At 55.0% G+C, this 269876-nt stretch overlaps 7 protein-coding genes and 1 long non-coding RNA gene across 22 annotated transcripts; 5 read left to right on the top strand and 3 right to left on the bottom strand.

Moving 5' to 3' along the window:
• The first annotated feature begins 8754 nt into the window (after positions 1 to 8754).
• Positions 8755 to 17234, top strand: PLK5 (polo like kinase 5 (inactive)). 3 transcript variants are annotated; one of them, XM_082382020.1, is made up of 15 exons: positions 8755 to 8933; positions 9592 to 9705; positions 9859 to 9975; positions 10664 to 10793; positions 10914 to 11001; positions 11093 to 11188; positions 11830 to 12028; positions 12159 to 12285; positions 12466 to 12542; positions 12676 to 12760; positions 13010 to 13087; positions 13617 to 13773; positions 14732 to 14849; positions 14932 to 15043; positions 15700 to 15788. In XM_082382020.1, exons 1-14 carry the CDS (start codon positions 8769 to 8771, stop codon positions 15028 to 15030), a joined length of 1650 nt encoding a protein of 549 aa, XP_082238146.1. In that variant the 5' UTR covers positions 8755 to 8768; the 3' UTR covers positions 15031 to 15043; positions 15700 to 15788. The 3 variants fall into 3 exon arrangements, with proteins under 3 accessions (XP_082238146.1, XP_082238145.1, XP_082238147.1); XM_082382019.1 differs by lacking the exon at positions 14732 to 14849 and having other exon boundaries at positions 15700 to 17234; XM_082382021.1 differs by lacking the exon at positions 14732 to 14849 and having other exon boundaries at positions 8847 to 8933; positions 9531 to 9705; positions 15700 to 17234.
• A 2204-nt stretch (positions 17235 to 19438) lies between these two features.
• MEX3D (mex-3 RNA binding family member D) lies at positions 19439 to 28268 on the bottom strand. Its single transcript, XM_082381589.1, has 2 exons — positions 27543 to 28268; positions 19439 to 21664 (listed from the first exon to the last, which is right to left on the bottom strand). Exons 1-2 carry the CDS (start codon positions 28138 to 28140, stop codon positions 20274 to 20276), a joined length of 1989 nt encoding a protein of 662 aa, XP_082237715.1. The 5' UTR covers positions 28141 to 28268; the 3' UTR covers positions 19439 to 20273.
• Positions 28269 to 34154: 5886 nt separating this feature from the next.
• On the bottom strand, positions 34155 to 51868 carry THOP1 (thimet oligopeptidase 1). Of its 7 annotated transcripts, XM_082381584.1 has the most exons (13): positions 51707 to 51866; positions 49363 to 49575; positions 46907 to 47055; positions 45792 to 45899; positions 43035 to 43137; positions 39772 to 39932; positions 38607 to 38742; positions 38038 to 38404; positions 37756 to 37957; positions 35808 to 35994; positions 35573 to 35701; positions 34810 to 34946; positions 34155 to 34559 (listed from the first exon to the last, which is right to left on the bottom strand). In XM_082381584.1, the coding sequence occupies exons 1-13, from the start codon at positions 51720 to 51722 to the stop codon at positions 34404 to 34406; spliced, it is 2064 nt and encodes a 687-aa protein (XP_082237710.1). In that variant the 5' UTR covers positions 51723 to 51866; the 3' UTR covers positions 34155 to 34403. The 7 variants fall into 7 exon arrangements, with proteins under 7 accessions (XP_082237710.1, XP_082237708.1, XP_082237711.1 ...); XM_082381582.1 differs by having other exon boundaries at positions 34155 to 34946; positions 51707 to 51868; XM_082381585.1 differs by lacking the exons at positions 45792 to 45899; positions 46907 to 47055; positions 49363 to 49575; positions 51707 to 51866 and adding an exon at positions 44410 to 45309 and having other exon boundaries at positions 34810 to 34910.
• Positions 51869 to 53385: 1517 nt separating this feature from the next.
• On the top strand, positions 53386 to 68759 carry SGTA (small glutamine rich tetratricopeptide repeat co-chaperone alpha). 3 transcript variants are annotated; one of them, XM_082381592.1, is made up of 12 exons: positions 53386 to 53502; positions 60941 to 61079; positions 61750 to 61856; positions 62044 to 62128; positions 63183 to 63282; positions 63641 to 63745; positions 64458 to 64596; positions 65273 to 65335; positions 66503 to 66540; positions 67074 to 67163; positions 67345 to 67466; positions 67601 to 68759. In XM_082381592.1, exons 2-11 carry the CDS (start codon positions 60980 to 60982, stop codon positions 67457 to 67459), a joined length of 942 nt encoding a protein of 313 aa, XP_082237718.1. In that variant the 5' UTR covers positions 53386 to 53502; positions 60941 to 60979; the 3' UTR covers positions 67460 to 67466; positions 67601 to 68759. The 3 variants fall into 3 exon arrangements, with proteins under 3 accessions (XP_082237718.1, XP_082237716.1, XP_082237717.1); XM_082381590.1 differs by having other exon boundaries at positions 64352 to 64596; XM_082381591.1 differs by lacking the exon at positions 53386 to 53502 and adding an exon at positions 55117 to 55141 and having other exon boundaries at positions 64352 to 64596.
• Positions 68760 to 81431: 12672 nt separating this feature from the next.
• SLC39A3 (solute carrier family 39 member 3) lies at positions 81432 to 87248 on the top strand. 5 transcript variants are annotated; one of them, XM_082381256.1, is made up of 4 exons: positions 81441 to 81563; positions 82181 to 82296; positions 83019 to 83357; positions 86319 to 87248. In XM_082381256.1, the coding sequence occupies exons 3-4, from the start codon at positions 83148 to 83150 to the stop codon at positions 87051 to 87053; spliced, it is 945 nt and encodes a 314-aa protein (XP_082237382.1). In that variant the 5' UTR covers positions 81441 to 81563; positions 82181 to 82296; positions 83019 to 83147; the 3' UTR covers positions 87054 to 87248. The 5 variants fall into 5 exon arrangements, with proteins under 5 accessions (XP_082237384.1, XP_082237382.1, XP_082237383.1 ...); XM_082381258.1 differs by lacking the exon at positions 82181 to 82296 and having other exon boundaries at positions 81432 to 81563; positions 83115 to 83357; XM_082381257.1 differs by lacking the exon at positions 82181 to 82296.
• A 7476-nt stretch (positions 87249 to 94724) lies between these two features.
• Positions 94725 to 102709, top strand: DIRAS1 (DIRAS family GTPase 1). The gene is made up of 2 exons (XM_082381145.1): positions 94725 to 94814; positions 97529 to 102709. The coding sequence occupies exon 2, from the start codon at positions 97596 to 97598 to the stop codon at positions 98190 to 98192; it is 597 nt and encodes a 198-aa protein (XP_082237271.1). The 5' UTR covers positions 94725 to 94814; positions 97529 to 97595; the 3' UTR covers positions 98193 to 102709.
• Positions 102710 to 102891: 182 nt separating this feature from the next.
• Positions 102892 to 257329, top strand: GNG7 (G protein subunit gamma 7). Its single transcript, XM_082381594.1, has 5 exons — positions 102892 to 103029; positions 150152 to 150209; positions 223757 to 223793; positions 250320 to 250438; positions 253736 to 257329. The coding sequence occupies exons 4-5, from the start codon at positions 250358 to 250360 to the stop codon at positions 253859 to 253861; spliced, it is 207 nt and encodes a 68-aa protein (XP_082237720.1). The 5' UTR covers positions 102892 to 103029; positions 150152 to 150209; positions 223757 to 223793; positions 250320 to 250357; the 3' UTR covers positions 253862 to 257329.
• On the bottom strand, positions 140867 to 145317 carry LOC309623378. The gene is made up of 2 exons (XR_014241343.1): positions 142948 to 145317; positions 140867 to 142909 (listed from the first exon to the last, which is right to left on the bottom strand). It is a non-coding gene; the product is annotated as an uncharacterized lncRNA (long non-coding RNA).
• Positions 257330 to 269876: the final 12547 nt, after the last annotated feature.

Raw genomic sequence — 269876 nt, 5'->3', positions numbered from 1 at the left:
TTGGGGTGGGTGGAGCCAGTAGCCAGCCTGGGGGTGGGGATGTGGCCAGAGAGGGGCCAGGGGGATGGCAGCCATGGGAGGTGGGAGGGGGTGCTCTGGTTTGGGAACAGCTGCCTCTGGCTGTCATGGGGGCAGGACAGGGGACCTGGAAAGCAGTGGGGAGGCAGCGGCAGGCATGCTGGGGTCAGGGGCTGGGCTGGGGGCGTGGGGGGTGGGGAGGGCACTGGGTGGCTCCCAGCTGTTTGGGAGTGGAGTCTGCAGGCCTTGGGACAGATCCCATGGGGGAGGCACTGGGAGGAGGCAGGTGGGAGCTTGGGCTGAGCAGCCAGTGAGGGGAGGCGCCCCATTCCCTGCGGGAGGGGGAGGCACAAGTCCGGAGGTCACCTGACGATGGGTCCAGGGTGAGGCAAGGAGAGGCTGGGAGTCCAGGGGCCGCGTCTGGCTGGGGATGGACATGTGGGCATCCTTTGCACACAGGGGTGTTTAGAGTCATCGATGAGGTCATGGGGTGAGAGTGTGGACAGAACGGAGACTGGGGCCTGAGTGTCAGAGGCCGGGGTGGGCGTGGGGTCCCCCGAGGTCGCAAGAGGATGGGCTTCCGGGAGGAGGAGGGGCAGCCTGAGTGGGTAAGATGAGGATAGAGCGTGGACCAGTGGCCAGCGGTTCAGCATCAATGAAGGCAGTGACCTTGACAAGGTTCAGCCTGGGGGAACAGGGCTCGAGAGAGGATGGCAGGAGAGAGAGGGGGATGGTGAGGGCAGGCACCCTCTGCAGAGCAGCTACTGTGTGCTGAGCTGGGGCCTGGGGGCCTGGGCGGCATCAGAAAGAAATCAGGCTTGGCCAGGAGCGCCACCAAGTGGACAATCTCATCCCCCGCCCCCCCCCCCCCACCATGTGCCTTATGCCCCAAGCCCCAGTTCACCGCGCTATGCAGGGTGTGCATACAGCAGGCAGTGTGCCCTGCAGGAAGGTATACAGAAGGCACTGTACCCTGCAAGGAGTGTATATACCAGGCATGGTGCTTTGCAAAGAATGCATACAGCAGGCGCTGTGTCCTGCATGGAGCATATACAGCAGGCATTATGCTTTGCAGGCAATGTATGCAGCAGGCACTGCATCCTAGACATGCATACAGTAGATACTTGGCCCTGCAGTACAGTAGGTACTGCACCCTGCGAGGAATGCATTTAGTAGACATTGAACCTCCCAAGGAGTGTATACAACAGTCAATGTAGCCTATAGAAAGTGTATACAGAAGTCACTGCACCCTGCAGGGAGGGTATACAGAAGGCACTGTGTCCCACAAGGAGTGCATACAGCAGGCATCATGCTCTACAGAGAATGTCTACAGCAGGCATTGTACTCTGCAGTGAGTGTATACAGCAGGCACTGAGTCCTGTAGAAAGTGCATACAGCAGTCCCTGTGCCCTGCAGGGACAATACACAGCAGGCACTGGGTCCTGCAGAGAGTGCATACAGTAGGCACTGTGCCCCGCATGGGAGCCCTAGCGCTTATGGGATGGCCAGATGGGGCTGGGGTGAAGGTGTGGAGTCCTGTACCCACCCATGCCCCCTCTCCCCAGTCTTTGTCGCCCTGCAGGTCTCCAGCCTCCCACCCCCATGCAGGAGGTAACTCAGCTGGATTCAGCAGATCCCCAGAGGAGGCGGAGAGCTCAGCTCGAAATATCTGCTGCAGGTGGAGGGGTGGTTGTGAGGTTTGGAGGCTCCAGGTGCGGTGGCATCTCACCCCCCCCCGCAACTCATGCCCTGGTCTGAACTCAGGCCCAGGGGTCGGCAGGGTCCCCCTATGCTGAGCTCCGGCCTGGGCCCCGTCCCTGACGCTGGGCCTGGACAGGATCAGGCCAAGTGGACACGAGTCCTGATGGGTGTGGGTCAGCCTAGGCTCCCTCTGTGGTCTCACAGCCTTGAGCCTCCCCCTGCCCCCCTCCCCAACTCCCTATGGCCTCCCACGATCCCTCAGGCCTGGGCACGCGGTCCACAGGATACTCCAGTCTCCTGTGTAGATGGGGTGGGAGGGGTCCTGCAACCCCAGAACCCAGGTCTCTGGAACTGCCCAGCTGTCCCTGGGCATGAGCATGAGTGGAGCAGGATCGGGGACCCACCATGGCCAGGGTCGCCCATGTGAGCTGGGATGGTAGTTTTCTCCACCCCAGGGAGAAGCCAACAGAAGCAGGAAGCAGAAAGGGCGAGATTTCTGAGATGGTTGTTTCAGTCCCTGGATCAAGCTTCACCTGAAGCCATCCATCCATTATTTTTCACTTTAGCAATTTGGAGTTTCTGTGACTTGTAATCAGGAGGTCCTCTCTAATAGTGAACAGCATCTTTTTCATCACCCTCACCACCCCGGACAGGTCCTGTTTCTCAGGCCACTGATCCTGTGATGGAGTATTTCACCTCTACACATCACCACCACCTTGGAGGCCTCCATATCTGATGTGACACCCCCAGCTGCCCCCGTGAGAGGAATCCTCACCCCCACCTCATGGGTCGGGATGCTGGGGGGCAGAGGGGCAGAGTCACACGCAGTGAGACTTGGAGGGCCTGGGATAGCTTCACAGTCACATCCGAATGGGTGTCCTGAGCTCCTTTTGAGGCAGGGGGTTGGGGGGACTTGCCTGAGTGGGGAGATGCTTGAGGCAGGACCTGGAGAATGAAGGGGAACCGGATGGAAGTGGGTGTGAGGGAGACGGTGTTCCTGGCAGACAGAACAGCACGTGCAAAGGCCAGGGGGCCAGAGGAGGAGGGTGAGGACCAGCCCAGTGAGGAGACCTGTGTAGCTGGAGAACAGTGAACATGAGGCCAGAGGGGGCAGGGGCCTCGCATAGTGGTGGGACCAGGAGCATGGGAAGGTTATTCAGAAACGGCAAGAAGTGTTAGGTGAGAAGGAAAAGTTATGCATGATCTGATGCCATTTATATAAAAGGAAAAGTACCTATGTTAGCATAAACTCAGACAGGAAGTGGACAGGAATAAACCCTCACGGTCGAGCACGATCATCTCGGCGGGGGTGGGGGGGTGTTGGGGTGAGTTTGAGTTACTGCCTTTTAGGTTTTAATTTATTGTAGTATTTTAATTCTCTTTTTTAAAGAGAATTTTTATTTTGGAATAAGTTTAGATTTACAGAAAGTTGCAAAGATATTACAGCAAGTTTCTGTCTATCTTTGTCACCAGTAGTATAATGTCACCCCCCCCCACACACACACAGGATGTCCATGTCCTGGTCCTGGGACCTGTGACGTGTCACTTCATGGGGCAGAGGGGACTTTGCAGGTGGGATTAAGGCCCCTGGGATGGGGAGGTCCCTGGATTCCCCGGGGGGCCCAGCGTCATCCCAGGGTCCTTATAAGAGGGAGGCGGGAGGGTCAGAGGCAGAGAGAGACGGGAGATGTTGCGCTGCTGGCTGTGAGGATGCAGGAGGGGCCGCGAGCCAGGGATGCGCGCCTCTAGAAGCTGGAAAAGGCGGGAACCGCTGCTCCCCTGGAGCCTCCGGAAGGACCAGTCCTGCCCACGCCTGGATTTTAGGACTTCTGACCTCCAGAATGTGAGGTGATAAATATATGTTTTCTTAAGCCACCAAGTTTGTGTTAATTTGTTACAACAGCCATAGGAAACAATGACTATTTGTCACATCTAAGGAACTCACGTTGGTATATTATGATTACTAATTGATAATATTAGTAATTACCATCACTACTGACCAAACGCCAAACATTATTTGGATTCCACGAGTTGCTGTTGTTTTTTTTTTTTTTTCCCCAACTAATTTCCTATTTCTGCTCCAGGATCTCATCCAGGAGCCCACATGACATTGAGCTGCTTCTCTCATAATTGGTCAAAAGACCCAAGCAGATGAAATACAGATTATTCCTGTGGAAATCTGGCTGGTTCTGATGGCACCCAGTACTTTGCATGCAGCGGAGTCAATCAATGTCCCCAAACAGAGGTTGAGAAGGCATCCAGCTGAGGACACTGGGGGAAGAGTGTCCACCTGGAGGGGCAGCACCCGCTCAGGACCCTGAGGATGCCCACCAAGCAAGCAGGCGGGGTCTGAGGCAGCTGGGGGAGGGTTTGGACTTTCCCAAGGCCCCCCAGCGAGTGGGTCAGCACCTACACGGGACATAGCAAGGAAATGCACAACCTGTCTCTGCCATGGAGCCCCCAGTCCTGTAGGAGAGAAGTCAGCGAACTAGCAAGGAAATGGCATGATTGCAGGTGGTGAGGGTACCGCAGAGGGACTCATAGGGTGTGGGGGGCCCTTGCCTGGGTCCCAGAAGATGAAAAGGAGCTCCTGGACGAAGACTGGGGGGTGGGGAGCCCTTTGGGCAGCGAGAATGGCATGTGCAAAGGCCCTGAGGTTGGGATGAGCTTGGTATGGGATCTCAGACCAACAGAGAGGCCAGGGTGAGCGAGAGGGTGTGTGGGAAGGCCATGGGGGCCCACTAGCAGGCTTTGGATGTGATCTGATTTGGCTCTGGAAGGCTTCTTGCTGTCAGGAAGAGGCTGGACTGTCCCTGAGCCCCACAGCATCCCCTGAGTCCAGCTCTCAGCCAGCCCCTGGTTCTGTGAGCCTCTGAGGGCCTAAACACATCGTGGCCCCCGACCTGGCCATAGCTGTCCTTAAAGCTCCTGACCCAGGGCCCTGGCTGGCCCTGAGCATTGTGTCAGGGAGGCCCCACGTGGTGTCTTCAGTTCCATCTCCTCCTCTAGATCATCCTTGGGCTCCCCTGCCAGGCACCTTGAAGGCAATGTCCCCAAAACTGCACTCTGGATCTCCCCTCCCTGACCCTGTCTGCCGCCCCACACCCTGGCTGTGGACATGTGTCCTAGTGTCACGGGTTAAAGGGGAGAAGTTGAGCCCAGGCTCTGCTCCGCTCTGGGAGGGGCATCAAGCCCCTCAGAGCTCCCCACCCACATACCTTCCTGTCCCACATTTCACTCCATCGCTCTCCGAGCTGCAGTTGGACCATGTATGGGAGCCATTCCAAGCTGGGTGTGCAAGAAAATTAATGTTCAAGGTGGAGGCCCCGGCCAACGGGGGGCAGATGCCAGGGGTCCATGCGCCCCTCGTCCTCTCCTCCCATCCTCCCCGGCCCCTCACTCCTGCTCTTCAGATCAACTCACGGCACTAAACCCTTGCTTCAGGGTCTGCTTTTGGCAGAGGCCGGACTAAGACAGGGGAGGAGAGACAAGCCGCCCGCGTCAGTCTCCTGCTGGCCTGGACCACATCAGCGAGAGGGAGTGGACAAAGGGGATGCGGGGGGCTCTGAACTGAGTCCTGGGCACCGGGAGGAGGAGGAGCCTCAAAGGAGAACTGAAAAGATGTAACAAGAAAGGTGGGAGAATAGCCTACAGAGAGGTGTCCCAGAGGACACGAGGGGACAGAGCTTCTAGAAGGAGCCAGTGACAGTGGGTGCTGAGAGGCGGGAGAGGCAAGGGCAAGGTTTGTTCCCAGAGGATGGAAGCTCAGGGAATGTGGCACCCAGGTCCCCACAGCCCCAGCTGGGCCAGTCTTGAGGCAGTCATGAGGTGGCCTCCCGCCCGCTCTGCTCACGGGGCCCGTCCCTGGGGACCTGCGAGGTCTGGCCGAGGGCTCCCGAGTACAGACAGGCAGCAGGGAGTCCACTGCGTTTCAAAGTCCAGGAGGCAGGAGGCAAGAGAGGGACCCAGGAGCCAGGCTGAGTCACGCCTGCCCGCCTGCTCCCGCCCCAGTTCTGGAAGGAGGGGGCTGCACCACCGCGGACCCCGCACCCAGCCTGCCCGCCAGCATCCCGAGGGAGGCCTCCCAGGGTCCAGCCCGGGCGCTGTCTCAGCAGCCGCCCCCTCCACCTGCAGCAGGTATTTTGAGCGAGGCTCTCCAGCACTTCTCCTGGGAAATCTGCTGAGTCTGGGGAGTTATCTCAGGTCAGGGAAAGAACAGACTGGAGACAAATCAAGCCTCTGGCCTGGAGCACGGGGGCTCAGGGGACTGCGCGGCCAGGCTGGGGCTCCAGCCCACGACCACCCCGGCCTCCTGAGCCCTGGGCAGGGGTCGGCATGGGAGGGTCAGGCAGCCCCACTGAGTTCCCCCCTCAACGCCTTCCCCTTTGCAAAACTGCGATCTTGTGCTTGCTACACACACTAGGCTTCAGTTTGCTCATCTGTAAAATGGGGGTATTAGTTCCCTAAGCCTGTAGTTTTTTGGGGGGTGGGGAAGCTAAAATGGTTTTCACTTTCTGATTGTGGCAAAATATACAATCACACAAAATTCACCATCTTCACCATTTTTAAGCGCACAGCTCGGTGGCACTAAGCACATTCACACTGTCGTGCAACCATCCCCACCATCCATCTCCTGGAGTTTTCCATCTTCCCAAACTGAAGCTCTGTCCCCATGAAACACTGATTCCCCATCCCCCTCCCCCAGCCCCTGGCCCCCACCATCTACTTCCTGTCTCTCTGGATGTGACTCCTCTAGGACCTTCTGTGAGTGGAATGACACACAGTGTGTCCTTCTGTGTCTGGCTTATTTCACTGGGCATGATGTCCTCAAGGTTCATCCACATTGTATCAAGTGTCAGAACCTCCTTCCTTTTTAAGGCTGAATAATATTCCACTGTATGGGTGGAGCACGTTTTGTTTATCCCTCATCAGTCGATGGACACCCGGACTGTTTCCACCTTTTGTCTGTTGTGAATAAAGCTGCTATGAACATCTAAGGTTTTCCTTTTATTATAAAGTTTTTCCGTTCTAGAGTGCTGGGGGAGGGCATCCCTGCTCGAGGGGGCGCAGGCTGGGAATGGGACGGCTCCCCAGCCCCGTGGAGGAGGTTCAGCCAGGAAAACAGCGGGCTGCCAGGAGATGGGGGCAGAGCTGGTGTCTGCAGAGGGTGTCAGCTGACAGCCCTGCTGTGAGGCACTGGGCCAGGAGCTTTGGATTTCTTTCCCCCAGGAGGCTTCTGGGGGTCCAGTGGGCTCAGCTGCCTACTGCAGCGTGAGGGCTCTTCCTATGCTCCTGTAGCCCCCGGAGGAGAGGCCTGGGGGGCAGTATTGGGGGGGCAGGGGCTCCAGACGCACCAACCTGCACTCCAGGCCAGGTTCGGCCACAGTCTGGTGACTCTGGCTTACATGTCCCTTCCTGAGCCTCAGTTTCCTCATCTATAACATGGGGCTAAGAAGAGCAGCGACCTCTGGGATAAGCCACTGCCTGGAAGGGGTCTGGCTTTCTGACGTTGGCCTCCAGAACCTGCCCAGACCCCCGGCTTTGGTTAATTCTGGGTGATCTCCTCTCCACCGTTTCCTGAGGGCCGGGTGGGTCTGTCTTGGGCACAAGTGCTGAACAAATACCTGAATTAGCAGGCAGCAGAGGCGTGCCACTGAGAAGGACCTGGATTCCTGCCTGCCAATGTGGATTCCCTGGCGACAATGATGTGACAGCTCAGACCCCCGGGCCCCCCAGCTGCCTTCCTTCTGTCGCACCGCACCTGGTTCTCATTAGCAGAGGACTCGGGCTCCCCCGGCCGCAGCCAGCTGGCCCCCTGCACTGGCCTGGAATCCTTAGCCCTGGTGCTGAGGCCGGCCCCCCGCAAAGGTACCAGAGTATGGCTCCATCCAATGCACTGGGGCCCCCGCAGAGTCCCCCATGCCCTGGGTGCCCCCATTTGACATGCCAGGCAGACATGTGACAACGCAGAAGGTGTTTCCTATCCCTGGTGGCTTGGCTGGGCCGAACTCCGAAATCTGGTCTCTGGAAAATTCCGAGGCCTGATTCCAGCCCCACGGAGCCCTGCTAACCCCTCCCCATTCATTATGTTATGTAACTTTTGGGGATTAATACCAAGGCATCCAGAGGCAGCTGGCTGGATTCACATCCAGCCCTGTCCCTTCCTGGCTGGGTAAGCGACTTAACCTCCCTGGGCCTCAGTGTGTTCATCTGTAAAATGGGGCCAAGGCCAGTTCCTGCATCTCAGAATCGGTGAAAGGGTGACTTGAGACAATACAAGGAAAGAGCTGGGAACTGACTCTGGGGAACAGCTCAGAGATGCTCCCATGGTTCCCGGGGGGGGGCCTAAGCCTGCCCACTTGTTCTCCATCCCCCTGCCTCTCCTTGGCTGCCCAAGCCAGGAGTCACACCCCCAGTGTCTGTCCATCAGTACACAAATCCTGCTCCTTCTCACCACTGAGTGTCCATCATATACGCCAGCCTCCCAATCCCAGCAGTGCCCCTCTGGGCTTCACTCCCCTCCCCACCTCCCTGAATCCTGCTGTGGCTCCCTAGTGCCAAGATGATCAAGCCCCGTGCATTGTCATATGGGGCCCGGGGACCCACCTGCCAGGAGGAGCCACAGTCACACGTATTCAGGACGACTAGACTCAGACCTCAAGCGCACTCTGGGGAGAGCCCTGCCAAGCCCTCCCTCCCACCCACCCTTCCCCTCGAGGCCTCGAGAGAATGAGACAATCCCTCTGACCTCAGTCTCCTGCTCAGAGAAATGGGCGTGTTGACAGTTCACAGCTTGGCGGGAGGCGCAGGATTGGAGGAGCAAGCGAGCTGCGCGCGCGCGGGACTGGCGCTGGGCTGGCGTGCAAGGTGCCAGCGCCGCTCTGGTCCCTGGAACTCCCGCCAGCCCCGCGTCCCCGCACGCCCAAGCGCCCCCACGCGCCCGCCCCCTCCCGCGCTGGCCGCCCCGAGCGTCTGGACTCCACCCCTCCCCCCTCGGCCAATAAGACGCGTCCAGGCAGCGCGCGGCCCCCAGAGCAGCGCCGCGCGCGATGGTCCCGGCCGAGGCTGCGCCAGTGCGCCCGCCCGCCAGGCTCCCGGGAGGGATGGAGCCCGAGCCGCGGCGGCGGCGGCACAGTTGCCGCCCGCTGGTCTCCGTCTTCCTGCGCGACCCGAGCTCGGGGCGCGTGTACAGGCGCGGGAAGCTGATCGGCAAGGTGGGGACCCCGGCACCCCCAGTCCGCTGGCGAGGGGGCCGGGCCGGGCAGGGGTCCCGGCGGGGCGGGGCGCGTGCGCGCGATCGCGACCGCAAACGAGCCAGCGTGCGCCCCGGCTTTTGTCTCTGCGTGTGTCGCGTGTCCACGCGAGTTTGGGGCTGGCGTGGGTGGACGCCCGGGTCCGCGATGTACCCGCTGTTCTGCGTGCATCGTGTGGCGGGAACCGGTGTTGGGCACGTTGTGCTGTGTTGTGGGTTGTGTGTCTAGGGTGTGGGTGTGCGCCCCAGTGTTCTGCGACTTGGAGCCTTGGTGCGGACCCAGACTCTGTTGTGTTGTCCCTGTGCGTGTGTGTCTGAATGTGTCATAGGTCTCTGCTTTCTGTGTTCGGGCGTTGTACCGTGTGTCCGGGTACTGTATTAGGGTCCGTGGGCTCTATATATCCAGGTGTGGATGCGTCTGTGTGTCTGAGTGTATGTGTCCCTGTGCCTTCGTGTACTTCTGTGTGTTGTGTTGCCTTGGGTATCCAGGTATGAGGATGTGAGCTATGCATCCATGCGTCTCAGGGGTGTGTGTGTGTGTGCGTGTCTGTGTGTGAAGAGGCCTGGCCATCTGTCCCCACACCTGTGTGCCCTGAGCTCGTGAGTCGCCTGCCCCGCAGGGCGCCTTCAGCCGCTGCTACAAGCTGACCGACATGTCCACCAGCTCCGTGTTTGCGCTCAAAGTGGTGCCTCATGGTGGTGGCGGGGCTGGACGGCTGTGCCCCAGCGACAAGGTATGCTCTGCGCATCAGTGCCCAGGGGCCCTGTGACCAAATCGGGTCCGCAGAGACGTCCCTGCCCTGGGGGTGGGGAGCATGCCCGTGGGGGCATGGGTACCTCGGGTATGGGCACCTGCCGGGTGTGTACACGTGGGACCCCGCCCGCAGGTGGAGCGCGAGATCGCCCTGCACAGCTGCCTGCGACATCGCAACATCGTGGCCTTCCACGGACACTTTGCTGACCGTGACCACGTGTACATGGTGTTGGAATACTGCAGCCGCCAGGTGCCCAGGGGGCGGGGCCTAGAGGGAGCCATGCCCCCCCCCCCAGTCTTCTGTGCTCATCTGTGTCCCCGCCAATGTCTGTCTCTCCTTACCTGTTTCTACCTGTGACCACACTAGGCCCACCTGTGCTCACCCTTAATGCGCTTGTGCCCACCTGCCCACCCAGAGGCTCTCTTGACTCACCTCGGCACACCTATGCCCACCTGTGCCCCTCCTGCCCTCAGCCAGGCCCCACCTGCCCACACCCGGCCTCACCTGGGCAGTCCTGTCCCCCTTCCCCAGGCCCGGGGCCCTTGGGGCCACTCACATGGTGCAGCCCAGAGCCCAGATGTCCGACAGGCAGGAATGCCTGTTCCTGAACCCACTTGGACTTAGTTGCACCTTCATAGACCCCTTGAACTCCCTGAGCCCACTTAAGTACACCTGAGCTCTCCTTTGCCCAGCATGTACCCACCTTGGGTTCGTCTCTTGCCGAAAAGCTCACTGTGGCCCCCTTGGCCCATCTGAACTCCTATGTTCCTCCTGGGGCTCAGAGCTCACCTCTGCCTGTCCCACAATCAGCCACATCCACCTGGGCCCAGCTGAATTTACCTTTGCCTTCTTGGGTCCCTGGAACTCACTGTGCCGCCTAACCTGAGCTCACCTGTGTCTCCTCGGCGCTGGCGCTGCACCTGCCGGTCCCCTGCAGTCACTGGCCCACGTGCTGGAGGCGCGGCAGACGCTGACAGAGCCTGAGGTGCGTTACTACCTGCGGGGCCTGGTCAGCGGCCTGCGCTACCTGCACCAGAGGCGCATCGTCCACCGGGACCTGAAGCTCAGTGAGGGCGGGGAAGGGGCCGCGGGGGCGTGGCGGGGGCGTGGCGAGGGCGGGGATTCCACCCTCACGCCATGCTCCTCCCCCTCCCATTCCCCCCCCCCCCCGCACCCCGCCCCGGCAGGTAACTTCTTCCTGAACAAGAACATGGAAGTGAAGATCGGAGACCTGGGGCTGGCCACCAGGGTGGGCCCAGGAGGCCGCTGCCACAGGTGACCGGGAGGCTCCGAGCGGGCTCTCTGGGTGGGCGAGGGTGGGCCGGCTCTGGCCCCAGCCTTCCTGAGCCCCTGTTATGCCCCCCAGAGTGCTCTGTGGGACCCCAAACTTCCTGGCCCCGGAGGTCGTGTCCAGAAACGGGCACTCCTGCCAGTCGGACATCTGGGCTCTGGGCTGCGTCATGTGAGTGGCCCCAGAAGCCCCGGGCCTGGGGAAGGGGGGCAGGACTGCCCAGCTGGGGCCAGGTGTGGGCAGGTGGGAGCGGGCACCGGCAGGTAAGGACAGGTGTAGGCATGTACAGGGGAGGTTGAGTGGGGGCACAGGCAGGTATGAGCAAACACAGGACCAGTGTGTGCAGCTGGGGGGTAGGCGGGAGCACACACCTGCCATCATCTGAGCGTGCAGGTATGAATAGGGCATATGGCGGGATGATAGTTTTGAGTGTGCACAGAGGTGTGGACAGGTGTGTGCAGGTGGCAGGTACACAGGCAGATGAGGGCATATGTACAGGTATGAGGCATATGCAGGAGTTGAACAGGTGTGAGCATGCATAAACTAAAACTGGAAAGGTATATGCAGGTGTGTCCAGGTATAACCCAGGAGCAGGCAGGTGTACAGACAGATGCTGGTGTCTCCTGAGCAGACAGGAATGGCCAGGTGGGAGCAGATGTAGGGCAGCTATGAGAAAGTGGATGTGACGTGGGTACGGAGTCAGGAAGTGTGGGAAGGTGTGGCCAGGTGTGCACAGGTAGGTGTGAGCCAACCCTAGATGCCCAGGATAGATGCAAGCAGGCACCCAGGTTCCTGCCCCCGACCTGGCCCAGGTACATGGTGCTGACTGGCGCCCCTCCCTTCGTGGCGGCACCCTTGTCGGAGATGTACCAGAACATCCGAGACGGCCGCTATCCCGAGCCTGCACATCTGTCCCCCAATGCACGCCGCCTCATCGCCCGCCTGCTGGCACCCAACCCGGCCGAGCGGCCCAGCCTGGACCACCTGCTGCAGGATGACTTTTTCACGCAGGTGTGGGGTGTCAGTGGGTCGGGGCTGCCCTTCTCTGGGGCATCTCAGCAGACCCAGGTGTGGGTCAGGACCCCCAGCTAGCCCAGGTACTCAGGAGCGGCGTGCTGACGCCTAGCTCTCCACTCCGAAGGGCTTCACCCCGGACCGGCTGCCGCCCCACTCCTGCCACAGCCTGCCCATCTTCTCCATCCCCCAGCCTCTGGGCAGACTCTTCTGGAAGGTGGGCCGGCTGCTGCTGCCCCAGCGCCGGAGGCCTTGTGAGTACCGCCCCGCCCCCTCACCTGCTCCTACCTGCGCCCCGCATCTCACACACCTGTCCTCCTCCCTACCTGCTCTGAAATGTCACCTCCACGGCAGAGGCGGATGTCGGTGGCAGAGGTCCCGCCCTGCATGGGGTCAGGCTCTGCCCCCACCTCCAATCCTCGTGCCTCCTGCAGGCCCCTTCACTCCTAAGGAGGCCTCAGGTCCAGGAGAAGATGGCCCTGACCCTGACTCCACGGAGTGGGGTAGTGAGGTGAGGGCGTGGGGAGGGGGGCATGGTGGGGAATGTGGAGGGCATCCTCACAGGGAGGCTGGGCAAAGGGAGAAGCCAGGGGGTCTTCAGGGGGGGAGGCCAGAGCCCCCAACCCCTGCTGCTCCCTCCCCAGGCCTCCCTGTCAGAGGGAGGGGCTCCGTGCCCCCGGCGCCCTGTCCGCCTGCTTAGCCAGGGGACCCTCGGGAGTGACCCGGCGGGTGAGCAGACTCTCCATCCTAGGTGGGAGCTGTGGGCAGGAGTGAGGGTCGAGAAGTGGGGGGCAAAGATCCTGCCTTGCCAGGATCACGTCCCCTCTCCCGGCCTCAATTTTCCCACCTGTGAAATGAGAATGATGTCTGGAATCCTTCTGGGGTGAAAATCAGACTTTCCCGGATGTGGGAGTTTGGGGCGGGGCTGGTTGGAGGGGCCCTGGCCTGTCTGTGCCCCACAGAGATCTGTCTCCCCAGGGCCCCAGGGGAGCCCGAGGCAGGAGGTAGAGGCAGCCATCAGGAGCCTGCAGCTTTGCCTGGACTCTGGCGCCCCAGGTAGGAGCAGCACAAATAGCTGGAGATTGTATTACAGAGTTCCAGCTTCTCCTGTGGCCCAGCTTCCTGGGCCACTGGATTTTCCCAGGGTTTCCATTATTGCCCTTTTTCTCTTCTGCGATCCAATCTAGGATCCCACATGGCCTTGAGCAATTTTTATTTTTTAATACAAAAAATGTTTAATGAAATAAAGCAAAGCCCTACAGTGTTTTGGACCTTACAAGCATTTCAGATTTACTCATTTCCAGAGGCAGCTGTGATCCCAGGGTCCCCCAGTCCTCCCCGCTCAAGGCAAGAGTTGGTTGTTGTTTTTTTTTTTTGGCCACATGTGAGATCTTTGTTCCCCAACCACGGATCGAACCCGTGCCCCCTGCAGTGGAAGCACGGAGTCTTACCCACTGGACCGCCAGGGAAGTCCCAAGACTTGGTTTTCTATTCTTTGGACTTTACTCTCCATCTCCTGTGCCTCTGCCGTCCTTCCGCCCGCCCCTTCCAGGACCCCTGCTCACTTCATTTCATCCTGTGCCAGCCATGCAGGACCCCCCAGGAGAGCAGCGGCCCATCCTCTGGGCCCCCAAGTGGGTGGATTATTCCAGCAAGTACGGCTTCGGCTACCAATTGTCAGACGGGGGCAGTGGTGTCCTGCTTCGGGATGGCACCCACATGGCCCTGCGCCCCACAGAGGGGTAAGCTATGGAGTTCCTATCCCCCTGGGAGGCCAGGCCCTCCTCCCTGCCTTTCTTCATTCACTCCTCACAGATTTATTAAACATCTACTGTGCACACCTACAGGCGCTTACTGCCTGCTGGGGGACAGAGAACAATGCTAAACAAATGAATTACTAAGTTGATTTCAGGTGGCAGTTTTCTGAAGGAAATGAAGTGGGTGAGGTGACAGATTGGGGAAGTGGAGACGACTCTCAACAGAGTGGTTGTGGAAGGAGGGGCTTTCTGAAGAAGTGACGCTCAGGCGAGACAGGAATGATGAGAAAGAGTCCGTCAGGAACAGCCTCTGAGGCATAGGGAACAGCATGTGCAAAGCCCCCGAGATGGGACTGAGCGTGGTGGGTTTGAGGAATGGCAGGGAGAGGGGGAGGACATGAAGTCACAGAGCCTCACAGGCCACTGTTGGGGTTGGGGCGGGAAGGAGGGGTCAGACTCACACTTTTTTTTTTTTTAATTTATTTAATTAATTAATTTATTTTTGGCTGTGTTGGGTCTTCATTGCTGTGCGCCGGCTTTCTCTAGTTGCGGCGAGCGGGGGCTACTCTTCGTTGAGGTGCATGGGCTTCTCATGGCGGTGGCTTCTCTCGATGCGGAGCACGGGCTCTAGGCAGGTGGGCTTCAGTAGTTGTGGCGCACGGGCTCAGTAGTTGTGGCTCGCGGGCTCTAGAGCGCAGGCTCAGTAGGTGTGGCGGCCCATCAGGATCTCAGCGTGGACAGGCCGAGTCCGTGGCTCCAGGGGTCTGGAGTTCAGGGGAGGGGCTGGGGCTGGACGGACAGAGAAGGCTGGTCCGTGCAGAGCTGGTTTCACATCATGGTCCAAGAGACACGGCTGCGTGAGAAGGTGTCCTTGGGTGTGAGGTGCCCGGGACGGAGGTCCTGACAGCTGGCACCGCCCTGTGCAACCCCCCACCCCCATCAGCCAAGTCATCTACATGCCCGACCGGGGAAAGCTGGAGACGTTCGCCCTGAGCCTGCTGGGCGCCAAGCTGGCCGTCCTTCGGCTCTTTGCCCGATACACGCAGCGGCGGCTGCGAGAGGTGAGGGCTGGGTGGGGCTGCGGAGTGTGCCAGGCGGTGGGAGCCCTCGGCCCTGAGGCCCCATGGCTGGGTCTGTCCACAGGAGGGGGGCCTGTCCACAGCCACCTGGCCGGCAGCCCCCCAGCCTCTGCCTGCTGCGCTTCCTGGTGTCCGAGCGGGCCGCACTCCTGCTCTTCAGTGACGGGACGGTGCAGGTGAGTGAGGGTCCCCCCCCCAAGCAGGCCTGTTACATGGCACGCTGCTGGGGGGAGCCCCAGGAAAATCGGAAATAAAATGTGTCTGGATGACAGCAAAATGTCCCTTAGGGTCATCGTCCTGTGTGGTTACCTGTAGCAGCTGTCGAAATGTCATTTTGTTGCACAATCATTTTTAGGTTTTCCTGCGCCGTCCTGGCAATCCCTGGGACATCATAGCCACTCCTAAAACAGATTTCAAACGCACTAGGATACAATACTCATTATTTTTAAAAATTAGTATGATTTTATTTTATAGTAAAAATCCCCTCTCTGTTCAGACCAGAGTACCCCGGCCTGGGCCGGGTCTTAGAGAGGATTGTCTTCAAATGGCCCTGGCCAGCAGCTGTGGAAGCTGGTACCCATGAGGAGCTGCTGTTCCCCAGGGCACAGGCCTAAGAGTAGGAGTTCTCACTGGGCGGCTCTGGGCGGGGGAGTCCCATCTGAGCCTCAGTTTCCCTGTCTGTGTGGCAGAGCCCTGGGCTCCTGACCCTGAGTTCCTATGGGTGGGGCAGCCACTGAGACTCAGATCAGGGGGACCTCAGTCTCCTATCCACTTGTCCTCCGAGGGCCAGGGCCCCTTCTCCCCTCGGACCCAGCTCCTCCCGCCTTGGTAGGTCAGCTGCAGCGGAGGCCAGGCTCAACTCGTGCTGAGTGGTGGGTGTGAAGAGCTGCGGCTCACGGTCTGGGAACAGGGCCAGCCTGGCACCTCCTACCCGCTGGGTGTCCTGCGGAGCCACGGCTGTGCTCCAGCTGCCCGCCAGCACCTTCAGCGCGCGATCCACATGCTTCAGAACATCTAGCTTCCCTGAGGGTCAAGGTGGACCTCTGCATGTTGATGCCCAGGGCCCAGGCTCCATTTCTGTCCCTCTTGCTCTCCCAGAGGTGTCGTCCTTGGGGACAGCTGGGGGAGCATCTAGGGGGTATAGGAGGTGGGGGTCCTTGCCTCGTGATATGACTGTTCAACCCAGACTTGTGTTTGGATTTGTTCTTTTTTCATTAAAGTAAAGTTGACTCTGCAGCCTGCCGTCGGCCTCTCTTTGGGGGAATTTGAGGAGCTTTGGCAAGGGGGCACCATGATCTGAGCCCCCTGCTCTTTGTGGCAGAGACAGGCCAGATTTTCACCAACACAGAAATTCTTACTAGAGTGGGGTTCTGCCATGACCAAAAATCTAAAATATGGAACATTCGCTCAACTGCTGGGCAGTGAGGACACAGTTGTTGGAGGCTGGGAAGATGGTGACCCATGTCATGCCCGGACAAGACACCAGGGTCACCTTGATGTGCTGGACCTGTGAACCAAGAGAGCCAACTGCCAAGGGGGACGAGAGCTTGCACTCAGGACACTGGCCAGGCCTTGGCGTGAGGGAGCTGGGCGCCCAGGACACTTGACCTGCTTCCCCTCCTCCCCACCCCCCGGAAATGCTTTCCAGCTCCCTGACTGAGAATGTGGTCCCTGTGGGTGGTTGTGAGTTTCAGTTATTCCAACTCACAGTGGCTGAAACAAAGAGGAAGAGCTTATTGGTGCCTATTAACTGAGAGGTTGGGACACATGACCTTCGGGCAGGGCTGCATCCAGGGCCTCAAACGGCAAGGTCAGGAATTCACCCTGGCCTGGCCATCTCTCTTCCCGAGGGCTGCAGGGTCTCTGGCCTCACACTTACAATATTCACAGCCCTGTACCCAGCAGTAAGCAGACTCCTCAGGCGTTTCTGGAAAGTCCTGGGACAGCACTTCCTCAGACCAGAATAGGTGACAGCCCTGCCCATGGTTGGGGGACCACCCCTTTAACCATTGCATCTTCAGAAACCCCTCCAGGGGGCTGGCTTTGGCTAGTCTGGATTTGGGCTTCTGCCCTGGGCCTGACCCTCCCCTGGTGGGTCCTTCAGCCACCCAATCTCCACGATCCCCTGCCAAGCTCCTGGGCACCTGGGCCCTTTGGGGCCCTTCTCTCCTCTTATTTCAGGAGCAAACTGACAAGCCCACTCCCTGCAACTCCCCAGAGGCCCCTCAATTCCTTACAGACACCAGGCCAACACCCCTTCTGCCCACCCCTGTCGGGACCCTAGCTCAGGCTCCAGGTCCCACCTCCCTCCCGAGGACGCACACCCACCACCATAGACCCCTTGGCCGGGGGTGGGGGGAGGCCACAGCTCTTCCTCTTGCTCTGGGCGCCAAACTGCAGGGGGGTGGTCTTCATGCCCCAAGTCCCTGCTGCCTCCATAACCCTCTATGGCCTGACTTCGCTCCAGGTCACCTGGGGCCACTGGCGCCACAACTACTCCGCCGCTGAAGTGTGGGCCGGTCCCGGGTTAAGCATTGCCCTCCCACCCACCCACCCACCCATACTGGTTTCCCGAAGCGCTGTAACAAATTACCACAAAGTAATAGGTATTTGTTCTCCACGTTCTGGAGACCAGAAGTCGGAGATCAAGGTGTGGCAGGGGCGCGATCCCTCTGAGGGCTGCAGGGCAGGCGGGAGAGGGGGGATTCTTCCCGCCTCTTCCAGCTTGTGGGGGCCCCAGGCATCCCTGGGCTTGTGGCTGCATCACCCCAGCCTCTGCCTCTGTCTTCACACAGCTTCACCCTGTGTGTCTGAGTCTCCTCCTCCGTCTCTTATAAGGACATTAGATTTAGGGCCACCCTAATTCAGGATTATCTCATCTCAAGATTCTTAATTATATCTGCAAAGACCCTTTTTAAAAAAATAAATTTATTTACCTATTTTATTTATTTTTGGCTGTGTTGGGTCTTCGTTGCTGAGCACGGGCTTTCTCTAGTTGCAGCGAGTGGGAGCAGCTCTTCATTGCGGTGTGCGGGCTTCTCATTGCGGTGGCTTCTCTTGTTGCAGAGCACGGGCTCTAGGCGCGTGGGCTTCAGTAGTTGTGGCACGCGGGCTCAGTACTTGTGGCTCACAGGCTCTAGAGCACAGGCTCAGTAGTTGTGGCGCACGGGCTTATTTGCTCCGTGGCATGTGGGATCTTGTGGACCAGGGCTCGAACACATGTCCCCTGCACTGGCAGGCGGATTCTTAACCACTGCGCCACCAGGGAAGTCCCTGCAAATACCCTTTTGTAAGCTCCCATCCTCAGGTTCCAGGGGTGTATCTTTTGGGGGCCACGAATCAATGCACTCCACCCCCTGAGCCTCATCAGAGCTGGTTGCGTGGACCTAGGTGTATCCCCCCCTTTTTTTTTTTTTGAGCCACACTGTGCAGCATGTGCGATCTTAGTTCCCCGACCAGGGATCAAACCCGTGCCCCTGCAGTGGAAGCGTGGAGTCCCAACCACTGGGCCACCAGGGAGGTCCCAGGTGTATGCCTATTTTACAGATGGGGAAATTCCAGCAGGGCTGGGCTGGAACCCCGGGTGTATGTGGCCCTTCCTGAGACCCACCTGTGGCCCTGCAGCCTGGGGCTACTACTCTCAGCTGGAGGATCTGATGTGGCCGTCACTCGCTCGTGGGGTGCCCTGTCCATCTCTGGCTACTTCCTCTCCATCCCTGTTGCCCCATCAGACGCTCCTGTCATCCCAAGCCCCTGGCCTCCTCCTGGAAGCCCTCCAGGCTGCTCTGCTATGCCCTCCTAGCTTTCCTAGTGGCTTGTGTCCCCCAGACCCCTCATTGCCCATTCCTCAAGCCAGCAGCCTGTGGTCACCTGGCCCCTGGGCTTCTCCCTGTCACAGTCCTGGGCCCCCCCCCGTCACCACACCCCATCCTCCACACACTCCAGAGCTTCCTTCCCCGCCTTTGGAACTTTTGTGGCAACTGCCAGCTGACTACGGTGCAACCCATGGTCCCCCAGTCCTCGACTCCAGGCCAATCCCAATCCTGAAGAAATGTGTCCAGCAGCCCGACGGGCCTTGGTCCTCTGCTCCCAACTAGGTGACAGGGGGACAACACCTGTGGCTCATCACTCAGATGTCCTTCGGGGACTGGGAGGTGTTAGGAGCCATCCTGGGAGGAAGGTTTGCAGACCTCAGTTTCCCCGTCTGTACAATGTCAGGTGGACCCCGTCCTACTGGGGATGGGGTCCCACACACACCGCGGAGGCGAGCTGATGCCCTAGGAAGCGACCATCTGGCACCACCCCCTCCACATGGGTCATAGCCGCCCCCATGGCTGGTTGTCCCCTGGGATGTCAGGTCCTGAACCTCAGGAAAAGGGGACCTGTCTGGACCACCTTTCAGTGTAGCCCCGATGCCGATAGCACCTGGCTTGTGGAAAAGCCTGGAACTGGGGTATCCTGAGCCCTAACTCTTGTATCTGGAAGACGAGGGGGGGAGGGGCTGGATCTGAGCCCTCCACCCCCACCCCTCCCCCATGCCCACCAACCCCACACCAGGCCAAGGGCTCACGTGTAGTAAAAAGACTTTATTAAGAAGGCTTTGAAGTCAAAAAATAAAACTCTTGATACAATTTTCTGAACCCTTAGGTCAGCTCAGCAAATATATAATCAGTAATTTAGCTGTGTAAGATTAAAGGTCCGTTACTTTATTTAAAATAAAATATATTTTAGTTTTCTTAAAATTTATTCCATAAAGTACATATTTCCCTATAAATTCCCTACATATACACAAGAGGTAAAAAGTAAAAGTTTAAAAAAACAAAAAAATTAAAAAACGGTCAACAGAAACCACAGCAGAAAGGGATTAATAATTAAAAAAAAAAAAAAAAAAAGTTCTGTACGCCCCTCCCCCCGCCCCCCTCCAGCCTGCGCGCGGCTTACATACTAAAGGGTAACCAGTTGGCCCCAAAAAGAGAGCCATCCTCCTGGAAGTTTCTGCAGAGGTTGAGGCCGTGGGAAAACAAACACTGTCAAATCGATATCAGCTACGTACAAAAGGACAACCGGGAGAGTTGTAAAAATCGTGGGTTTTTTTCCTTAAAAAGATCACCCTGGGGAGGGGGGGGGTGTCTTAAATAAAAAGTGCAAGCAGGCCTTTTCTCTCTGGTTTATTTTAACCTGTCGACTCAATACTGTCATTTGTTAAGAACTGAGGTGTCGCTGGGCCGCCGGGTCGCCGTCTCCACGCTTGGGACCGGAGTTAAAGCTCGTCTGTAAACACTGGCCACGCGGCCCGCTGCCCGCCGCTCCCCGCCCCCACCCTCCCCTTCCTCCCCACCCGGCCCTGCCCACCCACCCCGCGTCCGTGGACGGCCCTGGGGGCCGCGGGCGCGGCGAGGTGACCGGCTAGGAAAAGATATGAATGGCCTGGGTGGCAGGCGTGCGGCAGGCCGGGCACTCGGGCTCGCTCTTGCCGCAGATGCGGACGGCGCAGTCCATGCAGAAGAGGTTGTGGCCGCAGGGCACCAGCGCGGCCATCACCTCGCCCTCAGCACACACAACGCACTCCCGCGCCAGGGCCGCGGAGGCGGGGGCGTTGGGGGCCGGGGCCGCCTGGGGCTTGCGGGCGCTCTCCGAGGCGCTCGAGTCCAGCGCGGAGCACGAGGAGGCCGAGGAGCTGCTGGGCAGCGAGGTGGCCGTGGAGAAGCTGGCGCTGCTCGAGAAGGACGCCAGGGAGCCCTGCGGGGGCCGCCAGGGCAGGGCGCCCACCGGGTCGGGCGCAGCGCGGCGGGCCAGCGGGAGCTCCAGGCTCAGGCCGCCGGGCTCGGGCAGCGTGGGCGAGTGGCGCGGTGTGCCGGCCCCGCTGCTGCGTCGGGCGCCCGGGACGGGCGGTGCGGGGGCCCCGTTGACGGCCGCGCAGCCGCTGAAGGCGGGCAGGGGTGGGGCCCGCTCAAAGGGCGCCCAGATGGTGGCCGCGGTGGGCACGGTCAGGTCCAGCGCCAGGAAGTCGAAGCCGAAGTCGCAGTCCTCCGGGGCAGGTGGCCCCGCGGGGGCCCCCGGACCGTCCCCACCGAAGGTGAAGCCTCCGTTGCCCGAGGCGCCGTAGGGGCTGGTGGGGTCCGCGTCCGGCACCGGCACCGGCACCGGCATGGTCGGCCCCCCTCGGCCGCCCGCGTAGAAGGCCTCGGGGCCCCCCGGGGTGGCCAGAGCAGCGTCCCCCCGGAGGCCGGCCGTGGGCGCGGGGGGCCGGCGGCCCGGGTTGGGAGCCTTGGCCCAGAGGCCCGCAGCTGCCCCGAGCAGGTCCAGGCAGACGTCGGTGCCGTTGGAGTGGAAGTCGCTGTCGGGGCCGGTGTCGGTGAAGGCGCCCGTACGCAGCGTGATGTGGGCCTCGATCTCCTCGCGCGCCCGGTCCACGTTCTCGGGCATGCCCGTCACAGCGAACACCGGCTCCTTGTCGCGCCCGGGCGTCACGATGTACGTGTGCGTCCGTTGCTGGATGCGCTTGATGGTGGCGCCCTTGGGGCCCACCACCAGACCCACCACGCGGTAGGGCACGCGCACCTGGATGGTGGTCTGTCCCGGCAGGTTGGGCGGACCCTGCGCGGTACCGGGCAGCCCGCCGGCCTTGCTGCGCGTGGCGCGGATCACGGAGAAGTGCTCGGCGGCCGACAGGATCTCACGCTTGGCCATCTCCACGTCCTCCTTGCGGCCGGTCACGATAAAGACCGGCTCCTCCCCACGCACCGGCGTCTTGATGTACGTGTTCGTCTTGGCGCGCAGAGCCTTGATCTTGCACCCTGCGGTGGGGGAGGGGGAGACGCAGTGAGGGCAGGGACCCCTCCCCAGGACACCCCTCCTGGGAGGCAGCTGCAGGGGCCAGCCGGTGCGCTGGGTTAGGAGGCCCCACCTTCGGGCTGTGATCTCAGGCACTCGGCGTCCCTCCCTCCAACCTTAGGCCTCAGTGTCCACTCTGGTCCTGCAACCCCCTGCTCTGTAACAGGGGGATTGTCCCAAAGGCAAGGAGGGACCCTGTTTTAGGTTGAAAGGTGTCCCCCCCAAATCCATATCCACCTGGAATGTCAGAATGTGGCCTTATTTGGAAATAAAGTCTTTGCAGATGTCATTAGTTAGGGTGAGGTCATGCTGGATTAGGGCAGCCCTGAGTCCAATGACCGGTGTCACTATAGAGGAGGGACACGTAGAGACACAAGAGAAGATGGCCCTGTGAAGACGGAGCCCAGGGTTGGAGTGAGACGGCCAGAAGTCCAGGAACGCCAAGGCCTGTCAGCACCAGCAGAAGCCCAGGGAGAGGCTGGAACAGATTCTCCCCTGGAGGGAGCATGGTCCTGCCGACACCCTGATTTCCACCCTGCACAACTGTGAGGGTTCATTTCTATAGTTTCAAGCCATCCAGTTCATTGTACCAGACCTAGGACACTAATGCAGACCCTCTGACGCCAACTCCCCGACAGGAGGGGAAACTGAGGCTCGGATTGTGGAAATGGCCTACGACTTCTTCCTGACCATGTGACCCTCCCCCAAGAGCAGATCCTGGGTCCCGTATCAGGACACCTCCAAAGGCCCTCAGTGGTCCCAGCCTCTGAGGGGAAGCTCGGGGACACGGCTTTGTGGCTTCACCTTTGCTGCCTGGGCTGGACTGAGGGGCTGACCCTGCGGAAGGGGGCCAAGGTGTCTGTGGGGGAGAGGGTCAGTCGAGAAGGTTCTTTGACTGGGCGCCTCTCCCACCACCTAGGCGGCCCTCCCGAGGTCGACTGGAAGCTGCCCCTGAGACATCTAAACACCAGGTGTGGCCGGCCCGGGGCCCTGACACCCACACCCCCGCCCAGGGGCCTTCTGACATATCTTGAGTCTGGGCCCAGGAGTCTGGGAGGACCCCCCCACCCCCAAGTTCTGGGGAGGCCAGAGGGACACAGGGATATTGTTTCAGTGCAAACAGAGGGCGGCATTGAGCGGAATAACAGTGTGGCTAACTTCTCAGCGAGGGAAAATACAAAGTTAGCGGGACGAGCTGTCTGCCTTCAGCCGAGGAAGTCAGAGACATGGGGCCTGGGGCGGGGGCAGCCTCACCCCCAGCGCAAAGAGGGCAGCAGCCCCCCATCCACGGCTGAATAAAAGCGGGCCAACTGAGTGGGGGTCTGAAATCTCCCAGGGAGACACTGCTTTCCTCCCATCTCCTGGCCTCGCCTCCTGGCCCCCAGCCATCCCCTCTGCACGCGGCATCCTCCCCATTGGTGGCTCCATGGCCTCACTGGCAACCCCAAAGGCACCCTGACCTGGGCTGCCTCCACTCCTGCCTGGACGGTCTCCTCCCACTCGGCTGGGGAGGCCCCTCCTGCAGTTCCCCTGCGCCTGACCTTTCCCCTCTGTCACGTCATCCTCCCTGCTGCACCCCACCGTCCTCTCCCTTCTCTGCATCACATCCCAGCCCGGCACCCCCTCTTCCGGGAAGCCCGCCCTGACTATGCTGGGCCAGGCCCCAGCACACACTTCTCAGAGTTTCTCCTCACACCCCAAGTCTGACTTTCTGGACTCCCCGAGGCTGGGGGACTGTGCTGTAAGGGCCGGTGGACTGGGGATTGCCCTGGGCACTCAAGGGACCGTCCCATGCCTCAGTTTCCTCACCTGCCAAAGGAGGGCAGAAACACACCCAGCCTCACAGGTTTGGGGAAGGACCCGACCGGCCACGGACTGGAGAGTGGCCCCAGACCAGTGTCTGTCCTCATGGGGGAGCCTCGGTGGGGAAGGGACCCCTGGGCAGGTCAGGGCTGGGGAAGGACCCTGCAGCTTCCCGCTTGCCGGCCCCCATCCTGCCCTGACCCAGAGAGCAGCCTTGGATGGAGCCCTCAGTGGCCAAGTAGAGCCCAATTAACCATACAAACTTCAGCTGTGACATCCACTATCCCCCAAACCCCACCCACGCTAGGACCCTGAGAGGTGGCAGAGCTTGGGGGGGTGGTGGGTGGAACTGCACAAGCCAGGAAACTGGGTCTCCAGGAGTGACCCTGGGGGCTACCGCCAACTGGTGGGTGCAGCAGAAATGCAGCTTCCAGGGCCCTGCCCCAGGATTCCAACTCAGAGAACCAGGGAAGGTGGCTGACTGCCCCAGGCCCCAGCAGGCCCCACCCCGTGGCAGCCGGACACTCCCCCAGAGGGGCAAGGCCAAAGGTCCCCGTGGGGAGCCTAGATGCAGGCAGCCCTGCTTCCCACTGCTCATGACCCTGTACTGGGGTCCAGGCACCCCTGCACTGGGCACTCAGGGAACCAGGCCACACGGGCTCTGCCCCAAAGGAGCCCATGCGGGTGACCACAGGCCACTTTTATCAAGGGAACCTCAAGGCCGTGTGTGGGGAGCTGAGGGGCCGCCCTGGGAAGGAGGCTGCGTGCCAGGGGAGCACTGCTGGCTAAGGGGACAGCAGGGACAGAGTTCCAGCAGGCCAGGGCTGAGACAAGTCAGCCTGATATACTGCCGCTCCCAACCCAGCGGAGTGCTGTCCCCAGGGCGAGGCTGAGTCACAGTAGGGTGTCTGGGGGCAAAGCTGGCTCACCTGTGAAACAGGGCCAGGGAAAGCCCCGTGCAGGCACGGAAGGGTGTGACCCGCCACCCAGGGGCCCCGTTCTTCCTACGACCCGCGGTGGGTAGGTAAGAACATCAAGGCAGGGGTCCCCGACAGGCCTGCAGTGTCCCGCAGGGGTGGGGCCCCACACAAGGGAGAGAACAGCGAGTGAGGGATGACGGAGGGGACCCTGGCTGGCTGGCAGGTCATTCGCTCCCGGCTGTGAGCCGAGTGTGCTGCAGACCCAGGCCTGGCTCTGAAGACCCAACCCCGGCCACCCCACCCACGGCCATGCTGCCAACTGGGGCAAAGGCAGCAAGGCGGGGGGCGCAGGGGAGGGTCTTGGAAGGAACTGGGCGCCAGCCCCCCCGACATTTGACGACCAGCTGGGGTGACAGGCTCTCCACCGGCCCTTCTGAGTTTCCACTTTTCCTGTTTGTGGAAGGGGGCCACCTCCCCATCACCCCCAACCCAGGAGCTTTGGAAGGTGGAAGGTTCTCTCCTGACTCACCCCTGCTCCCTGCAGGGCAGGAAGAGCCAGGAGACTAGGGTTCATATCTGGGCCCTGCCGACCGGCTCTGGCAGCACCTCCGCTCCTGCAGCCTCTCCCTCCCCGCCTGTGACCTGAGGCTGCAGGATCCTCGCTGGCGGACACCTCGGGGCAGGTTGAGGCTGCCTCTCAGTGGGTCCAGGGCACCTTCTGGGCCCCTCAGCCTCTGGGAGGAGAGAGCAAGGCAGGGGCTATAATCTCCTGCCCTGTGCCCAGAAGGTGCATGGACCCATTTCAGGGCTGAGAAAACCGAGGCTCACAGAGCAGCAAGGGGGTGTCCAGGAAAGGGCGAGCCCGGGTCTGTGGCTCTCGTCAGCATAGGAGGTTGGGCAGGTGAACCCCCTGACTCTGCACTCCGGAGAAGGGGGTGGCCGTGGGCCTGGGGTCAGACAGAAAAGGATAAGTTCAGGGTAGGCCACGCCCCCTGCCCTAGGGACAACAGAGCAGTAAGAAGGGACAGGTTCCATGTCCAGGGACCCACAGGGTGGACAGGGGGGTGGGTAACCGGAGGAAGGGCACAGAGTCTCCCAGGCTGTGCTTGAGAACTGGTGGCAGAAGCTGGGAGCCACAGATGCTTCTAGAGTGGGGAGACACAAGGGCTGCTGCAGCTGCCAACCTGTCCTGGCATTCGTGCTCCCCTCCCTGGTGCCCTGCACCCCACTCATGGGGTGGCTACAGTGTGCTGGCCCGGTGCTGGGCTGAGAACCAGCATCTTGCTTGAGAATTCTCACAACAAGGGAGGTGCTCTCCCACTGTCACAGAGAGGGGCTCTTGTGCTCAGAGCCACAGGGCCACCCTAGTCTGCAGGAAGAGCTGTCAGGGCCCAGGGACCCCCAGAGCCTGCCTTGCTGTCTGCCATCCGCAGGAACCCAGGCTGATATCCTGGGTACCAGCGGGTACCAGAGGGACACGCGGTACCAGAGGTCAGCGTGGAGCCTGGCCACCCAGCCACCCGACTGCTCAGCATGTAGGCCAGGGATCGGTGCCTCCTGCTCGCGGCCCGCACCCCCGGGGGGCTGACACGCACAGTCACATGGGACTCGTCCTCAGGCTCCACCACCGAGAGGATCAGTCTCATGACCTCGGGTGACAGCCCCCAGCCTCGGTCTCCACAGGCTCCTGGACACTCAGCAGGGAAGCAGCTGTCTTGTTACAGGTCCCAGTGAGGTTACTGGGGACAGGGGCGGCAGGGGGTGATGTCCTGAATAGGAAGGGGGCAACCGGGTGGCAGAGGGGAAACGTCCGGTCGTGGTCTCGTGGTGCCTGCCGGTAGCCGCAGGGTCCAGAGAACGGTTTACGGGTCCCCCTCCCCCCGGCTCCCATTCCTAAGAGCGGGTCCCCGGGCCCAGCACCACGCCTTGTCCTCCTTGTGTCCGCACATGGGGAGGACAAATGAATGACTGGAATGTACCTGCGCCCGAAGCCAGAGGGCTTGCCACCCCATGGCCCCACCCACCCGCAACTACTAGAGAGCGGTGTCCAGGGCATCCCTGTGGTCCTCTGCTCGTGACAGTTAGGGCGACAGGTCACCTTGTGACTCAAGCCCCCCACACCCTTCTCTAGCTCCTGTTACCGAGGATCCAGAGGCAGGGACCCCTAGCCCCACCTCAAGCCCCGCCCAGGCCCCACCCCAAGTTCTAGAACCTGGCTGAGCAGCAGGGAGCCCGGAGGTGCGGGCAGGAAGGCAGGAAAGTTGAGGCTGGTGGGCAGGCAGCTAACAGGGTGGGTGGGTGTGTGCTGGGCCGGGCACTGCCCACCACCCTCCAGCCCGCCCGCCCCGCAGCTCCAGGGCCAATGAGCGGCCGCCGGCCTGATGTCACCCTGCAAATCTCAGCCTGGCTCTCTAACAAAGAGAACAATGGGGCAGCCACAGGGACACTCCGACAATGCCGCTCCGGGACCCGCACACCCTGGGTCTGCTGCTGGCCACCTGGCCAGGGGAGGGCTGTGGGGCCGGACCCCAAAAGCGGCTTTTACAGGGGGGTCCTTGTGCATCCCCCAAATCCCTGACTGGGGGCTGAGAGCCCTGTAGGGATCTTCTCTCATCCCGTCCTGCTCCCCATCCCCAACAGGGTGCCCAGGCTGGCAAGTCTCGATGCACCCTCTTTGTGCCGCCAAACTTCTCTCTTGACACTGCCGGAGCGCCCCCGCCCCCAGCCCCAGCGACCCCCCAAGCCCTAGCGAACCCGCCCCGTGCCAGTTCTGGGTGTGGAGCGGGCACTGCCCAGTCCGGTCCCTTTATCCCCGGGATGCCACCGCTGGCGGCCCAGGGCCCGGGCAGTGAGCTGCACGCAGGGGCCTTTCCCGGCTGCAGGCGCCCAGACAAAGGCGGCAGCGGGGCCGGAGCGCCGAGGGGAGGAGCGCGGGCTGCGCCCAACTTTCTCCCGCGGCCAGCGGCAGGACAAAGGCACACAGGCGGCCACCGAGGCCCGAGCCCACGCGGGGCGTGGCCGGGGTCTGGTGTCCAGCCGCGGCCTGGGCTGGGTGGCCCCTCCCGGGGTGAGCCGCGCGGGGACCCCCGGGGAGGCGCGCCCGACGGCGGCCACTCACCCTGGCGACCCACGATCTCGGCGACGTGCTCGGAGCTGGGCACAGGCACGCACTCGGTCATGTTCACGCTCTTCTTGCGGCTGCCGATTACGCTCATCTGCTCGGCCAGCAGCGTCGGGGGACCCAGGGCCGCGGGGTGGGGCGCGAAGCCCGCGAACACGTCGGGCGGCGACGGCCGAGGCGGCGGCGGGGGGCTCACGTCGGGCTCCAGCAGTGGCAGCGGGCCGGGGGCCACGGCCACCCCGGGCGCGCCCGCCTCGGGCCCGTCGGGGGGCGCGGGCTCCGCCGCGGCCCCGCAGTCTGAGCCTCCCGCCGCCGCTCCGTCCCTGCCGCCCGCGGCCGCCCCCTCCTCGTCCTGGTCGCCCGCGCCCCCCAGACCGAGCCCCGAGAGCTGGTCCAGGGCCAAGCGCAGCGCGGCGGCCGCGTCGTCGGGCTCGGGCGGCGGCCGGGGCGCGGGCGCGGCCTCCTCGGCGCCCTCGGGCGGGGGCGGCGGCGGCGGCGGCGGGGGGCCCGGGCTGGGGTCCCCGCCGACCGCCGCCCCGGGTCCGCCGCTGCGCTTGCCTCCGCCGCCGTCGGGCTGCCCGGTGGAGCTGGGCATGGCGGCACTACCGCTCGGGCCCGCGCTCCCGCCTCTCGGCCGCCGGCCGCCCCCGCCGCCGCCGCCCGCGCCGCCGCCCTCCGCCTCTGGGAGCTCGGCCGCCGGCCGCCGGCATCCAGCGGCGGGGCGGGGCGGCGGCGGGGCTGCTCGGGCGCGGGCGGCGGCGGCGCGGCGCGGCTCTGCTTGCTTCTAGGCGGCGGCGGTGGCGGCTCCTCGGCGGCGGCGGCGGCGGCGGCGCGGCGGCGGCGGCGCGGACGCTCCTTCCCTCCGCCCTCCCGCCGCCTCCCTCCGGCCGCCGGCCGCCCCGCCCCGGCCCCGCCCCCGTGACGCGGCTGCCGCCAACAATGGGGCGCCGGGCAGGGCGCACGCGCGGGGCGGGCGGGGCGGTCACGTGGCGTGGGCCCCCCCCACCCCCCCCCCCCGCCACAGGCTTTGGGGCGGGCCGGGCGCGGTGGCACGTGCGGGCGCGGCCTCAGGTAGGTGCCCGAGGCGGCCCGGGCCCTGGGGGCGCGAAGGCGCCCCGCCCCAGTCCTCGCCTTGGGGCCGGTGTCCCTCCCCCGAGGCCCCTAGCGCCGGGGCTGGCCTCCAGACTCCGCCTCCCTTCCCCCGCGCGATTCCCGCACGCACCTGGCCCCTAGGGCCCCCCCGGGAGGTCACGGGCACCCACATTCTCCATCCCCAGAGTGTGCCCCGAGCCGAGATCGCGCCACGTGGTGGTGCTTCCCGGCTTGGGCTGGTTTCTACCCGCCAGAGCCCTCGGACGTGAGCACCGCCCTCTAATGCTCAGAGAGCAGCCCAGCGTGCCCACGCCTAAAGCCAGCCTGTCCCGGTGGCCCTTCCTCCAGCGGCCTTTCAGGGCCTTCTTTTTTCCTTTGGGGCGAAGGAGCCGTCCGGTTTCCCCCTGTGGGATTTCTTTTGGTGAATGGATGGGCTGGGATCGACCCCACCCAGGTCGTCCTACCGGGTCTCCGAGGGGACCTGGGCCCTAGTCCCTGCTTGGCTGCGGGACCTCAGGCCAATTGCATGGGCTCTTTGGGTGGGAGAGGGGGCGGCCCGCCCCTTTTGTCCAGCACTGGCCTCTCACCTGGTCCACTGCCATCCTCACCCGACCTGGGTACCTGCCCCCCACCCCATGGAGTCCTTCGGCCGCAGCTGTCCACGACTGGATGGCCCAGAGTTCGTCACCGTTCTTGACGAACTCTGTCTTCCCTGGCAGGTGCCCCTCCCCCTCTCTTAAGGGACCCCAGTTCCTCTCTTAAGGTCTTGGACTTCTCTTTTGTGTGCTTGAATGCTCGCTCGGAAGTATTAATTACTTCATCATAACTTATGTTCAGGGACTTCCCTGGTGGCGCAGTGGTTAAGAATCCGCCTGCCAATGCAGGGGACACTGATTCCAGCCCTGGTGGGGAAAGGTCCCACATGCCGCGGAGCAACTAAGCCGGTTCGCCACAACTACTGAGCCCCTGCGCCTAGAGCCTGTGCTCTGCAACAAGAGAAGCCACCGCAGTGAGAAGCCCGCACACCGCAACGAAGAGTAGCCCCCGCTCGCCGCAACTAGAGAAAGCCCGCGCGCAGCAATGAAGACCCAAGGCAGCCAAAAATAAATAAATAAATTTCTTAAAAAAAAAAAAGGAGGAAGGGGAGAAGCATCATAAATAACTTTAGAGACATGGAGGAAAATGCCAGAAGCCACCAAAACTGCTGAAAGGGGGTCTGGTCCAGGGAGCATGGGGCTGGGCATGGCTATTTTCCATGATGGGGATTTTAGTGATTTTTTTTTTTTTTTTTTTTAGCTACACATATATTAGTTTTTAAACGTGTTGAGGCAACACTGTGATGAAAACACCACGGCCAGTGAGGCTCCGTGGGGGCCTGGGTCTGAGCTCGGCTGCTGGGTGCCCCTCCGGCACTGCCCAAGGCGGTGTGCAGTGGTGCCTCATCCAAGGTCACGTTTTGAGAGAGTAATAGTCAAGGAAAAGAACTTTGTTGCCAAAGAATATAAAACCACAAAACTGCCTTCCCTGCACCATTTCCACTTTCAGTCTTCCCCCTCCAGTTATTAAAATGTGCTTGTGGCAGTTGATTTTGGAGTGGGCTCATGGTTACTTTTGTGAATTGGGTTGGGTTTGAAATAGAATTTACACGCAATGAAAGGCACCTGCTTTCACTGCCCTGTGCGTAAGCTCTTCCTGCCCAGATGAGCGGCTACAGGACCCAGTTGGCTCTCCCCTCTCTGTCGGTCACCTGGACCAGTTTTGCCTCCTCTGGGGCTTCATGTAAACAGAATCGATTTTCTGTTTTTTTTTCTTTTTGGCTGTACCGCGGCACATGGAATGTCCCTGACCCGGGATCGAACCTGTGCCCCCTGCAGTAGAAGCTCAGAGTCCTAACCACTGGACCGCCAGGGAAGTCCATGGAATCGCTTTGTACTCCTTTGTGGGGCGAGTTTCTTGCACTCGGCCTAAGTTGATTTTTGTCATTTTTTAAAGACTCCGGGCCAGGCAGCTGTGTATCCAGGCTCCTTCATGGGCCCGTGTGGGCTGCCTGCTCTCCCCAAGGCTGCCAGGGGCCCTCTGTCTCCTGCCAAGCTGGCTCCCCACACCTCTAGGGCCGGCCAGGTCTGTGCACAGACGTCAGGTTCCCTGAACCCCTGATATATATATATTTTTTGATAAATTTATTTATTTTTGGCTGAGTTGGGTCTTCGTTGCTGCGCGTGGGGTTTCTCTAGTTGCGGTGAGTGGGGGCTGCTCTTTGTTGTGGTGCGCGGCCTTCTCATTGCAGTGGCTTCTCTTGTTGCGAACCACGGGCTCTAGGTGCGCGGGCTTCAGTAGTTGTGGCTCGCAGGCTCTAGAGCGCAGGCTCTGTAGTTGTGGCACACAGGCTTAGCTGCTCCGCGGCATGTGGGATCTTCCCAGACCAGGGCTTGAACCTGTGTCCCCTGCACTGGCAGGCGGATTCTTAACCACTGCGCCACCAGGGAAGCCTCCCAATATTGTTTTATTTTTAAAATTTAAGATATAATACACACATATGAAAGTGCACCCTTTAAAAGTACACAATTCAGTGGTTTTTTCAGTAAATTCAAGAGTTATGCAGTCATCACCACCATCAATTCTAGAACATTATCAGGAATTCCCTGGCGGTCCAGTGATTAGGACTTGGCACTTTCACTGCTGAGGGCCTGGGTTCAATCCCTGGCTGGGGAAATAAGATAGATCCCGCAAGCCGGGCGGCGTGGCCAAAACAAAAAAATGATCATCGGCCAGAAAATGAAACCCCCTACACTTGCGCCATTACCCCCAAGCCCCCTACAGCCCCAGCCCTGGCAACCACTCATCTACGGATTTACCTTCTCCTGACATTTCACATGCACGGAATCAGACACTGTGGCCACAGCAGTCAGGGTTCTCCAGAGAAACAGAGCATAGCAGAGGTTTATCATAGGAATTGGCCACACCATTATGGAGAGCTGTGTGTGATTCAGGCCAAGGGCGCGAGAACCAGGAGCTCCAGGGCAGGAAGAGAGGGACGTCCCAGCTCAAGAAGAGAGAAGGAACTTGCCCTTCTGCTGCCTTTTTGTTCCACTTGGGCCCCTGATGGGTCGGATGACACCCAAATGGGTGAGGGCGGATCTCTCAGTCTGCTGAATCAAATGCTAATCTCTTCCAGAAACATCTGCACAGACACACCCAGAAATGTTTTACCAGCTATCCAGACGTTCCTCAGCCCGGTCAAGTTGACACCTACAATTAACATCACAGCGTGCTTCTGTGTCTGGCTTCTCTCACTGAGCATCATGTTCTCAAGGTACATCCACATTGTAAACGAGTGTCAGTGCTTCTCTCCTTTTCATGGTGGAGTGATGCTCCCGCTTGTGGAGGGACTAGATTATTTTTTTTTTTTAGATTTTTTGTATCGATTCATCCCTGGATAGACGCTTGTTTCATCAATTTTTAAAAATAAATAAATAAATAAATTTATTTTTGGCTGTGTTGGGTGTTTGTTGCTGCGCGCGGGCTTTCTCTAGTTGCGTTGAGCAGGGGCTACTCTTCATTGCGGTGCGCAGGCTTCTCATTGCGGTGGCTTCTCTTGTTGCGGAGCACGGGCTCTATCTAGGTGCGCGGGCTTCAGTGGTTGTGGCACGCGGGCTCAGTAGTTGTGGCTCGCGTGCTCTAGAGCTCAGGCTCAGTAGTTGTGGCGCACAGGCTTCGTTGCTCCGCGGCATGTGGGATCTTCCCGGACCAGGGCTCGAACCCGTGTCCCCTGAATTGGCAGGCGGATTCTTAACCACTGCGCCACTAGGGAAGCCCAAGCTCCATCCTTTTTAAAAACGTGTTCCTTCCACCTTCATGGAGGAGGGGTAGGGGATGGGGAGGAGTGAGAACCCGATTGGCAGGGGTCGTGTCGCAACCCCGGAAGGGGACAGGGGAAGGATCTAAGAGGTGGCACCGGGCCACAGTCGACCCCCAGTGACAGCTAAGAGCTGCACTGCTGCCCCTTCCTGCCCCAGGACCTGAGCTCAGGTCCCGAGGCGGCTGGAGAAACGCAGTTTTTGGTGAGATGCTCTTACTTACTGTGTGGAGCTGCTGTGGCCGCCCCGGCGCCCACACCCCTGCAGGGCCGTGTGCCCGTCCTCCCTGCCCCCTGCCCAGGGCTCGGGGAACAGCAGTCTCTGTGGGGCAACCTGCCTCCCAGTCCTTCAGTGACCACGGAGAAGTGGGAACGGGCTGGGCTGCCGGAGAGCCTGGGCATGCAACACCTGAGCTCAGCCCTGGGGGCTCACGTGAGGGCAGGGGCTGGGGGGTGCGGGCGGTGAGCAGATGGGCCTCCAGCCGGCATTCAGTCTGGGCCCTGGACCCGGGGAAAGGCCTCACCCTCTCAGTCCTGACCTGCCCGCTTGGGAACCCTGTGGCCCACCAGCCCGAGGCCTGTGGCTCCCGCAACGGACTGCCCGGCACACGGCTGGGGTGCCAACGCCACACCTGGATTTTGCACGGGGACCATCTGGGGGCTCGGTGCAGGGGAAGACAAGCAGCCCCCAGCCCCCGACACGCCACTTCCATACCATCGAGAGGTGCCTGGATGGAAGGCCGGCTGTGCTCCTTTTCGAGCCCCAGGTAATTCATACGAACAGCCCTCCTGGCCACGGGGCGCCCGCCCACCGGCTCTGGGCCAGCGAACAGCCCAGAACACAGAAGGCACAGAAGTGGGTGCAGGGAGCTGAGCCGGTGCTGAAGAAGGGCAGACACCACAGCCTGGTCCACAGCTGACTGGCCCAGGGCGGGTGAGAACGGGTGGGCAGGCTGAGGGGAGGACAGAGCGTGGCACGGCCTGCCCGCCTGGGTCCCGAGGAGAAGGTCAGGGCACTGTCCGCGCCCTCGCTCCGCTGCCTGGCGTCTTTTGTGGGGACGAAGGGCCGGAGGCAGGGCTCCCGAGGAGCTCAAAGGCCAGGGAAGGACACACGGGATGGTCCAGACCCACCCTACCGCTCCAGTGGTGCAGCACCTTCTCTGAATTCCTACTGCCACCAAAAAACACCCCTAAGGCCTTTTGGAAAAATTGCTAGAACCCAGGAAGGCGGTCCCTTGCTGTGGTCCAGACTTCACCAGCTGCCAATGACCAGAGGGAGGGAGCCAGCCGGCCGGCTGTGAGCAGGAGGACAGGACATGGGGACAGGGACAGCCACAGCCGGGCTTCCCGCAGCTGTGCCCACCGCCAGAATCAGCTGCAGCCAATCACAGCCCCCGAGATCCCAAACAGTGATGGGCGAGAGGCCGGCAGGAGACTGACACCCCATCACTGGAGAGCCGGCCCGGCCAGGGTTGGGGGGCCATCCCCGTCTGAACTCACCCCACAGCACAGCTGTCTCCCAGTGACCCAGACGTGTCACCAGCGGACAGCAGCCTTCAACGGCCCCAGTGCTGATCCCTGACCAAGGTCAGAACTCCCCCCACAGTGACGGCCCCCATGCCACTCCTGTGGTGGAAGGGATGGCAGTCAGAGACCAGGACTGGAGTCTTTTTTTTAATGGCTGCGTTTCAAAGAACCATGTTTTAACCAGGAAAGCTCCCCAGGAAGGAGCTGCATTAGTGCAACAAGTGGGAGCCTTGACGCCAGGCTCTCCAGACACGTCCAGGTGGAGACTTTTGGCCCAGGCCGGCCACCAGGGACTCAGGGGCTGGGGGGACACGCGGCCCCTCCCCCGCCCCGGCGGGGCGCTAAGGCACCCGGCCCGCTGGGGTGGGCAGAACCCTGTGCCGTCAGCAGGCCGGCGGCTCGCAGCCCTCAACCTGCAGCCCTTTGCTCAGGAGGAAGGCGTCCTGCTTGGGGTCCCGACCCAGGAAGAGCCTTAACATGACGCTGGCGTCCTCGGAGCCGCCTGGCCTCAGGATGCAGCTTCTGTAGTCCATGCCCACCTGCCGAGAGGGGACGGGGCTGCAGGAGGGTGGAGTACCCCCTCCCCTGGCTCCAGGGGCCATCAGCATCCAAGGGAGGGGATCTGGGGGTGTGGGTGTGGCCACCTCTGCTGTGGCTGAACAAAGGGCAGGGGAGCAGGAGGTCCAGGGCAGGGCCCTCAGGGCCGGGCAGGCCCAGGCGGGTGGCACAGGCATCTAGTCCCAGGCCGAGGACCGCCGTCTTGGTCTGCGCGGCAGGCCGGCCTCTCACCTTGCCACTCAGGACGCCCTCCTGCTTGAAGCGTGTGTGGAACATGTCCGCGGAGTACACCTCGCTCCACAGGTAGCCATAGTACTGGGCGTCGTAGCCGCCTGCCAGGTGGCCGAAGGTCGCAGGCATGTTGGTCCCTGGGACACACGCGGAGAGGCTCCTGCCCGGCCCCCTGGCCCCTCAGTGCCCCTTCCCGAGAGCGGGGGCCTCAAAGCAGCCCTGTCTGAGACCCCTGCCACTAGAGGGAGGATTGGCGCAACACTTCTAGAAAACGGGGACCTTGCGGGCAACTCAGTGGAGGGACACAAATCAATCTTTGCCCACTTTCTGCTGAAGCTCACGAGGGTTCACCCCTAAGCCTCTTACAAGGTCAGCTGCCGAGGCTCTGAGGGATGAGTGAGGGCTCGCCCTCCAGCACGGGGAGAGCGCGGGTTAAAGTGCTCACAAGGGAGTGAACCGCGTGTCCGCAATGACACACACGTGTAAACCTCGTCGACGCGTTCCGTCCGGGGTATGAATCCCTCTCCTGCCCCTTCCAGGCTCTCCAGAAAGCACGTGCAGAGCCGCCCACCCCACCCTTGGCCTCCACGGGCCACAGCGGGAGGGACCAGCCCAGGAACCGAGGCGGGAAGAGGCCAGAAGTCCGCGGGCCTCGGCCGGAGCGTGTGTCGGTCCCCCTTCACATGCCACCATACGATCCTCCTGACCCGGGCAGTGGCTGCCACCCCAACCCCTCAGGTGGGCCCGGCTCGCGCGTGGCTACCTGGCGTGGCTGGGACCCCGAGGATCTCCTGGCAGAGGCGGGCATACACCTGGGCCGGGTCCGCGGGCGTCTGCGTGTGCAGAGCCTGGTCCACCTTGGCCAGGACGATCTGGCGCAGGTTGAAGAGGCCTTGGGGGGCGGGAGGAAGGAGACGTGGGACTGGCTCTGTGTCCAGGCCGCCCTCTCCAGCGGGGCGGTCCGGGAGCCCCCTTCCCTTCCCTCGGCCCGGCCGCACCTGTGTTGGCCTGCCGGGACTTGATGAGTTTGTCCAGAAGCTCTTGGGGGACGGCGCTGCCCGTGCGGTAGTGCTGGGACATCCTGAGCAGCGGCTCCACCTCCCACACCCAGTTCTCCAGCATCTGCGAAGGTGCCTCCACGAAGTCCCGCTCCACGTGTGTCCCGCTGAACATGGCGAACTCGGCCTGCAAGGCGGGCTGTGGAGCTGCAGGAGGGCCCATCCCGGACCCCAGACCTGCCCGGGACACAGGGGTGCAGAGAGCCCGCCACCCCGTGGATCACCGCGCCCCCTCCCCACCCATGGAGCCAACACTCTCCAGCCAAAGCCCCGCACCCACGAGGCAAAGGCACGGACGCGGCGCATCCGGATGGCAGCCGTTGGCAGGCGCTCTTTGCTCCTCTTTCGTGCCTGAAATTCTTCCTGAATACACGGCGCCTGACGCAGTGTGGCTGGAACCCAGGCCCGGCAGGTGTGGGTCCACACGAGCCCAGTGACCCCCGGCATGTCCTTCCCAGGCCCCAGGGAGCAGGGCAGACGCTGCCTCCTCACTCCTGGGTCACTCGAACTGCAAACAAGCGTCCTTCTCACGGTCTGCTGAATGCCCCAATGTGTGCATTTTTGTGTTTTTGGGGTGATTTCTCTGCTCAACACAGCTCCGAGCATACAGCTGAAGTGTTGGCTGCTGTCCCAAGTGCAGGAGGGCGGTGACGTGCTCACGGGGACAGTGAGTGTGTTAGATGAGCTTCCTTCAGGCGAGGGTTACAACCCCGCCGTGAGCCAATCAACAATTGCTATCAGACCAGGTGTCTTTAAACAGAAACACACATCACATGTGGCTGCGTGGGAATCGGTGGCGACAACGTGGTGACAGAGGGTGACCCCCAGCCTCACACCACAGACAACACTCCACCATAGTGGACAACAACAAAATGAAAGGCTTGATTACAAAACTTCTAGGCAGAAAAGGCAGAAGAAACTCAGTGCCTCGGGTTAGAGAAGGATTTTTTTCCATAGGACACAAAACGTGCAAGAAAACAGTTAATAGACTTAACTTCAAAGTCAAAACCTTCTGCTCATAAACATACTAGTAATAAGAGGTCCCTCCACACACGGGGACGTCCCTCAGCCACGCAGAGGGGTGAAGCACTGACACTCGCTACCACGTGGATGGACCCTGAGAACATGATGCTCAGTGAGAGAAGACAGACACAGAAGGACACAGAGGGTGCGACTCCACTGATGGGAAACATCCAGAACAGGAAGATCCACAGAGTCAGAGAGTGGGTTCCTGGTTGTCAGGGGCTGGGGAGGGGAGTGATAGCTAAGGGCGGGAGGAACATTTTTGGGGTGATGGAAATGTTCCAAAACATGGCAGTAGTGACGGCTGCACAGCTCAGTGAACTGTCCCCACGCGCTCCGGTGCAGCCTGTCAGAGTATCGCTCTCAGGACGAAGGGCTGACCGCAGGAAGACTGAGCGAGCAGTGGGTCCTGGGCCCGGCCGCTCAGCTGGGGGCCCCACGTGGGGAAGTCGGCGGGACTTGCTGAGCCTCCATCGAGACTGGCAGCAGCCCCAAGGCCTCACTGGGCGCGGCGTTCCCCGCCCCAGAGCCTTCCCTCTGGTTCTCATCACTGGCTGTCACCAGACTTGCAGGCAACGTTCCTTTCTTTTCTTTTGTCTTTTTTAAAGGCAACTCTTGAGTACACGTATTTAACATGTAGAGAACCAGCCCTGACACCTTGATCAGTGGCTTCCAGCCTCCAGGACATCCATTTCCGTTGTTTACGTGCCCAGTGCATGGGGTTTGATGATGGAAGCTGACACCGAGGGCGTCGCCACGTCCGGGGTGACGTCAGCTGAAGAGTCCCGCGGCGAGGACATGCCTGAGGACCATGCGCGCCCGGGCCCTCCCCCGCTCCTCCCCGCAGCCCAGCGCCCGCACCCACCTGGGAGCACAGCTGGTGCATCACGTGCCCAAACTCGTGGAAGTAGGTCTCCACCTCATCGTGCTGCAGCAGGGAGGGCGCGTCGGCTGTGGGCTTGGTGAAGTTGGCCACCATGGCCGCGATGGCGATCTGGCGGCTCCCGTCCTGCCGCAGGCAGCCTGGCTGCAGACCGAAGCAGGCCGCGTGCCCGTACTTCCCTTCCCTGGGGAGGGACGCGGGGTGAGGCCCAGCTTCCGCAGAGGATCCCCGGCCCATGGCCGACATGTACCCCCAAGCACACACCGAGGGTAGAGGTCCAGGTAGAACTTGCCGATGACCTTGCCCGAGGCCGTGTCCCGGACCGTGTAGAGCGTCACGTCTTCGTGCCACACGGTGGCGCCCTCCTCCAGGTCGAAGGTCAGCCCCAGCAGCTCCTGGTAGATGCCCAGCAGCCCGCGCGTGACCACCTGCATGGGGAAGTACTCCTTGAGCAGGTGCTGGTCCACGCGGTAGCGCGTCTCCTCCACCTGGTTCATGTAGTAGCGCATGTCCCAGGCGTTGATGCGCCCGTCAAAGTGCAGGCCCCGCCTCTCGCACTCAGCCTTCTTCAGCTCCAGGATCACGGCCCGCTCCTGCTCCCCAAGGGGCTTCAGCTTCTGGGCCAGCTCATCTGCGGGCGGAGGGGAGAGGCTCAGCTACGTCCCTGTGGCAGCCCCCCAGCCGCCCCCCACCCCATGCCCCTCGAGGCAGAATGAAGGGTCCAGGAAGGCGACCCGCAGGGGCTGACACAGTGGGGTCTCAGGCAGCACCACGTCCAGTCAAGGTCTGCCTGACCCCGCTCCCCACTGGGCCCCAGGGGGAGGCGGGGTTACCTAGGAAAGTGGCCACCACCTGGCTGGTCTTGGCCATGTTCATCTCCAGCACATAGTCGGCATGCGTGCTAAACCCCAGCAGGCGGGACTTCTGGGCCCGCAGGCTCACCAGCTCCCCAAGGATCGCGCAGTTCTCCTGGAACCCAGAGAGGGCCGGCGCTGGGGACCGTGGGCCATGCCCTCCCCGCGGGGCCCCGGGCCAGGTCTCTGCAGGCGGGCAGGGCTATCAGGCTGCTGGCGGGCACAGCCAATCCCCCTCCCTCCTCCTCCTGGCCCAGATTTCTAGGCACTTTGGTGCTGTCCTACCACGTGGTCTTTATAAACACAGGTCCTCTGGAACCAAAAGGGTGTGAACCGTGATGGGCTCTAAGGTTGAGGGTGGGAAGCAATGTGACCAGGCTCTCCAGGAGCCCCCGAGGGGCCTCCCAGGCGCAACAATACAAACTCAGCTGCCGAGCAGACAGTAGCTCATCCCCACGGCGCCCGAACACCCAGCCCCTGGACGGTGAGATGCCTGTTGCCGCAGGTGGCCCGGGGCTCGCCGCTGAGGCCCGGCCCCAGGCATACGCCACCTTCTCTGGGGCCACCTCTCCGGTTCTGCGGTGGGGTTCTCCTGGGAGCCCCCAGTCACCACAGGACCAACGTGGCTTGTCTGCAGCTCGAGAAGGTGGGGACACAGGACTGTCCCCCATGCCCCCCGCATCCCCCGCAAGGCCGAGCAAGCACCAGTGGTGTCTGCGGGGAAGATGAAGGGCTCATGCACAGCCCCCATCTACTGAAGACGCTGAACGGGAGAAGCACAGACTGCAGCCACACGCGGTATGGACCAAACACAAGTGTCCATGCAGGAACCAATGTCTGAATGTCAAGGCCGTGCCCGGGCCACAGCGAGAAGGCCCAGCCCACATGCTAGGCACAGAGAGGGGATGCGGGGGGGACATCTGCGAATCCGAGCTCCTCGGGTATCCGGCGACACCCCAGAGGGAGAGGACCTGAGGCTAAGGCTCGAGAGCGAGGGAGCAGAAGGGCGAGCTCAGGAAGAAAAGGCTCAGACTCCTGCCCCGGGGGCCTGGGGGACGGAGCCAGACCCCCGGACACCTGCTAGGGGCAGGGCGAGCTCGTGGGGCCCCTCCAGGCACTGAGCCGGCAGAGGCGGGCTCCGCACCTCCTTGCACCGACAGTTGAAGGCCTCCTCCACCTTCCTCCTGGTCTCGGGCACGTGGCATTTCTTCAGGAGGGGGAAGTAGTGCGGGTACTTGAGGGTGACCTTCAACTTCTCATCCTCGGTCTTCTCCAGTGAGTTCAGGAAATCCTCAGGGAGCCCTCCTGTGGGAGCCAAATCCGGGGGCTCTGAAAGGACCCGCGGGCTGCCCGACCGAGGTGGGAAGGGAGGGCGTCCCTCCCGCGTGGGAAGCGAGGAACGGGAGCCAGCAGGGAGCACAGTGCCCGGTGCGGCCCACCCACACGCCCACTTCCCACCTCTGCACCCAAAGGAGCCAAGTTGAGGGCTCTCCCACCTCAGACAGCTGCTGCTCTCCTCATCAGGACGCCCTCGGGGAGGAAAAGCTATTTTCAGCTCCCCCCAGGCCAGCCTGCACCCGAAGACAGTGTCCACCCCAGGACAGGCTCCAGGCTGGGACAGCATCCACCCCGGGATAGGCTCCAGCCCGGGACGGCGTCCACCCCGGGATGGCATGGGCTGCCGTCTCCTCTGTGTCCTTTCTGGGTGGATGGCACCAGTGGAAGGCAGAAACCGCCAGGCAGCCCTGACTGGGCGGTGTCCCCGCCCCATCCCAGCTGCCAGCACTGCTGCAATGGCTGGCCTCCAACCTGGCCTGTCCTCCTAGCGTGGAGACCTGGGTGCATCGCCCTCAGACTAAAACCTCCAGGGACCTGTGTCTCACAGCCTGGGCGATGCAAGGCTACCGCCCCTCATGCCCCGGCTCCGACCTGAGGCCAGTTCACTTGGAACCCTCGCCACCCAGCTCAGCCCTGGGGCCTGGGAGCCGAGGGAGGGGTGGAGGAACCCCAGAGGATCCCCCTCAGGTGGGTCGTCTCGGCGGGCCCCGACAGGTGTGCCCGTGACTCAAACCCTAACCCAACAAGAAACAGCTTAGGGAGAGCCGCCCTCGCCCCGAACCGGCTCTTCCTCCCTACTGGGACCGGAAGACCCTGTGACTCTCTCTCAGCCTCACGCTCATCCAGGAGCCGGTTCTCACTGTTGGACAAGGTGGTAAAAGCATGGAAGGGGCGCCACGAGGCGAATCTAAGGCGCTCGACCTGAGCTGAAGGCACCGGTAGGCACTCATGGGTGTGTGTCTGCGCGCGTGTGTGCATACAGCTCTCGTCAGCTGAGGGGGCCTAGAAGCAATAGCTCCCAGCATCTGGGAGCACAGCCAGCAGCCAGACCTTGGTTCTGACTATCCTGCCAGGGCCAGGCCGGGCTGGGCCAGGGAGAGGACAAAGTGAGCCCGGCCCACCCCGTGTCAAATAGCAGGTACTTGAAGAATCACAGGGACACGTCCACTTGAAGGGGCTCCTTGAGGCCACATTGGGACAATGAGCATCTAAGTAAGTGATGACAGCAGGGGACCGTACCCCGCCAGAAAGACCAGGACCTGGAAGCCCACAGATACAAAGACATTGGTCGGCAAGTACTGGGTGACGGGGCAGGGCAGGGGGGGTGAGTTCTGACTTACAAGAAGATACAAACTAAGAGATTACACAGAACTAGTGGGTGAAAACAAATGAGAGGAGCCAACCTCCAAGCTTCTCTGGAGAAGCGATTGACTATGAACGGAGAATGGCGCCTTTACAGAGAAGACGCCTAGAGGAAACTGCCTTAGGACTGAGATTTAGGGAAAGAAACCAAAGTGTTATGTGTATATATGACTCTCTCAAGAGAGGGAGGGAGGGAGAGGGAGATGGAGAGAGGAAGGGAGGGAGAGGGGGAGAGGGAGGGAGGCAGGGAGGGGAATGGAGGGAGAGGGAAGGAGAGGGGGAGGGAGGGAGGGAGAGGGGGAGGGAGGGAGAGGGATAGAGGTAGAGAAAGAGAGGGAGGGAAGGAGAGGGAGAAGGAGAGAGGCAGAGAGAGAGAGGAAGAGAGGGAGGACAGGAAGCAGGGAGAAAACAGAGAAAGAACACACCATCTACGTTTCTGTAAAATGACACCAGGGATCCTTCCATAACCAGGAGAAAATAACCCAGCAAGGCTCCTGCTCAGCTGGAACTGAAACTGCAGACGGGGTCAAACCCCACCAGGCTGGCCACACATGTCCAGCCGCCACTCCAGCCCTGCGAGACAGGTCACTGGGGCTCTGAGTGTCTGCTCCATGGAGCTGGGGTTCACCCTCTCACCCGGGAGGCTGGGCCATGACAGCAGGGCCCCTGGGCTAGACAGATGGGGGGAAAAGCAGCCCCACAGGACAGCTTGTGCCAGCAGATTCAGCTGTCAGTTTCCAGAGGCCTGGGACCACCCTTTGGCCCGTGAACGCCAGGAGCCACGTGGGTCTTGCTGCCCAGGACAGGGGGTTGGGGACCAGAAGTTAGGGCAGCAGAGGTTGGCGTGATGGACCTGAAGAACCTGCCTGGGTCAGCGTGCATCCATGGGTGTCCCCAAAACCCAGCCGCCCAGAGGCAAACGAGGTGTCACATCTTATGCAACAGCCTGTTACACAGACCGGTGAGGATGCTCAGCCCCATCTGAACCCCGGGCAGAGGTGACAGGCCGCTGACCACCTGGCCTAGATTTTGCAAAACTATCAACGTGGGCAAGACGGAAGCAAGTTTGTAAAAGGCTGAGGAACCGATCAACAGGGAAGGAGCCTGGAGAGACAGGAACTAAATGCGATGCCTGAGGCCTGGCTCAAGCCAGATGGGGCCAGAAATGTAAAGACTGCCATCGGGACGGCCGGGGGGACCGCTCCACGCTCTGCTTCCCGAGGGGGGCCTGCGCCCGGGGACCCAGGAGGCACCCCTGCTCCTGGCGACGTGTCCGGAGGCCCCGGCGCAGGAACAGCACACGCGGCATCCACGCAGGGAGGCCGGGCCCGGGGAGCACACGGGGTCTCCCTGGTGCTATTCTTGCCACTTCCTTACAGGTGTGAAGTTTTCAAAATAAAGCATTCGAGGAAGAGGGCAGAAGTTGAAAAAGCCGCCCAGGCCCCAGCCCTTCAAGACCCCACGCTGGATCAGGCTGGGGAGGACCCTGTGAGATTAAAGAAACATCACAGAGAGCAGGGTGGGGGTGGGGTCTCGGCAGACAACTCCCTTTGGGGCAGAATCTCGGTAGACAGACCGGAACCGTCCCCAAGGAAGGATCCAGAACCTTGGGAACCAAACACTTTGAGTGCCCCAGCGGAAGAAGGCCCTCCCGGGGATCAGGGGCACACAGATGCCTCTCTACCACCCTGTGGGGCCCGCACGCACCCAACTCCTCGCGCGTGAATGGCAGGAAGGTCGTGTCCTCGTTCAGGTTCTTGTTGAAGTCGATGCACAGGAGACTCAGCTTCTTCTTGATGCTCTTGATTTTCTGAAGGAAGAAGACGGCCGTGAGATCGGGGGGCGGGGGCACGGAGGCAGGTTAAGGGAGAAGAGGCGGATGAGAGGAGGGAGATGGGAGAGAAAGGACCTCGGGTCCTGTTAGGACCCTCCTCAGGAGTTACCCCAAGGTGACAGCCTAAGTTTCAGCCATTTCAACGGAGCTAAGTTTCTGTCCCTTCAGGGTCTATCTGGCTTTCAGAAACAGGGAGAAATGGACCAGCCTGGGGGAGGGAGTGACGTGGGGCGCAGAGGAAGGCACCGGCTCCCCGGGGTCCCTGCCGGGGCAGCAGCAGGCAGGGCGCCTCAAGGACCTGCCCAGGCTGCACCCCCTGACCGGCCCAGGACTCAGTGCGCCCGGCCCCGCTCCCGGGCTGAGCAGACGTGCCTGTCAGAGGACAGGAGGGGCGCTGGGGGAGCGTGCCCGCTGGCTCTGCCAGGAGCAGGGGCTCGTCAGGCACGCCTGGCTCAGAACCAGCCCGAGGGACGCCAGGCCTCTGTGGGCAGCAGGCGCCGTGCCGGGCACTGGCCTCCCTGCAGCCTCACGGCCCCACGGGCCATGACTGGGCAGGAGCACAGGGTGCCCTGGGAGGGCGGGGCGGCACTCAGGACCCTGCCCCGCGCCAGCAGGCCGCCTCTCCTGGGCGCCCTCCTCCCCGGGCGTCCCCGTGGTCCCTCCGGCCAGTGGTTCTCAAGTGTCAAGGCCGTCTGCGCAGCCCCAGTGTCCACACCCTCACCTCCCCCAGCTTCGAAGCTCCACGTGCCTGCCGCTGCGCAGGACTTCGGGGCCCACGCGCCCGGGACCACCCCGGAGGCTGGAGTCCCACAGTCCTCCGAGTCCCGGTTTCCTCCACCACAAGGCACAGCACCGGCCGAAGCTGTCGCTGAGCCCTGGGTCGGGCCTGGTACCCGCGTTCACCGCGTCGTTCACTTTCTGATGCAAACCAGCCAGCGCAGGGCTGCACCCCAGCCCCTTCTGTACGGAGCTCCCACCCTCGGGGCCACCGTCCCCCTGCCCTCATCACCCCGGAGAGGCCCGGAGCCCCGGGGTCATTCTAGCCGATCCTGAGCCTGCTCCTTCCCGGGGCCCCACACCTCATGCTCTTGTACCCAGCCACCCGTCCCTTCATTCCTGCTGAACCCTCGTGCTCCCAGGAGGCCCTATGTGACGAGGCGTGCCCTGCCCAGAACCATGAGTGACAAGCTCTTTCCTGATCTGCTGGCCTCACTATTCTCTGTCCTCCACACAAACCGACTCGGTCACCTGTGAGGGGGTCCTCAGGTCACGCACGTTGCAGATGGTGAGTAGGGACAACGGGGTCCAGTGACCAGCCTCCGGGGACCCAGCCGGTTGGTGGCAGAGCTGGGTCTGATCCTGGCCATCAAGATGCGTGTAGCCACGGCGCCCATGCCGCCCACCGAGGTGACGCTCTCGACCATGGGTGGCTCGCCGTGCCTGCCCCCCTCCCCACCCCATGGGGCTGCCTCCCGGGAGGGGCCGGGCTGCCCATCGCCCGCCTGTCCAGGGTGCCGCAGGGACCCCGTCCTGCTGGACCAGGAGTGGGAAGAACTGAGGGCTCTGGGGTCCACGCTGGGGGCAGAGGGGTGTCAGACAGCTGGGAGGACCTGAAGGGACAGGCCCCCCCGGGGGGGGGGCCCCACTGGAAACCCGCGCGGCCGCAGGGCTCAGCCCAGAGAGGAGGGAGGGGGTGAAGGCGGACGCCATGCTCTTCAGCCTCCCGTCGCCCCCAGCCTCCATGCCCAGTGGGAGCCGCACTGTGAATTACGGGAGAAACGGGTCGGGTCTTGGTCCCCAGTCCTGGCACACAGCTCCTAAACCTAAAGCCACAGGACGGGTTGCATCTTACAGCCCCACTGCCTGCCCACCTCCTGGGAGGGGAGAGGGACAGGGGTTGCAGCGTGAATCAGTGGCCCATGGCCAACGATGTAATCGTGCTCATGGAACAAAATCTCAGTAAACTCGGGGTTCAGAGAGCTGCCGGGTGGGTGCCTGCAGGGGGCCTGGAAGCCCCAGCCCCACCCCACGCCTCCCCACCTCCTCCTTCCACCTGGCTGTTCCCTTATAATAACCCGGTGGTCTAGTCTGTGGACTGGGTGCCTGTGTTCTGGGGGCCGCGCTAGCCAACGAACAGAACTCGGGGTGGGCGTGTGGGAACTCCTGACACAGCCTGTCAGCCACAAGCGCAGAAGACGACGTGGACCTGTGGCTGGCGTGGGCCGAGCCCTGACCCGCGGGCTCTGACTCTGGGTAGATGGAGTCCGAACTGAACTGTAGAAACCCGGCAGTCACAGAGCTGCTGCTGTGGGAGCCCCACGGGCCTGGCGTCGGGACGGAAGCTCTGTGGGAGCGGGGGCTGAGGGTGGAGTGGGCTCGGAGGGGGGTCCTTCCTTGAGACCCTCCCAACAAAGCCACGGTGGTGGGGAGGGCCCGGATGAGGCGGGGCTGGGGTGGGATGCAGGGAGGGGCCCACGCCGCCTGTGCCCTGGGGAAGCCCTGTGACCCTGAGGACCGAGGGCGGAGCAGGTGCAGAGGGAGCGCTGGTCCACGTGGACCTTCCCTCCTGGGATTGAGGCGGCAGAGAGATGGGCAGAGGCCGGCACGCGGGGCCCAGGCCAGGCGCTCACCTCCTGCGTCTCCTCGGGCAGGTGGAGCCCGTTCCTCCTGCCCAGCCTGATCAGCCGCTCCAGGTACCGCGACGCCTCTGGCCTCAGCGAGTCACTCTGTACCTTCTCCTAGAACAAGATAACCAAAGTTCTGCTCGCAGCAAAACATCGAGACGGTGCCCAGTGCTGGCGAGGCAGCAGAGAACAGGGGAGTCGTCGCTGGAGGGCGCGGAACACGGTGCAGCCACTCTGGAAAGAAGCTGGCCAGCTTCCTAGAAAGCGAAACTTCCTAACAAAGCAGCCGTCGCAGGACTCGGCAACCGCAGTCATGGGCACGTACCCCGGGGAAATGGAGACTGAAGTCCACACAGAAGCTGCACACAAACGCTCGCCTGACTGGGAAGAGCCCCAGACCGAAAGCCGCTGGGGACCTTCCCAGGGCAGCGGATGACAGGGGCAGTTGTGTCAACTTCAGGATCCTGCTGGGACGCTGACTTTACTCTCACAAAAGGGGGAAAACGGGGCAAAGTAGCCGGGACCGCTCTGAATCATTTCTTACAACTGCACGTAAACCTACAATTAATTCTGTCAGTGAAAACTTCTGTTAAAAGAAGCACTGCCTGCGCTTTCAGAGGCCACCGCCCTCGTGTCTGCACAAAGCACCCAGGGGCCTCCCCTGGTCCCGAGGGATACGCATCAGCGGGTTCTAAGAACCACCCACCAGCCACGTGAGAAGTATCCGTGGTCCCCCCGACACAGGCAGCAGTGCTCGGCCAGCTGCACGGAGCACCCACAGGAAGGCAGGAAGTGCACACACCTGTTACTCGTCCCTCACTTCACGTTGGAGACCGGACGTCCCCTCTAGGTGTCCCCAGCAAGGTCGGGAAGGTGAGGTGACTTGTGGACCCGGGAAGGCATTTTATGCTTCTTCTCCTCCCTCCCACTCGTCTTTGTCACGTTTCTAACGTCGTCTGCTGTGGTCCAATGGCCCCACCGTGAAACTCACCACCTTCCCCAGGCCCGGCGCACAGCCCGTGGTGCCCACTGCCCACCTGCGGGGCCCCCTCCAGCTTGACACCTCGTAAAGCCTGGGGAGCGGAAGGACCCAGTCTGAAGACGCCCTGCCGCGCGCTCACCTGCAGCCACACGATCCTCTGGTACACGTCCTGCCTCATGCTCATCTCCACGTCGAACTCGGACAGCTTCTTGTCTGCCTCCGTGCTGGCTGTCCGGATGTCCTTGGATGGGGAGACGTGCTGGGGGAAGTCAAGGATGTTCCTCTGAACTGAAACGGGGAGACGACAGGACAGGTGTGAAAACGGCCCCGGGTGGAAACGGGTGGGTGCCAGCCCCAGGCTAGAGATGAGCAATTACCCCCGTCCTTGGGGACTCACAGTCCAAAAGGGAAGGAACTTAGCTCAGGACACCCCAAGCCAAGAGGGACCGGAACAGGGAGCAGAACGAGACCGGAAGAGGCCAAAGGGATGCGGTGCCAGAAAAGAGCCACGGCTGCCCATGGCTACGCTGCAGCTCACCAAAGATTTTATACTTCACGGCACACGTGTACGCTTCGTGAGACAGGACGTGGTGTGGCGGCTGTGAAAGCACACGCTTCAGCTGAGTCACCACGTGACCCGCAGACCCACCCCCCCCAGGTGCACACCCGAGAGTAACGGAACACCCTCCACCCAAAACTTCCACACACGCCATCACAGCAGCATGATCCGTAGTAACCGAACAGTGGACACGACCCAGACACCATCAGCAGATGACTGGACACGTGTCCCTCCACACACGGGAGCATCACTCAGCCGAGAAAAGGGGTGAAGCCCCGACACTCGCTGCCACGTGGACAGACCCTGAGAACACGATGCTCAGTGAGAGAAGCCAGACACAGAAGGACACACAGGGTGTGATTCCACTGATGGGAAACGTCCAGAACAGGCAGATCCACAGACACTGTGGGTTAGTGTTGTCAGGGGGTGACTGCTGATGGGGACGGGGCTTCCTTTTGGGGTGATGGAAGGTTCTGGAATTGGATAGTGGTGAAGGCTGGATATGCTAAATACGCTAAAAACCAATGACATCTATGCTTTAAGTAGGCAGATTACATGGTATGTGAATTCTATCTCAACACAGCAGTGTTTAAAAAAGCACATACTTTGCGTGGGGGAGACCTGAATTAACATCACAGTTTGGTGGCGTCCACGGTTCCAGGCCACCGAGATGGCCCAGGTCTGGTGGGTCAGCTGCAGCGTGGAAACCTCTGCAGGGCAGTCACCGGCTAAGCTGACCAGGCCGAACACAGTGGGGCTCTGGGCGGGTCTGATGCCGGTGGCCCGAGAGCAAGCCATGAAAAGGACAGAAACAGCCTTTTCTGTCCGTTTGGGATTTGCAGGCTGTGACTGCACTGAGTATGACAACGAAACAGCAGAGTGTGGGATTAGTCCAGGTGGCTGGTGTGGGGAGGGGGGGCACGGGAAGGGGCGCCGGGGCGGAGCTCAATCTGTGCTCAAAGAACCCGACGCCCAGCCAGGCAGAGGGGAGGGGCTCCCCGGCTGGCACGAAGCCCCCAGATGGGGCGCAGGACGAGGGGCAAGGCGGCACGCGGCCGGGCCCCAGAGGCCACGTCGAGGGCTCCCACCTTCACCCCCAGGGCAGTGGGAAGGCACCGGAGTTGGTCGAGGGGAGTGCCGTGGTCCAATTCTAGTTTTCTTTAAAATTACTCAGGCTACTGAGGAGAGATAGAAAGAAAAGGCCACAGAAGTGGAGTAGGAGAGACCAAATCACGTCTGGCAGGGTCCCTCCCGAGGTGGGAATTTGCATCATCCACACTCCAGAGCCTCCTGCCACAGATGAGAGGGGAGACTGAGCCCGCCACCCCCTCCCCCGCCCCCGCCAGAGCAGGGGACTAGGGGGCAGAGCCGGCCTGCGGGCTCTTCATCCGCTGCCTGAGCCGCAGCCCTCACCCTTGGGCCCAAGGCACACTGGGCGCCCCCCAGGGCGGATCCTCTGGAGTCTAAGCCTGCAGGCCAGGGGCAAGCAGACCCTGCACGGCGAGGCGTCAGGAACATGTGAGAATCCCGCAGCTGGAACTCAGGGATTCTAGACGGTTCCCAGAAAAACAGCTGTTCTAGAGATCCGGGCACAGGGGGTCTCCTCGGCTCAGAGTTCTCTGCCTCATCAAGCTCTGCAGAGGAGGCTCTGGGAGGCGAGCTGTGTATCTGACATACAAAGGCAGCAGACAGACCCCGTGGAGGAGAAGACGGAAGGACCCACTGGGTGGCGATGAGGACGCCTCAGGGTATCAGGGGACCCAGGGCACCGTGGGAGGAGAAAACCAAAGGGGACCAAGTTCAGCGGCTCAGAGAAAACAAACAGACCCCGGGGCAGGCACACGGGCAGGGGTGAGAAGGGGCTCCAGTTTCAAGGCTGGCACGTGAGCCGGCTCCCCGAGAGGAGAGCTGGCAGACACTGTCTGACACTGCCGTTCTGGGCCCTCGGGGACAGAGCAAGCTGGCCGGCCCGGGCTGCCTTTCTCCACCGGGCCCCCGGGGAGGAGGTGGTGTCGCCCGGTCTGGGCAGGGCTCACCTGTGTAGGACACCTCCACGTCGGCCAGCGCCTTGAGCGTGTTCTCGTAGGACACGTCTTGGAGCTCCTGGGAGCCCACGTGGTCGTACACGCGCTTGGTCTCCTCGATGAGCTTGGTGGTGAGCTCCCCGATTTGCTGGGCACTCAGGTCCCACCGGAGGTAGTTCACGGCCGAGCACGGTGCCGCCACGTCCAGGGCGTCTCCTGCACAGGCTGGACCCAGAAAACAGAACCCCACACCCGGCGTGTCTGCTTCAGGCTCGGAATCAGGGTCAGAGTAACAGCCCGGGGAGAGTCCACTGTTTCCCGGAGCAGATGGCGAGGCCCCAGGGCTTTCTGGGGACGCACAGGGCGATCGGCTCTCTAGAGCACAAGGTGATCCTGCCCCCAGGGGACACTGGGGGATGTCTGGGGACGTCTGTGGTTGTCACCACTAGGGAGTGATGCTCCTTCCTCAGCAAGGTCAGGCGTGCTGCTCAACACCCCACAGCAGCCAGGACCGCCCCCAGGAGAGGCCCCGCCCCTGAAGTCAGCGGTGCTGAGCGGGACATCCGGCATATACCTGCGTTTCACTGAAAGAATAACTGGACGGCAGGGTGGTACCCCCAACCTCCCTGAACGGAACCTGGAACATCTGTATTGTATTGCTCCTCTAAAAGGGGGAAATCTGATTACTGTGACGTCTCTAGCCCCAGGAGTTTTTGGAAACAGGACTGTGGTCCCATAACAACAGCTGTTGCGTTTCCCTGGTGGCGCCGTGGTTAAGAATCCACCTGCCAATGCAGGGGACACGGGTTTGAGTCCTGGGCCAGGAAGATGCCGCGGAGCAACTAAGCCCGTGCGCTACAACTACTGAAGCCCGCGTGCCACAACTACTGAAGCCCGCGCGCCTAGAGCCTGTGCTCCGCAGCAAGAGAAGCCACCACAATGAGAAGCCCGCGCACCGCAACGAAGACCCAACGCAGCCTGAAATAAATAAATAAATTAATTAATTAAAAGAAAAACAACAGCTGTCACTTGAAAACCTTCTTGTGTGTTCCAGGGTGTTTTGACCTCACTGAACTCTCAGGCAGTTCTGTATTCTGCATCCCATGTAGCTCCACTTTACAGATGGGAATCCTGAGCTCGCCATGATGCCACAGGCAGCAAGCGACAGAGGTGGAGGGTTCAAAGTCGGGCAGCTTACTTCCACTGATACACACTAAGTGGCGGGGGGAGCCTCTTCACCTCAATAGAGGTTCGATTTTTCTGGCCAAATGACTGCTTCAAATTAGAGAATATCTTTGCAGAATATTTTGGATTTCAAGAACTGCACAAGAGGGTCTGTGAGTCTGCATTAAATCTGGTGGTAAAGAAGGGCTCCAGGAGCTCAAGAAAGGCGGGAGGTCCGAGTGAGGTGGAATTGTCGGGAAAATCTTTTGGAGGAACTAGGATTTGAAAACTTGGAGCAGGCACATTCCTTTCATAAATACTTACTGATTGTCACCTACGTGCCAGATCTCTGAGCTAACAATCCTGCAGCAAACAAGGCAGACAACATTCCTGCCTCCCTGAGGCCTGAATAACCATAATTATGATTATCATCATTAATACAATTACTATCATCATCATCACAATGGGCTGCAGAAAGAACAGAGAGGATAGGTGGGCAAGAGAAAATTCCAGGAGGCACCACTCAACATCCTGGGCGATTTTCTAAAATACAGTATGCGGGTGGCATCGCTCCCCTAAATGAAAACCCTTCCATAGCGCCCCTTTGTGCGTCCCATAAAAGGGACTCCCAGCTGTGTTCCAGCTAAAATGACTTGTTGCTCTCCAAACGCCCTACTGGTGTGCTTGCCTCCCCGCCTTTGCCTTCGCGATTCCCACCACCTGGGACGCTCCTCCCGCAGGACAGCTGCTTCTCCCCACGGGGTCCAGGCTGAATGAAATGCCACCTCCTCCGAGAAGCCCTCCAGGACCGCCCTCCCTAAAGAAGCACCACCAGCCCCGGCACCGGGGCACCACTGTCTAAAGCCCTTGCTTAATTTTTGCCTGTTGAACGTCCGTCTCCGGCTCTGGAACTGCGTCTAGAACTCCCTCAGAGTCCACCCCAGGACCAGACCCATCCTCAGCAGAAGTGACACGGAGTTTGCCGAATGAGTGAAGCGCTGGAAAAGTTGTTAATTTATTCGGCAACCGAGGGATCGGGGTTCCGGGCTCGCTGACCCCTCCTCCCCTGCCTGGGCCCGGGTCACTCGAGAGTCACTGGGCTCCGCTCTTAGGCCCCAGGGGCCACCACGAGGGAAGGGGCGCGCGGCTCCTGGGTCCGGCGAGCGGGGCCACACCAATGGGCGGCCGGTACCTGCGGGGGGCTTCATGGCTGGCGGGTGTGCACCGGCGACCTCTCCCTCCACCTGGCCTGCGTCGGCGTAGCGGCCGGCAGCCTCCGTCCACTCAGACGCCAAAGCCTACGGAACTGAGGTGCCCACCACCCGCGCACCAACTGAATGCTGGGAGACGCGTGCGCCGGTCGGCAGGGCGCACGCGCACCCCAGCTCCGCCCACAACCCGAGGCTGCGCGCCCAGGCGCTGACTCATCCTGAGCATGCGCTGGAACCACCCCCGCCCGTCATTGGCTCTCAGTGGTGAGAGGGCAGCGCCTTCGGGGAGGCGGGGGGGAGAGGCGTTTCCATGGAAACCCACACAGCTGGCGCCCTGGAGCCTTCGCTAGGTTCTCTCTGCCAGTAGTTCCCTTGGGCTTCTAGCTCCTGTATTAATTTGTACTTGCCTCCTTTCTACCTTTGTTGGGTATCTGGCTAGTTTTACAAGTTTTCTCCCTCATTTAAGGTCCTCCGTGGTCGCTTCCCATATCTCAGGCTCTTATCCCATTCCTAGCATCCTGGCCAGCTTCTAGCATCTAATGAACAGAGATGGTGCGCCACATATGTTAGCTGAATCCAGTTGGTCAATTAAATTAAACACACATTTATTTAAAAAACAGAAATGTAAGCAAGTATCATTGAGAAAGCTTCAGTGAACGGATCCAGGACTTCAAACAACAGGTGTTTTGGAACAGTGCAGTTACCTGACCTATATCTAGGGTTGTCAGTTGAAACAAAACCTTGAACCGTCTAAAGTACCCAGAAAGAAAAAATTATGAGAATTAAACCGGCCCCAAAACCCACCTCCTTCATTTCTGCAAAAGAAATGAAATGAAAATAACCCAGGGTGTTAAGTGTGCATGCGTTTTAAGTAGGATAAAAATGTATTAGGAGAACGCTTCTGGCAACTTTAACGCTAATTTACTAGGGAATTTCTCGTTACTCACCCTAGGTTTTTTCTCTCTTGAGGACATCAAGTTTAATTCTGTTACTCTTCATTTTCTCTGTTTCCTGTACCTGGAGTGCTTTCCTTCCGTTCTGCAAATCCACGTGTGAAAGAGAGGCCTTCCCTAACCATCCCAGCCAACTTACCCCCGCCCATCACAATCACAGCACCCCACTTTTTCTTCATAGCGCTTGCCATTAAGTAAAATTTGTTCATTTATGTACTAGTTTACTAGTTTATAGTCCGTCTACCCCAATACAAGGTAATGAGAGCAAACATTTTGCTGGCCATTATAGTTGGTGTGCAATAAATATTTTTCGACTATTAGACATCTGCTGTAAACAAATATCTCTATTATTTTACTCTTATGGATTGAATAAATGAAAGAACGCACTTGTAGGTGAATGGGTGGGTGAATAAATGAACAAATACGTTCAAAGAACGCCTGTAATACTCTGGGCGCCAGATACCCAAACACAGCTGCACCACGTGGCCGACTCTGCACCACATGACGGCTCCGCCAACCCACAAGAGTCCCCCACTGTCCCACCATGCACCGCTCCATTCCGGCTGTAGAGGACTAGTCAGTTCTGATTTCCGCCCTCCGTTCGGTCGCAGAGGTCAGTTGCCCTAACGACCAGCTTGTCCCAGCCTCTAAATTGCGTCACTTCCCCCCCAAAGCCAGCCTAGATAATTGGTGCGCCTGCGCAGAATGAAAGCCCGCGGGTGCTGGCTCCTTCTGCGCAGGCGTCGCAGCTGGGGGGCGGGACCGGGCGGGGCTGCGGTACGCAGGCGCAGCCGTCGGTGGGTCGGGGTTCTGCTGCCTGAGAGGTGAGTGGGGGGGCTCGGCGCTGAGCCCGGCGGGCCTGAGGTCCGCGGTTCGGGGCTCTTGGGGCTCCCAGGGCTCCGGGCCCCGTAAGAGGACGTCGGTGTGGGGCCGGGGTCGCCGCGATCCGCGGGGTACTATGAGTGGGCGGTGCGGAGGGGAAACTGAGGCCGGACGGCGTCGGGCAGGCCCTCGCCGGCCCGGGTCTCCCTCCCGCAGACCCCAGGCCCGGGAAATGCGGGTTCGCAGGCCGGCGGGTGGACAGCGGGAGGCAAAGCGCCCCGCACGTAGTGAGCGCTTGCTGGGTGTCTACTGCTTCCCGGAAACACGGTCCTTTTGAATCGGGTCCCCCGTTCGTGTGGTTCAAGTCGGGGCTCCTGTCTCGGCCCCGCCACTCTCTACCTGGGTGACCTTGGCCAGCCTCTTGGCTTCTCGGAGCCTCAGTTTCCCCTTCTGTAAAATGGGCGTCGTCTCCGCCCCTGCCTGGGGTGGGAGGCTTCCCGGGAGGATTAAAGTCGCAGGGCCCCCAGCGCGAAGTGGGAGCTCAAAGGGATCAGCAGCGGTTAGTCTGATTTCACACGGAGGGCCTCTGCCTACTGTGCTGGAGGTGGGAGAAATCTGGGGTTGAGGACCAGCTCGTCCACCTCTCTCTGGCTGTGTAAACTCGGGGAGATCGCTTCCACTCTCCACCAGCCTTTTTCTTCTACTAATAGGGGCTCTAGAAGTACATGCCTCTTACAGGCATTTTGAGGTTAAATACACGTGGAACATTCCTTACTCAGGTTCCCACTCCTTGTCAAGAGCTTTCTAGAGGACAGCTAGTTTTGTTATTAGGTGCCAGGAAATGCGTGTGCACTCTGCATCCCCGCTGAGTGATGTTCCCATTTTCTTTTGTTTCTGCCTCTCTGGTTATTTTTGTCTGCTTTTCCTCTCCCTAGACCAGGGATTTTGTCCTGTCAGGGGACACGGGGCCGCGTCTGGGGACATCTGAGGCTTTCACGACCAGGGGCACTCCTGGCATCAAGTGGGTGGGGACCAGGGATGTTGCTCCACACCCCTCAGTGCACAGGACGGCCCCCACAGAAAATGATCTGGCCCCAAATGTCCACAGTGCCAAAGTTAAATCCTACCCTAGATTAGTGATTCTTCACCAGTGGGCTTCAGAGGGGGCAGAGGGTGTGAACCCCCCAAGAAATCACGTGCAAGGTTTTGTGTGCGTGCCCACTTTTATGGGATGAGGAAAGGGTATTTTGGAGTTTAGGCTCTGGAATCAGCCCGCCCAGGTTCAAAACTGCTGATTTGCATCTTAGCTGGGTGCCCTTGGCGGGGGGTGCCCCCATCTCTCTAAGCCTCAGTTTTTTGTTCTGTACAATGGGAGTTAGATTAAACGAACTGTAACCAGGGGGCCAAATCCCCCTGCAGCCTGTCTTTGTGAATGAGGTTTTGTGGGAACACAGCCCACTTGATTGCATACATGTTATCCATGGCCTGGGAAGCTGAACGTCCTCATTCTGACTCTCCTTTTCAGAAAATGTTTGCTGACCCCTGAAATAGGCCATTATATGTACTCAGCTCAGGGCCTGGAAAGTCCTGGGCACTCCAAGGATTTCATTCAGGGGTTTATAATTCAGTCTTCCTGGAAGAGTGAGTGGTTCTAAATGGGGTTAAGCTCTGCCCCGGATTGAGAGCTATTGTCTTACTTGTTCCTACTTTTTTTTTTTGGCCAAGACCCAATGCTGGCCCTGGCGGCCAATGCACAGTGAGGGTGAAAGAGTAAAGGGGACAGTTGGTAGGTAGGCTTGTCATCCCCTCTGCTGATGAGGAAACCGAGACCCAAGAGAAACGACCTCCCAAAGGAACCTGGTCACGTGGCTCTGACCACGACAAGGATCCAAGGTTTCCCTGAGTCCATGTGGACCAAACGCCCCTGAGTGCTGGGGTCCCCGGGGGAAGGTGATCTGTCCAGTGGCTCACAGTCGGGTGCAGGGTGAGCAGGCCAGGACAGAGTCGGAAGGCCTTGTAGGAGATGCTGGACCAGAGGCAGGACAGGTACTGGGCTTTGCTGGAAGAAGAGGGTGTCCATCTCTGTCTGAGGAGGTGACCTTCTGGCTTGGTGTTGAAGGGGGAGTGAGTGGTTCCTGGATGGCAGGAGGGAAGGTGAGTGTTGCGTTTGAGCAGAGCACAGGGGCTTTGGTGAGGGGCCACATGTGCCTGCTCAGGAGGTTTCGGGGGGCTGTGGAGGGTTTTTAGTGTGCAGGACATCCTGGCAGCCTCTCAGAGGAAAACAGGGCTGCGATGTGGGGCTCGGGCTGGAGCCTGAGTTCCAGCTCTTGGGACGGCCCTTTCCTGGGAGCCCTAGGTGCCCTGGGAGGGGAGGGAGGAGCAGAGGACCAGCTTGCACACACTGGTGTTGGTGAGAAGAGCTGGATTCGGGGTGGAGGTGGGGCAGGGCACCTCCAGAAGGGGTGGGCAGTCTCAGAAAGAGGGTGCTTCTCCTTCCTGGGGTCCGGGGCTGGGTCACTCATTTTCCTGAGTGTACCCTTTTGCCTCTTCGAATGATCAGTTCTGAGCAGGGAAATAAAAGGAGTAGAGGCTGGGGTGTTTTGGGGGTTTTTTTGGCCGAGCTGCACAGCATGTGGGATCTTTTTTTCTTTTTTATAAATTTATTTTATTTTATTTATTTATTTTTGGCTGCGTTGGGTCTTCGTTGCCGCGCGCGGGCTTTCTCTAGTTGCGGCGAGCTGGGGCTACTCTTCGTTGCGGTGCGCGGGCTTCTCATTGCGGTGGCTTCTCTTGTTGCGGAGCACGGGCTCTAGGTGCACGGGCTTCAGTAGTTGTGGCATGTGGGCTCAGTAGTTGTGGCTCGCGGGCTCCAGAGCACAGGCTCGGTAGATGCGGCGCACGGGCTTAGTTGCTCCGTGGCATGTGGGATCTTCCCGGCCCAGGGCTCGAACCCGTGTCCCCTGCATTGGCAGGCGGATTCTTAACCACTGCACCACCAGGGAAGTCCCAGCACGTGGGATCTTAGTTCCCGGACCGCGGATCAAACCCATGCCCCTTGCACTGGAAGCTTGGAGTCCTAAACACTGGACTGCCAGGGAAGTCCTGAGGCTGGGGTGTTTTTAATGATAAAATGGAAAGGTGGACGGAGAGCCGGCGGGGGTTGTGAAGGCACAGGGAGGAACTGGCACCGGGACCCCCGCTGCAGCCGCACCCCGGGGCCAGCGTCCGTCCCCCGGCCAGGCTCTCGCCTGCACCCCGCACCTGCAGCCAGCGCCCCGGGTGCCTTTGGAGCCTCACAAAGCCCTCGCTGTTCGCAGAGAGAGCAGCCTGCCCTGAGAATTCTGTCCGGCAGCCAAAGCCCAACAAGTCGGGATTGTTCCTGAGACCCCAGTGCCCAGGGGCAGTCAAGGAAAAGAGCGTCCTGGCATTCCTGGGCCGGCTCTGCAGGGAGCGGGAAGGCAAGGAAGGGCCGACAGCTGTTCCGCGCCCAAGAGGCAAGAGAGCGGCAGTCCTCACGGCCCGCCTGTGTCCAACATGTGCTGGGTCCCCCGCTGCAGACCCACATCCGCTTTTCTGCAGTCCGGAAACCCCAAATACTCTGCAAACACAGGATTTGCTGAAAGTTTGCAGCCAAGTCGTTTGGCCAGAAACTCTGACCCGTGCTGACTTTTATTTTTCCCACTTAGTGTTTATCAGTGATTTTCAGCTGATGGTGGTTTGGTGACGTCTGGAGACTTTTGTGATTGTTACCACTGTGGGGGAGGGGGGCTCCTGGCATCGAGGGGGTGGGGGCCAGGGAGGCTGCTCCACACCCCATGGTGCCCAGGACGCCCCCCACAGAGAGTGACCCAGCTCCCATGTCAGCTGTGCTGCGGGGGAGGGGCCCTGCATTCATTATTTGGGGAAACATCGAGTCTGATCCCTGTTCACACTGGACACCAGAATAAACCCCTGATGATCAGACAGTGTAAACCAGGGTGACCCCCAGCGTGTGTGAGTCACCTCGCCTCCCTCCCACTCAGGTGTGGATTTAAATGTGTATAGCATCCCGGGACCTCAGAGGTCAGATAGTCATGGGACGTAGCCTCCGGGGGTCAGTGGAATCGCTAACCCCGGGGGTCTCGCCCCGAGTGATCCTGCCCCCAGGGGACACTGCTGGACGGATGCCGGGGATGCTGTTAAATACCCTACAGTGCACACTCCCCACGAAAGGAGTGATGTCCCCCGCACCATGCGGATAGCGCCTGGGGGAGCAGCCCCGCATGGGGCGCTGGATTCTCACAACAGCCTCCGTTACCCCGTTTTATAGAAGAGGAAAGAGAGGGCATCGCGGGGGCTCCTTCAGACGTGACACGAGCATCCCGGCTCAGGGGTGGGGAGGCGACGTGGAGCTGGCCTCGGGTGGAGACGGCTGGACCTCAGGTGCTAAGACTGCAGAGCCCGTTGTTACCCCCAGGGCGCCTCCGGGAGCCCTGGTCTCAGGGCTCACTGTGTCAACTTGGGGGGCCGACCCTCGGGAGGAGGTCATGTCAGTAGACCAGGAGAAGCCAGGAACCAGGAAACCAGGTAGTGGTTGCCTCACATGAGCCGTTTAGTCGGGGTGGGAGGGCTGGTAGCAGCATGTACAAAGGCCCTGAGGTACAAAGGGCCGGGGCCCTTGGAAGAACTGAAGGTGTGCCAGGAACGGGTGTGACTTCGTGTCTCAGTTCTCTGCACCCTGACGGTCCCCTCAGAGTCACCCCCTACGTCCTCACAGCTCAGTCACGTAAAGATCAGATTGCCTCTTTATCCTACTCTTAAGCAAACGCTTGCCACCACAGGGCCTGCGTTAGTTCCCTGTGGGGAAAACAGATCCCCCCACGCACACACCCTCGAGCCCAGTGTGAAGCTCAGTCACCCAGTACCAGCTCCCGTGGGTCTGGCAGGGGGATCGTGCCCCTAAGTGCTGCCTGGAACACTTCGGGGGAGCCCCAGCTGCCCAGCCTGTGACCTCACCATGTGACCTGTCAATCTGTGACCCCCTCTGGGAGACCCTGGCACCCCTCCACCCCGTTCAGTGATCGAGAAGTCGGCTGGGAGGGGTGGGCAAACACGAAGGCCCGGGTGGTAAATTCTGCGGGCTGTGGGGCCCCTGAGGAAAGGGTCCTGGGGTCTCAGAGGTTCACATCCTAAGAGGACCACTTTGGGCTTTGAAAACAGATTTTCTTCTAATTACAGTAAAATAGATATACCATAAAGTTTCCCAACTCAACCATCTTTAAGCGCACAGCTCAGTGACATTAGGCACATTCACGTTGTCGTACAACCATCCCCACCATCCATCTCCAGAACTTCCTCATCTTCCCAAACTGAAACTCTGTCCCCAGGAAACACTCCCCATCCCCTCCCCCAGCCCCTGGCCCCCACGATTTACTTCCTGTCTCTATGGATTTGAGTCCTCTAGGGACCTCACGTGAATTGAATCAGACAGTGTCCTGTGTCTGGTTTATCTCACTGAGCAATCACGTCCTTAAGGTTCATCCAGGTTGTAGCAGGTGTCAGAACGTCCTTCCTTTTTAAGGCTGAATGATATTCGGCTCTGTGGATGGCTCACATTTGTTGATCCATCATCCATGCCTGGACATTGGGTTCTGTCCGCCTTTCGGCTGTGGTGAATGAGGCTGCCGTTTGTCAAGTATCTGTAAAACCAGAACATTGTTGATGTTTTGGGCAGCGGCTCACTGGTTCAGCTGGGGAAGATGACTCACCTTTGGGGGTTTCACTGTCTTCAAAACGAGTGGGTTGTGCTGGTTGGTCTCCCTGGGCCCCTCTGTGTTGCCCCTGAGATCCTGTGGATCTGGGGCTGGCCGTCTGTCTTCTGGGCTCTAGCGTGTCCTGATACCAGACCTCGCAGTTCCTGGGACGCTCTTGGGCCAAAGGCACTTGCTTGGTAAAGGCTCATTGTATCCAGAAATGGGGGAGGAAAGCTCATTACCATCCCCGTAGAGCTTTCCAGGGGTGGCCAGAATGCCCTGTCCAGCTGTACAAAATAGCTGCTTTAAGTTCTTCCCTTTTTAAAATTTGAGATATAATTCACATACCGTAAAATTTAGTAGATTTTAGTATATTCACAGTGCTGTGCAACCATCACCACTAATTCCAGAACATTCCCAAAAGAAGCCCCACCCCTTCCTCAGCCCTTGACAACCACGAACCCACTCTCTGCGTCTGTGGATTGGCCTGTTCTGGACATTTCCCATCAGTGGAATCACACACTGTGTGGCCTTCTGCGTCTGACTTCTCTCCCTTTTTTAAGTTGTCGATGGATGTAGTTTTCTGTGAACCAGAAACAGCTCTGAGCGCGGCCAGCATCGTGTGTCTTGACTGCACTCGCCCGGCGGCTCTGTGCTGGCAGCGCCCGGCCTGCTCTCAGCCAGTGTGCGAAGCCTGGGGGTTATGACTTGCTCTGCCCGGTTTGATTTACCCGCCACTGGCCAGTGATGGGTTAATGATAACTCGGCCAGGAGGCCGCCCCTCGATTTCCAAGCCACACAGGCTGTTCACCCCGCAGGGGCATGTTTGGGGGACCAAGATGCTTCACACCATGGATCCCACCCTCCCGGGTGAGCCCTGCACGGCCTCGGGCAAGCATGGGGTGCCCCCTCTGAGCCTGTTTCCTCTCTGCGTGGGAGATGGGCCTGTGCAGGGGGCGAGCTGTGTGTGAAGTGCCTGGCGCGTCACGGCCCGCAGGGAACAGGCCCTTCCCACGCTCCTTCTCCAGGGTTCTTGCCTCAGCACTGTAGGGGCCCGTCCCCCAAGTTGTGACGACCACAGCTGTCACCAGTGTACCCTTGGGAGAGTCACACCTGGCCTAGGAATACAGCAGGTTGTAGAGAAACCCAGAGGAGGCCCTGAGGCGGCCTGGGAGGGGGTGTCAGTGCCCTCTGGGCCTTTGGTCTGCTCAGGCCCACCCAGTGGTCCTGTCTGACCCTCGTGGGCGGTGCATGTCCCCCGGGTGTTCGGGGCTCGGGGGGCTCGGAAGCTGTTGGACCGTTTTTTTGTCCGGAGCGTGGAGGAGCAGCAGGTGGGGCTGCAGCCTGCCCTCTGTGTCCCTGGGGAGCCCTACGCCCCCCGTCCAGCCGCTGAGGAGTGATGACCACCGGGCCCAGGGCCGCATCACCCTGGGCTTAGAGTCAGGCAGGACAGCAAGGGGCTCTGGACCTACAGCCTCAGTGTCTCCTCTGTGAAATGCGGAGAATTAACATTTCTGCCTCACTGTTGTCAGGCAGACACGATTAGCCAGTGAGTTAAAGTGGCTCCTGCAGGGCAGGGCGGGGGCGTGAGGGGGCGCCCGGAGGGCCTGGAGCAGGAGGTGCGGGCTGCGTGGAGGTGGAGGGCGGAGGGGGAAAGGCTCGGCTGTGCCCGCCCTCCTGTCCCCACACCCTGGACCTCTGTCCGCAGATCCTGAAACCCCCAGGGCTCGTCTCCTCCCATCTCAAGATGGATAACAAGAAGCGTCTGGCCTACGCCATCATCCGGTTCCTGCATGACCAGCTCCGGCATGGGGAGCTCTCCTCTGACGCCCAGGAGAGCTTGGAAGGTACGTGCGGGCCATGCCCTCCCCCCGGGGCCTCGGGTCCCCTGCCCAACCCCCCACCTGCATCAGCGCCTAGAAGCTCCATGGGGTGGGAGTGATAGGCTGGTTCCCAGGTAGGGACGCTGAGCCCCAGGCGGGTGCAGGGCTGTCCCCCGTCTCCCTCACTTTAGGCTGGGCCTCCCGCAGGTGTTCTCTTCTGGAGGGGTGCAGCTCCCGAAGGTTCTTCATCCCCGCCGTTGTGCGTGTGTCCCTACCGGTCAAAGGAGGGAGAGAGGCCAGGGGTGGGGAGCCCAGCCCAGACCCGGCTGCTAGCCTGCTTGGCAGGAGGTGGCTGTTCCGTGCCCACCGGGCCGCGCCGAACCCCCGAGGCCCCCCACCCAGGCAGCCCCAGCATTGTGACCCCACAGAGAGGCCTGGCGTCACCACCTGAGCCCCGTGGGGCAGGGACGGCGGCTTCCCCCCTCCTCCCGGCCTCGGGGCTCGAGGGGCAGGTCCATCGTGCGCTGCCCGAGGAATCAGAACCAGCACCCATAGGGCCGTGCAGGGCGCACGCAGCGCCTGGTGCATCCGAGGCCTTAGCGAGCACGCCCAAGAAAGGAAGCGTGAGCGCTGCCCCCCAGAATCGTCTGCTCGGGGTTGGGTTCAGCAGAGCACACCTCTGTCCCCCTGGCAGTTGCCATCCAATGCCTGGAGACCGCTTTCGGGGTGACGGTGGAGGATAGCGACCTCGCGCTCCCCCAGACTCTTCCCGAAATATTTGAAGCAGCTGCGGCGGGCAGGGTGAGCCTCGGGCACCGCGGGGCTGTGGTTCTGTCTCAGTTTGAGGGCCTGAGTTACCCCCTCGGGGCTCAGCTGTCCTTGGGCGTCCCCTGGCTGGGTGGGGTAGGGGGGAGGGTGCTGGGCTTGGGGGAGGAGGTCGGCGGTTTCCCGCTGCCCCTCAAAGAGCTCATCCTGGCTTTGGGGCCAGGAGATACCACCTGATCTGAGGAGCCCCCAGCGAACCCCACCTTCGGAGGAGGACTCGGCCGAGGCAGAACGCCTCAAAACCGAAGGTAAGGAACGCCCCGCACAGCTGGCCTCTGGGTGCAGCGGGCGGAGGCCGGCTGGTCCCAGGCTGTGGAGCGGATGGCAAACCAGCCTTTGGAGACGGGGCCGGGGGGCTTTTACACAGATGCAGAGATGCAGAGAAATCAGACCCTTGACCAGGAGGAATTAAAGGGTGAGGCTGCTGCGGAGGGCGGTCCGACAGCTTCCCAAGCGGTTAGATAGAGTGACCATGTGACCCAGCAGCTCCACCCCAGGGTGTGCCCAGGAGGGATGCAAACGCACATCCACAAAGATGCTTGTGCATGCATGTTCATAGCGGCATGGTGCACAACAGCCAAGGAGTGGAAACCGCCCAGGTGCCCATCAGCTGACGAGTGGGCACACACACGTGTCCCTCCACACACGGGAACGTCACTCAGCCATGCAAAGGAGAGAAGCCCTGACACTCGCTACAACATGGATGGACCTTAAGAACAGGATTCTCAAGGACAGAAGCCAGACACAGAAGGGCACACAGTGTCTGATTCCATTGATGGGAAACGTCCAGAACAGGCAGATCCAGACACAGAGAGTGGATGTGTGGTTGTGAGGGGCTGGGGGGGGGGGCGGTGACAGCTAATGGGGATGGTGCTTATTTTGGCTAATGGAATGTTCTGGAATTAGTGCTAATGGTTGGACCACTTTGAATATACTAAAAACCGCTGAGTTACACACTTTTAAAGGGTGAGTCTCATGGTATGTGAATTCCATCTCATTAAAACTGGGCTGTTTCTGAAGGAACGAGCAAAAGTGATGGTATCTGAGGCTTAGGTTCCCAAATACCACAACCAGGACAGTGACAGCTGCTGCACCGAGAGCTGGCTCAGGCCAGGCCCTGCGCTGGACGCAGCCCCACCCTCCACCCCGCGCCACCAACCCAGCCTGTGTCTAAGCGTTGCATCCTGGGCCCCCAAAGTCTCGAACTGTCACACGGAAGCCGGGCGAGCTGAGAACGCCGTCTCAGAACTTCGGGGTCTGAGGGGAACAGCCGAGGGTACGTTTCCTTCCCTTTCTCTTCAGGGAACGAGCAGATGAAAGTAGAAAACTTTGAGGCTGCCGTGCACTTCTATGGGAAAGCCATCGAGCTGAATCCCGCCAACGCCGTCTATTTCTGTAACAGGTACGGCGGGGGCCGGCGGGGCCCTGGGCGGGCTGAGCGGGGTCCCCAGGGGAACGGGAGGGGCGGTCGATCTGTGGGTTCGTGATGGCTCAGCCGCTCTCCCAAATGACGAGCCCATGCCGGGTGGCCGGCCAGGTGTGGCCCAGTGTCCGTGATGTTAGCGGCCGCACTCGTCTGCCCCCTCAGCCTCGGTTTCCCTGGTGAACAGGGCGACACCCAGATTGCTGTATCCTCCGGCACCAGCCCAAGCGTCCAGCCCCACCGGGCCTCCCATCCTTGGCAACGCTGCCTCTGCCCCACCTGACAGACGGGGAAGCTGGAATCAGCTCCCCGACTGCCCTGGTTTGCCTTCCCTCAGAGCTGCGGCCCACAGCAAACTGGGGAACTACGCGGGGGCGGTGCAGGATTGCGAGCGGGCCATCTGCATAGACCCGTCCTACAGCAAGGCCTATGGCAGGATGGGGTGAGTGCCACTCGCCCACCACCCCGCAGACACTGTCTGCCTGGGGTCAGCGCGGGCCCCGCACGTTAAGGCCCCAGCCCACTGGGCTGCCCCACCCCACACACCAATCCCGAGTCCAGGCCGTCACCTGAGCTTCTGACCGACCAGCTGTAAGTCGGGGTGCCCACGACCCTCTCCTTGGGTTCAGCGATTCCCTCGAAGGCTCACAGGACTCAGGAAAGCGTTTCACTTAACCTTCTCTGGCTCATCGTAAGGGATGCAGACGAGCAGCAGATGGAGGGGCGCCAAGGGCGAGGTCGGGGAGGGTCCCGAGGCAGAGCTTCTGTCCCGTGGGGTTCGGGGCGCGCCCCCACCCAGCACACGGGGCGGTCACCAGTGGGGGTGGGTTTTATAGCCCGTCTCTAACGCCTCCCTCCCCGGGAGTTGGGGGTGAGTTTGGTCTTTGTGGCCAGCAGCGCATCCGGAGGCTTCCTGGAAGCCCACCTCGTTAGCATAAACAGGCCTCCTCGTTAGCATAAACTCCAGTGTGGTCCAAGGACACACCTGTGATTCAGCTCGGCCTGAGCAGGGAGGAGCTCTGACCACGCCTGCCCCGCCTCCTCCCAGCCCCCCGGACGTGGGATGGACGAGGGATGGCAACCCCAGCAGTTCGGGGCGGGGCGGGCAGGCGAGCGGCCTCCCAGGCCCTCCACGCCCACTGTCCCTCCTGCAGCCTGGCTCTGTCCAGCCTGAACAAGCACACGGAGGCCGTGGCCTACTACAGGAAGGCCCTGGAGCTGGACCCCGACAACGAGACCTACAAGTCCAACCTCAAGGTGGCGGAGCTGAGGCTGAGAGAGGCACCCAGTCCCGTGAGTCCCCCGGGGACCGGCCGCGGGGGCAGGGCGGCGCGGGGTCGAGGGCTGGGCCTGACCCGTGTGGGAGGGACGTCTCCGGTGCCGGGGGTCCGGCATCTGTTTAACCGGGTCCTGTCGTGCGGGAAGAGGCTTATCCTCGCAGAGCCCCCGGAAACGGGAGGGCGTGAGTCACACGGGGAAGCCCCATCTCGTCAGGAGGCAGAGGGCTGGGGGCCGTGTGGGCCGTGGGAAGGAGCTGGCAGGCAGGGTGAGCAGGCGCGGGGTCGGCTAGTTTGAATGGCCCCGGGGCAGGGGGGCTGCCCGGGGTGACCAGGGCAGGGGGACAGCGGCCCCGAGCCCCGTAGAGGCTGGCTTGCACGTGAAAGGTGCACTCGCGGGCCAGTTGTTTACCGTTTCTAGGGATTGGTCACCCCTGGGAGGGCCGTCCCGCCACAGTCAGCATCACAAAGTGAAAGACACGGTTAATATACCGTGCTCTTGCGGGGGACCCACACCGTGGTGCGCGTCTTTTACGAAGCACCCCTGGCCGCAGGGCCTGGCCGCCCGGGTTGCTGGGACGCCCAGGATTCCAACAGGCCCCAGGTGGGACCTTACCCCTCAGTTCCCGGGGGGCCAGCTGTCGAGGTTCTGTGTCCAGGCACCACTGACCAGGGCTTTTCTCACGCCACAGACGGGAGGTGTTGGCAGCTTCGACATCGCGGGCCTGCTGAACAACCCGAGCTTCATGAGCATGGTAACGGCCCCCGCCTGCCGTGTCACCACGGGCCCCAGGCCAGGGCTGCCCCACTGCAGACACCATGGACACTGGGCGCCGTGGGGTGTGGAGCCGGACAAACTGAACCCGCCTCTCCCAGCTGAATAACCTGGGGAATCTCCACCCCCCTTCCCCCCAAGCCCGGGCCCCCTCGCGATGTGGCCACGGTGAGAGCAGAGTCGCTGCACCTGCTCCCGGAGGTGCAGACGAGACACCGCAGGGCGCGGGGGCCCCGCGGAGGAAGGGCCGACCACCCTCTGGTCCAGATGCGCGTGTTCTGCGCACGGCCGTCCCCTGGAACAGGCACCCAGCGTGTCCGCCACATGCCTGTCAGCCCCCGGGTGGTCTCACTGGTCCTCAGGCCACACCGCTGGCTCAAGGGACCTCAGGGTGGGGGCCTCAGGTCGCCAGGGAGAGAGGAGCCTGGAGTCCCCAGTCAGAGAAACGTCCCCACCTGAGCGGGAAGCGTCTGGCCTCCCACATCTCGGAGCCTGGGCTGCCGCTCTCGTCCAGGGCGGGGCGGGCACGAGGCTGCCAGAGGACTCCCGGCGGGGGGAGCAGCCTGACAGAGGCCGCTCCTTTGGCCTTGTCCGTCGGGGTCGGCGGTCCCGGCCCACCTCAGCTTCGTGCTGTGCTGTCGGCACCCAGCCACGCCCGGCACTTGCATGACCGTGGCCTGGGCACGCAGCCATGCAGGGCAGTGGACGGGCCGAGGCCGGCTGGTAGCGCTCTCCAGCCCTTTACGGAAAGAGCCACAGCCTGGAAGGTGCTTCCCTGGCTTCTGCTCGTGTGCACGTCTTAAAATCGGCCCTGAGGAGATGATCCCAACGTGGCTGGGGGTGTCAGTGTAGGAGAGATTCCAGGATGATGTTCATCCACAGAGCAGAGCTGGGACTGACTCCCAGGTGTCCCTGGTCGGGGAAGGATGACGAGGTGCCCGGAATCTTAAGATGAGAGTCCAGATGGGATCGACGTGGGGAAAGGGCGGGGTCACAGCGTGTGGGGATGGGGTGAGGCCCAGGGAAGAGGCGGGCCTGGCGCTCTGGGTGCTGGGCTGGAGGCCCACGGTGCCTACGGGGAAACCTTGTCAGTGACGAAATGCGTTTGGGAGCTTGCTTTTTCTGAGAAGTCTGCTTTTTTCTTCAGGCATCCAACCTCATGAACAATCCCCAAGTTCAACAGCTGTAAGTGACCACCGTTCTCCTTTGGGTCTTGTTAAAATTATTGTGGTGAAAGATGCATAAAATGTACCGTTTTAACCATCTTAAGGTTTATGATTCCGTGGCATTAAGTACATTTACGACGTCCTGTAGCTGTGGCCACCGTCTAGTTCCAGACATTCATCACCCGAAAAAGAAACCCCGTCCCATTAGCACCATCCCCAGCCCCTGACCACCAGGAACCCACTCTCTGTCTCTGGATCTGCCTGTTCTGGACGTTTCCCGTCAGTGGACTCAGACACTGTGTGGCCTTCTCTGTCACTGGCGTCACCCGGTGTCCCTGAGGGACAGCGTTGCCCTGTTGAGAATCACTGTCTTTAAGCCAAAAAAGGGTGTTGCTGGGAAAGCTGATGGAATTGACAGGCTGCAGTCAGAAGGGTGGGCTGAGGGCAGGTTTGGGCCCCAAGAGATGTCCATTGCCGGCAGAGGGGAAGGGCCAAGTGGGGCTCAGAGGGAGGAGGGCTGAGCCGTCTGCGAGTCAAGGGCTCTCTTTGCAGCATGTCCGGCATGATTTCGGGCGGCCACAACCCCCTGGGGACTCCCGGCACCAACCCCTCGCAGAACGACCTGGCCAGCCTCATCCAGGCGTGAGTGGACCTGCCAGGCGGGGCTCCTGGGCAGGTGGGGCGTGTCCCCCTCCCTCCCAGGAAGAGAGACCTGCTCTGTAGGGCCTGCGTCCTCCAGGGAGCGGTCCCCCTGCCCTCGAGGGGCACGTGGGGCGGGCACCCTGGGCCAGGCTGAGCCCGGGCGCACCTCCCCTCCCCGCAGGGGCCAGCAGTTCGCTCAGCAGATGCAGCAGCAGAACCCAGAGTTGATAGAACAGCTGCGCAGTCAGATCCGGAGTCGGACCCCCAGTGCCAGCAGCGACGACCCGCGGGAATGACTGCCCGGTGAGTCCGGGGCCGGGCCCGCGTCGCCGAGGCCACGCGGGGGCATCTCTGGTCATCAGGCCCCTTGCCGGGGGTTCCCACCCGGATCCCCCACCCCTCCCAGTCCCGTTCAGTTGGGCTGTTTCTCTCTCCAGCCCCCCAGCGCCATCAGGTCCTTCCCGGCTGACCGGAAGCCTTCTCTCACTTTTCCGTCTCTTCCCATTGGACCGCCCATGAGAGGAAAAGGAATTGGACCTGCATGTTAAGACGGATTTTTATTATTTTTAATTTTTTGCCTCTGCCCTTCCCTCCCTTTTTGTACTCTCTCACGGCCCCCAGACCCTTCTCGAAACAGAACCAGCAAGCTGTGAGCACAGACCAGCACCAATCTCACTCCCAGCCCCCCAAAAACCCAGTCTCTAAAGTATTTTCTAGAATAATTTGGGGGGGGGGGTCCTTTCGCCGCTCTCGAGAAGCGGCCCATGGGGAAGCCGTGGCCCGAAGCCCCTTCTGCAGTCCCGCCCCCTCGGCCTGTCTTCAGGGGCCTCGCAGCCCACGAGAAGCTGCTCTCTGCGTTGACCGTGGCCACTCCAGCCGTCCCTGCTCGGAAGGGCTCCCTACCAGCCAGCCCGGCCCTCGGACCCGGGTTCTCGCATGAGCAACTCCCGCTGCAGGTTCCCAGGAGCCGGTTCTGTTGCCCTGGGCCTGGGGGCAGGCCGGAGCGGACGTCCTGGGTGTGCAGGACCCATTTCTGGGACTTTTCTTCCAGCTGAGCATTTGGATGGACGCGGGTCTGATCCCAATGCTCTCTTCCCAGTACTCACGACCTATAGACCGTGAGGGGCCCTCTCACCACCTTCAGCCTGGCCCCCGAGCCCATCCCGGCCTGGCCATGTGTCCCAGCCACTGCCCTTCTGCCCACAGGTGGTCCCGCTGGCCGGCTCCTCAGCGGGCCCTCCTCCCTCTGGGAGTGGGGGCTGCAGGGGGTCCTGGTGCCGCCCACCTAGGGGGAGTGGGGGCTGCAGGGGGTCCTGGTGCCGCCCGCCGAGGCGGGGCGGCGTGGGGAGGAGGGGTCGGCTGGCACCTCCGCTCCGACAGCAGCGTTGGCAGCTGGATCGTTGGAGGCTCCCTGGTGGTGTCGGGCCATGTGCGAGGTGACCCAGCACCGTGTGTGTAGGTAACTAGTAGGGAGACGGCCGCCAGCCACCTGCCGTCTGGCACACGTCCGGCGAGCTGTGTCCTAACTCTTGCGTGCTAGCCATGGTGACAAGCATAACGTAACGTGTGGGGAATAAATAGACATCATGACCTCTGCCCGTGTCTGTGTTGACCTCTCAGCGCCGCCGCCCCTCCCTGCCCCTAGCTTCCAGGAACCCCCAGCCTGGACCCTGTGTGGGTCACCTTGGAACCACGGAACTGGGTTGTGTGTGCATCTCCTGTCGCTGCTGAGACAGTCCCACAGATTCAGTGGCTTTTAACCACACAGATCATCTCAGTCCTGGAGGTCAGAAGTCGGACATGGCCCCCGTCCCCCGAGGCTAAATCCAGGTGTGGGCGGGTCTGCCTCCCTGCCAGGGCTCAAGGGGAGAAGTGCCCCCAGCCTTTCCCAGCGTCTAGAGGCCGCCACAGACGGTGTAGGCAAAGGGGGGGCATCAGGACCTGCACTCGGCTCCCCACTGGCCACTGGGCTGTGGAAGCACCTTTGGGCCACACTCACCTCCCTCAGCCGTGGCCTCTGTGGCTTCTGGGGGATTGTACTTCCAGCCTCCGGTGACCTTGAGCTGCCTTGTCCTGCAGAGATGACTTCCCCGTGTTCCCTGCCTCTTGGAAGGTGGCCCATAGGGAAGGAAGGAAGTTCACGGAGGAGGAGGGGTCCGTCCCCGGTGGGTGCCGCTGGCGGGGTGTGGAAGCTCCCTGCCGTCCAGCCTTCCTGCTGCTCCAGCTACCCAGTGCGACCGAGCAGCCTGGACACCAGCGGAGCCGGCGAGGAAGGCGGGGTCCTGGCCGCCCCGAGTTCCCGATCTGCGTTTCCGCAGAAGTTAATGCAGTAAACTGGCATTTACGTGGCTCCAGCTACCTGTCTGGGGAAATGGTTCCTTTTAAAAACATTGAGATATAATTCACATGACATAACATGTGCCATTTAAAAACGTACAGGGACTTCCCTGATGGTCCACTGGTTAAGACTCCACGCTCCTAATGCAGGGGACCCAGGTTCGAACCCTGGTTGGGGAACTAGATCCCACATGTGGCAACTAAGAGTTTGCATGCCACAACTAAAAGATCCTGCACGTGGCAATGAAGATCCCACGTGCTACAACTAAGACCCGGTGCAGCCAAATAAGTAAATATTAAATAGATAAAAATAAAAATGTACAATTCATTAGTTTTTAGTACATTCACCATGTTCTGCCACCATCACCACTGTCTAAACCCCCAAAAGAAGCCCCGTCCCCATCAGCAGTCACCCCCATCCCCTTCCCCAGCTCCTGACAACCAGGAACCCACTCTCTGTGTCTGTGGATCTGCCTGTTCTGGACGTTTCCCGTCAATGGAATCACACCCTGTGTGTCCTTCTGTTTCTGGCTTCTCTCACTGAGCATCGTGTTCTCAAGGTCCATCCACATTGCGTCATGTATCAAAACTTCATTCCTTTTCATGGCCTAATAACATAGGAACTGGTTCTTAATCCTGACGCAACATTTTAATCATTGATGGAGCTTTAGAAAAAGTACCCATAAAAGTTAAGTGTTTATATAATGTTGCATCTGACGGGGAGGACATTGACAAGCCACGTCTCCCTCACACGAGTCACCAGTCGTCAAGCCCCTGCTGTGTGTCAGGTGTGTAGCACCTCTTCTCCCATTCTTCAGAGGAGGGGTTTTTATCCTGAACCCACAGGCCCAGATGCAGAGCGTGTTACCTGCCTGCCTCCAGAAAGCCTGTTTGCTTTCTGATACATGTGCCTTCATCCTGCCAAACCCCATCAAAGGTTTGGTATCCGTTATCTATTTCTGCATAACAAAGTGCCACGAACTCAGAGGCTTAAAACAATACACTGGTTACTTCCTAGTTTCTATGGGTCAGAAACCAGCAGGGCCTCTGCTCAGGGTCTCAGCCAAGGCCGCGTTCTCATCTGCCCACAGGTTGCTGGCAGAGTTCAGTCCTTACGTTGTGCGTTGAGGCCTGGCCTCCCTCAGCTCTGCACCACCGGGGCCTCCTGTGTTCGTTTCCTGGGTCTGCCATAACAAATTACTACAGACTCGGTGGCTTAAACCAACACACATCGACTCTCTCGTAGTTCTAGAAGCCAGAAGCATGAAATCAGTTTGTCCAGTCCCAAAGCAAGGTGTCACAGGGCAGAGCTCCCACCAGAGGCTCCAGAGGGGAAGCCTTCCTGTCTCCCCCAGCTTCTGGGGGCTGCGGTGTCCTGGACTTGTGGCCGCATCACCCCAGTCTCTGCCTCTGTCTTCACGTGGCCTCTTCCTCCTTCTTATAACAGCCCTTGTGATGACACTGGACCCCCCCTCGGGTGAGCCAGGATCATCCCCATCTCAAGGCCCTTAATTTAAGCCCACCTGCGAAGTCCCTTTTGCCATATAAGGTACCATACTCACAGGTTCCAGAGATTAAGACATGGACATCTCTGGGGCTCGATAGTCTTCCACAACCACCCCCCTCCCCGCCATGGCCACTTGCTTCCTCAAAGCCAGCAGGGGAGAGAGAATCTAGAGGGAGTCAGCTAGCAGGACAGAATCTTAGGTACCATGATGGAATCTTGGGAATGGCAGTCATCACCTATACTGTTGGTTAGAAGTGAGTCGCAGGTCTCGTCCACACCTGATGGGAGGGGATTACGCAGGGCATGACCACCAGGAGGTGGGGGTTATTGGGGTGCCTTAGAGCCTTCCACCACAGGCTTGAGCTTGGCCAAGTCTTCCAGCCAACCAGAGGGACCTGATTGCCTAGCCTCGCAGCCTCCATAAAGGGCTGTCAACATTCAAAAGTGAATCAGCAGGTCCCAGGTCTGGCAGGAGTCCCGGCATCTTGGGTCTTCACTGACCCTCCCCCCCACCAACCTGGCTCACCTCCACATGGGTCCCAATTTACATCAATCCATTTGAGCAAGAATTCTTCAGAAAGGAGAGAGAAAAATCCCAGCATCCTTCTAAGGCTTTACAAACCTTCTAGAACGTGTTTTCGGCAAAATCTTAAAGCTTCATGGCGCCAGTTAAGCCTGTTTCCTCCTTGTCTGTGATTAGCAACAATTGGCTGGTGGCCCCCAGCTCAGAGGGGAGGATTAAGTGGTCCCCACCTGGGCCAAAATCATCTGAGAATCCTTATCACTGGTACCTGCATCCCACCCCCATAAACTCTGACAATTCACCTAGGGTGGTGATTGTCCGCAGGGGTAACCCTGCCTTCCCAGGGGAAACTGGTCGATATCTGGAGATATTTTTGGATGTCAGGACTCAGAGATGCTCCTGGCATCAAGTGGGTAGGGACCAGGGATGCTGCTCAACATCCCAAAGGGTTTGAGAACTACTGGTCCAGTCTATGTAGTCTCCTGACTTTATTAAGCCAGCCCCCTACTGGTTCTGCATTTTAAACAAGCATCTCAGGGGACTGGGACACACCTGTTTGGAGAAGCCCACGTTGAGAAGCACCGGTGGGCACAGGAATAGGAGCAGTATCTTCCAGGAGCATCTACCTATGCCCCTTAGGTCTTCCCAAACGATCTGTGTTCCTTCTCTCCCATCCTGTGTGTCCATCGCTGGGAGGCCCTACAGAGCCTCTTCCAAACTGACCCCACACCCAGTCTAAGTGTTCAGGAAAGATCCAGAAATTCTCTGTTTTGGAACCGCTGGAAGTGTGGGGAAGAGGGAAAGGAAAACAAAACAAAAAAAAAAAAAGGAGTAATTGTCAACAACTCATCCCAGAAGCCCAGAAGCCAGCAGCTTCTCTATGTAACTTGATGAGTTGTGTATCACGGAGAATCACTGCTTGATCCCACATGAGTTAGAAATAGGATATTTCTGAATATTGCTGTCAGAAGTGCATTGAGTTAAAAAAAAAAAAAAGGCAATTAAACATAGATTTAGCATAAGTCGTGCCTTGGAGAAAGCTTCCAGGAATAGGTTGAGCCTTGAGATGTAAGGCAGCTGCTGCTACTGTTGATGGGGTTAGAAAGGCTCCGTTCTCTGCATTTCCACACCCTTGGTGCATAATTCCTAGGAGCAAGACTGCAAATCTCACCCATATTACGTCCCATGAAGCAACAAGGTGGAAACAAGGTTTGTCTCTCTCTTTCACAGAAGCAGGGGGTATCACCCGGGGGGCAATTCTGCCCCCTAAAGACACCAGGTGAGGGACTCTCCTGGTGGTCCAGGGATTAAGAATCCGCCTTCCAATGCAGGGGACATGGGTTCGATCCCTGGTCAGGGAACTAAGATCCCACATGCTGCGGGGCAACTAAACCCACACACTGCAACTCCTGAGCGCTGGAGCCACAACTAGAGAGCCTGCCACAGCTAGAGAGCCCATGCACTCTGGAGCCCGTGTGCCACAGTGAAAGATCCCGAGTGCCACAACTAAGACCCGACGCAGCCAAGAATAAAATAAATAAATATTTAAAAAAAAAAGACACCAGGTGATGTCTGGGGGGACCTCTGTGGTTGTCATAGTGGGGACCAGGGGTACTGCTCCACACCCCACAGTGTCCAGGACGGCACTCCCGCCCCAGAGAATGACCGGGCCTTGAAAATCAGCAGTGCCAAGGCTGAGAAGCGATGTCCTGCAGTATTACCAACACACAGTAGGCCCTAGATAAATGTGTCAAAGAAACAAATATACCAAACAGTTTTGCCACCAGCAAAAATGTATAATTTATTCAGGGGAACTCCCTGGCGGTCCAATGGTTAGGACTCCCTGCTTACACTGAGGAGGGCCCAGGTTCAATCCCTGGTTGGGGAACCAAGATCCCCCAAGCTGGGCAGTGGCTAATAATAATAATTATTATTATTATAATTATTTGTTCACTGGCTCCAGAGTGCCCCTGTATCTTTTCAGCAAAGATTTCATCCCAACCTAGGTAACTTGGAAACCCCAAACTGAGTTGGCTTCCCCACCCGACCCGACCCCTCCCCCAAATCGACCCCAGCCCTGCAAAATCAGTTATTTCAAAGTCAGAACACACACTGAGCCCTCCGGACGTGGCCCCCGTAGATGAGGAGCTGAGGCCACCAGGGGGCGCGCCGGCGCCGCTGCCTCCCCGCCGGTGCCGCCTCCATCCCTGCAGGCCGCGCGCAGCATCAGGACCAGAAAGAACAAGGCTGATGAGTCTAACCCTGAAACCACCCGGACTTGAGCCTAGAAACGGCCTGCGTCCTAGAGACTGGGGTTGCGCGTTTAGAGCTGATTCCCCTTTCAGAATTTTAAGTCCTCCTCACCAGGGATGTTTTGTGAGGCTTTGTGCTGTGGTAGGGCTGCCATCCTGCATTGCATGATGGGATATGGGGTCAGAGATGGGCTCAGAGAATGTGAATCCCTTCGGGGGTGAGGTTGAGGGTACCAACCACAAATTCTGCTCAGCTCACGCTGTTCCCAGGTCTTTGTAAGCTCCTGCAGACTTAGGGTGTCCATCCTTCTCTCTCGCTCTCATGACTGTGCTTCCTAATTTTTTTTATCAAAGTGTAACATACAGGCACGAGAGTGCACACATTATAAGCAAAGAGCTCAATGAATTTTCACAAAGGGAGCACCCCGCAACCCCCCACCCCTTGTCATTGGCACCCAGACCAAGAACAGACCCCACGACCCCCAAAGGATAAGACCTCCACTCATGACCCCCAAAGGATAACGCTGCCCCAGTGTCTATGCCAGGGGTTAGTTTTGCCTGTTTTTGAAACGTAAACAGATGGAATCTATGAAAGGTAAAACCAGAAAGATGGCAGAAGAAAATATAGAATAGGGACTTCCCTGGTGGTCCAGTGGTTGACTCCACGCTTCCACTGTAGGGGGCATGGGTTCGATCCCTGGTCAGGGAACTAATATCCCACATGCTGCATGGCAAGACATATATATATATATAAATATATAAATATGATTTGAGGCAGGCAAAATTTTCTTGAAGAGAACACAGAAAAGCACTATGGTAGTTAATTTTATGTGTGCACTTGGCTAGACCACAGCATCCAGACATTTGGTCAAATACCAGCCTAGATGTTGCTGGGGAGGTATTTTTAGATGAGATTAACATTTAAATCAGTCAACTTTGGGTAGAAAATATAAGATGGATGGCTAGTGGGAAGCTGCTGCATAGCACAGAGAGATCAGCTCGGTGCTTTGTGATGACCTAGAGGGGTGGGATAAGGAGGGTGGGAGGGAGGCTCAAGAGGGAGGGGATATGGGGATGTATGTATACATATAGCTGATTCACTTTGTTGTACAGCAGAAATTAACATAACATTGTAAAACAATTATGCTCCAATAAAGACGTAAAGAAATAAAACTTTGGGTAGAGAGATAACCCTCTAGAATGCGGGTGGGTCACACCTAATTAGTTGAAGGCCTTACGAGAAAAGACTGAGGTCTCCCCAGAGAAGAGGGAATTCTGCCTCCAGACACCCTTGGGACTCAAGCTGCAATGTCAACTCTTCACTGGGTCTCCAGCCTGTCAGCCTGCCCTGCAGATTTCAGACATGCCAGCCCACATGATTGCATGACCCAATTCCATAAAGTAAATTCCTCTCTCTCTCTGTCTCTGTCTCTCTCTCTCTCTATATATATATAGATAGATAGGCATCTTATATTGGTTCTGTTTCTTTGGAGAACCCTGACTAATCCAAGCTCTAACCATACATTAAAAAAAAAAACCCAACAAATTGGACTGCCTTAAAAGAGAGAGGAAAGGTGAGCCATTGAATGCGTGAAGGCATTTGAAATATATACTTGACAAAAATATAAAGTACTCCTAAGAATCAATAAGAAAAAGAGAAGTAACCCAATTTTTTAAATGGGCAAAACAGAAAGGCATTTCAAAAACCAGGATATGCAACTGACCAATAAACACATGAAAAGGGACACAATTTCATTAGCCATGAGGGGAACACTAATTAAAACCATAATGTGAGGGACTTCCCTGGCAGTCCAGTGGTTAAGACTCCGTGCTCCCAATGCAGGGGGCCCGGGTTCGATCCTTGGCCCGGGAACTAAGATCCCACATGCTGCAACTAAGCCTGCACGGCCGCAACTAGAGAAGCCCGAGCACCACAAAGAAGAGCCCATGCACCGCCACAGAGACCCAGTGCAGCCAAAATTAAAAAACAAAACAAAAACCATAATGTGAGATGATTGCACCAGAATAGCTAAAATGAAAAGACAAAAACAAGTGTTATTCATCACAAAAGTGCATTGGGGGTCTCCAAGACTCAGCAATGATCGTCCTCATGGCTGTGGTTTACGAGAAGATATGAAGCAAAATCAGTAGAGGGAAAAGGCTTGGGGTGGGGTCTGGGGGACCAGGCACAAGCCTTCAGAGCCCTTTCCCAATGGAGTCCCACAGGATGCACTTAATTCCTGCTAAACGAGACGTGACAGCACGAGTGGGGTGTGGTTCCCAAGGAGGCTCACGGAGACCTGGTGCCTGGGGTTCTCTCTGGGGGGGGGGTCTGTGCTCTCAGGCACCTCTGCCCAACACAGCCGAGGCCCCAGACTCTAGGAGGACAGCAGGTGTTCAGCGTAAACCACGTGTTTGCACAGACAGTGTAGAGACAGGGAGCCCCCTCCCCGATGACTGAGGGTGGCAGGTGCCCCCAGAGTCCAGTTCCAGACGCTGCTGAGGGCCTTTGCAAACACAAAAATCTTAAGCCTGCTGTGTTAACTCTTTTCTGCACCAAAAGGGACAAGCCAGCTGTATATGAAGTTCTAAAACTGAGCGTTTGGATACCCTAGAAACCCTGGATGTACAATTCCCCGCCCCAGGGTTGTATGCCCAACAGCAACGTGCATGAATGGCCACCCAGCGGCCGGCAGAGGAAGGTTGGGAGCAGTGCCATCAGAAACCACCCTGTCGAGCAACCATGGCAGAATGGCGGTTGCTTGGGAGACGGGGGTGGGGAGGGGCAGGAGGACATTTTTTCCAGGGGGTGTAGTTTATGTTCACTATCTTGATTGTGAGGATGGTTTCACAGGTGTGTACATATATCAACACTTATCAAATTGTATACTTGGAATATCTATTGTTTATTGTACGTCAGTTACACCTCAATAAAGCTGTTCAGATGGTGGGCTTTTTTTTTGTTTTTTGTTTTTTTTTGGCCGAGTCACGCGGCATGCGAGATCTTAGTTCCCTGACTAGGGATGGCACCCGTTCCCCCTGCAGTGGAAGTGCGGAGTCTTAACCACTGGACCGTCAGGGAAGTCCCTGTTCAGATGATTTTATTTCCTATTTCTGTGATTATCTGTATGGCTTGAGCATATTTTCCTATATGTATTCACCTCTTGTATTTGTTCTCCTGAGAATTGTCTGTTCCTTCCCTTCCCTTCCCATTTTTATTTTTTATTTATTTAAAAAAGAATAAATTTATTTATTTTTGGCTGCGTTGTGTCTTCGTTGTTGTGCATGGGCTTTCTCTAGTTGAGGCGAGCGGGGGCTACTCTTCGTTGCGGTGCGTGGGCTTCTCATTGCGGTGGCTTCTCTTGTTGCAGAGCATGGGCTCTAGGCGTGCCGACTTCAGTAGTTGGGGCACTTGGACTCAGTAGTTGCGGCACACGGGCTTAGTTGCTCCGCGGCATGTGGGATTTTCTCGGACCAGGGATCGAACCTGTGTCTCCTGCATTGGCAGGCGGATTCTTAACCACCGCGCTACCAGGGAAGTCCCTCCCTTCCTACTTTCATTTTAGGATGTTTACTTGCTATCAAAAGCTCGGTCTCATCTATTATCAACATTTCCTCCTGGCCTATCACTTGTCTTTTTATCCCATTCATAGAGTCTTTCACTATGGGAGATTTTTGAAGTATTCAATGTAGTCAGATTTGTCAGTATTTTTTTTTTTTTTTTTATTGTGCTTTGACAGTACCTGCTCTTAGGTAGGTCCTGGCGTCTAGGAAGCTTTCAAAAATATGTCTGCATGAATAAAAGCCCAAAGCTTTGCAGCTTCTTCTCTGAGCAGTCTCATGCTCTAAAGAATTATGAATAAATATTGCACATTACGAATTCTCCTATAGGAGGGAGTCATCCTGTGGGCACTTACCTGGTGTGCTGTTATTATGGACGATCTTTTTTGTTATTGTTGTGAATTACGGAAAACAGAAAAAGAGTCAAGTCACTCTGTGTTTAATAATAAAAATAGCTACCACACAAAATACAATGGAACACTACTCAGCTGTGAAAAAGAACGAAATAATGCCATTTGCAGCAACATGGATGGACCTAAGATTATCATACTAAGTGAAGTAAGTCAGACAGAGAAAGACAAATACCGTATGATATCACTTATATGTGGAATCTAAAATGTGACTCCATTGAGCTTATCTACAAAACAGAAACAGACTTACAGACATAGAAAACAGATTTGTGGTGGCCAAGACGGGGAGGGGCAGGGGAGGGTTGGATTGGGAGTTTGGGATTAGCAGATACAAACTATTATAGATAGGATGGATAAACAACAATGTCCTACAGTATAGCACAGGGAACTATATTCAGTATCCTGTGATAAACCATAATGGAAAAGAATATGAAGAAGAATGTATATATATGTATAACTGCGTCACTTTGCTGTACAGCAGAAATTAACACAACACTGTAACTAATAAGGACCTACTGTATAGCACAGGGAACTCTACTCAATACTCCGTAATGACCTATATGGGAGTAGAATCTAAAAAAGAGTGGATATATGTATATGTATAACTGAGTCACTTTGCTGTACAGCAGAAACTAACACAACATTGCAAATCAACTATACACCAATAAAAATTAATTTAAAAAACATTGTAAATCAACTATACTTCAATTTAAAAAATAGCTACCATATATTGCATGCTTATAATGAAGCAAGCTCCGTGCAGGCAGAAAGTGACATTAAACGTTAAGAACTCATAGACATCTCATACTTAACCTCTGAAAAGCCAGACTTAGACTCTTGACTCCTCCAATGTCTGTGCCTCCTCCACTCTTTCCTACTTTAGTGAATAACACCAGGATCCATCTAGTTGCTCAAACTAGAAAACTAGAAGTCATTCCCGACACCTCCTACTCCTACGGCCCACAGACAAACCAGGACCAAGTCCTGTCAATTCACCCAAGATATTTTTCAAATTCATCCACTCCCTTCCACCTCCCACCTACACCTAAACTAGCATCAGTTCTTGCTCAAATGACCCAACTGGTCTCCCTGCCTTCATTCTCGCTCCCTTACAATCCTTTCTTTACACAGGACTCAGAATAACCTTAAAACATCAGTTGAATCACAACCTTCACCTTCTTAAAACTCTTCAATGAGTTTTCATCATTGACTCACATTCATCGATGGGGAAATTCAGATGCCTTAAAATGGTCTCTGGGACCGTCCTTGTCACTCACCAATATTCAGACAGCCTGGCTTTGCAGTTCCTCCAATATCGCAAGCTCCTTTCTACTTTTGCATCAAACATCCTCTCTTCACCCCTTACTTCTCACTGCTCTTTATTTGATTAACACAGAACTGTCTCTCTCTCTCTCTTTTTTTTTCTTCATGACACTTAGTACAACCTACAGTTTTCCCTTTACATATATGTATTGGTTATCTTTTTTTTGATGTGAACCATTTTTAAAGTCTTTATTGAATTTGTTACAATGTTGCTTCTGGCATGTGGGATCTTAGCTCCCCAACCAAGGATTGAACCCGTACCCCCCCACACTGGAAGGCAAAGTCTTAACCCTTGGACCAGCAGGGAAGTTCCTGTATTGGTTATCTTTTGCTGCATAACAAATTCCCCCAAAACTTAGTGGCTTACGATAACAACGTTTATTATCTCATAGTGTCTGTGGGTCAGGAATCCAGGTTCACTTAGCTGAGTCCTCAGCTTCAGGGTCCCTCAGAGGCTTCAATCAAAGTGTCCACTGGGCATCAGTCCTCTGAATGCCCAATGGGAGCAGGATCCCCCTCCAAGATCACTCGTGGTCATTGGCAGGATTTACTTCCTTGTAGGCTCTTGTGCCAAAGGTCTCAGCTGTTGGCTGGAGGTCATCCTCACTTTCTTGCAATGTGGGCATCTTCAGCATCTCAGCTTGCTTTATCAAAGCACGAAAGCAAAAAGGCAATAGAGAGAGTTGTCTAGGAAGACAGAAGTCAGTCTTCTGAAACCTAATCATGGAAATGACATCCCATCACTTGACAATATCCTATTTGTTGGAATCAAGTCGCTGGGTGCAGCCCAGGCTCAAGGAGAGGGGATTATACGAGGACATGAATCCTAGGATGTTGGGATCATTTGGAACCATCTTAGAAGTCTGCCTAATAATATGCTATTATTTCATTAATACTTGTCTCTCCCACTAGACTGTGAACTGTGAGGGCATGGGCTTTTTCACTCCATTTTATTAAAATTTTCAAAAATTGTGATGAGATATACATAACATTAAATTTACCATTTTAACCGTCTTTAAGTGTACAGCTCAGTGGCATTAAGTACATTCACATTGTTGTGCAACCATCCCCATCATCCATCTCCAGAACTTTCTCATCTTCCCAAACTGAAACTCTGTCCCCAGGAAACAATGACTCCCCACCCCCTCCCTCAGCCCCTGGCCCCCACCATCTACTTTCTGTCTCTGTGGATTTGACTAATCTAGGGACCTCCTATGAGTGGGATTACACAGTATTTATCCTTTTGTGACTGTCTTATTTCACTTACCCTGATGTCTTCCAGGTTCATCCATATTGTAGCATTCTCCACTTTATTCTTAGCAACTTTCCCTATGCCTGGCTCATGGTAGGCTGACAATAAGATTTTGGTTAACAAATGAATACAGTCCTCTCTTTCATAAGTCTGGTTGCTTTTATGGGGCAGTGGATCAAGCCATTTTTTAAAAAAATGTCTCCTTCTCCTCACCTAAAAAATATCCGTTTGACCCAGCAATTCCACTCCTGGGTACACATCCTTAAAAAAAAACCTAAAATAGCAATCCACCACCCAGCACTCCTCTTTTTTTAAAAATATATTTTAATTTTATTGGAGTATAGTTGATTTACAATGTTGTGTTAATTTCAGGTGTACAGCAAAGTGATTCAGTTATACATATACATATATTCATTCTTTTTAAGATTCTTTTCTCATATAGGTTATCACAGAATATCGAGTAGAGTTCTCTGTGCTATACAGTAGGTCCTTATTGGTTATCTATCTTATGTATAGTAGTGTGTGTGTGTTCATCCCAAGCCACCTCCCAGCACCCTGATAACCTTTACTGGGCTCTATTATTCCAGAGCGCTTGTCACCTTCTGACATAATTTTATTACTTATTATGTTTGTCGATTTTCTGTCTTCTCCTAGAACGTAAGCTCCAAAAGGGGAGAGATCCTTGTTTTGTTGACAGATGTTCTCCTAGAAAAGGTCCTGGTACATAGGAGGCAGAGATGTTGAACGGATAAATCTGCATCTTAAACCGACGGGAAGGGCATCAGGAGCGAGGACGCTCCGAGAGAGACAGTCACCCGTAGCAAATCGTTTTCTGACAATGGCCAAACCTCGATCCGAACGGGATTCAGCACCTGGAACCCCTGGACAGCTCTGGAAGCCAGACGCTGACGGAACCATTCCCCTAGGGTCGGAGTTTCCCGCCGGAGCCGCCCGGTGCCTGTACCCGCCGCTCTGAGGGAGGAAACTACTTTCCCTTGCCGGTAGGAGAGGTGGAGTCGCGGGGTGAGTGGCAGTCGTAATAGCCAATGGCATGGAGAACTTGGCCCGCTGCGATTGGGGCGGCCAATGGGCAGGGGCGTGGGCGGGGCGTGGGCAGCTGCGCGCCGAGCCGGGGCTAGACCGGGAGCGCTGCAGTGGGGTCGACACGGCGTGGCGGTTGAGCGGCGGGCGGCTCCGGCGGGCGGCTCCGGCGGGCGGGCGAGGACCTGGCGGAGGTACGTGTGGGCCGGGCCTGGGCGGGGCTGGGGGCGGGGGCGGCCCGGGGCCTGGCGGGCTCTGCCGCCTGTTAGCCGAGGCCCCGCCTTTACTGGCGATCTCTGTGATTTGCGTCCGGCTCCGCCAGCGGAGCGCGACTTGTCCCCTCTCGAGCGGGGCGCCCAGTGCAGCGCGGGACACACAGAAGGCGCTCAGTAAGTGCTGAGTGAAAGGATGAATGAATGAGCCCGTCCCCGCTGCCCAGCCCCATCAGCCCCCGGTTTGAGGGCGTCCAGGCCACCCTCACCCCCACTCCACAGACTGGGGCATCCCGACACTCGGCAGGTATTTATTGGGCGCCTACTGTACCTGGCTCTGGGCTGAGGAAGACACACTCCCTGCTCCCGTGGAAGTCGCAGCCCAGGGCGAGTGATGACATTCAGGGACTTTGAATTATGTAGTTCCCTGTAACTCCAATGATGCCAGGGGACGGGGTAGGAGACCCCTCTCCACTGGTGGCATCTGAGCTGACATGGGGACGCGGGCAGTGAGAATTGGGAGGTTGGGGAGAAAGCCTAAGGACAGGGGAGCAGCCGCGGTCCCTCATTCTAATGGTAACATTTTCGGGTCTATCTAGGGCGAGATCTGCTTTACTTTGGCTCATTGAGTCCCCGTAAAGAGGTCCACATGCTTCAGCTCATCCGTTTGTTCAGCCAGCGGTTACTGAGCATCTGTTCTGCGCCAGGCCTTGCGGTGGGTACAAGGGATGCCATTTAGGGCAGGGGGAAGCCCTCCTGAGGGACTGAAAGACAAGCATCATTGGAAGGTCAGGGGAGAGAAGTGGTCCAGGCCTAGAGAACAACAGGTGCAAAGGCCCTGAGGCGGGAATGGGCTTGCCAGTGCAAAGGCCCTGAGGCGGGAATGGGAACGGGGAGGTGGAGCCCGAGCTGATGGTGCAGAGCCTTTGCCTTTGGATTTTATGTAAGGGCGGTGGGACCCAGAACATTCTGCAACAATGGAAATGTTCTCTGTCTGTGCTGTCCAGTACGGCAGCTGCTAGACTCAAGTGGCTATGGAACACTTGAAATGTGGGTAGCGCAACTGAGGAGCTGAATTCTACATTTTATATAAATTTTTTTTTAATTAAAATAAATTTTTTTGGCCGCGCCACATACAGGATCTTAGTTCCCCAACCAGGGATCGAACTCGTGCCCCCCGCAGTGGAAGCGCGGAGTCCTAACCAATGGACCGCCAGGGAATTGCCTACATTTTATTTAATTTTAATTAACTTACACAGACACACGCGGCTAGCGACTGCCGTGTTGGACAGTGCAGCCGTGGAGAATTTTCTGCAAGAGACAGGGATGTGTGCTAGGCCTGGAATGGGGTGAAGTACTGGGGGTGATGGGCTTGGTTGCTCTAGCTGGTCAGATAACCAATCCAACAGCTGACGCGGTTGCCCCTGACATTCACAGTGGCTGGACTGAGGCATGAGCCCCTGGCTGCGTGGCTGGGCCCCGTAGCGCATCGTGGGAGGGGAGTGTGCGCCCACACATGGTTTGGCCCTGCAGTGACCGGTGACCGGAGCAGCCCGGGCCGCCGCCATGGTGAAGTTGTTGGTAGCCAAAATCCTTTGCATGGTGGGCGTGTTTTTCTTCATGCTGCTGGGCTCCCTGCTCCCCGTGAAGATCATCGAGACGGATTTTGAGAAGGCCCATCGTTCGAAAAAGATCCTCTCACTCTGCAACACCTTCGGAGGAGGGGTCTTTCTGGCCACATGCTTCAATGCTTTACTGCCGGCTGTGAGGGAAAAGGTAAGGCTCCCTGGGGTGGTAGCAGCAGCCCTTGGCACCTTATGGCCAATCGTCTCTGGTGCCTTTTGTTTTTTCTTTCCTTTTATTTTTTTTTGTAACTGAGATATAGTTGTTGTGTTTTTGTTTTTCTTTTTCTTTTGGCTGTGCTGCGTGGCTTGCAGGATCTTACTTCTCTGACCACAGACTGAACCCGGGCCCTCAGCAGTGAAAGCACAGAGTCCTAACCACTGGACAGCCAGGGAATTCCCTAATTGAGATATAGTTGATGTACAATATTGTATAAGTTACAGGTGTGCAACATAGTGATTCACAGTTTTTAAAGATTGTACTCCATTTATATTATTATAAACTATTGGCTATATTCCCTGTGGTGTACAGTATATCTTTGTAGCTTATTTATTTTGTACATAATAGTTTGTACTTCTTAATCCCCTACCCTTATCTTGCCCCTCCCCATCTCTGGTGCTTTTCAACCCTGATACCAAGCTCGGGGCCTTGACACTATAAGGGTGACAGGAAGTAGAAAATGAATTTGCTGTGTGACCATGAGTTGGTTGTGTCTCTTCTCTGGGTCTTATCTGGTAAACAAGGGGTTTGAACTAGACCTAGGGTTCCCAGCTGGTGGGCTCATCAGCCATTACTTGACCAGACCACCTGCCCCGGACACATGCACTTTGTCTTGAAGCTGGCGATTGTGGCCTCTCTTCAACTCCTGTATCAGTTAGCTACTGCTGCGTAACAAATTATAACAAACTTAGCATCTTAAAACAACACATGTTTATTCCTACACAGTTTCTGTGGGTCAGCAGTCTGGGAACCACTTGGCTGGGTCCTCTGCTGCCGGCTCTCATGAGGCTGCAATCAAGGTATCTGGTGGGCTGTGGTCTCATCTCAAGGTTTGACTGGGGATGGATTGGCCTCTGAGCCAATGTGGTTGTAAGGCGGGTTCAGTTCCTTCCTGGCTGTCAGACTGAGGGCCCAGTGTCTCCCTGGCTGTTGGTTGGGAGCCACCCTCAGTCCCTGGCCACACTGTGCCATTTGCTTTATCCACAAGCCCCATCCTGTGCCTGGACTCCTGATGTTGAGGGCTGGGAGGTGTTTTATGCTGCTAAGCTTGCGTTCCTCTGTTACACAGCGCGGGAAACTTGTGCACTTGGCGTCGGTGAAGATGAGATCAGAGTCCTCTCTGACACCCTCTGCACCCGCCCCCCCCTGCCGTTTTCCACATTCCCACAGTGCCACCCCTCCGGCCTGGACTGCTGCAATGACCTTGCCCCTCCCCATCCCCCTTCAGTGCTCGGGGCCCTCTCACTGTCCTCCCCAAACCACTCCTGGGCCGCGCCCCTGCCCCAGGCTCCCCACGCCTCAGTGGGCCAGGCCCCTCCTCCTGGCTGCCCGCCAGCCTCAGCCAGAGTGTCTGCCTCACGGTCTGGTGTGGCTGCCACTCACCATTCCGGCTGGTCAGGTTTCAGTGAATTGAAATCAAACCCACTTCAGCGTGCCAGTCCTCAGCCGCACCAGCCACATTTCAAGTCCTCGTGGGCCACGCGAGGCTAGCGGCTTCCATATCAGCACAGATAGAGGACATTTCCACCATCTGGAACGTTCTATGGGACAGCGCTGACTCAAGGATCTGACGAGGATGGCTGGATGTGCCGGCGAGCCTCATGCTCGTTCTCAGCACGTTCACCCAGGGGGGTGGAGAGGTGGGGGGCTCTGGAAACAGCCTCCGGGTGTGTGGAAGCCAGCCCCGTGCAGGCATCAGGGCCAGAAGCCCTGGCTGATATCCCAGTCTGGAGGCCAGAAGTCCGAAACCAAGGTGTCAGTGGGCTGGGTCCTCCGGCCGTGAGAGAGGGTCTATCCCGTGTCCCTCCCAGCTTGTGGGGATCGTCTGTGGTCCTTGGTCCCTTACCTTGTGGCTCCATCACCCCAGCTCTGCCTCCGTTGTCACACGGCCTCTCCCTGTGTGTCTCTCTTCTTCTGTCTCGGAAGGACACCTGTCATTGGATTAAAAGGACATCATCCTTATCCAGGATGATGTCATCTCAAGATCCTTATCTTATGAATGAATTTCCTGGAGTGGCCATAACAGAAGACCAGAGATGGGGGGCTTAAACAGCAGACACTTATTCTCTCCCAGGGCTGGAGGCTGCAAGTCCGAGACCAAGGTGCTGGCAGGGTTTGGTCCTCCTGAGGCCTCTCTCCTTGCTTTGTAGATGGCCACCTCTTGCTGTCTCTTCACATGATGGCTCTTCCTCTTCCTGTAAGGACAGCAGTCCTAGTGGATTAAGTCCATCCTCACAGCCTCCTTTTAACTGAATCACCTGTTTAAAGACCCTATCTCCAAGTATGGTTAGTTTTGTGGCACTAGGGGTTGGGAGACTTTTATATAGAAATTTCCTTTTGTTGGGGAGACACAATTCAGCCCATCACACCTCAGTTATATCTGCAAAGACCCTTCCAAATAAGGTCACATTCTGAGATTCCTGGTGGACATACCTTTTAGGGGTCATGATGCAGCCCACTACACTCTTTTTAAATTGGTTGACATAGTGGACATGACGTGAGGCCTAGTCCCTTTCTAATAGAGTTTTTATTTTTAAATATTTATTTATTGACTGTGCTGGGTCTTAGTTGCGGCATGCAGACTTCTTAGTTGTGGCATGCAGACTTCTCAGTTGCGGCATGCATGTGGGATCTAGTTCCCCGACCAGGGATTGAACCCAGGTCCCCTGCATTGGGAGCGCAGAGTCTTACCCACTGGACCACCAGGGAAGTCCCTTCATTTTTAAATCCATCAAGGATGAGCCACCACTCCTCTTTAAGACCTGTATGATTTGGGTATTTCTGCTACTTGAGAGGTGACGTCTGAAGAACCTGTTGCGTGGGCAGCGGGGGTCTCGGCGGTCGCGCCTCTGAACCTCTCCCCGTCTCTTCCCCCTCTCGCGCCCTCTTCTCCAGCTCCAAAAAGTCCTGAGTCTTGGGCACATCAGCACCGACTACCCGCTGGCCGAGACCATCATGCTGCTGGGCTTCTTCATGACCGTCTTCCTGGAGCAGCTCGTCCTGACCTTCCGCAAGGAGAGGCCGGCCTTTATCGACCTGGAGACATTCAACGCCAGCTCGGACGTGGGCAGCGACTCAGAGTACGAGAGCCCCTTCATGGGTGGCTCGCGGGGCCACACGCTCTACGGGGAGCCCCACGCGCATAGCCACGGGCTGAGTGTCCAGGAGCTGTCGCGCTCCAGCCCGTTGCGGCTCCTCAGCCTGGTCTTCGCCCTGTCGGCCCACTCGGTCTTCGAGGGCCTGGCCCTGGGCCTGCAGGAGGAGGGGGAGAAGGTGGTCAGCCTGTTTGTGGGGGTGGCCATCCACGAGACGCTGGTGGCCGTGGCCCTGGGCATCAGCATGGCCAGGAGCGCCATGGCCCTGAGGGACGCTGCCAAGCTGGCCGTCACCGTGAGCGCCATGATCCCCCTGGGCATCAGCCTCGGCCTGGGCATCGAGAGTGCCCAGGGCGTGCCCAGCAGCGTGGCCTCCGTGCTGCTGCAGGGCCTGGCAGGCGGTACTTTCCTCTTCGTCACTTTCTTTGAGATCCTGGCCAAGGAGCTGGAGGAGAAGAGTGACCGGCTGCTCAAGGTCCTCTTCCTGGTGCTGGGCTACGCCGTCCTGGCGGGCATGGTCTTCCTCAAGTGGTGACCATCCCGCGCCGGGTGCCCCCCCCGCCCCCACCCAGCCGGAGCCTCGCCTCCCCCGAGGGTCCGAGCTCAGCTCCCGGGCTGCGCCTGCGCAGAGGGGCCGCTCGGGACTGCACTGAGCCCCAGATCCTACACCCCCAGCCCTGGGGCACCGCTACTACTTTTACAAATTCTTCTCTTAAAAGTATTCACCAAAGCTGTGTGGCCATGTCATCCGCAGGCGTGGGGGTCTGGTGACTCGCAGGGGAGGTGGCCCCGGGCGTCCAGGTGGGGTCAGACCCAGACCCTCCCCACCCCTAAGCACCGCCGGCTGTGGACGAGTGCGGGAGAGGCCAGCCTCTGTCCTCCGCAGCCCTGGCTACAGTGCCAGCGTCGTAGCCACCCCCCACGCCTTCCCTGGAGCCCTGCAGCGCGTGGCAGGCGTGTCCCCAGGGTGAGCAGAGGGTCCAGTCGCTGTCACGTGATGCCCTGAGGGGTTTCTAAAGGGAGTCCGCCAGCCAGGAGCCTCCATTCGTTCGCGGTTAGTGGGGGTGATGGGGCTGTGATTCCTGCCACCTGAGGCTGTGCTTCTGGGGAGACGGAGGTTCCAGGGATCTCGGAGCCGCCCTCTTCTTCCCTGCTTTCTGGTGCGGCCGCCCTGCCAGGAGAGGTTGCTCTCCAGGGGCTGGGGTTCTGGGCCGGGCTGAGCTGCTCGGCTCCCCGAGGCAACAGAGCCCCAGGGCCGCAGAGAGTGCGGGCAGGCCTGGGGCAGCTTGGCCACAGGGTCTCCAGAACAGGACGACTCCCACAGGCCAGGGTCAGGGGCCATGTGACTCAGCTCCCCCCGCCAGACACAAATGAAGCTAGGACCCCCCCTCGGGGAGCGCAGGAGCCTAACAGCCCCGTGGGGCTGGCTGGCGCGAACCCTCCCCTCCGTGGCAACAAGCTCTGTTAGTGTAGTCATGGCAACCGGCTCCTGCTCCCGGGCTGAGCCAGGGCTGAGGGCCCTTCCGGGGGGACTTGACTGTGTCTGCCCCCAAGCCTGGAGGCGCGGCCTCGGCTTCCCCAGCTCCATCCCATTACTTACACCCTTCCTGTCTTCTCACTTGTCCACTCGGCCATGAGGCCCAGGCTCCTTCCTAGAACCTCTGATTTCCTTCCTCTCACTCACGGTCGCGGCCCAGACCCACACTGGGGAGACCAGCTGTGGCAGTGGGGCCGTCACAGCTTCCCGGCGAGGACGGGCCCCTCTGCCCCGTGGCCCTGGGTGCGGCGGGGCCTCCAGCCAGTCACTCCGGCCCGGTGGTGTTCCAGGAGCAGCTACTTGCTTGTCCCAGGGGGCGTCCCAGGTGCTGGCCTGCTGCCACCTGCCCAACTCCGCGGGCAGGAGAGCACATAACCTCCGCCACGGCCCCAGCCTCATTTGGTGTCAATATGGCTCTCAGGGGGCAGGGCCGTGTGTCCAAGGTCCCCCACTTCCACTCTGTTGGGCGCCCACCCCACCGCTGCTGGAAGTATTGGGCCCATTTCCAGGAACTTCTGTCTGGCTTTTGCCAGGACCCACGTCTGAATCCCGCATGGCCTGACCCTGTCCCCATGCTGGGAAAGTGACCCTTGTGGGCGTGGGACCATCACCTCCACCTTGTCCTAAACCCACCCTTGCTGGTGACCCCTGCCCCTACTTCACTCCACCTTCGCCCCGGGTGGGCGGGATGTCATGGAGTTGCCAGATTCCAGAGCCTGCCTTCAGAAGGGTGTGGCCCATGGGACGGGGCTGGGCAGGGTCCCCCAGGGGCCCCGTCCCCCTGAATCCAGTAGGAACCCCCCCCCGTGGGTGCAGAACAGCCTGCTCCAGGCTTCCCCCCCTCCATACTCCTTCCCCTCCTTTACCTAAAGCACATGCACAGCAGGGTCCCCGCCCTCCCGCCAGCCATCAGCTTCCTGGGATGCCTGGGGACACCACAATCCCCTCCACCCCTCAGTTCCATTTCCCCTTCCCTTCCCTGCACTGGAGCCTTCAGGGTCGCATCATCCCCCCTCACTCTAAGCCAGCTTCCAGACCAGGAAGGGCGCTGCCACACCGGTGAGGGGGGAAACCCCGGGGTCCCCCGCCCGCCCCTCAGACACCGCCACCCCGGTCCCTGGCATCCTCGGATCCCCAGCCTGCCCAGCCTCCGTCTGCCAGGCTCTGGTCTCTCTCTAGGGTCCTGCCAGACCCAGCAAAACTACTTCCAGGCCCCCCAGGGATGCTGGGACCCCAAGAAGTTTGGGGGGTGCTGTGTGTTGTAGGAGAGAATACAGGTTGCCCCCCCAGCACCCCCAATGCCACCCCTCCTGTCTGCTGTGGTTGGAGGGGCCAGGGTCAGCCCTGGCGTCTGCTTCCCGGGGCCACAGGGATGATGGTGTCACTTGGTCAGTTCTGGTCAGCTTTCCCTGCTTTGGCCAAGGATCAAAGTTGAAAGCTGAGGTAAGAAGAAAAATGATCGTCCCATCTGATGGGGGCCCTGGAGAGGCCGACCTTGCTCCTGAGGTCCCCCAGCTCATGGTGGCCGTGTCCAGCCTAGACCAGGGTCTTCTTGTCTAGGCCAACTCAGTGGCTCCATCTCCCCCACACCTGCTCTGACACGACAGGTGCCACGTGGTGACAGCTTTGGCTGAAGAAGCCTGTGGGTTGGTCACCCACCACCTGGGGCCCTGGACCAGCCCTGACATGGAACTGGACGTCGGCCACGAAAGCCTTCATTCACCTCTGTGCAACTTTGCGCCATCGAGGACGTGTCGCTTTGAGATCTGTGTGCGTGTCTCATGGAGGAGAGGGGGGCACACACCTGCTAGTGACCTGTGTATCGCTTGGTGACAACCAGGCACAGCCACCTTCACTTGGACACGAGCGTTCCCAAGTAGCACAAACGCCTTTCTGTTTAAAGAAACAAAACTCCCAGCACAAAACACCAGGCACCACCTTTATCCGGATGTGCCTGGCTGGGTCAAGGCCACCCCTAGCCACTTGGCTGCGACCAGGCAGGCTCTTGGCAGCACGATTATGGGGGCCCAATGCGGGGGTTCAGCAAGCAGGAGGGTTGAGCCAGGACTCAGCTCTGGTCCTTGGTACAGCGTCACCCTCACCGGCCCTGCCGCCCCCGAGCTGAGTGGAGTCGGGGCTCCCAGTGCCGGCGACAGCTGGATGCAGTCAGCTGGGTCCCCCTCCTTGATCTGGAGACAAAAGAGTAGAAAGTTAGGAGGCAGCACCCAGGCCTCGCGGACTGAATCAAGTGTAATAACAGCGTGTTGCGGCTTCTGTTGTCTGCTGTTTGCGTTTCTGCTGAGGGAGAAGTTATTAGTGTGGAGCTGGGGAGGGGGGTGCCGGTTGCCAGCCAGTCTGCGTCTTCTGGGCCCCGAAACACAGGCATCGGACAGGATGCTGTGTCCCTGCACACAGCGCCTCCAGGCCTGCCCTGACCACCAGGTCTGAACCCTCAGCCTTGCCAGGAAGAGAGGGTCATGCAGCCCACCTGTCCCAGCCCGTGTCCACCCTGAGCTGTCTGTCAGCTTTGGTACAGAGCCAGTGACCGACCCACCTGACCTTTTGAGAGCCTCCTGCAGGCTGGGACTGGGCTGGGACTCCTGAGGGCAGAAGGGCACTGCTGCAGGGCTTGGGGTAGTTCTGGGAAGACCCTAGAACTCTTCTCCTGGCTGTCAGTTGGCTGAGGCCAGATTGGGCTGCAGAAGGGAGACCCCGTCCCTCCCCGCCCCTGACACCCTCCAGGCCTCTGCAGCTCCTGGGGCAAGAACAGCTGACCTGGCAGACCGCAGTGTTCTGGCCGAGGGCCCAAGTGATTGCTGTGTGCCCAGCCTGGCAGGAGAGAGCCGAGATGGGCAGGTGGGCCGTTTAGAGCCCCCTGACTCAGTGCCTGCGAGGCACAGCTGAGGTGCTGCGTTTAAAGCAAAAGAAAAGGCCGCCACGGTTCACATGCCCTCTCCTTTGAGGGACCGGCTGGGCCTCCTGCTGAGCTAGTCTTGGCTGGGGCAGGGCCAGAGATTTTGCATTTCTTTCTCTTTTCTTTTTTTTTTTTTTGGCTGTGCTGCACGGCTTGTGGGATCTTAGTTCCTCGACCAGGGATCGAACCTGGGTCCATAGCAGTGAAAGCCGGCGTCCTAACCACTGGACCGCCAGGGAATTCCCAGATTTTGCATTTCTACCAAGCTCCCAGGGGATGCTGGTCTGGGGACACGTTTGAGGTCCATTGCCCTACCCCAGGGTCTCCCCAGCACTGCTGACGTGGTGCTGGGTCATCCTCTGGGGGGCCGTCCTGGATGCCCTGGGGTGTGGAGCAGCCTCCCTGGCCCCACCCACTCAATGCCAGGAGCCCACCCTGGTCATGACAACCACAAATGTCCCCAGACATCGCCCAGGGTCCCCTGGGGGCAGAATCACCCCCAGGGGAGACCCACTGTCCCAGAACCCAAGGCAGCTCACATTCTAGCAAGGGAGACAGATGATAGATGGACATAAAAGGTGATAAGTGCCCTGAAGATAAGCAAGGTGGAGGGAGAGCCACGAAGGGAGACAAAGACTATTTTAGCAGTGTGGTCGGGGGGGGGGGGAATCTCTGAGGGCCTCACTGGAGTCAGAAGATGGGTGAAGAGCTTTTCTGGCAGAGGAAGTGGCCTGTGCAAAGGCCCTGAGGTCTCCCTGCATGTCGTGGTCCTTTTCTCTGACTGATCAAAGCTGTCCGGCTCTCTGTTAAAGGATGCAAGTGTGGCAGGGGTTCATCCTGCTAATGGCTTAGGCTCCAGTGACCCCGCTCCTCGGAGGTGTTGATGACCACACAGCCCCGTATGGTGGAAGAGCCCCTCAGGCCACTCCCAGGGTCTAGGCAGGTGGCTTCAGTGAAGGACCAGCATCTTCCACCAGGGGCTGGGGTCCAGCTCCTACAGGAGCTGGTGGGCAGAATTTGGGCATGAGACACCAGCCCATTCATTTTTTAAGGCAAACTGTGTTTTGACAAATGACCTTCTTATTTTTAAATGTTGACACCAAAGTTAAAAACAAATAAAAAACCTCTGAGGGCCAAACAGCATCGGTGAGAGGCCGTGGCGCCCAGCCTCAGCTTCGCCCACATAATTGCATTAATCCCGGGAGCACAGAAAGAGCAGAGCATGAGACCCAGCCACCTTCCTCCCCGCACGGTGGGTCTGGAGAGCGGCCCCCGCCCGGAGCAGCTGGCAGGAGGCCAATAGGCTGCAAGGCCAGGCGAGGAGCAGGGACCTCTCAGGTGAGTGGCTGTCCCTTTACATTTGCGAGGACTTCTGCTGATCAAGGACAGCCAAAGGCCAGGTGTGCATCCCTGGGCTAGGCCCCCAGACAGCCTGGGACAGCAGAAAGGCTGGCTTGTGGCTTCAGAGCCTGATGGACCCGAGCTCCAGCCCCAGCCCGACCTCTTCCCAGCTGGGCCACCCCAGGGGAGCTGATCCCCTTCTCTGAGCTGATAAAACCCAACCCTCTCCTGCACTGGCGCATGAAGGCCAGGGCTCTCCCGGCTGGCCGTGGGAAAGGGGGGACTGCCGTCCTAGTTTGGGGTGCTCAGGTGGGCGTTGAGCCCTGTGCCCCAGAGAGCGAGGGGGAGACTCTGGGGCCTGTCCTCTCCTGGCTCATCCAGCCGGGAGCCTGGCCTGGGAGCTATAAATAGCAGCCGCAGAGTGGAGCGTGTGCCCACGCTCCTAGGCATGAGTCAGCCTGCCCCGGCCTGGGCTGGTGCCTGGAGAAGCAGAGGGCCGGCCCAAGGCTGGAGGCCTGGCCCAGTGTCCCTGGTCACTCAGAGACGTAAGCAGGCAGGCAGTCGGAGCGGGAGGGAGCGGGGCTGTCATCTCTGAGCGCCTGTGTGCCCGGCAGCCCCAGGAGGGTGGACGTCATGGCCGATCGATCGCTCCCAGCAACCCTGGGAGGCAAGACAATGGTGATCCTCATTCACAGATGGGGAGACTGAGGCTCAGAGGAGCGCTTGGCCGGGATGCGGAGATCCACGGGGCTGTCTCCATCGCTGGCTGAGAGCACTTGGAGATGTGGGGCTGGGGCCAGGCCACCCTCTGTGGTGCCCCACATGGCCTAGGACAGGGCAGGAGTGGGGTGTGCCTGGGGAACAGCTCCAGGCAGCCGGGGTTGGATGGGGAACTGGAGGGGAGCTTGGGTCAGGTCGGGAGGAACTTGAATGCCAGTCTGAGAAGCTGGACCTTGACCCGGAAGTGAAGGAAGCCACGGGTGGCATGAGAGCAGGGGAGTCTGTGCAGTGAAGGCCAGGGTAGAAGGAAGGCTGGAGGAGGCTGTCCTGGGAGGCCAGGAAGGAGGCGGGTGGGATGGTCCAGGTGCTAGAGGCCGGGAGGTGCAGTGGAGGAGCTGAATCAGGGAGAAATGGGGCCCTTCAAGCCCCCAAAGCAGGACGAACCTCAGAGGCCCAGCCTCTGGGGGAACCAGATGGTCTTGGGGGCAGTGCCCACCTCTCCAAGGGAGCAGGAAGGGTCTGGCTCAGCCAGAGCCACAGACAAGTTGGGTCAGCAAAAATCAAGGAGCCAAGAGCCACAGGAGCCCTTGGGCTCCAGCCGACCATCTGCTCACATTACCTCATGATGGGGAGCTCACCACCCTACAAAGAGCCTCTTTCACCCTCCGACTGCTCTGACCCCAGAAAGTCCCTCCTTGTGGGACCCTTAGTGTCAGCCTACCCATCGAGGGGTGCCTGCTTCTAACAGGCTTGGGCCCTGGGGCGTTCTCACACCCACCCTTGCCTGGTTCAGTTGCTGTTTCCCAAAGCCCAGTCTTCTCTGAGATGAGTCTCCATCCTCTCCAGTCTTCAGGAGGGAGGGGTGATGGTACCCTGTTGGCTTAAACGTGGACACACAGATGTCAACCGCACAGACGCTTCCCAAAGGCAAATGTTTATTCTCAGAGACAACTCCTATTTGATGAAGATAACATTTTCCTACCAGAAAACTGCAAATCCATTCCCCTTGGCTCCCTTTGTTCACCCCCAGCTTCAAAAGCAACTGCCCTCCCACCCCACCCCTGCCCCCAACTCAAGGGCCCAATTGCCATCTCTGCCTTGGTGGCCTGCCCTTAGGGGCACCAACCCACACCAAGTCCCACCCTGCCAGGACAAATCCCCCGGGAAGGGGACTAGTCTCCAGGTACGTCCCCACTGCCCCGAGCCCCCTTGGGCCACCTCTGCCTTCTCATACATCTATTGATTGATTGATTGATTATTCATTCCATCAATGCCCGCCCCCCGCTGGGGGACCCTGCCCTGGACCTTCACTCCCACCAGCCCAAGGGTGTCCCGTTCTGTTCCCCCAGGTCCCTTGTCTGCAGTTCTGCCAACTGGCCCCTTTTCTTTGCTCCTGGGTGACCTCGGCTCTGCCCCCATCTTGCCCAGCGGCCGGCTGCTGGGTGGTCCTGGGGTGCGCCAGCTTCCTCCCGGGGAAGCAGACCCCACCCCTATGGCGTCCCCGGCAGGAGCCGGTGTTCACCGGGCGGGGGCGCGGGGCGGGGGTCCAGATGGGGGTCGGGGGGGGCTGCGCGCGCGGCGGGGCGCGGGGCGGCGGTGACCTTGTCCGGGGGCGCGGGGCCGGGGGGAGGGGCGGAGCGCGGCGCCCGGCGGCGGGCGGGGACGGGCGGGGACGGGCGCGGGCGCGGCGGCGGCAGCTCGGGCGTGCGGGGGGCGGCGGCGCCCGAGCGGACACGGAGACGGCCAGCAGCAGCCGCGGCGGCGCCGCAGGGACGAGCGCCCAGGTAGGCGGCCGGGGCGGGGGACCGGGGCCCGCTGCGTCCCCCCGCGAGGCCCGCAGGTTCTCTCCCCGCGCGCCCTCCTTTGTCCGAGCCCCACCCTCCCCGGCCGCGAGGCCGGGCCATCCACCGGACCCCCCTCCCCGGTCCGGCTGGGCCCCGGCCGGGCCGCCCTCCGCGCCCACCTTGGACAGCTCCCTCCCGGCATCACCCCTCCCCCACTGTACTGACGGGCAGCCTTTCGGCAGAGCCAGCCCCTCCTCCGGCCCACAGGAGCCCCCCTGGGTCCCGCTGTCAGGGCCCCTCCAGGAGGAATCGAGTGGGCCCCGAGCCCGTCTCCCCGCACCGCCGCCCCGTTCAGCCCTCCTGCTCCCTCTCCCAGCCGAGGCCCTCATCCAGGAGCCCCTCCTCTGGTGGACGGCCCTCCCCCACCACTTAGATCCTCCTCGGGCCCAGGGGAGCCCCCTCTCCTCAAACCCCTCCACTGGTCAGGTAGTCCCTATGTCAGACCCCCTTGGGGCAGGCAGCCCGAGCCCCGAGGCCCTCCCCTGGGTTGGGGCCTGCTTTCTTGCACCTGAGGTCGCTCCAACCTCCCAGTAGCAGTGGGCTCCGGGGACCCAGGACCGGGCAGCTTCCTCTGGCCCGGGAGCCTCAGGGTGGGCTGCCTTGCACAGGGGAAGGACCCCAGGCTGTGTAACCAGCCGGGGCCGGGTTCAAATCCTGCTCTGCTCTGCCACCTCTCTGCTGTGACCTTGAGCCCGTGCCACCCCGTTTTGCGCCTTGGTGCCCACAGCCCCCTCCCCCCAACCCCAGCCCATGGGAGGTGCGGGTGGTTTTCAAATGGCACCGGGTGGGTTCCTGGCGTGGGTTTGCGGGTTATTGAACGGAGCTCCTCGTCAGGGATCCCAGGCCCCGGTGGGCCCCTCCCGGAGGACACCCCTGCTGACAGGCCTGGAGCACTGCCAGGGGGTCTGCACCCAGAGCGAGGCAAGGGCTGGGTCCGGGGTGGCAGAACGGACGGTCACCGGCCACCCCAGGTCCCTCGGCCAGTTGTGGCGGTGCCTGGCCGCATGCTGCTGAGCCCACTTCTTGGGGCGCCCACCCAGGAAAGGTAGTGACTTCAGAGCAGGCTGGCAGCCCTGCCAGCCCCCCCCGCAGTGCTATGCATGTCACCGAGATGACTCGAAACAGTCCCCCACGCCTTAGAACCGCTAAAGCTCCTACAAGTTTGCCTGGCACGTAACTTGTGAGGTACGTGTCGGCTGTTACCTTCTCCGTATGTCTTTTTCCGACAAACCTGGTACTTTTGATCATTGAGAATGTGCCTTCCCAACCCACGACCAGCCGAGTGCTTTACACCCTGGGCCCCTGTGATTGATAACCATGTCCGTCCATCTTTACTGAGGGCTCTGTGTGCCAGGCACCTGGCCAAGGGCTTTATCCAGCTTGTGGCACTGCTTGCCCCAGCAGCTCCGTGGAGTGGGCACTGAGACTGCTCACATTTCACAGATGAGAACATCGAGGCTCGGGAACATCAATTTACTTGCCCGGGTTTTCACCGCCAGGGTCCTTCACACCATTGGGTCTTGCTCCCCGCCCCCCCCGCTCCCGCCCACCACACACACACCTGAGGGAAGTAGCATGGCCTGGGTGCAATCTTGCCATATCTTCTCTATCCCATTGTAGACCCCGCCCCATGTTGAGGGACCCTCAGAGATGGCTGAGAAGGAGGCAGGGAAGGGGTCTCTGCTGTTTCTATAAGTAAGGACGCAGATGCCTGGAGACAGGCTTCCTGCCTTCCCACCCCCAGGTCACGGTTCTTCTCCCACCTCCATCATTTCAGGAATTGCTGTGCTGTGTGACCTCCCGAGGTCACTGGACCTCTCTGAGCACAGGGTAGGGGAGAGGGGAGAAGAGGACCCCCTCGCAGGAAGTTCTGTTCCTACGGACACATCAGACCTGAGCGGGAGGCCAGGGCAGGCCAGACCATAGTCTGGGTTTGGAGTTCAGGGAGCGAGGCTTTCTCTCTTTAGGCTAAGTTTTACTTTTCTCATCTACAGCCTGGGCTGCTGTGGGAAACCCACTTTATGATTTGCAAATTCTTGGACCTCTAGCACCAGGATCACAGTTATGGGATGAGGGGAGGAGAAGAGCTTTAAAATGCAAGTTCCCAGGGCTGTGGCCCTGAACCAAAGGATTCACCACTTCCAGGGCTGAGGCCCTGCAATCTGCATTTTAAAGATGCCCTACCACACAGCTCCCATGAGGTTGAGGAGCCCCTGGGCGGGGGTGAGAGCAGGGAGCCTGTGATGGCCGGAGAGAGGCACCCCTTTACTTATTTCGCAGAGGAGAAACCTGAGGCTCAGGGTGGCAAAGCAGCTTGCCCAGGTCACAAAGCCAGGGAAAAGCCAGTGCCACCTGGGGGCTGGGGGAGCATGCAGGTGGAGAAAGCAGTTGGTGTGCACCCCACGCTGGCATCTCCATGCCTCTTCCAGCCCAGAGACCACCCCCCCGCCCCGGGGAAGGAATTTAGGCCCCAGATTTCATTGAGGGGAAGCAGACAGGCAGAGGGTCTGGCTCTGAGCCTGTGTGCAGGGCAGAATGGCAGAGTCAACCAAATCAACCGGGATGCAGGAGAAATGCCGCTCCTCTGAGAAGCCGCCCTTCCCGCCCCCTCCCAAGTGGGTGGTCGCTCTTGTCTGACACTCCTCTCTGTGCAGGGTCGGTCTGGGGTTCTAGCAGCCGAAGCGAGCCCTCCCGGCCCCACCCCGCACCCCCGCGTGGAAGATGCCTGAACAGAGCAATGACTACCGGGTGGTGGTGTTCGGGGCGGGCGGCGTGGGCAAGAGCTCGCTAGTGCTGCGCTTCGTCAAGGGCACGTTCCGGGACACCTACATCCCCACCATCGAGGACACCTACCGGCAGGTCATCAGCTGCGACAAGAGCGTGTGCACGCTGCAGATCACCGACACCACGGGCAGCCACCAGTTCCCGGCCATGCAGCGGCTGTCCATCTCCAAGGGCCACGCCTTCATCCTGGTCTTCTCGGTCACCAGCAAGCAGTCGCTGGAGGAGCTGGGCCCCATCTACAAGCTCATCGTGCAGATCAAGGGCAGCGTGGAGGACATCCCCGTCATGCTGGTGGGCAACAAGTGCGATGAGACCCAGCGGGAGGTGGACACCCGCGAGGCCCAGGCCGTGGCCCAGGAGTGGAAGTGCGCCTTCATGGAGACATCGGCCAAGATGAACTACAACGTCAAGGAGCTCTTCCAGGAGCTGCTCACGCTGGAGACACGCCGGAACATGAGCCTGAACATCGATGGCAAGCGCTCCAGCAAACAGAAGAGGACAGACCGCATCAAGGGCAAATGCGTCCTCATGTGAGCCCAGAGCGCCCACCGCCGGCGCCCCGCTGTCCCGGCCCCAGGCCTCTCCCCACGTCCTGTGCCCCCGCTCCCTGCCGCCCCCCCCACCCCCACCCCCCGCCTCCTCTTCCCTCTCCTTCTCCTCCTCTTCCTTCTTTCCCCTTCCCCCACCATCTCTTCCACTTCTTTCTCTCCAACATCTCCGGCGGGGAAACTGAGGCCCTGCCGAGCCTGTGGCAGACCTGGGGCTCCAACCCGGCTCTGCCGTGTCACTCTGACTTCCCCTCCCTCTTTGCCCCGCCCACCGTCCTGTCTGTACGCACCCCCCCAAAGCCAAGCGCTGGAGGCGGCCCCCTTGATCTGCACATGGGAAAACGGGGGAAGCTGCCTGTCCCCATAGGGACTGAGGATGCCGGTTTTTCCTCCATCTCCGTGTCTCCCAGGACTCCCACCTCTGACTCTGCCCCCTGGGTGCCCCCAGCCAGACCTGCACCCTGCCCCTACATTAGATCACTGTGACCTTGCCGGGGAGGAGGGAGTTGAAACGCACATGGACCTCAGATTTTCTTTTCTCCTACTTGGTGTTTGACATACACTCCTCTCCCCCTTCCATCCCTCATGACCTCTGGCCTGTGCCCCCCTCCCCAGGTCCCAGACCACCCCTCTCACCCCCGTCCCCACGGATTGGTGGGGCGCCTTGCGGGCTGGGTCTCAGGCTGCCAGGCAATAACCACAGGGCTCACAGCAGTGCCCCGCCAGCCCGGAATCTCACTCCTCGCCCCGCCTGGGCTTGGGGTGCAGGCAGGGGAGGCCTGGGACCGGCCGATGGCCACGGCACAACTCCAGGGGACGGTCTGGAATTAATATGGAGGGCCTTCCCGGACATAGCCCTCAGACAGAGATCGAGACAGTTTGTCGCCACCGAGCCCAGGGCAGGGGGCCTGGGGTGTTGTTGAGGGGTTGCCGGGCCCCGTCCAGAGGCAGGCATCTGGACCCAGCACCGGCAGGATCTGAGGGGCTGGACGCAGAGCTCTGCCCAGCCCAATTCCTCCCACCTATGGGGCCCCCCGGGGGGGGCACCCAGGAAGGCGTGGGTCCTGAAGTCAGGGTGTGCCCACCACCACCGTGAGATTCTGTTTTTGTGAGTGTCTAGATGACACCACACTCATGGGACCCAGTGAGGCCGTGTCGGACAGTATGAAGGTGACCTGTAGGCCTGGGGTGGGGTGGGGGGCACCCATGGGATGATGCATTGGGCCCCTTGGTGTGCTGGGCAGATGGCTTGTGTCTAAGCGTGTGTGGGGGGCTCCTGTGTGTGTGATGGTCTGTCGTGTGATCCCAGTGTAGGGTGTATGCAGGGGTGGGTCGTGTGGTTGCCAGGAGGACTAGACACCTGTGATGTGTGAGCCTTGGCACCTGCAAGAGTGTGACTGTGTGCAGCTGCGTTTTCGGGAGTGGGTTTCGGGATTTAGCAGAGAGCATCTGTGGACCTGTTTGTCCTGACTGTCTGAGGAGCACCACGCCTGCTGCACTCTGTCGTAAGGGGGCTCTCAGCCCAACATCTGTATCCATCAGCCGTTGCTGGGGAACACATGAGCGCAAACTCAGCAACTTGCAACAGCACACATTTGTGGTCTCAGCATGAGGCCAGCTGGGCTGTGGTCTCATCCAAAGGCGTGACCAGGGACAGATCCACATCCAGCTCATGTGCTCCTGGGCAGCATTCAGTTGCCTGTGGTCTCAGGACTGAGGGTCTCAGCTGCCTGCTGGCCGTGGCTGGAGCTGCCCTCAGCTCCCTGCCTCCTGGGCCTCTCCCTGGGGCCACTCGCAGCGCTGGTGTCATTAGGTGCAAGGAAGCGGCACGTGTGTGTGTACGTGTGCGTGTGCACCCACAAAAGAGAGGTCATGTGACCGCGTGGACTGTACATGGGTAAGAGGGACTGTTTGTGTCCATCTTGGTAGCAGTGTGTTTTTCTCCTTCTGCATCTGTATGGCTGTTCACTCCGCAAATATTTACTGGGCCCACTGTGAGAGGGAGGGAGTGTGTGTGTGTGCACGTGTGTGTCACCGCCTGGCGCGTGGACAGGCCCACGGAAGAAAAGGCAGCATCCTGTCTGAGCACAGCGGAACACCCCTGTCCTGTGGCGGGTCCAGGGCCCACCAGCAGCTGGTGTTGACCCCTCCCACTTGAAGGTGCCGGAGAAAGTGGGGCTGCGCAGGGGTCTGCGGCCCTTTCTCAGGGACACACCCTGATAGCACAATCTCCCTGGGGCTCTGCCTGCCTCCAGGCCTCTTCTGCCCCAGGCCCTGCCCCGACCCTGGGGTTCTCCAGCAGGAGGGGGCCAGAGCCTGCCCCAGCTGCTGGCCCATCCTGCCTCGGCACCCCTGGGTCTGGGGACCGTGCCAGGCCATGCTTGCTGTCCCCGCCCCTGCCCCCTCACCTCCCGCATGTGGGTGCCCCCCGCCCCCCGCTGTGGGGTCTGTGTAGCATTCGCTCTACAAATAGTCTTCCTGCAATAAAGAAGTGGATTCCGCATTCCCCAACAGTGTGCCTTTTTTGGGATGGGGAGGTCAGCTCGCCACCTGTAAAGGATGAGAGACCGGAAAGATGAGGGGTGAGGGATGGGTCTGTGGGAAGAGTTCGGACTTTTGTGACGAGGACTCTGGGGCATCATGGGAACGTTTCAGTGCTTCTCCCCTGTGGCCCCCACAAGAGATCACGCTGGCCCTGCTGGACCCTGTACTTCCTGCAGCCAGTGAGGTGACCGGGCAGGCACTATGATCCTCATATTACCTGGGGAACAACCTGCAGGATGTAAAGCAACTATACTCCAATAAAAATTAATTAAAAGAACAACAACAACAAACAAACCTGCAGGGCCTCAGTTTTCCCATCCACTAAATGGCTCAGGGCAGATTTCGTGAATTTATAAACAAGGCCAGGACTAGGGTGAGATAGTGAGGCACTCGCCATGTGTGACAAAAAACTCAGCCATCTAGATACATATTTTACTGCAATATTTAATGTAAAGGAAGCCATGATGAACACAACATCACTATTTGAAATAAAGACAGGATCTGACAGGGCTGGGGCTAGAGAGTAGCAAGGGAGGTGGTTTGCACAAGCGCAGAATCAAATTTTGTCTTTAGTTATTTTGTTCATCATGGATTATTTCTGCATTTATTTTGACTTTTTAAAATATGGCATTTATATAGTATTTATCTGGATGGTGAGTGTTTTGGGGTGCCCCTTTAGGTTCAGGATTTGAGAAAAGTGCCTCACTTGCCTCACCCCAGCCCTGCCCTAATCTGTCTTTGGGGCTGCAAGAATCGCCAGATCTGATTTTTCAAGAGTGCCTGGAAATCTGGATTTCTTTTTGTGAAACAACCTGATTTTTTTTTTTTTAATATTTTAAATTTATTTATTTATTTATTTATGGCTGTGTTGGGTCTTCGTTTCTGTGCGAGGGCTTTCTCTAGTTGTGGCAAGCGGGGGCCACTCCTCATCGCGGTGCGCGGGCCTCTCATTATCGCGGCCTCTCTTGTTGCGGAGCACAGGCTCCAGATGCGCAGGCTCAGCAATTGTGGCTCACGGGCCCAGCCGCTCCGCGGCATGTGGGATCTTCTCAGACCAGGGCTCGAACCCATGTCCCCTACATTGGCAGGCAGATTCTCAACCACTGCGCCACCAGGGAAGCCCAACAACCTGATTTTTAAATGTTGGCAACGAAATTAGAATTTTATAGCATTTGGGGCCACCAGTTTGCAACCCTTGTGCAGACAGTAATTCCTCCTGTGGGATGGAGCTGGGGAGTGAGATGCTGTCTCCAGGCACCTGGTTCTGTCTGTGCACTGCAGGGGGTGAGCAGGGAGGTTCCTGCAGGGATGACAGCAGCCCTGGGGGGGCCCAGCTGGGGGGCCAGCAGCTCAGATCACAGAGTAACAGTGTTGCACAAAGCTCTGGAAGTCCCAGAATACAGTGGCTCCATCCTCCTGTATAAGAAAGTCTCCCCTCCATGACCGCTGGGTACTTTTGGAGACATACCAAATGTTTCCCAGCATCAACGAGGGAGCATGTTAAACATGCACATTCCAGGGGTTCAGTTCCTTTCAGGATTCTGGTTCATTCGATCTGGGTGGGGGCCCAGGAATCTGCATTTTGCAATCAAGACCCAGGAGTTAGGATATTAAGAAACCCTGGACAGGGTTGGGCGCATGACCTTGAGTTTAACCTCTCGGAGACTCAGTTTCCATCCCTGTAAAACGGGGGGGGTAATATCGTCTCGCCTCCTAGCCTTATGCAGAGCGTTCAACGAGAGGAAGCAGTTATTATTATTGTCCTGCATGTCAAGCGACTGATTAGGAGGGGACATTTTCTCCCCGCACGTGAGGTAGGATTCGGATTTGAAGCCGCGGCCCCACCCGGGATTCGAACTCGCGAAACGCCTTGCATCTCCTCGACGTCACTAAGTCACCTCTGAAACTCGGCTCGCCGCCCCGCGGCGGGGTCGACCACACTGTACCTATTTGCATATTAGCATAGCTCCTCCCCCCTGCGCGTTCTCCCCTTGCGGGTGGCCAGCAGCGGTGCCACTCAACGCTCCGCCTCCAGGCCCCGCCCACGCCCCACGCCCCACCCCCTCCCCCAGGCGCAGCCTACCCCGCTGTCTGCCCTGCGCCCCGCCCCGAGCCCTGGCTCCCGCCGCCGGCTCCCGCGATTGGCCGCATTGGGCGCCAATGCCCGCCCCCTGCGAGCCGCCCCCGCCCCCGCGTAGGGGAGCGAGCGCTCGCGGGCCCGTGGTGGGTTCGGCTGCGCTGCGTGAGGGGCTGAGGCGGCTGTGGTGGCGCGAGCGCAGGTAAGGGCGCGTGCGGCCGCGATTTGGGCCAGGGTCTGCCGCCCCCGCCTCGAGTGCCAGGGGCAGGGCGCGGCCGGGGCGGAGGGGAGGCCCGGGCGGCCGCGGGTGGCGAGTCCTGGAACGGCTGCGGACGGAATCGGGGGTCGGGGTCTGTGAGGAGGGGCCGGGGATTCGGCTTAGGGGTTGGGGTCGGGGTTCCTGAAGGGGGTGCTGGGCCGGGGGTTTGGGGTGGAGTTGGGGGCTGGAGCTGGGGGTCGAGGTTAGGTGGGGAGGGGACTGCGATGGAGTTGGGGGTCCCGGTGGTCGAGGAGGGTGATCGAGGTACTCGGGGTCAGGGTGAGCTGGCACAGGGCCAGAGAGCAGAGTTTGGGGGAGCCGAGGGAAGAGGGGGTGTCAGGCTCCTTTCAGAAAGCTTCCGAGGGCTATGAGGAGAAATGGAGAGTTAGGAGTCTGTGAGTGATGAGAAAGGGGGGGGGAGGGAGGTGGAATAGAAGCTGAGAGACCCCCCCCCCCCGTTTTGCAGGAGGTTGATTATTCAGGAGGAAATGGGGGGATCTCGGTTAGAAGTCAGTTATGAGGACTGTGGAGGGGAATCCCCCCCACTTTGGCTAATCATCTGGTGTAGAAGGGGGCATGGGGCAGAAACCCCTTGGCAAGGCAGTGAGCTGCAGGAGATGGGCTTTGGACACACTTTGCAAGTTCTGTTTCTGGGAGGCAGGGTGCAAAGGGGAAGCAGAAAGGCTCGTGTTGGTGACCGAATTTTTCAGGAATTTGGGGGCTCAGGAGCCCAGAATCAAAGTGGGAGTTTTGGGGACAATGATATTGAGGGAAGTGGGTGGCACTTTTATTTTTCCTGGGGAGCGGGGGTTGCTCGGGGCTGGAAGGTGGGCGGTACAAGACAGGCGTGATGAGCAGCAAAGAGCCTTCACCATTGCTAGGTGTCAGCGAGGCAAATGCCAAGTTCACAGACTTGTTCAGTCGCGTGCTGTGGTCTTGCACGGGTTGAGAGTGTAGCGGGCTCTGGAAGGTGGGCCTGTGTTCCCATGTCCACTCGGGCTGCTTGCTTGGCTGTGTCGCTTCTGGGGATTTAGTTTACTCCTCTGTAAAGTGGGAATAATAAAATAGGAGCAGGTACCTCACAGGATGGCTGCGAGGGTCAAATGAGGGGATGCGTGTACCTCGCACGCTCCTGGCACGTGGCGAGGGTACGTGCGCGTTGATAATGATGTTCTAAATTAAGGCTTTTTGGGGGGGAGGAAGGTGGGTGGGTAGAATTACTGGGTTGTCAGGGAGGGGAGGGAAGGAATCACTTGAAGCTTGACACCAGTCCCTCAATCTTAGGGTGCACATAAGAGTCCCCTCTGGAGCTTTAAAAAAGAATCTGCAAAAAATATTGTGTCTTCATATTATTAAAAATGAGGGGAAAACAACAACAAAAGCCAGATCTACCTGCATCTGCCTGGATTCTGAAGCTTTATCAAGGAACAAGCACATCTACTTAAGAGAAAGCTTCTCGGGTGGTTTTGATTAAGTGTACCCCACAGGAGCCATTCGGATGTGTGCCCTGAAGGGAACCACTGGGCCACGATTATATGAGCTTTACAGCTTGAGTTCACGTGATGGACCAGGGTCTTTCCCCTTGGCAGTGCTGACAAACATCGCACTGCTGGCATTGGGGCCGGGTCTGTGGGGGGCCGTCCTGGGCACTGGGGGGTGTGGAGTAGCATCCCTGGCCCCATCCACTCAATGCCAGGACTCCTCCCCCGCCAGTGTGACAATGACAGATGTCCCCAGATGTCACCCCCTGCCCCCAGGGAGCAGAATCACCCCTGGTGGAGACACCTTTCGGAAACAAAACTAAGTTATTTTCTCCTTTAAAGATCACACCTCGCCTTTGATCCTTAGGAAGTATGGCCATTCAGATTTGGGTTGGTTTTTGTATCATCTCGTGTTCTGGTTTTGAGAGGAAAAAAAAAATCACACCGCTTTTAGAGAATTTTAGAAATGCTGACTTCTTTCTAGGTGGGTCTTTTGTGTGGCTTTTGAACACTTAGGCTGATTTTGAATATAGGATTAATTGATTGGCTGCAGTCACTGAAAGATGCCTGCATTTGCGATTTGTTTCCTTGGTTGTAACCTAGTGCAGGAGGCTTCTACAGGAGCTTGAGTTCTTCCAGTGGTTCTTGGTCTCCAACTGCAAATAATTGTGACTGATGCCATTGTTTTCTGCTCCATGTTTCATAAAGCCTGGGGCCCTATAGTTTGAAGGAAAAGACAACTGAATATGAATTACCCTGACACACAGACAGTTCTGCTTCGTGCTTACTGAATGGAAGCATTTTTTTGGGTACACCCTGTTGTGATGTAAAAAGTGCCTTCTTCTCACCAAAGTGTTATTACAGGTTTTCTCATTTGCATCTGGAAACAAATAGTCGTCTTTAAAATTGTATTTCCTATGGCATTTGTGTTGTTTTTTTTTGGCTGTGCCAAGGGGCATGCAGGATCTTAGGTCCCCAGCCAGGGATTGAACCCATGCCCCCTGCAGTGGAAGCGCAGTCTTAACCACTGGACCGCCAGGGAAGTCCCAGGCATTTGTGTTCTTGAAGCTCCTGTGTAATTTCTTAGGGAAGCGTGGTTGGGCCCGGCCTCCATGACTTTGGAACTTTCAGGAGCTTTCTAGAGAGGACGGTACCCAGGACAGTTGCGTGATTGCTGGGTGTTGACACAAACTTCAACCCCTTCCATTGCTCCCCGCAGGCTGCTGTGTCTTCACAGCCCAAGGGTGATGGGCCGAGCCACGTCTTTGTTCTGGGAAGGTTTGTCTCCTGCAGGCCCCATCCTTGACGATGTCAAGGTTTGCCGTGTTCAATGCTCATTTCAGCAGCTCTGGACCTCGCTTTTCACCGCTTCTCTCTTGTGCTGCCCTTGGGCATGTCCTCTCCCTCTCTCTCTTCAGGGTCTAGAGAAAAGTGTTCATTCCGTATGTCACCCAGGAGACCTCAGAGACCAGACTGGGTCACTGAAAAGGTGGGTGACTTGTCCCAGGCACTCACATCCCGCCCCCTCCTTGTCCACGCTGTGACGTTGCATCTTGTCCTGCCAGCTGGTGGATAGGGGGGCTTGTGGGCAGCTCTGAGACTCTAACAGAAACAGTACCAGTTCTCCCTGAGAACCTTGCAAAGGGGAAAAATCTTACTTTTTTATTTTTTAAATTGAGGTACAATTGCCATTTCATAAAACTCAGCCACTTTAGCACACAGTTCAGTTTTTTCGTACGTTTATCAAGTTATGCGACAATCTCTATAAACCCGTCTTAGAACCTTCCATCCCCTCAGTAAGATCTCCATCCCCATGAGCAATCACCCTGATCCCCCCTCCCCAGCTGACAACCAGGAACCCACTCTCTGACTCTGTGGATCTGCCTGTTCTGGACATTTCCCATCAGTGGAATCACACCCTGTGTGTCCTCCTGCGTCTGGCTTCTCTCACTGAGCATCGTGTCCTCAGGGTCCGTCCATGTGGTAGCGAGTGTCAGGGCTTCTCTCCTTTCGTGGCTGAGTGACGTTCCTGTGTGTGGAGGGACACGTGTTTATCCGTTCACCTGTCGGTGGACATCTCGGCTGCTCCCACATTTTGGCAGTGAAGGATCATGCTGCTATGTAAATGGCTTTTTTCCTGGGCATTTGACAGCCCACTAAACTGAAGCTCAGAGGTTGGGGGTGGTCGTTTGGGCATCAGCCCCCCCACCCCCGGATCTGCCTTTCTCTCTCCCCTCTGTGTTTCTTCCCCCCTTGAGTTAAGTGTTTCCCCGTCTCTTGATCAGAACATCGCAGCTGGCAGATCAGCCTCTGGTCTCTCCTGCTCTGATGGGTTGAGCCCCCCCCATGACCAGAATCTTCTCTCTAAAGCTGAGATTGGCTTTTCATTTCCCCGCCACCTTCACCAGCTCATCACCCACTCGACAAAATCGAGATTGCTCCCTTGGCCCTTGGTGGCACCGGGGAGTTGGACCCACCCCACCTTCAGAGTGACCTTCACTTGGCCTCCAGTTACCACCCCTCCCGCTCCTCCTGGCCGCCCGCCCAGCTCAGGCCCCCCAGCTTTCCTGGATGGTGCAGTTTGCTGTCTCCTTTGTCTGAAACCTTCCTTCCTTCCTTCCTTCCTCTCCCCAACAAAGGCTGGTTGTGTGCCTATTTTAAGCTTCAGACCGGGTGCCAGGCTCCGGGAGCACCACGTGAATGGGACGCTTGTGTGCGTGTGGGGGGCAGCGTAGAGACGGGGCCCCGGGGCCTTTCTGTCCCTGGCCCGGCTCTCTAAGTTGGGGTCCCTGGGGGTGGCGGAGATGGGGGCCCAGGCCTGTGTGTTCCATGAGCTCCCCAGGTACGCGGCGACAGGAAGAAGTCTCTTGGGCGGCGGAGAGGTGGGGATGACACCTGTGCATGAGACGTCAGGGGCAGAGGCCAGAGAGAAGGTTTGCACCGAGAAGTTTGCCAGGGGGCAGGTGGGAGGAGCACAGCCGTCACGGGCAGGGTCTCCCCCCTCCCTGGGCACCCTGGACCCTGGGGCTGGTCATCCTCTATCTGGGGCCGTCCTGGGCACCGTGGCTGTGGAGCACCTCTCCGGCCTCCACCCTCTCGATGCCGGGATGCAGTGCCGAGGGAGAGAAACCGATTTGTAGAAGTTGCTCCCCTTTTTGGAATTTCTGAAAATTAACCGTTTGGAGATGATAAAAGACAAAAAGGTGACCCATCTTTGCAGTATGTCAATTAGTTTGCTTTTCATGACTGTGGGTGTGCATGGGTGTGTGCACGTGAGTTTCCGCAGCTCTTTGCTAACATGATGAGGTGCCGGGCGAGGGGCCAGGTGAATCTGGGGTGCAAATTAATTTGAAACCTGCCCGCCAGCTCTGCTTTGTGACAGTTACCACTGATCATATCTTTTGTCCTTGGTTGTCAAGGCCATGACCCCTGCCTTCTTAAGAAGCTCCTTAATTTGTTGGACAAAAAAGTCAAGAGAAATCAAAAACAGGAGATGAATCCAGCCAAGTCCATGCAGCTCCCGTGCTGGAGCAGACAGGCTGTGGCTGGGAGGGTCAGAATAAGGCCCCGGCCCTACCAGCCTTGTCTTTGCCTACTTGTGTGACTTTCCTGGGGCCCCGGTAACAAAGCGCCACAGACCAGGTGGCCTGAAGCAACAGAAATCTGTCTTTTCCCAGTCCTGGAGGCCAGAAGTCTGAAATCAGTGTGGGTCAAGCCACGCTTCCCCTGGGGGCTCCAGGGCAGGGTCCTTCCTGCCTCTTCCGGCTTCTGGAAGGTGGTAGTTTCCAGCAACTCTTTGGTGCTGCGTGGCTTGTGGATGCATCACTCCGGTCTCAGTCTCGGTCATCACGTGGCCATCACACTTGTGTGTCTGTCAAAGGAAACCCAGAGCTGGATAGTAGTTAGAACAGTAAAAACAGACTTTACCCTGAAACGATTGCAACGGGGAAAAGAAACCTCAGTGTAGAACTAGGCTCCACTCTGAATACAGCACGGACAAATGGGGACGCGTAGCCAAGGAGCAGGTGGGGGTCCGTGGATGGAAAATTGCCAAGAGGAAACATAAGGGGAGATTCTGGTTAAAGGGACCTCTGAGGATTCCGGGTGCAGGTGGCCGGATCAGACGTCACCTGGGGGAGGGGCTGAGGAGCCTGAGGAGGTATTGGGAGTTATCAGATGTGGAGGCTGGGGGAGTCTCAATCAACCAACTTAGCAGGATCCTTGTTAAAACTGGACGATGCAGAGATGAACACGGGAACCCAAACGTCGAGGTCCCATTGACAAGTTCAAGGTAGCCTGAGTAGAATCGGGTCAAGGAGAGCATCTTTATCAAGTCTCACGCGTGTCCACATTTCCCTCTTCTGAGGACACCAGTCGTTGGCTTAGGCCACCCTACTCTGTGTGACCTCACTTTAGCTCGATGACACCCACAAAGATGCCATTTCCAAATCAGGTCCCATTCCCAGCTACCAGGCTTAGGAAGCGCACGCATCTTTGGGGAGGGACACTGCACCCCACGCCACCTAGAAAGGGGTCACCCTCGTGGGGTGAGAGTCAGCTTTTGTGGGGCCCTGTGGTCCTAGTTTCTAAATGCCCTTTTCCCCTCTCCCCCCGTTCCCTCTCTGTCAACACCGGAAAAGTCAACATTTGCACCATCTGACAGAAAATGGAGAACTCGGGGCCTGACTGGGCCCCTGGGAGGAAGCGGGAGTTTTCAGGTTCACGGGGACAGGAGCGTGGAGGAGGTCACAGGTTACCTCGCAGCCCCGGGGAAGCTCTTGGTTATTTGTCATCTGTAGGACGGGGCAGGAACACCCTCCTTGGCCACTTCCAGGTTGTGCAGATCCAGTGAGGCACCTCTGGAGGAGGCGGTGGGAACTTTCTGTAAACATGAGGTGTTCTTGTTATTAACGTGATGGGTTTGATTAAGGCAGGGTTTCTCCTCCTCGGCAGTGTGGACACTGGGGGTCCATCCGGTCATCCTCTCTGGGGGGCTGTCCTGGGCACTGTGGGGTGTGGAGCAGCCTCCCTGGACCATACCCACTCGATGCCAGCGAGCCCCCAGTCCTGGTAACCACAGATGCCCGAGACATGGCCCAGTGTCCCCTGAGGGGGCAGAGTCACCCGCAGATGGGAACCATTGGGCTGAACTATGTCTAATAAGATTTTACGATTCTATGATTGCACTAAAGTAAAAAGATACTTTTAAAAAAAATTTTTTTTAATTTTAAATTTTATTTTTATTTATTTATTTTTGGTCGCATTGGGTCTTCGCTGCTGAGCACGGACTTTCTCTTGTTGCAGCGAGCGGGGGCTACTCTTTGTTGTGGTGTGTGGGTTTCTCATCGTGGTGGCTTCTCTTGTTGCAGAGCACGGGCTCTAGGCGCACGGGCTTCAGTAGTTGTGGTACGTGGGCTCAGTAGTTGTGGCTCGAGGGCTCTAGAGTGCAGCCTCAGTAGTTGTGGCGCACGGGCTTAGCTGCTCCATGGCATGTGGGATCTTCCCGGACCAGGGCTCGAACCCGTGTCCCCTGCATGGGCGGGTAGATTCTTAACCACTGCGCCACCAGGGAAGTCCCCAAAGATACTTTTTTTTAATAGACTTTTTTTTTTGCTTATTTCTTTTTGTTTTCTGTTTTTATTTTTTGGCTGTGCCGCACAGCATGTGGGATCTTAGTTTCCAGATCAGGGATCGAACCAGCACCCCCTGCACTGGAAGTGAGGAGTCTTAACCACTGGACTGCCAGGGAAGTCCTTTAATAGACTTTATTTTTTTTTAGAGCAGTTTTAGGTTCACAGCAAAACTGAGCAGAAGGTACAGAGGTTTCCCGTACGCCCCTGCCCCCCATGTGGACACAGCCTCCCCCATCATCACCGTCCCCCACCAGTGGGACATTTGTTATAATCGAGAAACCTTCGTGGACATGTCACTATCACCCAGTGTCTGTAGTTGACCTGAGGGTTCCCGCTTGGTCTTGTATGTTCTGCAGGTTGAGACAGATATATACGGACACGTATCCACCTTGACAGTACCGTGCGGGATAGCTTCACTGCCCTAAAAATCCTCTGCTCTGCCAGTTCATCCTCCCTCCCCGTTATTTTGTTTTTATGGGCAAGGAGCTAAGAACAGCTTAGTAACCTTGAGTGCCCGTAGGGACAGGTTTAACTCTGTAGTGTACGGAGTTTTATATGAATTAATTCCTCCACGGTCTCCACTCCAAAAAGCCATGCTGTCCAAACAGAAACAGGATTTGAGCCTCAGATGTAATTGTATTTTTTAATTTTTTTTTTTTGGCCGCGTTGGGTCTTTGTTGCTCCACGCGGGCTTTCTCTAGTTGCGGTGAGCGGGGGCTGCTCATCGTTGTGGTGTGTGAGCTTCTCATTGCTGTGGCTTCTCTTGTTGCGGAGCATGGGCTGTAAGCCTGCGGGCTTCAGTAGTTGTAGCACGTGGGCTCAGTAGTTGTGGCTCGCAGGCCCTAGAGCGCATGGGCTTCAGTAGTTGTGGCACACGGGCTTAGTTGCTCCTCGGCATGTGGGATCTTCCCGGACCAGGGCTCGAACCCGTGTCCCCTGCATTGGCGGGTAGATTCTTAACCACTGTGCCACCAGGGAAGTCCCTATTTTTTAATATTTTAAAATTTTATTTTATTGAAATATAGTTGATTTACAATGTTGTGTTAATTTCTGCTGTACAGCAAAGTGACAGTTATACACATATATACATTGTTTGGATATAGTTCCCTGTGCTCTACAGTAGGACCTTGTTGTTTATCCATTCTAAATGTAATAGTTTGCATCTACTAACCCCAAACTCCCATTCCATCCCTTTCTCTCCCCCGCTCCCCCTTGGCAACCACAAGTCTGTTCTCTATGTCTGTGAATCTGTTTCTGTTTCATGGATAGGTTCATTTGTGCCATATTTTAGATTCCACATATAAGTGCTATCATATGGTATTTGTGTTTCTTTTTCTAACTTACTTCACTTAGTATGATAATCTCTAGTTGTATCAATGTTGCTGCAAATGGCATTATTTTGTCCTTTTTTATGGCTGAGTAGTGTTCCATTGTATATATGTACCACATCTTCTTTATGCATTCATCTGTCCATGGACAGATTGTTTAGGTTGTTTCCATGTCTCAGCTATTGTGAATAGTGCTGCTATGAATATAGGGGTGCATGTATCTTTTTGAATTAGAGTTTTCTCCAGATATATGCCCACTTGGTGGGTCGTTTTTAGAGCTACTGAAATATCTGTAGGTTGAAAATGTGGATTGAGAATCAGAGCATCTTGGAAAGTCAGTTGTGGAAGGGCCCCGAGACTGTCCAGTCCAGGGGGCGGCGTGCCTTATGGGCCAAATCCTCCATCGCCATCTATTTTTGTAAGGCCCCTGAGCTAACAATGGTTTTTCTGTTTGCTTGTTTGTTGTTTTGGCCTTGCCTCGTGGCTTGCGGGATCTTAGTTCCCCGACCAGGGATTGAACCCAGGCCCTCAGCAGTGAAAGCACTGAGCTCTAACCACTGGACAACCAGGGAATGGGCCACCAGGGAATTCCCAGAATGGTTTTTACATTTTTCTTTTTCTTTTTAATTGGGATATAGTTGTTTTACAATGTTGTATTAGTTTCTGCTGTACAATGAAGTGAATCAGCTATATGTATACATATATCCCCTCCCTCTTGGACCTCCCTCCCACCCCCCATCCCACCCATCTAGGTCAGCACAGAGCACAGAGCTGAGCTCCTTGTGCTCTACAGCAGGTTCCCACCAGCTACCCGTTTTGCACAGGGCAGTGCACATACGTCAATCTCAGTGTCCCAGTTCATCTCCCTCCCCCGGCCCCCCGCTGTGTCTACACGTCAGTTCTCTATGTCTGCGCCTCTATTCCTGCCCTTCAAACAGGTTCATCTGTACCATTTTTAAATGGTTGAAAAAAGTCAAACGAAGCCTGATATGTCATGACGCATGAAAATTACAGAGTTCACATTTCAGTGTCCAGAAGCAAAGTCTTATTCTTATTGGCACAGATCCACATGTATCCGTTCACGTGTTGCTCATGGCGGCTTTCCCACCACACACGAGACGCTAAGGCTCACAAAGCAGAAAATATTGATTCTTTGGCCCCTTCCAGGAAAAGTCTGGCCACCCCTCTAGTCCAACTTGTGTGATTTACAGATGGCGAGACTGAGGCCCAGCGGTTTCACGGGTTCATGGCAATGCTGGGACTTGAACTTGGGGTTTCATAGCTTTTATGGTTTCATTTAAGCTCTAGTATTGGGAGAGCAAATAATACTTGACTTCTGAGACGTTGCCTCTGATGCTGCCTAGTTAGGAGCTTGGATTCCCATAGCCTTCTGGGTGAGCGGGGGTTAATGATTTGGGAACAACTGTATGGAATGATTATATTTCCCGTAGCATTGTGCCCTACTGAGATGGATCACTGATTTTCTGTAGTGTCACGAGACGTGAGGGACACGCGTCTTAGAAATAACAGGCTCTTAGATTTAAAGAACCGTGGCCTCTGATAGCTCAAAAATAGGTCGGATTTTAAGACATCAGTTATGTTTATTATAACGTTACTTAAAAATGTACAAACATCAAACTTTGTATATAAATGTCTGTGCTCATAGCTTTTACATAATGAACTGAAAAAAAGCACGTAAAGTAAATGAAAACAAAATAGTGACACAGTGAAGTAATGGGCATCCAAATGAATATTCAGACGAACCCTTGTAATGTCAGGTGATCGGTGTTTTTTAGGAAGATGTTCCAAGAGCCACAGTTTGCCACGCAAAGCGTCCCAGAGCAGAGTGAGCTTGGAAAAGGCCAGGTCGCTGTGAAAACTGAGGCTCCCTTCCCTGGGCTGGGGCTCCTCGCTCAGCACCTGCTGAACTTAGCACTGCCTCTCTCTTTAGGTTGAGAAACTGACAGATTAGTTCTTCCAGGCTGACTTGTAAATATTTGAGGCAGGAGCGGAGAAATGGAATTTTTTTTCCCCTTCAAATTGCTACTTAATGAAATGCAGAGCTGTTCTTTTTTTCTTTTTTTTTCAGAGTTGTTTTTGACTTGAATGACTGACAGCAGGAGGTGATGGGAGGAAGCTGGGCTGGTGGGGCTTTGGGGAGGAGCTGGGCAGTTTTTATTGTTTAAAAAAATAGATCGGCTCCGTTCTGTCTCTCTGTCTCTATCTTTCTGTCTCTGTCTCTCTCTCTCTGTCTGTCTCTCTTTGTCTCTCTCCTTCTGTCTCTGTCTTTCTTTCTCTCTGTCTCTCTCTTTTTCTGTCTCTCTGTCTCTCCCTCTGTCTCTGTCTCTCTCTGTCTCTATCTCTCTCTCTCTCTCTCTTTTTTTTAAAAAAAAATAATTAATTAATTAAATTTTGGCTGTGTTGGGTCTTCGTTTCTGTGTGAGGGCTTTCTCTAGTTGTGGCAAGCAGGGGCCACTCTTCATCGTGGTGCGCAGGCCTGTCACTATCGCGGCCTCTCTTGTTGCGGAGCACAGGCTCCAGACGCGCAGGCTCAGTAATTGTGGCTCACGGGCCCAGCTGCTCCGCGGCACGTGGAATCTTCCCAGACCAGGGCTCGAACCCGTGTCCCCTGCATCAGCAGGCAGATTCTTAACCACTGCGCCACCAGGGAAGCCCTCTCTCTGTCTCTCTTTCTCTCATCAGACGGTTCCAGGAGCTTCTCAGGGGCTGTGTAAAGAAAACAAAGCATGTCCAGTGATGTTCACAAACCTCACATGTGTGTGCAGTTTGGGGCCATGAAGGACAGGGGACCAGGGTTCTGGAACCTCGGGTTCCAGTCTCAGCTCCATTTCTTTCTTTTTTTTTTTTTTTTAAATATTTCTTTATTTATTTGTTGTGCCGGGTCTTAGTTGCTGCATGTGGGCTCCTTAGTTGTGGCATGAGAACTGTTAGTTGCGGCATGCATGTGGAATCTAGTTCCCTGGCCAGGGATCGAATCCAGACCCCCTGCATTGGGAGCGCAGAGTCTTAGCCACTGCGCCACCAGAGAAGTCCCTCAGCTCCATTTCTTATTTCCAAATTGTCAAAGTCCCCCGTCCTCTGGGCCTCCGCTTCCCTCACTGTGAAATGGGGCGTAGGATAAGCTGATGCCCATGCCCATCGCTCCGGGTACCACAGCCAGCACCCCACATGTCGTCTCTAAGAAGGATAGTGGGTTGCATTCCGAGATCTGCTTTTTTTTAAAAAATTTTATTGAAGTATAGCTGATTTACAATGTTGTGTTAATTTCTGCTGTATAGCAAAGTGATTCAGTTATACATATATACTCTTTTTCATATTCTTTTCCATTATAGATTATTACAAGATGTTGAATATAGTTAGTTCCCTGTGCTCTATAGTAGGACCTTGTTGTTTATCCATCCTATATATAATAGTTTCATCTGGTAATCCCAAACTCCCTGTTTCTTTTTAATTAACTTTTTTATTTTGGACTAATTTCAGGTGTCCAGAAAAGTCACAGAGGTAGTACAGAGAGTCCCGTGTACCCCTCACCCAACCTTTACCACCACCAGCATCCTGCCTTCCAGGGGTGCCTTTGCCACCCTAGGAAATCAGCATGGGTGCATCACCATTGACTCAAGCCCGTACTGAGTTTGGATTCCACTAGCTTCCCCTGATGTCCTTTTCTGCCCCAGGGCCCCCTCCAGGATCCCACATGACATTTAGTCGTCACGTCTTCTTAGCCCCTCTGAGCGGTGACAGTTTCTCTAACTTTCCTTGTCTTTCATGCCTGGACAGCTGTGAGGAGGACGGGTCAGGAGTTTTGCAAGATGCCCCTCGGTGTGGGTTAGTTTAATGTTTTTCTCGTGATTAGATTGAGGTTACAGATTTGGGGAAGAACCCACAGCTGAGTGACTTCTCGTCCCGTCCCAGGGGTCCCTGACACCCACATGGCATCACCCAGATGTTAACCTTGAACACCTGCCCCAGGTAGTATTTGCCCCCTCAGGTATGCAGAGGCTCAGATTAGTCTCCTCCCTGCCCCCCACCCCACCCCCACCACCAGAACTGTTCCCGACCGACGCCAGATCCTCCATCCTCTGTGCTGTGAACTTTGCCTTGCATCTTTGCAACGCGATGTCAGCTTTCTCCTGGTTCGATCATACCCAACGAAGGCTGTGCTCCTGGAAGTGACTTTGGGGAGTTGAAAACTCAGTGTCTTGCATATTGTGGCCGCAGACACTGCTGGGTGTTGGGGAGAAACGTCTTCATCCTACTGTGAGACACATGGGTCCCACCCATCCCAAATCCATGCATTGGTTGGGGGGGGACTTGGACGGGTCCCCCTGCTGGTGACTGAAATCCCAGCAGAAGCCAGCCCCGCCTGAGTGTTCTGGCCCAGCTTTGCATTGGTGCCACGTTCTGATCAAAGGAGGGGGAGTTTTGAAACCCCGGGGTAGCGGTTTTGTTTTTTTTTTTAATATGTATTTATTTATTTACTTATTCATTTTGGCTGCGCTGGGTCTTAGTTGTGGCATGTGTATCTTTAGTTGCTGCCTGTGGACTTCTTAGTTGCGGCATGCGGGATCTAGCTCCCCGACCAGGGATTGAACCGGGGCCCCCTGTGTTGGGAGTGTGGAGTCCCACCCCCTGGACCCCCAGGGATGCCCCCGAAACCCCGGGGGAGAGTTTTGGCACAGACGGCCCGAGGCTGGGAAGCCTCCCGAGGGCGCTGCTGCCCCTGCCCTCCCACCCGAGTCCCTGCCTCCGAGCAGCGCCCTGGGTGCTGGCTCACACATTGGAGGAGCATCTGGCCAAAGCAGAGGGTTGCTGGAAAGCAGCCTGCTTTGTGGGGAGGTGTTTGGTGTGTCCTTTAAAAGTGAAACTGGGCACCCCTGGGAGATGTCTGGGAGAAAGTGGGCAAGAGTTGCCCCCGCTCTGGGACCTGGGACGGTGAATGGGACCCTTTGTTGCTCCGAAGCCTTTTTTTCAGTGGCCTCTTTACTCAGCCATCAACGTCGTGATGGTGCCCGGGGCGGGTGTAGGGACCATCCCCTGCATGTTTCCCGCTGCCCCCGGGGAGGGCCCTGCCAGTCATGGTAGTTTCTGGGGATCAATAAATAAATCAGTTTATCACATGCCAGACACCATCCCCCTTCCTTCTCCCCTTCCCCCCGCCCCCGCCCATCTCTGCTCAGCACCGCGTGACCATCCTAACTCACCTCCCTGCGTCCACTTCCGCCCACTCTGATTTGTTTTGTTTTGTTTTTTCATCGTGGTGAGTTATACGTCGCTTTAAATTCACCACTTTAACCGTTTTTAGTGTACAGCTCGGCAGCATTAAGTACATTCACGCCGTTGTGCGACCACTGCCCCCCTCCCGCCCCCGCATCCATCCTGCACCTTTTCATCTTGTGAATTTGAAACTGTCCCCATTAAACACTCCCCTATCCCCCTCCCCAGCCCCTGACAACCAGGAACCCGCTCTCTGACTCTGTGGATCTGCCTGTTCTGGACGTTTCCCATCAGTGGAATCACACGCTGTGTGTCCTTCTGTGTCTGGCTTCTGTCACTGAGCATCGTGTTCTCAGGGTCCGTCCACGTTCATATTTTACAGCAGAATAGTATTCCTTTGTACGCACCTGTCACGTTGTTTTGACGCATTCATCTATCAATGGGCACTGAGGTGTTTCCACTTCTCGGTTGCTGTGACTCGGGCTGCAGTGAACGTTTGTCTGCAGGTTTTTGTGAGGATGGCTGTTTTCAGTCCTCTCGGGTGGATACCCAGGAGTGGCATCGCGGGGCCCATCATCTATTTTTAAACCTCTAAATTGTTTGTGCTTCTCTGCCTGGTGGCATTTTCATCCATTTGCTGCTTCTCTCGCATCTCAGCCCTGGGGGCTTTGGCAGGATTTGAGTTCTTCTGGCTGATTCCATTCACCGGCTCCCCGCCTTCATCCTTGTTCCTGTACAGCCGGCCTGGGGCAGCTTTCTCTGCACTGTTGATTTGTCTCCCTCCTGCCTCTGGGGTCGCACTCCTGCTTCCTTCCCCTGGCCTGGAATGCCCTCTGCTCTCTGTTCTGACAAACGCCACCTCCTTGCTGTCAGCCTGCCCCTCCTACGGCCCCCTCTTCCCCGTGCCTGGCTTCAACTTACTCCTGTGTCCAGTGATGCCACCCTGAACCCACCGGCCTCCCAGCCACCTCCGCTCTGCAGTCGCCGGGGGACCTCACCCAGTTTTCTTTAGCCTGAGCTTCAGTGTTTGGTTGGTTGGTGGGTTTTATCTATAAAGGAGGCTCCTGCCTCAAGGGCGGTCAAGCAGACCACACAGAATGTTATGTCTAGTAGCCAGCAAGGATTAAATGTGCAGAAAAAAATGGGCTTTTCTTTCAGACAAAAGCATGGAGGAGTGAAAAAAGCAGAAGCAAGCTGTGATAGAGTGATGGCCCCAAGGACGTCCCCGTTCTGGTCCTGGGGCCTGTGGACATGTCACCTCATGGGGCAGAGGGGACTTTGCGGGTGGGATTAAGTTAAGGCCCCTGAGACGGGGATGACCCTGGATTCCCGGTGGGCCCAGCATCATCCCAGGGTCCTTATAAGAGGGAGGCGGGAGGGTCAGAGGCAGAGAGACGGGAGATGCTGCGCTGCTGGCTGTGAGGATGCAGGAGGGGCCGCGAGCCAGGGATGCGGCGCCTCTAGAAGCTGGAAAAGGCGGGAACAGATGCTCCCCTGGAGCCTCCGGAAGGACCCGCCCTGCCCAGGCCTGGATTTAGCCCCGTGAGGCCCAAGTCACACTCCTGACCCCCAGAACCATGAGAGAATCAATGTGTGTGTGGGGGTTTTTTTTTTTAACATCTTTATTGGAGTATAATTGCCTTACATTGTTGTGTTAGTTGCTGTTGTATAACAAAGTGAATCAGCTATATGTATACGTATAACCCCATATCCCCTCCCTCTTGCGTCTCCCTCCCACCCTCCTTATCCCACCCCTCTAGGTGGTCACAAAGCATGAGTGGGTCTCCCTGTGCTATGCGGCTGCTTCCTACTAGCTATCTATTTTACATTTGGTAGTGTATATTTGTCCATGTCACTCTCTCACTTCGTCCCAGCTTACCCTTCCCCCTCCCCATGTCCTCAAGTCCATTCTCTACGTCTGCGTCTTTATTACTGACCTGCCCCTAGGTTCTCCAGGACCTTTTTTTTTTTTTTTTAGATTCCACATACATGTGTTAGCATTACAGCATTTGTTTTTCTCTTTCTGACTTACTTCACTCTGTATGACAGTCTCTAGGTCCATCCACCTCACTACAAATAACTCAATTTCGTTTCTTTTTATGGCTGAGTAATATTCCATTGTATATATGTGCCACATCTTTATCCATTCATCTGTCGATAGACACTTAGCTTGCTTCCATGTCCTGGCTATTGTAAATAGAGCTGCAATGAACATTGTGGTACATGACTCTTTTGGAATTATGGTTTTCTCAGGGTATATGCCCAATAGTGGGACTGCTGGATCATATGGTAGTTCTATTTTTAGTTTTTTAAGGAACCTCCATACTGTTCTCCATAGTGGCTGTATCAATTTACATTCCCACCAACAGTGCAAGAGTGTTCCCTTTTCTCCACACCCTCTCCAGCATTTATTGTTTGTAGATTTTGATGATGGCCATTCTGACCGGTGTGAGGTGATACCTACCTCACTGTAGTTTTGATTTGCATTTCTCTAATGATTAGTGATGTTGAGCATCCTTTCATGTGTTTGTTGGCAATCTGTATATCTTCTTTGGAGAAATGTCTATTTAGGTCTTCTGCCCATTTTTGGATTGGGTTGTTTGTTTTTTTGATATTGAGCTGCATGAGCTGCTTGTATATTTTGGAGATTAATCCTTTGTCAGTTGCTTCATTTGCAAATATTTTCTCCCATTCTGAGAATTGTCTTTTTGTCTTATTTATGGTTTCCTTTGCCCGTGCAAAAGCTTTTAAGTTTCATTAGGTCCCATTTGTTTATTTTTGTTTATATTTCCACTTCTTTAGGAGGTGGGTCAAAAAGGATCTTGCTGTGATTTATGTCATAGAGTGTCCTGCCTGTGTTTTCCTCTAAGAGTTTTATAGCGTCTGGCCTTACATTTAGGTCTTTAATCCATTTTGAGTTTATTTTTGTGTATGGTATTAGGGAGTGTTCTAATTTCATTCTTTTACATGTAGCTGTCCAGTTTTCCCAGCACCACTTATTGAAGAGGCTGTCTTTTCTCCATTGTATATTCTTGCCTCCTTTATCAAAGATAAGGTGACCATATGTGAGTGGGCTTATCTCTGGGCTTTCTATCCTGTTCCATTGATCTATACTTCTGTTTTTGTGCCCGTACCATATTGTCTTGATTACTGTAGCTTTGTAGTATAGTCTGAAGTCAGGGAGCCTGATCCTCCAGCTCCATTTTTCTTTCTCAAGATTGCTTTGGCTATTCAGGGTCTTTGGTGTTTCCATAAAAATTGTGAAATTTTCTGTTCTAGTTCTGTGAAAAATGCCATTGGTAGCTTGATAGGGATTGCATTGAATCTGTAGATTGCTTTAGATAGTATAGTCATTTTCACAATGTTGATTCTTGCAATCCAAGAACATGGTATATGTCTCCATCTGTTTGTATCATCTTTAATTTCTTTCATCAGTGTCTTATAGTTTTCTGCATACAGGTCTTCTGTCTCCTTAGGTAGGTTTATTCCTAGGTATTTTATTCTTTTTGTTGCAGTGGTAAATGGGAGTGTTTCCTTAATTTCTTTTTCAGATTTTTCATCATTAGTGTATAGGAATGCAAGAGATTTCTGTGCATTAATTTTGTATCCTGCTACTTTCCCAAATTCATTGATTAGCTCTAGTAGTTTTCTGGTAGCATCTTTAGGATTCTCTAGGTATAGTATCATGTCATCTGCAAACAGTGACAGTTTTACTTCTTCTTTACTGATTTGGATTCCTTTTATTTCTTTTTCTTCTCTGATTGCTGTGGCTAAAACTTCCAAAATTATGTTGAATAATAGTGGTGAGAGTGGGCAACCTTGTCTTGTTCCTGATTTTAGTGGAAATGGTTTCAGTTTTTCACCATTGAGAACAATGTTGGCTGTGGGTTTGTCATATATGGCCTTTATTATGTTGAGGTAAGTTCCCTCTGTGCCTACTTTCTGGAACGTTTTTATCATAAATGGGTGTTGAATTTTGTCAAAAGCTTTTTCTGCATCTATTGAGATTATCATATGGTTTTTATCCTTAAGTTTGTTAGTATGGTGTGTCGCATTGATTGACTTGTGTATATTGAAGAATCCTTGCATTCCTGGCATAAACCCCACTTGCTCATGGTGTATTATCCTTTTAATGTGCTGCTGTATTCTGTTTGCTACTATTTTGTTGAGGATTTTTGCATCTGTGTTCATCAGTGATATTGGCCCGTAGTTTTCTTTTTTTGTAACATCTTTGTCTGGTTTTGGTATCAGGGTGATGGTGGCCTTGTAGAATATGTTTGGGAGTGTTCCTCCCTCTGCTATATTTTGGAAGAGTTTGAGAAGGATAGGTGTTTGCTCTTCTCTAAATGTTTGATAGAATTCGCCTGTGAAGCCATCTGGTCCTGGGCTTTTGTTTGTTGGAAGGTTTTTAATCACAGTTTCAATTTCACTGATTGTGATTGGTCTGTTTATATTTTCTATTTCTTCCTGATTCAGTCTCGGAAGGTTGTGCTTTTCTAAGAATTTGTCCATTTCTTCCAGGTTGTCCATTTTATTGGCATATAGTTGCTTGTAGTAATCTCTCATGATCCTTTGTATTTCTGCAGTGTCAGTTGTTACTTCTCCTTTTTCATTTCTAATTCTGTTGACTTGAGTCTTCTCCCTTTTTTTCTTGGTGAGTCTGGCTAATGGTTTATCAATTTTGTTTATCTTCTCGAAGAAGCAGCTTTTAGTTTTATTGATTTTTGCTATCGTTTCCTTCATTTCTTTTTCATTGATTTCTGATCTGATCTTTATGATTTCTTTTCTTCTGCTAACTTTGGGGGTTTTTTTGTTCCTCTTTCTCTAATTGCTTTAGGTGTAAGGTTAGGTTTATTTGAGATTTTTCTTGTTTCTTGAGGTAGGATTGTATTGCTGTAAACTTCCCTCTTAGAACTGCTTTTGCTGCATTCCATAGGTTTTGGATCGTCGTGTTTTCATTGTCATTTGTTTCTAGGTATTTTTTGATTTCCTCTTTGATTTCTTCAGTGATATCTTGGTTATTTAGTAGCGTATTGTTTAGCCTCCATGTGTTTGTATTCTTTACAGTTTTTTTCCTGTGATTGGTATCTAATCTCATAGCGTTGTGGTCGGAAAAGATACTTGATACGATTTCAGTTTTCTTAAATTTACCAAGGCTTGATTTGTGACCCAAGATATGATCCATCCTGGAGAATATTCTATGAGCACTTGAGAAGAAAGTGTATTCTGTTGTTTTTGGATGGAATGTCCTATAAATATCAATTAAGTCCAACTTGTTTAATGTATCATTTAAAGCTTGTGTTTCCTTATTTATTTTCATTTTGGTTGACCTGTCCATTGGTGAAAGTGGGGTGTTAAAGTCCCCTACTATTATTGTGTTACTGTTGATTTCCCCTTTTATGGCTGTTAGCATTTGCCTTATGTATTGGGGTGCTCCTATGTTGTGTGCATAAATATTTACAATTGTTATATCTTCTTCTTGGATTGATCTCTTGATCATTATGTACTGTCCTTCTTTGTCTCTTGTAAAAGCCTTTATTTTACGGTCTGTTTTGTCTGATATGAGAATTGCTACTCCAGCTTTCTTTTGATTTCCATTTGCATGGAATATCTTTTTCCATCCCCTCACTTTCAGTCTCTATGTGTCCCTAGGTCTGAAGTGGGTCTCTTGTAGACAGCATATATACGGGTCTTGTTTTTATATCCATTCAGCCAGTCTGTGTCTTTTGGTTGGAGCATTTAATCCATTTACATTTAAGGTAATTATCAATATGTATGTTCCTATTACCATTTTCTTAGTTGTTTTAGGTTTGTTATTGTAGGTCTTTTTTTTCCTTCTCTTGTGTTTCCTGCCTAGAGAAGTTCCTTTAGCATTTGTTGTAAAGCTGGTTTGGTGGTGCTGAATCCTCTTAGCTTTTGCTTGTCTGTAAAGGTTTTAATTTCTCCGTTGAATCTGAATGAGATCCTTGCTGGGTAGAGTAATCTTGGTTGTAGGTTTTTCCCTTTCATCACTTTAATTATGTCTTGCCACTCCCTTCTGGCTTGCAGAGTTTCTACTGAAAGATCAGCTGTTAGCCTTATGGGGATTCCCTTCTATGTTATTTGTTGCTTTTCCCTTGCTGCTTTTAATATTTTTTCTTTGTATTTAATTTTTGATAGTTTGATTAATATGTGTCTTGGCGTGTTTCTCCTTGGATTTATCATGTATGGGACTCTCTGTGCTTCCTGGACTTGATTGACTATTTCCTTTCCCATATTAGGGAAGTTTTCAACTATAATCTCTTCAAATATTTTCTCAGTCCCTTTCTTTTTCTCTTCTTCCTCTGGGACCCCTATAATTCGAATGTTGGTGCGTTTAGTGTTGTCCCAGAGGTCTCTGAGACTGTCCTCAATTCTTTTCATTCTTTTTCTTTATTCTGCTCTGCTGTAGTTATTTCCACTATTTTATCTTCCAGGTCACTTACCCGTTCTTCTGCCTCAATTATTCTGCTATTGATTTCTTCTAGAGAATTTTAAATTTCATTTATTGTGTTGTTCATCATTGTTTGTTTGTTCTTTAGTTCTTCTAGGTCCTTGTTAAACGTTTCTTGTATTTTCTCCATTCTGTTTCCAAGATTTTGGATCATCTTTACTATCATTACTCTGAATTCTTTTTCAGGTAGACTGCCTATTTCCTCTTCATTTGTTTGCTCTGGTGCGTGTTTACCTTGCTCCTTCATCTGCTGCATATTTCTCTGTTTTCTCATTTTGCTTAACTTACTGTGTTTGGGGTCTCCTTTTCGCAGGCTGCAGGTTCGTAGTTCCCGTTGTTTTTGGTGTCTGCCCCCAGTGGGTAAGGTTGGTTCAGTGGGTTGTGTAGGCTTCCTGGTGGAGGGAACTGTTGCCTGTGTTCTGGTGGATGAGGCTGGATCTTGTCTTTCTGGTGGGCAGGACTGCGTCCGGTGGTGTGTTTTGGGCTGTCTGTGAACTTATTATGATTTTAGGCAGCCTCTCTGCTAATGGGTGGGGTTGTGTTCCTGTCTTGCTAGTTGTTTGGCATGGGGCATCCAGCACTAGAGCTTGCTGGTCGTTGAGTGGAGCTGGGTCTTAGCGTTGAGATGGAGATCTCTGGGAGAGCTCTCACCGATTGATATTACGTGGTGCCAGGAGGTCTCTGGTGGACCAATGTCCTGAACTTGGCTCTCCCACCTCGGAGGCTTAGGCCTGACACCCGGCCAGAGCACCAAGACCCTGTCAGCCACATGGCTCAACTTGGTACGAGGGATGCTTGCCAGTGAATTAAGGTGCGAAAAAGACACAAGGCATAAATACCAAAGGTGTTGCATGCGGTGCCAACACTCTGGTTCCACGGAGTCCAATGTATGTGGTTTTAAACCCAGAATTAGTGGCAGTTTGTTACAGCAACTGCAGGAAACTAATGTGGTTTAGGGAACTACAGCACAGATGAAGCTCTGTGTCCTCACAGCTTCTCATCTTGTTTCTGGTCCGTGACACGGATCACAGTTCCTCCCTGTCATGGGCTGCACTGCACCCTAAAGGGAATGTGGAATTTCCAACCACACACTTTCCACCGTGTTTGTGGCTGGGCCCACAATGCAGGATTCTCTCCTGGTGCCTCTTGGAGACGTGTTTCCCATTATAGTTAATGTCAGCTGCATGTTTTTAGAGGGGTTTTTATTCACTCAACCCAGGTTGAATCTTCCAGAATGTGCTAGAATGTGTGTTCTGTGGCTAATGTGCTGCCTTCCTGCCCACAGAGCTGCAGTTGCATCTCTTTCCCCCTCCTTCTGCCCCAGGTCAAGGTTCCAGTGATGTACTGGTCACTGTTGTCTTGCATTTAACTTTGTGCATGGTGGTTCTCACGCAGGGCTGCGTTGGCCCCAAGAGCAACTTCCTGTGGTGCCCCTCTTAGGGTCTGTCTTCAGATATGGAAACTGAAGCTCAGAACAGGGGAGCCAACACCCCAATGTTCATAGCGGCGATATTTACAATAGCCAAGACGTGGAAGCAATGTAAATGTCCATTGACAGAGGAATGGATAAAGAAGATGTGGTACATATATACAATGGAATATTACTCAGCCATGAAAAAGAATGAAATAATGCCATTTGCAGCAACGTGAATGAACCTAGAGATTATCATACTAAGTGAAGTAAGTCAGACAAAGACATATTATGTGATATCACTTATATGTGGAATCTAAAAAATAGTACAAATGAACTTATTTACAAAACAGAAACAGACTCACAGTCTTAAAAAACAAACTTCTGGTTAACAAAGGGGAAAGGAGTGGGGGGGATAAATTAGGAGTGTGGGGTTAGCAGATACACACTACTATATATAAAACAGGTAAACAACAAGGATTTACTGTATCGCACCGGGAACTATATTCAATATCTTGTAATAAACTATAATGGAAAAGAATAAAAAAAAGAATACAGATATATTGACATACATGTATAACTGAATCACTTTGCTGTATACCTGAAACTAACACAATATTGTAAATCAACTATACTTAAATTAGAAAAAAAAAAAAAAGAACTGGGGAGCCGAGTCAGGAGGGACCCCAACCGCAGGCTCTACCACCCTGTAGCTCTTTGGTGAGACAAAGCCAATCACGCTGCCTACGTTTTGCACAGGCTTTTTTGTCTTGTTGAGGGAACCAGCCATGCTTCCTTCTGGCTGTGGAATTGGGTGTGTGAGGCTGGCATTGGTGTACCTGTCTCCTAGCATTGAAAACTGTGGCCTCATGTGAAAAGATGCTCCACGTCAGTAGCCCTCAGGGAAATGCAAATGAAAACCACAGTGAGACACCCCTTCACATCCATCAGGATGGCTAGAATCAAAAGACAGACAATAACAAGTGTTGGTGAGGACGTGGAGAGGGTAGAATCCTTGTGCCCTGCTGGTGGGAATAGAAAACGGGGCAGCTGATTGGAAAACAGTCTGGCAGCTCCTCAAAAGGTCAAACATAGAGTTTCCAGCAATTCTACTCCTGGGTGTCTGCTTAAGAGAAATGACAATATATGTCCACACAAAAACCTGAACGTTAATGTTCACACAGCGTGATTCACAGTGGCCAAAAAGGTGGAAGCCACCCAAATGTCATTTCACCAACAAACAAGCAGATAAACGAAACTGTGGTCCATCTGCACACGGGAGCATCACTCAGCTGTGAAAAGGGGTGAAGCCCTGACACTCGTTACAACGTACATGGACCCTGAGAACACGATGCTCAGTGAGAGAAGTCAGACACAGAAGGACACACAGGGTGTGATTCCATTGATGGGAAACGTCCAGAACAGGCGGACCCACAGACACAGAGAGTGGGTTCGTGGTTGTCAGGAGCTGGGGAGGAGGATGGGGAGTGACTGCTGATGGGGATGGGGCTTCTCTTTGGGGTGATGGAAAGTTCTGGAACTAGACGGTGGTGATGATTTCACAGCTCTGTGACTATATTAAGTGCAATTGAATTGTACACTTTAAAATGGTTAAAATTGTAAATTTTATATTATGTTTATGTTACCAAAAAAGCCCTCCACCTATTGGTCTAAGTGGTGACATTTCAGGGCGTGAGCCCATTGGCAGTCCTTGACGGGCTGTGGGGGACTCCCGTTTCTGACTGAGGTCAAGCCCGTGGAGCCATGATCTCTATCACGTTCTCGTTTTAAGCCCCGTCCTTGAGAGTCTGGCACAGGGGCGTGAATTCCTCTGTGTCTGGGGCTGCTAGCAGTCACACCTTGGACGTAGGTCCTGCCAACCCTGGGCCCTAACCGGCCACGCATGGAACTTAGAAGGAAGGCAGGTGCTCTGGGGTCCCTGGGAGAAAGCAGTGAGTGAGGCAAGGCTGTGGGATTGTTGAAAGTCCTGCCCTCCTTTCAGGAAGGGGGACTCGGAGGGGGGGTGAGGTGTGGGGGAGGTGAAAGGTCAAGAATTATGGAACTTTCTGGAACCTTCTGGAACCTGGTGGAATGTAGGTGGCCTTGTGGCATAGTGAGACTTTAGGGTTGGAGTGATTGCTTAGCCACTGGATGACTTTCTCCCTGCATAATTTTGGGCCAGAGGATGAGAGACTTTTGGACGGGGCAAGAGGACCTTAGGGTGTCACAGGGATGGACTTGTCCTTTGAGCCAAAGGGACATTTGCACTGACATCTGTGGAAGGTTGGCAGTGCACAGGCCACGCTCGGTCACTGCTAGGGCAGCGTCCGGTTACCCGGGAGTGGCTGGCGGGCCGGGAGAATATCTGTGCGCCGTAGACATCTGCGTTGTTGTCTCGCAGGTGCAATCCCCGCCATCTGCGTTCCTTGCCCTCCACGCCGGACCTTCTCCAGGCTCATTGCCTCCAAAGCAGGGTCCCCCCTCGGCCCTGCTGACAGTGGGACTGGGTCATCCTCTGGGGGGCCGTCCTGGGCACTGTGGGGTGTGGAGCATCCTCTCTGGCCCCGCCCACTCGATGCCAGGAGCACCCCCATCCAAGTCATGATGACCACGGATGTCCCCAGACATTGTCCAGTGTCCCTGGGGTGGGGTGGGGGCAGAATTGGTATGTAATGGGATCAAAGCCAAAGATAACGTGTTTGGAATTGTCGGCTGCTCTGTGATGCCCGTTGACATCAGAGTGAAGCTTGAAGCCCCACACTGACTCAGCACTGCCTGGAATGTTCTGTCTCCAGATGATGTTCCCAAACCATCTTCCCTAGAAAAATTCTTGGTAGAACGTATGGAAATGTAATTAAGCGGCCGTTTTTCCTCTGCGGGGATGACATAGATTTGGGTCTGTAATAAAGACGAATGAGTCCCTCTAGCCCTGAGGGCCAGGCTGGGTAGGCTTTCTCAGCCTCCCCGCTGCTGACATCGGGGCTGCGGTAGAGCTGGGTTGTCCTCTGTGGGCCCGTCCTGGGCGCTGTGGGGTGTGGAGCAGCATCCCTGGCCCTCACCTACTCGATGCCAGGAGCCCCCCAGTTGTGATGACCGTAGATGTCCCCAGACATGGCCCAGTGTCCCCTGGGGGCAAAATTGTTTCTCGTCTTCATTGAGAACCTCTATGCAATATATGTGAATGTAAGTTTTTCTTGGTATCCTACAGGATCTTGGGGAACTGTTTCCCAGCTGTTCTCTGTGGGGCAAAGCCCACATATGAACCAGTTTAGGTCATGGCTGTCCTTCAGAGCTGTCCTCAGGAGAGGGGCCACGCAAGCTGAGATTTGCAGTCTCTCACCAGCCTGGTTTGGTAAATAATGTTCCCTGCCTTTCTACCTCCGAGCGAGTGACCTCTTTCTCTCCTTGCTGGCCAGCATTTCCTGGTCTTTGCAGTCACGGGTTTTCAATGGATAACACTGAACTTGGCCATGGCATTCTCCCTTCCAGTATTCCTTGAGCCTGGATGTCTCATAAAAGCCAGACTCCTGTTTCCTGCGATGGTCCTGGGGTTTAATGAAGCCCCCTCTGTGGCGGAGAGACCCTTCCACCGTGCATCTGTCTCCAAGAATGTGATCTGTTTCAATTCATTTATGAATATGACCAACTGTCAGGGTGGTTGGCACAGTCAGGATATATTTGAAGAATATAAAGCAGTTTGCAACCCCATAGAATGTTCCATGTGTTAAAACATTGGCAGTCCCAAGTGTGTAAAAATCTGGACTTTTATCTATTCTGGTCTCAGCCAGAGAGGGAGGCGTTCTGGCAGTTCTGTTTTAAGAAAAGTAGTACGATATATATACATATATATAACATATAGCATTGTTTTCTGAATCAGTTTTTATTTTTGGTGACACACAACAGCACAGCTTTCAAACCTGATAATGCAGAAAAACTGCCTGATGTAGTATATGCTATTGAGTGTGAAAATCTGGTTATGATTGTCAGCTAAGGATAATTCACCACCCCCAGATTTCACATCGAAGCAGGTGTCCTCTCCATCTTCCAACAGTCACCTTGGGAGACCTTGTCCTTGGAACATTGCATGGATGTGATTGCCTTCGAGAGCAGGCTGCACTGCTTTTGTATATTTCAAATATACAAATTTGTATGTTTCAAATACATTTCAGATGTTCATCTTTAGAGGGTAGATTTGAATTTGGAAACAGTCCGTATTAGCCTGCTAATGCCGCATAACAAGTCACCACAAACTTAGTGGCTTGAAACAACACACATTTATTGTCTCACAGTTTCCGTTTCCGTGGGTCAGGAATCCAGGTGCAGCTTAGCTGGGTCTTCTGCTCAGGGTCTCTCAGGCTGCAGTCAAATTGTCAGCCTGGGCTGCCGTCTTATCTCAACTGGAGAAGGATAGCTTCCAAGCTCACTCAGGTGGCTGTTGGCATGGCTTAGTTTCTTGTTGGCTGTTGGCTGGAGGCTGTTCTCAGTTTTTTGGCTGTTGGCCGGTGGGCCTCCCCAGCATGGAAACCTGTTCATCACAGCAGCAAAGGAGAGAGTCTGCTAGCAAGGTGGAAGTTACATTCTCACACAAGATAGTCACGGAAATGACGTTCCCAGCCAATGCCGTATTCTAGCGGTTAGAAGCAAGTCACAGGTCCCACTCACACTCAGCGGGAGGGCAGTGATACAGGCACGGGGACCAGGAGTTGGGGGTCGCTGGGGGACCATCTTAGAGTGCCCTCCACCCAGCCAAAGGTCACTCAGTGGTGAGTAAGGTGGACGGCCCAACAGGAACAGGGTTGATTTTGCTTGAATGGGAGATACTATTATTGCCAAGTCACAGGACTGTATTTCTTCGGTATAAGGTTTTTGCTTTGTCTCTGAAAGTGATTTCTGAGGATGCATCCAGAAATGTCATGAGATGGCATATTGCTTGGAAATAGTTTCTCAAGGTGGCTGTTTGAAGAGAAGGATGCCTACTTAGTTCTTTCATGGTGGTTAATCACCCAGCTACTTGCCTTGGATCACCTCATGTGTTAATGGAGAATTAGAGACCAGCCTTTGCTTGTATCAAGGGTGACTTAGGATGGCATGAGAGGGCGGGAGGCATGCTTGGAGTACTCCTGGATTTGGAGTCCTTCAGGTGTGGGTTGCATCCAGGCTGTGCCACTCAGCAGCTCTGTGACTTTGGTAAGTCACTTAACTTCTCTGAACCTCCATCTTCTCCAGCAAAATGGAGATGTAAGGGTGACACATAGGAGAGGGCCATTAGTGGGAAAACTAGTGAAATCTGAATAAACCGTGGAGCTTGGTTAATAGTAACATAGCAACGTTAATGTATGACAAATGCACCCTGGTTATGTGAGTTAACATTAGGGGAAGCTGGGTGAAGGATAAACAGGAGATATCTGTATTATCTTTGTAGCTCTTCTGCAAATCTAAAATCATTCCAAAGTAAAAAATTTATTAAAAAAAAACCAAGAAGACTCTATTTTTCACCTTTAAAATGGTGAGTATTTTTTTTTCTTTTTCTTTTTTGGTCGCACCTGGCGGCATGCGGGATTTTAGTTCCCCAACCAGGGATCGAACCCATGTCCCCTGCAGTGAAAGCGGGGGTCCTAACCACTGGACCACCAGGGAATTCCCCTAAAATGGTGACTATTAATAAAAGTAATACCCGTGTTGATGAGGGTGTGGACAGAAGGATAGTATATGATGGCATAATCTTTCTCAACAATAATTTAGTAGTGTGTTTCCAGGAACCTTAAAAATATGTAACGGTGTCTGATCCCTTAATGCCATCTCTAAAAATATATATTAAGAAATACATCAGTAATTAGAGATAATTAAAGTAATTAGATGGGCATAAAGATGCTCTCAGCAGCATTATTTATAAAGCAAAAAATGGGAACAGTCTAAGTGGCCAATAGTAAGGAAATTAGTTAATCAATTATGATATATTAACTCAATGTTAATATATCATGGGCAGCCATGAAAAACTATGTTTTCAAAGAATACTTAGTGATGTGAGAAAATGCAGTGATAGAATGTTAAATAAAAATGGCAGAGGAAACAGTGCCTAGTTGCTTTCCTTATAATTAAAAGCTAATTCCTGGGGCCAAAAGCTCAGCTGAAAGCTTCAGGTTTGCTTTTCTAGAAAGCCGTGGCCAATGCCCAGTAAGTTATATGCGGAGATGTTCTGTATGGTGCCTGTGTCTTAGGGCGCATAGGCTCCTAATGTGAGTGACAGCAGATGGGGTTACCTGTGCATTGACTGCCAATGACAACACTGCCACCTCTCGGAGTTAGATTTCCGGAGCCGAAATCCACACGGATTTCATCTCCACAGAGCAGTCTTTATTTTTTATTTTTTTAAAGTCATGTTCCTTGCTTTTTTTTTTTTTTTTTTTAAATTTTATTTATTTATTTATTTTTGGCCGTGCTGGGTCTTCGTTTCTGTGCGAGGGCTTTCTCTAGTTGCCGCAAGCGGGGTCCACTCTTCATCACGGTGCGTGGGCCTCTCACTATCGCGGCCTCTCTTGTTGCGGAGCACAGGCTCCAGACGCGCAGGCTCAGTAATTGTGGCTCACGGGCCTAGTTGCTCCGCGGCATGTGGGATCCTCCCAGACCAGGGCTCGAACCCGTGTCCCCTGCATTGGCAGGCAGACTCTCAACCACTGCGCCACCAGGGAAGCCCAGAGCAGTCTTTAAAGTACAAGTTGGGGGGCTTCCCCGATGGCCCAATGGTTAAGACTCCACGCTTCGATCCCCGGTTGGGGAACTAAGATCCTGCATACCGGGCGTGACGCGGCCCAAATCGGGAACTTTTACGATTAAAAACAACAACAACAACCCTCCCAGCTTCTCAGGACACTTGGAGGAGCTGAGGTCATCGGGCCACTTCCCACGTGGTGGCAGCTGGGCCGGGAGCAGTGCCCCTGCCAACAAGCCAGGTGTCGTGTCTCCAGGGAGCCACATCGCCATCACCCGCCCGCCTGCCTCAAACTCGTGACCGCGGGACGGGCACGGAGCTCAGCGCGCCGCCTCCTCGGGCCTCGAGGGCGAATGTTCCCGGGCGAGCTGCTTCCCAGCACACAGCCCTCCAGGAGACGGCGGGGAGTCGGGGGAGCGTGGCGGATGCCGAACCGGTTACCCGGGAGCACTTTCTGATCGGCGCGAAGGACGCGGCCCGGGGGCCGGCATACGTGGGGGTCAGGAGAGCTGGGGCGTGGGGTGAGGCTGGGAGAGCAGGAGGGAAGGCCACAGAGGTGGTGCTGTGGGCTGAACTGTGTTCCCCCCAGAAGATATGTTCCAGTCCCAACCCCTGGTACCTGGGCATCAGGCCTCATTTGGAATTAGGGTCTCTGCAGATGTAACTAGTTAAAATGAGTCATGCTGGGGGACTTCCCTGGTGGTCCAGTGGTTAAGACTTCACCTTCCAATGCAGGGGGCACGGGTTTGATCTCTGGTTGGGGAACTAAGACCCCATAGGCTGGTGCAACCAAAAAAAAAAAAAGTGTACTAAGAAAAAAGAAAGAGTTATACAGATTTCGGTGGGCCCTACATCCAATGGATGGTGTCCCTACAAGAAGGCCACATGAAGACTCAGACACACAGAGAAGAAGGCCGTGTATGACAGAGGCAGAGATTGGGCTGATGTGTCTATAGGTCAAGAACTTCAAGAATTCTTTAAGAATCACCGGCGGCCCCGAAAGCCGGGAGAGAGCAGGAAACACTTCCTCCCTCACAGCCTCCGAGGGAAGCAGCCCTGTGGACACCTCGATCTGGGGCTTCTGGCCTCCAGCACTGAGAGAGGATACATTTCTGTGGTTTGAAGCTGCCCCGCCTGTGGTCATTTGTTGCGGCCAACCCCAGGAAATGAATACAGTTGGTGAGGGTCAGGTCATGAAGTAAACAAGGTTTGGAAAACCAAAACAGAACCCCCCAGCAAACCACATATTTGGAACTTGTCAGGTATGGAACATCCGGAGGTGCCCGGATTGCTGCAGCCTAACTTTTCGTTTCACCTCATCTCTGCCTCCCTAGTTTGGTCTCTGAGTGACGGGTAGAGTCCAGCGCTTACTGCCAAGGAGTTACTTTCAACGGAGCAAGTGGTTTCCATATTTGCCACTGGGCCATGTCTGAGGACATCAGTGGTTGTCATGACCAGGAGCTCCTGGCATTGAGTGGGTGGGGCAGGGAGGCTGCTCCACACCCCACAGTGCCCAGGACGGCCCCACAGAGAATGACCTGACCCCAAATGTCCACAGTGCCAAAGGGGAGAAATCCTGTGTTAGTTATTTGGAAAAACAGTTGAGTTAGGTCCCTAGCTCAAACTAGACACCAGAATAAATCCCCGATGGTCAGATGGTGTAAGCCAGGGTCACCCCCACTGTCTGTGAGTCACCTCCTCTCCCTCCCACTCAGGTGTGTATTTAAATGTGTGCAGCATCCCAGGACCTCAGGGGTCAGATGGTCACGGGACGCACAGCTTCCTGGGGGTCCGTGGAATCCCTAACCCAGGGGGTCTCACTCAGGGTGATTCTGCCCCCAGGGGACACTGGATGACATCTGGGGACATCTGTGGTGGTCACGACTGGGGGTGCTCCTGCCGTCGATGGGGTGGGGTCAGGGATGCTGCTTCACCCCAGAAAGTGACCGCAGTGCTGATGAGGAGAAAGCCTGGCCAAAGGTGACCTTCAGATGAAAGCGTATTCTGTGGGTCTCAGCACCGGGACCAGAGCTGCACCGAGGCAGCTGGGGCTCCGGGAAGATGAGCTGGGGCAGCTGTGCCCGTCCTTGCCTAGCACGTTCTGCCCTCCAGAGGCCGCAGGGCTGACCGTGCAGGGTCAGGGAGACGTGGTTCCCGCCAACACCAGAGCGCAGAGCAGAAGCCTGCCTCCATCCCACGGGAGAGCGAGGTTGAGGTGAGAGCGCAGCCCACGCACCGCAGCCTCAAAGGCAGGCAGGCTGGCGGGCTGCCAGCCACCAATCACCCCGACAGTCCCGCACACCTACGATGACACGCGCTCCCTGGGGCCGGGCTGGGGCGGGGCTGGCAGTCGGGGAGTGGGCAGACCCCCTTCTGGCTGAGGAGCGGATAGATCGTGAGGCAGGCCTCCTCGGCCAGAGCCAGGCGGAACCAGCCCGAACTCCTTTCACTTCCAGGGAGGCTTCCTCTGCCGTCTTCATGCCTCCAACAGAACCTTCAGTGAACACTTAGGCTGAGAAGAGAACCCTGTAGGGCCTTGAGGCGGTGAGAGAGGATCTTTGTGCAGAGCCAATAAACACTATGAAGGGCCAGGGGGTAAATATTTTCAGCTTTACGGGCCAGCTGGTCCTTTGTAGGAGCGAATGTCATAGGTGATGTATAAGTGAATGGGTGTGGCTGTGTTTCAACAAAACTTTATTTACAAACACAAGGGGTGGGCAGGATTTGGCCCATGCGCTGATAGATCAGCACCGCCCATCTTCCGAGGCTTCCTCCCAACTTGGTGGCCGAAGGTTGGCTTTACTGCCTCTCGGAGCCTCAGTTTCCCCATCTGGAGAGTGAGGATAATTACGCTCCTATGGACCCGTGTGTAGATTGTTAGCTATTGTAGGTCAGTGATTCTCATCTGGGATGTCCTGCCCCAGGGGACATTGTCTGGGGACATCTGTGGTTGTCACGACTTGGGGTGATCCTGGCATCAAGGGGGTGGGGGCCAGGGAGGCTGCTCCACACCCCGCAGCACCCAGGACGCCCCTGACAGGGAATGACCCGGCCTTGAATGTCTGCAAGGCCGAGAGGAAGAAACCCTGATGTAGATAAAAGTGACCAATAAGTCAACTTGCAGAGACCACGATGCTGAGTCATATTAGCTGTCTGTCTGGCTTTCTTTGGACTACGGCTTCACCCTCATGTTCCAGAACTCTCCATCCATAAAACCACTGCCCTCCCCCAGGCCCAGGCGCTGGCTGCGCACTCAGGAGGCCTCGCTCCAGCACCGCCTGGGCACCATGGCCTTCTGAGTGGATGCGCCACGTTGCCCGGATCCGCCTGGGATGTTCCAGAAGATTCCTTATGTGAAGCAGCCCCTGCGCCGGGGTCCACCATGGCTGTTGCAGGAGCCACTCAGCCACCTGTCTTTTCTCCCCCTCGTCACTCCTTTCCTGGGAGCAAACCTCCCCTGCTGATTGACATATCCTGTTCTTAGCGTCTTTTCTTTTCTGGGCTTTATATAACCCTGTCATTATTGGATGCTGTCACAGGAACTTAATGTTCCCTCAATCACATTTCAAAGCCTTCTTGAACATAAGTAGCTAATTGTCATCACTCCCTTCTTTCCTTTTTCTTCTTAAATGAACTTTTCATTTCAGACTAGTTCTAGATTCACAGGAGAATTGGGGAGACAGTACAGAGAGTTCCCACGTACCCGCCCCCCCCGCAACCAGTCCTCCCCTGTTCTTAACATCTTACATCAAATCTGGCACATTTGTTCCAATTAAGAAACCAATACTGATATGTCATTATTAACTAAAGTCCATACTTCATTTGGATTTCTTTAATTTTCCCCTGATGCCCCTTTGCTGCCCCAGGACACATGCAGCACCCACAGGACACTGAGTTGTCACATCTTCTAGAGGTTTTCTCAGACTCTCTGTCCCCAGGAACCATTTCTCCCTCTAGGGAAGGATTACTTGGGGCCGTTACCGGTGGCGATTTTGCAGACGGTAAACTGCCCTATCTAGAATGATAAGAAAATATTTTGCTCACCAAGTCGAGATATTTTGGATGCCTTTTGTAGCCAAGGTTGATAAACAGGAGGTATTTGCTACCGGAAGTCGGCCCGTGGATGTTTTTCAAGGTGATGGGAAAGCAACAGCCCCTTCTCTGACTCTAAGAGAAACGACGCCTCTGTGGCGGTGAGGTTTCGTGTTGCAGATGGCCTGGGGTGATCTTGCTGGGTGATGGTGAGGGGCAGCGGGGTCCTTCTGGTTAGGACCCGGGATCTAGTTTCCCTCTGCAGCGGTGCCTCCGTGTGAGCAGTGGTGCCATCTCCTCACAGACCATCGTCCAGTCTGGGGGTCACAAGCTACAGCCTCTGGGCCGGATCCAAGCCACCTGGGTTTGTAAATGTTTGTCGGCACAGAGCCTCACCCACTGGTCGATGACTGGCCAAGTCCAGTAGTAGCGACAGTGGCCCAAAGTATTTGCCACTGGCCCTTCGCAGAAACACTTTGCTGAGCCCTGGCCTTGTCAACAAAGCAGTTAATAGATGTTCTAATGTTATGAAGAAGTCCTACTAATAAAGAAGTTATACGCTATTAACAATATGCCAGGCACTGATTTCTGCATTTGATAGATGTTCAGTTATTTAATCTGAAAAAGCCAGCCTGCTCAGGTGTGGGGTGCTGATGTCATTGCCATGTCACAGATTTGGAAACTGAGGCACGGGCAGGCCTTAGTCAGTCATGCAGGTGGGACTGAAGGCCGCCCATGCTCCCTCTCAGATGCAGGGCTATCTGTCCCCACCCACCCCCTTCCGGGGGACTGAGTGAAGCTATTTTAATTTTGAGTGGAAAACGAAATCTGTGTGTACATGGTTTTTTGTTTTTTTTTTTGTCAGAAATTGGTCCTCTTCCCAAAGCAGTCGCCCGTTCCCCCATACGGTACAGCGCCAGGTGGGGGGGGGATCTGATGATTGCTGCCTAGCACAGTGGGGCGATCGTGTCCCTCTGGGGACACTGGGAGAGGTCTGGGGACGTCTGTGGTTGTCACACTGGAGGTGCCCTGGGCCTCGAGTGGATGGGGGCAGGGATGCTGCTCTACCCCCACAGCACCCAGGACGGCCCCGCACAGAGGAGGACCCGCCCACTGTCAGCAGGGCTGACGGGGGAGAGCCTGTACTAATTATCTGGGAAAATATTGAGTCTGATCCCTGCTCACATCAAGAAGCAGAATCAACCCCCAGGGGTCAGACGGTAAAAAGCAGGGAGACCCCACCTTGTGTTACACGGATGAGGGTTGGGAGTCTGTAAGGCACCAGGACACAGAGCTGAGGGCAGCAGCCTCCTTCCCCCCTTTCTGCTGAGCCCCCAGAGACCTTTAGCCCCTGGGTCAAGCATGCCAGGACCTTTTGTCCCGTCTGATTGGGGTGTGCTGGCCCCTGATCTGTTCAGTCCCGTGGCTTTGGAGCAGCGTGTCCGCCCTGGGTGCCTCCCCGTGAGTCTGCCGGGGCTCAGGAGCTCAGGTGGCGAGGCTCAGGCTGCCGTCCCCCACCCCCCAGGCTTCTCCTCCCACGTCATGCAATCAGAGCTCCTCAGGGTGACACATTTAGATGGTTGCTGTGGTGATGAGTGAAGGCTGGGGTGACAACTGCAGTGCGTGTCTATATCGAGCCTCCAGTGAGGCAAGGTGCGCCTGCCACACGCTGGTGGGATGTCGCTGTGGGAAGGGAAGGGGGCTCAGGCCTCCCGGGCCCACCCACTCGGTTCCCAGAAGGGGCCTGGGCCGGGGGGGGGGCTCTGCCTGTCGCCAGGTGCTGGGTCCCTGCCATTCCTGCCCATGAGGGGCATGCCAGAGCTGAGGGGCATCTTGCCTCCCAGGGGACCCTGGGTCACGCCTGGGGACATCTGTGCTTATCACAACTGGTGGAGGGGCTCCTGGCATGAGTGGGTGGGGACCAGGGGTGCTGCTCCACACCCCACAGTGCCCAGGACGGCCCCCCACAGAACGACAGGCCCCCATGTCAGGAGGGCCGAGGGCAAGACCATGCTTTAGAGGGAAGCAGATCAAGGCATTGGATTTGTTCAGTCTCAGAACCAGCTGCTGGTATTTCTTGATAATCTGTGAGACCCCAAAGGCTTCCTTTTCTTGTCCCAGTTTTTCTACTGCTCTCCCCTCGTTGAATTGACTGTGTCCCGTTAGTCTCTTGTGTCCCCCTAGATGATCAGGTCTATAGATGGGAAAACAAGAAAATGAAAAATCCAATGCTGTTAGTTGCTTGCTGTTAGAAAATCGTACTGGTTGAAAAAAATATACATGGAGCTGTCTGGTGAATCAGCCCAGATGGCAGGTGTATCAGTCATCTCTTGCTGTGTAACAAATGCCCTAAAAACTTAAACAACCAACATATACTCTCTCACAGTTTGTATGGGTCAGGAACTTGGAAACAGCTTAACCTGGTGGTTCTGGCTCGGGGTCCCTCAGGAGTCTGTAAAGCACACGTCAGCCGGGGCTGCCTTATCTGAAGGCTCGACGGGGCCAGAGGAGCTGCTTCCAGGATGGCCCTTCACATGGCTCCTGTCCACATGGGCCCCCATGGTGCTGCTTGAGCCTCCTCACTACATGGTGGCCGGCTCCCTGAGAGCAGACAGAAGCCACACGTCTTTTATGACTGATCTCAGAAGTGACCTGCTATCACAGCTGTCACGTGGAATTGGTCACGAAGACCCTGATACCAAGCGGGAGGAGACTGCAGGAAGGCCATGAATCTCAGGAGGCTGGGGGCATTGGAGACGCTGCCACAGCAGGTGAATGTAGCTCTGGAAATCAGTCAGGATGGGAACATTAGTTGCCCAATGTCCCTAAAAAACTAAAAAAAAAAGGGCACACCACCTGCCACCACAGAGAGATGCTCTATGGAGTGACTGAGATTGTGATTTTATCAGGAATTAGGGGCACAGTCCATTCCCAGGGCAATCTGGGTGGAGTTGCAATTCCTGGAACCCTACTTGGGATGCCTTTTGTCCACTTATTTCAGCCGCTTTCACCCTCCTCCCTACAAAGCTTTGACAACAGCAACAGGGTGGGTGGAGGGCAAGTTTCTATGGTCCCATCTCTGCGTTCCACGCAGTGTGGAGCCGAGGGAGGAAGAGGAGCCTCGCCGAAAGCTTCACGCCAGGAGATGGAAGGGGCTGAATCTCCCAGGCAGGGAGTGGTGATGGGAACGGGTGAGAGTCAGGCTGATGGCGCGGAGTCTGGCCCGCGCAACGAGAGAAGGAAAGAGGTTGCCTGCTGCCCGGTGCGATCTTGCAGAAATCAGCTCAGCACTGGCCAGAATATGCTTTCCATCGGCCAAGTGGGATTTGGGAGTAATCCCAGGGCGTGATTCTATTAGGGCTCTTGTCTGATCCACTCGTGGGGCCTCAATGGTCCCTGGGCCTGGGGATGGCTCCGGAGTAGGTTAATCCAGGCTGGAGTGGCCAGAAAGTCTTGATCCTGATGGCATGATCTTGTTATGATACTGGCAGGGGCTTTGGGGGAAACGTAGAAAATCCATTTGGCCAGGATTGACCCAGCTTGTGTCTGGGTCCTGTCCACAACAGCCTGATGAATCGGCTGGTCAAGTGTGAGCGCAGAGCCGTCATCTGCGCTATGATGGGCTCCCTCCTCCCTCCCTCCTTTTCTTTCTTTCTCTTATCAGAGTTCCTGGTTCTCGGTATAACCCTCCTAATTTGTCCCTCTTTTAATAGGCCGCTTTTTAGAGTACTTTTATTTATTTATTTTATTTTTTGTTTATAAATTTACTTATTTTATTTATTTTTAAAATTTTTGGCTGCGTTGGGTCTTTGTTGCTGCACGTGGGCTTTCTCTAGTTGCGGTGAGCAGGGCTACTCTTTGTTGCAGTGCACTGGCTTCTTGTTGGAGTGGCTTCTCTTGTTGTGGAACACGGGCTCTAGGCGGGTGCGCTTCAGTAGTTGTGGCTCGCGGGCTCTAGAGCGCAGGCTCAGTAGTTGTGGCGCACGGGCTTAGTTGCTCCGCGGCATGTGGGATCTTTCCGGGCCAGGGATCGAACCCTTGTCCCCTGCATTGGCAGGCGGATTCTTAACCACTGCGCCACCAGGGAAGTCCTGGGCACCTGCTTTTAAATGTAATGTTCTAGGGCTAGATTCACTTACATCGTCGGGTGTTACAGTGTGCAGTCGGCAGAATAATGGACCCCCAAAGACATCCGTGTCCCGATCCCCAGAACCTGTGAATGTGTCACCTTGTGTGGTAAAAGCGACTCTGCAGATGGGGATAAGTTAAGGCCCCTGAGATGGGGATGAACGTCTGGCCTATGAGGCGGGCGGTCACACCAGTGCACCTCCCTGCGGCCGCGTTGCGAAAGGTCCTGTGCTTTTCCATCTGGGTCCTGCTGAGATGCTTGAGGGCCCCTCGGGCTCAGCGAATCGGGAATTAAGAAGCGCAGGTGTTGGTCTCCAGCTCCTATTGCATTAGGTGTGAAGTGAAAAACAACAATTAAAAAAAGGAAAGAAAAAGCATTTTCCTGGAACACCCCACACGAGAGGTGGGGCTGCCACACCCATATGACCTTGGATGGGTGGAGGTCCCTGTCGGCATCGGTCTCCTGAGTGTTCAAGCAGGAACCCACCCCACATCGGGTACAAACCTCTTCAAATCAGAGAGCTCTGTCCGCTACGAAAACGGAGAGGGTTCCTAGTTCCTACCCTCCACTCGGTCAGAATTGCCCGATGGTTCATTACCTGACCTTCCAAGACTAGACAGGCCAGACCCATACACACAATAATAATCAGAAAATGAAGTAGTAATAATGAAATAATAATGAATTGTTCCGATAAAACGAATAGAATAAGGAAAAAAATAAAATAATGAATAATTATGAAAGAAGATAAAAATAATTTTGGGGGGTTCATCAGTCTTATTTGTGTTAATTAAGCACAGCTAATGAACGAATACTTATTTATTCATGTCGAGGCAATTTTCTTTGCCAGATCAGGGAACAGTTTGTAAAGACAGAAAATCACCAGGCTATACCATGGAATCTGTGCAGTGAACAGAAATCACACTTTTGTAAATATGTTCTTCGCACATACCAAATACTACTGTTGTTCTTTTTTTTTTTAAATTTTACTTATTAAACTATAGTTGATTTACAATATTGTGCTAGTTTCAGGTGTACAGCTTCAGATTCTTTTCCACTGTACTTTATTACAAGATACTGAATATAGTTCCCTGTGCTATACAGTCGGTCCTTGTGTATCTATTTTATATGTAGTAGTATCTGCTAATTCCATACTGCTAAGTTATCTCTCCACCACCCCCCATCCCCTTTGGTAACCGTAAGTTTGTTTCTGTCTGTGAGTCTGTTTCTGTTTTGTAAATGTGTTCATTTGTATCATTTTATGTAAGTAATATCATATAATATTTGTCTTTGTCTGACTTACTTCACTTAGTATGAAAATCTCTAGTTGCATCCATGTTGCTGCAAATGGCATTATTTCTTTCTCATTTTTTTTTTTTTTTTTTTTTAAATTTATAGCTACTTTATTTATTTATTTATTTATTTTTGGCTGTGTTGGGTCTTCGGTTCGTGCGAGGGCTTTCTCCAGTTGCGGCAAGCGGGGGCCACTCTTCATCGCGGTGCGGGGACCGCTCTTCATCGCAGTGCGCGGGCCTTTCACTATCGCGGCCCCTCCCGTTGCGGGGCACAGGCTCCAGACGCGCAGGCTCAGCAGTTGTGGCTCACGGGCCTAGTTGCTCCGTGGCATGTGGGATCTTCCCAGACCAGGGCTCGAACCCGTGTCCCCTGCATTAGCAGGCAGATTCTCAACCACTGCGCCACCAGGGAAGCCCATCTTTCTCATTTTTAAAATATTTATGTATTTATTTTTACCTGCATCGGGTCTTAGTTGTGGCATGCAGGCCTCTTTCTAGTTGTGCCGTGCAGGCTCCAGAGTCCGTGGGCTCTGTAGTTGCGGCACACGGGCTTAGTTGCCCCATGGCCGGTGGGATCTTAGTTGCCAGACCAGGGATCGAACCTGCATCCCCTGCATTGGAAGGCGGATTCTTAACCACTGGACCACCAGGGAAGTCCCTCATTCTTTTTTTATGGCTGAATAGTATTCCATTGTATATATACACCACATCTTCTTTATCCATTCATCTGTTGATGGACATTTAGGTTGTTTCCATGTTTTGGCTACTGTGTATAGTGCTGCTACGAACATTTTTAAATAATAAAAATAATACATAATGAAAGAAGATAAAAATAATTTTTAAATAATAAAATAATGAGATAAGAATTAAAAATAAGTCATAAAAATAAAATAATAAAATAAAGATTTTAAACAAACAAAGAAATAATTAAATAAAAGCAATACTATGATTTTTGAGTACCTGGCCGAGAAGGGGCGAGAAGGAAAAGTGGAGCAGCCACTTTGGAGAACAGTCCAGCAGTTCCTCAGAAAGTCCAGTGTGGACTTGCCAAATGACCCCGAGGTTCCACTGCTGGGACTGTGCCCGGAGAAGGGGAAGCTCGTGTCCATCCACACGGAGATTAGCGGGAGAGACGTGCTGCAGTGGCCCCTTCCTAGCTGTGAGGTCTCCCGAGCTCCGGGGCGGCCACATGGCCGGTGTTGGTGCTGGTCCCGCCTGGCACCTGATGTGCTGCTCCCGTGACCCAACGCGACATCCCTAGGGCAGTGTGCGCACACCAGGCCCCGAGCGGCGACCGCCAGCTTTCCTCATTGCCACCCCTCCTTCATTTGACCTTTCTTGCAGAGTGGCCCGGAGGCTCTAGATTTTCCTAAAACGAGGCTCCAGAGAGAACTCAGTTCAAGAAAAGGGAGGTGCCTAAATGCACTGTGGGATCTGGATGGGATTCTGGGACCGGAGAGGGACATTTGTGGAGAAACCAGTGACATCTCGATAAAGTGTGGAGTTGGTAGTAATGTACCAATGTTGGCTTCTTGGTGGTGACAAACGTGTACCGTGGTGATGGACATCAGAGGTTGGCAAATGAGCCTGGGGGTCAAATCGAGCCTACACTGGCCTGTTTTAAAAATTGTATTAATTAGCTATTTAAATTATAATTAATTAATTTTCATTCTGTAAAATATACATAATATAAAATTTACCATCTTCACCACTTTTAAGTGTGCAGCTCAGCGGCACTAAGCACATTCACACTGTTGTGCAGCCATCCCCACCATCCATCTCCAGAACTTTCTCATCTTCCCAAACTGAAGCTCTGTCCCCATGAAACACTGACTCCCCAGCCCCTCCCCCAGCCCCTGGTCCCCACCATCTACTTCCTGTCTCTATGGATGTGACTCCTCTAGGGACCTCAGGTGAGTGGAATCAGGCAGTATTTGTCCTTCTCTATCTGGCTCCTTGAGCATCATGTCCTCAAGGTTCATCCGTGTTGTAGCAGGTGTCAGAATCTTCTTCCTTTACAAGGCTGAATAATATTCCACTATATGGATGCAGCATACTGTTTATCCTTGGCCTATTTTTATACAGCTTAGGAGCTAAGTGCCTTTTACATTTTTTTTTTTTTTTTTTTTTTTTTTTTGCCTTTTACATTTTTAAAGGGTTGAAACGAACAAACAGGAATATGCAGCAGAGAGCCTGGAGCTGACAAATCCTGAATAGTGAACATCTGGTCCTTTATGGAAAGTTTGGCCGACCTCTGCTCTAAGGTGTTAACATGAGGGAAGCCAAGTGGGGGTGTTTGGGAACGCTCTGTACTAGCTTCACAACTTTTCTCTAAATCCACAATTATTCCAAAATGAAAGACTTTTAAAAGGAAAATTTGGGGAATTAGGGAGGTCCTTTTTTAAAAAAATATTTATTTATTTATTTGGTTGCACCAGGTCTTAATTGCGGCAGGCAGGCTCCTTAGTTGCAGGGAAGTCCTTCTGAAGCAAGACGTGAAACGCCAAAGTCGTGACTCAGAACCAACTAGGACTTTGCCTTGAAGCTGCGTGTGCCTTCTCCTCGTTTCTCTTTTTATTACGAGTGTTATTATTTTGTAACTTTGAAGATGACGATTAATCAGTTAGTGTGACACTGCTTCACGTTTGGGACCTCCCCACTGGAGGATTCCAGGACATGAGATGCACCACCGTGGTTTTTGCAGTGTTTCTCTCTGCTCAAAAACTTTAGGATTTCTCTGTTCCTGGCCTGCAGAGCCCTCTGGAATCTAACTCTGGTTCAGGGGTTTTCAAACTCATTCTGTAAAGTCTAGAGTGTGTATATTTGGCTTTGCAGGCCTCGCACTCTCTGTGGCAACTACCCAATTCTGCGGTTGTAGCACAGAAGCAGGCTCAGACGATCCAGAAATGAAGAGGAGTGGCTGTGCGCCAATAAAACTTTATTTACAAAAGCAAGCAGTGGGCTGGATTTGGCCCATGGGCCAGAGCTTGGCAACCCCTGCTCTTGTTTATCATTTCACCTTTATCTAATATTTCTCATCCGCCTGTCCAGTATTGGGAAATGATTAGGAATTCATGCCTGGGGTCTGTCCGACCTGCCTTTAAGGCCTGGCTGTGCTCACACGTGACCTTGAGCAACTTACTTTCTTCCTCTGTGACTCCATTTCTTCCTTCATAAGAAGTGAATTATAATATTTGTTAGGATAATTAAATGAGCATATATATATATAAATGAGTGGATATATATATATATGTGTGTGTGTATATATATAAAACTCAGCACAGAGACTGGCACGTATGTGTTCAGGAACTATTATTCTACTGTATGATTTATTTAAATAGTCTCCTATTGTATTAGTTAGCTAGTGCTGTGTAACAAATCACTACAAACTTAGTGGCTTGACAACACACTTTTATTATCTCACAGTTTCTGTGGGTCAGGAATCTGGGTTTGGTTTAGCTGGGTCCTCTGTTCAGGGCCTCTCTCTCACTGGTTACAGTCAAGGTGTCGGCCGGGGCTGGGGTCTCATAGGAAGGGTCAACTGGAGAAGTTGCTGCTTCCAAGTTCGTATGGTTGTAGGCAGGATTCAGCTCCTGTGGGGCCTTGGTTCTTTGGCTGTGCTGGAGGCCACCCTCAGTCCCCTGCCACGTGGGCCTCTCTGACACAGCCAATTGCTTCACCAGAGCGTGCACGCTGAGAAGGTGACAGCCTGCTAGCAAGATGGAGGTTGATGGCCAAAAGACATATGAAAAGATGCTCAAAGTCGCTAATTATTAGAGAAATGCAAATCAAGACTACAATGAGGAATCACCTCACACCAGTCAGAATGGCCATCCTCAAAAAATCTACAAACAATAAATACTGGAGGGGGTGTGGAGAAAAGGGAACCCTCCTACACCGTTGGTGGGAATGTAAGTTGGTGCAGCCACTATGGAGAACAGTATGGAGGTTCCTTAAACAACTAAAAATAGAGTTACCATATGAGCCAGCAATCCCACTTCTGGGAGTATATCCAGAGAAAACCATTATTCAAAAAGACAGATGCACCCCAGTGTTCATAGCAGCACTATTTACAATAGCCAAGACATGGAAGCAGCCTAAATATCCGTGTACAGAGGAATTGAGAAAGGATGTGGTACATATACAGAATGGAATATTACTCAGTCATAAAAAACAATGAAATAATGCATTATGTAACAACAGGGATGAACCTAGAGATTATCATACTAAGTGAAATAAGCCAGACAGAGAAAGACAAATATCATGTGATATCACTTATATGTGGAATCTAAAAAAAAAAGGATGCAGATGAACTTATTTCCAAAACTTATGGTTACCAAAGAGGAAAGGTGGGTGGGGGAAAGGAAGTTGGGATTGACATATACACACTACTTACTATGTGTAAAATAAATAACCAACAAGGACCTACTGTATAGCACGGGGAACTCAATATTTTGTAATGACCTATAAGGGGAAAGAATCTGAAAAAGAATATGTGTGTGTGTGTGTGTGTGTGTGTGTGTGTGTAGCTGAATCACAGTGTGTATGCACTATGCTGTGTACCTGAAACTAACATGATATTGTAAATCAAGTATGCTTCAATTAAAGCAAAAAGAGTTACAAGAAAATGCAGGTCACAGTCTCATGGAACTTGATGACAGGAGTGGGCCTCGCCTAACACCACCCAGCTGTGTGGGGCTGGCCCGCTCACCCCAGATCCACAGGGCTCTCCAGTCTGTGCCCTTGGCACCGACTGGATTGTGCACAATCCCCAGAACCTAGCGAGCGCCTCCTGTGGGCCGGCGGTGACAGCAGTGTGAGCTGCCGTGGTGAGCAGAGCACATGCTATTCCTGCAGTCTGGGATCTCGCCTTCCTCGGGGGAGACTCAGCTTTGAACCATGTGATGCTGATGGGCACCAGGTGTCTTCAGGGGGGATGACAGTGTCCCGGGATTAGTGCGATGATGGCACAACCCTGTGAATCTCCTAAAAGCCACTGAACTGGACACTTACTTACTTTATTTATTTATTTATTTATTTATTTATTTATTTATTTTTGGCTGCGTTGGGTCTTCGTTGCTGTGCACGGGCTTTCTCTAGTTGCGGCGAGCAGGGGCTACCCTTCGTTGCGGCGCGCGGGCTTCTCATTGCGGTGGCTTCTCTTGTTGCGGAGCACGGGCTCTAGGTGCACAGGCTTCAGTAGTTGTGGCTCGCAGGCTCTAGAGCGCAGGCTCAGTAGTTGTGGCGCACGGGCTTAGTTGCTCCGCGGCATGTGGGATCTTCCCGGACCAGGGCTCGAACCCGTGTCCCCTGCATTGGCAGGCGGATTCTTAACCACTGCTCCATCAGGGAAGTCTGAACTGGACACTTTAAAAGGGTGAATTTTATAGTAGTTTAATTCTGTCTCAATTTTTAAAAAAGGAAAAGAAAAGGAAAGCGTGTGGATGAGGTGGGGCTCACAGGTCATAAGAAGTGCTGCCCAGGGGCTTCCGGCGGTCCAGGGGTCAGGACTCTGCGCTTCCACTGCCAGGGGCGCAGGTTCGATCCATGGTTGGGGAACTAAGATTTTGCAAGCCGGGCGGCACAGCCAAAAAAAAAAAAAAAGTCCTGCCCATGACAAGAGTGGGCGAATGTCCTCTCCATGCAGGGCCCTGATTACCACCCTTGTAAGTTCTGTCTGCTTCCCTCCAGTGATTTATTTCTCCCTCACAGCGCTGGGCACCTTGCACCTGGCATTTTCGTTGTGTGTGTCTGAGATTTACCGACCCTGCCTCGTCGGCAGTTCTGAGGGCAGGGTGTGCGGGGGGTCGGCAGGCCCGGCTTCATGCAACCCTGTCTGCACCCCAGGGCTCTGCTGTCACCGTCCTGAAATTTGTAATAATTTTTGAACAAGGGGTCCCGCATTCTCATTTTGCCGCCAGCTCTGCGGATTCCATAGCAGGTCCTCCTGAGGGCCTCGCCTCCTCGATGCACTGCTGGCCCCTCACGGGGTGCTCGGGGTTCACCCTAATGGGAAAGTGAAAGCCTAGCATCTTTGTCAATGAAGATCACAGGGACAGCCTGGCGCCAGCTGGTGCGCCTCGCAGCCTGCTGTCTGTGAGCCCCGGGGATGTGTTCCTGTGGGCACGAGTTTCGTCCTCGCCCTTCTCTGCTCCGGCCTAAGCCAGTCTGGACTGAGCACAGCCGGGGTGGAGGCTCTGTGGTGGTCACCTCACTGCCCAAGTCCAGCTCCAAGGACTAGAGGACAGCCCGCAGCGGGCGTTAGAGGGCTGGGGCGCGGGGAGATTTGCAGATGGTAGATGTGAGAGCAGAGGGAGAGACACCATCTCAACGATGATTCATAAGCTGCCCATGTTCACAGCAGCGTGATTCACAGTAGCCAGAAGTGGAAACAGCCTGAACGTCCATCGGCGGACGATGGATGCACCCACTGTGCCCCTCCACACACGGGAACATCACTCAGCCCTGAAAAGGGGTGAAGCCCCGACACTCGCTACCACGTGGATGGACCCCGAGAACATGATGCTCAGTGAGAGAAGCCAGACGCAGAAGGACACACAGGGTGTGATTCCGTTGATGGGAAACGTCCAGAACAGGCAAATCCACAGACACAAGAGAGTGGATTCATACTTGTCAGGGGCTGGGGAGGGGGATAGGGGTCACTGCTCATGGGGACGGGGTCTCCTCTTGGGGTGATGAGAACGTTCAAACATTGGTTGCGGTGATGGTCACACAACTTTGTGAATGTACAGAAAGACCACCGAATTGTCCACTTTACGCAAATTGTGCGGCATGAGAATTATATCTCAATAAGGCTAAAAAAAAAGGTGCCTAGTTTATCAGTCACCGTCTCCAGGTTTGGCTAATGTCCCCTAGTTGCGTAAGGAGCCGCCATTGGGGGACCGGGTGAAGGGCGCCTGGGACCCCTATGTACTAGTTTCCAGCTTGTCGTCTTTCATTGATTCAAAAAACAAAAAGTTGAAGCATCGGAGGCATAGACGGTCCCTGCAACGTTGAGGCGAGTCTTGGCCTCCAGGTCTGTGGGCATGTTGCTCTGGCCCTCGCATCTCTCACCCCTGCGGTCCACTGCTGCCCGGCCCTCCGCGCTCTCCAGGGCGCCCCTCTGGCCTCAGTGGCCAGAGCAGTTCCAATCCTAAGCGGCGGGCCCAGTAGAGCAGATCCTGCTGCTGGAGGAGATTCTAGCCGCTCCCGGAGCCCAGAGGGCGTTCCTGAGGCCACAGTGCCACCTGCAGGTGACGGTGGGGATGTCGGTTCTCCATCCTGGTCTTTGATTGGCAACAAATTAGCCTCAACTCAGAGGGTACCAGCATTTAAATTTTAATTTTTTAATCATTTTTAAAATTTTAAAAATTTTATTTATTTTTGGCTGTGTTGGGTCTTCGTTGCTGCACGCGGGCTTTCTCTAGTTGCAGCGAGCGGGGGCTACTCTTCATTGGGGTGCACGGGCTTCTCATTGCGGTGGCTTCTCTTGTTGTGGAGCATGGGCTCTAGGCATGCAGGCTTCAGTAGCTGTGGCATGTGGGTTCAGTAGTTGTGACTCGCAGGCTCTAGAGCGTGGGCTCAGTACTTGCGGTGCATGGGCTTAGCTGCTCTGCGGCATGTGGGATCTTCCTGGACCAGGGATCGAACCTGTGTCCCCTGCATTGGCAGGCAGATTCTTATCCACTGTGCCACCAGGGAAGCCCTTTTTTTTTTTTTTATCATTTTTAACTTTAAATTTTCATATTGGGGTATAGTTGATTTACAATGTTGTGTTAGTTTCAGGTGTACAGCAAAGGGGTTCAGTTATACATATACATGTATCTATTCTTTTTCAGATTCTTTTCCCATGTAGGTTATTACAGAGTATTAAGTAGAGTTCCCTGCGCTATACAGTAGGTCCTTGTTGGTTATCTATTTTATATATAATAGTGTGTGTATGTTAATCCCAACCTCCTGATTTATCCCTCCTCCCCACCTTTCCCCTTTGGTAAACAAACCGAAAGTTTGTTTTCGAAATCTGAGTCTCTTTCTGTATTGTAAATAAGTTCATTTGTGCCATATTTTAGATTCCACATATAAGTGACATCATATGGTATTTTTCTCTTTCTGACTTACTTCACTTAGTATAATAATCTCTAGGTCCATGCATGTTGCTGCAGATGGCATTATTTTGTTCTTTTTTATGGCTGAGTAGTATTCCATTGTATATATGTACCACATCTTCTTTATCCATTTATCTGTCGATGGGCATGTAGGTTGTTTCCATGTCTTGGCTAATGTAAATAGTGCTGCTATGAGCATTGGGTTTTTAGCAGCACAAATTAGAGTTTTCTTCGGATAAATGCCCAGGAGTGGGTTTCCTGGATCATATGACAACCCTATTTTTAATTGTTTGAGGGACCTCCACACTTTTCTCCATAGTGGTTGTACCAATTTACATTCCCACCAACAGTGCAAGAGAGTTCCCTATATTTTTAAAATTTATTTATTTATTTTTTGGCCATGCCGCGAAGCATGTGGGATCTTAGTTCCCCGACCAGGGATTGAACCCGTGCCCCCTGCATTGGAAGTGTGGAGCCCTAACCACTGGACTGCCAGGGAATTCTCTCCCTAAATTTTTTAATTGAGTTTTTTAAAAAATAAACGCTTTAGAATAATTTTAGATTTTTAGAGATGTTTCAATGAGAGTTCCTGTCTACCCATCACCTAATTTCTCCCAGTGGTCATGGCATTCATAAGCAGTGCGTTTGTGACAACCAAGAGGTGGATGTGGGTACATTTCTGCGACCTCAATCTATTCTTTATTCAGATTTCACTAGTTTTCCCTAATGTGTTTTTTCTGCCCCAGGACCCCCCACCCCAGGATCCCACCTTGCATTTAGTTGGTCACATGCCTCAGGCAAACCCCCGGTGAGCTGGGCACTCTGGGGCACCCTCGGTCAGGGGGTTGGCTCAGCCCCCTCCCCTTCCTTCCAGGGGACCTTGGGGGTCAAATGCTACAGGTGAACGTCTTTTATAAACTATCAAAGGTCATGTGAACATCCAGCCCTTTCATCCAGTTCAGTTTTGGAACATGTGAAAACTTCATCAGGGATAACATTGTAAATCACTAGCAAATCTTTCTGGCAAATTGCCTTTGTTACATTTACCCTCTCTGCATTTTGAAGCATCCTATCTGTGCCGTCCTCAACGTCCGGCAGAGTAACCAGAAGGCCAGGCTCCCAGAGCAATTTTTATGTCTATTCACAGGCGCACGACTCTTCCATGTGGACACGGCTAACACCCACCCGGCATTTCAGGGCCAATCATGCTCAGCTAACGTGGTACGTTTTTCTTCCAGGGAGCGGACATTGGGTTCCTGAACCTCGGCGCTGAAGACAGCCAGGCCTCCAGCACAGGTCGGTGTCCTGAGGTTTTTCTTTTCTCCATGTTCAGTGTTTGCGCAGGCCTTGGTTGGCGGTTCGGAGCCAGGCTGAGTTAAGAGGTTGGGGTTTGCTGTCTAGGCGGCGTCCTCGCCGTGCACGCCTGCATCTTCCCAGCTCTGCTCGTTTCTGAGGGCTCGTCTTATCCATCAAGTGGGCACGGGAGCCACAGGGAACGTCTTCTGCCCTTGCCCCGGAGCAGGGGGACAGAGCAGGGAGACGTGGGGCCCGCAGGGTGGGTCCTAGCGCACCCAGGATGGGCGCAGAGCGGCGTGGGCCCGTCATTGCCACCCGCTTCCCAGCTCTTAGCTTCCTCCTCAGGAGGCTTAATTGGGGCGTACGGTGCTTCACTCCATTTCCCGTTTGCCTGGCGGGTGACCCGTCGATGGCCATCGGCCAGAGCAGAGCTAAGTCGTGGGGTGCGACAGATATCTGAAGCCCGTCACCCACCCCAGTGGGACAGCAGGTCGGGAAATGTGGCGAAGGCCTCAGGAAGATTAAGTCAGGAGCGACATAAAGCTCAGTCCTGGTCTCTTAACTCTTACTCACTTGTTTGTTTCTGGTCTTGTTCCCAAGAGGATTTTGAGTAGCTTTTGTGATGTTTGAAGAGGAAATAGCATGAGAATGAATGAGGTTGCCCCATGGCCTGCCTGGTTCGTTGACTGTAATTGTCAGGCCTGTTTCCCTGCCGGGCAGGGCCCAAACTCCGTGCTCCTCTGATTCTGTCACAAATGTCTTTGCTACTTGCGTGGAGTTTCCTCTTTCAGGCCGTCTTTGGAATAAACTTCCGGTTTCTAACAAATATACAGATGGATCTTTGATTCAGGTTGTGTTAATTTAGCAAGAAATTTGAGGGAGATCTGACATCTTTATAACGTATATTCTCATTCTGTGTGTGTGTGTGTTTGTATAAAAGAAAACATGTTAGACAAGAAGGCAGACACTAAATGATTCCATTCAGATGGGATTTCCAGAAAAGGCAAATGTGTAGGGACAGAAAGGTGACTCGGGGTTACCAGGGGCTGGGGTGGGAATGGGGAAGAACTGTACTTGGGCACCAGGCATCTTCCAGGGCGAAGGGGAGGGTCCAGAACTGTGCGGGGTAGGGGTAGGGATGGTCTCGTAACTTGGTGTACTGACTAAAGAATCTTTGAGTTGTGTCCTTCAAACTGGCCAATTTTATGCTGTGTAAAGTGAACCTCAGTAAAGTTAAAAAGTATATATTTTAGCTCAGCTCGGAGGGAGGCTGTCTCAGCAGACAAAGACCAGAAGCTGAGATTGGAACCCTGGGCTCCGGCCGGCCGGGTCATGCTCCGCCAAGGCCCCAAACAGATTCACAGTGTTAACTCTGTTTCACAAAGTCGCCAAGCAGGAGGGGGGTTGGGAGAACGGCCCGGAGCCAGACGAGGTCGTGCAGGGGGTATGTGTCTGCGCAACGTGCGGGACGAGCTAGCCCCGCTCAGCCCTTCTCCGTAGTGTTAACATCTGACCAACTTCCTGTAAAAAGAAAGTGAATTTAGACAAGGACAAAGGAGAGGTAAGTCACCCCAAACCCCCCACCCATCGAGGACCACTGCTGACACCTCAGTGAGTGTCCTCCCGAATCTCTCTGTGAATTACACTCTTGCATGGGGTTTTGGAGAAGTAGGATTTTTCTGTTTGATGTACGCATTCCCTTGATGGGCATCTTCCCTCATCCATAAACCTAGATTTCCATCTTCTTTCCTGAAGCCGGATGTTATAGATGAATTATAATTTCTTTCATTTAAAAAAATTTTATTTATTGAAGTGTAGTTGATTGACAGTGTTGTGTTAATTTCTGCGGTACAGCAAAGTGATTCAGTTATACTTATATATACATTCTCTTTTCATATTCTTTTCCATTATGGTTTATCACAAGATATTCCCTGTGCTATACAGTAGGACATTGTCATTTGAATTGTAATTTATTTCTTTTTAAAATAATTTTGTAATTGATTTAACTGGTCTTATTAGTGGGCTTTTTTGGGGGTGTTCATTTTCTTTTTCTGTTTTTCTTTTTTTCTCTCTCTCTTTTTAAATTTTGCTACATTCTGGGGTGGATGTCCTTGTGCAGACTTCCTACATCCTTGGTTGTCCTTGGGGTAAATTCCTGGAAGTAGGTTTGCCTTGTCTGTGAATTTAAGTCTGAGTGTTCTCATTTACATTTTTTTTAAAATCATAGTTTATACATTTCCTATGCAACTTGAAATTCACTCTCTTTTTTTTTTTTTAATTAATTAATTTATTTTTGGCTGCATTGGGTCCTGGTTGCTGTGCACGGGCTTTCTTTAGTTGCTGTGAGAGAGGGCTACTCTTCGTTGTGGTGTGCTGGCTTCTCATTGCGGTGGCTTCTCTTGTTGTGGAGCACAGGCTCTAGGCACGTGGGCCCAGTAGTTGTGGCTCGCAGGCTCTAGAGCACAGGCTCAGTAGTTGTGGCGCATGGGCTTAGCTGCTCCGCGGCATGTGGGATCTTCCTGGGCCAGGGCTTGAACCCGTGTCCCCTGCATTGGTAGGCGGATTCTTAACCACTACGCCACCAGGGAAGCCCTCATTTACATTTTGACCTTCAGCCGCAAAGACCTCCAGAAACGCACCATTTCCCATCCCAGGGTGCGTCTCCCTATCCTTCTAAGTTCAGTTTTACATCCTGGCCAACCTGACAAGTCCAGGTGATTTCAGCTCTTGCGTCTGGGCCTCCTTTTCGTGAGCGCAGCCGTTTCTCTAAGGCGAATGGCCCAGCTGCGTCCTTTCTGTTGGGGTTTCTCTCCCAGTGATTTTTTTTTTTTTACCCCGCCACACGGCATGTGGGATCTCAGTTCCCTGACTGGGGACCGAGCCCTTGCCCCCTGCATTGGAAGTGCAGAGTCTTAACCACTGGACCGCCAGGGAAGTCCCAGTGATAAGTTTAAATTCTATTTCTCTGTCTGTACGCCGTCCACTGCGAATGTTTTTCTGAGCGTGTCTTTGCACTTTGCTCACAGTGAGTTTTGTCATCGGGCATCTGAAACGTCTCGCGCACACCCACGTTCTCCTTTGTGTTTTGTGTGGCCTTCCTCCAAATGTCAATATTATAAAAAGACAGTTCACCTGCATTTTGTTCGGATCGTGTATTTTACCCTTAAATCCTTGCAGCATTTGAAATTCAGCTGTGCTAGTTGGTCTCACGCAGGCATGATTCTGACCCCCTGCTCCCCACTCAGGGGACACTGGGCCATGTCAGGGAACATCTATGGTTGTCATGACTGGGGGGCTCCTGGCATTGAGGGGGTGCGGGCAGGGATGCTGGTCCACATCCTGCAGTGCCCAGGACACCCCCACAGAGGAGGACCAGCCTCCCTTTCAGCAGTGCCCAGTGACAGACCGCTGGGGGAGATAGAATTGTACCCTGAGCGGGTGCCCACCGCCAACCTTGCGGGGGTTTTCTGTTCCAAGGAAGCCTACTCTCCTGTACGTGCTCCTGGAAGGGGGGATCTGGGCTTTTCCTGATTGCTGTTTAGTCTCATAGTCACTCTGAGCGCATCCTGTTTGCCAGGCCTTGTGCTCAGCATCTGCAGGTGTCCTCACATCCAGCTCCCCACAGCACCGGGGGCGGGCAGCGGGGTCGCCTATGGCCGGGCCGCCGCCTTTCCAGGGAAGCCAGGGTGTCACCATGCAACCCACCCATCCTGGTGACAGCACGCTGATCCGCTGCACTCAATTTCTGCAGACACCAGGGCTAAAAGAGGACCCGGAGTTTGGGTTCTGGGGCTGGAGACATTCCCCAGAGTGCTGCAGTTCCCACTGGCGGCCACTAGGGGGCAGTGGAAGTCCGCGGGGTCTCTGGCGGGGCCGGCCTTGAGCCAGGCAGGGATGTTGATGGAGGGGGTGCAGGGGGTGCAAGGGGGCGCCCAGATGTCTTCAGTCAACCCCTCGGCCCTCTTGGAGACCCGTGACCACCCGTCCACGTTCTCCGAGACATTCTGGTTCAGCCCCCAGGGTCCCACGGTCACCCTGTTCTGGGCACACACACCACACCCCCCCCGCTCCTGCTTGCAGACCTCTGTGGGTCTGTTGGGTGTAAGAGGGAGGCACAAAACACGGGCTCTGTGACCTTGGCGGGCTCACGGCACCTGCACCCCCAAACCCGCCCTGGCCCCAGCACCCTCCAGTGGCTGGAGCAGAGCCTGGACCAGGGAACGAAGGCCAAAGGGTGAGGGTGGGCAACCCCGCCGTGACGACTGGGTCTTGCTTCTGTGACTCTCTCCCCTGTCGCCTGGAGCCGGGCCGGTGGCTCTGGCCCCTGGGGGGCTTCCCCAGGCAGCCACCCTCAAAGCCTCCTCGTTTGGAATCTGCCCAGTGTCCCCCTGCGGCACCCTCGGGCGTGTGTCACCTCCCAGTACAGTCACCTGGGCAGTGGCTGCCCGGCCTGGTCAGGAATGGGGTGACCCTCCCAAAGATCTCCTCCATCCCCTCAGCAAGGATTTCCCATTGTCTGCCCAGGCCAGGCTCTGGGGGACGCCAGTGAGCAGGGCGGGCAAAATCCCCAGCTCTCACAGGACTGATGTGTCTGTGAGAATCGTGGACCCATTTGGGGTCTCTCCCTCTCAGCAGTGCTGACATCAGGGCCTGGACGTTGTGGGGTGTGGAGCAGCCTCCCTGAGCCCCCGGTTGTGACAACCACAGATGTCCCCAGGCATCACCCAGTGTCCCGTGGGGGCAGGGTCACCCGGGTGAGACCCCTGCCTCACTGGTCCCTCTCTCACTCTGTCTTTGGATGTGTTTAGGGCCCCACTGGGTGGTTTTTCCTGTTGGTTTGGAAGCTCTGAGGGGCCGGGACCACAGCCGGTTGGTTCCTGCCTCATGGAAGGGCTTAGCAAGTGTCCCTACAGCGTGGCAGCTGTGCCAGGGCTCTGGTGTGGGCCATCGTGGTGCTGGCTTTCCTTATGGAGGTGCCGTTGTTCTTTGAGCAAGAGCTGGGCTTTCCAATGTGGTAGCTGTGAGCCCCAGGTGGCCACTGAGCACCTGAAAGGGGACCAAGGTGGAAATGAGAAGATTTTGCACGGACTGGGTGATTCTTAGTTGAGAACGATTTCTCAGGCACTTCTCCAGCCCTCCCGCTCATGGTGAGAATGCAGAACTCTGTGACCTCCCGACAGCGGGGTGTTTTTCTGATAGCCCCTGTTCTCCCGGGAGTTTGCGAACATTTCTGCTGAAAGCGCCTATTGGAGCCCTTTATCTTGAGAGAGTGGCCCTGGTGTGGGGAGCAAACTCCAACCCAGCGCGCAAGCCAGAGCGTGTTTCTTTCTCCTGGTTGGTTACCCGCTTCTGATCTGTCCCGGGTGTGTTGAAATGCACATTGTTATCAGTTCTCTCCATGGACAAGCTGTTCTCCTGAAAGAACTGCCAAGATAGACAGTTAAAAACCTTAAAACGTTCTGCTCACGGAAGGTCACGGCTTCTGCTGTCCCCGCCTTCCTGACAGAGAGCATATATGATACACATGTAATTATGGGGTCCCACGCAGAAACCGGCCAAGGGGGCCCCTGCTGCAGCCCGCAGGGCCTAGAACCCTCTCCCTGTAGGCTGCAGCTCTGATTCTGGAGAGCAAGCCACGTGGTGCTTCCCATGGCAGCGGGGGCAGCTCAGACATGAGTTTGACCCCCTACAGCAGGATCTCACCCTGGTGATCCTGCCCCCAGGGGACACCTGGCCGTGTCTGGGGGCGTCTGTGGTCATCATGACTGGGGAGTTCCTGGCATCCAGTGGGTGGGGGCCAGGGAGGCTGCTCCACACCCCACAGTGTCCAGGATGGCTCCACAGAGAATGTCCCGGCCCCATGTCAGCAGCACCCAGCGAGTGGGAGGAGAGACCCCTTCTCCACAAGATTCTTGCTCCCAGGATCAATCGAGATCACTCTCTTTATGCTCTACTGTGAGTTATTACCATGGTTCCCACCCAGGCCCCACTCTTCCGGACCCTACGGGCTAATCCCCTTATGGACTGGTTAGTGCTGCCACCTGATTCTACCAGTCTGAACATTGAGGCCCAGAGAGGCTCGTGTCCGATACAGCAGAGCCGGGCTTCCACCCGTGGGGCAGCGAGAACTGGCTCAGCCCAGGCGGCAGCCAAGGCACAGAGACCCCTGTATCCCCAGTCACGGGCGCGTTGCTAGGCAACCGCTTGAACAGTCAGCCTCCCTCAGGGCAGGGATGATACACACATGCGGTCATAGGTAGAGTCACAGATTCAAGGCCTCCTTTGACTCCACACACGCACAGGGTGACAGTCACGTATGATAAGAAGGTGGGGGGCAGGGGAGGAGAGGGAGCCACGGGGAGGCTGAAGGGTGGCCCATTTGGGGCCTGCAGAAGGAGCTCCCCACATCCCAGGGCCAATTCTCCACCCTGCAACGCACTGGCCTGACTCCATCTGAGCCGGTGGGCACCGGGGTTGTGCCTCTTCCTCCTTATTCCCTGCCCTCCTGCTTCATTCACTGAGTCAGCTGACACCTGTGTGTCAGGCCCCGCCAGGCTAAAACACGTGTGTCTGTGTGCAGAAGCTCCCAGTACAGTGTACACAGTGGGTGTGTGTGACAGAGGACTGAGGCATGGCCTGGGGAGGGCCTGGGAGTTGGGGCGGGGGGGGGGTGGTGGTGCCAGGGGGCTGAGGGTGGGTTGGGGACCTGAGCAGGTGCCGCAAAATGCAGGGTCACAGGGGACTGGGGTGTTGGGAGCTTGTTTCTAATTGCCATTGGTGTCCCCCCCAAATTCAGATGTTAAAACCTACCCCCCAGTGTGGTGATAGTTGGAGATGGAGCCTTTGGTGGGTGTGATCTTGTGACTTATCATAAATACATAATTTGGACTTCAGCCATGGGTCCTGGCTCCCAGCTCCCAAAGCCCTTGGAATTTCCCGAGCTGTAGGAGCATCCCCTGCGTGTGACTAAATGTGACAGTGATTGTAAAACCCCAGGCAGTCTGCTCTGCCGTCCCATGAGGAGTGTACTAGCTAGCTATTGCCGTGTAACAAGCCACCACAGGCTCAGCAGCTTACACCTCCCCTGTCTATTGGGGCAGAAGAGTGGACACAGTGTGGCTGGGACCTCTGCTCAGGGTCTCACTTGGCCTGGCCAGGGCTGAGTTCTTACCTGAGGGCTCGACTGGGGAAGGATCCACTTCCAAGTTCTCTCAGGTTGTCAGCAGGATTTGGTTCCTTTCAGTCGTCAGGCCCAAGTGCCCATTGCCTTGCTAACAGCATGCTAGGGACGACTCGTAGCTCTTGGAGGCTGCCAGGTCCTGGCCCAGCCTCGTGGTCTCCTCTGTGGGCCCCCTCTTCCCTCAGTCTCTCACTGCAGGAAGGGCCCTGCCCTTGGACTAGGTCAGGCCCGCCCACGTGATTTGTCCTTTTGATCAACTCAAAGTCAACTGACTCGGGGCTTTACACCCTCCAAATCCCTTCTTCTGTACGAAATCACCTAATGTGGGAAATGGTATCACGTTCACAGTCCTGCCCACACTTGGGGGTTGGTCCACAGGGGGCAGGGGTTTGGGGACTTAGAATCCTTATGGCCACAAAGGGGGAGAAGGGGGGGGCATGGTCATTCCAGACCCAGCCACGCTGAGCCTCCACCAGGACCGTGCAGGGGGTCTCTTTACCCTCGCCTTCCTTGCTGGAGGCACCGCGGGTGGGTCAGGGTTGGGGTAGAAAGGCGGTGCTTGGAGAAAGCATGCTTTGTCCTCGTCACAGCTAGACAAACCCGTGGCTTCACCTGGTTTTTAATTTTTATCTATTTATTTATTTATTTTTGCCGCACTGTGAGGCATGTGGAATCTTAGTTCCCTGACCAGGGATCGAACCCGTGCCCCCTGCAGTGGAAACTCAGAGTCTTAACCACTGGACCATCAGGGAAGTCCCCTCACGTGGTTTTTTTTTTTAAAAAACCTTTAATTTGAAATAATTCCAGATTCATAGGAAGGTGCAAAAACCGTACAGAGCGATCCCATGCACCCTTCCCCCAGCTCCCCTCAGTGGCGGCATCTCGTGTAACTATTGCACAAAAATAGGAAGTTGGCGTAGGGACTGCGTGTGTGCAGAGTTCTGGGCCCTCTGTCACGTGCACAGATTCGGCTTTGCTTAATTTGTGGGTGTGTAGGACCGTCACATGTCTGCAGAGTGGAGAGAGCTCTTCCTGCTGTGTTTGGGGGGGGGCGGGGAAAAACAGACATCTAACCTTGGGCGGCGCAGTGCCCCACGCTCGTCGTGCAGGGCCGTCCCTCTCTTGTCCCACAATTCTGGGCATCTCGTCTGCCGCCTTGTTAGGCAGCCAGCCCTCCCAGTGGGTTTATTCTCTTGGGGGGTGGTCTGCAAGTCTGTGGAGGTTCCCAGCACCAGAAGGCTCAGGTTCAAGTCCAGATGCACCCCTCACTCACACGGGCACCCCTCACTCACACGGGCACCCCAGGTGACTCACTTGCCCTTTCTGAGCACAGGGGGTGGGCCCGCTGTCACCACCGCGGTTCTGGCATCCACAGCGGGGCCGCCAGAGGGAGGAGTGACGGGGAGGGCCAGGAGTTATGGTGAGGTACCCCAGTTCTCTCTCCGGGGGGTGAGAACCGTCCCTCAGCCTCCCCTGGCCATTCTGCCCAGGCCCCGAGGACTGCTGAGACATCCCGTTGTTGGAGTCAAGGCTTCCTCAGCTTCCCCAGAGTTCTCGGCCGTCTTCTCTGCGCCCGGAACGGTAGGCGCTCCCCGGGGGGTGGGGGCTTGTCGTGTGCTTCTTCCTCACGAGAGCCCATACAGTGGCAGCACCCCATGTCTGTGCACCTCCCGTGGGAGGGGGAATTCCAAGATGGCACCAAAGACCCCCACCCCCCTGGTGTCCACACACTGTCCTATCCCTGCTCCTGAGGGTGGGCAGAACCTGGAATGGATGGGGTGCCACTCTGTGGTTAGGCTGATGTGATATGGCCCAGGGAACTTTATAACAAAGACCCCTGATCAGTGGACTTTTGAGTTCGTTCATCACAAGGATTGTCTGGGTGGGCCTGACCAAATCAGACGAGCCCTTACAAGAGACCAGAAGCCTACCTAGAGGGGTCAGATCCATAGAGACAGGAAGTAGAATGGTGGGGGCCAGGGGCTGGGGGAGGGGCTGGGGAGTCAGGGTTTCATGGGGACAGAGCTTCAGTTTGGGAAGATGAGAAAGCTCTGGAGATGATGGTGGGGATGGTTGCCCGACAGTGTGAGTGTGCTTAATGCCACCGAGCTGTGTGCTTACAAATGGTTAGGTTGGTTATATGCTTTTTACCACAAGAAAGAGAGAGAGAGAGAGAGAGAGAGAGAGACCAGAGCAGCAGCAGACACCCTCCTACTGGCTTTGAAAAAAGCAAACAGCCACATCGTGAGCTGCCCGTGGAGGAGGCCATGGGAGCTGAGAGCAGCCGCCTGCCAGCAGCCAGCAGGAAAATGGGGCCTCAGTCCTGCAACTGCAGGGCAGTGGATTCTGCCAACCACTCGGGTGAGCTTGGAAGGGGACCCTAAGTTCCTAGATGAGAGCTCAGCCCGGCCGATCCCTTGATTTCAGGGTTTTGAGAAACCCCGAGTTGAGGGCCCAGTTAAGCCGCCCCCCCTTTCCCTGACACAGAAACCAGGAGATGACAAAGGGTGTTGTCTTAGACCCTAAGTTGGTGGTGATTTGTCATGCAGCAGTAGCTGATTGATACACCTACACCTACCCTGTTGCCTTCCCACGCTCGTTCTGAAACTCACCTCAGCTCTGCCAATTAGAGATAATCATCTCCATGTCACAGAGGAGAAACTAGGAGCAGAGAGAGGCTGAGTAAGTGGCCCAGGGCCACGCAATAACTGTTCTGTGACATTCAAATTAGCTGCATCTGTCACCCAGGCCGGATCGTAAGCTCCTTCAGGTCAGGGATCTCGCCCAACTGCCGGCCGGATGTTTAGCGAGTGAAAGAAAGAATGAGGCTCAGGGAGGAGTCCTCACCTGACCTCCTGAGCAGAGAGGTGAGCCTGTGACCAGGACCGGTGGCATGGCGGGGCCAGCGGAGAAGGTACTCATCGTGCCCTGGAAGGAGTGATGACCACACTCGGGCTCCCTGGCTGAGTCAGCGGCCGGGGCCAAGGTCTGAGCTCGTGAGCCTCCTGGAATGGGACGCGCCGTCCCTGGGTCCCTGACTAACATCCTGGCCGATTCACTGCTCTGCCCGGACGAGAGGCGAGCTCGGAGCCAGGGCCCTCTGACCGCAGGACTCGCAAAGCCAGGCAGCCCAGAGCCACAGAGAGCCAGGCTGCCAGCTGTGGGTGTCCTTGGCTCGAGCCGGGGCTGCGGAGTGAGGACAGGCATGCAGAGTAGGCGGGAGGAGAGGCAGCCGCACACGCACGTGCCCCTGGCAAACCAGCAACCAGGTCTCCCGCGTCCCAGGGCCGAGGGGCAGGGCCCGCTGGCCCCCTCGACACTGTGAACACTGAGGCCAGGTTGTTCTCTGTGCGGGGCCGTCCTGGCCTCTGTGGGGTGTGGAGCAGCATCCCTGGCCCCCACCCACTCGATACCAGGAGCCCCCCTGTCGTGACAGCCACAGATGTCCCCAGACATTACCCAACGTCCCCTGGGGGGTAGAATCACCCCAGTTGAAACCCTGGTTGAGTGAGTTGATGGTGACAGCACTGCCTGAGGTGCTCCCTCTGGGGCTGCAGGGAGGCCTTCCTGGAGGAAGTGACGTCTGAGTTGAGCATGCCAATGCCCTGGAGCCGACCGAGGTGGGAGGGACCTTCGAGGTGGTGGGAGCAGTGTGTGCCTAGGAGTAGAGGCTGGTTCCAGGATGGTGGGCAGGGGTGCAAGGTGAAGCAGAGGGAGCGAGGAGGCCGTGGGCAGAGACCATCTTATCCTCAGGGCAGTAAGGAGACGTAGAGGGTTCCAGCCCCACCCACGGCAACAGTCAGTTGATCTTGTTTTCCAGATTAGGAAACTGAGGCACAGAGAAGGTGAGGGTGCCCCAGTCGCCCCCAGCAGTGGTGGGTAGAGGCCCAGGGGGTTTCAGAGCCGTTTCTACAATGCTTGGGGGTGGGGCCGGGCACTGGAGCCAGGCCCAAGAAGCAGCATCTGCCTCAGCACCTCCCAGCTCCAAGACCCCTGGTCAGGCAGGCATCTGCTCCCACCCTCAGTTTCCCTTTGGTAAAATTGGGGTGATAGCTGCCCCGGCCACCCTGGACTGCTGCCGGAGGAGATGAGGTCATCAGCTCTGCAGTCCGTGTCCCTGGGCGGCACAGTGAGGGCTCTGGACGGATGGGAAGCGTGTCCTGTCACCCCACTGTCACTGGAGTTCTCCCACCTGAGCCCCACGCCCTTCCCCTTTCTGGGCTCTGCCTTCCTTCTTCCTGAAGGTTTCAGGGGTCTTCCAGCTTCTCTGGTATCCATGGAAACCTGGGCCTGAGTGAGGGACCCCCAGGCCCTTCAGCAGGTTGCTGGAGAGCCCTGGACCCCTGCTCCCCATCCCAGGGCCCCTCCCCTGGACCGAGAGGGAGAAAGAAGTTGGGGAACCGTGGGGACAGAACATGCCCGTGGCCCAGAGCCCACGCCCCTGGGAGGTGACCAGCAGGGGTCCACCCTCTGCGGGTCCCGGCCCCGCGTCCACCAGGAAGGACAGCAGCCAGGGCAGTGCTTCCGTGTCCTGAGCTGACCTTGTTTTCCTGATCTCGGGGCAGGAACAGCTTGGCCAGCAGAGTGGACACGTCTAAGCTCAATAAACAGCCAGGGAGCCGGGGGTAGGAGCTGAGGTGCCGGGTCCCCCTGCCTGCCCACCTGCCCTCTCCTCCGTCCTTGGGAATTATCAGGAAAGCTCAGTGGAGCAGGTCCCGGAACCCTTCCCTTAGGACTCTAACGTGCTCAGCCGCCTCCTGGGGGTGGGGTGGGGTGGTGGACATGCCACCTGGTGACGGTCACCTGTGTTGTGAGGCCACCAGGGTTGCCCTGTTTACGCATGGGCTGCGTTGCTGCACACAGGCACACCCAGGACGGCACAGGCTCTTGTGAACATTCGGAGCATCTTCGTGTGCGTGTGTGTGTGTGTGTGTGTGTGTGTGTGTTGAAATACAAATGGCATTAAATTCAGCATTTTTAAGTGCACAGTTAAGTGGCATTAAATACATGCACGTTGTCGTGGAACCATCCCCACCATCCGTCTCCAGAACTTTCTCATCTTCCCAAATAGAAACTGTCCCCAGGAAACCCTGACTCCCCAGCCCCTCCCCCAGCCCCTGGCCCCCACCATCTACTTCCTGTCTCTGTGGATGTGACTCCTCTGGGGACCTCCTGTGAGTGGGATCAGACAGTACTTGTCCTTCTGTGTTTGGCTTCTCTCACTGAGCATCATGTCCTTGGGGTCCATCCACGGTATAGCAAGTGTCAGAATCTCCTTCCTTTTCGAGGCTGAATCATTTTCCATTTTGTGGAAGAACCACGTTTGTTTATCCATCATCCGTCCATGAATACTTGGGTTCTTTCTACCTTCTGGCTGTTGGGAGTCATGCTGCTGTGAACACAAGTGTACAGTTATCTGTTTGAGACCCCGCTTTCAATTCTTTGGAGTATGAAACATTTTTTTGTTCTGGTTTGACACCTTGGCCCCAGCCTGCGGGTCACCTGTCCACCCCCCAGGACAGGGAGAGCCCAGTCCGAGCTGCAGAATCAGGGAGCTGGGCCAATACATGGCTTTTCCCTCACCTACCCTCACGCGGGCCCAGACACCCCTAGGAAGAAAAACTGAGTTTTTGCATCAATAAATATGCCACGGTACAAGAATTCAAAAGGTGCAAATGGTGTCCTGTGAAAATGGTGTCTCCCTCCCACCTGTGCTCCAGCTCTCGGCCTCCCTTCCTGTAAACAAGTGACTTCCTGGCTTCCGGGTCTTTCCCCAGACATGCTCTGCGTCCCAGGCACCCTTTGTGGCTGTTAACTTTTTCAGGGCAAAGCTGTGCATCCCTCAAAAGCTTCCACTGACAGGAGTGGTTCAGAGGGAGGCCGGGGCTGGGGGCGCAGAGGGAGCTGTTAGGTCAGCAGGCCTGTGGGGCTTGTCAGCTCTGGGTGAGCTCCCCTGCCAGGCGCTTTGGAGCCACGGGGGCCCCACCCATCCCTCGCCTGGCCCCCCGCCTGTACACAGTGGGTTTTTTTTTTTTTGGCCATGCCGTGCGGCATGTGGGATCTTAGTTCCCCAGCCAGGGATCAAACGCGCACCCCCTGCCGTGGAAGCAGGGAGTCTTAACCACTGGACCGCCAGGGAAGTCCCACAGTGGATATTTAATAATAATAACCTATCCCCATGTTATGAACTGAATGTTCATGTCCCCCCAAATTCATATGCTGAAGCCCTAACCCCCAGTGGGATGGTGTTTGGAGGTGAGGCCCTTGGGAGTTGATTGGGTTCGGTGAGGTCATGGGGGTTGGGCCTCTAGGGTGAGATTAGTGTCCTTATAAGGGGATGAAGAGACCACAGCTCTCTCCGCCATGTGAAGTCACAGCAGGAAGGCAGCTGTCTGCAGGCCAGGAAGTAGGCCCTCACCAGGAACCAGCCATGCCAGCATGGGCTTCCAGCCTCTGAGACAATGAGGAATCATGTCTGTGGTTTAAGCCCCCCAGTCTGCAGGGTTCTGTGGTAACAGCCTGAATGGACTAATATATCCAGTCAAAAATAAAAATAAGTAGAAGCAGTCCCCCCAAGGCACTGTGAACGCTTTTGAGGACAAGAGTGGGTGAAGGAGACCCTCTGCTAACCAGAGAGGTGTTTGGAGGACGGGCTGGGGTGACCTGGCCCCTCCGTAGGCTGTCAGAGTGTGGGGAAGGGAAACCGCAGAGGGGTGACAGCGTCCTGAGACCACCGTAGCAGATGAACCCAGACCGGGCAGCTTAGAACAACAGAGACTTATTCTCCCACAGTCCTGGAGGCCAGAAGTCCGAGTTCAAGATGTCACAGAGGCTCGGGGGAGGGTCCTTCCTGCCTCTTCCAGCCTCTGGGGCTCCAGGCGGTTCTGGGCTTATGGACACATCAGCCCAGTCTCTGCCCCCATTGTCATTGTGACCTTCCCTCTGTCTCTGTGTGTCTCTCCTCTTCTTATAAGGACACCAGCATTGGGTTAGGGCCCATCCTATTCCAGTGTGACCTCATCTTACTTTAACTAATTACATCTGCGAAGACCCTATTTCCAAATAAGGTCACCGAACTAGTCTGCTCAAGCTGCCACAACCAAATACCACAGGCCGGGGCCTTAAACAACAGATACTTATTCTCTCGCAGTGCTGGAGGCTGGACGTCCCAGATTGCGGTGTCGGCAGGGCTGGTCCCCTCTGAGGCCTCTTTCCTTGGTGTGAGGACGGCCGCCTTCTCCCCATGTCCTCACATGGTCTCCCCTCTGTGCATGTCTGTGTCCTAATCTGTCTTCTTATAAGGACCCCAGTCCCATTGGCTCAGGGCCCACCCTCAGGGCCTCATTTTACCTTAATCTCCTCTTTAAAGACCCCATCTCCAAATACAGTCACAGTCTGAGGTCCTGGGGGTCAGGGCTTCCACAGAGGAATTTGGGGGACCAGAATTCAGTTCATATCAGTCACCATCTGAGGTTTCGGGTGGACATGAATTTTGGGGGCACACTGCTCAACCCACCGTGGGGGAGCTGGGTGGAACTCAGTAAGGGACTGTGGCGGGGGGGAGGGTAGGAGGGAGGGTCACAGGGGGAGGGGAGCCTGCAGCAAATAAAAGCACAGTGGACCGGGCTCGCTCTTGGCCAGAGCGAGTCATTTAGCCAAAATGTAACCTCTACCCAGAGCGCGATGCCAGGAGGGGAGCCTTCGCGCCTTTGTAAACGAGAGTGGAAACCAGGGCTGGAGGAGGTCACCCAAGGTCACAGCACAGCCTTGACTGGACAGCATCTCCACCCCGCAAGTCCATTCCGTGCATGCCACCAGCTGTCCAGCCGGGGGTAACGATGCTGTGGGGACACTCAAGGGTCCCCCAGTGAGGCTGGCACCGTGGCCCTAGGATCCTACCAATCGCTGGGACATTTCCTTGAAATCTCTTTTGCCTGTAATTGCTTAAACATGTTGGATTCTTGCCCGAGATCTTTCCAGTTTGCTTTGAGGGAAAACCACTTCGACTTTTTCCCTTCTTTATAGCATGCTGATCTTGCAGCCTGAGTGCCCCCTGGGGGTGCCATGGGCCCTGCCCTGGGGTGCAGTGGGGGGACGGGGTGAAGGCTGTTACTATGTCTGAGGGGTGATCGCAAGGTGGGGCAGTGATCGGGACACCTGACGTGTAGGGACACGGAACAGGACGGTGTCCTGTAGCCAAAGCACAGGGCTGTGGGCTCTTTTTCCTTTATTGAGATATAGTTCACACAGCACACAGTTCATCCTTTAAAGTGTTCAATTCAGTGCATTTTAGTACCTAGTTGTGCGACAGCCACCACTAGCTAATTCTAGAACATTCCATCACCCCAAAAGAAGCCCCGTCCCCATCAGCAGTCACTCCCTGTATCCCCCTCCCCAGCCCCTGACAACCACGAACCTACTCTCCGTGTCTGTGGACTTGCCTGTTCTGGACGTTTCCCATCAATGGAATCACACCCTGTGTGTCCTTCTGTGTCTGGCTTCTCTCACTGAGCATCGTGTTCTCAGGGTCCGTCCATGTGGTAGCGAGTGTCAGGGCTTCCCCCCTCTTCATGGCTGCATAATGGTCCATGGTGGTGTTTGCTTTTGAAAGATGTTATGCAATAGACATTTCGATGGTATTGGTATTCTGATGTCTGTTGGGGCCCCACACCCAGTAGGTTTTGGCCTGATTTTATTTATTTTATTTTTTATTTAAAAAAATTTTTTGGCCGCACGTGGCGTGCAGAATCTTAGTTCCCCGACCAGGGATCGAACCCTCGCCCCCTGCGGTGAAAGTGCGGAGTCTTAACCACTGGACCACCAAGAAAGTCCCTGGCCTGATTTTTTTTTTTTTTTAATTTATTTTTATTTATTTATTTTTGGCTGTGTTGGGTCTTCGTTTCTGTGCGAGGGCTTTCTCTAGTTGCGGCAAGTGGGGGCCACTCTTCATCGCGGCCTCTCTTGTTGCGGAGCACAGACACCCAGACGTGCAGGCTCAATAGTTGTGGCTCACGGGCCTAGTTGCTCTGCGGCATGTGGGATCTTCCCAGACCAGGACTCGAACCCATGTCCCCTGTATTGGCAGGCAGATTCTCAACCACTGCATCACCAGGGAAGCCCCCCCTGGCCTGATTTTAAACAAGCACTTGCTACAAACTTGCTGTAATGGAGATCAACAGTAGCAGACTTTTTGGTATAGGGCCAGACCTTAAATATTTTCGTTTGCAGGCCAGGCTGTCTCTGCTGAAACTACTCAACTCTTGTATCTTGAAAGCCACCAGAGATAATACCTGAGGGAAGGGGCGTGGCTATGTGCCAGTAAAACTTTATTTACAAAAAATGTGCAGAGGGCCGGATGTGGCCCTCGGACCAGAGCTCACCAACCACTCTTTAGGACAGAGGTTCTCCAGCTTTTTGGTCTTGAAGGCTACAAAGAGCTTTTTTAAAATTTGGGTTATATTTATCAGAAGTTACCAGATTCAAAATTAAAACTGAGAAAAATCTTAAATATTTATTAATTCATTTTAAAATAACAAGAATAAGCCCTAAATGGCATTTTTAAATGGAAAGTAACTTTTTTTTTTCCAAAACAAACAAAGAATTAGTGAGAAGATGGCCAGGAAAACCCAGAGGCTTTCACTGCCCAGAGATGACTGAGGTTACGTGAGTGGTGACTGAACAGAGTGTAAGGATCCTGGGGCAGGACAAGGACATTGGGGGGAAAACTAGGGAAATCTGAATAAAGTGTCCCCATGTCACTTTCCCAGCTGTGACAAACTCACCCCGGGGAAGGGTAGTTGGGGAAGGGCAGACGGCACTCTCTCTACTGTCTTTGTAACTTTTCTGTAAACCCCAGATTATTTCAAAGTACATGTTTGTTGAAAAAAACAGGACAGAACAAAACAACTGTGTGGTCGAGTGAGCACTCCATCACAGTCAGAGGAGGGTGAGGATGGCGTCGGGGAAAGCGGCTGGAGAATCCGGGGAGGCAGGAGTGGTGGCTGGAGAGTGAGTGGCAGGTCAGACCGTCAGTCAGAATACCGACCCGGGGCTTCCCTGGTGGCACAGTGGTTGAGAATCTGCCTGCCAATGCAGGGGACACGGGTTCGAGCCCTGGTCTGGGAAGATCCCACATGCCGCAGAGCAACTAGGCCCGTGAGCCACAACTACTGAACCTGCGCGTCTGGAGCCTGTGCTCCACAACAAGAGAGGCCGCGATAGTGAGAGGCCCGCGCACCGCAATGAAGAGTGGCCCCCGCTTGCCGCAACTAGAGAAAGCCCTCGCACAGAAGCGAAGACCCAACACAGCCATAAATAAATAACTAAACAAATACTTAAAAAAAATGTATGTGTTAAATGTTTAAAAAAAAAAAAGAATACCGACCCGGCGCCCAGCACAGGCCAAGGGTGGTCGTAGGTGCCGGCCATGGTGGTGAATGAAGCCCTGCCCTCCAAGGACAGCGCTGGCACAGACACCCAAGCAGACAAGAAGGCCAAAACAGGACTTCCCCGGCGGTCCAGTCCAACGGTTATGACTCCTCGCTTCCAATGCAGGAGACGCGGGTTCGATCCCTGGTCAGGGAGCTAAGATCCTGCATGCCGCGCGGTGCGGCCAAAGAGAAAAAAAGGGCACGAGGAAGAAATCAGGAAATGTGCCTGGTGGGGCCGAGCAGAGAGATGAGAGCCCGGGGTCCAGGGAGGTCTCGGAGGGGGTCGCGTCTACGTCCACGCCGGCTAGGGGGCTAGGGAGGGCATCCGACTCAGAAGGCAGGCGCCGAGGGGGAGGGAGCTCCAAGGGCTCCCTGCAGGCAGGGGCTTGCAGGGTGGGAGGTGCGAGGTGGTGGGCAGGGCATGGACAGTCGTGAGGCCTGACGGCCAGGCGTCCTGGAGAATGGCCCTGTGTCCAGGCTGGTCTCGTGCTTTTGATCAAACCGATGGGGGCCCAAGGCTCGCAGCCCCCGAGGCAGGGTCAGAGCCGCAGTGGCAAGTCGGGCTCAGCCCCGACGTGGCTTAGCCCAGCCTCCCCAGAAGGGCCCAGTCCCTCGTCTAGGCCAGTGGGTCTCAACCAAGGGCGATTCTGCCCCCAGGGACACTGCGCCATGTCTGGGGCATCTGTGCTTGTCATGATGGGGGACGGAGTGTGGCATCAAGTGGGCGGGAGGCCAGGACGGCTGCCCCACAGAGGACGACCCCGCCCTGATGTCAGCAGTGCCGGGGGGTGGGGGGTACCCTGTGTTAAGTATTTGGAAAAAGCATTGAGTCCGAACCCTGCTCATGCTGGGCACTTGGGTTTAGAGCCAGGCTTGCACGCACGTGGACTCCAAATCGCTCTCTGCTTGGAAACTCAAATGCCTGTGACCCTGGGCTTCCCTACCGTCCCGCACCCCCATCCTGAGCGTCCCCCCAGGCTTTGGTGGCCCACATGGCGCTCAGAGGGAGGAGGCCTCAGAAACTCCCTCGTCTTGCAGCTGTGGGGTTAGCGACAAGATCTTCAGGGCCAGGTTCGAGATGAAAACCCGAGCCCCTTGCTCAGAAGTTTCCCGGAGATTCCAGACGGTGAGAGCAGAGCATTAAAACAAGGGTGGGCCCTGGGCCGGCGCTGGCTCGCTCTGAGGTCGAGGCCAGGAGAGGGGGGGCGCTGGGCCCCAGGTCCCTCCCCCTTCCCCTGCCTCATCCCCTGCGGGTGCCCCACCTACGGGCGAGGCCAAGCTGCTGTCCTTGGCGCCCGGCCATGTTTACTTCACCCGCCCCAGTGTGCTGGGCCGGGCTGACCAGGAAGGGGCTGGGAAAGATGGTCCTGCTCACAGGGCGGTCTCCAGGGCCATGGCTGCAGACCCAGGGACAGCACAGGGCCCAGGCCGGAACCCTTGGTCCGTGTCCTCCCAGCCCGTCCCCCCCGACCCCAGCAGCGGGGGCGGTGGCTTCTCTCCCCCCTTCCCCCCCCCCCCCACGTGTTGCTGACGTGCAGACGGGACACGCCACCTGAGTGGAGTGGGAAGGAGAGGAGGCCATTCAGAGACACTGAGCTCACCTGGGTTGTACCGTCTGACCATCAGCAGTTTATGCTGGTGTCCAGTGTGAGCAGGGACCAGGCTCAGTTTTCTCCCAAATAATTAACCCAGGGTCTCCCCCCTCGGCGCTGTGGATATTGGGCCGGGTCCTCCTCTGTGGGGGGCCGTCCTGGGCACCGCGGCGTGTGGAGCGGCCTCCCTGGTCCCCGCGCACTGGATGCCAGGGGCACCCCCCGTCGTGACGACCACAGATGTCCCCAGACTGTTCCCAGGGTGAGAGCCACCCCCAGTCCAGGCCCTCTGAGGGGCAGGCAGGGCGCAGAAGCCGAGGAGTCCCGCCCTCCCGGGGCAGCTGGGTCCCTTTAGCAGCACCTGCCGGGAACAAGCCTGGGGTCACGCAGAGCCGCCGCGGCCGCAGTGCCAGGAACACAGCCCGGCCTCTGCTGGATTTCTTGGCTGTGATGCACAAGGGCTGGGAACTGTGCTTTCCAGGGATTGGGCAACCAGAAATCTCAGCATCTGTGTTCTCCGCTTCAACACACAGCAGCCCAGCAACCTCACATATGTCCGGCGTCCACACGGGGCCCTGGGCAGAGGGGCTGACCAGCTGCTTCCAAAGTCATTTCTATTATTGGACCAAGACGGGGCAGTGGGGACTCATCGGGGCTGATCCTGCCCCAGGGGACACTGGGCGATGTCTGGGGACGTCTGTGGTCATCTTGACTGGGGGGCTCCTGGCATCAAGGGGGAGGGGGCCAGGCACGCTGCTCCGTCACCCACAGCGCCCGGGACGTCCCCACAGAGGATGACCCGCCCCAGTGCTGTCTCCGGACTCCTAGTCCTGGGGGCTCATGATTCTGGTCTTGGGTCCACGGGGTGATGCCAGGACGCTGGTGCAGCCCCCTCTCTGTCATGGGTGGGGGTCATGGGTCTGCAGGAAACGCGCCCTGTCTGAAGCTCCTGCACCCCCCGCATGAACAGCGCACTGTCCTCTGTGGGACGCGGGGATCGGGGAGGTGGGACGTCGTCCTGACGCCCTGTCCCCGATACCTCAAAGCCCTTTCAGGGCAGCCCAGGGTCTTGACAGCCGCAGCCTTGCACAGTGATGTCAGCAGACAGCTCCGTGGCTGCTGGCCTGCGGCTTCCAAGAAGCTCACACCCGCTCCCGGGAAGGAGCTGTGGGGACCCGCCTGTTTTCCAGCAAGCTCTGTGTCGGGGAGCTGAGGGAGGTGGACGGGGAGTCAGGGCCCAGCCCGGGCAGCTCCCAGGCAGCTCCTGCAAACTCCCTCCCAACCCAGATGGAGCTGCAGGTCCCACTGCCAGGCTACCGTCTCCAGGCTGAGTCAGGGCTGCGTCACGTGGAGGAAAGAAACGCCAGCTCAGCAGCCGCAGAGGCAGCCTTAGAAGCTTTGTCAGGTCATGTGACCTCCCTGCTCGGAGTGCCCCCTCCCCAATCTCCCAAGGGCTACAGCTCACCTCTCAGTGGCCACAGGGCCTGTCAGCTTTTGACCTCGCCGCCCGCTGCCCCAGAAGGCATCTTCTCGCCCCAGGACATTTGCACGAGCTACACCCCCACTGCCGCCACCTTTCCTCCAAATATCCACACGGCTGCCCCTCATCTCTTTAGGGTCTGTGCTCCAGTGTCCCTTTCCAGTGAGGGCTCTCCTCTCCAGCCCGTCCTTGAATCCCGCCGCCCTCTCCCCACCAACACCCCCGGTCCTTCTGAACTGCCTCACTTTTCTCCATGACGCCTCCGAGTAAAACTCTCTATTTCATGTAGTTATTTGTGTGCATGTTTCTCTCCCCCATCTAGAATGTTAGGTTCACCGGGCTTGCCCAGAGGTCAGTGGTCAGCACACTTTTTCCAGAAAGGGCCAGAGAGGGAATATTGTCGGCTTTGAAGGCTGACACTCTCCGTCAAGACGACTCAGTTCTGCCCTTGTAAATTACCGGTCGTGCTGTGTGCCAATAAAACTTTATTTAGGAGAATTTGTGTCAGATGATTACAGAACGGAATGTGTCTTGGGGAACATCCCACCGAGGATGACCCGGCCCGGATGTCAGCAGTGCCGCCGGGAGACCCTGCTTCTACCCAACACGTGTTGGGTTGTGACCTCTGGAAGTTTCCACGGTGCACAAACGTTGGGTGGCCCACCCCTGAGGCTCACTCTTGCCACAGCCTTCCAAGGGACCACACGTTCTTCTTACGGTCACACTCGTGACCGGCGAGGCAGGCTGGGCTTATCCTGAGGCTCATCCCGTGCTGGTCCAGCGCTCTCATCTTCCTCGCGGGGCGCCGGTCGCCGGGCTCGGCCCGTGAGCACTCCTGCTTCGCTGAGTCCGCTCGGGTCGGCCCGGGAGCTGGTGCCGTGGGGTCTTGCAGCAGCAACATCAGCAGCCCCCCACGGGGTTCTCTTTCTGCCCGGCCCTTGCCCCTGCTGGTGCAGGGGGACAAAGACCCACAGGGGACGCGACATGATCGCCCTGCAGCAGCCGCCTGGAAGGCACGTGGGGTTTGCCGCTGCCCAGCCTGGCGTAACCACATTCTGGGGTGGCCGTCAGGACATGAGGGGACAGCAAGTGCCCATTGCTTGAGGGCCACCCCTCAAGGCACATTGCAGGGCGCCCTGTGTCCTTGATCCCAGCAGACCCTCGAGTCACTGCAGAAATCACGGCTGCGAATTCCAGAAACGTTCAGAACAGGCAGATCCACAGAGAGAGAGAGTGGCTTCGTGGTTGTCACGGCCTGCGGGAGGAGAAGTGACTGCTGATGGGGGCGGGGTTTCATATGGGGGAGATGAGAATGTCCTGGAATTAGATAGAGGTGATGGCTGTACAAATGCCAGTGAGCTGAACAGTGTAACGTGATTAAAATGGTAGCTTTTATGTTATGTGCATTTTCACCCCCGCCCCCCAGGCCCAGATGTGCAGGGGCCCCGCACAGACCTGGTAGGCAGGGAGCGGATGGTGTTCACGAAGCTCCTCACCGCGTGAGCCTGCTCAGGCCGCCAGGTAGGGGCTGTCCTCCCGCCCTCCCTCTGTCCGTCTCTCCAGCTGATTTGGCCCCCAGACATGGCCCCTCAGGCCGCTGTGGCCTTCTTGGGCTGTGGGACCCGTGGTTCTGGCAGGAACGGGTCAGGCTCCCCGACGTCCCTCGGAGCCCTGGGGCAGGCCCAGGGAGCATGGCTCCGTGGGGACCTTTTGTGTTGTATGTGCCCGTCCTTTGTGCTTGTGGGGTAGGTCACCCCCAGTGTGACAACCACAGAGGTCTCCAGACATGGCAGTGCCCCAGGGGGCAGGACTGCCTGGGTGGAGAACGGGTCTAGGGCAGTGCCCCAGGCTCCGAAGCGAACATCCAGGAGCTGGGCCTGTGCAGAGGGGGCTGACCCAGCCTGGGCGAGGGGAGGGGAGGCCCCCGTGAGAAGCAGCGTTTCAACCAAGGTGGTCCGGGCGGCATGCTCGCCCCCGTCCATCACAGGAGGCCCGTGCCCAGGGCCCACCAAAGTGCTTTCACTTCTGTTAAAATCAGTCGACCGAGAGTGAATGTCTTAATGATATATAATAACAACCTAGCCTGGTTTGTATTCATCTTCACACCCGTGCAGTTAATAAACTATAACTTTCCGGGTTGCTGTTTGGAGGCAGGGGCCTACCAAGGTAAACCTGTCTCGGGCTCGCGCCCCACAGGTACACCCCACAGTGCCTGGGAGGGCCGCCACAGAGAATGACCCCGCCCCAGTGTCAGCAGTGCCGAGGGGGGGACCCCTGCGTTTATTATTTGGAAAAATACTGAATTTGATCCATAGCACAGCTTAGACTCCAGAATAAATCCCCAATGGTCAGCCGGTATAAGCCAGGGTGACCCCCAGTGTCTGTGAGTCACCTCCTCTCCCTACCCCTCAGGTGTGTATTTAACTGTGTGTAGCAGCATCCCAGGACCTCAGAGGTCACATGGTCATGGAACGTAGTCTTCTGAGGGTCCGTGGAATCCCTAACCCGGGGGGGGGGGTCTCACCTGCCCTAAATCAATGCAGGTTTTGCACGTCCTCCCCCTTCATTCTCAGGCTCCTCGAGGGCTGGAACCCCTCCTTGTTCACCGCTGATACCCAACACCTGGGGTCCACCTGCCACACTGCCGGGCGGACGTCGTGCTGCCCGTGCAGCCGTGGCCACCAGGTGGCAGCACAGCCCTCCCGCTGGCTGGCATTTCTGGCTCCCGGTTCCAGCATCCCAGAAACACCGCAGTCTAGACGCCCGCTGGCGGGATTCCTCTCCCCTGAAGTCAGTCTGCGGAGACCTTCGCGATCCCGATGCTCGGTCATCATCTCCCACGGTGCATTTCCAGGCTGTCTCGCCAGGGGCCAGATCACTGGGCTGAGCGGCTTCATGATGATCTGGGCAGGGGCAGCCCCGCCACAGCACCAGGGGCCCCCTGCTTCTCGGAAAGCGGGCGGGGAAGGGAACCGGCCCCACAGCAGATTCACTGCAGACCGCCATCAGGGCCAGCGCGACCGGCTGAGCTGCGGGGGGCGGGTGACAGTTTCTGTGTACGACTATGGCCTTTCTCCCAGCTGGCCCTCAGCCTGCCCTGGGTCTGGCTTTGAGTTTCTTCCCTTTGCTGCCTTTTGGGAACTGAGAGTCTCAAACTAAGTGCTCAGAAGACAGATGTGCGCACCCTAGGCCACACTGAAACCCAGCCAGCCAGGGAGAAGCATACCCCGCCCCTCTCCAAGCCCCTTCTGAAATGGGGCGGCATCTTGCAGAAGTTACAGTTGGTCTTTGTCATCCCTCCTTGGGCTGCCCAAGCTCACCCCCTGTGGCTGAGACCCTTGAAATGTCTTCATCCAACAATATGCGCCTCTGAAGGTTTGGGGGTGGAGACTGAGCAACGCTCCAGGCCAGGCAGGGCTGAGGGAAGTGCCCGCTGGTACCACCTACAGAACAAATAATTTTCTAAGAAAGTGCTGACGTGCTCCCTTGAAGCCTGATAAGGTGGCAGTGTGGTGGAAAGTTTCCTGAGGGAAGCTCTGCTGACATAGGGAGAGGCCAGCGGCCTCCTCGCCTCCTCCCCCAACACACACAAACCAGGATCGTCTTCAGAAGGGCCTCACCAGCATGGCGCATCCGCGGCAGGTGCTTTGGGGTGGCACAAACCCGCACCTTGCCGCCTGCCCTGAGCCCTCTTCTCCTTCTTAGGGAAGTTTGTCCTAAGGGCCCTGGGAGATCAAGAGGGAGAAGGGCCTGGCATTCATGGAGAACCTGCCAAGTGCTGGCACTCTCATCCCCCAGCGACGCCACTGATAGGGGCTTTATTCTGTCGACAGGGAAACTGGGACTTAGAAGACAGCGCCAGCTGCCACTCCAGACCAACAGAAAACAAAAAATGAACCCTAGCTTGTACCCCATTTCCTGTAGGTCATTCTGCGTTGTGCTGGCCCCTTCCAGGTTCTGGCAGCCTGGCTGATGGACCCTTTAACAGGCGGGACCCTTCTGGGTGCCAGGTACCAGGACATGCTGGGCAAACGTCACTCCCACCCTCCAGCTCTTCTGCACAACTGGGATTCTAGAAATGTCCAAAATGCGGCTCAGAGAAGGGAACGTGAGGACCACTAGCAAGTAGTCAGCTGCGCTGGGTTACCCACTCGGATCCATTAGGCCCAAATCAAAGGGCTGAGACCAGGGTGCAGAGAGCCAGGCATTGGAGAAAAATCTCAGGGGGCACCAAAAACCTCAGTGATCAAGGTAAAGAATATTGAATGTAAAGTGAAAATTAACTAGTTCAACTTAATCTTAACTTATCTATTTAATCTAATTAGATTTCATTTAAAAGTAAAATGTTTTGATGTGACATTAGTATTTCTATTGAAAATCCAAAAGCAAAGCAAAAATCCATGATGAACTGAATTTCAAAATTTTTTTAAAAAATTTTATTTATTTATTTATTTATGGCTGTGTTGGATCTTCGTTTCTGTGCGAGGGCTTTCTCTAGTTGCGGCAAGCGGGGGCCACTCTTCATTGCGGTGCGCGGGCCTCTCACTATCGCGGCCTCTCTTGTTGCGGAGCACAGGCTCCAGATGCGCAGGCTCAGTAGCTGTGGCTCACGGGCTTAGTTGCTCCGCGGCATGTGGGATCTTCCCAGACCAGGGCACGAACCCGTGTCCCCTGCATTGGCAGGCAGATTCTCAACCACTGCGCCACCAGGGAAGCCCCCTGAATTTTAAAATTTTAAATCAAGACAGGACCAGTCATTCTGATTTTTCCTCTTGACTGGGACTCCAAGATGGATGTCACGGCACCGTTCACAATCCTGTCTTGATTTTAAAATGTCAGTATCCGGGTCATGGTGGATTTTGTGCATTTGTTTTGATTTTTTACAACAGCGCATTAAGATATTTATCTTGATCGTTGGGTTTTTGGAGGGTCCCCTTCTGAAGATCCTCACTCCCCATCATCCCAGGGCGTGTAGATGCCTATCGGATAGATGTGCACCTGCCGTTGTAAAGAGTTACACTTCCCAGAAGCCAGCTGCAGGCTGCAGAATGGGGAGGCCTGGTCTGGGGCATTTCAGGGATGGCAAAGGTGAAAAGGGACTCAGGTGACCCAGTGAGTCCACTCCAAGAGAATCAAAGAGATACTCAAGCATACACACCCAAGTGTATGTGGAACCCAAGTGTCCATCAGCAGATGATGGATAAACACAAGGTGGTCCATCCACACACTGGAGCATCGCTCAGCCATGAAAAAGGGTGAAGCACCGACAGTCACTGCAACGCAGATGGACCCTGAGAACACGATGCTCAGTGAGAGAAGCCAGACGCAGAAGGACACACAGGGTGTGATTCCATTGATGGGAAACGTCCAGAACAGGCAGATCCGCAGACACAGAGAGTAGGTTCCTGGTTGTCAGGGACAGGGGATGGGATGGGGTGACTGCTGATGGGGACGGGGCTTCCTTTGAGAACGTTTTGGAACCAGATAGAGGTCGAGGCTGCACAACACTGTGACTGCACATGACGCTGGTGGAATGTTCACTTTCAAATGCTTACTTTGATTTTATGAAAACCTCATGTCAATTCTTAAAAAAGTTTGCAGAAGGAAGTGTGGCTTTAGAGCAGGCACGCAGGTCTGGGCTGTGTTCACAGGCCCGCAGGCATCTGACGGAGGCCGTGGTGCTGGCCGAGAGGGTGCCAGCAAACCACAGACCTGGGAGGCCCCCGGGGCCCCGGTGTCCTGCGCTTCTAGCCACCGCACGGGGGAACTTGGGGACCCTCCCTCCGAGCTCTTTGCAGGAGGAGGAAGGGGCCCTGAGCACCTTGGCCCGGGATGTCCGGCGGAAGCGAGGGAAGCTCTGCCAGAGTCCCCGCCTCGTGACTCTGGGCTGAGTCCAAGACAGCACATGTGTGCCTGCATCCGGGGCCACGTGAGCCAGCTGCCTGTGTCCCATCGCAAACCTGCGTCCCTCGGGGAGGTCATGTGCTGTACCCTCGGCTCCCACGGTGCTGGCCGTGCTTGCCACCTCTGTCGGAATATCCACGTGCCCCCTCCCGCCCCACCGTGTGTGTGTGTGTGTGTGTGTGTGTGTGTGCGCGCGCGCACGCGCACACGCACACACGCACACGCGCACAGAAAAACTCCCAGGTCCCATTTGTAATCTCTGTTCGCAAGTCTGCCCTTGCGTGGCATCGGGTTTCTGTTTTTCACCGGGCAGATCCTGTGTAGGCAGAACCTTTGCTGAATCAGATCTTACTCTCTCGTTTAGACTTTGCTCCTCCTCTGTCCCTTCCCCGCCCCCCCCTCCTCCCCTCCACCTACTCGCCACCTGCAGACCGTTCTGACTTTTAGGTGTCAAAACTGACGTGTTTTGCGCTGCACAGTGGCCCAGCAGCCAGCAGGCTCTGTCTCACCTTTCTCTCAAATGCCATCTGACCTCAGGAGCCCCTCGAGGGGCTGCCGGTGAGCTCCCGTGACCTTCCCGGCATCTCCTACGCCGTGGCCCGCGTGCGTGCTCTCTGACAGCTGGCCAGGCAGGAACCTGTTTGCTGCCGTTGGCTGCAGCTGCAGGCCAGGCTCTCTCAGGCTGCTCCCTAGAAAGCCTCTCACTTGTTTTTAGTGGTGAGCACGGGTTAATCCTGACACCCACCACGCCGTTTCCCACAGCAGGTGGTGGCAGCCCCGCAGCTTAAGTGGGGATGGACGGAGGATGCCGCCAGGGTGGGTCCCAGTGCCAGGCTGAGCCCCAGATGCAAAGCTGACCCCGGGCGGGTTTTATTTTCCATCTTCATTTTTCTTGTTTTTTCTTATTTATTTATTCATCTTTGGCTGCGTTGGGTCTTCATTGCCACGTGCATGCTTTCTCTAGCTGCGGCGAGCGGGGGCTACTCTTTGTTGCGGTGCGCGGGCTTCTCATTGTGGTGGCTTTTCTTGTTGCGGAGCACGGGCTCTAGGCAGGCAGGCTTCAGTAGTTGTGGCACACGGGCTCTAGAGCGCAGGCTCAGTAGTTGTGGCTCGTGGGCTTAGTTGCTCCGTGGCACGTGGCATCTTCCTGGACCAGGGCTCAAACCTGTGTCCCCTGCATTGGCAGGCGGATTCTTAACCACTGCACCACCAGGGAAGTCCCTTCATTTTTCTTTTTCCTTTTTTTTTTTAAATTTTTTTGGCCGTACCCTGCAGCATGTGGGATCTTAGCTCCCCGACCAGGGTTGGAACCTACGTCCCCTACAGTGGAAGCGCTGAGTCTTAACCACTGGACCGCCAGAGAAGTCCCCTCCCATCTTCATTTTTCAAAAAAAATTCCACCATTTTAATCTTTCTGTAGCGGACAATTCATTGGCATTTAGCACATCCACAGTGTTGTGCAACCAGCACCACTGCCCGGTTCTGGAGCTCTCCTGTCGGCCCAAATGGGAGCCTTACCAGCTCCGTGTGGGGTCATCCTCCAGGAGGACAGCACCGCCTCGCCCGTTGCTTCAGCTGCCTTCTCTCCGGGGCAGGCCGCCTGGTGCTGGGCAGGGGGGCATTCCTGTCAGCATGCACGTCGGCCCTGGAGAGAGACTTCGGGATTGGCTGAAGAATGACCCCCCCCCCAAAGATATCAGGTCCTAAGTCCCAGGAACCTGTGACTCTGTTACCTGAGCAGGCGAAGATTTTGCAGGTGTGATTTAATGAAGGCTTTTGAGATGGGGAGATTATCCTGCTGGGCCCTTGATGCAGTCATAAGAAGGAGACAGAGGGACTTCCCTAGCGATCCAGTGGTTAGGACTCTGAGCTCCCACTGCAGGGGGCGCGAGTTTAATCCCTGGTCCAGGAACTAAGATCCTGCATGCCACGTGGTGCGGCCACAAAATTTAAAAAGTTAAAAAAAAAAAAAAAAAAAGGAGGCAGGAGGAGATTCCGCACAGACCCAGAGGAGAGGCCACAGAAAGACAGAGGCAGAGACTGGAAGGCCGCGACCACAAGCTCAGGACACCGCGGCCCCAAGAGCTGCAGGAGGTGGGAAGGACCCTCCCCTGGAGCCTCCTGGGAAGGCGAGGGAGCGCGTCCCTGCCGCACCTGGATTACAGCCCAGTGATGCTAATTTCAGGCTTCCGGCCTCCAGAACTGCAGAGAGTAAATTTCTGCTGCCTTAAGCCACCAAATCCGTGTGGTTTGTTGCAGCAGCCCCAGGACACTAACACAGACTGCACAAAGGTACCCAACCTACCCCCAGAATTCAGTTGCTTTCCTGGGCCCTCCGGGCCGACTGTTTCTTTTCTTAAAGAATCATTTTATTTATTTATTTATTTTTGGCTGCGTTGGGTCTTCGTTGCTGCGCGCGGGCTTTCTCTAGTTGCGGCGAGCGGGGGCTACTCTTCGTTGTGGTGCGCGGGCTTCTCATTGCAGTGGCTTCTCTTGTTGCGGAGCACGGGCTCTAGGCACCCGGGCTTCAGTAGTTACAACACGTGGGCTCAGTAGTTGTGGCTCGCAGGCCCTAGAGCACAGGTTCAGTAGTTGTGGCGCACAGCCTTAGCTGCTCCGTGGCATGTGGGATCTTCCCGGACCAGGGCTCGAACCGGTGTCCCCTGAATTGGCAGGCGGATTCTTAACCAGTGCGCCAGCAGGGAAGCCCCTGGGCTGACTATTTCTAAGGTGGGGGGAAGCCCCAGCTGGATTTTGCCCTTCCCACAACATCTGTCTCTGGGAAAAGCATACCAACAGACCACACTCCATCCCTGAATGTGGGGAGGGGGAGATGCAGACCCTCGAGGCGAGAAGTGGAGAACATGGGGAGAGGTCTCCTTGCCGTGGTTCAGAGGCATGGAGCAGAAAACGTCCAGTTCCTCAAAAAAAGAAACATCCCTCCTGGGAATTCCAGTGGTCCTTTGGCAGTCCAGTGGTTAGAGCTCAGTGCTTTCACTGCCGAGGGTGCAGGTTCAATCCCTGGTAGGGGGACTAAGATCCTACAAGCCGAGCAGTGCGACCAAAAAGAAAAAAGAAAAAAAATGAAACGCCCCTCCCTCTTGAGTTGAGGTCCCCTGTCTGTGAAATGAATCTCCGTGAGGCAAACTCTGAAATTCCTCCCAGCTCTAATGCCCTACAAAAAAACAAAAACAAAAACAAAAAAAATCTGTGAACAATGAATAAAAACAAACTTACGTTACCCTCCCAAATGCAGAAGCTGCATTCTCCGGATAGTTGGGTTTCCTATATTTAGCCGTCACCCCGTCAGCATGAGCCCTGCATAGTTTTGGGCAGTTTCGGGTCCAGGCTCCGTGAACAAGGGCCTGAGTTTGCATTTCCCAGCCTGGGATGGTTGGATTCCTTGGGCTTCTCCAGAGAGCTTCCACTGTCTGCAGCCTGGAGGGGTGGAAAGAACACAGCAGGTCGGCTCTTGGTAGCAGGATGCCCACCCTGCCCCACCCTTTCACCCTCGCCAGCCCCCGACCTATGACCTCTCGACGCTTCTGTGCCCAGCGCCTGCCCCAGAGCCCAGGGTCTGGGTTCCAGCCTTGATCTGGCCTGTCCTCCCCGGCCTTACACTTCAGTGGTTACTACTCTCACCCTCTGACCTCATCTGGTTGGTAAATATCAACCGGGCTATAAAAGGCAATTCTGATGGAAGAAAAAGTGGAAAAGAGGAGAGGCGTGGCCTGCTGCCCAGGCTGAGGCTGGCTTCTGCTTCGCAGCCTGGCGTCTGGGACTCATTTGATTCCCAGAATACCATCGGTGGTGGCTCATGCTGTTAGTGGCTTGTGCTCAGATGCTCCAGGGCCCTGGCCCCAGGTGTCCCCACAGTCCGCCCGCCATCCGCAATCTCCCTTCATCTGCTCGCCGAGTTGGGGGCTGGTGTGACCTGGGGCCCTCACACAGACTGTTCTTTTCTGCTGATTGCTTCTACCCGAGGCCCAGAGGGAGTAGAGCAAAGCCAGAGCCTGTGGGTGGTTCAGCCTCGGTGAGAATCACGTCTGGGGCCAACAGGCTTCCTTCCGGGGGACGCCTCCAAAACGCTCCTCGCAGCTTCTGGAAGGAGCGGGAAGGACCCTCTGGGATTCCCACCGCCTTTTCTTTTCCTGGCTGGCATCTTGCGGGGGCAGGTGACATCTGCTCTCTTTCTGAAGGTGCCTCTCTTTTCCTGCTGCCCAGCAGTGGGGACACTGGCGGGAGGGCAGGGGCGACAGAGGCGTATACCGCATGGAGGGCCGTGAACCTGCAAAACGGCACGGCCCTCAGCGGGACCCCTCCATCGCATCACCTTGGAAACACTGGGCGGTCAGCGGTTGGTCGGATTGAACTGAGGCACGGTGGGTCTGGGGCTACCTACCCACGGCCAAAGTCTTTGGAGACGCAGGGTCCCAGGTGTATCCCGGGACTTGAGCTGCATGTGGTGGACTTGGGCAGGTCTGGTGCCGACTTTGAACTCGTTTTCCCAGCTGTGAAATGGAGAGGAGACCCTGCAGCAGGTTCTCCCTGGTAGCGTCCCAAGACTAAGCACTCCTGGCCTCTGTCACTCGCATTTTCTCACACGTGTGTGCTGTTTTCCAGAAGTTACGTGGGTCTCGTGTCACAACAGATTGAACGCAGAAGCTGGCATGAGAATCCAGCTGTCTTCTGTTCAGACACACACGGAAGAGATTTGCAAAATGCAGCAAACAGCACTGTTCTCCCTAAAAAAAAATATTTTTTTGAAAAGTTGTTACTTGTCATTTAAAAATGTAGTCCTGCTAAAATTTTAGAAATAGGTTTTTTGGGGTTTTTTTAACACAAGCTGTCTGGGGTCCTCAATATTTTTTTTAATAGACTATTTTTTAGAGTATTTTTAGGTTCACAGCAAAATAGAGAGGAAGTACAGAGTTCCCAGATGCCCCCTGCACCACCACTCATGCACACCCTCCCCAATACCTTTTACTCATCATAATGATGTACATATATGTGGTTTTTTGGACGAGTTCCTCATCCAGAGATAGGATTTGTGAATATTTTCTCCCATTCTGTGGGTTGTCTGTTCACTTTCTTGCTGGTGTCCTTTGAAGCACAAATGCTTTTAACTTTGATGACGTTCCCCCATTTATTTTTTTCTTGTGTCGCTTGTGTTTTTGGTGCCATAGCTAAGAAGGTTTTACCTGTATGTACTTCTTTTTTTGTACTTTTTATTTGTTTTTAAACTAAGCATACTCTTTTTTTAAGTAATTTTATTTTATTTATTTATTTAAAAATTTTTTTGGCTACGTTGGGTCTTCGTTGCTGTGCACAGGCTTTCCCTAGTGGCGGCGAGCGGGGGCTACTCTTTGTTGCGGTGCGCAGGCTTCTCATTGCAGTGGCTTCTCTTGTTGCGGAGCACGGGCTCTAGGCGCACGGGCTTCAACAGTTGTGGCATGTGGGCTCAGTAGTTGTGGTGCGCAGGCTCAGTAGTTGTGGCTTGCGGGCGCAGTAGTTGTGGTGCATGGGCTCAGTAGTTGTGTCTCATGGGCTCAGTCGTTGTGGCATGCAAGCTCAGTAGTTGTGGCACGCAGGCTCAGTAGCTGTGGCTCGCAGGCTCAGTAGGTGTGGTGCACGGGCTCAGTAGTTGTGGCTTGCGGGCTCAGTAGTTGTGGCACGAGGGCTCAGTAGTTGTGGCACGCGGGCTCTAGAGCGCAGGCTCAGTAGTTGTGGCACACAGGCTTAGTTGCTCTGCAGCATGTGGGATCTTCCCAGACCAGGGCTCGAACCCGTGTCCCCTGCATTGGCAGGCGGATTCCCAACCACTGCACCACCAGGGAAGCCCGCCTCATTTGCCTTTAAGGCAGATGCTACGGCGCATCTCGTCCAGTTCAGTTTCCGTGTCTCCCGTAGCCGCCAGACAGGAGAACTTGGATGTGGGAACCAACCCTTCTGCCTCCAGAGTTGGTGTTCTTAACTGCCATGAGTGTTCCTCTAATTATTATCTTTTAAAAGATTAAAGTTGAGATAAGGCAGAACATCCCGGGGGGCTATCACTCAGTGAGTCCAACATGGCCATTTTCCCTCCAGTGTCAGAAAAATCTGGGGTACCTTCACCTATATACAGAAGCAGATGGCTTGCATGTAGGGGCCGTGATATTAAAAATAATAGGAAGAGAAGCAGTAATCACACACCACAAGTCTTTTCACCATGAGAGCATCTGGAACAGGGACTGAACAGGAGAGCTTAATTCGGCATCACCCGTCTCACTCCGGGTGCGTCCCCTGTGGGTGCCTTTGCAGAATGGTGGGTGGACTTCCTTTCTGCTTGGTTTACAAAACTTTCCTCATGTTGTATTTTCAGTCCAGCTCACGATCATTGAATTCATGATGCCAAATGCTCAGATAATGAGACTCACCTTAACCCCCCCTCCCCTAAACACAACAAGCTGCTCCCAACTGCAATAATGTGAATTTTTGCAAATTGCACTGTGTTATAAGTGCATTAGGAACTTTCATTAAGGAGTCAGCCCAACCTGAAGTCCATGAAAAGGCTGGATGAGACCTTGGGAGGCCTGGAATTCCAAGGAGAAAATGCTGTTTTCAACCTTATTGTGGTCTTGGAGGCCACATTTCGGTTCACTTGTCACTCGTTTTTCTAAACGTCTTGCTTAAGTTTTTGCAAGTCATTTGGAGGCTGCAGATGGAACTTTTTCAAGGGAGACACAGATCGAGAAAAAGGATGTAGTTTATGACTTCTGTGGGTGTCAGCTGGACTTCCCTGCATTGCCATGCCTTTTTTCCTGCTCTCTTCCTTTGTGCCTTCACCCATCCACGGCTCCAAGTAGCAAGCACCCCGTGGGGGCACTGACCGCACAGCCCCAGGAGGTGTGGGAGGGGTCGACTGACCTGCCCAGAGCCGTGCAGCTGGGGAGTAGGAGTCCCCAGACCAACCTTTAGCAGATGCGCCACGGACGTTCCTTGAGCTGAATCGACAGAGGCCAGTTGCTTGTTCATGTGTCATGAGTTCTTCTAGATCAGGGCTCTCATCTGGGTGAACTGGCCCCCAGGGGACCCTGGGCGATGTCTGGGGCATCTGTGGTTTTCATGACCAGGGTGGGCTCCTGGCACTGAGTGGGCGGGGCCAGGGAGGCTGCTGCACACCCCACAGTGCCCAGGACGCCCCCTCAGAGGATGACCTGGCCCTGAATGTCCACGGTGCTGAGGGGGGGAACCTTGTTCCTACCCCATGGGGTCTGTGAACAAATGAAGGCACCCGCCTTAAAAATGCAAGAGGCGGGCTTCCCTGGTGGCGCAGTGGTTGAGAATCTGCCTGCCAATGCAGGGGACACGGGTTCAAGCCCTGGTCTGGGAAGATCCCACATGCCGCGGAGCGACTAGGCCCGTGAGCCACAATTACTGAGCCTGCGCGTCTGGAGGCTGTGCTCCGCAACAAGAGAGGCCACGACAGTGAGAGGCCCGCGCACCGCGATGAAGAGTGGTCCCCACTTGCCGCAACTAGAGAAAGCCCTCGCACAGAAACGAAGACCCAACACAGCCATAAATAAATAAATAAATAAAATTAAAAAAAAAAATGCAAGAGGCAAGGATCCCTGAGGGGTGGGAGCAGGGAGAGGGGAGACCACCACATCCCTTCATTCAAGTGCTTCCGGGTTGCCTCTGAACTTTGATGTTCCAGACCAAACCTGGGTTGACAACCTACTTCACAACCTTAGAGAAATGCCCAAACTTCCCCGAATTTGGGGATTTTGGTACCCCCTGGCATGCAGGGCTGCCAAGGGATGAGGGATCGTCCACAAGCTCTGCATCCTGCATTCCGGAGGCCGGCAGGGCAGTGCTGTCTCCGCCAGCACCCCTTGAAATGCTCTCAGAAACCAGACTGGTTTGTTTGGATGAACTGAGGAAGGGCTGGGCCAGTGCAGGATTTATTTTGGTGAAACTGAAACCTCAGATCCCAGCGTAGATTTTCAAGAAGACAGATAATCCCCGAGTCAGCGAGGGAAAAGTGCAGCGCTCCCGGGGTGAGCCCAGGACAGCAGGCCGGCCAGCAAAGCACCACGTGGTATTTATGCTTGCGGAGCGAAGAGCAGGGCGCCCTTCCTGCCAGCAGGAGCCAGTGGCATTTGGTTTTTCCAGCCACACGTGGGGCACCCCGCTTCCTGCCTTGTCCTGCTCTCCAGCTCGCAGCCCCACTTCTTCACCAAAACTCAGTGGAACTGTTCCGTAGAAACTCAACTTCCCATTTTTGGAGATGTTTCTTAGAAACTAGACTTCTTTCCAGCTTGCAGTGAAGTGACCTTTTAGTTCAGCTTCAATCTTTTTTTCCTTCATGTAAAAATAAATTAATACAGAAGTGATACTGGCTCAGTATAAATCAGCATTCTCTCAATCTTCTTTTTTCTTTTTTTCATGATCCTTTTTAGACTTCCTTGTCCTAATTGCTTATCAAAAAGAATAATGCTGGCAGTGGATGAAAACATACCATATATCTAAACGCCATGAGTTCATAATGATACTTTTAAAAACCTCTTAATTGTTGAACCCTCCTACACTGTTGGTGGGAATGTAAATTGGTGCAGCCATTATGGAGAACAGTATGGAGGTTCCTTAAAAAACTAAAAATAGAGCTATCGTATGATCCAGCAACCCCACTCCTGGGCATATATATCTGGTGAAAACTCTAATTTGAAAAGATACATGCACCCCAATGTTCATTGCAGCGCTATTTACAATAGCCAAGACATGGAAGCAGCCTAAATGTCCATTGACAGATGAATGGACAAAGAAGATGTGGTACATATATACAATGAATGTTACTCAGCCATAAAAAAGAATGAAATAATGCCATTTGCAGCAACATGGATGGACCTAGAGGTTATCATACTGAGTGAAGTAAGTCAGACAAAGACAAACGTCACATGCTCTCACTTGTATGTGGAATCTAAAAAATAGTACAAATGAACTTATTTACAAAACAGAAACAGACTCACAGACATGGAAAACAAACTTACGGTTACCAAAGGGGAGTGGTGGGAGGGATAAATTAGGAGTATGGGATTAATAGATACACACCAATAAATATAAAATAGATGAACAACAAGGATTTACTATACAGCACAGGGAACTATATTCAATATCTGGTAATAACCTATAATGGAAGAGAATCTGAAAAAGAATATATATACATATATATAGCTGAATCACTTTGCTGTACGCCTGAAACTAACACAATGTTGTAAATCAATTATAGTTCAATTAAAAAAACCCTTAATTGTCCACCTTTGGAGGTTGCTCATTATTGGGAAAAATTCAAGTTCTGGTAATCAAAGAGTTGATGAGAAAAAATTCTCCTTATGGAAGACCCATAAAATACTAACAGCACAGGGGCTTCCCTGGTGGCGCAGTGGTTAAGAATCCGCCTGCCAACACAGGGGACACGGGTTCGAGCCCTGGTCTGGGAAGATCCCATATGCCGTGGAGCAACTAAGCCTGTGTGCCACAACTACTGAGCCCACGTGCCACAACTACTGAAGCCCGCCCGCCTAGAGCCCGTGATCCACAACAAGAGAAGCCACCGCAATGAGAGGCCCGCGCACCGCAATGAAGAGTAGCCCCTGCTCGCCGAAACTAGAGAAAGCCTGTGCGCAGCAACGAAGACCCAACACAGCCAAAAATAAATAAATAAATAAATAAATAAATAAATAAATAAAAATTTAAAAAAAAAGATGTTGGGGGTGTAATAAAGATCACCACAGTTAAAAAAATAATACTAACAGCACAGGTACACTGTGTATCTGTTTATGTGTTGTCTGTACAGCTGTGCTTCATGCATAAAAAGAGTTAGATTTTTCTCCCCTCCCGGGGAATCGAGTTTCACCCCCTGTCGAGAATGTATTTATAAATAACACAGGCATGAGAAAGTGGAAATCTCCAACCGCAAGCCCTGCTCCCTGGAATTAACCCCCCGTCGAGAGTGTGGGATAGATGGGAATTGACGGTCATTGACACAGGGACAGGGGGCCGAGTGTCCAGTCTAGATTTGCCCACAAATTTTAATTGTGAGTCTTGGGCAAGTTTCTTTGTTTTCCTACATTTCACCTTCCTCATTTGTTTGGTGGAATAAAAACCATCACAGAGACGTTGTGAGTGTGAAATTGGATCATTTATAGAAAAAGCTAAGTGGAAGGCCAGATGAGAGTAATGTGCTAACTAAATGCTCCCATTTCACCTCTGACCTTTCCTTCTAGACTTTTCCTGTGCACGCACCCATGGAAATGGGGATGTGTGACGACGCCGAGTGCATTGCACATTTGCCATCCCAAGCCTTAGCTGGGAGGATCCCAGGTGGCCTGGGCTGAGAGCACGTCCCTTTGTAGTGACTGGGTTCTGGTAGGTTCCTCAGATGTTTGGGACCACATTTTAGGTTGATTTCTTAGCTCCAGGTTCTAAGCCACTTGGGGTGAGAACAGGACTATGGCTGCCAATCCCCAGGGAAGCCCATAGGCTCAGACGGAGGTGGGCATCTTACTGCACCTCTGCACTGCTGGGTGGACTTTCTGTCTAGTCTCTCTTCCCCTAAGGATGCAGCCCTATGGGGGTCCTGGCCTTTTAAATATATATATATATATATATATATATAAATATAAATAAACTTTTTATTGTGGTAAAATACACATAACGTAACATTTATCATCTTAACCATTTTAAGTATAAAGTTCAGCGGCATTAAGTTCATTCACACTGGGCTTCCCTGGGGGCACAGTGGTTAAGAATCCGCCTGCCAATGCAGGGGACACGGGTTCAAGCCCTGGTCCAGGAAGATCCCACATGCCGCAGAGCAACTAAGCCCGCGAGCCACAGCTACTGAGCTTGCGCTCTAGAGCCCACGAGCCACAACTACTGAGCCCGCGCGCTACAACTACTGAAGCCCACGCACAGCAACGAAGACCCAGTGCAGCCAAAAATAAATAAAATAAATAAATGTTAAAAACAAATTCATTTACACTGTTGGGCAACCATCCCCACCATCCATCTCCAGAACTTTCTCATGTTCCAAAACCGAAACTCTGTCCCTTTTACGTTTCCTTTCTGATATTTCATTGTTAGAGTAAAGAAATATTGATACAACCAGTTGCTGTATGTTAATCTTGTATCCTGCCTGCTACCTTGCTGAATTCATTTATCAGCTCTAGTAGTTTTTATGTGGAGTCTTTAGGGTTTTCTATACATAGTATCATGTCATCCTCATATAATGACAATTTTACCTCTTCCCTTCCAATGTGGATACCTTCTATTTCTTTTTCGTGTCTGATTGCTGGCGAGGGCTTCCAATACTATATTGAATAGAGGTGGTGAGAGAGGGCATCCTTTTTGCTTGTTCCAGATTTTAGTGGGAAGGCTTTCAGCTTTTCACCGTTGAGTATTATATTGGCTGTGGGTTTTCTGTCCCCGTTAAACACTGATTCTCCATCCCTTCCCCCAGCCCCTGGCCCCCACCGTCTACTTCCTGTCTATGTGGATTTGACTCCTCTAGGGACCTCTTGTGAGTAGAATCAGACAGTATTTGTCCTTCTGTGTCTGGCTTATTCCACTCAGCATCATGTCCTCAGGTTTCATCCACACTGTAGTGTGTGTCAGAATTTCCTCCCTTTTTAAGGCTGAATAATATTCCAATGTTTGGATGGACCACATTTTGTTTTTCTGTTCATCTGTTTGTTGATGGACACTTGGGTTGTTTCCACCTTTTGGCTATTGTGAATAATGCTGCTATGAATATGGGTGTGCAAATCTATGTTTGGGTCCCTGCTGTCAATACTTTCAGGCATACGCCCAGAAGTGGAATTGCTAGATCATAGGTAATTCTATGTTTAATTTTTCGAGGAAGCTTCATACTGTTTTCCATAGTGGCTGCACCATTCTACATCTCCCCACCAGCCATGCCCAAGGGTTCCAGTATCTCCACGTCCTCACCAATCTTGTTCTTTTCTATTATTGCTTTTTTATTTTTATAACAGCCATCCTAATGGGTGCAAAGGGGTATTTCTTGTGGTTTTGACTGGCAGTTCTCTAATGGTTAGTGCTGTTGAGCATCTTGTCATGTGCTTATTGGCCATTTGTGTGTCTTCTTGGGAGAGATGGCCATTCAGGTGCCCATTTTTTAACCAGGTTGTTGTTGGTTTAGTAGGAGGAGTTCTTTATGTATTCTGGATATTAACCCCTTATTGGATATATGATTCGCAAATGTTTCCCCCCATTCTGTTGTTTGCCTTTTACTCTATTGGTAGTCTCCTCTGATGCACAAAGGGTTTTAATTTTGATGAGGTCCATTTTTTGTTGTTGTTACCTGTGCTTTTGGTGTCATATGTAACAAGTATGTACCCTTCATATACTGGGGTGGAAAGGACACTTTATCCCCTCAGCCTCTCTCCCCAGAATCCATCACCCCAGTCTAACTAGGAGGAAAACATCAGACAAGCCCTAGTAGCGGGACTATTTCACCAAGTTTCTGGGCACCCTTGGCCTGCTCAGGCTGACACATAAAATTAACCATACAACGCCTAAATGTAGCATCTGGTCCTGGGTGGGATCCTATGACAGAGAAAGAACACTGGGGAAATGCTAAGGAAACCTGAATAAATGTGGATTTTAGTTAGTAATAATGTATCGATATTGGTTCATTAATTAAGACAAATTGCCATATAATGCTAGAAATTAACAATAGGGGAAACTCGGTGTGGGGTGCATGGAAACTCTGTACTATCTTCACAGTTTTTCTGTAAACTGAAAACTATAAATTAGAAAGAGAAAGAGATTATAAGCACAATAGCAACACCAAGGTGGCTGAGCCCAGCAGCCAGTCTCTCAGCCTGGCAGCCGACGCACCCCTCCCACCACGCGGGTGTGCAGCCCTCTGGCGTCTTGATTCTCTGCTAGTTTTCTTCCTTTTTGTGAGCCCAGAGTGTTAGTTTTCTTTAATCTGGTATTGCTTGGGCTTTACAGGAAGGGAGACATAGGCAATGCAGTCTGCCTTGTTGCTAGAAACAAGTCCTGTGACAGAAGGAGATCTTTTTCAAAACAAAAACATAACAACTATACTTTTCTGCCTTTAACAAAAACTTAACAGTGTATTTTGGCTGTCACTTTTTGTCAGTACAATAAGTATGCTGTATTTAATTTCCCTAAATTTTATTTTTGCAACACTTGTAGGTTCATAGCAAAATTGAGGGGAAGGTGCAGAGATTCCCCATATGCCACCCCCCTGATGCATTTAAAATTTAGTCATTGACAATGACCTTCCACAAAACTTATACCAATTTAAACTCCCTTCAACGGCACCATTGCCCCCACAGCCTTACCATAATGGTTAGTAATTAAATGTAAAAGTTTTGCCAGTCAGTTGTGTGAAAAATGATGTCTCTTTGATGTATTCATATTCATTTATTTGGTCATTAGAGAGATTGATCACCTTTTCCCTCTTTCTTTCTTTCTCTTTTTCTTTCTTTCTTCCTTCCCTCCTTCCTTCCTTTCTTTCTTTCTTTCCTTCTTTCTTTCTTCTGTTTGTATATCTTCAAGGACCTTTATTTTTCCTGAGATTTTCTTCTTATTGATTTGTAGGTGCTCTTTACATGTGATGGGCACTAACACTTTGTCTATTACATATGCTGTGAGTGATTTTTCCAGTTTGTTATCTGTCTTTTTATTGGCTTTATGGCTCTCACCCATCCTGAAGCTCCCAAGTGTAGAAGAGAGTTTCCTTTAGTCATTAGCCCTGGGAAAAACTTTTCCTCTACATTGGTTCTTTAGGTGAATAGCCTTGTCAAGGAGTTGGGAGTGAGAGGAACTCTGGGTCTCATGCTCAGGCCCCCATAATCTCTCCCTTAAAAAAAAATCAATTAACTTTTTTTTTTTTCAAATGACAACACACTGAAAAATCTAGGAAATAACAAAAAGGCATAAAGAAGAAGCACAAATCATATTATATTTTTCCTCTTAAATGCCACCACTGCTTTTCAGTGTGGCTTCAGAAAAGCAAGGTTTGCCCTGAAGCTCTTCAGGCCTGGTCAGTCCTTGGAGACACAGGTGGTGGGCAGCAGCCCCTCATTCCAGGGCGGTCTGTGGGGTGTGTGGAACGCCAAGGTTGGATCCCGTGTGCATCTCTGGCATCTTATGAGAGAGAGTGGGGCAGAGTGGAGACAGGGTAGAGTTTTGGCAAATAGCATGGGCACATAGGAGTATTCCTTACAAATCTTGTAAGAGGTGGCAAGGAGGGCTGATTATTTTTACCCTCCACATCATCGGTTCACAGAGCCTTCTGAGCGAGGCGCACTTGTTTGTGAGTGGAACATGCTGCGGGAGAATTTTCTGCCTTGTCCTCTGAGAGATGTTGCGTTGCTAGGTTATCAAGAGCATCAGGAATCCAGAGAACAGTGTACTAATAAGAACCATGTTTAACTTTGAAAAATAAAATAGGTATTGACATTTTTAAAGGATAAGAATAGTATTGGATCATGGTTTGCAGCTCCTGAATTCTAGTTGCAGTTCTACCGTTGCAAGTGTGTGTGTGTATGGAGGGATGGACAGATGGATGGATGAATAGATGGATAGATGGATGGATGGATGCGTGGATGGATGGATAGATGGATGGAGAGAGAGAGTGACAGTTTTATTGACTATTGTTCACGTAATTCTACCATTTCTAAGCCTCAGTTTTCTCATCTATAAAATATGTGAAAATGATCATGCACTCAATAGAGTAAAATTGAAAACCACCCTCCTGTTCTCCCTTACCCGTTCTGTTTCTCCCATAGCACCTCTAATCTTTTTGTTTTAATGATACTCTTAAAAACCAGTGTGTCCGAAAAATTCATTTGGATTAAGGGCCTGACCTCTTGATAATGTTGTTACTTATCATTTATCTTCCAACAGCGTTATGGAGTTAAAATTTATATACTATAGGGAATTCCCTGGTGGTCCAGTGGTTAGGTCTCCTCGCCTCTACTGCAGGGGGCATGGGTTCAATCCTTGGTCCGGGAACTAAGATCCCACAAGCCGCATGGCCAAAAAAAAAAAAAAGAAAGAAAGAAATTGAAAAAAAATAAAATGGACATTAAAAAAATTTTATATACTATAAACTTTACCATTTTAAGTGTACAATTCAACAGTTTTTAGTATATTTACAGAATTTACAACCATCACCACCATCTACGTCCAGAACATTCTCATTACCCCCAAAGGAGACCCCGTCCCCATTAACAGTCACCCCCACCCACTCCCCCAGGCCCTGACACCTAATAACCCACTCCCTGTCTCTCTGGATTTGCCTCTTCTGGACGCTTCACGTAAATGGAATCACACGCTATGTAATCTTTTGCGTCTAGCTTCTCAAACTCCGTGTGTTGTGGGGTTCATCCATGTTGTAGTGTGTGTGCTATGACTTTTTAAAATTTAATTTTAATTTTAATTTTTAAAATTCATTTCATTGAAGTATAGTCAATTTACAATGTTGTGTTAATTTCTACTGTACTGCAAAGTGATTCAGTTATGCATATATGTATACATTTTTTTTCATATTCTTTTCCATTATGGTTTAGCACAAGATGTTGAATATAGTTCCCTGTGCTAAATGGTCATAAACATCATACAGCCCTCCATGCTCAGGGCCCAGGGGCACCAGATCAATGTTTTATTACCCTTCCTGCTCCCATGGCCTGGATACGGGAGGAGGGGACCAGATTAAGGCAGTAGAGGTGGGAAAGATGCAGGAAGGCCGAGAGGCAGGTGGGAGATCTGAGGAGCCATGTGAGAAGAGGCCTGCCTGGGGGACAGCATGGGGGCCCCAGTGTCACACCTAAGCCACCAGGGAGAACGATGGTGCCACGCAGCCCAGCGGGGGAGCCTGGAGGAAGAGGGGACCAGCTGGAGGAGTTCGTGAGGTGACCAGCCATCTGGGCCACCCTGGTTTGCCGGGGCTGAGGGGTTCCCAGGGTGCAGGACTTAGAACGCTCAACCAGACAAGTTGGTCCCCCTGAGTTTGTGGTTCCCACGGAGCAGCCAAGGACAGATGCGTCAGCAGACGGTTGAGAGTGAAGGTGGGAGGAGGATGGAGAAGAAATACGACCCCGACGGGACAACGTTCCCACAGGGCTGGCGTCCGGCTCCAGCTGCCCTCTGTCCCCACCCTGTTCCCGGCCAAGGAATTGGCCCTTTGACCTGCCCTGCCGGGCTCTGGGCAGCTGTTGACTTTCAAAACAAAAACCGAAAACCTCATGACGTGTTTTAAGAGGTCTGTTTACTACCTGTCCCTCTGCAGAGAGCCCGTCATGGGCTTACCTCAGTGGGACTTTCTAATCTGATGCCCTTCTGGTTGTCCCGAGGGAGTCAATGAGACTGTAAAGGCCAGTCGCAGTTCGGCAGGACCTCCTTGCCCGCCCCCCAGCCCCTGCCGCATCCCCCCCGAGCTCAGGAGAGACCCGTGGCCCCAGGACTAGCTTGGTCTCTCAGCGGCCTGTGGTGCGCTGCAATGCTGCTGTGCAGGCTATACCCAGATCTGTCCTCTGCACGCAGAGGCACGGTCTTCCTTCTTCCTCTCCCATCTGGATGCCTTTTATTTCGTTTTCTCGCCCAACTGCCCTGACTGGAACTTCCAGTACACATTGAGTAGAGGCGGCGAGAGTGTGCGTCCTTGTGTCCCCCCTGGTGACGGCGGAAAGGCGTGCAGTCTTGTACTGGGAGCATCCTGGTGGCTGTGGGGTTTCCGGGATACCCTGGATCAGGTTGAGGAACTTCCCTTCTTTATTTCTTTATTGATTTGGTTGTGCTGGGTCTTAGCTGCGGCCGGCGGGCTCCTTCGTTGTGGCTCGCATGGAAGTTCCCGTCTATTCCTGGTTTGGTGAGTGTTTTCATGACAGAGGAGCGTAGAAAGATGTCACATCTTCATCTGCATCATATTGAGATGGTCTTGCGGGTTCTGTCCTTTACTCTGTCGACGGGCTGTATTATGTGGACTGTCAGATGTTAAACCGACCGTGCATTCCGCCACGTGGCCGTGGGGTAGAATCCTCTTCATATGTCGCTGGGTTCGGTTTGCTAGTATTTTGTGGAGGACCATGGACGTTTGATCGATGCACTGAAGAAGGGATTACGGAGGAGGAAGAGGAGGTGTGGCTGAGAGGTGTAGCATGAGGGGAGGTTGCTCTTGGAACTGTCCTGTGTCTTGACTGTGGGGGGGGGCATGAATCTACACATGCACTAAAGTTACATGACACACACATATGCGTGCACAGGACACCGGGGACATCTGACTAAGCTCTGTGGGTTGTGTCAGTATCAATTTCCTGGTTGTAATGGACTGAATGTCTGTGTCCCCAAAATCCATATGCTGAAGCCCATGGGATGGTATTTGGAGACGGGGCCTTTGGGAGAGGATTAGGGTTAGGTGAGGTCATTAGGGTGGGGCCCCCATGGTAGGATTCGTGTCCTTGTAAGGAGAGGAAGAGAGACCAGAGCTCTCTCTGCCATGTGAGGTCACAGCAGGAAGGCAGCCGACTGCAGGTCAGGACGTGTACCCTCACCAGGAACCAGCCACGCCGGCACCCTGATCTCAGACTCCAGCCTCCAGAACCAGAGAAATGAATGTCTGTGCTTTAAGCCCCCCAGCCTGTGCTATTGTTCCTACAGTCCAAGAGGACGAAGACACTGGTTATGATACTAACCATAGTTATGCGAGATGTTACAACCGGGGGAGGCCGGGGGAAGGGTCCACAGTATTTCCCGCACATGGTTTTTGCAACGTCCTGTGAATCTGTAATGACTACAAAAGTTTTAAAATTTACTTTTTAAAGCAGAAATTAAAAACAAAAAGGACACTGAGTGCAAGAGGGTGGCTAAACCCACACAGGCCAAGCAGCCCCCGTGGGTGGCCCTGGGCCCAGAAAGGGACCGTGTGTGTGGAAGCTTCCACGCAGGACAGTGCAGGGCAGGGCCTCCAGCACGTCCTCTCTGTGAGCTCAGAGAGGCAGCACAAGCTTGGCAGTCCCGTTGTGAAAATGGAGCAGGAGACGTGCCCGAAGCCTTCGAGCAGAAGAGGACCTGTGATGCTCTCAACGCCACCAAGAATTGCCAGCCACCCTGAGGTCAACAGACTTTTGCCATGAAAGGCCAGGTAGCAACTGATTTTGGCTTTGGAGACGAGGAGGTCTCTGTTGCAGCTATCCAGCTCTGCCACGCAGCCTCCAGAAGCTACTCGTAAAGGACTGTGGGCGGCCGTGTTCCAATAAAACTTTATTGACAAAAGCAAGCAGTGGACCAGATGGGGCCTGGGCCATGCTTTGCCAACCCCCGGGCTGAATCTGGGCGTGAGCACCTTGATGAGAATCACCGTAGTCTCCCCTTTTGCCAGAAGTCGGTGAATAAGCAGCAAGAGCTTCTGCTTCTGTAAGTTCAAGAGTGCGGGCACGTGTCCAGGGACCGTTAACTGGATGCAGAGAATGGCAGAGGCCTGCTGCTCCGCGGCCGCAGAGATTGCCTTAGGGGCCTGTGCTGTGAAGTGAAATACATCTCACAGGGACCATCAACCCGTTTGGGGACGGGCCCAGCTTCCTCGTGTGCCTTTGGGGTGTCATGGCTACTACGTTGCTGGTTGTGTCTACCTACCTGTCTACTTTCCTATCTATCTACTCATCTGTCATCTAAGAATCTATGATTGTACGTATGTTTCTGTCATCTCTATCTATCTATCTATGATCTATCTATCATCTGTCTATTCATCCGTCATCTATCTAAGAATCTATGTATGTATATTTTTTCTATCATCTAGCTAGCTAGCTAGCTACCTACCTACCTACCTACTTACTAAAGAAGCCATGGGTTCACACTGAGATCCCAATTCTGAGCCCATCCCTCCATGTTCCTTGTCGCCTGCCCCTTTGCATGTTTGCAGACGCTTTCTCCAAGCACAAGAAACAAGTCTCTGAGCATCCCCAGCGTGTTTCCTTTTTTGCTCAAGGACACCACCTTCGGGATCTCACCAGTCTCTCCCCCCGTGTCGGCCCCCACTGCCCAGCACCCCTGCCCTGCCCCGTGGTCCCAGGAAGCACCCTGCCAGCTCAGTGCCCTGGGTGCCAGCGCGGCTCCCCGCCCCCTTCTCTGCTAGAGGGGGGACCCCGCCGCCTGTCCCGCCGAGCCAGGAAGCAAAGATGTGGGGCATGGCCTAGACTGTTTGTCCTTCCTAAACATGCATTCAGGAAACAGAGTGAAGTTGCAGAGGAGAGTGGGGGAGTGTGGGCGTTAAGTGTCTGCCGAGCGGGGTGCCGCCACAGGGCTTGATGCTGAGAGCAGTGTGGGGCGGGCACCGAGAAGGAGGAGACGCAGATCTAACCAAGCTTCCCTTCCACGAAATCCTGCAGTGAGGGACCCCGTCCTTAGCTGGGGGTGGATCTGCACCTCTGAGTTTTCTGGGAAGGAAAACGCAGCAGCCAGCTTCCCGCAGAGAGGAGCCAACCGGAGCCTGTGGGCCGAGTGCACCCACCCCCGCCAGCCACTCTCTCTGACTCATTGTGTCTTCATGACCTTGTTTCCTTCTGAGCCCAGAGCCCAGCATCAGGCCTCCTCCTCCCTCCCTCTGACCCTGGTGTGTTTAGTCCTGACGATGACCTCATTCATGGTGCTGACCTCATTCACAGTGCGTGGGGTGGGGAAGGGTAGGGGGAGGCTGGCCATCACCTAGCAGGGGTCTTGCCCCAGGCGACTCTGTGCCCCGCAGGGGACACTGGGCAATGTCTGGGGACATCTGTGGTTGTCACGACTGGGGGGTTCCCGGCGTCGAGGGGGTGGGGGCCAGGGATGCTGCTCCACACACCGCAGCGCCCAGGAGGGTCCCCCACAGAGAAGGACCCCGCTGGTCAGCAGGGCTGGGGGTGGGGAGGACCCTGGCTAAGATGAATGCCCTTCCCCCGGGAGACCAGTCATGGGGCTTTGCTAGTGTCTCTGAATTCTGTTTCATGAGTGACGGCAGATGCTCCTCCTGAGAGCTCCGGGAGGCTGAGACAGCATCATGTTCCTTTCATGCTACAGTGGTTGGCACGATGCTCCTCAAGTTAATAAGCTTTTGTGAAATGTACAAGCCCCCAAATGACTCAGCAGCCCACCTGTGCTCCCCTCCCTCCAGGGCGGACTCTCCCCTTCAGCCCCTGGCCGGTCAGTGGTCCTAGCCTGCACAGCCCATTCCCCACAGGCCTGGCTCCCTGTTGTCATAACAACCAAAGCCCCTGGTGTTCCCAGGCCCAGGTGCTAGATCCGGCAGCTCCCCCAGGTCCCCGGGACTCTCCCAGACCTCAGCCGTGGCTCCGCTGCAGCTGTGATTCTCATCACAGAAATCACCGACCAAGGAGCGTCCATCCATCTGTCTGCCGAGGACCTGGGCAGCATGTCGGCCGTCAGAGCCCTCCCCAGGTAGACGATGTAGCACAGGGGGGTGCAGATGAGATCTAGGGGGCAAGAGAGACCCTGGATCCCATCAGGAAGGGGTTTGGTCCACATCCAGAAGCCCAGGAAGGGTCTGACTGCAGCGCCTCCCCGATTTCTTCCTAGGTCTGTGAATCAGCTGTGGTGAAGCCCCCAGCCCCATGCGGGCCTCACCCGGTGATCCCGAGGTGGCTGAGACAGCTTTGCTCGTCACGACTGGGGGGCTCCTGGCATCCAGTAGGTGGGGGCCAGGCATGCTGCTCCACAGCCCACAGCGCCCCACAGAGAAGGACCCGCCCCGAACGTCCGCAGGGCCGAGGGGGAGACAGACAGGAACACAACAGAGATTTATGGGGTCAGGCTTTGGTCTCAGAAGGATGGCAGCGTGTGGGGAGGACGCAGAGCGGCCGGACCGGAGGTGGGGAACGGCCCTGGAGAACCTACGGGTGTTGCAGGACAGCAGCTGGCGGGGGCTGGCGGGACACGGCAACTGGTCTGCTGTGGACAGAGACCAGCGGCCAGGGGTGGGGGGCACGCAGAAAGGAGGGAAGGTTCTTGGAAACAAATACATGGAGGAGACGTGTGCATTTGTGTGGAATATATGTGTGTACGTGCATAAAGGTGTGGCGGGAAATCTGTAAATATCTATCACAATCCGTCTTATCTGTTTATCTATCTTATCTATCCTTTACCTATCATCTATGTATCTTTTTTTTTATCTATTTTTGTTAACATCTTTATTGGAGTATAATTGCTTTACAATGGTGTGTTAGTTTTTGCTTTAAAACAGAGTGAATTAGCTATACATATACATGTATCCCCATATCTCTTCCCTCTTGCATCTCCCTCCCTCCCACCCTCCCTATCCCACCCCTCTAGGTGGTCACAAAGCACCGAGCCGATCTCCCTGTGCTATGCGGCTGCTTCCCACTAGCTAGCTATTTTACATCTGGTAGTGTATATATGTCCATGCCACTCTCTCACTTCGTCCCAGCTTACCCTTCCCCCTCCCCGTGTCCCCATCTATGTATCTTAGCTTACCCTTCCCCCTCCCTGTGTCCCCATCTATGACATGTCCCCGTGTCATGTATTTATCATCTATTTATTTGTCATCTATTTATTTGTCATCTATCTATAGATCACTACATATTGACTGATGTCACCTATCATCTCTTTGTCGTATGTATAAAATCTGTCTATTGATCTGTCATCTATTGATGCGTTAACTACCTGTCATCTCTCTGTCTGCACACACGTTTTTCAGGGGACCACTGAACAGTGATTTGCAGGCACCACGCCCGTGACCCTGCATGTCTCAGCTAGCACCTGCTGTGACACCCTCACACATCAGCACAAAAACAGAACCTTATAGCACCTGCTATCCAGCCCAACAGAATTTTCCACATCACCCCTCAAGCGTGTTTTCGGGGCCGGTGTCTGCTGTTCTCTGGGCTCCAGGGCCCTGTCCCGATCCCACGCTGCCTCTGGTAACCACCCTGGCCTCCGTCCATCAGGGAATGGAGTCTGTTTCCTTCCCATGAAAGTGACCCCTTTTCCAGAGCCCGAGAATCTTATGGAACATCCCACCTTCTGGATTTCTTATTCCTCCTGTAAAAGAAGGAGAGGGCAGAAGCTGCCCCTCTGTAACCAAGGCAGAAGGAAGGAAGGGCTCAGGAAACACCTTTCCCAGCCCCGACAGAGAACCGTGGTGGCAAAGCTCGGCGTCATCGCACGCTGTGTGAGCTCCTGGGCCGCGTGACAGTCACCACACACGGGCAGCTTACACCAGAGATTTACGTTCTCTCTGTTCTGGAGGCCAGAAGTCAGAAATCAAGGTGCGGCACAATCGCACTCCCTGCGGAGGCTCCAGGGCAGGGTTTTTCCTGCCCCTCCCAGCTCTGGGGTCCCTGACGATCCTCACATCCCTGGGCTTGTGGCCGTATCACTCCAGACTCTGCCCTCATCATCACATGGCCATCTCCCCGTGTGTCTCCGTGTCCCGATTTCCCTCATCTTCTCAGGACACCAGGGCCACCCCACTCCAGTACGACCTCTCGTTAACTTGATCACATCCCCAATGACCTTATTTCCTAATAAGGTCTCGCTCACAGATCTGGGGGGTCCAGACATGAACATGCCTTTTTGGGGGGACACAATTCAACCCACACAGATGCTGGCACCACTGGGGGAATGTGTAGGGGCACAGGACCGTTACCCAAAGACGACCTATCACCTGCAGCGGGGAAGGACCCTCGGCAAAGACCCAGCCTCCCCCCGCGGCCCGCCGCATGTGGCTCGAGCTGCCACACAGCCGCCCAGGACCGTGTCACCGAACACGCTCTGGCTATCAGACCTTGTTGCAGGAAACTGGGACAGGGTTATGGACCCACCAGGAAGCACTTGGCCGGCTCTGATTACCTTTTATTTTTATTTTTATTTTTTTTTGATTACCTTTTAAATAAACCTTCTCCTTCTTGGATAGTTTTAGATTCACAGACGAGCCACAGACAGGACAGAGTGTGCCCGTCACCCACCCACCTCCGTGTTGGCACCTGACACCGCCTGGCCATCCGTGCATCAGCCTTAATGGGACCCCAGCATTTATTCGGTTGTCACCTCCTTCCATTAGTGTCCTCTGTCTGTCCCAGGACCCGCGTGATGACAGGCTCCTTGGGGCTGTGACCTTCTCGGACTTCCCTTGTTTTCGATGATTGGGACAGTTTTGAGAAGGACTGGCCGGGAGTTTTGTAGAAAGTCCCTCTCTTAGGGTCTGTCTGGTGTCTTTCTCATGCTCAGGCTGGGGCGATGGCTTTGGGCAGAGAGACTGAGGGGGTGAAGGGCCCTCTCTCCAGCACATCCAGGCTTGAGCTGCCGTGTGACTTAGCGCTGTTGGTGACCCCGGCCAGGCCGTGTCCGCCTTCTCCGCCGTGGTGGGGACTTGAGGTCGTGTTTGTTTGGACCCACTTGTAATATTTATTCTGCGTTCCCACTGGGGGGATGGGTGTGCATCCGTTCTCTCTTCTTTCACTTGAGGGAATCTTGGCTCAGCAAAAACCTGGCTCCAGGGTCTGTGTGTCCTTCCCGCCCGCCCCGTCCTCTGTCTTGGCTCACGGACCTGGCGCCCCAGCTCACAGCTTCCCGGCCAGACACGTCACCCCAGCCACCTCCCCGTGAGGCCCTTGCTCTGAATTTAGGGGCCTGCTGAGCAGATGGGAGGCTCGGCAGGGAGCTGGCAAGGTGCTCTGGACTGTGGGAAGCGTGAAGCCCTGGCTTCTGCACCAACCGGGGTGGCACAGGGTGCAGGCTGCACCCCCCAGGTCCCTCTCGTGCCATCACCGTGTCCCAGGACACCAGGTCCAACCAACACGTGGTCCACAGTTTGTAAAGTGGTGAAAGGTCGGGTATTTTTAAGTAACTTTTCCCCCACTGTCTATGAAAATGGTACTTGCTCATTGTTTAAAATTTTTTTCAGAAAACACACAAAGGTTTACAGAAAAAGAGAGATACTGAGAGTCACTGAACTGTACACTTTAAGAGGGTGAATTTGATGTGCGTGAACATACCCCAATTGAAATTTAAATCTGCTAATTTAAAATTAGCAGAAGTTCACCACTGTTAAAATACCCTCCAGGCTGTCTTTTTCTAACCGTTTGTTTTCAATATAGTTTCAAATTTACCAAGAAGTTGTAAGAATAGGACAAGGAACTCCTTGTACCCTTGATTCCACGTTCGCCGACTGCATACGTCTGCTTTATTATTCTATTTATAATTCTCTTTCTCTCCCTGTGTGTGTACGTGTATGTAGACGTGTGTATGTATACATCATACGTAGACAGGTGTGTGTGTGTGTGCATATATGTACATACACAGTTATAGGATGTAAACTGTGGTACGTATAGTTATGTGGTTATCCATACACATACCGTTGTATATATATGTAGTTATACATGTATGCAAATCAATTTTTCTGAGCCATTTGGGGCTAAGTTGGAGACATCATGCCCCTTAACCCTTAAATCCCTCAGTGTATCTGTACTAAAAACAAGGACATTGTCTTATGGAACCACAGGACTGTTATCAAAATCTGGAAATTCCACATTGACACGGGTCTCATCTAAGCCACGGTCCACAGTCAAATTCTGTCACTGTCCCCACGTCATCTTTCACAGGCATCCCAGACCCCTCATTGCACCCAGTTGCCCTGGCTTGTCCGCCTCCTTGGATCAAAGGCCAAAAGTAACATTTCATTGTATTACCTACTTTTTTTTTTTAAACAAGTTTATTTTTTCTTTTTTTAAATTTTATTTATTTGTTTATTTATTTATTTTTGGCTGTGTTGGGTCTTCGTTTCTGTGCGAGGGCTTTCTCTAGTTGCGGCGAGCGGGGGGCCACTCTTCATCGCGGTGCGTGGGCCTCTCACTATCGCGGCCTCTCTTGTTGCGGAGCACAGGCTCCAGAGCGCAGGCTCAGTAGTTGTGGCTCACGGGCCTAGTTGCTCCGCGGCATGTGGGATCTTCTCAGACCAGGGCTCGAACCCGTGTCCCCTGCATTGGCAGGCGATTCTCAACCACTGCGCCACCAGGGAAGCCCTACCTATAATTTTTTGATGACAACAGTTTTAAATGTTTCATAAAGGTCATTGTAATAGTAATGCTTTTTGTGGATTATCTGTGTCCATTGTTAACAGTTCATTTGGAAGGTTTTAAGGTCATTTGCAACTTAGAGAAGAGGTGCAGAAACAGTACAGAATTCCCTAATACCCTTCACCCAGCTTCCCTTGGTCCATGTCTCTTCCATAATCACAGAACATTGATCAAAGCTGAGAAATCAGTCTTGCTGCAGTCCTACTGACCAAAGCATGGAACTGATTCGAATTTCAGCGGTTTTTCCATGAATGAACTTTTCCCATTGTCCATCCTATCCACGATCCCACATTCATTAAGTTGGTTTGTTCATCCCTTATTGATTTGTTGGAAATCTTTATATATTAAGGACATCATACCTGTGACAAAATATATCCCATTTTGCCTTTTCATTTTGTTATGGGGAATTAGGAATCCCATAGACCAAAGTCCTAATCCCAGCCAGAGACGGGGGGGCAGGTCTCATAGGAACATGCCACGTCCTGCGTTAAGGAGAGTTATGGGAACAAACATCAGACACCCAGCAGGGCACAGGCCACATGCCAGGCCCTCCACAAACTGTTCCCACACCTTCCCATCCCCCCTAAACATTCGCTGTTCCCCTAGCATGTGTTGAACAAACAGCCACACATGATCGTGTGAAAAACCTCAGGATTTTACCCCACAAAGTTGTGCTGGCCATGAGCCAAATTCATCCATCTGAGCCAACATCTGTTGAGTGAGGAGGAGTGAGTGGGAACTCGCCAGGCACTTGGGGGTGGGGGGGTGTGTCTTCTGGTCTCCCCCCTGAAGGAGAAAGGACGGTGCCCCAAAAATACGGAGCAGGAAACTCCATCCCTGCAGGGCAGGGCACAAAGCCCCCGGTGCAGCCCGCATCCAGGCTGCAGTCAAATTGCTCAGGGATTTGGCTGCAGGTGTGTCATTGCTGCCTATTCAGGACGCCAGGGATGAACACGCCAGGGATGAGCACGGGGCCAGTTCTCACCCTCCTGCTGTTTGGGAACTCCGCTGATCCCTCATGGGAGCCCTCCTGGGCAATTTGCAAGTGAGGAAATTGACACCTGACATCCAGGCCGCCCCCTCCCCATCATTCTGTCACCTAGACCGTCCTTTTTTTGTTGTTGTTTTTTTCTCTAGTCTCATTATTAGGGACTTTCTGTCCTTAGGACAAACTCCATTGGGGGCAGGGAGGGGCCAAACCACAGATTAATGACTTGTCAGGCTGGGATTGCTCAAGAAAATACTTCTGATGCGGGGACCGCAGAGAGTGTTCTGCAAGTTTCATGTCACATCTGCCTCATGGCCTGATATGGGGCTAAAGAGGGGAGAGGAAAGATGGGCCCTCAAGAACTGGGGAGGGGGACTTCCCTGGTGGCCCAGTGGTTAGGACTCCACGCTTCCACTGCAGGGGGCACGGGTTCGATTCCTGGTCGGGGAACTAGGATCCCATGTGCCGTGCGGTGCAGCCCCCCAAAAAAAAGAAGAAGAAGAACTGGGGAGGGACACGTGGGCCAGCGAGGGCTCTGCTGTGCAGACAGGGCAGAGGTCATGAGGACCTGGGCTGGGGGCGGGGCGGGGTGGGTAACATCAGCTTTGGTGCTTGGGCCCTGATCTCCCCCGACATGTCCCTCCCACGGCTCCCTACATAGCTCATCAGACATTTATTGGGTGTCTGCTTGGGACCAGGTGCTGGGGATGCAAAGATCGCTTAAAGTACTGATGTAGCCTAGTGGCGTGGCTGAAGAGGAAATGGCCCTCAGGCAGGGTGCCCAGGGGAGAGCAAGGCCAGGAAGGCTTCCCGGAGGAGACAGCTGAACTGAGTTTGAAAGAAGGGCAGCCTAGAGGCCATCAGCAGGCCTGTGGGTAGGCCTGGGACTGGGAAGGGGAGTTCAAGAGAAAGTGGAGTCACCTAAGCTGGGAGCATGCCCCCCACCCTCCGAGTGCCATGGGGATGAGCAACTTGCAGAGTTCTCTCTGAGATTCCTCGTTTATAGAATCAGAATCATGTTCTCTCTCCTGCCTCATGGTCCTCGCCAGCTCTGAGGACGATACTTGCTGAGCTTCCTGGGGCTGCCTAGCGCTGCACCAGAAACTGGGGGCTTAAACTGCAGGGATTTGTCCCCTGCAGTGCTGGAGGCTGAGCGTCCAAGGTCAGGGTGTCGGCAGGGTGGCTCCTTCTGAGGGAGGGACTGTTCTGTGCTCTCCCGGCTTCCGGGGGTGCCGGCAGTCCATGGCGTCTGTTGGTTTATAGAGGCATCACCGCATCTCTGCCACCGTTGTCACATGGCCTCTCCCTGTGTGCGAGTCTGTGCCCAGATGTCCCCTTTTATAGGACACCATTCGTATTGGATTAGGCCCACCCTACTCCAGTGTGACTTCACCCTGAATAATTACACCTGCAGTGACCCTACTTCCAAGTGTCTTAGTCCAATCAGGCTGATGTAACCGAGCTCCAGAGACTGGGGGCTTATGCACAGTAGCGTTTATTCCTCACGGTACTGGAGGCTGGAAAGTCCAAGATCAAAGCACCGGCAGATTCCACATCTCTTGAGAGCTGATTCCTGGTTCACAGTCAGCTGGCTTCTCGCTGTGTCCTCATGTAGCAGAAGGGGCAGGGCGCTCTCCAGGGTCCCTTTATAAGGGCACTAATCTCATTCATGAGGGCCCCACCCTCATGACCTAGGCACCTCCCAAAGGCCCCACCTCCTGATACCATCACATTGGGGGTTAGGATTCAACATAGGAATTTGGGGGGGACTCAATTCAACCCATAACCCCGTCCTCACCCATGAGAGCATATAAGGAGCAGGAGCATTACAGCTCAGCAAGCCAGGACAGGCAGTGATGGACTCCAGGGCCTGGGCCCACAGGGCCAGTCAGCGTTAGCACATCCTGGGACCCCAGGCCGCCCGGAGGTCTGAGGAGCACAGCACCACCACCCAGCCTCCCTGCAGACCACACCAGTTATTATAACGACTTGATTTAAACATGGGGGATCGTTTTTTAAAAATTCTTTTAGAACAATGTGTGTGGCCAGCAGAATAATGGTCCCTAAAGACATCCACGTCCTATCACCAGAACCTGTGGCCGTGTCACCTCACAGGCAGAGGGGACTTTGCAGGTGGGGTTAAGTTAAGGCCCCTGAGATGGGGAGGACCCTGGATTCCCCGGGGGGCCCAGCATCATCCCAGGGTCCTTATAAGAGGGAGGCGGGAGGGTCAGAGGCAGAGAGAGACGGGAGATGCTGCGCTGCTGGCTGTGAGGATGCAGGAGGGGCCGCGAGCCAGGGATGCGGCGCCTCTAGAAGCTGGAAGAGGTGGGAACCGCTGCTCCCCTGGAGCCTCCGGAAGGACCGGCCCTGCCCACGCCTGGATTTTAGGACTTCTGACCTCCAGAACCATGAGAGAATCAGCATGTGTGGCTTTAAGCCACTAATAGGTGGTATTTGTTATGGCCACCCCAGGAAACTCACACACACAGTTACTGAGGAATTGGGACTTAGACTGTCCTTTGCTTGTTTGGTGACTAGAAAAGCATCCTTTGCCCTCTCTCCTTGGTTCTGTGAGGACCTTCAGATGGGTGGCGTGTCCTTGCCTGTCCCTGAGGAGGTGACCAGATGCCCGTCTCCCCTCTTGTCACCACAGACACTTCCAGACCTGCGGACAAACTCTTCCAACACCCCCAGCGGAACCACTCGTGTGCTCAGGTCCCAGCCCTGGGCCCCACTGTCCGGTTCCTGCCCCATGTCCTCCCTGTGACTTTCCCGCTTTCCCTTCTCCCTGGGCGCCCGGCTCGCAGAACCAGCCCCTGCGGGGTCCCAGGTGAGTCACCAGCCAGAGCTCTGGGTGCCCACCTGGCCGCCCCTGTGCAGGATCGTGACCCGAGGCCCAGGCGGGCGGGAGGCCTGGGAGCCGCCTCCTTTGCTCTGGTTAACGTGACACGTGTCAGATGCACCCGGGCCTCTGCCTCTGGGCCTGTCCAGGAAGGGGCAGGACCCCAGCAGTAGGGGTCCCTCCAGAGTAGGCAGGCCATGGGCCAGGGTTGGGGGAGAGGAGCGGTTTGCATTCTCGGGATGTTAGTCCGTTTCACCGTCCCTCCCAGCCATTTCCTGGCCCTTCACAGACAAGCATTGCTGGCGGCCGGCCAGGGCTGGTGGTTTTCCACGCAGGGGGGTCCGTCTGGGTCCACACCCCCAACCCGGGAGGCAGCAGACAGGGATTCCAGGCCTTGCTGTACCCCTTTCCACACCTAACACCGTGGACACTGGGGCCGGATGATTCCTGGGGGGTGGGGTGGAGACAGGGGTGCTGCTCCTTACCCGTGGCACCCTAACCCAGGACAGGTCCCCAACAGAGAAGGACCCGGCCCGGCTCGGCAGCGCCAGGGGGTCCGAAGGCACAGCAAACAGGTGCTTCTGCATCCAGCTCCCCCGGATCCTGGAGCACAGAAGCCAAGGCTGCCCTTCACCAAGTGAGCAGTCCTCGGCCTGAAGGGTGGGAGTCTGTTCCCCGTGCCCCGAGCACAGTTTCTGTTGAGTTATTCACATTCTGCCTCGTTCCACAAAGAATTGAGGTGACCCTCCAATCCAATAGAAAAACACAAATCTCTTTATGAAATCGAGTAGGGGGCGAGTCCCCACGGGGCAGCCCTCGGCGCTCCAGTTCTGGCACCGGCTTCTCCGAGGGACCCGGGCTCGGGAGGGGCTTGGGCCCAGCTCTGCCTTCAGCTGAATCTCACTGAGTCTCAGAGCCTTAGAGCCTCCTCTCTAAAAGTCTTCTCTGTGATGTGGTAGTGCTGCTTATGAATACCTTACACTTGGTGTGAGAACGCTCTACTTCTCCTTTTGGATTTGTTGATAAATATAAGTATATAGTATATATAATATGCATGCATACGTGTGTAATATATGCATACAAATATATAACACATGCAGACAGTATATTACATACGTGTATATATGTATGCGTGTGTGTGTATACGTGTGTATACGTGTGTTACATATAATATGTGTAACAGCCAGATCCACTGCTGGAAGGCCCCTCCCCGCTTTAGGGCCCACCCGGCAGGCATCTCCGCCTCAGAGCCCCAGCACAGCCGCCTCAGGCAACCTTGAACCTTCTCTCTGTCTTTTCTCAGCTCCGGGGCCCAGGGGGATGGTCTCAGGCACGTGCTGACTTTATTCAGTGATCTCCACCCTCCCCTTCTGGTACCAGGCCTTGCGTAATCCCCTCTCCCTGAGTGTGCGTGAGACCTGTGACTGCTTCTAACCAGGAGAAGGTGGCAGAGGTGACAGATGTCACGGCCATGAGTGGGTTATGTCCTGTAAGACTCCCATTCACCAGGCTCCCCTCAACACCCTCCCTGGCCAGCCTCGGAAGAGGTCAGTTGCCACATATGAGAGGGTGTGTGGAGGAGGCCCACGTGGCCAGGACCCAAGGGCAGCCTGTGGGAGCCGAGCGCCGAAAGCAGGGACCCCAGTTCTGCAGCTCTGGGGAGGCCAGTGTAGCAACAGCCTGAGGGAGCTCGGAGGTGGGCCCTTCTCCACTCGAGGTTCTGATGAGATGGCAGCCCCAGCCCTACGTGGATTACAGCCTCGGGGGCCCAGTCCCAGCTTAGCTGTGCCCTGACTCCTGACCCCCCAAACCCTGAGATACTAGATGGTGGTGATTTGTTGCTCAGCATAGAAAACAAATCTGCTGCCCTGGTGCCCCAGCCTGCGAGCCTGCAGAGGAAACACAGAGCCTGCAGAGCTTTGCACACGTGATGGGGGGCCCGGGTGACTGTGTGCGGAGTCAGTGAGCTCAGAACAAAAGGAGTGCCCAGGCCGCCTGATTTCCAGATGTCTGAGGCTGGCTGGCAGCTGCTTTTAGCCTCTGCGCCTCCCATGATGCTGACCCTGTCCCCCCCGGGCTCTGCACGTGTCTGGGAGCCACGGTGGCCTAGCAGGAAGGGGCCAACCCCACCCCGTGCAGACTCCCAGCACCCCACGTGCAGGCCGGGACGGAGCTCGCTGCTGGACGCGGCCCCGGCCTGTTTGTTTTTATTGACGGGCTCCCAGGCCCTCCCGGGCTGCACGTCTGCACGTCATCTGAGGCGGCCCCGCCGTGGGTTGGGAAACTCAGTCTCGGTGGCCGTCAGCCCCGCGACCCCTGCTCTGGGAACACGCGTGCATGCGACGTGGATCTGAGTGTCTGCGTGTGCGTGCGTGCGTGAGGGCGGCGTCCCTTCTCCTGGGCTGTTCATCTCCCAGCAGCTCTCCAGATGAATTCCCAGGGGTGGCAAACACGCGCATGTGCACGCTCACACGCACGACAACCCAACCAGTGTTTCTTCCCTGGTTCCCCGACAGCCCAGGGACAAACGTTGTCCCCCACAAAGCAAAACAAAGCATGACATCCAAACACTGTCTTTCTTTCTTTCTTTCTTTCTTTCTTTTTAAGTATTTATTTATTTGGCTGTGCCGGGTCTTGGTTGCAGCACGCAGGCTCTTAGTTGCAGCATGCGGGATCTTACTTGCAGCATGCAGGATCTAGTTCCCTGACCAGGGATCGAACCCGAGCCCCCTGCATTGGAAGCACAGAGTCCTAACCACTGGACCACCAGGGAAGTCCCCTAAATGGCGTCTTTTGTGGGGTCACCCAGCAGGCCTGTGGGAGGAGCCATGAGCCCATTTAATAGATGAGGATAGTGAGGTTCAGATAAGAATGGGGCTTAGAACAGGTATTGATGTGGAGAAGGTGAAACGCTCGTTCATTGTTGATGGGAATGAGAATAGGGCAGCCGCTGTGGAGAACAGTCTGGTGGCTTCTTAAAGAATTAAGCATACAGGGACTTCCCTGGTGGTCCAGTGGTTAAGACTCCGCGCTGCCACTGCAGGGGGCACGGATTCCATCCCTTGTCAAGGAACTGAGATCCTGCATGCTTCACAGTGTGGTCAAAATTAATAATAATAATAATAAAGTAAATAAAGTAAATAAAATTTTTTAAAAAAATTTTTTAAAAGAATTAAGCATAGGACTTCCCTGCTGGCGCAGTGGTTAAGAATCCGCCTGCCACTTCAGGGGACATGGGTTCAAGCCCTGGTCCGGGAAGATCCCACATGCCGCGGAGCAACTAAGCCCATGAGCCACAACTACTGAGCCTGTGCTCTAGAGCCTGCAAGCCACAACTACTGAGCCCGTGCGCCACAACTACTGAGCCCACGAGCCACAACTACTGAGGCCTGTGTGCCTAGAGCCCGTGCTCCACAACAAGAGAAGCCACCGCAATGAGAAGCCCGCGCACCACAACAAAGAGTAGACCCCGCTCGCCACAACTAGAGAAAAGCCCACGCACAGTAATGAAGACCCAGCGCAGCCAAGAATAAATTAATTAATTAATTAAACAAATGAATTAAAAAAAAAAAAAAGGAAGGAGATTCTGACACCTGCTACGACCTGGATGAACCTCAAGGACATGATGCTCAGTGAAATAAACCAGACACAGAAGGACAAATACTGTGTGATTCCACTCACAGGAGGTCCTGGAGGAGTCACATTCACAGAGACAGGAAGTAGATGGTGGGGGCCAGGGGCTGGGAGAAGGGGAAGGGAGTCAGTGTTTCCTGGGGACAGAGTTTCCTTTTGGGAAGATGAGAAAGTTCTGGAGATGATGGTGGGGATGGCTTCACGACAGTGTGAATGTACTTAATGCCACTGAGCTGCACACTTAAGAACAGTGCAGATGGTGAATTTTATGTTCAGTGTATTTTACCACCATTAAAAAAAACAGAAAAAAAAAAAAAAAAAAAAAAAAAAAAAAAAACAGAAGGTCTCACAGTGCACCTGCCCTCTGAGGCGCCCCTCTGCAGGAGGGCTGCTTTCCTCCCCAGCACCCATGTCTCTCTGCACACTCCTAACTCTGAGCCTTTGCTTGAGCCCCTGGCCTCACAGAATTAAGTTTTAAAATTTAAACAGAAAGCAGGCTTTCCTGGAGAGAAAGCTCAGGCTCTGGCTTGGCAGACACCGACATATGTCCATGGTGGGCCATGCTGTTGAGCTTAGGGTGGGATGACCAGGTGCAGGTACATTGAGCACCCAAGACAGGTGGTGGGCGGACCACAGTGGGGGCAGGATGGGGAGAAGCCAGGTGGGTTTACCTGGACTCTGCCCAACAGAGGTGTGACGGCTCCCGGAAGACCCAGGCGTGGAGGTGAGACGAGGCATCTTCAATCTCGGGCTGTCCCGGCTCCTTGGGGCTGAACTCGGGGCCTCAGCCTCTTTCAACAGCCGGTCTCTGCCCCATGAGGTGTGTCACATTCATGCAGTGTTTTTCCAGCTTCTTCAAGATACAACACCATGGGAGGTGAGGCTCAATTCCGTGTTTAGATGTTTCTCTGCAGAGAGCAGAGAAGCAGCGTGGCCAAGGACACAGGGCCCAGACAAGGTGTGTGTGTCTTTGAGTCACGTCCCTCTGACCCGCCTGGCCTCCGTCAGCACATAACTGGTGGCGGAGGGGCACCCAGAGCTGTGACCCACACAGTGTCCATTCATTCGAGGAAGTCCACTCCTTTTGACCCAACGTAATCCTCTACAGGAACTCTCCACATCAGTACCTGGAGACCGGCCTCGTTCTTTTTCACAGCCGCGTAGTATTCCGCTGCTTGGCAAAGGCAGGGAGCACATGTTTTAGGCTTTGCGGAATGATGTTGGCTCAAGGAGAACAGGCTTTCTGTATTTAACTGCAAAATTGGGTCATTGGCAGGAGCTGTACCGGTTTAAAGCTCCAGCAGAAATGACCACAACTGGCAAATCCACACAGATGGAAAACGGATTCGTGGTTGTCACCCCTGGGGTGGCCCTGGCATCAAGGGGGTGGGGCCGGGGAGGCTGCTCCACACCCCACGGAGCCCAGGACAGCCCCCCAGAGAGGAGGACCCGGCCCAGTGTCAGCAGGGCCAAGGGGGTGACCCTGGTCTAGTATCATATCAACAAACTATGGGGACTTCCCTGGTGGCGCAGTGGTTAAGAATCCTCCTGCCAATGCAAGGGACACGGGTTCCAGCCCTGGTCCGGGAAGATCCCACATGCCGTGGAGCAACAAAGCCCGTGAGCCACAACTACTGAGCCCACGCACCACAACTACTGAAGCCCGTGCGCCTAGAGCCTGTGCTCTGCAACAAGAGAAGCCACTGCCATGAGAAACCCGTGCACTGCAACGAAGAGTAGCCCCCGCTCGCCGCAACTAGAGGAAGCCCACACGCAGCAACGAAGACCCAACGCAGCCAAAAATAAATAAATATTAAAAAAAAAAAAAAAAAAAAACTATGCATCATCGTACGTGCTTGTTCTTCAAGAATTTGGACAATTATGATCTGTTTTGTAGCCATTATTATCCCCCAGTTAGTCAGACAGTTAGACTTAATTCTGTGTTTACTGGATTCTACCAGGCTTTTCAGTTCCTCCCACTGATGAGTTGTGTTTGTGTGTGTGTATTTGTATATGTGTGATGTGTATGTATATGTGTATATGTATCTCTGTGTATTTGTATTTGTGTATATGTGTTTTATTGTGTATTTGTATGTGTATATGTATATTTGTACGTGTGTTTATGTGTTTGTGTGTATTTGTATGTGTGTGTATGTGCGTATGTGTTTCTGTGTATGAGGGTGTGTGTATGTGCGTGGGTGTGTGTACTTGTATGTGTATGTGTGTGTGTGTGTATGCATGTGTATGTGCGTATGTCTGTACGTGTATTTGTATGTGTGTATATGTGCATGTGTGTGTGTGTGCATGTGGATGTGTGCATGTGTGCATGTGGATGTGGGGTTTGTTTGAGTGTATGTATATATGTGTGCGTGTGTGTGTATGTGTGTGTGTGTGTCTGCGTGGGTAAACCCACCATCCGCGCCTGCCCTGCGTCATGAGGGTGGTTCCCAGGCCAGCTCTGTGGATGCTGGTCCCCCGATCCTTCCCTTCAATCTGCGCATCTGAGCGGCGTCCGGGAAAGGATGCAGGACTCTCCCGTCACCCGGGGCCGATGCTGGGCTCCACTTGCACAGCACTGCCTGGTGGTCTCCCCTCTGGGCCCCTTGCTCCTCTGCCTGGAGCTTGGAGGGTCTCCCCCTGGACCGGCGTCGGTGGGCTCCTCCGGGGAAGCACGGGGGGCGGGTGGTGTCTCCAGCTGTGAGACCAGACGGTCTCTGTCACAACCACCCCCCCGGGCCGCTGTAGCTCAGAAGCCACCGAAGACAACATGTAAACAAGACGAAACAGAAGACCCCAAAGGAGACGCGGATCAGCTGATGGAAAAGGCGAATTGTGTCTCAGGGAAAATCTCCACAGACGGGATCACCGTCAACATGTAACTTGAACAGATGGAGCTTCCAGACCAGGGGTCGCAAACCACAGCCCAGGGTGATGGCGTGTTTTGTAAATAAAATTGTGTTGGCACGCGGGCAGGCCCATCCATCTACACGTTGTCCGGCCGCTTTCCTGCTGCGGGGCGCAGCGAGCAGCTGGGACAGGACTGACTCCAGGGGCTTTACAGGAAAGGGTTGCCAGCTCTGCTTCACAGCCTCCATTTAGACCTTCAGCAGAGGGCGGGCGAGGGTTTGGGGGAGGCCGCCACAGGGGCAGGGGTTGCCGAGCCCCAAATTCTGGTCTCTTGTCGCCGGCCCTTCCCCTCTGAGTCAGACCAAGCCAACAGCCGGGGGTGTGTGTGAGTTCCCAGGGCGGCTGTAACAAAGTTCCACACAACAGAAGTGTGTCCTCTCCCAGCCCTGGAGGCCGAAGTCCAAGAGCAAGGTGTGGGCAGGGCTGGTTCCGTGTGAGGATGCGAGGGAGGGTCTGTCCCAGGCTCTCTCCTAGGCTCTCTCCCAGCTTCTGATGTGGCCGGCCGCCCTCGGCCTGTACACGCCTCAGCCGATCTCTGCCTCTGTCTTCACGTGGCCTTCTCCTTGTGTGCGTATTTGTGTCTAAGCGTCCCCTCTCATAAGGACACCAGTCATGTTGGATTAGGCGACCCCTGCTCTGGTGTGACCCCATCTTCACTAATTACACCTGCAACAACCCTCTCTCCAAATCAGGTCGCATTCTGAGGCCTGGGGTTAGGGCTGCCACATCTGAATTGGGGGAGACACGATGTGCCCCACGCCAGGGTATGTGCTTGCTCCAAGTGTTTGCTCCGAATCTGGAGAGAAGTGCTCAGGCTCAGCGAGTGTCGGGCGATGGCAGTGGGGCCTGGGCAAGGGGACCGTGAAAGGCCACAGAGGGTCATGGGAAAGCACCCACTCTCAAACCGAACACATTCTGCAGGGGCTGGCGCCGAACTCCTCCTCACCAGGAGCCCGTGTCTCCGCGGCTCCCCCGTGCTCTCAGAAGCTGGATGGCAGGCCTCGGAGGCCGGCTGGGCCGGGTGCCAGGTCACAGAGAACGCGCCCTGCTCAAAGGCCAGGCTCTGCTCCTCTGGCTTCAGTGACTTCTCGGAAAGAAGGATGTGTCTGGTGCTGGCCTTGCTGCCGCTTGGAGAGCAGACTCTCAGGCCCACCTCTTCCGTCTCCCACAGCCCGCTCTTTAGTTTGGGTGCAGAGGGCCCCCCTGAACCTCAGATTGTCCTCGATTCCTCCCCCACGTTCCCAAGCACTTAAATTCCTCTTCATCCCCATCACATCCTCCGTCCACGCCCCTCAGGGTTCTCATCCGGGCTGTTTCCACCTGGTCTCCAGGTCTGCTTATCCATGAAGCCCACGAGAGTGCTTTAGTTTAACATCAGAAGAAAACCATGAATATACTAATCCAGCCTGGATGGTGTCCATCTTTACACCAATGTGGTCATAAAGTATGTTCAACATTTTTTTATGGAGAGGGACCTTGAAAGTCATAGTGAGGCCCTGCTTTTGTTCCTTCCACCCTGGACCCGTCACTGCCTGTGTGGAAACTTCCTTCGGCCCCAGGAAGAGGCCCAAACTCTCCACACAGCACGCACGTCCATTTTGGACCACACCTGCCTGGCTCTGGCCACTGGCCCCCCATCCACTCTGCTCTGACCTCCCACATCCTGGCCTGAACTCGGGGTATCATCCAGCCGGGGCCTCCCACCAGGGTTTACCCACCCTTAAGCTCTGGGCCTGGACACTGTCTACTGTAGGAAGCTTGTCGTACTTAACTCCTTTTTAAAAAAAAAAAAAGATTGAGCTATAATTCACATACCATAAAATTCACCTATTTAAAATATGCAATTCAGTGTTTTTGGTACATTCATAAGGTTGTACAATTATGGCCACTACCTAATTCCAGAATATTTTCATCACCCCCCCCAAACAACCCTATACCGCATTCAGTCTTCCCCAGCCCCAGGCAATTATGAATTCACTTTCTATGTCTGTGGATCTGCCTGTTCTGGACGCTTCCCATCAGTGGAATCACACGCTGTGTGGCCTTCTGCGTCTGGCTTCTCTCACTGAGCATCGTGTTCTCAGGGTCCATCCACGTGGTAGCGAGTGTCAGGGCTTGTCTCCTTTTCGTGGCTGAGTGATGCTCCCGTGTGCGGAGGGACCACATTGTTTATCCGTCACCCATTGATGGACACTTGGGTCTTGTCCAGTTTTTGCCTATTATGGGTGATGCTGCTTTGGACATTAGTGCGCACTTTTCCGTGTGGACATGTGTTTTCATGTCTCTTGGGTACATACGTAGGAGTGGAATTGCAGGGTCAGAGGGTAATTCTTTTAACCTTTGGAGGAGCTGCTATTCCTTAACCTCAGAAGCTGTTCATCCCTCCAGCTCAGGGTTCTGCAAACTACAGCCAAGGGGGTGGAATCTGGCCCTTTGCCTGACGTTGCAAATAAAGTTTTACTGGCACACAGCACGCCCATGACATGTTGTCTATGGCGGCTACTGAGTTGAATCTTTGCCACAGAGACTGAAATATTTACTATCTGGCCTTTTATAGAAAAAAGTGTGTTGATACGTAGCACTTAAATGACGTACTGTAATCGTCTATTTATGCATCTTGAGAGCCCCTCCCTCTACCCTCCTCGTGCTGAACAGAAAGTTCCCCAAGGGCGGGAATGTGATCTTTTATTTCTGTTTCCTACCAGCATTAAACATGTGGACTCACTACCCCACCCTCACCATCCGGGAGCATTGAACCCATGGAAAGCCTGGGCCTCCCTTTCCTGTGGGTGCGGGCTGGCCTCACCCAGGGGTCCCGCCCTGGCTGCCCGGTGCAGTCGCCAGGGGCCTCTGCAACCGGCCACACCCAGGCCAGCTGCCACAGTTCCCCCCACCCACCCCAGGCAGACTGCAATGGGCCCTCCAGAGGGTTCCAAAGCTTGGGAACCCCGGGTAACTGGTTCCTAATCCCAGGTGTCTGCGGTTCCCATGGATATAGTCCCGGAGGCAGGGAACCCGCAGACCATTTCTCCCATGCAAACAGCCCGGATGTATCAACCCTGCAAGGTGCAGGCATCTCAAGGGGGTTTGGGGTGCCTTCTCTGTGCTCCCCCAAATGCCCAGAGCCAGTCAGTCCAGCGGTGGGAGGGGAGCCGTTGTCACTCAAGGTCCCAACTCTCACAGCTGCAGGGACGCGCATCTAGAGACTTTTTTAAAAAATTTCCTGAGACTGCTGTAACAAAGGGCCACAAACGGCGGGGCTCAAACCAGACATTTATTCTCTCACATTCTGCAGGCCCGAAGTCCAAGCTCAGGGTGTCACAGGGCCATGCTCCCTGCAGAGGCTCCAGAGGGGGACCCTTCCTGCCTCTTCCAGCTTCTGGGGCTGCAGTGTCCTCAGCTTGTGGCCGCATCACCCCAGTCTCTGCGTCCGTCTTCACGTGGCCTCTCCCTGTGTGTCTGAGTATCAAATCCCACCCCCCCCCCCGCTTTCTCTGATAAAGACACCAGCTATTGGGTATAAGGCCCACCCCGAATCCAGGAAGCTCTGTGGGGGGGGGGAACGGGACGGGGGGGACACGACATGGATATTTGAGGGACGGTATCTGACCTGCTATAACCGGTGGACATTATTTTTGTTTAGGCGAAAAGTACCCAAACTAAAAACGAACACCAGACGATCTTTCCAGAGAACGGTCACCCCCACTTTGCAACCTTTCTTCTATTTCTTCCTGACATTTCCCCTCCCACCCCAGCTACACCGTCATTGCCTCGATGACTTGCTGTTTGCCCTTGTAGAAGCTTCTCAAATCCTTCTTGGTCCAGGGAAGGATGGGAGGCTAGGTAGAAACGTTTAACTCAGTGGATGGTTAAGGTGGTAATCATGTTGCAATAAATAAATGTATCAGACTGACACAGGAACACCTGAGGCTCACACAGGGTTGTGTGTCAATTATGTCTCAATACAAATACATTTTTTTTTTTAATTTTTATTTATTTATTTATTTATTTATTTATGGCTGTGTTGGGTCTTCGTTTCTGTGCGAGGGCTTTCTCTAGTTGCGGTAAGTGGGGGCCACTCTTCATCGCGGTACGCGGGCCTCTCACTATCTCGGCCTCTCTTGTTGTGGAGCACAGGCTCCAGACGCGCAGGCTTAGTAATTGTGGCTCACAGGCCTAGTTGCTCCGCGGCATGTGGGATCTTCCCAGACCAGGGCTCGAACCCGTGTCCCCTGCATTGGCAGGCAGATTCTCAACCACTGCGCCACCAGGGAAGCCCCCCAGATACATTTTTTTAAACATCTTTATTGGAGTATAATTGCTTTACAATGTTGTGTTAGTTTCTGCTGTATAACAAAGTGAATCAGCTATATGTATACCTACGTTCAATACAAATACATTTTTAAAAAGTAAGTTGAGAGTAAACAGTTGTATTAAAAATTCCTACTTGAGGGAATTCCCTGGCGGTCCAGTGGTTAGGACTCTGACCTTCCACTGCAGGGGGCCCGGGTTCGATCCCTGGTCGGGGAACTAAGATCCCAAAAGCTATGCGGCACAGCAAATGAAATGAAATGAAATAAAAATTCTTACTTGAAATGAATCCACTGAAGGGATTCAAAGACGTTAACTCAATAATCCTAGAGCAGGAACTCTGCTCAGTGGAGCTCTGCCCCCCAGGGGACACGGGGCCATGTCTGGGGACATCTGTGGTTTTCATGACTGGAGGGCTCCTGGCATCGAGGGGGTGGGAGCAGGGGTGCTGCTGAGCCCCCCACAGTGCCCGGGACGGCCCTCCACAGAGTGACCCGGGGCCCCAGTGTCAGCAGGGCCGAGGGAGAGAATCCCTGTCGTAAATACTGAAGGTGAGGATAGCTTTCAACTGAAAAGATATATATAATGTTTATTGGCCATTTTTTAAAAATCAGCTGTAGGTGTGTCTCCCTGCAGCTGTGACAAGTTGAGGCCCCCCTTTTGGGCCAAGGACAGGCTGAGGGCACGAGGGGGCCGTGGCAGCCGCTCCGGGGCATCGCGGGGCCCCCAGGGTCCCTGGTCTGTTGTGAACCTTCCGAATCTGTTGGATTTTTTGCTTCAAAGCCCCGAGTGGGTGGAGGGCATGAGTGCTCGCCTGGGAGCCCAGTTTCCTTCTGAGAAGCAGAATGCAGAGTAACTTCTAAGAGAAGTGCCTGAGGAAGGGGATTACCCTACCGTCCCCCCAGAAGAGCTGGTGAAAATCAACAAGAAGCACTTCTGGTTTCTTTCACTGCCTGGGCAGCTTCCTCTGCCGGGCGCTGTGCTCTCAGGCATCTCTGAGATTTAAAACAAACAAACAAACAAACAAAAAAGTAGATGATCTATTTTTGAATCCTTCTAGGAGAAGCCCTTGGCAGTTGAGCAGCTGAGCTGAGACCAGCAAGGATGAGAGCTTGGGCAAAGGCACCCAGAGGTGGAGCCGGGAGTCCTGGGCGAGGATGGGCTTGTGCAGAGAACAGGACCCGGTGCCCCACCGACCCCCGCATCCGGCCCTGCTGACATCAGCCGGGGATCCTCTGTGGGGGGGCCGTCCTGGGCGCTGCGGGGTGTGAAGCAGCATCCCTTCCCCCATCCACTCGATGCCAGGAGCCCCCCAGAGTACCAACCACAGATGTCCCCAGGCACCGCCCAGTGTCCCCTGGGGGCAGAACTACCCTGCCCTAGTGACCCACTCCCCCAACTACACACACACACACACACATGAAGACCTCCCCCGTGTCCTGCATGTAAAGCAGGGCCTTGCTAATGAAAAAGCACAGAGTCAGGGGTTCTGGAATTTTCCTCCCTCTGTCTCATGGGTGAGCCATGGAACTGCATGTGTCTCCAGAAGCACCAGGGACCCTGCCAGCCGGGTCTGCAAAGCAGCCGTAACACCTTTCTCAGGAGAAAGAAGGGAAATTCAACTTCTGACCCGTCATAAACACTCAGCGAGTGTGATGACCCCGGCCCAGCCCCATCCCCCCACCCAGGCTCCGCCCTCCAGGAAACGAGGGTCAAGTCAGAAGGGACCTTCGGAGCCAGGCCTCCTCAGCTGTACCCGTGTCAGCCCAGGACCCAAGGCCTTTCCACTCGACCCAGGCCACTCAGCCCTTGATCCTGGAGCCACAGCTGCTACATCTAATAATTCGGGTTTCGTTCAGTTAAAAAATACTTTGGGGACTTCCCTGGCGGTCCAGTGGTTAAGACTCCGAGCTTTCAGTGCAGGGGGCCCAGGTTCCATCCCTGGTCGGGGAACTGAGATCCCACCTGCCGTGTGATGCGGCCAATAAAATTTAAAAATAAAAAAAAATCATTAAAAAAATACTTTATTGCTAAAAAAAACCCCCACTAACCATCATCTGAGCCTTCAGCAAGTCATAATCTTTTTGCTGGTGGCGGGTCCTGCCCCGATGCTGTGGACGGGGCGGCCGTGGCCATTTCTTAAAATAAGGCAACAATGAAGTCTGCCGAGTCGGTGGCCTCTTCCTCTCACGAACGGTTTCTCTGTGGCATCTGATACGGTTTGATGGCATTTTACCCGCAGGAGAACTTCCTTCACAGTTGGAGTCAATGCCCTCAAACCCTTTGTCAACTAAGTCTATGTCCTATCCTCAGTCCTTTGTTGTCATTTCGACAGTCTCCACCGCATCCTCGCCAGGAGGAGGTTCTTCCATCTCCAAACCCGCTTCTTTGGACTCAGCACACTCTTTATTCCTTGCGGGAACGTGTCGCCCCAAACCTGCAATTTGTAAAGAACGCGATATCCGTGAAGCGCGATAAAACGAGGTGTGCCCGTGTTATCACATGTCATATCCGTCGTGTTACTTTTATCATCGTTGCCTTAGGTCGGCACCTCCTGCAGTGCTGGGCACCGTCTTTGTCTCGTTTCATCCTCACCGTGACCCCGAGAGCGATGCCGTGGGCCCTCATGTTACAGACAGGGCATCAGGGTTCAGAGAGCCAGTGGGCCGACATCCAGACCAACGCCCCGAGCCAGGGCCGGAGCTCGCTCAAAATCCCCTCCCTGCACCTCAGCTGGGCCAGAAAGACCGACTCCTCACACCCTCTGAGCAGATGCTGGCTGGCTGTCTTCTAGAACGTTCTAAAATCTTCTACGAAGTTCTTCTCACCTATACAGCCCATCCTGCAATCAGAATCTGTACCCTCTTTCCCATCCTCACGAGTGAAAGTCAGGATGACCATGATCATGAAAATGATGATAATAATAAGAAAAATAAATCATTCCATTGGAATAGTGATTCACTGCAGGAGGCGGCCCTGGGATGCCTTTGGGGGTCTTGGAAATGTTCTACATCTTGATGCAGGTCATGGTGACCCAGGTGCACACACTCTTTTTTTTTTTTTTTTTTTAATTAATAGCTACTCTATTTATTTATTTGTTTGTTTGGGTTTTTTTTTAGCTGTGTTGGGTCTTCGTTTCGTGCGAGGGCCCTCTCCAGTTGCGGCAAGCAGGGGCCACTCTTCATCGTGGTGCGGGGGCCACTCTTCATCGCGGTGCGCGGGCCTCTCACTGTCGCGGCCTCTCCTGTTGCGGAGCACAGGCTCTAGACACGCAGGCTCAGTAGTTGTGGCTCACGGGCCCACTTGCTCCGCGGCATGTGGGATCTTCCCAGACCAGGGCTCGAACCCGTGTCCCCCGCATCAGCAGGCAGACTCTCAACCACTGCGCCACCTGGGAAGCCCCGCACACACTTTTTAAATGCATGGTCTGTACATGAGCAATCTGTACACTCTTCTGTAGGCATGTCCTACTTTAATAAAAGAATGTGGCAGGAACTCCCTGGCGGTCCAGTGGTTAGGACTCTGCACTTTCACTGCCGAGGGCCCGGGTTGAGTCCCTGGTCGTGGAACTAAGATCCTGCAAGCTGTGCTGCGTGGCCAAAAAAAAAAAAAAAAAGTGCGGGATAATAACAGGTGTCTGAATCCAAGAACCATAGCTTGGTGCCCAGGCCTGGCAAGGCAGTGGGTAAGTGGGTGAGCAGCCCAGTGGCTCCCATGGGACCATTTTGCAATCTTTTTGGAGGTCAAACTGGGAGGTGGATCAAGTCCTCTATACCTTTAAACTCAGGGTTTACACTTAAGAATTCATCCTCAGGAAAAAAAAAAGAGAGGCACACACAGAATTCCCTGTGCTTGGATATTTGCTTCATGTGCATTGATTCTCATGGTACAATGATTTAAGAAGAGGAAAGAATCAGAAACAACCTAAACATCCAATAATGGGCAACAATAGATATACATAGTACTACTACTAATCATAAATTATGGTACATCCACAAAGGTCCTGTTGGTAAATGCAGCATTAGTATCCTGGACGGGACCCCGGAACAGAACAGACATTGTTTGGCGGGGTGGAGTAATGGTGAAATCCAGATAAAGCCTGGAGTTGAATTCAGAGTAATCCAGATAAAGCCTGAAGTTGAATTCAGAGTAAGGCGCCTGGGTCCATTTCTTCATTTTGATGAGATGCCAACCTTTAGAGGAGCTGGCTGAGGGCACGTGCAAACTCTCTGTGCTGTTTTTGTCACTTTTCTGTCCATCTAAAATCATTCCAAAATTAGTTAGAAGGATTTGTGATGGCATGGGAAAACAGTGGTTCCCCCCACAATGTGGTAGATAGTAAGCAAATTAAGAAAAATTTTAAAAGCAGGTGATCAAATTGCATGTAGGACCTGAATTTGTAAAAATGAACAGGTATGTGTATATGCCGTGAAAAATCCAGGTGCTGGGATTATGGATGATTTTTGTTACTTTATGTGATTTCTAGATTTGGGAAAATGAAACTGTGTTCCTTTCATGGTCATAAAAAAGAGAAAATATGTACACAGTTGATTCTTGTCATTGGCAGCGGTTCTGGGCCATAAAGTTGCCGCAAACACTGAATTAGTGAACAGCGCACAACCACTCCTGGGGACACACAGGGCCAGGATCCCGTGAGCCTCCGTCACCCCATTGTCACGACCGATCCCCACGCAAACTTGTGTGATGTGCGTTTCTGTTTAAAGGCGCCTTGTCTGATACCAGTTGTTGATTCATTCACGGCGGGGCTGTAACCCTGGCCTGAACGAAGCTCATCTAACACACGTACTGTCCCCATGAGTACGACACCGCCCTCCTGCACTTGGGACACTGGCCAGCACTTCAGCTCTACGCTGGGGAGCTGTTTTAGAGGCAGACACCCGCCAAGAACTCAAAAATGCCCAAAACGTAGCCCTAAATGGTGAAAAGGACCCTGGTTACCACCCGGTTCCACTTCAGCTGGGAAAATGGTTGTCAGTGACTCGAATGTTTCACTGCTCTGCCTGTGTCATCTAATGACTGCATACTCCCACCCCCAAGTATCGATCTGGGGGTTACAAATACAATCTAGCCAGTAGGTGAATTCCCAAGTACAGAATCCAAAGGTATCGAGGCTTGACCCTACAGAACACCTCCCATGGCCCGTTCCCACGCAGGCCTGCTGGCATCCACACGGCAGGCGGGCCCAGCCCTCGCCGGGAGCATGGGCTGGTGGTGAGGTGCCGCCTTTGCGCCCCGACACCCCGGTGCCCCAGCACACTCAGCCCAGCAAAGGTGTGTCTCCCCCACAAGCCCCGGGAGCCCAGTGTTGACCTTTAGCAGGAGCTGGGGTTCCCCCGCCTCAAGGGACCGGGGCAGGAGCGCTCCCTGCCAGATGCCTTACTCTGTGTCTGTGTGTCTCACCCAGCACTTCCTTAAGACAGGGGTCTCACCTGGGGGTGACTCTGCCCCCAGAGGACACTGGGCCCTGCCTGGGGACGTCTGTGGTCATCAGGACTGGGGGGCTGCTGGCATCGAGGGGGTGGGGTCAGGGACACTGCTTCACACCCCACAGCGCCCAGGACACCCGATGTCAACAGTGCCGGGGGGCAGAAGCCCTGCTTTAGAGAAAGCTGCCCCAGGGACTTCCCTGGAGGTCCAGTGGTTAGGACTCCGAGCTTCCACTGCAGGGGGTGAAGGTTCGATCCCTGGTTGGGGAACTAAGATCCCGCGTGCCACGCAGTGTGGCCAAAAATAATAGTGAAAGCTGCCCCAGCCATCTCCTTCCTGTGGCTGAGACTCGGCTGGGTCTCCCCCGTCCCGGCCCGCCCCGTGGTCTCTGATGCCAGCCCCCTGGGGCCCAGGGCCACTGAGAAAGGCTCGGTGGCCCTCGGCTCTGGCCCTAGAGTGGCACCAGCAGCATGTCCCTTTGTGTAGGTGGAAAAAACCCCTGTACGTTTGTGGAAAGAGCTAATGTTTGTGAAGGGAGAGGGGACGGCTCTCCGAGACCAAAGGGGACCTTCAGAGCGGGAGGGGAACAGCCTCTCCCGAGGCAGGCCCCGCAGCTCAGGAAGCCTGGCCTGCATTGGGCAGGGGCTTCTGTTGACCTCCCCACAGCAAGCCCACAGTGGAAAGGGCCCCAAGCAAGGGCCTGCCTAGAACTCGAGGGTGGTCTAGCTGCTGGCCTGTGAAGTGTGGTCAGTGGCCCGGCAGCTGCCGGGGGGGTCCCCGCGCCCGGAGCACAGGCTGAGGCATCCATCTGGCCGAGCGGGACGTGTAGCCCCGCGGCAGAGGACAGGCCTCCGTAGCCTGCAGCCTCCTCCTCCACAGACGGGAGGGTGGGGCTGGCCGCGTGGAGGGGACGGGGTTACCACTCACCTCTCCCTCCTGGCCTTGGTGGGTGCCTCCCCGGGCGCGGCAGTGTGGAGAGTGGGGTGGAGGCTGGCGTCCAGCCTCAGGGTCACCCTGACAGCTGGATGTGGCGGCCCCAGGGCCCCTCATTGCTGTGTGCATCAATCATCAGACAGAGACTCGGCTCCGTCCAGGGTTCCGCTTAGAGCAGTGGGTCCCATCCCCCGGAAGGCCAGCGGCTCCAAAGTACCAGAGCCCACCCCGCCCCTGGGGTCCGATCACGGGGACTTCCATACTTTCCCGGTGACCTCCTGGCCCCAGGCGGCCAGCCTCAGATCCCTCGCCTTCCTGGCCCCGTATACCTGTCACCTCTTCCACCCGGGGTTAATTGCTTTGCCCCGAGATCGCTTTTTCCACCTCTCCCTTTTTGGCCCCGTCAAGTGGCTTCCATCAAAGCCGAAAACCAGACGTGGAAAAACCCCAAGCGTGACACATCAAGGCTCGGTTCCATTTCAAGGCTTGGGGTCCCCGTGTCCCGAAATGGAATAATACAAGTTCCAGACAAAAACTCAACTCCCCCCTCCCCAGAGAAACACAGTTGTCTCTCCTGAATGGATCGGTTGTAAAGAATAAAGTGAAATCTCCAGAAGCACCCCCGTTCCTTCTCTGGAGGACACGGCCGGTTCCAAACCAAATGCTACATTTTTGGTGACAGCCAAGTATCTCTCTGAGAAAAGCTGGAGCTAATTACGTTAAAAATATTTAACGGTGATTTTTTTTTTTTTCCTCTCTCTCTCTTTCTAAACAGGGTCAAACAGTGCTGCTTCTTGGAAAAACTGAAAAAGGTATGTAGCGTTCTCTCTTACTTCACGAGCTTGGAATCCCTTGTTTTTGAGCAAAGGAACAAACAAGCCAGAGTGTTTTCGTGCGCACATGACACACTGGGAATTGTGTCACCGTGAAACGAGCTCCGGGCTCCCAGCCAGGAAACCTGAGTTCAAATCCCAGGTCCACCTCTGAGAGGCTCTGCCATGTCTGGGCGGGTTCCTTTCATCTCCCTGCAGAGGAAATAACACTCTGTGACTTCCCAAGCGTGGTGCCGGCCGTTCGCGAAGGGGGCTCTCACCAGCAGGTTGGAAATGTGCGCCTTTCCAGGAAGTGGTCCATTTCGTGTAGATTACCTAATCTGCTGGCAACCTTGGTCCCCGGCACCCTCCTACAGCCCTTCCCATTTCCAGGAGCTCAGTGGTCACGCCTGGCTCTGGCCCCCCGCGTCTTCCCCCTCTGTCTCCCCATCAGTCTGGCTAAAGGCCAGGATCGCCCCTCTTCTCAAAGGACCAGTTTCAGTTTCTCTGGCCGCCCTCTGGTTTCTCTGGTCTGTTTCGTTTATCTCCGGCTCTGTCATTTCCTTCCTCCTGCGGGTTTCGCCTGCCCTTCCTGTCCTCGTTCCTTCAGGTGTCACGTCGGGTCGTGGATCTGGGACCTTCCCCAATGCTCCCTCTGCAGCTGTCACTCCCTGCCCCTAACACCCGCATCCCGAAACCGCAGGTTTGAGCAGATCGCGTTCTCAGGCCAGGCGCTTTCCACCTTCTCCTCAGCCCCACTGCTCGTCTGAGCGCGTGTGGTTTAATAGCCACGGGTTCCGTGACCGCTCTGGGAAGGAAAAGGGCATCGGGACGCCTTTCTCGGTGGAAGGACGTTGTTGGGAGTATGGCTGAAATGGGATTCTCTTGGGACCCTTTGTGGGGCTCGCTGAGAACATGGAGGGAGGGCTGGTTTGAGGCGGGGGGTGCTTCGCTCTGGACCCCCGGCTTCACTGCTTCGTCTCTGAGCCTCTCTGAACGCCTGCTTCATACAGCTGGAGGGGGGTGGGGTGTGAGGCCCGAGGACACGGGGCTTGATCGGCTGTGAGGTTTGGGGGTCTGGGGTGGAGGTGGCTAGAGCAGGGGCTGAGACAGAATCCCCTGAAGTCGCTCGCTGGGGCCGCCATCACAAAATACCCACTGACTGGGGGGCTTACAACCACAGAAACGTGTCCTCACGCGGTTCCGGAGGCCGGAAGTCCGAGATCCAGGTGCGGCAGGCCCCCCCTCCCTCTACAGGCTCCGGGGAGGGTCCTCCCTGCCTCTTCTCACCTCTGGTGGTTTCCAGCATCCCTGGCGGCCTTGGCTTGTGGCTGCATCCCCCCAGCCGCTGCCTCCTCTTCACACGGCCTCCCCCGCGTGTGCGCGTGTCCCGTTCTCATGCAGACACCAGTCACTGCGTTTAGGGCCCCACCCCACCCCAGTACGACCTCATCTTAACTAGTGACATCTGCAGTGACCCTATTTCCAAATGAGGCCCCAGGTATCAGGACTTAGGACTTGAATGTGTCTTTGGGGACACACTTTAGCCCACAGCCCTCCTGGCTCTGTGTGCCCTTTGCAGCCAGGAGGTCCCAGAGGGTACCCAGTGCCCGTGGCACTGGGATGGCAGCGCCCTGGGCCACAGAGAAGCCAGAGGGCGCTGGGGCTCCCTCCCCGCCTCTGAGGGACCGTGTGCTCTCCCCTCCTCTAGGATCTTCCTTCGGGGCTTCCCCTCAAGGCCTCTGGTTTGGCCAGTGCCGCCCTGGGCACCACCCCCGTGGCAGCGGCCCTGGTAGGGGAGACAGGCTTTCATCCACAGCCCCCACGCGGCTCCGTGAGCAGAGCTAATGCCCCCCTTCGGCCCCGAGCCCCCACGTCAGCCACGCCTGAGCAGGGCCAGAGTCTCCAGCAACCACCCCCGCCAGCACCCTCAGCCCAGGCTTTCATGCTTCCAGGCGCGGGGTGCTCACTCCCTGAGTCCCAAAGGGCTTTGAGCGGTGGCCGCTGATCGGGGTGGCGGCACGGCTGAGTCCCTGGGACCCAGGTCCCTGCCGCAGCCCAGGGTGTGGCTTGGAGCGCTCATTTCACGTCCCGTACCTGCGAGGTGGGGATGAGAACTCCCAGGGGGCCTAAGGGGGCCTGCAGACGCCGACACAGGCCTGGCCCACGCAGGGCTCCTCGTTAACCGTAGTGCTCACACGTGGAGTCTCACCTCCCTCCTGCCTGCGCTCCTCGGGCCCTGTTGCCCCTGAGGATGCCACACCTCTCCGCTTTGTGCGGCCTGCAAGCGGCCCAGGCAGAGCCGGCCCAGGGTGAGGAAAGCCGGGCACCCGCCCCGGGCGCAGAACTTAAGGGGGCACCGAAAAATGCAGTCATCGCTATGCTGTATCTTAACATAGCAGTATGTCCTAAAAATCAAAATTAATGCCCCCCAAAAAATCCATGGTCAAGATTAAAAAAAATTTTTTTTTTGGCGGTGCCGCACGGCTTGTGGGATCTTGGTTCCCCGACCAGGGATCGAACCCGCGCCCCCTGCAGTGGAAACTCAGAGTCCTAACCACTGGACCGCCAGGGAAGTCCGAAGATTAGAATTTCAATTAAAGACGGGATTGCTTTGCCCTAACCCCAGCCCCATCAGATCCTGTCCCTAATGAAAACCTTGACATGTGATTCATCATGGATATTTTGCATTCATTTTGACTTCTTAAAAAAAATATTGCATGAAAGTATGTGATCACGGTGACCGACTTTTCGGTGCCCCTTAGATTCTGTGCCTGAGGCGGGCGCCTTGCCATCCTCACCCCAGCCCGGCTGACGAGAACAGTGGTGACAAAGATGATGATTTGAAACGCAGGTACTCCCCAGTGGTCACCAGATACCCTCATCTTGGTCTTTTCACGCTCTCCATCAGTGGACCACAGGTCCGCAGCCCCTTTTCCTGATAGGGAGGCCAGTACTCAGTTGCTCCTGGTCCCCGGGGACACACACGTGTACAGGGATCACGGCAGAGCCACCCCCGCCAGGCTCAGGTGTCAGGAGAGCGGCTGGGGCTGCGGCCGCGTGGCCTCGTGCTGCGGGGTTAGGTCCACATGCTACAGCACCTGCCAGCGGCGAGGACACAAAGCTCCAGCCCGTGACTTCGGCCGGCTCCACCCAGGCCCTGGCCCACTCCCAGGCACCTGGCCGGCCCACTGCTGACCGCCCCTTCCCACTTCCTCATCCCCCGCTGCAGACCCCACTCGGCAGCCCGGCTGGTGTCTATCAGGTGCCTCCTGTGAGCCAGACCCGGCTGCTTGGTCTCATTTTGTCCTGGTAGAAGCCTCGGGGAGCGGGTTTTCTCATCCCCATTTTCTGGTGAGGAAACTGAGGCTTCGCAGCAGAGAGACTCAGCAGGGCCCCGGGCTGGTGGACCACGGGGCCAGGGTTCCAGCTCCTTTCTCTCCACCCACAAGGCACCTGGCGGTCCGTATTAGTCAGGGTTCTCCAGAGAAACAGAGCCAACAGGATGTGTGTACAGAGAGAGAGTTATTTTAAGGAATTGATTATGGAGGCTGCAGGGTGGAGACCCAAGAGCCGACGCCAAAGGCAGTCACTGGAGAATTCCCTTCCGCTCAGGAGAGGCCCTCCACCTCCGCAGCCCCCGCAGTCTCATCCAGAAGCACCCTCACAGAAGTGTGCAAAAGAACAACTGACCACATACATACCTGGACATCCCCTGGCCCAGCCAAACTGACACGTAAAATTAACCATCCCATAGTCTTTTCACTTTTTTTTAAAGACCAGGTTCTATTTTTCACTTTATTTTATTTACTTACTTACCTACTTACTTATTTATTTATTGGCTGCGTCCGGTCTTAGTTGCGGCACTCAGGATCTTTTGTTGTGGCGCACGGGCTTCAATCTAATTGTGGCGAGTGGGCTCAGTAGTTGTGGCATGCAGGCTTAGTTGCCCCACGGCATGTGGGATCTTAGTTCCCTGACCAGGGATTGAACCAGTGTTCCCTGCATTGGAAGACAGATTCTTTTAATTTTATTTATTTTATTTATTTATTTATTTTTGGCTGCGTTGGGTCTTCATTGCTGCTTGAGGGCTTTTCTCTAGTTGCGGCCAGCGGGGGCTACTCTTCGTTGCAGTGCGTAGGCTTCTCATTGTGGTGGCTTCTCTTGTTGCAGAGCACAGGCTCTAGGCACGTGGGCTTCAGTAGTTGTGGCTTACGGGCTCAGTAGTTGTGGCTCATGGGCTCTAGAGCGCAGGCTCAGTAGTTGTGGCGCACGGGCTTAGTTGCTCCGCGACATATGGGATCTTCCCGGACCAGGGCTCGAACCAGTGTCCCCTGCATTGGCAGGCGGATTCTTAACCACTGTGCCACCAGGGAAGCTCTGAAGATGGATTCTTAACCACTGGACCACCAAGGAAGTCCCAGTCTTTTTTCTTTTTTAAATTTGTTAATGACAAAGTCACAACTTGGCACCAGGTCTATTGACCGCAAGCCCAGGTTCCCTCCCTCCCACCCACCCACCTACACACCAGGTTTGTATTGGTGATGTATTCTGAGGAAATGGAATTCTGCTTGGCTGAATTGTATTGAATTCTTTAATTCAAAGATAAACTCACCATAGTTCATCTCTTTTCCAGTTATGGGGTTTGAGAGAATTTGAGCAGTGGTGATTTTGCCAACTTTTCTCTTAAAAACAAAAAGATGTCATTTGACCAGTTTCCTGCTGAACAGAGACTAGAATTATTAGAATTTTCTTGGTCGTATAATGCAATGAAAATGGTAAAGAAGTCTCCAAACATATCTGGGCATCCTATGGCCCAGCCAAACTGACATGTAAAATTAACCATCACATAGTCTCCCAGGCTGCATGGCCCCTTACCCACCTGGATAGGACCCCTCAGAGCCCTCGGGGGCCATCACCACTTTCCCTGAGAGTCAGGATGGGGCCAGCAGTGGGAGTTCAGGGAAAAGCTACAAGCTCAGATATTTGTACAGAAATGTGCACAGCAGCACGATTCACAGCAGCCAAAGGTGGACACAACCCCACTGTCCATCAGTAGACGATGGATACACCCACCGTGTCCCTCCACACACGGGACCATCACGCAGCCACGAAAAGGGGTGCAGCACTGACACTCACTACAACGTGGACGGACCCTGAGAACACGATGCTCAGTGAGAGAAGCCAGACACAGAAGGACACACAGTGTGTGATTCCACTGATGGGAAATGTCCAGGACAGGCAGATCCACAGACACAGAGAGTTGGTGGTTAGTGGTTGTCAGGGGCTGGGGAGAGGGTGGGAGTAACTGCTGATGGGGATGGGGCTTCTTTTTGGGGTGATGGAATGTTCTGGAATCAGAAAGAGGTGATGGTTGCACAGTAACGTGAATGCACTAAATGCCACTGAATTGTACACTTAAAAATGGTTAAAATAGCAAATGTTATGTCACATATATATATTTTTACAATCTTTAAAATTTAATAATGTAATATACCAAAAAACCATTGAGTGAGTGAACACTTTCAATGGTGAATTGTTTGTTTTCTGACTTTCTATCTCAGCAAAGCTGTCAACAGGGAAAAGAGGAGGAAGCACAGAGCATGCTGAGGGGTCGGGGGTGGGCTGTCAGAGCTGTTGAATCACAGCGATTTGTTTTCTTTCCCGTGTTCCCAGCATCTCGTGGCTACGCGGGGGTAACGGGGACAGACGTTGGGAAGTGTTCCGCAGGGCAGGCGTGAGCGGTGAAATGCAGGAACAGAATCCTAGTTCTGCCAGGCTCGGTCCCAGCAGGTGCTTGGCATGCCAGAGCCCCCATCCCCGCCGTGCCTGGTGCAGGACCCATCTGGGTGCAAGTGAGACCTGCAGGGCACATCTGCAGGGAGTGCTGGCGGGGCAGACAGCAAGGGAGGAGGCAGGGCTGTGACAAGGTGGGAAAGTCCTGGACTTTCGCAGCAGGGTTCCAGGTGATTCGTTTTAAAAGGCGGCAAGGAGTGATGAACGGTTTTCTTTCAGCATGGCTCTTTGGCTTGGAATTGATGGATCAGCAAACCTCTCTCTTCACTGGTGTGGTTTCTTCCCCACCACAACCTTGGGAGTCACAGTTGGCCACGGCCTGGGGCTGGCTTCTCAAAGCAGAACACACAGCGGTACCTTCCTAGGGCAGTCATTTTAGTCAAAGACTTTGCGGTCAGGAGGGAGACGTTATTTTTTTAATGTTAGTTCTATATTTTCTATTTGTATTATTTTTACAGTCACATAGATTAATTCAGGAGTGGCAGGCCCAACTGACATGACATCATAGGAAAAAATGAGGGAACGTCGACAGGCCACATCAGGCCACATCCCCTTCCATCTCCTCCGGACCTGGGTCCTCTCTGCAGGTTGTGCTTCTCTGCTGTATTAGTTAGCGATGCTGCATGACAAATACCCCCTAGCTCCAACCACTTATCATCTCACAGTGAGTCAGGGGTCCAGGCACAGCCTAACTGGGTCCTCTGCTCAGGGTCCCACCAGGCCACCATCCAGGTGTCAGCTGGGTTTCATTCTTACCCAGAGGCTTGACTAGGGGAGAATCTGCTCCAGGGTCCCTCGGGGTGTTGGCAGAATTTGTGGTGCCTGCAGCTGCAGGACTGTCGGCAGCTCCTAGGTGTCACCCACCGCTCCTGGCCACATGCACTTCTTTTTTTTTTAAGATTTATTTTTATTTATTTATTTGGCTGTGCCAATTCTTAGTTGCAGCATGTGGGATCCTCGTTGCGGCATGCAGGACCCTTTAGTTGCAGCATGTGGACTCCCACTTGCGGCATTCAGGATCTAGTTCCCCGACCAGGGATTGAACCCGGGCCCCTGGCCTTGGGAGGGCGGAGTCTTACCCACTGGACCACTGGGGGAGTCCCCACGTGCACTTCTTAAACACAGTCGCCTGCCTCATCAGGCCAGCAAGGAGGGTCTCTAGGGGCGAGGGCAGAAGTCCGAGCGGCTCTGCCTGGCCTTCTCTGAGAACACACCCACCGGCTGCCCTGCACCAGTCCCTGAGGATCCCATGAGGTCACGTCCGTGCCTTCTGAGCACCTTCTCCACTTCCTGTGCGCAGTGCGGCCCAAGCCACCTCTCCCAAGTCCTGCAGAGACCCTGAGAGCTGGGCCCCCAGCCCCAAGGCGGCCACAGTTCCCCCTTCCAGCGAGAGCCATGGGAGACCTCGGCGCTTCCTGGTCAGCCCTGCACTTGGCCGCATTTCTGCATTAACAAGAAAAGGCGTTATGGAATTTGGACAGGCGAGAAATGGGATGTCAGTGTGAACAGAACCAGACACTTCATCTCATTGTTAGAAATTCCACGCGGGTCATCGAAACCTCGTCTTGGGGCAGAGGCCGCCGGGAAGCCGAGATTAACTCCCTCTCGCCAGGCGCTTTCTACAGACCCAGTGCTGGTCCCTGCACCCCTGCTGCCTCCTGTGGGTACCTGGGCCCCGAGATCCCTCCTTCCCTCCCTCCCGCTCACTGGGGCTCCTTGGACCCTGGATTGTCAGTGGGGTAGCTGTGGATGGCCCTCTCTGGAAGGTTCCGCAGTGCTCCCCAGCCGTGTCCCCAGATGAGGACACAGCCCAGCAACACCTCCGTTGGGGCCGAAATTTGCATCCTGGACCAAGACTGCTGCTTCTCTGCCCCTCCCCACCTCACCCCGGGTGCTGTGTTTGAAGGCCAGGCTTCTAGCCAAGACGCGCAAGGGTCAGCACCTGAGTAGCGGGTTCCGTCCAGATGTCATTAGGACATGCTTTGTTTTAGCGCCAGGCAGCCTGAGCTTTGACCCCAAGGCCCTGTGTCCGCACCTGGTGGGCACCTGGGTCCCCTCGGGAGTTCTGACACGGAGGATGCACGGCCGGACCCGGAGGAGGTGCCCAGGAGCCACGCTGGTGGCCTCAGCCCACCCGGGCTTCTCAAGTGAACCCGATGGGACCAAAATAATGTATACATTTCACAGGAAAGAGGCTCCCAGTCTGGCACACTCCTAGGCCATTCATAAAGGGGTCTCCCCCTGACCCCCGACCCACCCAGCAGTGCTGCCATAGCCCAGCCATTCTCTGTGGGGGGCCCGTCCTGGGCACTGCGGGGTGTGGAGCTGCATCCCTGACCCCACCCACTCAATGCCGGGAGCCCCCCAGAGGGAAGACAGAGATGTCTCTAGACATCCCCAGTGTCCCCTGGGGGCAGGATCACCTCGGTGAGACCCCTTGTTCTAGAGTCTGGTGCCTCACACAGGCACATCTCTGAAACCGTTCAAGTAATCTCACCATTGGCCCTTTTTTTTTTTTTTTTTAAAACATGAAAAATGTCCCTAACTACAGCTAGCCCTTACGGAGAGCCTCTCTGGGTCTGTTTGGTTCCAGCACTTTCTAACCACATCAGAGGTGGCGTAACAGATGCTCAGTAACCACTGGTCATTCTGATGCTGGGGTGTTGAGGCTTCAGTCCCCTGGGTGTTGGCCGTCAACCCAGAGCCCAGAGCAAAGAGCTGGAGGCCATGACCCAGGCCCGAGGTCCGTCCGCAGCAGCACGTGTGCCCCGGGCAGGCCATCCCCACTCTGCAGGGTGGGCCATCCTGGGCACATGCCCGCGAGTGGCATCCACTGCGGACTTCAGGTGCGGCCAGTGCTGTGCCCCTGGCAGCCTGATCCTGGGGGCCTGTCCTGGGAGAGAGATCGGCCCTGGGTGTCAACAGAGTGAGTTCCTGGAAGGAGCCTCCTTGGTAGATGCCCTGCACCGCAGACACCAGTCCCTTCCATCCAGATGGCCCTTTGGTGCCCAGCTTCAGCCACGGACCCCAAAGATGCCCCTGTCCTAGTCCCGGGGCCTGTGAATGTGTCACTTCATATGGCAGAGGGGACTTTGCAGGCAGGATTAAGTTGAGGCCCCTGAGATGGGGATGACCCTGGATTCCCTGGGAGGGCCCAGCATCATCACAGGGTCCTTATAAGAGGGAGGCGGGAGGGTCAGAGGCAGAGAGACGGGAGATGCTGCGCTGCTGGCTGTGAGGATGCAGGAGGGGCCGCGAGCCAGGGATGCGGCGCCTCTAGAAGCTGGAGAAGGCGGGAACCGCTGCTCCCCTGGAGCCTCTGGAGGAACCAGCCCTGCCCACGTGTAGATTTTGACCCAGAGGACCTAGTCAGACTTCTGACCTCCAGAACCGGGAGATAATCAATGTGTATGTTTTTAAGCCACCAAATTTGTGGTAATTTGTGACAGCAGCCACAGGAAATGCAATGCCAAGGAATGTCCAGGGAGCTGTGTATACCCCAAGACGGGGTTCTGGTGCAGCCTTGTGCACGGACAGCAGACCAGGAGCTTCTCAGAGAGGGTGACACTTCATGGGGTTTTGCAGAATGTGTAGGAGTTTGTCCAGGCTCAGGTGGGAAGGCCTGGACCTGCCCTCCCCTCTCTCCCAGCCTCCTGCCCTTTGGCTCCAAGCTGCACCCTCACGGGGCCAGGGTGACGGCATTTCCTCAGTGCCGGGAAGCCGAGAATGGGGGTGACACCCTCCACAGGCACTCGGCGTGCTGGCCCAGCCCAGTGCCCGGCTTGCACACCCTCACATGACTGCAGTCATCCTCCGGGTGCACAGAGAGGGCCCTTTCTTCTGCTCCCGCATCAGCCACACCATCACCCTCTGTCACCGGGGCTCATTGTCCGACCACCTCCCAGCTCGGGCCAAGGGCGGCCGTTTGCCCTGCAGCTCTGTTTTTCTCTCGTTTGTGGGCACCTCATTCATTCCCCTTTTTCTAGCCTTTTCTAAATATAGCTGCCAAGGGACCCGATTTAGCCTGTGCATAAAAGGACCGGCTGACAGGGAGTCACAAGACGCTGGTCTTGGGGTGGGGGGGGGGGGAGGGGCGGGGCAAGCCTCCTGCTGGGAAGCGTCTGCCTGGCAAAGACCCAGCTGGTCTTTTACGGGCCCCCACGTCCCACCAAAGGTCATGACGCCCAAGGTCACAGAAGCCATCACGTGGCCAGCCCTCCCCACGCCAGGCCAGGGTGGTGACCTCGACCCTGGAGAATCTCGGGCCCAGCAGGGAGGCCCAGATCCCGGAGCCCAGAGCCAGCCCTGGCTGGGGGCGGGCGGGGATGTCCGCTCGGCTCCTGGTTGTTGGGGGGTCAAAGAGGTTTTGTCTCCTCCCTCGTAGTAAAGTCCAAATGCCAGTGTGGCGCCCGTGGCCCTCCGCAGGTCCCCTCTGTCTCTGACCCTGCTTGGAGCCAGGGGCGAGGCCAGGAGGCCACCGCATCCCGGATGCTGGGGACACCGCGAGGCACCTGCCGCTCCCTCTGACTTTCTAATGGCGTGTGCACGTTTCTGTAGGGTCTAGAGCAGGTCTCTCCACCTCGGCACTGCTGACGTCAGAGCCGGGTCATTCTCTGGGGGGGCGGCGTCCCTGGCACAGTGGGGTGTGGAGCAGCCTCCCTGGTCCCACCCCCTCAATACCAGGAGCCAGCCCCCCAGTCATGACAACCAGAGATGCCCTAGACATCGCCCCTGATGGAGACCCCCTGTTCTAGGGGCTTCCATGCCATGACTGGTGCAAGGGTACCCCCTGGAGGCGTGCAGGTCCGAGGCCTCGTGCACACAGTAGGAGTGTAAGAAATGCACGGTAATCAACCTGCACGTGGGCACAGCCCTCGGTCAGCCAGATCCCCGGGCCCTGCAGGAGGGCAGTTTGTTCTTCAAAGAAGCCCAGAGACTGTTCTCCCAAACCTCATCCCTTTCTGTTTTGCTTTGGGATTGTTTTTCCTCTTTCAACACAGCAGCCCGCCTCCTCTTCTTCTGAACACCATGTACTGGGGGGCGGTTATCCCCGGGGTGGGGGAGAGCCTGCTTTCTCACCCGGGTCTCGTTTGTCCTCCTGTCGAATCTGGCTGGAGGTTTGTGTTTTGGGGCGGGGGGTTGTTTTGTTTCTTCCTGTTTAATGGCAGGTGGGGATGGGGGTCAGACTGCCGGGCCCTGGGAGGAAAGAATTCAGAAGCTCGGTGAGCTGTAAAGCTACCAGTTCCGGAAGTTTTAAAGCAAAATGAAGGCTGTTTCTGTTCTCTCTGAGGACAAGGAATTACTGCCTCCCGCCTGCCTCCCCTCCCTTCCCCTCCCCTCCCGAGAGCAGAGCTCTGTGGGCTGGGGACGAGGCCAGGGACGCAGGCTCCCGCTGCCAGCCGCCCCCCTCCCTCTGCAAGGCCACCTTCTTGGGGCTCTGACTCACCCAGCTCGCCGGCCACACAGGCCCCATCTGCCTGGATGAGGAGGCTGTGGAGGAGGGTTTCAGAACCGCCTGGAAGCAGCAGGCTTTCTCTGGGCTGAGAGTCACTGAGGCCAACTTCCTGTGCCGTCAGGGGATGAAATGCGTGTGGCACTCATGTCCCAGGGAGCAGGAACCACGGGGAGCAGGTTGGCCGCTAATGGAGAAGCTGCCAGAAACTCCTCTGGCTTTAATGCTTTACCTGCATCTCAGGGCTGTTAAAAAAGAGAATGAGTGTCCTGTCCACGCTTAGCGGAAGGAGTGGGTGCCAGCTGGAATTGTCCCCGGCCCCATGGCCAGCATCTAGCATGTAGAGTGCTGGGAAGAAGCCGGCCCAATGGTCAGGAGACCCCACTCGGGCCTCTCCTGGCCATCGTATCAGCTATCCGTGCTGCGTAACAAGCTGTCACAGACCCAGCAGCTTCCAGCTCTCAGTTCTGGAGGTCGGCAGTCGGGCCATGGTGTGGCTGCCCTCTCTGCTCAGGGTCTCACCAGGCTGCAGTCGAAATGCCTCATCTGGAGCTCATTCAGATTGTTCCAGAATTTGGTTCCTTGCAGCTATAGCAGCGGGGGTCCCCCCCCCTACTTGCAGCCACCCCCATTTCTTGCCACCCGGCCACCTCCGACTTCAAAGCCAGCAACACAGGGTCTCCCTTGCAAGGAATCCCTTTCACACTCACTCCCCTGATTAGAGCAGGCCCACCAAGGGTGTCCCCTCTCTGTCACCTGTGCCACACGACACGGCCCGGCCCAGAGCTAAATCCCTTCCTATCCTCGGGTCCTGCCCACACTCTAGGGGAGGGGATTGTACGAGGTCACTGGGGGTCATCGTAGAGGCGGGTACAGCCCCAAGGATCCCTTGCTAGATTGCTGGTGAAGGTCGGGTGTGACAAATGCCTTGTCATTGCAAGTGGGCCCCCCAGAGGAGGTAGGGCCTCCTGTGCATGGCCCAGGGGGTCACTCCAGGCCACAGGTGAGATCAAGCACGTTAGCCCTGACTCAGGATGGGCCCTGAAACCAACACCACACAACAAAAAGAAAACCCTCATTCCTGTTTCCTGTGATTCTCCTTATTGTCTTTAACAGTAAAATTCAGGGCAGAAGCATTGCTGTGAGGGGTTCTAACCCAGTACTTCTCAACTGAGGGGGCGGTCCTGCCGCCCCGGGGAGACGGGGCCATGTCTGGGGACACCTGTGGTGGTCACGACTGGGGGACTTCTGGCATCAAGTGGTTGGGGGCAGGAATGCTACTCAAACCCCTCAGTGCTCAGGACGGTACCAGTGTCAGCAGTGCCCAGGGGACAGACCCTGAACTAGTCTGTCCTCCTCAGGACATTAGGTGGCCTTTGAAGGACACTCTGTCTCTGAGAGCCAGGGGCTCCCAACCCACCTCATCCCAGGCCTATAAGCTCGTGCTGCTTCTGGAAGTTGCGGCTACGGCTTCCAGGGGAGCAGTTCATCTCACACTGAGTCCCCAGGGCTGCAGGTCCACGTTCAGTGCACAGAATTGAGAGCCGGGCCGGGACTGTGCCTGGGTGTCCGCCTGCCGCAGGCAGACCCCACAGCCAGGGAGGGGTCCCCACAGCCAGGGAGGGGTCCCCAGTGGCCACCCCCCCGGCTGCACCGCCTCTTGGGCCACCAGAACCAGGAGCCGCTCCTCGAAGGCCCTGCTCACCTCGCCAGCCACATTTTTCACATTCTTTTCCCTTGACGCAGCCCAACCAGCCAACTTTCTCAGAAGCCTCTGTGGCATCCCATTCTTTCTCTTCTGGTAAGAAAGCAGCCTCGGCTGCTCAGCGGCTCGGGTGTCAGTGTATCGTGTCAGTGTATCGCGTGGGCTGGGAGTGGCACTCTTCCCAGCTATGAGAGCTATGCGTGGAATTCACGGGGATCGCTGGCATTTTTGTGTCTTGCTGTCACTGCTTCCTGTGCTGCTGGAAAACACCTCTGAGGGTGGAGATGGCATCACAGGCTGAGCAGGGGAGCACGTCTGCTCTCTCCGGCCTCTGAGTCTGCCTGCCAGAGACACGCCCGGCAGGTTGGGGCTTCCCTAGATGCCCGGGGTGTGTGCCTGATCCGCTTTCCCCTGAGCCCTGCTGCTCAGGGCTCGGAGCTCCAGGGTTCCGGCAGAGGCTGGGCACCCCCCCAGGCCTGCTGTCTCCTTCTTGGCTTTGCCCATGAGGACACGAGGCTCAGCCCGCCCACCCCCAACGAGGTCTCGGGTACCTATCTGCCACGCATTCCCCCCCCCCCACGCCGCCCCGCAGCCGTGAGCGATCTGGACACACAGTCACGCCAAGTATCTTGGCAAGACACAGAGGCCAAAAGACATCTTAGAGGTCCTGCATCCGGGCCCGTCCTGCCGCCTTAGAGAGCGCCCGTTACTCCGTCTGACTCGCCCAGGCGGAAGGAAGCAGGCTCGGCCGCCAGGAAACGCCAAGCCCTGACGTTCACCAGGAACAAGGGGACAGAAACGTGATCTTGCGAAGGCCTGGCGGGGGGTCCTCTGCGGGGTGCAGAGGTGATGATGCGAAGGTCTCCCAGGCACACACGTGCAGCCCTGTCGTAAGCTGGCAGGACAGTCTGCTCAAGTCCTTGGGGAAAAGTGTCCAGGACTCCAAGAGCCCCAGAATCACTTACAAACCACCAGACGGGAGGCGCAACGCTGGAAGTCTGCTGTTTCATCTCACTCGGGGTTTTCTCTGACCCTGGTGGCCACACAGGCCTGCCCCAGTGTTGCCGATGTCCCCAGCGTTCTGCCCCAGTCCTTCTCCAAAGCAAGAAGCCGTGTGAGGGTCCTGGCACCATCCCCCGTGTGTGGAGGCCCTCAGCCCTGGGACCACTGTATGCCTGAACCCTTTGCCAAATGCACTGGGCCATGGAGGATGCAGAAGCCGTGCCCCTCACCCTCCGAAGCTTGCCTCTGGGTGCAGGGGGGACAGAGCTATGTCCTGGGACCCGCCCGACTGCCCCTAGATCTGGTCTCCCAGTGAGCCCTGGTTTGGGAATTAGATTCAAACCCTGGCCCAACCTCCACCCGCTGCGTGGTCTGGGGAAGGTTATTAACATATGAACGTCTTCAAGCCTCGGTCTCCTCATCTGTAAAAAATGGGCGCAGACGTCCCTTCATGATGCCCAACATCGTGGTCCTCCCCAGTAACAGACTATGAATGCACTCCGTCACCTGCAGAGTACACATGAAGCTTGGCACTCCAGTGCTCTTGTCCACAAGCCAGAGACACACAGCCTATATATTTCTTGGTCCAAGTCAAACAAACCACTGATTTTTCCCATCTTCCACTTTCCTCCTGATTAGGAAAATATATGGCTACCCTTCAACAACAGCAAGATGAGGGCTTTTCTTTATCTTCCTTTTCTTTTAAAAAATGTTTGCTTAAAAATGTTATTCCAGGGCTTCCCTGGTGGCGCAGTGGTTGAGAATCTGCCTGCCAATGCAGGGGACACGGGTTCGAGCCCTGGTCTGGGAAGATCCCACATGCCGCGGAGCAACTAGGCCCGTGAGCCACAACTACTGAGCCTGCGCGTCTGGAGCCTGTGCTCCGCAACAAGAGAGGCCGCGATAGTGAGAGGCCCGCGCACCGCGATGAAGAGTGGCCCCCGCTTGCCGCAGCTAGAGAAAGCCCTCGCACAGAAACGAAGACCCAATACAGCCAAAAATAAATAAAAATAAATAAATAAAAAATTTAAAAAAAATGCACACGGTGAAATATTACTCGTGAAAAGGAGCGAAGCACTGACACTCACTACAACGTGGATGGACCTTGAGAACACGATGCTCAGTGAAGGAAGCCAGACACAGAAGGACACAAGGTGTGTGCATCCATTGATGTGAAATGTCTTGTTTCTCTTTAAAATTTCACCTTGCGATGGTTTTAAGCAGAGAAGTCACACTGTGATAAAGGTGATTCAGGGGGCCAGGGTAAAAGATATTTCTGAGAAAGACATCCTGAGAGAAAGACATCAACCCAGTCCCCAAGGAACTGCCAGGTCTTGGGAGAGACAGGCAGACAGGTGTACCAATCACCTGGATGTAACGCAGGTCCCCACACAAGATGTGAACCCACACAGGGAGGCCCAGGATGGCACGTTGCATTACCTTGGGACCCGCACCCAGAGAATGGAGTCAGATGGTGGAAAAGGAGAACTCTGGTCCCTTCAGCCCCTTATGAGGGCACCGATCCCATTCACGAGGGCCCCACCCTCAAGACCTAGGCACCTCCCAAAGGCCCCACCTCTTGATACCGAATAGGGCTTCAACATGCATTTTGGGGGGGTGGGGGACAAAATATTCAGTCCATAGCAGGCAGGATAGGGGGTGGGGGAAGAATTCCTGGCAGAGGGAAGTGAGTGACAAGCTTTGACTTTGTACTTGGTTTGTGAGGCCACAGGGGCCCCGGGTGGTTTCTGAGTAGGGCAGGGACAGACTCAGGTGCATTTTCAGAAGTCACTCCAGCTGTTGGGAGGAGGGATGGAGGGGGTGGGTGGACGCCCCTGGCTGGGGATGGGGAGAGGGCACAGGAGTCTGCCTGGGGCTGCTGAGGGCTGGACCAAGGAGAAGTCTCCAGGGACAGCTGGCCTGGTCCCCATCACTCTGGCCTTGGACCAGTTGCAGCAGATGGAGAAGTATACATGTTTTTTCAGATACCGACTTTATTTTTTTTTTTTCTGTGTGTAAAAATCACACAATTCAAATGAGTGACCTCCTGAAGTAGTACTGAGGACTCCAATCCCTGAAACCCAGTAACCAAACTAGCATAATTTAAAATAGCATCATACAATTTTCGAGGCAGAACCTTAGAGCATCTTCTGTTGGGTGGAGGTAAATATTGAATTGATGGCTCTTGTGATTCTTGTGTGTTTTCAGGGCTGTCCACTTCCTGTTTATTTTTCCATGGGGACTTTAGAATTATTTTATCAAGTTCTTTCCCATCTTCAACATTTTGGTTTGGTTTTGTTTTTTGCATCTTCTTACATTTCCCGCCTTCTATCTGGGGTCATTTTTCTCCAATATCTTTTTATTTTACCTTTAATAAGGCAGGTCTGCTGGAGACAGAGTCTTCCTGTTTGTCTGAAAATGTCTTTATTTTACCCTAATTCTTTTTTTTTTTTTAATTAATTATTTTTGGCTGTGTCAGGTCTTAGTTGTGGCACACGGGCTCTTTAGTTGTGGCGCTCGGGCTTAGTTGCCTCACGGCACGTGGGATCTTAGTTCCACAACCAGGGATCAAACCTGCGTCCCCTGCATTGGATTCTCAACCGCTGGGCCACAAGGGGAGTCTCATTTTTACTCTAATTCTTGAAGTTGATTTTCACCAGGTCTAGAATTTTCACTGGATCCATGAAATTGTTGGTCCTTTTTCCTCTGGCAGATTATGTTTGTTTGTTTTGTAATGAAATGATTTTATTAAGGTATAATTCCTTTTCAGTAAAATGAACAGATCTTACATATGTAGTTTGATGAATTTTGACAAGTCTATACACCTGTGTACACTAACACCTCAGTTGAGATAGAGAACACCTCTAATGTCTGTCTTCTTTCACCCTTTGAGAGTCCCACATGTGGCTTCATCTGTCAGTAGGTTCTTCTTTCCCTTGTGCAGTAGTATTCCATGGTATGAATTACTGCAGTTTGTTTATCCATCCTCCTGTTGACAGGCATTTGGTTTACTTCCAATTTTTGCTGTTACAAATACAGATATATGAACATCTTGTACAAGTCCTTTTGTGGAAATATGTTTTTATGTATCTTGGGTAAATCCCTAGGAGTGGAATTGCTGGGTCATAGGTTAAGTATGTGTTTAGCCTTATAAGAGTCTGCTAACTCACTTTCCAGTGTGGTTGTACTATCCTATGCTCCCATCAGTAACGTGTGAAGATTCTGATGTTTCTACATCCTCCCCAATACATGGTATTGTCGGTCTTTTAGATTTTTGCCAACTCTAAGGGCTGTGAAGCAGTCTCCCACGATGGTTTTCTTTTATACTTGCCCTGATGACTAATCATTGAGCACCTTTTCAGGTGCTCATTGGTCATTTCTCTGTCAATTTCTAAAATGTTTTTCCTGCCTGAGGTTCTAGGGCTTCTTGAATCTGTGGCTTAGAGTCCTTTTTTTTTTTTTAATCAGTTTTGGGAAATTATCCATCACTATCTCTTCCAAGATTGCTTCTGCCCCTTTCTCTCTCTCCTCCTTCCAGAGCTCCAATTACACGTGTGTCAGAACTTACTGAATCCTCTGTGTCTTATACCTTGTCTCATGTGGTCCATGCTTCATTCTGGATATTTCCTATCTTCTAGTTCACTAATTTTCTCTTTGGTTGCCTTTAATGATACTGCTTCTTCCATTGTGTTCGTTTCAGATATTGTCAGTTTCCACACATCCATTCAGTCTTTTTCTTTAGTTTCCAATTCGCTGCTAAAATTCCAACCTCACATATTTAACATAATTAATGTAGTTATTTTAAAGTCTGCAAATTCCAGTGTATCGAACCCCTGGGAGCCTGTTTGTATAATCTGTTATTTCTGCTGATTTTCGTTCATGTGCCTGTCTTCTTTTATGCCTGGTCATTTCTGATTGTGTGCTAGATATTGTGACTGCTGACTTGTTTGTAGAAATAATTCGAAGCCTAAGATGATGTTGTTTTCCACCAGAAAGGATCCATTTTTACTTCTGTCCAGCATCTAGGGCTGCTAGCAATCTAAGTTCACCTCAATCCAGTATCAGGGACTGAGGTTATTCAGAACTCAGCTACAGTCACTGTGAGGGCCTGTCTGCCTCCTGTGGACCCTTTTCTTAGAAGGCAGGACTCTTTTGTCCCAGCTCATACCAAGGGGGAGTTCCCCAATCTCTCTCCCCCTAGGAGGCCCTGGATCTCAACCTCTGAGCCCCTAGCCTTGTGAGGGCAATAGCCACTTGGCCTCTTAGCAAACCCTCCACCCCAGTAAAAAGCAGCCCCAAAGCCAGACTCCTGGGCTTCCATCCTCCCCAGATCCTGGATGGAAACCTTCACTATCTTAATAGCCCTCCAGTGCCTTCAGGCTTCTCTATTCCATGAAGCTTTGCTAGTTGCCCTCGTCAGGAGAGCGTCCACAGGAGCTGGCCCACCGTCATTGGAGTGAAATCTGCAGATAGGGGTTTTAATCCAAAGTCCAGGTGGCTGAGGAGGAGGCCATGAATGTATCAATAGATCAGCGTGATCTTAGAGCCACAGAACGACAGAAAGGGATCCATGCTCAGCTTTTATTTATTTTTTTAAATTTATTTATTTATTTATTTATTTTTGCCTGCGTTGGGTCTTTGTTGCTGCGCATGGGCTTTCTCTAGTTGCGGTGAGCGGGGGCTACTCTTCGTTGTGGTGCACAGGCTTCTCATTGCAGTGGCTTCTCTTGTTGAAGAGCACGGTCTCTAGGCATGCCGGCTTCCGTAGTTGTGACTTGCGGGCTCGGTAGTTGTGGCTCACGGGCTCTAGAGCGCAGGCTCAGTAGTTGTGGCGCACGGGCTTAGTTGCTCCTCGGCACGTGGGATCTTCCCGGACCAGGGCTCGAACCTGTGTCCCCTGCACTGGCAGGCGGATTCTTAACCACTGCGCCACCAGGGAAGTCCCTCCACTCCTGGTTTTAATACAATCCACTTCAGACTCTGCCCCGCTTTCCCCCAGGCCAGGTGGGCTTTGTGATGCCCTGCCCCGCCCAGCCCCTGGGCAGATGAGTGGTGTGGCCACCACGGTGCCAGCAAAGTCCCAGGGCAGGGAGATTTCGCAGTAGCTTCCAGCAAACCGGCCAGTGCCCGCTCACTATGCAGAGGAGCTCCAGGCACCTCGTCTCTCGTCCCTCCTCCCCGGCAGCTGTGTTTATATGTGGCAGTTGCCACAGGTTCCTGAAGGAGGGCCCTCCCCGTGGCTGCCAGCCTCTGGGGCCCCCGTCCCCTAACATAGGAACTTGGGGACCTGGAGCTTGGCCAGGCCCTGTGCCGAGAGGGAGTGTCACTCTGAGCATTGAGCAGAGCTCACTGGAGCTCAGAGGGGGGAGGTAACTGTCCCAAAACCACACAGCTTTGGGAGCTGGGGCAGAATGCAGGTCCGCCACTTTCCACAGGGCCTCTGCCTCCCCCTCTCTCCCCCCAGGGCTGTGCTCTTTCCTCCTTCAAATGTGTTCTTGGTTGAGTTTGAGGGAAACTCTGAAACTCTGGCCCCGTGTGACTTCTCCCAGCCACAGAGGTTGTTGGATACTAAGAAATTCTTTTTTTTTTTTTTTTTTCTGGCCAGGCCAAGCAGCTTGTGGGATCTTAGTTCCCTGACCAGGGATTGAACCCACCCCCTCAGTAGTAAGAGCGCAGAGTTCTAACCACTGGACCTCCAGGGAATTCTCAGATGCTAAGAAATTTAAACCCTCTTTGAAACAAACTTCTGTTCCATTCAGTACCATCTCACTTCAAACTGGACCATTTCAATTCCAAAAAACTCTTTGCATTTTGCCTAAATGAACCTCTTTTAGCTGCAGGGTTTCTTCTGATAAGAGAGTTCAACAAAAGCCTTAGATTCTGCCCCCTGGGGACACTGGGCGATGTCTGGGGACATCTGTGGCTGTCACAACTGGGGGAGCTCCTGACATTGAGTGGGTGGGGGCCAGGGATGCTGCTCAAACCCCTACAGTGCTCAGGACGGCGCCCCAGAGAACGATCCAGACACAGATGTCAATGGGGGTGGTCACGGTGGCGTGGGGGCAGGTCTGCAGGCAGGTGTCCTGGCTGGGTGAGGGATGCAGGAGAAAGGGACTTGGATCTCAGTCAGGGATAGCGGCCAGGACAGGCGACGTTTAGACCAGACCTTCCTGGAGGGGTGAGTGGTGACAAACGTCCCGTCTGCACACATATGAGTCGTGGGAGGGCTGGTAGAACCTGAGCCCGGTGAGCATCGGGCCAGCAGCAGTGTCCCAGTTTGATATTGTCCCACAGTCACAGCAGATGTCACCATCGGGGGAATCGGGGAAAAGGGTGCATGGCACCCTGTACAATTTTTGCAACTGCCTGTCAGTCTGTGATTATTTCAAAATACAAAACAGCGCAGTGACTTTGGAAACTGTTTGAAAATGTTTAGCCTGTAAAGTTAAACATACACCTGTCCTAGGAGCCAGAAATCCCATGCCCAGGCATTTCCCCGGGAGAAACAGAAACTTAGGTTCCCACAAAAACCTGGACATGAATGTTCACCACGGCTTTACTCACAATTGGTACTGGCTACAGGGCTGTATGCGTTTCTAAGTTCTCATCGACTGCATGCCCCAAAGCACGGATTTTACTGGATGCAAGTTGTACCTTAATGGAAACCATTTCATTAAAGGAAATCATAAAAACAATGACTAACCAGACTGTCAATTTGAGGTTCCCCTTCTGCCTTTATCCACATATGTTTTAATACAGTGGTAAATAGCCACACATCCTCACTTTATCCATCTCCCTGTTTTTTCATGAAACACCTCCTCTGGGCTGCCCATCTTTGGGTACCATTTATAACAGTTGCTCCACTAGGAAAACACCCCTCTGAATTAGCCATTCCCCCGTTGCAGGACACATGGTTTCATTCAATTTTGCACTATTATAAATAACACCGTTGTAAACACCTTTCTATATGTAGCTTTTTATTTCTCTTGATTTTTGTTCCCTCGGGATAAATGCCCCAGCAAGGGATTTGAGAGGACAGCCTCGTAGCTCCTGATGTCCAGTTTACGAGGCTGAGATTGGCCGACAATACCAGAGAGTCGGGGACGAGCATATCCCTACCTGCGTCAGGTGTCACTCTTCCTGCAGCCTTCCTGGTGTCCTGGGTAAATGAAGTGCTGGCAGCCCATGATCCCGCCAGCCTACTTTCCTCGATTGCTGATGAGGCCACGCTTTGTTCACTTTGTGTTTTACCGGTTAAATTACTTTTCACATGAATTCCTCGAGTGAGTCCTTTCCAGATAAAAAATACCCAGCTAAGGTATTATTAACATGACAAAGAGGTTGCTTTCCAGTGTATCGTTGCCATGATTTTTCCTAGGTCTCTGGTCTTGGGTTTTAGTTTTATCGGTTTGCCGTGAAGAAGTTCTGAATAGTTGTATACAATCATAGCTGTTAATCTTCTCCACTCGTTCTGTTGCTTCAGTTGCTAGGAGGTAAATTCTCTGAAACAGAAAATCAGCATTCTGTACATTTTCACTAATCTGTGTGTATTTTCTTTTTCATCCGATGACTTGTTTTGTTTTTTTACTTTTTGGCCACGCCGCACGGCATGTGGGATCTTAGTTCCCCAACCAGGGATTGAACCTGTGCCCCCTGCAGTGGAAGCGCAGAGTCTCAACCGCTGGACCGCCAGGGAAGTCCCCATTCTATGACTTTCTATATGGAATCTCTTTGGTTGGGAAAATGAGGCCTAATATAACCCAGAGGTTTCCCCCGTCCAACCCCGGGGGAGGTGGCCCTGCCCCTGGGCCACACGGGGCCATGTCTGGGGACGTCTGTGGCTGTCACGACTGGGGGCCTCCTGGCATCGAGTGGGTGGGTCCAGGGAGGCTGCTCCGCACCCCGCAGCGCCCGGGACGGGCCCCCACCGAGAGTGACCTGGTCCCAGTGTCAGCAGGGCCTTGGGGGAGGGACCCTGTTCTAACTCGGTGTCCCCCATCCTGCCATCCCCCAGCTCGCCATCGAGAAACACCACCCTCCCCCAGTTGTGTTTAATCCTCACGTGCATTTGAGCCTGGCCTCTGGGCTCAGGTCTGTAACAGTCCGGTGACGACCCTCCCTCTGTAATCAGCGCAGCCTCACAAGGCATCCTGGCGTGCTCGGGGCCTTCACGGTCCTTTTGCCTTGCAGCCACGCGCCCGCGATGCTTCTGTGGGATCCAGCCTGACCCTGGTGACTTCCTAGCCCTTTACTGGGAGGCCAGCCAGGGCCTGCTGTCGTCTGTTAAGTTTCTATTTTTAGGCAAACCTCACCCCAAGTCATGCCCCCAGCCTCGCCAGGCTAGAACCGGCCTCTCCCCAGGCGGAATCTGACCGCTACCTGCAGCTCCAACCGCCTCACCCCTCCCTCCTGCTTCCCAAGGCCCTGCCCGGCTTCCAGGGCCTTCCAAGGCGCCAGGGGCCAGGCAGGCCCGGCCAGGTCGGGTGCCTGGGGCCATCACGTGTCTCTGGCAGGGAGGCAGCTGGTGAGGAATGTTCCCGGGCTGACTCACGGCCACTGCCTGTCCTGCGGGAGTTGACCTAACCCCGGGGGCACGCGGTGAGGCAGTGACTGGCCGTGACACCGCCAGGACCAGGACTTCGGTCTGCTGTCTGGGCTGCCGTGATGCAACCATGTCTGGTCTCAGCTGCTCGTGCACACGCACACGTGCACACACACAGATACACACTGACACACATGCATGCACACGCATGCAGGCTCACACATGCACGTGCATGTAAACAAATGCACACGCACACGTGCGCACACACAGATACACACTGACACACATGCATGCACACACATGCAGGCTCACACATGCACGTGCATGTAAACAAATGCACACACACGCGTGCATGCAGACACACAAGCACACACACATCCCCAATGCAGCCCCCTCCGGCCGTCCCGGGGGGTCCAGGTTATAACCCAGCCTGGAGGGAGCCTCTCAGGGCATCGTGCCCGGAACAGAAAGCCAGCAGCGCTGACGGGCTTAGAGCTGACGAGGGAGGCCACGGTTTGGGGTGCCCACGGGGTGGCCGGGCCTCCTAGGGTCCTGGTGGACACTCTGAGTGTGGGTGCTGAGCAGGACTCCCCGGCCTTCCAAGGAAAACATGCTGTGAAGCCACCCCATTTGTTCTCTGTCAGCGTCTATATTTAGCGCTGAGTAATTTAGGTATTTTTAAGTCGAACCAAGGGCGGTTTTCCCTGAATTGGATGTTTTGTGGCCGCTTTGAAGCTCTCTGCTGAATCAGAGCCCTCTGGAAGCCCACACGTGGGTCCTGTACGCCCAGAGCAGACACACTCGGGCCTTTTCTGACCCAGAAAGGGGCCTGGGTGTCTGGCGGGAAGGCAGGCAGCCAGCAGTGTGGAAGGGATTTTTTTTTTTTTAATGGAACTTGGATGGAGATCACTGTAGATTCACACGCAGTTGTACCAGATCACAGAGAGAAAGTCCCTACATCACCTACCGAACACAGATTCCTGCAGTTTTACTTGTGTGTGTATATTAGGATCTTTGCAAGTTTATCCCCTGTGCAGACACGTGAACCGCACACACACACACAGTCTAGATCTCCAGCACTTCACACAGCATGAGGACCCCGTGTCCGCCTGTCTACCCAGACCCCTCCCCAGGCCGCCGCCCCCCTGCAACCACGAACCTCTCCTCCATCTCCACGACCTTGTGGTCTCGGGGATGTTCTGTACATGGAACCGCACAGCATGTGGCTCTGGGGACTGGCCTTTTCAGTCCGCGCGATTCCCTGGAGGGCCATCCGAGACATGCACGTCCACGGTCCGTTTCTGTTTATTGCCAAAAGGGAAACTTTTTGAGAACCTGAACTCTGCCTTTACTTTTCTGCAGCTGCCCCTCTGGGAAACAGACAGAGGTACAGTGTATGATGACAGAAGCACACGTTGCTACTGAAAGACCTGGGTAAACGCCAGCCCAGTCAGGCAGCTCCCCAGGACTCCTGAACCTGGGCTCTGCACCCCACCATCCCAAACGAACACTGCGTGGACCCACTGGGAGCGTCCTCAACCCAGGCCACGCGCACACTGGGGCCAGGTCGTTCTCTGATCCCATCTCAATGCCAGGAGCCCCTCTCCCTGTCTTGACGACCACAGACGTCCGCAGGTGTCGCCCAGTGTCCCCTGAGGACAGGATCTCCCCAGGTGAAACCCCTGGGTTAGGGATTCCATGGATCTCCCCCCCCCCAGGACAATGTGACCTCTGAGGTCCTGGGATGCTGCACACATTTAAATCCACACCTGAGTGGGAGGGAGAGGAGGTGATACAGATGCTGGGGGCCCCCCTGGTTTACACTGGCTGACCATCGGGGATTTATCCTGGTGTCCAGTGTGAGCAAGGATCAGACTCGATTTCTCAGCCTTGGCGTTATCGTCATTTGGGGCCGGGCCATCCTCTGTGGGGGGCCGCCCTGGGCACTGGGGTTGGGGGGGGGGGTGTTGAGCAACATCCCAGGTTCTGAAAACCACGAATGTCCCCAGACATCACCCAGTGTCCCCTGGGGGCAGGATGGCCCCAGTTGAGAACCACTATCCCAGGGCTCACTAAATGTAGATTGGATGGGAAAAGTAGAATTTTCACCACCTTAAGGGACAGAAAAATTTTGCATGACTGAATTATAAAAAATAAATTTACATCACTCGTACGTGGCTGGTGGGAGTGTAAAATTGTGTAGCCACTCTGGAAAACAGGCCGGTGTTCTCTTAAAAAATTAAACAAGCAGTCGCACTCCTCAGCATTTATCCCTGAGAAATAAAGGCTTATATTCACTCAGAAGCCTGCACACGGACGCCTGTGGCAGCTCTGTTGCTGACACAGCCAGAACCGGGAGCCGGCCCAGGTGTTCTCGGACAGGCAAAGGGTTAAGGGGCACCTCCACACTGTGGACCTTTACTGCAAAGGAATGAACTGTTGATAAGCACAGCCGCAGGGGTGGATCTCCGGATAATTAGGTCGAGTGGGAAAAAACAGCCAATCCCGAAAGGCTCCTTACCGAGTGGTTCCATTTAAACAGCATTCTCCGGACTTCCCTGGTGGTCCAGTGGCTAAGACTCTGCGCTCCCAATGCAGGGGGGCCCAGGTTCGATCCCTGGTCGGGGAACTAGATCCCACATGCCTCAACTAAGACCTGGCGCAGCCAAATGAATAAATATTGAAAAAATAAATAAATAAATAGCATTCTCATAATTCATTGAATATGGATGTGATGTAAGTCAGGTTAAGATGGTTTTATCATTTTTTTTCTACATTGCGTGCTTTGACTTTTTATTTGAACAACAGTGAAACTTTGACTTTTTAACTGAAGTTGAATGGCATTTGTCTTAATCCTGCCCAGTTATAGACCAAATCATACCTAGAAGATGTCTGTGTTAATTTTACTTATACAAGCCATTTCCTGTTTAAGTGGCCTTACTCTGTCTATTGCATTGTTCTTGCCAAGTCTAAGCTCTGTCGTGTTGGAATTCTTCTAACACTGAATTTGTGGGGTAGAAATGTATGATGTGCTACACATTTTATTCATAATAAACTAAGTTATAGCCTATTGCAACCTAAAATAAATAAATAAATAAACAGCATTCTCAAGGCCATGGTACTAAAGTATAAAAGGTGAACATAGCCACGGCCTGGCCACCTGGCTGTGGCCCCTGAAGGGAGGCATGAGGACCCTGGGGTGGAAGTGCCCCCCATCTCCCCTGTGTCAATGTCAGCATCCTGGTTATGACGTCACTACAGCTTTGCAAGATGCCGTCGCTGGGGGAAACCAGGCAGCGGGTACACGGGCTGTCTCTACTGTTTTCTACAAATGCATGTGAATCTATGGGCATCGCAACATTTTAAATTTAATTAAATTTTAATTTGCTGGACAACTGACCAAATGAAGGAAGGAAACAGGCCCAGGCCCTGCAGAGAAGGGGTGGGGTACCCAGGACCCACGGGTGCAGGCTTCCCACGTGATCTGCCTTGGTCCAGAGCCAGGGGTCTCGCCCCTGGGCGACTCTGCCCCCAGAGGACACTGGGTCATGTCTGGGGACATCTGTGGTTGTCACACTGGGGGTGCTCCTGGCATCAAGTGGGTGGAGGCCAGGGAGGCTGCTCGACACCCCACAGGGCCCAGGACGGCCCCCAAGAGAGAATGATCGGCCCCAGTGCCAACAGTATGGGGGGAGGGGTCCCAATGCAGGAGTGGGAATCAGAGAAAACTCCCCTCATTCCGAGCCAACCAGGAGCCGATGCAATGGTTTTATGAGCTCTCCTGGGACCCTCAGTGGTCATGTCCAGTGAGCACTTACCCCCGACCGGCCGCAGGAGGGGACTGTAGGAGAAGATGTGCTTGGCCGGGCCTCTCACCGTGACCCAGGGACACAGGCGTCGTGGCTGCAGGGTGGCGGGGCTGCCGGGCCCCATGAGGCTTCCGGAAGTGGGGCATTCCTCCTCGACGTCCTCCACCTGAAGTCCTGGGGCGTCACGGGCCAGCTTACGTCTGTCTGCTTCTCCCCACAGCTCTCTGGACGACAGGGGCCCAGAGCTGATGGCAGACAATGTCAGCCACTAACAACATAGCCCAGGCTCGGAAGCTGGTGGAACAGCTCCGCATCGAAGCCGGGATCGAGCGCATCAAGGTGAGCAGGGGAGAGACCCCCGGGCACGCCCTCAGCAAACGGTGGGCACGGAGGCTAGCAGGACGGCAGGGCTTTGCACTCGGCTCTGCCTCTAACTGTGTGACCTTGGGCCACTCAGCCTCTCTGAGCCTCAGTTTCCTCAGCAGAAAGACACAGCTGATGTAAACCTACATCATGGGTTGTTGTGACGATTGATGTGCCAGCATGCTTTATAAACAGAGTGGGACCAGAGGCAGGCCTCGAGTACTGCTGTGAGCCTGCCCCAGCCCTTGGGGTCCGTCCCCGGACGGCCCCAGAGAAGGCCAAATCAGGCCCCTCCAAAAGGGTCAGCGTGAGACAGTCACTTTCTCTTCTATCCCCTCATCCTCAGAGCTCTGTCCAGCTCCCCTGTTGTGACAGATGCAAAGAGAAGTCAGAGGCCTGGCCCCAGGGAAGAGAGGACACAGGGCCTTTCACTGTTTACTTTCGCCACTTCTGCGTTGATTACATTTTTTGAAATAAGCATGTTTGATTTTTAGCTAAAAAAAGAAAAAGGACAAGCAGTTCCTCCTCGCAAACGCTTAACCCATCGGGGGCCAGGAACATGCAAAGCAAAATAAGATAGTGCATAATTGGGCAGTCAGCTCTGCGGGCTTTTTTTTTTTTTTTTTTTTAATTTGCATAAAGTTAACCGTTTTTAAAGTGCGCAATTCAGTGGCGTTTGGTGAACTCAAAATGTGCAACCATCATGACTAATTCCAGCACATTCTATCACCCCCAAAAAGAAGCCCGTCCCCATTAGCAATCACCCCACATCCCCTCCCCAGCCCCTGACAACCAGGAACCGACTGTCTGTCTGTGGATCTGCCTGTTCTGGACGTTTCCCATCAATGGAATCTCACACTGTGTGTCCTTCTGTGTCTGGCTTCTCTCACTGAGCATCACATCCTCAAGGTCTGTCCACGTTGTAGTGAGTGTCCGGGCTTCACTCCTTTGTTTGGTTGACTGATGCGCCCGTGTGTGGAGGGACCGTATTTGTTTATATAGCTGAATCTTAAGTCCACGAGTGGACATCAGGATGACATCCAGGGCTTTCAAAGGATATAGACCAACGGGCTAGTCATGGCCTCCTACACGAGAAAGCTGTCTGACACTTTTTGAAATCATCCTCTCACCAAACCCATGTCCACTTTGCAAAGGACGGTGAGCCACCTCTGAGAAGCTGATTCCTGCCGCAGACCCCAGCTTGTGGGTGGCTGGGTGAGGACCAGGGAGTCTCCATCCAGGGAAGACACGGGTCATTTATGCTTCCACATTAGCCGTGCTCCAGCTACCCACTGGATTAGTCAGGGATATATGACTATATATTAGAGACAGAGAGGGAGCACGAGAGGTACTTTTAGGCATTGGCTCACGCAGTCATGGGGCTGGCAGGTCTCAGGTTGACAGGGCTGAACCACAGGCTGGAGACCCAGGGAAGAGCTGATGCAACTTGAGTCCGAAGGCTGTCGGGAGGCAGAATTCCTTCCTCTTCGAGGGACCTCAGTCTTTTCTCTGAAGGCCTTCAGCTGATTAGATGCGGCCCACCCACATTATGGAGCGTCACCTGTTTTCCTCAAAGTCCATCGATTTAAATGTTAATCTCACCTTAAAAAGACCTTCGTAGAGACATCTAGGCCGGCCTTTGGCCACACAGCCAGGTACCTGGCCTAGCTAAGCGGACACATGGAATCAGCCGTTACTCCACGCATCTGTTCAGGCCTTGCTTCCCTCAGCACGGTCATCCCCCAGTCACTGCTGGTCGCGGGTTAGGAACGGATGGCCCGGCAGTGCAGACACGCGACCCCATGTGGCCATGGGGCCAACCCCTGTGGTCGCCTTGCACCTCCAGCCCATCCAGGTAGGAGGGAGGCTGCCGCACCCCCCGGGTGGTGTCGTGGGGGGTGCCTCCCACGAGGCGTCTGAATGTTCCAGAACTCTGAGCATTCAAAGCATTCCTTGGGGCTGAAGGCAGAGCAGCCCCGGTTGAAGTGGTTTCCTCTCAGCGCCGAGCCAGCCCCGGCCCTGGCGGAGGCCGCTGACTCACCCGCCCGTTTGATGTCGGGAGGGCTCCTCCGCGGGCGGCCTTTGAACGTGGGGAGGAGCAGAGTCGGGCGTGACCGGTCTCCCTCCCGTCCCGCCTGAGGTTTTGCGGCCCCAAGACGGCGACCGGGAGCGCAGGGCCGGCCTGAGTGAGAGGCCGGCGAGGCGAGCGGAGGGCGTGCAGCATCCAGGGGCCCCGGGGGGCTTGTCTTCCAGGCGGAGCAGTGGAATCCGAGCCCGGGGCCCTGACGCCCGGGGCGGCAGCTCTGGGGCGCAGAAGACCCTCCGCAGACTTTCCCTGCCCGCCGCTCTTCCTGGTGGAAAGGGGACTGCCGAGGGGTCAAGGCCGCAGAGATGCGCCCGGGACTCGAGGGGCCCCCCGGGTCCCACAGCGCAGCCGCGGTGCTGCCAGCAGGGTGGGCCCCCCCGGGACACTAGGCACCACTTTACCCACGTCAGCTTCCCCCAGGGCTGCAGTGGGCCCTCGCTGCATCTCCTCACTCCTCTTTTGGAGACCCTGACGCAGGGGGTCCTAAGTGTCAGCCCCCTCACCATGGTCACCGAGACCCCGACGGCTCAGACGGCACAAGAATCAAATGCCGAAGGCCTTGTCCCGCCTCTCGGGCGATGCACCTGCAGGGCTCTCCCCGTCAGGTCCTTTCTTAGAGTGATTCCTCCCCTGACCCTTCCCTTCAAACTCCACACAGCCCCCTCTGGAGAAGGTTCAGTTCTTCTGCTTCTTATTTAATCTTAAATTTCTGGTAAAATACATATACGTAACATAAAATTTACCATTAGTGATACTTAGTACATTGACATTGTTGTGCAACCTAATGCACCACTACCTAATTCCAGAATATTCCATCACCCCAAAAGGAGGCCCATCCCCATGAGCAGTCACTCCCCAGCCCCTGACAACTGCGCTCTGTGTCTGTGGATCAGCCTGTTCTGGACATTTCCCATCAATGGAATCACACACTGTGTGTCCTTCTGTGTCTGGCTTCTCTCACTGAGCATCATGTTCTCAAGGTCCGTCCACGTGGTAGCAGGTGTCAGGGCTTTCCTCCTTTTTGTGGCTGCGTGATGTTCCCGTGTGTGGAGGGACACGGTGTGTGTCTTCAGGTGATGGGCGCTGGGGTTATCTCCACCTTTCGGCTGCTGTGAGTCGTGCTGCTGTGGACACGGTGCTTCGGCCCCTTCTTATCTTTCCTCTCTTGTCCTTGTGCCCACACACAGGTCTCCAAAGCCTCCTCCGAACTCATGAGCTACTGTGAGCAGCACGCCCGGAACGACCCCCTGCTGGTGGGAGTCCCCGCCTCGGAGAACCCCTTTAAGGACAAGAAGCCTTGTATTATCCTATAGCTCTATCTTCCCTCTTGCTAGGCTCCTCCCCGACCCCCCCTCCCCCAGCCAGGGCATTATTCAGTACACAGTCAAGCAAAACTATTAATTCCAAAAAAAATGCAAAAACTTGCCATCACCCAGGTGGGGTAAAATGTATCCTCTGGGTTCAGATGGATTTTCAGACCCAACATCACAGCCCTGTCAGGGGCCGGGCTCCACCACCACTTCTGATGGGGAATAGCTGAAATGCCCAAGCGATGTGGTAACGATTTTTGAAAACTGCGTTGCCATTTGAGTCATGGTCTAGAGCCGAGCTGGGTGGGGAGACGGGAAGGAGGTGGGTGAATTAGCCGCTGGCGTGGGTGACCCGGCCGGGTGGCAAGTCTCACACAGTTGGCCATTTGTGAGGACTTCAGCCAGGTTGATGATGTGATGCTTTTGGCCAGGGTGTGTTAAGTGGAGAAAAATTGGGTGGAGTTGGGAGGAGGGACATAATGAACTTTTTTCAGAAATTTTTCTCCTTTTCATTTAAAGCCTTGTAATTCCATACCGCTAAAATCGGGTGTCATTGGCTGAACCTGTAGCTAAGCTGGGTTGTGTGACAATGCACACGTGGATTTTAGGGGCTGGGAGGGGGGCTTTGCCTGTGAAACGCACCCCTGTCACCTAGGGTCACCCAGCTGTGTGGCTTTTGTGTGGCATGTGTCATCCGACAGCCATGCTGAGGCCCCCTCCCTTTCCTGGGGACCCCGCCCATCCCAGAAACGGATTTTCAGCCCATGGCTCTGGTCACTGCAACGGCCAGCTGTGTTTTCTTTAGTTTTAAGCACGAGACATCAGCGTGGGCAGTTAGAGGCTGTGGTCATATTTGGCTCTTCCGTGTTTTGTTCTGTTTTTTTCCACTTTCTGCATCTCCATGGTCATTTTTCAGGCAGAAATGCAGCCTGGGGGGGCCAGCCCGGGGCCCCCTGGTGCTTCGGGGTATAGAAAGGTGCGAGGGAATTCCCTGGTGGTCCAGTAGTTACGACTCCGCGCTTCCACTGCAGGGGGCACGGTTTCGATCCCGGGGAACTAAGACTAAGATCCCGCAAGCCGGGCGGGCGGCCGGCCAAAAAAAAAAAAAAAAAAGATAGGTGTGAAATTGTCTGGAAGTAGCTGCAGAGGCCCCTGGAGATGGGATCCTTTGCCCAGAAATGGAGCGGCACCAGCAGTGCTCCCCTCCGCGCTCACACCCGGCCGCCCGGAGCATCTGTAAGGTGTCCTGTAGTTGATGGTGAGGGCGGGCTGGGGGGCTCTCTTAAAATTGCTGTTTCCTCTGTTACGACAAAAACATTTAAAGAGGTGGAGGCAGAAGGACGGGTCAGATGCACACCTGCTTGCGGCGGCCTGATCCCCGGTGGCCCACCTGCCCGTGCGGCCCTGCGGGGGCGGGGTGGGAAGTCAGGATCCCAGGCCCCCCGAGCAGGAGGGCCCTGGGCAGGTGGGACCCGGAGCCTTGAGCTCCTCTCCCAACACCTCTCCTCCCCTCGCGCCCGTGGGGCTCAGACCGTGCACAGCTGCGAAGGCTGGCGGGTTGCCCGGCACCCCCATGGCCGGCTCCCGCGGGGTGCAGACCCAGGGCCGAGCTTCTCCCCAGCACCCAGCTCTCTCCGGCCGGTCCGGGAGCACCTGGGGCCTCGGGGAGCCCGCTCCCCCGCCCCTGCAGGTGGAGGGGGGAAGCCACAAAGCCCCCCACCCCACGCTGCTACCCCCGTACACTGCGCAGGCAGCCAGCGGCCCAGGGGCGCCTGGCCTGCCCACGCCTGGCAGCACAGCAGGACAGAACAAAGCCTGTTCCAGAAACCCGGGGCACACCCCACGGCTGGGGGTTGGGGAAGCCAGGGCACAGCGGGGCTTAGCCCGAGGGTCAGAGGGGCAGCTGGCAGAGCGAGTCTGCCGGCGAGGACAGCCCACCAGCCATCTGCCGACTGGTCACCCTTTGCTCCGGGACAGAAGCCTTAATCCCTTCAGCCTGAGCTCGGTCTGCGCACACCCGGCCGTCCTCCTGCGCCGCTACTGTCCCGGCCTCCCGCTGCCAGGCCCCGAAGAGGACAAGGGGTCCTGGTGCTGAGGTCACAGGTCCCCGGGCCTAGGCCTGCCCTCTCTCTCGGGCCCCTGCCCTGCCAGCTGTGCCAAGCCTATCCTCACCGCGTGTCCCCGCCGAGTGACCCCGGAGAAGCCAGCGGGAAGCTAAGCCCAGGACCCCTGGTCGACGGGGTGGAGGGACCCGAGTTTGGCAGCCCCATCGCTAGCTCCGGGCTCAGCCGGCCGATGACCGCCCCGCCCCACCCCCGCAAGCCCTGAAGCAAAATCGCACGGGGCCGAGGCCCCGAGTCAAGACCCCAGGGACCCAGCGGTCTGGGTAAACCGAGGCCCAGAGAGGGGGAGGACCACCATCCCCCAGCCCCGCCCCACGGCCACACCTGCCCCACTGCCTCCCCAGGTGCCCTCGGCCTCGGAGCCCAGGGAGGTGGCAGTGGGCAAAAGCCCCACCGTGGGTTTCTTTCCAGCGGAGGAAAAGGCGCTCTTTTCCTTTTTTTTTCTTCTTCAACATCATGGTCCCCAGCATAGGCCTGAAGCATCAGGGCACACACGACAGTGCGTTCTGCTTGTGCTTTCCTGGTGCAAGTGTCAGCGTGAAACCATGGTTTTCAGGGCGTTCGGGGGACTGTAAGTGCCCTGCAAGGCTGGGAGCTGGCAGTGGCAGCGCGGGCCTTGGGGAAACCGGCGCCTCTCAACCACATCCCGGGGGAATTAAGGACACAGGCACCCAAAAAAGGCAGTGCTGGGCGACGCAGGGTTTCTGTCTGCGGGCTGCGGTGTTTCCTGTGGGCCTGGCCCGGCCCAGCCCCTCCCCCATCCTCCCTAAAGGTCACCCCCCAGGCCAAGAATTAAGTGACTCGGTTGTGACCTCCAGCCCCCTTGGACGGATGGGGATGCAGAAGGTGCTCTTTCTTCCTTTGATGTCCCGGCCACCCTGTCCTGTCGTCGCTGGGCCTCCAGGCAGCTCATCCATCTCGAGCCCCGGGCGGGCAGGAAAAGGCCAGCAGACCCCCGCCCCAAGCATGAGTGACCAGGGGCAGTTTCCGGGCCCCGGTGAGGCCACCACAGGTCGCTCGTCCTTCAAGAACCTGCCGCGGGGCCCCCCTGAAAAGAAGCCATATGTCGACACCACTCCCCCCCTCCCCCCACCCCCGCCCCGTTTCCTCCTCTGTCCTCGGAGACCATTGCCAAACATTGTAAAGACCGGTTCCCGGTTCTCAGAAAGCACTCTGTGGTTCTAGTGGGTTCTACCCCATTTGCGTTTGGATGTCCAGTGGTTTTTATTTCTGATTTTTAAAAAATTCCAGGTGTGCCACACCCACTTTCCTGCAGTGTTTGAATATTGTGTGGAATTGTTAATACCAAGTGAATTAATGCACAATAAAAAGGCTCACTGTTCCTTTCCTCCCGGCTCCTGCCCTTCCTTGGCTCCCTGGCCACTGCTTGCGGGGGACAGGGCGGGGTCTTGGCTCCGGCGGTGGTGACGATGGTGACTGTGGTGACAGTGGTGACGGTGGTGACGGCTTCCCCTCCACCCCCACTGCCCCAGCTGCCCCGGGAAGAGGCAGCATGGATGGAACCGGGCTTCAGGCAGCGGGACAGACAAGGGAGCTTCAGCTTCTGATCTACAGTGGGAGAATTTCGGGGGAAGCTATCTGAGGGTCTCCACGCATGTAAGCCGCGGGTCCCACGGTTTGGAGGGCCGTGGGAAAGCGCCACGCCCCTCCGAGAGCTTGGAGCCTGCGAAGATCTTAATCTTGCCCCTTCCTGCTCTGCGTCACCCAGAGACCACTCTCGACCACCAGACTCCCAGGAAAAAGTGGAGGGAATCTTGGCCCTGCCCCATAGCACACCACGAAGGGTTAAATCTTTAGTAATGGATCTGTAAGTGGACGATTCTGGCCCCTGAGCGGAGAACTTTCTCTGTATAAGCTAAAATCCTACATGCCGTGCTGCGGAGAAAGAAAGGGAGGGAGGGAGGGAGACATGGATGTATCACTGTTTATTTAAAAAAAATAAAATAAAACGTTTATAGACGTTTCAGCTGCATTAAAAATTGTCCCCTATGTATCAAATGTATAAGATTAGGGAAAGGAGGGGGGAGGGATAAATTAGGAGTATGGGATTAACAGATACAAACTATACATAAAATAGGTAAGCAACAAGGATTTACTGTATCGCACAGGGAACTCTCTTCAATATCTTATAATAAATCAGAATGGAAAATAATCTGAAAATATATATATATGAAGCTGAAAAAAATTTTTTCTCATGGAAAAATAAGTATAAGATTAGAAAGCCGTTCTGCTGTACCCCTGAAACTAGCAGAACTTTGTCAATCAACTATACTCCAATATAAAATAAAAACTTAAAAAAAAAAAAGATTAGGGCTTCCCTGGTGGCGCAGTGGTTAAGAATCCACCTGCCAATGCAGGGGACACAGGTTCGAGCCCTGGTCCGGGAAGATCCCACATGCCACGGAGCAACTAAGCCCGTGCACCACAACTACTGAGCCTGCGCTCTAGAGCCCGCGAGCCACAAGTACTGAAGCCCGCACACCTAGAGCCCGTGGTCCACAAGAAGAGAAGTGTGTCCATCCATGGATGATGGATAAACAAGACGTGGTCCATCCACACAGTGGAATGTATTATTCAGCCATAAAAAAGAAGGAAATTCTGACACACGCTATGACATGGATGAACCTTGAGGACATTGTACTTAGAGGAGCCAGACACAAAATGACAGATACTGTCTGATTCCACTCACAGGAGGTCCCCAGAGGAGTCACATCCATAGAGACAGGAAGCAGATGGTGGGGACCAGGGGTTGGGGGAGGGGATAGGGAGTCAGTGTTTCATGGGGGCAGCGTTTCAGTTTGGGAAGATGAGAAAGTTCTGGAGATGATGGTGGGGATGGTTGCCCAACAATGTGAATGTGCTCAATGCCACCGAGCTGTGCGCTTACAAATGGTTAAGATGGTACATTTCGTGTTCTATTTTACCACAAAAAGAAAAAAGAATCAAAGCCTTACCCAACATGCACCTGAATGGCTAAAATTTAACAGATGGGCGTTGCCGAGGACACAGAGCAACCAGAACCCCCAGGGCTCACTGGTGGGGTGTGAAGGGCTACAGCCAAGTTGGGAAAAGGTCCTGCACTTCCCTATAAAACTGGACACACGCCTACTCTCTGACCTGGCGATTCTACTCCTAAGTGTTTACCTAACAGAAACCAAAACACATGTCCACAAAAAGCCTTGGAAGGAATGTCAGAGCAGCTCTTCTCCCCATAGTCAAAACTGAAAACATCACCAAAACATCTTGGTCCCCTATTCAGCAACAGGGGATCAAGCCACTCCTACCCCGGAAGCCCCTCAGCCATGTGAAGGGACAAACCACCCACCACCAGCGACAGCCTGGGTGGCTCACAAATCCACAGCCAACAAATAGCCTTACACAGAAGGATGGCCTGCATGATTGCATTTATAGGAGGCTCTGAACCAGGCAAGCCTGTGCACAGGACCCCAAGGATGTCCACATCCTAATGTCCAGAACCTGTGCTCACGTCCCCTCACGGGGCAGAGGGGACTTTGCAGGTGGGATTAAGTTAAGGCCCCTGGATTCCCCGGGGACCTCAGTGTCATCACAAGGTCCTTATAAGGGGGAGGCGGGAGGGTCAGAGGCAGAGAGAGAAGGGAGATGCTGCGCTGCTGGCTGTGAGGATGGGGGAGGGGCCGCGAGCCAGGGATGCGGCGCCTCTAGAAGCTGGAAAAGGCAGGAAATAAGGGAAGGAAGTCAGTCTGCAAAGGCTACACGCTGTATGATCCCAATTGGATGACATTCTGGAAAAGGCAGGACCATGGAGCTGGTGAAAGGATCACTGGCTGCAGGGGTTGGAGGGGGGAGGGGCAGGATGAACAGGTGGGTCACAGGGAGGTTTTTAGGGCAGGGACACTATTCTGTAGGACAAGGTCCTGCTGGACACAGGATGATATACGTTTGGCAAAACCCACAGAATGTACCCCAAGAGTGACCTTGAGGGTCACCCTTGGACTGGGCGGGGTACAGTGCAGATGCAGACCCCGCCCCATGGCAGGAGGGGAGCTGGCTCTGCTGGGTGGGAGGCCAGGCCCAGGGGACGCCTGTGGCCTCCAGCATCCAAAGAGGCCCATTGGGGACTTCCCTGGCGGTCCAGTGGGTAAGACTCTGCGCTCCCAATGCAGGGGGCCCAGGTTTGATCCCTCGTCGGGACTCTAGATCCCTCAGGCATGCCGCAGCAAAGATCCGGTGCAGCCAAATAAATAAATATTAAACAACAACAACAGAGGCCCATTAGGCATTGTGCCGCCAAAAAGGAAGGAGGGCTGGAGACCACGGCTCACCCTTCACCCTAGACGGTCCCCAGGGGTGGAAGGCCCCCCATTCTCATGGGACTCCTTTCCCACCCTGCTACATGCAAATATCTTCCCAAAATTCTGGAGGTTCAGGGGAGGGTCCCTGCTGCCTTCTCCAGCTCTGGTGGCTCCTGGCCATCCTTGGTCCTCGGCTGGTCCCGCATCTCCCCAGTCTGCCTCTGTCATCACAAGGCCTTCTCTGTGTCTGTGTGGTCACTCCTGTCCCTATAAGGACACCCGCCATTGGATTCAGGGCTCACTCTACTCCAGCATGACCCCATCGGATCTATTACATCTGCAAAGACCCTGTTTCCTTTTTTTTTTTCTTTTTTTTTGGGCCGCACTACGAGGCATGTGGGATCTTAGTTCTCCAACCAGGGATGGAACCCGCGCCCCCTGCAGTGGAAGCGCGGAGTCCTAACCACTGGACCACCAGGGAAGTCCCAAGACCCTGTTTCCAAGTGAGGTCACGTTGTGAGTTTCTAGGTGGGTAGGAATTTGGGGGAGACATGTATCAACCCAGTACTACAGATACTTCCAAATCCTTTCGTTTGGCTGAGGAAACATCTCACTGTGTTCTCACCAAGCACACTTCCTGCTTTTATTTATTAAGGGCCTATCCCATGGCATACAGTCCAGGGACACAGAGTGAGATCAACAAATTCTACAGTCATCACTCCCAAAGTGTCTCCTCTGAGACACGGGGAGATGGCTTTAGAGCTGGCCTAAGGCATTGGGTTGAGTTGCGTCCCTCCCCAAAATCTATGTTTGAGTCCTAACCCCAGTACCTGTGAGTGTGACCTTGTACAAAAAGGGATGTGCAGATGAAATCAAGTTAACAAGGTCACACTGGATCCGAGTGGGCCCTAAATCCAATGACTCGTGTCTGCATAAGAGAAAGGACAGGGAGATCAGGGTACAGAGACACAGGGAGACACACAGCGGGAAGGAGACCATGTGGCGTCAGAGGCACGGATCCAGTGATGCAGCCACGAGCCAAGGATCGCTGGCAGCGCCAGAAGCTGGAGGAGAGGCCTGGCGTGGTTTTGCCCTCAGAGCCTCCATTAAAAAATCAGCCCTCCCAACACCTTGATCTCAGACTTCTGGCCTCCAGAACTGAGAGAGAATACATTTCTGTTGTCTTTTTTTTTTTTTTTCCTGTTGCCTTAAGCTAGGAAAGTCACATAGCCTGGAACGTCTGGGTGTTTACCTGGAGCTGGGAGATGGGAAGAAGTGACAGCTCAGGCTCCGAATGGAAAGAGCTGCCCTGGGTGTGCTGGAGCGGGGGAGGGGGAATGGCAGGACCCGAGGCTGGAGAGGCAGAGGACAGAAAACGGAGGGCCTTAGGGATCGTGCTAAGGAGTCTGGAATGTTTCTAATCAGCTCTGGGAACCCAATAAACAGGACAATAGCCAGCCAGAAAGGGCTGCCACAGGGACCCCTGAGTTGAGCGGGCCCTCTGGTAAACAAGAAATGAGAATGACGATCAGTCACTACACAAACCCAAGACACCAGTATCGTTTTCAGAATCTGCCCCTTCCACCCAGGAGTTCACTGAAACCAAGAGGGGAGAAATGGCAAATTCTGAGTCACAAAGCTTCTCAGTGGGACCAGCTCCATAATTTGAGGGCCCCTTGTTCAAAAATTATAAATGTCAAGATGGTAACAGCAGAGCATTTAATTTTCTGAGTGCAGGGGCGGGAGGCGGGGTGCCGTCGCCCACAGAGCCAGCCTGCCTCTCAGCAAAGAAGCTTGCAAGGTGGTTTGTTCAGAAGACAGGAACCTGTAAACGTTCTTGCATTTGCAACCAACATTTCTTTTTCTATTTTTTTCTTTTTTGCCCGTGCCATGCGGTATGTGGGATCTTAGTTCCCCGACCAGGGATTGAACCCACACCCCCTACAGTGGAAAGCGTGGAGTCTTAACCGCTGGACAGCCAGGGAAGTCCCTGAAACCAGCGTTTCAAGAAATTCGATGCAAAAGTGTTCACTGACCTCGAGTTCTACTTCACAAAAACTTTGTTCAGGAGATGGCGTAAATTAGAAAAAAAAAATCGCTGTGTCCCTTTCAAATCAAAATGACAGCATCTTATTTACGAAATGAAGAGGCTCATCTTTAACTCGGATGTTCAGAGATAGAGCCATCACGTCACAGCAGCCTCTATAGCCAGGTCCATCGCACCAGGGCCGTTCAAGCACAACATGCTCATTCGTTCTTTTGATCTATCAACACAAAATGCTGAGCAGTGCAGAATGGGGACGTGAATATGGTGGCGAGAACAGGGAATTAACACGCCAGATCTATATCCACCTCCGTAGCTGCCCTTAGAGCCTCTTTAGATTCTGATGCTGTCTCCAGAAGGAACTGAGAGGCACAGACTGACAGTACTGAAAGACCAGATCCATCACACAATTTTAAACCTTCAGCCTGTCACCCGACCACACCTCCTGTAGTGCGCAATGAATTCCCGTGTCTATAAATCCTGTCGTCACTTTGCGAATCCTGTATTCTATTTTCTCCACCACAATCTGTATATTTTTTCTTCCGCAACGTCTTTAGCCTGTTTTTACATTTCTTCCTCTTCATCTTTTCAATACATTTAAAGACCTCAACGAGTGGAACCTGCCCGGCCTTCCCTGGGACCTTGGGCAAGTCACTCTAACCCACGGGCGCTTAGTTTCAGAGTTGAGAGCAAGGCCAAAAGCACCAGATGAGACCTTCAGGGGTTCATCATGCTGATAAGAGACACAACCCACAACCGAGATGAAATTCACACAGATAACACTAGGTCAAAATATCAAAAGTACGAATTGTAGGGACGGTAAGGATCCTTCAGTCATTCTGGAAGACTTGTCCTACCATTCTTTCACCATTTTTTTTTTTTTTTGGTCTTTTCAAGTAAGAAAGTAAGTTTTTTAAAAATTTTATTGAAGTATAGTTGATTTATAATGTGTTAATTTCTGCTGCACAGCAAAGGGATTCAGTTATGCATATATATATTTTTTCATATTCTTTTCCATTCTTGGTTTATCACAGGATACTGAATATAGTTCCTTGCGCTATACAGTAGGACCTTGTTGTTTATCTATCCTGTATATAACAGTTTGCATCTGCTAATCCCAAACTCCCAATCCTTCCCTCCCCAACTCCCTGCCCCTTGGGAACCCCAAGTCTGTTCTCAGTGTCTGTTTTCACCATTTCTGTAACTTCAGGTTCATTGCCCTACAGAAGCAGATGCAGTGCACACACACACACACACACACACACACACACACAGAGGCACAGTCGTCCCAGTGTTAGAGGGGCAGGTTGGGTTCTCGGGGAAGCAGACCTGCCTTGTGTTCAGGATGCTTATTAGGAAGGACTTCTGGGATCACCAGATGTGGAAGAGAGAGGAAGGGGCCTCAGGCTACCCCAGGGGAGCTCTGGAGCTGGACCAGCCTTGCAGAATTGTCGCCTGTTGGGCCCAAAGGCAGGCCTCTCTACCTCCATGTTGATCAGCCATTGGATGGGCTGCCTCCAGGACGCTGGGACCCGGGGCTGGGCAGCTCTCGGCAGCCGAAGCATTTCCTGAAGGGGCTGACAGCTGAAGGGTGTCCACTGACAACACCCCCAGAAGCCGGGGCAACTCGTCCCTCCCTCTGTGAAGGGACATGACAGGTGTATCTCCATGCCCACCAGCCCCATCCATCTTGAGCTTTCATATCCAACATCCTTCTCTGCATAAACGTCTGGCACCAATAGACTCTACTGAAGAGAAACCTTTGGAAATTGGCTGACATCAACAAGAGAAGGATAACGAGTCCCACCAGCCAAACTTCACGTCGCACACATTTTATTTACGATTAGAAAGTTTGTTTTTGTACTCAGGAAAGGGTAAGCAAGACTCTTACGAGGCTGTGGTGCAGAAGCAAAAGTGCTTATCTAAGCGATGACTTGAATCCTGTTTATCAGCACTACTGCCTTTGACCCGCAGCCAGCCTCAAACCCTGCCCCCTGGGATGGTCCCTCCTCCGAAGCCCGGAGCCCGCCCACTCACTGGTTCCCACCCCTGCTGAGCGGTCTGTGAGATTCCACGAAAGAAAGGAAAGTCCTTCGCAAGCAGCGGCTGGGCTGTTCAGCCCGGGGCAGCCGATGAGGCGGGCTCAGGATTCAGTCTCCCCGAGAGATCCAAAGAGATGAGGGACAAAAATCCCACACGAGGGGGCTTTGGCGGCAGCGGCAAAGCCTCCTGGATGAGGGGGTTCCCCCTGGGTGGCCACACAAGGCTCAGCCCTTTCTGCGGGCCACGTGTGGCTGATCTGGAGAAGCCAGCACAGAGTTCACAGTGGCAAGAGGGATGCAAGGCCTCACTGGAGAGCCGGCTCTAAGAACGTGGGGCTCTTTCTCACCAGCATTTATCACTCTGGGAAGAACTCCAAGCCCAAGCTTGAGAAAGGCATTTTCCCTCTGGTCAGAACCCAGCCTGCGTCCTGCCCCGAAGCAGAGTGGTGGGCTGGAGGCTGGGCCAGCCAGCAGGTAGCCAGGGTCACACCCTTCTCATACCTTCGGTTTCCACAGCCAATCTCAGCAATGTCTGCTAACTCCCCTCCTATCAGTGAGAAAATGAATCATCACAGATAGGGCAGCATTGGGATTCTGGAACAAGTACTTGTGACACACCCCCTTCTAGAGTCTCAAGTCCTAGGTAGGAGGTCGGCTTTAAGCAGGAGAAAGGCGAGTTTCTACTCTACAGAACATTCAGGAAAAGCTCTGCTTGCATCGCCCCCAACCCACTCCCCCCGTGTCAGGGGACTCTAGATGAGTTTGGCAAACACGTCCCCATTCTCACAGCCACGGAGCTGTCCACGTGGAGAGGAGGAATTCCCAGACCAGGGTCTCAAAGTTTCATGGGACAATCTGGGCACACCTATGGGGTCAGAGCTACGGTCCCCCACGTGTGAAAGGCTTAGGGGTAAAAGAAAGCAGTTCCCTTGGGTCGTGGAACTGCTCTCCCGGCAACGCCCCCCCCACCGGGAGGAAGTAGTGGGAGCTGCCCTACTGCCGACATTCCTGCTGCTCTTGACTCTCTGCCAGCCTCGTCCTGGCCACCTTTGGAGCAGAGAGGAAGTGCCTTTCACGTCTGGTCTCCTTCCTGGCCAGCACACTTTGAGACATTCCCTTTGGAGGCCCTCTGACTTCAGAAAGCACCTCAGATCCGGAGGGCCCAGGATCCTGGAACCCACTGTCTTCCTGTGACTGTCCGGGAGGGCGGGAACAGGGGGACGGCTGGGCAGTGGGTCTGCACGGCCTCTGAGAGCAGTCCAACAAGAGGCAGCGCTGTGAGATGAAACAAGAACGAGCAGGGCAGGTTCCGCCACCAACTCAGGTGGGGGACTTCAGCAACTCAACCCTCTGCGTCTCAGTTTCCTTGTCTGAAAAACAAGGATAACTAGTAGCACCAAGGCTGTTGTGAAGATATTTAATAGGCGTAAAGTACATAATAAGTATCCAACACGTAAAACTGGCTGAGAGTTTAAGATGCTGTAATGCCCTTGACATTCCCCTGGCCTAAGGGACAAAGCAGACAGGCTGGGACCTGGGACACTTTGCTGCAGTGCTTCCACCTGGACAAACATCTCCTCAAGCAACAGAAGAGGAAGAAACTATAAGGGACTAAAAATAAGTGCACGCATGCGCAGTTGGGACAAATTAGGAACAATAAGATACAAAAAGGTCAAAACCCAACTGCCACTTCTGGGGTGCCGGAGCAAAAGCAGGGTCCTGTGCATGATCCTCGCACACAGCACCACCAAGTGTGTAGGCAGACCACCTAAGTCACCTGTCTGGCCTGAGCCCTGTATCCACCGCTATCCTTATCCCACTTAAGGGACCAGCTCACCCCTCTTCGGGGATCCAGCAATGGAAGCTGTTACTTGTTTTCCCTCCCTCAGGCTGCAGCACAAGTCCCAGTAAAGCCTTGCCTCCTCTGGCCTCTTACCAATTTCTATTGATCAATGAGTCCCAGGTCGGTATCACAAATACGTGACAACTGTCTCTTTCAACTCCCCTCGGGGCACTTCCACCCAAATGTTGAGCCTGAGTTTACTCTCTGTTCCTGGGCCTTATCTCCCCTGACAAACTGCCTTCTCTTGGACAGACTCAAGAGGCCTGCAAGAAATCACCCCGCACTACGGGAAAGGTGAAAAATAAACTTAGGACATTGCCGGCTGTCATGGCTGCTGTGACCCAAGGCAACGCTCAGAAGGGCGAGCCTAAGCGGCTCATCCTTCCATCCCGGCACTGATGTCGGCCAGCCGGGCTGACTTCCCCCTTGGCCGGCCGCCACTTCCTCTCCGTTTCCTGCCCATTCATCCGAAGATGGGAGGCCCCGGAGGAGGAGCCGGACCGCTTCTCGGAAGGGGCGCCCCGCCTTCGCCCTGCTTCCTGGGCTGGGCTGGGGGACCGGGGACTGGCCTGCGGGGCCGAGGCCTCCGGCCCGAGTCCTGAGAAGGGCCGCTGCGGGCGGCCACCACCCCAAGCTCGTGCATCACCTGCGCCACTCCACGCGCTTCTGCACCGCCCCCGCCCACGCCCCCAGCGCCGGGAAGCCAGCGCGAGGCCCCGCCCACCACCAGGCTCCTCCTCCGCGAGGCTGCGCAGAAAGCACCAGAGCGGGGGAACGCGCATCCTCAGACCCTGACCCTAAGGCTCGGTGTCTGATTGGTCGACCGTCTCAGCGAGCCAAGGAGGGATGCGCCTGTTCAGGCACGAGAGGCGGAGCCTTCAGCACAGGGCCCGCACACTCCGAGGCGTAAAACAGGGTGAGAAGCCTCTGGGAAAGCGCTAAGTGGGCCCTTTCTCCACACCAAGGCCAGTGTCATCCTAACACACGTATTGGCTTATTTGTTGCCTCTGAGTAAAACCCTTCCCTGTTCCATTAAAGATGTTTAAAAAAAAAAAAAAACCTTTCCCTGGTAAGTTATAACTTGTGGTCTAGTCACGCATGGGAGTACTATACATCTATTCTTTTTTTTTTTAGTGTATGACTCAAATATTATATACCTATATACTTTTTAAAAAATTATTTTTTAGGGACTTCCCTGGTGGCGCAGTGGTTAAGAATCTGCCTGCCAATGCAGGGAACATGGGTTCGATCCCTGGTCCGGGAGGATCCCATATGCCACGGAGCAACTAAGCCCATGTGCCACAACTACTGAGTCCACATGCCACAACTACTGAATCCCGCGCGCCTGGAGCCCGTGTTCTGCAACAAGAGAAGCCAACGCAATGAGAAGCCCGCACACTGCAACGAAGAGTAACCCCCACTCGCCGCAACTAGAGAAAGCCCAGGCGCAGCAATGAAGACCCAACGCAGCCAATAAAATAAACAAATAAATGAATAAAAAATATTTTAAAATTATTTTTTAACTGTAAATATGTCCCAAGTATCATATTAAATATGATAGTATTATATGAAAAAAAGTATTTGTTGTTTTTCCAAAATTCCAAATTTCACCAGGTGTCTTGAATTTTATCTAGCAACCTTATTTATAATCATGTGTTCATCATTGTGACCACCTGGTGGACGTGGCCACGGAGCCCTGTGCTCCACGAGGGCAAGCACCTATCAGCTTCTGTGCCTCATTTGTCCGGCGCTCAGCAGGGTCTGGCCAAGGAAGGTGCCTGTGGTAGGCTGAATAAGCCCCGCCCCGCCCACCGCCCCGCAAAGATGTCCGTCCTAATGCCTGGAACCTGTGAATATTTTCCAGACTTTGCTGATGGGATTAAATTAAAGATCTTGATATGAGGATGATCCTGGATTCCCCCTGGCAAACCCAATTCGTCACAAGGTCCTTGAGAGAGAGACAGAGACAGAGACAGAGACAGAGACTGAAGACTCATCAGAGAGAGAAGATGATATGATGCCCGAAGCAATAGAAAAGGCCACGTGATGTGGGGCCGTGAACCAAGGGCTGCGGGCGCCTCGAGAAGCTGGAAAAGGCAAGGAAATGGATTCTCCCTCAGAGCCTCCAGAAGGAGCTTGGATGGCCTTGCGGAAACCTTGATTTTAGCCCAGTAATACGGACTTCCAACTCCTGACCTCCAGAACTGTAAGATAATAAATCTGTGTTCTTTGTGGTGACTTATTACAGCAGCAATAGGAAGTTCATACAATGCCCCACAAATATTTGCTGAGTGAGTGAAGGAACGGATGAAAGAATGCAAAAGGCAGCTTTGGAACACGGCACGGGTCAGAGCCAGCAGCGTGAGGACAGTGATGTGGCCTCCCGTGTGTCACCAGTCATGAGACCCTTGGTCCGTGAAGTTATCCCAGGGCCTCGGTGTCCTGATCTATAGCACAGGGTCACTCCTGTGAGCCCCAAGGACTGTAAGGAGTACGGAGGTGGCTGGAGCATCGTCGCGAAGTGTGGAGCGGGAACCCAAAATGTTCCCCTCGGCTCCAGGCAACCATCGCAGCATCCTTTCTGGGGCCACCTGCTCCATCACCTGCCAGGACCCTGTTCTAAGATCTCTAATCCTTTCACTCACATTTTTACAGTAACTCTATTGTGGTTATTACCCCATTTTCCTGAAGGAGGTGGCTGAGGCACAGAGAGGTGGAGTCACTACCCCAAGGTTAAGCCCAGCTGTTAAGCTGTAAAGTGTGGATGGAGATGAAACCATCAGGGAATGAGCCTCAGATGGGTCCCGCTCCTGCCCTGGGTTCTCTGTGCCTCGGCTTCTCCTCACCAAGCAGATGTTCCTCTTGGGGACATGAGAGCCCCCAGCCAAAGAGTGTGGAGCTCAAGATCCACTCTCAGCAGAGCAGACGTGTCACAACCCTGAAAGGAGGTGAAAGGTGAGTCTGGGGAGCCCCACCCTGTCCTGGAGGTGGAATTCAGATGTAGTATGTCATGGATTCCGAGAGGCCAGAAGGTCTGGCTCACCTGGGCCCTTGAGAGGCCCCTCCCCCCGCAACCAGGAAACATAGGGGTCTCCCCCTTCCAGGTCTGCCCCAAGGGAAACCCCCCACTCCTGCGGGCTGTGTGTCCTTGTCTACCCTTTTTGATCCAGACAAGCCTTGGGTCAGCCAGGAGGAGGAGAGGCGGACGGCCAGCCTGGGTGGAGGAATCCCCAAACCGGCTAAAAATAGCGGTGGAATTTATTCCAACACCTTCCCAAAATAGAAACCAGCCTCCCCGCCCAACAAAAGGCCCGGGCAGCTAGAGAAGGGGGTGGGGTTTCGGGAAAGGTGGCCTCGGGCCACCCCTCCCCGCCCCCAGGTCCTTTCTCCCCAACCGTCCACCCCAGGGCTGGCTGTGCGCAGAAGGGCAGCGGGGTGATCCGGGCACCCAGGTGGGTCGGGACGACCAGGAGGGGGAAGGGACCTTGGAAAGTGGAGTCCCTTCCCCCTCCTCACTGCCCTGGCCCGAGGGCTGCTGACCCGGGAACTGGGAGGGCCAGAGCCACGTGGGCTAAAAATAGCCCTCGCCTCCTCCCAGGCTATTTTTAAGGTCCATTCGCCCTGGCCTCAGCACTAAGGCAGCCAGCCGGTGGGCACACCCCGCCGGGCAG

Source organism: Balaenoptera borealis (assembly GCF_965194805.1).
Source record: "Balaenoptera borealis genome assembly, chromosome: 2".
NCBI lineage: Eukaryota > Metazoa > Chordata > Mammalia > Artiodactyla > Balaenopteridae > Balaenoptera > Balaenoptera borealis.
This window is presented reverse-complemented; position numbering and strand designations above follow the sequence as displayed.

Excerpts from the sequence above, each read along its gene's own strand:
- PLK5 (XM_082382019.1), top strand. The coding sequence starts at position 8,769 with ATGGTCCCGGCCGAGGCTGCGCCAGTGCGCCCGCCCGCCAGGCTCCCG. Across the intron at positions 8,934-9,591 it reads GCGGGAAGCTGATCGGCAAG|GGCGCCTTCAGCCGCTGCTA; the intron begins GTGGGGACCCCG and ends CCTGCCCCGCAG. Across the intron at positions 11,002-11,092 it reads CCAGGAGGCCGCTGCCACAG|AGTGCTCTGTGGGACCCCAA; the intron begins GTGACCGGGAGG and ends TATGCCCCCCAG.
- THOP1 (XM_082381582.1), bottom strand. Across the intron at positions 38,405-38,606 it reads GGTGGTGGCCACTTTCCTAG|ATGAGCTGGCCCAGAAGCTG; the intron begins GTAACCCCGCCT and ends CTCCGCCCGCAG. Across the intron at positions 37,958-38,037 it reads TACCTGGACCTCTACCCTCG|GGAAGGGAAGTACGGGCACG; the intron begins GTGTGTGCTTGG and ends GTCCCTCCCCAG.
- GNG7 (XM_082381594.1), top strand. The coding sequence starts at position 250,358 with ATGTCAGCCACTAACAACATAGCCCAGGCTCGGAAGCTGGTGGAACAG. Across the intron at positions 250,439-253,735 it reads CCGGGATCGAGCGCATCAAG|GTCTCCAAAGCCTCCTCCGA; the intron begins GTGAGCAGGGGA and ends GCCCACACACAG.
- SLC39A3 (XM_082381255.1), top strand. The coding sequence starts at position 81,786 with ATGAGCCCGTCCCCGCTGCCCAGCCCCATCAGCCCCCGGTTTGAGGGC. Across the intron at positions 81,889-82,180 it reads GGCATCCCGACACTCGGCAG|GGCGAGATCTGCTTTACTTT; the intron begins GTATTTATTGGG and ends GGGTCTATCTAG. Across the intron at positions 82,297-86,318 it reads GTTCTGCGCCAGGCCTTGCG|CTCCAAAAAGTCCTGAGTCT; the intron begins GTGGGTACAAGG and ends CCTCTTCTCCAG.
- DIRAS1 (XM_082381145.1), top strand. The coding sequence starts at position 97,596 with ATGCCTGAACAGAGCAATGACTACCGGGTGGTGGTGTTCGGGGCGGGC.
- MEX3D (XM_082381589.1), bottom strand. The coding sequence starts at position 28,140 with ATGCCCAGCTCCACCGGGCAGCCCGACGGCGGCGGAGGCAAGCGCAGC. Across the intron at positions 21,665-27,542 it reads CGAGATCGTGGGTCGCCAGG|GGTGCAAGATCAAGGCTCTG; the intron begins GTGAGTGGCCGC and ends CCCCCACCGCAG.
- SGTA (XM_082381590.1), top strand. The coding sequence starts at position 60,980 with ATGGATAACAAGAAGCGTCTGGCCTACGCCATCATCCGGTTCCTGCAT. Across the intron at positions 65,336-66,502 it reads ACCCGAGCTTCATGAGCATG|GCATCCAACCTCATGAACAA; the intron begins GTAACGGCCCCC and ends TTTTTTCTTCAG. Across the intron at positions 67,164-67,344 it reads CTGGCCAGCCTCATCCAGGC|GGGCCAGCAGTTCGCTCAGC; the intron begins GTGAGTGGACCT and ends CCCTCCCCGCAG.